Below are 288358 nucleotides of genomic sequence, written 5' to 3'. Positions count from 1 at the left end.
TTTTTAAACTCTATCACCAAATAGATTATTTCTTTTAGAATTGTCTTTTACTTACTGAATAACAGGTTGCTTAAATGTACTTTTAGTTTTTGATTGGAAAGTAGATATGTCTAACGATACCTTATTCATTCTACATACAGCAGGGTTATGAATTTCATAGTTTTCTGAGTTCTTATCTTCCACGGTTCACAGATCCCATCTCTCCTTGATCATCAGGGTATCTCCCCAAATTGAACCTTTTTTTTTTTTTTGCCTTTCCACTCTTTCAAACTGACAAATTCTTCATTCTCTATCAGAAGATTAATGAAATAATAACTAAAGTGAGAAAAAGAACACACTACCAAAAGATACAATGATAAATGACTGAAAAACCAAACCTCACAAGGTAGAGGAAAAAATAAATGGAAATGAGAAAGGGAGATAATCAAATCATGATCACGTACCATAGGAACTATATATGAACATCACATCCTCCCACATGTGATGGAGGCGGGGGAGAAGAGATGCCCAAAATATTTTTTAAATTAAGTCATAGGGACATTCTTATAGGGATCATCCTCCATCTAGCAATACAGTTGCCCAAGCCTTGTTTTCCTACATTTTTTTCTTTCGAGTTTTAATTGTAGCTCACATTTCTTCATAACACATATGACCTTCCCTTCTGGTGGAAGAACAGTAGCAAAAAAAACAGTTAACAGTTCAAAGTTTCCAGAACCAGCAGATGACAAGCATTATTTTTATAGCCTGAAGACCACAGTTTTATTACAGTTTACTGATAAATAATTTATTCTATTACAGAAAAAGTACATAAAGTCCCTCCTCATACTTCAAAGGTTCCTATTAAACCATATTTTCAAAATCTTCATGAATTCCAACACACCTATATCGAAGAACAACCTATTCTGAAAAAAGACTACCATTTTACTATATGTTAAGTGCCAACAGCATATTCTTGGCCCTGTCATGGATGTGAACAAGTAGGCAATAAATTACTGAAGAATACTAACTATGTGAAAAGATACAAAATGACACAATAAAGGAAGAATTCACAAAGCATCTGATCCACAGCATACAGCCAGTGGGAATCTTTCCAGTAACTTCAAAGACTTTTAGATAGCTCCTAACAGACATAGATCAGCACTGGTTTTGGTTTAATATAATTACCTCGCTCTCCCCCACCTTCCCCAACTTCAGATGTAATGGGAGGAGCAGAGGACATTCAAGTTAAATGTGTAACATATTAGAATCTCAGCAAACATAACTTTCAACAATTTCAGAAGTAACAACGATTCAAATAATTTATTAGAATTTATAATACTCTGGGATATGCCCTTTCACATTCACGTCTTACCCAAAACTTAAAAATATAAAACACTTAAAATACATATCTCTATTAAAAAAACATCTTTGTGCTGTGATGTGCCACTCTTCCTAGACTTCTACAGTTTCTCCCATTCCTATACTCTCATAGAAACACATCCATCATCTTTTTTATCAAAACTATCTTCTTTTCATCATGGCTCCCTCCCACAAAAATATTTCTATTAAGTTTTAATTTCATTAACCTAGGGGAATGTTAAGAATATCAAAATCTTTTCATTGGGATCTAAATTACCTTGAGAATAGACACGCATTTTTTGCCAAAACAAGAAACAAACATCTCTCCATTATTTCAAATTTCAGGAGTTATGAGATAGTTGGATATGTGCACATGCACATTTACATTACATGCATTGTATGATAAGGATATAGCCTTGTCTATAAAGCCCATCATCAGCTTGAAAATAAAATTACTAGTGAGGTGACACTATCATTCTCTTATGGCACAGCCAAAAAGTTCCAGATAATTATAATCATTTTACAATTTTCACTGATGGAAGTCAAGAGTTTCCATGGTGCAGACAGAGAGATTTTCTTGTCAAATCATTTGTAAGTAGTATTTGAAAGACGCTTTACTATATACTTTTCCAAGCATTATTTGCACTTAAGCCTGGTAGTGTAGGGAAACCAAAGACATTTAAACAGTAACACTTGAGGTAGTTTGCCTGCTTATTAGATCATGCAAGTTTAATTAACTTTAAAAAAAAAAAAAGTAACCACAGTGCATCTATGCAGCCCCTGGAATTAAGAGCTGTATAACAAACTTTATCGATCATTAACTTTAATGCCTTAGTAAACTATGTGAGCTCTAAAGCAAAAAACATCTTACATGTAACACATGGTTATACCTCAAAGCCTGCACAAAAATCAAAGGGAAGAAATAAGCACACACGTACGCGAATGACGGACCCATCCCTAAGCATTCTCTTCTGCCCTATGAGGAGACATTAGATTTTGGTCTCTCCTGTCAGAAGCAATACTCTTCATTTTTCACCTGCTTCTAAGCAGGGGAAGGAGCCCCTACTCAGAAAATGTGCCTTTTATTCAAGAAAAAAAAAAAGAAACCACAACAAAACTGAAGTATTTTGACCACTAATAAACCTAAAAGCCAAAATTGCCCCATGCTCCTCTAGTGGTGGCATCAGGCTGGGATGGGGTGCGAAGAATTTCAAGACTTCAACGGACAGTTCAAAAGTCGAATCCCTCCTTCCCCCAGTGAGTGAGTGATAGCCTTTCACTGCTGATGACACCATAATAGTCCTTTCACACCTTTGTGAACTTTCTTCATTAACTGCTAGCAACCTGCTAAGCAAATGGACGATCTACTTCAGTGACTCTCAGAGCAGGGGACAGACATTTCTTTCAGCAATGCCAGCTGAAGTAGCTTCATCCCCTCCACCATCCTTCTCCCCCTCCCGCCCCCAAAACTCATTCCTTCTACATTGCCATCTCAGTTAAAGAAAAATGTCCTTCATTCCCATACCTTCATATATGGTATTTCATAAGACAAAAAGGAACTCTGAAGGACATCTGTTTTGAATCGCTACAGATGGATTCCTTGGCCACTTCTGCATTTGAAACTGACCACCATGCAGTTAACATAAGACTGTACTTAAAAACAGTTTAACGAACTTAAAAAAAAACCCAAAAAAACAACAAAACCACCCCTGAATGTATGAATGATTTTAAAACACAACATTCAGCAAGGAAGAAGACGGTAGGATAGGACTTTTAACTAGCCATCTATACAGCTGTGAGATTGCAGCCCAGAACTTCAGACTGCTCTGGTCACACATGGATTGCAGTCAGTACTCCTCACGCATATGCAAGGCATCACCCACAGCTTCCCAGGTTACACCCAGAGAGAAAGGAAAAGCTAACACCTCCCCTTCTCACATATGGTGCTAGCAAATGTTGAACAGACACCAAAATTGTAGAGCTGCAGGCAGGCAGGGAAGTAAAAACCTCTGCTTCAATCCACAGAGCGAACAGGGTCAATTCCAGCAGTTTAATACCAGCCGTATGTCAAAATACGGTAGATGGAGCTCATGTGGTAAAACGAGGTAAAGATTTAAGTGATGATCATCTGGTTGACAGCCTGCAGGTCACACTGTTAGAGCAGTTACTGGCAGAATTACACAGAGCTGACAAAATAAGTGACTGGTTTTTGGTCTCTTTTTTAGAGAATGAAGATAGAATGCTCCCGTCGGTAAGATAAAAGCGTATAAAATTCTTAAACCTAGATTATAACGCTGGAGAATTAGAAATTAAGGAAGTGTTTACGATCTGTATTTCTGAGAAATGAAAAAGCAGAGAGAGTTCTAGACTAGATCATGGCATTGGTACATAACATTAAGAAGAAAAACATTTTCAGGTTAAAATGTTTTGGCTTAAAGATTTCAACTGTTGGCTTCTTTTTTCCCCAGTAGGAAGAAGTATTCCACTGTTCATTTAGTAAAATAGCAAATGATATTTTACTGTCACATTACTGAACTCTGGATTTTTACCACTGGGGTGAAAACTGTTAAACATTTGCCCATTGCGCTTTAGACCGTAGCCAGTTTTATTGGCTACTCTCAAAGAGATGGCATGTTTGCACCCGAAGAATATATTTTCACTATACAGTCATAGCAGAGTTCTGGGATCCAACCCACTGTGTTAGGAAATACTGATTTTTCTGTGCTCAAATCACAGCTGTAGGCTTGGTTACCTGCAATCACAAAAAAACCAGGCAGGTAGCAAAGCTACTGCAAGTGCTGTGCCAAACCTAAGTAGCTGAAAAACATAGTTAGCATCATCCCAGCCCATCTGGACATATCAGATATGTTAAGCATCTGCTGAGGAAGAGTGAGCCTTTACTATAATGTTGATCTGATAGCTCATAGTCACCAACAGGGGCAGTCCATCCTTCCTTGGTGCTCCTCAGCTCCCAGAAATGCAGTCAGGTTCTCTCCTTGGCCCAGTCCTCTCAAATAAGCTGGTCCAGACTGTTAAATCAGAAGAAAGCAATTAACATTTCCTCCCCTCTTTCTGTAGGTTAATTTTCTAACACAGCAGTGAACTGAAGTGATTCATCAAGGATCAGATGAGCACCACTGGCAGCAAGGACACAATTCCTAGTAAGAGACCCAGGATGAATGAAAGCTGCTCTCAGGAGCAGCAAGCCATTAGATCAGTCCAGTCACTTGGTGTAATCTCAGCCCATGTCCAAAGGAACAGCAATTATATTGTTAGTAGTGGCCAGAGAAGAGGGGCAAAGAAGGCAATTAATAGAAGCTTTTTATCCAGCCTTTCACAGCAATCAGTGAAGTATTAATTCTGCCTATCTTTTGCATAGGCAGGCACAAAAGTGCTTTTTTATAGCTACAGACTAACACTTAAATTTAAAAGCACTACAGAGACACTTTAGTACAGAGCACTAATTTGACAACTTTAGAAGCAGCAAGTGAGTTTAGATGCAGAGAAAGATTTGAGGCTATACCACCAACTTGGCTGGGAAGTTAAAAAAGACTGAAAGCAAAAGCATTCTGCAACAGGCCAGAAAAGCAATTGATCTAAGCTAAACTTGGAAGACCATTCCAGTTGTACAGAAAGCTAATAAAAATTTTATCCAAATCCACTCATAGGCTGTTCACCCAGAAGAACGCAGAAGGTTGTGAAGCCCTGAGTCAGGGAAAGCAGGGGTCCAACCACAGAGCAGCTTAAAAACCAAACGGATTAAACAAACCGGCTGTACACTTTGCTTCCGGAACCATAAACTGCATGTTCCTGGCCTCACAAATATCATGGTCTTTACATTATAAGCAATGTAGCTTACAGAAATCACCAGGCTGCCTAGCTCAAAGCTTCAAGTAAAATAAATAAATAAATAGCTTTCAAAAACAAGGAGAACAATCACAATGTAAGAACTCCTGGAGTTAAGAATCCTGCCAAGGATCAGCTTTAAGGGTTTAAACAACAGTTCAGGGAATATACGCTGCTACAGATCTCTACAGGATGTGCAGCTTGGTTTGTGGTACCATGTCTTGAAGGGCACCTCCAGTATGAATTCTAAAATAACAGCACCAAGGGTGGGATTCTGTGTCTACTCCCTCCTAAGGATCCATCATTCCTAAATGAAAATACAGTATTTGTTAAAAGTTAAGCACCAGATCCTTCAACTCATCTCAGGATCTTACACATAACAGCAGTTCCTTCCTTGAATCATTAATTAGCGTTAGCAATAAGAGGAAACGCATCTCCAAAGAGGATACTCTGGTGCAGCTCTCAAGTAATTTCATTGTCTTCAAACTGTTTTCTCTGTTTCACCAGCACAATCAAAGAGCCTCCAAAGATTTTGCACAGGGATAACTCGCAGCTATGTATATAATGTCAATAAATGATATACCAAAAAGGAAGAAAAAACAGCTCACTTGCTTTCAGTTGCCCCTCATTCTTCGTAGATTTGGACAGCCAAAGGTAGGACAAACTTTATTGTTCATCTTGGTAGGGCTTTTTTTTTTAATATTATTAATAAACTAAAGCATCCAGATAAAATAAGGATTTCACAAAATGAACACATTTAATGGGGAATAAAGTACTTTGTGGGATCATATATCAGAGTGGCATTGCTTTTTAAAATCAAAGTTATGTCATGAGCTTTCTCTATAAATATATATGACTACCTGGAAGCCATGCTTCTATTCAGAAGAAAAGTAAAGCAACTCACTTTGCTGTGTTCTGGTGATGTCAGGTAACAAAGATTAGAAAACAGGAAACATTGCATAAAAGGAATACTGGGAACAATCTGGCAGAAAAGGTGGAGACAACTGATGGGGCCAGAGAGAAAATTTACTAACTTAATTTTCCCCTTCAAACCAAAATCTATAGTATAAGTAATGAAAAGAGACACAACTGAGCATATTCAGATACCTTAAATAATAATATACTAAATAATGAAATGGTAAATCAATTTATTTGTGATGTCAATATAATAAACTGAAGTGGAACTGTGATAAACCAAAACAGTGACAAAATCAACATCAGTAGCCCACAGAAGAGTGTGTATATACACTATGCATACACCTCTTCTGTGTTTCCATCACTAAACAAATTCTTGCCCAGTTATATGTAGCTACTAGTCCCAGTCATCAATCAAGCTCAACTGGTCACACAGGATGTATCATCATAAGGTCAGTCTAATACTGGACAGCCAAGATAATGTTGATGAGAGTAAGATTATAAAGTAAGTTTGACATTTTTACACTAAGTCAGTTTTGAGTTATGTGTGGATTAAAAAAAAGCCACTTTTTTTTTTTTTCTTCCCAACATGATAAACCACCAGTGCTTGAATCAATCATACAAAAACAGCCTGGGCAGTTATCCTCAGGCTTTTCACAAAGAGAGTATGTCCTTCCATAGGCTACACAAAACCCATTCTGCACAGGAAGGAACTTCCCATATTCCCCAGTTCACTAGTGGAATAAATCAACCTCAAGTTTAAGCTGATAACTGTTAGATAAATTATGGGCGGCCACAGCATTCAGACAGTCACTGCTTGCATTCTTCAGCACAAAATAAGCAGTAATCCGAATACGAGATTTTTCAAACATAAACTCACTAAAATCCACATAACAAAAGTATTAGCTCTTTACTATACAAACTCAGCAATCTCCAGACAACATGAAAATCCCTCTGTAGGACTACCCAAGTACATACTTTACCTCCACCTTCTCCATGGCAAAGTGCTATTGCATCAGTCTTATGTTCACACTTGACCTGTTATTTTGCACCATACCATGGGTCCATACCACCTCTCATCTCAGCTGGAAGACAGTGAACAGTCAAGAAATTATGAAAAGGAGCTTTTGAACCATCTCCCAGCTCAAATGGACTAGCATTTTTAGTCTGCTTCACAACTTTGACAGATATCCTAACAGCCCAACTGTGGTTAGGGCTTGTTTCACCTTGCCCCGAGACCGACCACAGAAACTTCACGATCACATACTACATCTCAGCTTGGATGCTATAACCAAGAAACAAGCACTGGACATTATGGCTACATGACCAACAGTGTCTGTTCAGCCATGAGATCAGGTCCCTGGTCTGTTACCTCCATCTTATTGCTCTGCTCCAGAATACACATGTTCTGGGTGATCTCCAGGTCAATACAATGCATGACAGGGTCCACAATCTCCATATAGGGACAGCCAAAGACTGTTCACATCCCTCCTTTCATATGCAGTTTACTAAATCAGTAATGCACTAAATTGGAGAGAGAAGAAAAAAAATATTGTGTTGAACACACAATTTATTTATTTTTAATACACCACATAAAAAAATATAATCTCTGTCAAATTGCACTCTGTCAAATGTGGTTGCAGTTATCTATTTACAGTATGAAATAATCCCCCAATAAAACAGCTTCACTAGAGGAATATAACAAAAACCTACAAATGATCATATGAGAGAAAAAATATTTCATTTATGACAAATAGATATTGTACTGAGACTAACTAAGGCATGTCAATGTCAGCTAGAGGAAAGGAAGGACTCCAATGATGACCCAAAAGGACTATAATTCACAGGGTGGGGAAAGTAGATTGCTCAAATGTACTCTTAAAAACCTCATCTTTATATGACACCCTCCAGACCAGAGTGCTAAAAACAAATGAAGGAACATAAAAAAACCTAAAAAGTATGCTTAAACCAGATAGATGCCTCAAGTAAAAGGATAAAAAGGGATGATCAAAACATACTTTCTGTTACCAGAAGTCAAATATTCTGGGAAAAATATCTTCTCTAGTCAGCTGAATACTAGAAACCTCTGATTTAAGAAAAAATTTACTCTGACTGCCAAGGCAACTATACTGCCTCGACTCCCATGTTCTTCTTCACGGGAAAGGGAAATGGCACAGAATTTCTGAAAGCCTCTTCATAAAACTGGGATTCCCAGGGTTTTCAGGCTGCTTGCTGCATCACAGGGCGATGCAAAAGCTTTGGGAGACTGATATTAAGACCAAGTGCTGATGATTTTCAGGCACTGAGCAAAGTCAAAGAAGAGCATAGTCCTCATGTAGCCACCAGACACTGCAGAAAAACACGTGCTCTGGCAAAAGCCTGTTAAAATTGAAGCATACGCATTTCTTCGAGTCAAAATCTTCCACAATGAAAATTTACTTCCTTCAGCTTTCAGTAGAATTTTAAAAGAATTACAAACAGCAGGAAAATGATAAATTGAAAGTCACTCAACTATTCAGTGGAAGAGCTAGAATGAAGCTCTGCAGTCCCTGACATATGTAGTTGTGGTCTGTTATCAAAAAATCATCCTCCTCAAATCTCCACCTGCCACTTGATCCAGCCTCTCATAATTTCTTAATTTTCAATGAGGACAAACAAGACTGGGTAGCTGGCCTTGTTGGGTGTAAGAAATGGTAGAAGATGGGGAACACTTTGTTTCATTTCACTGGATTGTTTTTCAGCTGGATCAGTGCCTTAATTCGGTCACTGCACTGACCACACCATCACTTCTGCTGATACTCCTGAATGTTTGAGATGGGAATGGACATCAGGGAGCAGCAACACCAATCTGATCCTGCCAGAATATTTTACAACATCAAACCACAGACTTTTCATCAAATTAATTAACTTTGATTTAATTAACAAGTGAATTAAATAACTCCTTTCAGAGATGGAAACCCATGTCGTCAATAAGATCCTAGACTCATGACAAGCTCAGATCCTAATGTGTTACATCTGCTCTTGAGCAGACACTGTAGGCAAACTCTGGAAATACTTACCAATGTCAGAATCTGTCAGTGTCATGAGGGCTTAGAAACATTTTACATATCTGCATCAGAAGCCCTCAGAATGCCTGATGTGAAGAAAAATCCCACGTGTTACATTCTCCTGCTGCAGCTGCACTGCCTTCTAGGTCTGGAGCCGAGTGGTTACTGTCAGCTCAGGAGAGATCTGCACATATTCTCTTGTGCAGGGTGAACATGCCACTGCAGTCCCAAACAACCTCAAGTCTGCTTTCTATAGTTAGCCAAAATGTGGAAATACATTTCTGAAATTTAAGCGAATTATTAATATCCTCTTTTCTGAGAACAGAAATAGTACAATTACTCAGTGTTATGCTTAGTAGATTGCCTCAGATGAGAGGAAACACATATCCATATATCAATTCTGTGGATTCTCTTCAATGTCTTTTACGTTTATCTTTTACATTATGATTGCCTTTTACTTCTTAGCAATGCTTTGCTTGGGGAACATTATAATACATCATCAAGTACCTTTTACACCTGTGCAAGTACTCATACCCTTAGTCTTAACTCTTCATTAATAAGACTGTCAGCTGTTGTTTTGGGGGATGGAGTTTTTAAACTAGAAATGAAATGCATCAAAATGATCTCGTTTTAAAACTGCAAGAGTGGTGTAACTAAGGTAATCGCTTCTCCAGTATTCTGCATTCAATCCTATACAAAATCAATAGTGAGAAATATCACTAGACAAAAGGATACAATGCTGATAGATTATGTGTTGGTTTACATGAACATCAACATATCGGGAAACATTACAAACCATTTAATCTACCATCAGAGCAGTGGATCATTTAGGAATGAAAAAAAGACCAATAGTGCTTCATACACAATTTGGCTTTAGGGACCAGATGTATTATAGCTTCCATATGTCTCAGCCTACTAAACGCATTTTTAATGGCAAGTTCTTGCAGAGCAAAATCTGCACAGTAGCTTGGGTAGTCTGTCAAATGGCAAAAATAATTTCACCCAGATTTGCCCTGAACTTTATTTCAATGATGCTTCTGTATGCTCTGGGAGCCCCACAGGGGTCACAGAAGGGACTGAAGCATCAGACCACTCTATTTCCTAGAACAAACCATAATAAGCCTTTTTGGAAATTCTACCAATGTCAGGGGCATTAAATACAGGTCATTCTTCCCATGACTCAGTATCTAAGGCCATACTGACTGATTAAGTATATTTAAACTTTCCACAGATACTGATAGATCATTAGTACTGGCACAGTACCAGACCAATTACCCATTTGTGTATCAGAACAAACTGTTCCAAGCAATTGCCCCTCAAACAACCATGCTCTTGGTGCTGCAGTTCCTCAGGCCTTTCAAATTTGGAAAAATTTTTCTTATTCTTTAGAAAAATTGTTCAGTATTGACTCTAAAGGTCCCAAAGACCACCAATGGGATCAAAACCAGCAAAGGTTAAGCTCCATTGTGCAAGCAAAAGCTCAAAATAAGCAAGGCATAGAATATTTATACCTGAAAAAGACTTTTGCCAAGAGGAATGAAGAGCTAAGCAAGTGTTACTTGGTACAACCTAACTTGCCATTGGGTACACATTGGTATTAGGATCTCTTCTCTGGGTTCCCCCACATGTAAATGTTCACTGAGCCACCAGAATAAACCCCAAGTTTTGTAGGATAATTAGCATAGCATTCCTTTCAGAAATATTACACAACTTCAATGATTTAAAGGCCAAACTTATATTTTTATAAAAATTATCTGGATGCATAGGATCTCAACTCTAACTGAAAGCTGGCAGGACTTAGATTTCAGAAACACTGCCAAGTAGAACACCTGAAGGGGTTATCACCAGCCAGCTGAGCCACTACAGGCTTCTACCTGGGCTTAGCTGAGTTCCTAGTGCAAAGGCAATGTGCTCAGACAAATTACCTCAGATCTGCTGCATGCTAACAGTGCATGCACAGATTTTAAGCATTGCAGTGACTTTAAGCAACTGTAACTTGATTGCATTTTGATACCATAGAGTAATATTTCTACAAGTCTAAAAACATGGGTTCAAGATACAAGTTATTGCTAAGTCATGTAAGAGCATTTTTAAATATGGAAAAATGTTAAGACAGAAGTTTTAGTGAACTACTTTTGTTAACAGGAAAAAAAAAGATTACATTAGGAAACACGAAAGGGTAATTGTGTTGTAACCTTTCAGAACAAACAGATCCTTAAACTCATGTGCTTGTAGCTTCTAATATGATTAACTGCATAAACAAGTTCCCAAATTTCCAACACAATCTAGAGATTCCTAAACTGACAGTTTGTAAAGGCAGTATCAGAGAGAGAACAGATTTTCACCTGAATGGTCATAGCTTATCCATCATTCCATTGCAAGCCAAAGAAAAAAATTCCCTACTTTTGGAATGCCGAAGATGGGTTTCTGCAATAAAATTCCATCTGAAGTACCTTAAAAAACATTCAGCTTCTAATCACTATTTTCCTGCTCTTAGAATACTGTAGAAAGCAATCATTGTATTACTGTCAATGACAGTAAATTGACAAATACTCTCTAAAAAAAACCAAGAAAGTCCATATGCACATTTTATTCTCAGAAAACACAAGCTTCTTCAAACTCCTGAAGAAAATAAAAAAATAGTTCCAGATATGATGTTTAAATCAACTACTATGTTGACAAGATGCTTCACACAGACTTACACTGCTAACTACAGGATTTACTGTAAGTGATTTAATGTTATTAAGATGCCTCTTGATTCTGTAATTTGCTCTACACCGGAGAACTTTCCACCATTTTGGACATTCAAAGCTCTGTGTTCATGTAAGGATGTGCTAGCATACATTGGACTGAGTGATGGGGATGTCCATTAGCCAATGATAAGTAAAAATGAAAAAAAAAAAATTGTACTTTTGTATAGTTGCCAGTTAATTACCCTGAAATCAATATTTGACATCCAATCACTCTTAATCTAAACAGCATAAGGGACATGGAAAGAGAAATAATTTTGAGAGGTTTGGTTTTGGGGTTTTTTTTTGCTTGTTTTGCTCCAACTTAGGTATGATCCTGTTTTGTATTGCCTTAAAAAAATTTAAAAAATTGTTACATACATTTTATACTGGAGAAAAAGAATAAGAAAAATACCCAGCACACCTGCTTCAGAGCTAACTGGTGAAGGCCATTTCTGAACTGAATATTGCAAGTGGAAAATTTCATGTTGAAGTCCCATTACTCTTCATTTCTCCTCATATTAACCCTGAATTTCTGTTTCATCTGATGAGTATGTTTATTGGAAATTAGACAAAGTAAAACTTTGATGGAAGACAGACTTTGCACCTGGCGCACTCTCCTAACGCATCACATCTGTCAGACACAGGTTCCTTATAGTGTTACATCAAACGTCCTATCCCAGTAACTAATTATTGTCTTTGTCCCCTCCTCTGTCAGCCCTAGCAGATTAGTTCATTTATTATTAAAACCTTCACACACAACAGACCTCGATCATTTAAATACCTCAAAGACTGCTCTTCAGAATGCCACTTGTTTCTTAAGGAAACTATAAACAGTGACATAATTTTGCAGTGGCTTGGGCTTGCTACAAGCATCGAAACAGATCAGAGTTGCTCTAGCAATAATTACAAAGCAAATACTCTGTACCAGTATATTTAAAATTGGATGTAACAGATTACTTTCATTTAAGTAGCGTGACAGCCACAGCATCTCAGCTGATAAAGGCCAAGGCTATATGCTAATACACGGATGTATTATACTTAATATTGCTGTCTCTGAAACCAAGTATAAGGGTCTGCACCATCTACAGAAAAACTCCTAATGAAATGAGATATAGCTTCTAGTAATTAATAAATGATTAATATTTTCAATCAGAAAAAATTTTTAGAGTCATGGAAGACTTTTGTCAACACCCTGGAAATTCAGCATCACATTTCAACTTGTATCAAATCAGCTCAAGTCGCCTTAGAACTTAATAAGATAGAAGGCAAAATACAAGAGAAAGACAAAGGCAAGCAGAAGGTTTCTACCCTTATGTGAGTTTACATAACATGCTCTGAATCTGGAGTGCCTTACTGCTAAAATACAGTGGTGCCACCCTCTCTGGCCATGCAGAAGGAAGCAGAGACGCATGCAAAGCTGAAAGGACTTTAAAAGCTTGGGGTTTCGAGAGACTTGGGACTTCCAAGCTCCCTCTTCTGCAACTCGTACTAAGAAAAGCTTTGGAGAATTTGGTGTTTCTCCACCCCGGCAGTGAAGGCACAATCAGAACATGGTAAGTCATGAAGTAGCCAGATCTTGGTATTTTTGAAGTTGCAGTTGCACTGCATTGTGACAGCATTCCTGTAATCTTTTTGGAAGAACTTAAACTTCCCCAAATTTGGGGAGGTCAGAGGAACACCATTTCACAACTTATGTTTTGTTTTCTTTCTTTCTGTATTTTTCAAAACTTAAAAAAACCCTACCACATTTGGTTCTCCTTTCTAATTAAGCCAGCATAGTGTTTAAAACTACACTAAAACATACCTTTATTTCAACTAGCTAGTAAATCATCATATTAAAAAGGCACACCAAAGCTTATATCCTACCCAAACTATATTATTTGCTCATATTTGGAAAATGTTGATTTTTCTTTAATAAGGCTTTTGCTAATTAACTGCTATTACTATATCAGAATGAAAAAAAAAAATAGAAAACTAACTTCTGCCTCAAAGAGAGATAGTGTTGAAATGACCTATGCACAATTAGTTATCGATGGCACACGATGTTCTGACATAAGGTCAACTATAAAACCAAGGTAGATCACATCATTTAGTGGCCATTTGATGAAGTAGGAGTAATGTTCCTGTTTCATCAGTTAAACTCAGTATTACTCATTAGGAAAATATACCTTGTAGAACATGCATCCTGTTAGAGTGCCAATAGTCAAGGTGTAATAGGCAATGGGACACTGACTTTTACCTCATCTTGGTATTTTTTCCAAAGTGTTACCCAAGATTCTTAGGGACAATCAAATTAGACCTACTTCATCTTAAATTAAATGTTTATAACATAACTACTACCCATTTACAATCTCTACTAGATATTATGTCCCCTACTCCATCCCAAAAGGCCTACAGCAAGATCCACCACTGACCCTGGGCAAAGTGTGCCTTCACTTTCCAGTCACGCTTGTCTTTTCTGCCTAGAACGTAGAACAGCAGAAAACATCTGAGAATGTTTCTTTGTAGGCCATTGTCAAATGATGACTTTTTATACCCAACAGATATTCTGACATTATAGTGGAAAAAATAATCTTTTTTCGTATTCTGACATTGAAGGATTCAAACAAAACTCAAACATGAAACGAGTTATACATAACAGAGTTTCTTTCTTTCCCCCCACTGCCCTCTAATAACAAAAGAGCATTTGAGGTAAAATGTAAGTTATAGGGGACGAAAGGACAGCAAATAAGCTGACTATTTACAACATCAGAAACCTCAGAAAGTAACAACAAAGTATTAGGAATCTTCAAGTTAAGTTATATGTCTACTGGAAGCAAAACAGAATATTGTTTGTAAATAAAAATCATGCATTCCTGTCCTTCATGGTTTCTGAAAAGTTCACCAAAACACCAGAGAAAGGAGAATGGATTAATTTTGAGTTTCCAAACAGCCTTTGACAGAGTTCCCTGTAGAAGACTTAAGGAAACTAAATCATCACTATGTGTAAAAATAAAATCATGTGCCATCATAGAACAGAAAACAGCCAAGGAACTGAAACCCATAAGCTGTTAATTTTCCTTTTCATTCTTTTTCCTTTGTTTTAAACTATCATCTAAATCTACCACCTGAAGTAAAACTTACGAAACAAAAATACTGACAGTGACATATGCATGAAAATGGCTTTAAAGCATTTTGCTTAAATAGCTTTATAGAAGACTTCAAGACACTTTGACATTAAAAACTGAGGAAAGTGTTGTTAGTCATAAAAAGACTTTTGCCTTCTATAAGTTATGATTATCAGAAAGCAGACAAAACAAGTATATATTATGAAGTATAAATAGCAACAACACACACAAAAAAACAAAATTACGTACTCCTAACTGTCAAAGCCATTCATTGCAAAATGGCAGCTTTTCATTTCTCGACAGCCCAGGAGACCATCTGTATAAGCCATTGGTTAAATTTTCAAGCAGATACTCTCATGATCTATCATGTGATGCCCTCACAGGTGTGAGGACTTCCCCAAAACTATCTAAAGAGCCATGGCACTGTCCTCTTACTTTCTCTCTTAAAACTCCCCCATGCCTGGCCCCCTGTGGCAGAACCTTGCAGCCCAATTAAAGAACCAGAAACACCCATACTCTTGTGCCAACACAACAAATCCTTGTGCTACAGGATTGCTCAACAATACACATCTAATCCAGATTAAATACCAGCACACAATCTCCTTTTTCCTACATTAGCAAGATCACACAATATCAAGTTTCTGCTGACTTTACATTAGCTCTGGTAGGAAAGATGAAACCTGATTTGGTACAAGACTTGACAATGTAAAGCTAACCTATGAAAGCTTTTCAAAAAGCATATTGAAAACAAATGGTTTCATCACAGCCTATGACCCTCCATGGTATCACCTCCTTACCTTCTCCTACTGTATGAAATGACTGCCTTTTTTAACTCTTTAAGGGGAAGGTCTTTCTTTTTCTTCTGACATTGTAAAAGACTACCCAAATAGAGTCTTAACCTAAAAGTATTATAGTAACAATACTTAGTATTATAGTAATAAAAGAATCCCAAGACAATGCAATATATAAAAACATAAAGAAAATTTTCTTTTGAAAAAGAAAGCAATTTAAAATTTGAAAAATATGTTGTCCTTCTTAGAGTAATACTAGGTAATATATTAAATACTCTAATTACATTAATCATCTTTGTACCACATATCAGAGATCTGAAAATTGATCCCTAAAACTAATCAGGAAATCATCCCACAGGCCTAAGCACACAGCCTCCAGTAAAATGCTTATTGACCCTCACTTCCTCTACAAAAGCCATGTTAAAATGTCAGGAAGACGATCTTCCACTGCCATAATGTACAGTAAGTTTTAACTGCAACAAAACCACTTCTGATTATCAGGCAGATGTCGTTTTCCTCACTGCCCTTAGAGGAGTAGTAATTGTTCTCTCATCAAAAGAAGAAAGGAATTTTCCTACTGAACTTAAAGTACATGGTGTTCCTTCATATTGAAGCATAAATATTTAGAGTCTGGTATACACATATTTTAACTTCATAAAATAACTCTGTTTTTTTCCCCACGCAACCTTCATCAAGGTAAGGGAGAAAGCTTCAAAACAAATAGGGGTAATATACTGGATTTTAGGGGCAAGTAGTAACCACACAGCAAAATCTCTTGATAGTCATCTAGGTTAGTGAAAGCAGAAGAGGCACTGAGAAGCTGTAGAAGACATTTAAGAAAAAAAGGTAGTTGGCTTGACAATAACTGCAGAAAAGAACATTTCAATAATTGCTGCATGTTGATGGGCTCTTAAATAAACTACAAAGCTATTAAAGGAAAAGAGAAGTTAGAATTAATGAAAAATGGGTTTGACAACAACAGTAAATAAAGATACTGCCCAGCTTCATTATGATTATGATACAGAATTAAAACTGTACTGTTATGATGATATCCACACCACAGTACATATTCTTTATGGGTCCTCATGTCCACTTCTTATGAGAAGTAAAACCTAAGTGGCAGGAAATACAAAAAGTATGAAAATCCAAAGAAAAGCAAACATCAGTTACTCTGACATTTGAGGACAGGTTTTTTTTCTTTCTTTTTTTTTTAAAAGATTTTTCAGGTTATAAATGGAAAAGCAACATGATATGAATAAGTGAATAAAGATAAGACAATCTCCAGTGTCGTTGGGCTGTACAGACCTTTACAGGGGACACAGCCCCCAGTACATTGCAACAGAAGGGAACGTTAAGATAGTACCATTGCTCACTTTTCCACTGTGGAAGTTTGATACCTTCCTCTGAGGGTCAAATTTAACACAGAGAATGAGCACTAGTGGTCTAATCCATGCAAGCAATTCCTGTTTCACTTTATGTTTCACATAACTTACCAATATACACCTTAAGACATTTATCACATAATTAACTACATCACCTTACAATGGCAACACGGCCAATTTAGTGTGCTGAAGAAAAATAAAGTGAAAAGACAAGTGAACTGATGTGGGGAAAAATTTGGTCACAAATTCATTAGATATTCTATAGGTAATAGGCAGCATTTGTAACCATGCTGTGAAGAGTTAAGAAAAGGTACAGGTGCACCCGTAAGCCTGTAGGTACCCAAAAGCCTACCAAGGTTTCATAATGCAACATTTCTTTGGTACACAAAAAGTGAAGAAAAACTAGTTCACGAAAGCTGACACAAACTCCAGTAAATTGTGGAAGAAGAATTAAAAGTGCTCAGTAAACAGGTCATGTTTCTAGTGATGTGCATCATCCGAAATAGAAGAGTATGTCAGGTTTTGTTCTGGAGCTGGCTCTTCTATTTTATCAAAGAATGTGCAAACAACCTCATTTAGAACAAACACTCCTACAGGTCAGACTGAATTCAAATATATCCTCTTATTCAAGAAGCTCTGTGAATTTAAGAGGCTGCCAGTAGTTAGTCTGAACATTTTTAAACCCTTTTATGCATTCCACTCTATCTACTTCAATCTGGACAAGAGACACAAGACTTAGTGACACAGCTTCTCAGACCCTTCTCTAATTTAGGATGATATATGTGGTGTTATTTTCAGAACTCTAGATTCCTACACAATTCTAAATTAAAAACAGATATTTTTTTTTCTCAAAGTGATAAGATTTGTTTGTTTATGCAGAAGGTATGTTCCCTGTGAACAAATTAACTGGAGTGGAGGAAAATTGCTTTCCTGTTGACTTACATAGAGAACTCTTCAAAATTTTCTTGAACATAAAATGTTTTGTATTTATATAAATACCACCATTAAATTACTTTACCATTTTTCAAATAGAAAAGCTTGCACCATTTTGCTTATATAAACTGCAAGTGAACAAGTCCTGCCCTCAGTGTTTACCCTTCAAACTGTTCCAGCCAATTTGAAAAGGAAACGTGCAGAAGGAAGAAACAAACAAGAGAGTTTTTCATGCATGTAAATCCTACTTTCTTCTCCCATTTAAAAATAATGTCTCTAAAGGTACGTTCTTCAAAGTACGCATTCAAAACAGGGACATTTAACAGAACTTTCTCAGTAAACTTATAACACATCTGTTGTTAAAGCAGTCAAATGGATTTATAGAGTTTAGGAAAATCCTTAAGCAAGAGGGATTAATTACTACTAAAGTGACTCCCAAGCCATTAAATTTTATCAAATGCAATTTCTTTGATCAGATAGTTCTTGACAGCTGACAAAATGTTGAGCTTTAAAAATATCACCAAGCCTAGAACTACCTCCAGAGGACTTGGATTTTCTTACTAACATCCCTGTAAGGATGGCACTAACAGCTCCATACTGATAATTTTCTTATTTTCCACAAATTATTAGTGAATGAAGGCATAGGATATAACGCAATAATGAAAGAAAACTTGAATTAGAGTTTCAGAGTTAACAAAATGATCTGGCAAACATTAAAATGCAATTTATCAGATTATCACGACTCTCACACAGTCCCCACAGTTTGTTCCTGCTGAGTAATGACGACTGTCTGAAAGGTAAGAGGAGTACAACGGCTTGATAATATTACAGCATGATCGCTGTGACAATGCTCCTGCGATTGCATTTTGCTTCACTATTCAGTCATTCAGGTAGGGTGCTTAAGTAGACTGCTGACATGTAAAAACACTGCTTCTTTGAACATTTTAAGTGAAGCATTCATCCTGCAAATGCCATTGTTATTTTGATCGTAGTGTTCATAAGACGGTGAAGGGCTAATGGAAGCTCCAAGTGAAAACTCTACAATCCAAAACAAACAAAAATAAAGTCTCTGAAAGATTATCAGCCTCTCCCACACTATATTACAGAGTTGCAGCACAGCACAATATCCTGTGCTTTGCCCAAAGCATCATGCTAAAATAAAAAATTACTCAGACTTTCTTCCAGTTTTACTCAGCATTTAATATACTTCTCCTAAAATACAGAACACTACCTCCTCACACAATTTTTTAGCAACAGTCTGTCCCCATTTAAAGGGGAAATAAATTTTCAAGTACATTCCTCAAGGGAGAAATTTAGGAGGAAAATTTCCCATTAAAAGATTTACAAACTGTTACATCTAACATGTTAATGTTTTATTCTGTTTAATAGCTTTTTCATTAATGCATATACGCATTGATGAATCACATAGATCTAAAATTATTTGTCCTGATGGTGCATCTGTAAGTGCCATATTCATAATTGCTTTATGCATAACTTTCTCTTCTCTTTCTTTCTTTTTTGTGGGTTTACAGGGAAGTTTCTCCTAGCTTAAACCCTGCCATAGACAGATTCATTTCTGTTCCCTCATCTTTACAAAATCCCTTTGGCCCAAGATGCAGGACAAGTAATAGCCAGATCTAATATACCAAAGACCACTCTACAACAGAAAGGGAAGGTACATACCACTGGAAAAGACAAATATCTGTCACTGAAAAGGTGGGAGATAAGGCCCATTGCTGAACTTCCTGACTGTAGCACAAAGAATACTTGAAAATTTTGTTCTCCAGCTATGAATAAAACAGGGTTTTTGTTGTTGTGATTTACAATGAAAACTATTAATGCCTACCTAGACCCTAACAGTAAAATCAGTAGATCAAGATGAAAGAGATAATTTTTAGAAAGCCGTTCTCCAAGATTGGGCAAAAAATATGAATTGTGCAGCTGAAAACTGTTATTGCTATAGTCATTTGCAAAAGCTGCAATAGAGTTGTCTCATGACCCCATGCTGTAGTATCCTAAGCAGGATCCAGGGTCCCCCACAGAGGTACCACGCAGCCCTCGCATTGCCCCCACACCCTACCAACCCCACAGGCACAGGCTGGGTCAGAGTCCCAGCCCCAGAGGACTGGGAAGTCCCCAAGTGCTGCCTGCCCTGGGGCTGTTCCACAACCACCTGCTCAGCCCTCATATTACCTGTTTGCAGACAGCAAAACCCCTCACAGGAAGAACTGAAAACAACTAATCATCAACCAGCGCTGCTCACATTTAATCCAGCAAGCTGTCAGTGATGGAGATTTCATTGATGCCTATCATTTGAAATAAAAAGTTGTAACTTTAATTTGGTGAAGTGGCCAAAATAAGTGTTACAGATCTGTTTGCTTGCTTTGGCTGAAAGATTTCCAATTAATCCCTGGACAAGGATATTTGTCAGGCAGCACCATTGCCTGGGTACACATCTCTACAGCCCTGCAACTGCCCCCTGAGAGATGGGGCAGATATTGCCACAATCAGAAACTCATATCACTGTTAGGGACTGAATTACTATAACTTGTTATAAATGCCCATTGGCTTACTGAAGTTACATTAGGAGGATAATACTTGTGCTCAACAAAATCTGACTTGACTTTCAATTTCTTTGAAAGGGCAATAGAAAGCATTCATTTTAATACAATGTTTGGAGTCTGGCTTCCTTTAAGGTACTACTCTCCAATTTCACAAGATCTGCAACCACAGTCGATTTAAGTAGACTGGAAGCAGTGAGTGGATGCTTTCCAGAAGTCATCCACCACATACTTGCTTTCCTCTGGAAAAGTAAGGCTTCCCTCTGTCCTACAGACAGTTAATAAAGTGCCTTGGTTTTTTTTTTAGTTAAAACACACTGCCAATACAAAATTGGTGTTTTGTTGGTCAGAAATCCATTGCAGTCCTGAACAAAAAAAACTTCAGTACACTTAAGCCAGAGATTCCAAAAGAATGAAACTACCAGTTATGAATTCTGGTTCTAAAATGGGAGAAAAGTGTTTACATAGGTAAAAGAGGGGTGGTAAAGACTAGAATTCAGATTAAGACATGACTATGTGCATATGAAAGTAGGCAAGTGAGAAGTAAAAGTAGACCACATTGAAAAAGGTAACATAGAAATAGGTCATAAAAAGTCAATTAGTATCCCAAAGACAGGAAGCCAAGCAGTGCAGCAGCAGAGTGATAATTATAAAATGTAAAAGAGAACATTAGGATAGCATGATGATACTGCTGGATAGATGAAAGGAAAAACTATTAAAAAGCAGCAAGTCAACAACAAAAGCTAGAGGAAAAACAAGAGAAGCTAAAAAGAAAACATCTGCAATGGGTGACAAAAACTTCTGTCTCCAATTGATTTAGCAGTTCTTACTTTCTTCATTTCTAGTTTTCCACTTTCTCAAGCTCACAGCATCACACACATATAATCCTTTGCTCCAGTAAAGAAAATAAACAATGACGACACCTTGTACAATAATCATTACAGCTGAAATCTGCCTTTTATCCTAAGAAACCAGTGGTGTTGATCACATACCTAACAACTCCAATGACAAAAAAGTACTATGCACGCAGCTTGACCATTCAGCCAACCTAGTCTAATGACAGCATGCTGCCATGGCTAACTGCATTCAGCACAGGCATTTGTCTATTAATGGCGTGGCATATTAAGCAGCTTAAAAAAAATCCAGAGACCTAACACTAATATCACCACTACCACCCCTCACAATTTTAGCACCCTCAAACAGCTAACTGTATCAGACAAGTAAAAATTCTCACCTAGGACACGACACTAGACAACAGGATAGGAACATGACTAGTACCCTGCCTCAGTGGGAGGTAACTAAACTGGATTAAGTTAGCTGACTCATGAAACCACATTTGAAAATCCTGAGCATTTTCCTTGCCAGTTGAAGATCTATCAATGAAACACTCATAAATAGGAAAACAATTAGACATTGAGTAGCTTTCCATAAGATCTTGCCAAAGTGCACTCCTCTGGCAGACTCTGAAACATTTTCCACTTATATGTAATAATTTGCAAGCCATTGGACTAAGCACTAGGTGTATTCCTGATGAGTTTGTCACAAAATGAAGTTAAATTGGGCTGTCTATGTTTCTTCTCTGGCCTCATTTTCAGTACTACCAGCCTTCCCACACTAAACCTGACCATCACCTGCTACATCCTGGAGCAAGGCCAAAGTCACTAACACTCACCTGGAGCTCTTCGCAGCTGGCAACTCTGGGAACACTGGACCCTCAAAGGAGCTGAATCAGTACCTCTGTTTTTTAAGTCTTCCAAGAACTTAGTATCCAGTAGGTCACACTTGAAATCTGGCCAACCTTGCAGCCTCCGCAGGAAAAGGATGAAGTAATAATATTTGAAGTGGCCAACAGACTTCCCCTTGGCTGCTTTCTCCCCTGGTCAGGAGCAGATGACAACAAAATCTCTTCCAACCTTCAAAAGCAAGTTTATCCTCAGGCTGCTGTAACATTATCACATACAGAGTCACTGAGGGATCAGGTACTCGCCAGACTCTTGCAACAAGCGGTCATCATTTGCTTCTTTCATAGCTGTGAGCTTTGGGCTGTGAGCATTCACTGAGAACTTGGATAACACCACGAGTGCTTTTATGCAGTGGGCTACGGGTATCCACCCGGGTGACAAACAGGATGTGAAAAAATTCGTATTCTCTCGCACTGTAGCCCATCTAATACCAAAACTCTCATGCATTTCCTATCTGCATCAGGCTGGGCAGGCAGTGAAAATGAAAGAATCCAGGGTCCTAGAGAGGCTTTTGACAGGCAGTGTATTTCTGGCAAATGAACATCTGAAGAACAGTACAAACATTTTGCTACTACCCCAAAATAGCATAAAGTCTGTCTTCAGAAGTATCAATAATGAAAAGGAAAAGCCTCCAGAACATAAAAGCTGCTGACAAAACAGTCAGTGCTGTGCAGTGTTTGACAAGGAGTACAAGAGCCAACCTGGAGCTCAGGGGAAAAGAAAATGAAATCCACTACCCAACATGCAGTCACCCAGAGCTCAACCCTTAGCCTGTAACCAAGCCTGCTCCTCATCCTCCGGCCTTGCCCATGCACAGACAGAGAAAACCAGCAGACACATTATACAAACAAAACTGTCATCATGACTAGAGTTGGATATAAAACCTTTACAAAAGATTCAGTGTTCACTAACATCACTAGATGGGAAAACAAAAGCCTACTATCCTTTAAAGACAAAGCACATTTTCTTCTCGAATTTGAGCCTCAAAGATGTGTAGAAAGGAATACTATAGCAGAAGTATCACACTTCTTTGAAAACCATTCCTTGTTTGAATACACATTCATTTCAGAAACATAAAGGAAAAGTTTTATTCATCTTACTGGTCAATGAGGAAAGAGAGAACTAACTGAAACCTTACTTGCGTTACAACGCCTAACAAAAAAATATATTTTTCCCCACAACGTTAATAAGCAAATAGTGCCAATTCTTTCTTTGTAGGTCATTCTTTTCTGTTTTTTATCAGAAAAGCGGGAAGAAATTGGAGCAGAAAACAAAAATAGGAAGAACAAAAGCAAAATGATAGTTTTCTGCTATTATCACAAAATAATAAGGAATAGTTTGAAGAAAATCTTTCTTGTTAAAGACCACTAGGAGATGAAAAATTGCAACCAATTGTATAATGCTATCAGCTAATCTCTTAAGATTCATAAATTAATTCAATACGTTCATCTTCTCAGTATGAATCTATTCTGTTGCTGCTTCTTAATAACTACTATAATAAACATAATAAATTTAAGTAAGTTTCAGCTACAAAGCATACTGTACTATATCTTCATTTTACATTTTCAGGTTTCTAGAATATTCAAGCTATTTCTTAACATTTCTATATAAAGCATTTATTTCCCTTAAAAGTTCAGCAAAACTAGAGATTGGGGGGGGAGGATTTTCACATTCTTCTCACAAAAGTTAAAGCTCTTAGCTTTGGCCTTTTTTTTTTTCTTTTTTTGCTCCCTCCCTTTTTCTATTTTTTAAAGGAGACCTACTAGAGATAAAGCTCCCATTTGCTCTGTATGGAAATGGAATATATTGAAAAGCAGATTGAAAATAATTCCTGTGCTGTAGGGTATGGGTTATTTCCAGATTTTAATATTTTAGCCTTAGTGCTTCATTAACATCAGTTTTTGTCTTCTTGCATTTCTAAAATTACGTTTTATTTTGGTTTGTCATTAAAATGAAGCACGGATCTTGCTTCTGTAGCCTAAATAACATACAGCTGAGTTATAAAATGAGCTTCTGTTTGACTTGCTAGTTGTAAGAAGCTTCAGGAATCAAACATGCAACCTGTTTGGGGGAGGAGAAAAGGGGGAAGAGAAGAGGTTGCTTTTGTTTGTCACTGTTCGTATAATAGATGACATCTATTAGATATAGGTATCTACCATCTAGAGGCAGACTCTCAAATAATTTCCGTTTTGTGTGTGCCTCCAATATAAATTTGCAGTATTACAGTTTGCAACTTTGTGTTCATTATCACACTAAAAAACCCGAAGTAGCTGTTTCTGTGTAGGAAACTAAAAGCAATATAGCCTTTCTAAAAATAAAACTTTTGATTTACCAGTGTTCAGCAATGCTGAAATACAAAGGGACATGTAGACTTTACCCAAATATTAATAACATCGACTCTATTAAAAAGCAATAATAATCTTGAACAAGAACTAAAACATAAGCCAAGTCTCTTGCCACAGTTCTGAGCAACTGAGAAGAAAGCACCACATGAAAAACTCGTTGCAAACCTTGGAACATGTATTAACATCCCTAATTTACAGATAAGGAAATGATGCACAGATGTTATACCCAGAGAGGAACATGTACTTAACTGAGAATAAACATCCAGAATTAGCATGCTTACCTATGAATATATTATATGAATATATTGCAGAGCTGCACTCAACCCCCATGGGTGTGATTGCATCAAACCAATATCTCAGGTAACCGAGCTGTTGCTAGGATTCCCAGGGATCTCTCTCTCAATCAGCTACTCGCTAATTCAAGACAATGATTTGATTTACAATGCTTTCAGAGAACTTGCTCGTCCTATTAGAGCAGAGTTGTTTTTAGCTCACAGACACATTTAGAGTGGGCATTTTTGCCTAGGTAGATTCCTTTTTTCTGTTTCCACTGGACCCATGTTATGACTCCAGTGGATTAATGCCTCCTGTCTGTGTTGTTGCAGCTGATGGAAAGATGATGATAGAGGGCAGCAGAGATGTTTTACAGCATTTAATCCAGGCAGATTATAATTCTCTGGCACTGGCAGTAGTGACATTACAAACAATGCAAAACAAGACACCTACTGCGTGAGTCAGTCACTTCAGGCTCTTGCTTTTCAAAAAGCTGCAAGCCTGGTGCAAGAAGATGGCCAGTGTGCTGGAATTACATCAATGTTCAGAAACAGGAATAGCATTACACGAGAAAGACTCCCATTCATGGAACTGTGTGAGAAACTTGCCATGACTCATGTTAGCAGAGACATGTAACACAGCCTGTTGGCTGTTAATAAATCAAGTGAGGAGATCTGTATTTTATTCTACAGCTGTCCCAAGGATACTGCATATGCGAATGAAATTATATTGGCTGCCAAATGGCCTTCTGCACCTCTCTGAAGCCATCAGCTGCATATGAATGCCTACTGCTTGCCAAAGGCAAAAAAAGTAATAAAGCCCAAACATTATTGGTAGGTCAGAAAGGAAGGGACACAAACATCAACATGAGCCACACAAAGTTGGCAGTACCAGCTTACAAGAGGAAACCTAGTATTTACCTGCTTTGATATTTTTGTTGGGTAGCATGGTAATTAAGCAGTGTGTTTGCCCAAACATTACAAGGGACCCTGCCTTGATATATAAATATGTACTACAATGTCCAGGCACAATTGCTGTTTTCCTTGTCCTTTTCTATATTAACAATACAGCATCTGCCATTCTGCACAGCACTGGAGGTCTGTGAAAACCCCTGTTTATTACTTTTCCAATAATTCCAAAAGGAAAAAAAATATTTCTTTCTTTGCACTCCTTACTTTTTGTTGCACGTGAATTCTTGCAGATTACAGATCATCTAACATTTTCAAATTTAAGCAAGGAATTTCACAATCTCTATGCTCTCACCCTCCATGATATTAAGCAAAATCTGCTGTCTTAGATATAAATTTTCTTTCTACATTAGTAACATCCAGAGACCTCCAGGTACCAAGTTAACAATCATTTGTCATATTTGTAGCAATAGGTGACCTTTATTATTATTATTTGCCAGAAGGACCCTGTCATATGTACTCAGAAAACTTCTGCTTAGAAGACATATGCATGCACAAAGGACTTAAAACTGGTGATAAACCAATTATTATTTAATTACAAATTAGTGTTAATCTTTAATTAATGTTTATGTGGAAGATTTTAAAATGTAGGAAACAAGTTTATTAGTCTAGGTTTCCACCTTGGCCTGGATTAACAAGAGACTTTCCAGACTGTTTCATTTTTTCCTATTCTTCTGTCATTTCCTTTCTATCTTCTATTACCATTTCTTCTTTTTCAGGCTTGATCTTCAGAAAATTTCTATTTGCAATAAATATCACTCCACCATTTCTTATCATGACTTTTCCCCTTCTGATCTCTGCAATTTCCTCACTCGCCATGCTAACAACAGTGTTTTAAAAGAGCAAGTCCCTTTTTCCTCTATTAGCTAGGTACTGCTAAACTGTGTTATTAATCTACCAATGGTCTACATAACAAGTACATAACAGGTGTGTTATCAGTTTAAAATCCAAAGTCTATCTGGAAACTACATCGGAAGGAGACAGTAAGGGCAGTATGTAATAACTAAACTTTTTCTCCTTATCACCATATTCCTTCTGCTACCAAGAAACTAACTACACAACAAAACGGCATATTTCCTGTCTAGTAAACACAAGCATTTCATAGAAGAAAATAATTTGTATCGTGAATCATTATCCGCTCCTTAATCATTGTTTTTACGTAGCTTAAGTGCTTTAGGTTGACCTCTGATTAACTACTCCTTGTCTGAAGCAGTAAAACCACACAAGTTATGTAAAAACTTGAGGTAATTTAAATTACTCATCTAGGTTGTTGGAACTTTGGGGTGGTTTTTTGTAGACATTTTTTCAAGTATAACATTGGTAAATGATCATTTCAAAGAACTTTTTTTGTCAGAAAGGCATACAAAAGAATAAAACACAGTTATAAAAATAACCTCAGGGGTATTGTCTGGCTACTACATTAAAAATTCAATGCACGACATGAACTTAATACTTAAGCAGAAGGTGCTTTACTTCAAGCACGTCAACACACCTGGTTTTTCATGCTGACTTTTTGCATATGTATTTATGAAAACATTATGTTTACAAGCAACATTAATTCAGATACAGCACAAAACACGGTATCCTGACTCCAAAACTAGTTTTTAAACAGAGGCTAATTAATTGGTTATCACTGAATGTTGAAACTCTGTGCCAAAAAGCACTGCAAAAGTTGACAGCAAAGCTTATAGCAAAGTAGCCTGGGAATAAAAAAAAAACAACTATATTCCTCTTCACAGTTCCCTGCTAATAAAAGCATTAACTTCAGAGCACATATGAAAGGAAGTGAGGACCTCCTGCTGCTTCTCTGATACAGTATTGGTTGCAAATGGGCAATTTCCATACATGCGGCAATTTACTAGTGTTACAGCCCATACCCAAATGCCTTGAGGCACTGAAGTGCCAGTCAGGACAGCAGGATGAGCACTAACATATGATTATGAAAGAAACAAGAAAAGGGAAAAAAATAAAAACAACAACAAAAAACCCGACTCTGGATGAATGCTTCAGTGGAAGTTTCTTCGTAGAAGTGTTTTTAGAAGCACAATCTGAAATTTCATGTTCTCAGAGGCACAATGCAATTCACTCTTTTAAGAAATATTAAGCCAAGGCAGTAACCCTTCATTTCCCTATGACCACTCCTCTGCGTTCGCAAATAGCTAGATCCATCCAGAATTAAGCAAGCTGTGGCAAAAGTAAATAATCTTGCTATGAAAGGAGATGCATGTTGTAACAGAAACCAAAAAAGTTTGCAAGAGGGGGGATTGGGCTCAGTGACTACCATGTAAGAGTTCATGAATAATTCAAAATATCCTGTGCTTGCCTTACTGAGGAAAATACCACAGGAAAGAGATCAGTTGTCCCGTCTGTTCATTATTTATCACCCTGTAATGTCTAGGAACTGTTTACCTTTCTCTTTAAATGCAAAACTCCAACCAATATTAATAAGACACCAAGTGATCTATCCTACTTAAATACACACTCTTGAATTTCAGGAAACATGGTCAAGTTCAAGATCCCTTTGTTTAAAACGCTAGATTATTTTATGTTGCCACCTAGCAGTGTTAAAAGCAGCATCTAATATTACCATATGAGGATAAACACTTAAGATTTTTCAGATGATTATCTAGACTTCTCAGTTTCTTCACTTCATATAATTGGTAACGACTATAAATAAGTGGGTTTTCATGAAAAACACCTAATCAAGTTCCAAAGCTGTTCCCCAACTCAGAAAGTAATTGGGGGGGGGGGGGGGACGGAGACGGACGACCCACAGAAAAATGCAATAAGCAATAAAAGGGGCAGTAAAAAATTGATGCAGTAATAACAACTACTTTGAAGTTATTATTTTTAAAAAATATATGGATTTCCAGCTCATGAAACATTTACTCTGTTCAGAAGCCAAGTAAACTACAACTGCTTGAAGAAATTTTTTTTGTCCCTTAAATTACATACATTAATTTTATTCTGTGGAAGAAACAAACACACACACACACAAAAAACCACCACCAACAAAAACTGGTATGTAGATCCCTTTGCATATGCTTAGAGTTTTATGGTTTACTGGTCTTTAATGATCAATTCTCTTCTAAAGTTGTTCAGTCTACACCACATACATCTCAAATATACTTTTTTCTTCATGGGACATGCACATCTGGAGTCATGCTGTATAAAAGCCCAAAACATACTCCTCCTCACTTTTGGAGCAGCTAATACATTTTACTGTTTAACAACGGTCCATCACAGACCTAGAACAGATACATCCACATACCAAACAGCTGATGTATGATTCAAAAAGTAAATATCTTTCTTCTGCACTTTCTAAAGCAAATATCAGGTGGCTTTCAGTGTAGTTTGAAGCCTACTGCTTCAATACACAAATCCAAATTGCACATCTCTTCCAGTATCCCTGTTCCTTCTTAAATACCATGACTTTTGGATGAAGCTCTACTAAACAGAGCTACAATAAACATGGGCACAGGTACACCCTATTAAGAACACTAGTAACAGCCACCTGTTCACTCAAGTCTTGGTGTATTTGCAAGGGAGACATGTTGTATGTTCAACATACTCAGAATCCAGTTCTTGGATGTTCCCAAAACTTCTGCATACCGTTTTCATATGCAAGAGGAGTATCTAAAATGTCTTGGCTCCCCACCACCCCCCTATTTCCTACAGTGCAATTTTTGAGGAATCAGTTATTAACCATTAAGTATCAGGACACAGAAAAAAAAAAAAAAAAAACCACAACAAAAATTTGTGCTCTGAGGAATTTGGCAAACGAGCAGTAAATATTTACCAGCTGATAAGATCAGCTGGCTGTTTTGAATTTAATCTAAGTATACTTAAACAAACAAACAAGATATCAGGATTGCATTTAACAGTGTGGAATAAGACCATTCAAACATTCTTCTATTTTAAAGTTATAGCACTATTAATGACCATCATTGCAAATTCTTCCTTTCACTGCTAGACAAGTATTAGGTTTCGGTTAACTAACAACTAACACCACAATAGCTTCATAAATCATTGCCAGATATTTGTACGAATGCCATCTGAGAAGCATTTAATTTTTAAGTTCACTATCATAATATAGGAGTGGTTTGCCAAAGTATACTTGCCTCCAAAGAAATCATGGTTTTGTTTAAATGAATATCAATTCATGTAGCAAATATTTCCTAAATGAGAGCTGTAGCTTTTTGGCTTGCTTGCTGTCTTAGCTTAGACTTTTGCCCCAAGTGTCTTCTTTAAGAAAAATCATTAAAGTTGTTGTTGGGTTTGGTTATTTTGTTTTGTTTTTAAGCAGTTGAAATCTCAATGTCAAATCTCAGTTTTAAGGTTTTGAGACTGCAAGTCGTATATTAATGGAAGCAGCAGGTGGGTTTGAGCTTTTAACGAAGCACAGTCTTTTTCAAATTCATTCAGGCACTGGAGTTCAATAGATGCTAGTAAAAGCAAAGCAGCATAAGGTGCCCTAATCCTTCCAACTGTCAATTTCTAGGCTTTTGGTGCCTTGTTATGTCACTATTCCCCATTTGCCTTTGGGGGGGTGGTGGGGGTGATGGAGGGGTGGGGTTAGGGGGAAAAGAAGAGAAAAGGAGGGGAGGAAAAAAAAAAAAAAAGAAGAGAAAGGAGGGGAGGAAAAAGGAAAAGTGGAAAAACCCCAACCAAAACATAGTATACCAGACTTCCTCTGGACATGAACAGCTGGTAAAACAAAAAAAAAAAAACCAACCACAACAATTCTTGCCCATCTTGGGTTAGCTTTATAAGAGACAATCATTATTTTTACAGAAATCTGAGTCTGCTGAAATTATAAAGATTAAAACACCTTTTCAGAACTGTGGAAGATCCAAACTTAACTAGCACATTTGTTAAGTAGAACTGGTACATATGTCACACCTAGGTTTACAAATGTTAAATATTACAGTACAGGACAAGAAATGGCACTTAAATTCCATGGTAGCTAAATTCCCAGCCTGTTACTCCATCACCTCTACAATCTCACAGCACAGAGCTGTCAAGGTTTCTCCTCCAGAAAGTTCAGGAAAACAGCTTTTTAACATGGAAAATTCTGAGCCAGCCTGATTTTTATAGCATCTAGCATGCATTTTTTTTCTAGTTTGTTTCTTTATGACTTGTGGTGAGTCACTGCCTTCATTTATTCACAGATTTTCTGATTAAAAGTAAAAAAGATAAAAAAAAGAAAACCTAAGTATATTTAAAATCTTCCTCCCAAAAATGTATTCACATTCACTTTCTCCTTCCAATTCCAGTTATTATTAGTTTTAAGTCAACTAATTCCACACACAAGATTGGATGAAGGCAGGAAAGTCAGAGAACAAACACGTTCAAGCCAGTGCCTAGAACCATGCTCAGTGACTTTGTTTTGGCATTTAATTTTTGTCACTTACTGAGTATTCATCTTGTTAAGTCTTCAAGAAAAAGATACTTCAATGATGGAAGTAGCCTAAACATCAGGTTTGTCAGTGACATAACAACCCATTCTATTCAATTAAGAAGGTAAATCTAACACGTCTTCAACCACTCTACTCAAAGAAAGCATATGGGTTACAAGACCGGTGTGTGGAATGTAAGAAGGACAGGAAGACAAAATAAAAGCATGAAGAACAGACTCCACATGGTCAGAAAAAAACATGATGCAGATCACAATGGAATCTGTTCTAACATACAAGTAATCTAATATTTCTTCTCAGTGTCTAAAGAGCAAAACTGAGAACACCAGAAACATGCAGCTGAATGTGTGGTAACTGTTAACAACCTCCTAAGAATGAAGAAGATGCTTATTCAACACAAAGGTTAGCGTCAGATTACAAAGTTGACATTTGATGTCTTCCTTGATTACATGGGCTTCTAAGCTCAGCTAAGAAATGAGATGCACAGATAGCTCATCACTGCACATAAAACCTTACATTAGTGGTCCCTAACAGAGGATGGGAGGCAGAAGCCACTCAGATATTACCTGTTTGATCCCCACCACTAAGAGAGAGAATTTGGGGGGGCGGGGGGGGCGGAGAGAGAGAGAGAGAGAATACAGTGTTGTCTACTGCACATCTTGCCCATCATTTCCAGCTGTGGTTAGGGGAGGCTGGGGTGTACTGGCCTATACTGAATACAGAAAACTACATGGATGCATCTCTTACAAGCAGTCCGGTAGCTGGAAGTGGGCTAATTAACTCTTGGGTAACAATGATTCAGGATCCAATTCAGCTTTTAATTGCACTGTATCCCCATCCTTGGAGACACTTAAAAGGCATCTGGATATGGTCTTGGGCAGCCTGCTCTAGGTAGTCCTGCTTCAGCAGCAGGTTTGGATCAGATGACCTCCAGAGGTCCCTTGCAACCTCAGCCCTTCTGTGACCCTGTGACTAGGAACTCACACTAATGAGACGGAATTAAAAATGTGCCACTGTCAGGGGCCTTACCACATCCTCCTTGTGGGCTTTAAGATAGCTAATCCCAGTTTAGCAGGCGGCCTCCAAATCCAGTTTGGACTGAGACTCTTGTTGGGTCTTGTTGCCGACAAGGCAGAAGCAAGAAAGCTAGAAGGGAGGTCCTGCCCCACCTTTCCCTTGGGAGCCACATTTTGGCTGGGGCTGTACTGCTGGCTCCCCTCTCTGCCACACCATAGCGGGGCTGCAGCTGTCTCTGCACTGCTCTCCCACCACCCTGGTTTCCACCCTGGCCCAGACCTGCTGCTCAGCTTCAGACGCGCCCCAACTCACTGTGGGCTTGCTGGGTGATCACTGGACAGTCTCTGACAGCTGTCTCCAGAACTAACCCCGATCCTGACTCGCCACCTAGCACCCTGGCTTCTTTTTTGGGGACATCACTGTTCCCCATCTGCCTTGTTACCACACTCGGTTCCCATCCCACCTTCACTGGTGGAGCAGCCTGCCCTTTATGCTGGGGCCAGTGGGGAGCAGCAAGACAAATCAATTTCACTGATGGGAAAAGATGAAAATTTAGTGATATATTGGTACTAAATGTGAAAAAGCCAAGAATCAAGAGGACAAACAAGCCAATGTTTCTATTATTTATGCTAAAACAATTTGAGATAGGTACAAGACAACAATCATATCTGCAAATACAGTATATCCTGGTATATGGTAATATGTAATAACAATAATACAACTTTAACTTATAATGCAATAAAACCTAAATGCACAAAGGACAAAAGAATTCTAGATTTATCTGGTAATACTACAAGGAATGCAGGATAATAGTGAATGCTATATTTAAATAACTGTTTTACTTGGAGTCTGGAGGAGTCCAAAATACTCCAAAGACTATAAACACAGCACAACAAAAGTATAAAAAGGTCATTTCTTAGCTAGGGGTATGGGTAAGTGCAGTCGGCCAACGTCACAGTAAGTAGTAGGGGAAGAGAAAAAAAAAGTCTGGTTAAAAACATCAGGACAACCTCCTATTTTAGCAAAAGGCTCCCTTTGATCCTTAGTGCTTATGAACAAAAAAAGCAAGTATTTTTTTCATTAGAGAGAGAAAAAGAGGGAAAACATGTTCTGAAGTTCTTCCAGAGTAAACTCCACAGTTCTCAGTGAATTTAATTCCTTAGGAAAATATATCAAGTTCACTCTGTTGGAACTGGTTGAGAGAAAAGGAAAAGAAGATATTCCCACAAGCTTCAAAAAGAAAGTATTTCTTTTTACCTGCATTGTACTGAGATGTGCTCAAAACGAAGCAACCATGAGGAAAATGATGGTATCACTGAGCTTCAGACCAGACAGTTTTAATATACTGTAAATTAAACAGAAAACCCAAGTAGGAAGAACGATGGGCTCTTGCTTTTATTAAAGCTAGTTTTTGTTCCATTTTCTAAGAGCCTAGAAAAGTTGCTGGTGGCAAATTTTGAAGACACAGCATCTTTTGTGAGTATTCTGCTCTCATAACCTGCTGCAGGCATGCACTCTTTATGCCTTCCAGAATTAACAACTAGGAAAGGATTATTGTGGTCCTGTCCCAAACATCATTCACAGCTTTCACATGAATTTAATTTTAAATGTCATATTTTAAATGTAGATGTTTAAAATAAGGGATTTGAATACATAGTTGAGCATCCGAGCAACAGAGGAGCAGTTTTCAGAGCTGCCTGTATCAATGCCAGTGCCCATGCAGAGCCAAACTGGAGAGGGGAGGGCTCTGTCCTGGAGATCTGACATTTCAGTTGAGAACAAGATGACACATAAAAGGTGACTCTTTCTTGGCCCACCTCTGTAACCATGGATTTGCCCGATGACCTGGGCTCTGTGCTGACCCCATTGCCACCTCTGGCTTGCCCACAAGTAGCTGCTTTCAAATTCTTTTCACATCAGGGCGTATTTCAGTAAATGGAGGAAGCATTAATTTTTGTGGCTTCATGTACCATTTCTGGTTTTTGGCAGAATTTCTCCAAACTCATCAAAGCTCCAAACCAAAGCTCTTGACTCTGTTAAGTCAAGAAAAACAGTGATAATGAGACAAAACTCCTTCTTCCCCCCTGCAGCTGCTCCAGGTATTTTTCAATAGACCTTTAGTAAAAGATCTCTGTCACACATTTTCAGTGGTGCATCACCTCCTGACATTTGACTAGACACACTGTGAAATCCTTTTCTGGTGAAAGAAGGAGGAATGCATAATGAGGAATGCAGGAAAAATGAGGATGCCAAGGTACAGAAAACAGAAGCGTTTAAAAAGACATTTAAATATCTTCAAACTTGAAAGATATCTTCATAATTCAAACACTTTTGAAAACCTGAAATATCCTATGGTTGGCATGCAGAAGCCATATGTAATGCATATGAAATACATTCAACACTTTCATTTTTCCTAAATAAAGAGACTTGTTCCTCCCTTTGTGGGGGAGCCTCCTTTCCAACTCAATTTATAGAAGACTGAATTGGGGAAATCAACACAGCAGTGCTTCAGGTAATCCTACTCACAAGCTAAATACAAACTGCCTTAGATGACAAAGTAAGAAGCTACTCGCAAGACTTGAGCTTCTTGTGCTTGGGCTACCTCAATCGGTAACTCCATCAAGAATCAAACCATTAAAAACAAACAGACAAACAAACATCATCACCAGCAGACAGTTAAAATCCCCCTCTCAGACTGAACACCAGCTGCGCTTATGTGAGAGCTAAGGAAGTCTGGAAATGGAAACTGCTGCCAGACATGCACTTTCTCTTTCCCCACCTGCAGCCTTGTAGAAAAAGAAACAGCAAACACCACAGCCAGAGGGGAAATGGGATTGTGTAGACAGCTACTTTGGAGTCAAAAGAGCTCGGTTGGGTTTTGGTTTTGAGCGGGGTTTGTGTTTTGGGTTTTTTTTGTTTGGTGGGGGGGTGGGGGTAGTGTTTGTGTTTTGGTTTTTTAAATCACTGAACATCTAATACAACACCCTATGCAGGTCAAAGCTACTGGTCCAGTCATCTTAAGGAATCATTGCATTTGCCACTCGTGGATCCAAATTTGTAGACAACTCTGAACTACAAACACCCCAGAGACAAGGAGCCTCACTTAAAAATAAATAAAAAAAAAAAACACAAAAAATTCACCAATTATGTCCAGTATAGTCTAGAACAGGCAGTGTGCAACAGTGCTGCAACTGAAAAATCATGCTAATCGCAGCTTTTCTAAACATGCATGTCCCAGCTGCTACATGTCACATACTCTTGTGTCTTCTGAACTTCCATGTCTGCAAAGTATATCTTCATATCAGTGAAAAATACATTCCATTTCCCAGCTGAATGGACTTGAAGGCTTGTAAAGTTTCTAGATACAGGTAATTTTTTGAAGGCCAGGCTATTGCCTCTTACGAGCCATTTCAATTTACTATTAAAGTAACTAACATACAGGTAAGATCCCAATGCATCACTTGGGATAACATGGATCATTCCCACAAAACACCTCTAAGCAATGTAACTGCCCCAGATTCATGACAATAGAAAATTTTAAATGACAGGTAACCTTGTATACATTATATGAAATTCACTCATTTTAGGTCTGATCCCACTGGCTAAATATGGCCCCTTTAGCTTTTAAAATAATTACGGCCAGTAGCTGCATTAAAGCAGAAAACTTGAGTTGGAAGGTTCTGCAAAGATACCCGACTAAAAAGGTTGTCACAGAAGTACAGAGCAAGCACTGCTGAACAATACAAAACTTCAAATACACGTAAGCATTATCCTTAAACACAAATCACACATAAGGGATTAAGAATAATCCCAACAGACTAATCCTAAGTATTTTCTTCTGTTGGTTATATGGATACAGTCCTGTAGTAGTTTATAGCCATTAAAGAAAAGTTTAGAAGTTTTATTCCAAACACTGGTATCAAGCTAGAAACCAGTTAGCACCTGAATCAAATAACAAGGCTGAATAATTAGCAAACAAATTGCCCCACGTACATTTGCAGTATAAGAGGTGTGCAATGCACATATGTTAACACTGTCCCTATGTACTCTACAGTAATGAAAACGGGGCTATCTGCCACTTTTCTCTGCCATCTGTGAATTCTAGCTTATGAAAATAAGCACTGCTATTAATTCTCTCCACCACAGTTGTTCTCTCCATCTCACCCATGGGAAAGAAAATAAAAAAAAAAAAAAAAAAAAGGCAATGTAGCCAAGAGAAATAGGCTGTTCAGGAAGACATATTTTTATTATGAACTACTCTCTGGAGAGAGAGAAATTGATATCACTATTAAGTGACATCCCAAAATGTTACCTGTTTAAGAGATTTTTTTTTTTTCCCCTGCACCTCCCTCAGTTAGGCTCCTAAAGAAAACATACCTGCAACAGACTTACTGTTTCAATTTACACAGTCATCTCAGATTCCCCAAGGTGATGCTGCTAGATGCTGGAAAAGAAAAACTGTGCTGAATTAAAAGTTTTAGCAGACGAGATTTCTTGGGCTTTTTGGCAAAATGATACTAAAGAGTGCAGAGAGTTTAATAAAAAGGAATGTTCATTCTGAAATCTCGTTAGCATCCACCTATGATTCATAAATTAGATGTAGAACACACACTACCTCTAAATAATACTTAATATGCTTGCATTTACATTTACTGTTAAATGGTTAATGAAGAATACTTGTTCCATCTTCAGCTTAGTAACGGTATGCTATTTTCCAATTGTCACATTCTAGTGTAAAGCATTTATTCAATCCTAAGCAGTGCTAATAAACAATATTTCCTGTCATTTTCTAACAAGAATTGCTACCAGCTGTCACCTGGATAAAGTAAATACATGCATGCAGCATAGAGATACAGGGACAGAAAAGAAAAGGAATCTACATTTTTATAATTAATATTGTTGGGGTTTTAATATTTATTTTTAAACAAAAAAAAAATCCCAAAATAACTGTCCTTTGCCTTCTACTTCACATTGTTAAATATGTTCTCTGGGCTGGTCTTTAATTTTTAAACACTGACGAAAAACTAAGGAATTTGACAAAAAAAAAAAATGCTCAGTTGAAGAATGGCTTTTTACTGCTGCCTTCTCAGCTCATACAACTTCCTGTCTGGAAACTTTTTCCCCTCCCGTAATTTTACAAAATCTACTTAATTACAAATTCATTTATGGGATAAGTAGACTTTAAAAGCCTAAACCAGATATATCTTCTATACTTCATTATTTCACATATACACAGAGATAGCAGTGTCCTCCAGGGTTGAACGCATAAGGAATGTGCAGCCTCTAAAGTATCTTACAAATACACTACCACTAGCACCTCAGGCATGCATAATGCATGAATACGCAGACTGCTACTAGAAGGAAAATCTACCTTTAAGATTCAAGTAAAGATTTGAAAGTATCTTCTATCATCTGATCATCTAGCTTACGATCTGTCAGTGGAAGAACATGTTAAAGAACACCCATTGGATAAACAGAGCAATAAACCACACTATGCTTTTGTATCAAATCTGTTTCATTGTTTTATTATCACTCAGGACTAAAAAGAGAGAATTTTTACACCAGCTCTTAATATTCCTACAGCTTTGTATCAGCTTTCCTGGTCCTTGATCATAACAATACATATACCTGCAAACAATTAAAAAATACTGTAAAAACATCTGATATCCCACAGTATCATCCAATGATTAAATGTTTTCCTCCAGAAGTATTTCCTGTGCATATTGAAGTTGTTTGCTATGACGTATAAACCTTTCCAAAGTTTCCCTCAAATTCTATAATCACTTTCTTTACCTAAAGTTCCTTAGGCATAAAATAAAACTGGATTTAATCTACATTTTTAAACCAGACTGTATAAAATAGAAGCATCGCATTTTTCTATAATTGTGAAAAAACAGTCATAATATTTTTTACCACTTTTAAGAAAAAACATGTAACAACATTAAAATAAAGTGGTTAAGAATCAAACTATCAACCATGCTGCTGAGGTGTGATTTGCAAATAAATACTGATTTTTTAAGTGTGGTCTATAGCAGCATTTTAAACTCCATTTGAAAATATAAATTGATGCACGAATACTATATTAATAATGATTAGAATATAAAAATAAAGATAACATAAGAAAGGCCTCTTGCCTAGAGACTGACCTTTTCAAGCTTATTCCAGTACTCTACTTCCTCCTAATTATTGTTCAATATTCCTTTCCCCAGAGCACATTAATAATAATAAAAGGAGGCTAACAGCTATGATGGCTGATTTAGAGGTTCAAATTCTTTACTGTAGCAATGAGATGGTTTTTAAAAAGGCAAAATGCCAGTCATGAGATCCTACTAGACTATTGGTAAACCACTGACAGCAGCACTACAGCAAATCAATCAACAATGCAAAAAGCTGACAAAGAAAGAGGAAAATAAAGGCTTGCACAACTTTGCAGTTTACAGGCTTTTGTTGATAAATTGTGCTGCCTAACGACATTTTATCTTGTATTACAGGAGAATTCCAGATTTTGATGCTAGGACAGGTCAACAAAATCCAAACAAATTTCAAATTTAGGAATACATACAAAAAATTTAAAATATTCTCTTCAGATACACAAGAAGGTGACAAAGACAACCACATTTCAAAACAGAAATAACTATTGAAAATGACTTTGAAAACCGAAGAACTCTTGTAATATCTTTTTTGCCACTTTTCCAGGTTGATATTTTTAACAGAATTATTTTTATTAAACTTGAAAACTAGTTGGAATTTAGAAACCTCTCAGTTAAGGCTAATTGACTTTGCCTCACATGCATAAAAACTCACTAGATTAAATTACAAGCAATCAGTGGTATTTTTCATTTGAAACAGTCCTTGGTGAGCCTCATTTATAAACAAACAAGACACAGCATTATTAATTTATTAATGGACTCACTGTAGTATATAATGGCATCATTAATACCAAAGTCACTTCTGCTCATGTAACTAATCAGAGTTCTGGGAGGGGGAAAATTAACATGACAAATGTTTGGGAGAAAATATGGAAACAGTAAGTATGCAAAACAATTTTTTAAAAGGCCTATTGAGACCGGCGGCTGACGAACTTCGGAAGAGAAAAGGCTGTGCACAGTGGCCGAAAGGGAAAAGTGGAACTGGCTTGCTCGTCTGAAGTACCCCAATACCACGCAAGTATAAACCAACTGCCTAAAGTACTGATGCTAGCAAGCTTTAGAAATCAAGTGCCAGTATGAACTATTTTTGCTTATTTTTGTCAGGACCCTGTTGAGGATCAATAGCCAGGTCTTGCTGTCCCTGGCCAGCCTCCCCTCACCCTGCCCATGGCCCAAGACCCCATTTCAGCTCAGCCTGGGGCCACCAGTCCCTGCCCCGGCAATGCCACAGCCGTGCTGGTTTCCATTCTGCCTCCTGCATGGACCCTGGACCTCGGTCATCACTCCCCTGATCTGAGACTGTCCATAAAGCCTGTTCGCAGCACCCAGCTCTGGGTGCAGACCCCTTGGCACTGTGCCCCCTGGGTGAGAGGACAGCCTGCGCCGGGGTCACTCTTGGCTCCCCAGCCCTTAGGGATCGGCCAGCTCTTGCTGCTCCCTGACAATTCTAACTGAAACTGAAGCAGACAAGTTCGTTAGAGACAGATGGTGGTGTACTGAAACAAAAGTTTTTATGTTCACAGCATAAGTAGAATTTCCAGTTACATCTGCCTATGCACACATTAAAATAGCTTAGCTTAGGATGCAGTTTTTTAAACTATATTGCTAGGTTCTGTTGCTTACTTGCAATACAACCATTTTACAAGATTCTCCAGAAACTTCACAGACCTTTTAAGTCCACAGTAATCACTGGCTTTAGCACCTCCATTTTAAATCATGCTTTTTTTAAAAATTATTATTCACATTGACTATGTCAAAGCTATAACTAATTTCATCACAAGTTGCAGTTTGAGAGAGGAAAAAAAAGAGGCATGTTTGGGGAAGGCAACACCCTCCTGTTTTGCCAGCCCTGCCAAACCTACCAGGTCACTGACTCTCAGACTTCAGAGGCGGGAGGAGACACCACAGCAATGTACCACCTGCAGGTACCTCTCGCTCTCCATGCAGCTCCTCAGTGACTCTCAGAATTACCCAAATACCTCCTGAGTGACTGCTTGTTTGGGACCAGCCATCCTGCAAGGAGCCTCGCCTGGCTCTTTGAGAGCCTGGCTGATGGTAATGTATGCACCCAGAAAATATGCTACGGTTGGTAATGAGCCCTGCGTAGCAGGTGTGGAGAACAGCCTCCCCCAGACCTCTTTGATGTGCTACTTCTGATTCACCACAGGCATTAGGAGAGCACTTGGCAGCCCAAGGTATGCTCCTCTTGGGCAGACATAAAACAGAAACAAAGAGTTTGTTTTAAGACCTTGCAGCCTTTTGCCACCGCACCTTGAATATGGTGTTCAGTTTTGGGCCCCTCACTACAAGAAGGACATCAAGGTGCTGGAGCACGTCCAAAGAAGGGCAACAAAGTTGGTGAAGGGTCTAGAGAACAAGTCCTACAAGGAGGGGCTGAGGGTACTGGGGTTGTTTAGTCTGGAGAAAAGGAGGCTGAGGGGAGACCTTATCACCATCTAAAACTACCTGAAAGGAGATTGTAGCAAGGTGGGTGTCAGTCTCTTCTCCCTAGTAACAAGTGACAGGACAAGAGGAAATGGCCTCAAGCTGCACCAGGGGAGGTTTAGGTTGGATAGTAGGAAAAACTGCTTCACCGAAAGGGTTGTCAAACATTGGAACAGGATGCCCAGAGAAATGGTTGAGTCACTGCCCCCGGAGGTATTTAGAACATACATAGATGTGGTGCTCAGCGAGATGGTTTAGTGGTGGACTTGGCAGTGCTAGCTTAATGGTCAGACTTGATTTTAAAGGTCTTTTCCAACCTAAACGATTCTATGATTCTATATGTGAAAGAAACAGAGGTGTGCCAATTAAAGCAGTGATTTATAAAACAAAAACCCTGTCTACCCAACAGCTTTCCAAGTCACATCTTGTCTCCTGGCTTGGAGTGGCCCAGCTGGCAGGTCTTCACAGGCACCATGTCAGAGACAACCAGCCAGGGGATGCAGGGCAGGGAGAGAGCAGGCAGCGCAGGAGTTAGAAGAGATTACAAATTAGACAGTGAGAGAAAATGCAAGAGGCACGAGGAAAAGCCGAGCACTGAAGGGCTAACAGCACAGGCAAACAGAAGAAGCTGTCAATATTGCAACAGCTTGATAAATTAGGCATTTTCAGCTGATAAAAGTCAATTGACAGCTCAGCCACATCCTCTGTCTCTGGCAAGTTTAGAAAGTAAAATGCTCCCTTCCCCTCCTTCCAAAGCACATTCCCACTTCTACAGGCAATTTCAGACTCCAGAAACCATTAATCCTTCTGTTACAGAAAGTGCAGCCCCACCACCCCCACCAACAGAGCTCTGCCCACCCGCCTGCAGGTCACCCTTACACCTGGCCTTCAGCATCCTCAACACCCCCACCCCATTCAAACGTCTACCAGTATTTGTGCCATCATCAAGGTCGAGGCAGCAGAGGTAAAGGCTTGTGAGCCCACTGGTCAATTTTTACAGGGAACGCCTGCAGAATGCAGACTTCAAACTCTTCAAAAACAAATTCCTCATTTTATAGCCAATATTTCAAACTCCTTGTGATTCTATGCAAAGTTATGGATAAGGCAGAAAAGAAAAGTAGGGACTTGCATTAAAGACAGCAAATGTCTGATGCCACATTTCAGATCCCTAATTTTTCCAGGAACTGTGAAGAGTACTGTGTACATTTATCTGCATTACTGAGGGCACACATTAGGTCTTTCCCAATACACACAGGTTGCTTCCCTCCACTAAACCAATTCTGCAAACTTTGTATCAAGCCACAGACGTGCTCAGCCATTGTTGTCAGCTTTCCCAGGAAAAAAGCAGCAGAGTAAGAAAAATTAATCAAGACAGCTGGGAATATTCCTCCCTGCCCCTGAAAGGACAGGAGTGGAGGAAGGAGAAATATCACTTCAAGAACTTTGTTTACTTTTAAAAAGTCATTCTAAATTGATTTAGCCTAGAAAGTTCAAACCTACTTTGATATGTTGCATTATAGTGAGGGCTTCTCTCTCTGATTAGTACTGAGATAGCAGAAGAATTGATTAACATTTATTCCTGTATAAATTATGACAGCAATTGATTCTTTATTCCCAACTGCAATTGATCTAAAAGTACATGTGGCAGACTCAGTCCTGAGAAACAGGGTAAGTAGTGTCCCTACTTTAAAGGAAAAGTCTGAACTATGCTAGAAGGTGACTATCAAGCCATCAACCAATAAATGTTTTCTGTGCATATCTATATATCCTTCTCTTGTTGTGTTTTGGAAGAAGACAGGTAAAGAAACACCAAAAACAAGAGCAGAAGTTATACTTGATGAGGGGCTTCCCATAGTGAGAAAGAAGTTCAATTCACTCCTATGCCACTGCAAATTGAAACGCACTTGGCATACAACATTCTATACATTAATTTTAATAGAAATTTGTCAGATTACAAATGTACCTACCTATGATAAATATTATCTGAAACTTCTATACATTTAATAATGGCAAAAAAACCATTGAATCACAACCAAAACCATTTTGCTTGTTATTCACTGTAGTGAGAACATGCAGCCCATCTGCTGATACCACAGAAGCCACTGACAGGAAAGAGCTTGAGGTGTATTCAGGTTGTGTGACACAATGTCTGGGATAGCAAAATGTTTGCTGGGCAATTCCATAAGAACCATCCCTGGTTTTGGTGGGCTAGATGATGGACAGAATCACAGAATAATTTAGGCTGGAAGGTAGCCTCCAAAAGTCATTTGGCCCCAAACCCTCCGTCAAACTTCTTGCTGAATCTAACTTCAAAGTTAGATCATTTTGTTAGGGATAAGCAATATCCAGTTAAGCTCTGAACATTTCCACTGACGAATATGCCCTCTCTGGGCACTTTTTCTAGTGCTTATCATAGAATCGTTAAGGTTGGAAAAGACCCTCAAGATCATCAAGTCCAACCGCTAACCTATCACTGCCAAGTCCACCACTAAACCATATTCTCAAACACCATACTTACCCTTCTTTTGAATACCTCCGGGGATGAAGACTCAACCACCTCCCTGGGCATCCTGTTCCAATGTTTGACAACCCTTTCGGTGAAGCAGTTTTTCCTACTATCCAACCTAAACCTCCCCTGGTGCAGCTTGAGGCCATTTCCTCTTGTCCTGTCACTTGTTACTAGGGAGAAGAGACTGACACCCACCTTGCTACAATCTCCTTTCAGGTAGTTTTAGATGGTGATAAGGTCTCCCCTCAGCCTCCTTTTCTCCAGACTAAACAACCCCAGTACCCTCAGCCCCTCCTTGTAGGACTTGTTCTCTAGACCCTTCACCAACTTTGTTGCCCTTCTTTGGACGTGCTCCAGCACCTTGATGTCCTTCTTGTAGTGAGGGGCCCAAAACTGAACACAGTATCATTATCATACATGAAAAATTACTTCCTTCTAACATCTAATCAGATTTCTCTTGTAACTTCCATCAGTTTCTTCTCACACTTTGACTGCACAACCCTAAGAGAGGTCTTCTCTAAAACCTCCCATTAGATATCTGAATATAGCACTAAGATCACTCTGGAACCATCTCTTCTCCAGATTGAACAAATCCAGACACCTTAGTCCCTCCTCATGTGTCATTCCTCCAGCACTCATCTTGGTGACCCCACACTGGACTCTTTATGGGCAACATCTTTCTTGTGCTGGGAGCCCAAAGTTGGATGTGGTACTCAAGCTGTTGACTAATAAATGGCAGCAGAAGATGAAAAATAAACTACTTCCCTCAACTTGCTGTCTACATTCTTCCTATTACAACCCAACATGAGGTTGGTTTTCATGACACACATGCACTGCTGACTTGCGTCCAGCTTGTCCAACACAATGGTCAGGTATTTTTCTGCAGAACTGTCTTCCATATTGCCCTTAAACAGTCTGTCCTGTTGCACAGGGTAACTGTCAGGAATAGTAAAACCACCACATTCCTACCAATTGCTTCACCTGTGCCAACGGCCTGGAAGAGAAAGCTGTCTGCTGCAGCACATGCAGCATATGAATGTTGAGGACTCTGTCACAGGAAGATGGATGGATGCTCTACCCCAGCAGCTGAAGTCTTTTCTTCCACATGTCCCTAATGAAACAAGCTAAATCCAGAATCTAATCTGCTTGTTATAATGCTGCAGCAAGTTGTTCCATTTCAGCACAAAACTGAACTGCCAACCAAACAGTATTTACCAGCTTTTTTGAGACAATTTTGAGAGAAATGCTCAAAAGGTATTCTGCATTTCAAATTTTAAAACTTTATAAGGACTGAACACAAACTTCTATCTAGCATACAGAGTAAGGAAGTGTAAAAGGCCAAAGTAATGTATTTATGATACGTGTACGCCACAGAACAGGGTATCAGGATGGAATGTGAGGATGCAAAAGACACCCATACCCTTTTCCTCCTCTAAAAATGAAATAGATGTGTTATTCAGGCTAAGGATAGGAACTCACAGGCCTTATCCACATCTCCCTTCAAAGTGCCTCTCCCTTTTATATATGTATTGCAATACAAAGCAAAGGTATATATATTCAGTATGTGTATTCAGCAACGTAAACTTATCTCCCTCAAACTTCTGATAATACACTTGTTGCTTGTTCTGATTTGGTGAGGTACTTTACCGAGAAAGCTATTATCATTTCAAAGTCCTCCCAACTTCTGAGGCTCCACTATGATCATAATACTGTGTCATCTGGAAATACTGAAATGGAGTGTATTGCCCAGGGGAATACGCTGACCCTTTACAATTGACACTAATGGATCCTACTATTTAAGCAGTGCTTTCCTTTTGCACAATATTTAACATCAGTTGCATCAGTTTGGCGCAGCTTATTATCCTTATAATAATGAGCCTCTCCTTCCCCACGTCAAAAATTAGATAAACATTCAAATGCATGAGGTGCCATCCTTTTTTGACAATGGTTAAACGGTGGATTTGCACTTCCCATAAGGATTGCTAAACTAGAGACTACCTGGAAAGGAGTGTAGATCCTGTCAACATGTATTCTTTAGCTGAGCAAGTAGAACAGACTTTTTAAAATTCTTCAGCTGGCTAATAGACTGAAAACAATCCAGCAAACCCTTAAGACAAAAAATATGATCTCTACAAAATGTTAACATGAAAGCTTAGCCATGCTTGTAGCATAACATATAATATGGACAGCTGAATGGGAGTCATAACTAACCAAGCTTCCAAAAATCATAATTAAATCCCTATATGTATTTTTCTGCTATACTATATTTCTCAGTGAATGGGAACTTTTAACTACCCTATATGACAGAAGCAGTACTAACCCCCTCAATGGTGCAGCTTCTCAGTATGAATAGAGATTTCTGTCGAGTCTGTCTGAAAACACAGTGTAGAAACATGGGAATCGGAAGCACAGCCAATGTGTTGTTACAAATAAAATGAAAAAGGAGAAGCACACACAGAATAGCTGAGGTTGGAAGGAATGCCAGCAGGTCACCTAGTCCAATCCCTGTGCTCAAAGCTGGGCCACCTACAACAGGTTGACCATGGCCATGTCCAGTTGGGTTTTGAATGTCTCCAAAGGTGGAGTTGCCATAAGGTCTCTGGGCCAACTGGTCTAGTCTTTGATCACTCTCACAGTAATAAGATTTCTTATGTCTAAGTTGAATTTCCTGTATTTGAACTGGTGCCCATTGCCTCTCATCCTGTCGCTGCGGACCACTGAGAAGAGCCTGGCTCGGTGGTCTTTACTGCTTCCATTCAGGTTTTTATACACATGTGGGGTTGGAGGGAAGCAGAGGGAATCAGAGGATCTGGAAATAGTAGCCACTATTTGTGAACTATAGCTTACCTGTCTGCATTAGACTTGTACAAAATACAGACAACATGCAGACAACATGCAGACAAATGCCTTCCTCCACATACTTGTGTTTAGATACCATTTCTAAATTTCCAGGAAACTCACTATATATGTATCTATAAATACAGTCTAGATTACATACACCTTATAGTATAAGCAGCAAGCAACCTGTCATGCTCAACACCCTTTCCCCAGTTCACAAGCCATGGTAATGTAACATTCTTAGAAGACTTTTCCCACTTTAAATTCAAAAAGTACAAGTTGTGGGGCCACCTACAGTGGCAGAGTCTGGGGTCTTCTAACATATTACGTATTCAATATTTATGAAATACCACTTAAAGGACAATTGAGGGGGAAGTAATAAAGAATTAGTATGTGAGGGACAGGACAGAATATCCTGAAAGAGAGAAAATCAGCCATTCTCAGAATAAAATACATACATTTTTAAAGACTATGACCTAGAAACACTTCAGAAACCACAGACTTCATAACAGTTCTTTTCCAGTTTCATAATATACCTGAAATTTAATCTTCTGATCTAGGACATGCAAGTACTCCTTGCATTCTTCCCTACTAAAGAGGAGTGGCATTGAGCTTCAAGTGTATAATTACCTGTAGGCTTCCTAGGTAAGGTAAAAGGTGCCATGTATATGGCAGAACTATGAAGTACTCATTTAGAGAATGTCTTTTCAGTAACTAAAAAGGATGTTTCAATAATTAAGAAGATAGCTTAACTAAAACTAATTTTCATATTTTATTGAAAATCTCTTTTGATTCTACTCTAAAAACCATGTCTGCTTCCTTTTTACTCTTATTCTTTGTGTCCATCCAGTAATTTGTCATATTTACATTTTCCAGCAAAAAAATACTGGAGTATACATAACTACTGATTGCTGCACAACACACACCGTTTTTCACTTATACAAATACTCCAGATATAATATTGATTTTTAAAAATAAACGTATCAGTATAAAATTGAATATTTTCACTGTTTGAGATTTGGGGGGGGGGGATGTTTTGGAAGGGGTTGCTTGCTTGTGGGGTTGAAGGAGGCAGTTGTTTCGTTTTTAAGATAGAAACCTTATTCCTAACCTAACGCTATTTCTATAACCCGTCACAGGAATCAGTTATCAACAAAGTTTGGCAAAAAAAGAATAATGGTCCACCACACTCTGCATTAAGGTTTGATATACTGTACAGTTTCCTGTATTTTAAAATACATTAGAATGCTACAGAAACAAGGCCTTTTATACAAAATAAGGAAAAATATGTCTTTGTTATCCACAAGACAAGTACTCTACACTCCTGACAGATGCATCTTTCCTTGTGCTGTGACATTTGTTTACAAATCTGTAAAGACTGAGGGCCCATGGAACTGTTCATGTTAATGCATAAGTCATAACTACCACCAGGTGAGAAAGAGAACTGCATCCATAAAGCAAATGAGACAGTAGTGTGATAATCCATATTCCTTTTAGAACAAAGGGAACTGTACTACATACTCTCAAATAACACTGCAGTAGAAACTTAAACTACACTGATTTCTTGAAGAAGTTCCTGAAGTTTTGAAGGAATGTGGTTAGCAATACAACACGTAGGCTCTGTTTCGTAAGAGATCTTTTTTTTCAGTTCATAAAAAAAATAAAATTCCTTTAATAAAAACCTCCGGAGGCCAGCTTAGCTAGAAGTAAAACTATCATGCTTCCCCATCCTCACTTAGTAACTTTGCACTTGATGCAAGTGTAAAATATATCCACTGCTGCAAGCTGTTCTTTTAAGTGAAGTAAAAGAGAAAATTTTCCAACTATTTGCAAGCTATACATCATTAAAAATGATCCCATACACACAGCCATCAGTAACATCTACAGTTAGTGTTTTCCTGATTCCTTTCTGCAAGCTTCAATTACTCTTTTAACTTTAGAGTAGAAAGATGTTCTACAGAAAAATTTTAGGTTACATTATAATGCTTTGGAAGAGCCTGCATACATTTCTTTACAGTTCACTGATCCTTTAAAATGACACTGACACCATTTTAACCCCCAAATTATCAAATATTTCTGTGTCCCTTTCCTTGTAAACTCTGACTTCACACATTACACTTTCCATAAAGTTACTGCATCTTGTAGAGGCTAAAGCATTTACTAAAAGGAAGAAAAAAACCCAAAACTGTGAGGGCCACCTGATGTTTTAAAAGATGTAGGGAATCAATAAAAAGTAACTGTCTGGCTTCAGACAGTTTTCAGATGGGAGAAATTGCAAAGCATAAGAACCTGTACTTTATAATAAAATGTAACTACAAAGCTCTTAACATACAACGAAAAGTAGAAATACCCATTTTACTTTCAGACAAACCCTGTGTTCACAAACTCCATGGGCCTCAAATATCAGCCAGAGCCACAAGACTTTTGTAAGAGCTGAAACAGGTAAAAAAGCTCAGCTTCAAATAGGGCTACAAAGTATTCTGGAGTTAAGTAATGTCATCAGATCCTAAAGGAAGAGTCACAACAACTCAGCCGAGGTTCCAGTTGGACAAAAACCTTCCAGACAGTCTTCTTGCCAAGTCTTTCAGGGAAATAAAGGACAAACAATGACCAGCTCAGCAGCAGTCTCTACCCACTGGCGCTGCCACTGCTGGATCTCAGCAGCATCCTCTATTTTTATACCAAGAAGCAAGAGATTTTCAGATCCATGTTTTTAAGAAATGGCCAAAACTCATTTACTTCAACCATCTAAAAGTCTCAAAAGCCAATACATTGTTTTTCAGAAGTATAAGTCTTCCACCAGCCTTATTTCCCATGTAATGTCTTGCTCCTTGTCTAAAATAAAATATCTAAAATAAAACTAGGTGCCCACTTTACATCCCCAAGGGTTTCTCTGTTTTCCTGTCCTCTGCAGGACACACTCTTCTACCTGAAGACCACTCAGCAACCTTCTTCCTCCCAGCTGCACATACCATTGCTTTTCCCTCACCATACTGAGGAGGGTCACAAATCCCCATCCCCTGTTTCCTCTTCCATCTGGTCCATACTATGATCACCCAGTCTTCCACCCCACCTGTCATGCCAGAAGTCTGGCCCCCTTTTTCATCCCCTGTGAGGGCTTATGTACACCTGAATCATCTCAGAGTGCCAAACCATTCTCTTCCTGCAGACTGAGAAGAAAATTACATCAGTTAACATTTTAAAACCAAAAAGGGGATGGTGATGCCTTTAGGCTGGAAAGTAACCCTTCATTCAAGGTAGCCACTGACTGGTTTAGGTTCTACAGACATAAATAGACAGTAAAGTTGATGTTGCAACTATTCATCTACTCTTCCAGTCATCACCAAAGTGAATAAAATTCTACACAGAGATGCCTAAAAGAACTCTTAAAATTTTCAGACTGACCAGTGCTTCCAGAGTTACCATACCAGGGACTTGCACAGAAATGCCATTCAAAGCAAAACACCATTTCAATCAGCCAACACAGGAAAAAACAATCAAATGTCAAAATATTTCCAGGTTTATATGTTAATTCAAGCCTAAATATAAAATACTGATAAAATGCAAAACTTCCACTCTACCAGTCATTGTTTGATAATTCTCTGTAATTTTAAATCACACGTTTAATAATCATACATGAGATATCAAATAAATGTTATTTAAAATTACACAACTGAACAATCAGTAATAACATCTTATTTAAATTTAAATAGGCAGTTCTAAAAAAACTAGGGGAGAAAATAACAATTCAATGGGAAAATTAACTAATGAAACATAGACACTAAAAATTTCTCTCTCACCTTTATTGTTATTAATATGTTAATCAAACTACAACTGCAAAATGAGATTGAAGTATGAAAAACTCTGCCCCAATGAACTGATGACTCAAGCACCAGGGTAGCAATTGAGGAAGTTAAATATTAAGTAAATAAATAAACCCTCAACTACCATCCTCCTTCTCTTCTTGTGGCAACACCATTATGAAGCTCTCCACCTATGAAATTGCTGGAAGAAGGGAGGGTAAAATATGCAAAGCAAAGTTTGTTCTGTTCGTTTTTTCAACCTAAGCATCTGCTATTAGCCTCTCCTGGAGAAGGGATACCACATAAACCCAACAGCTTTTGTTCTGACCTCCCATTACAGGCGTTCTTATGTCACGTTAGGGTGGAAGAACTTGCTTTCTCTGAGACAATTTCCATGTTGACTGAGAACAGGAAAGAAGGCAAGAGAAGTGTAACAGTCCACCAGAAGAAACCTTACTTGTAGCTCGTCTTCTGTGCAGATTACAGCGTGCACGCAGGTGCCCTCAGAAGCTGGCACCTGCGCTGCCAGGGCTGGCCTACCATCTGCACGTACCCCAACTTACAGAACAAAGGGTCGACACTGGCCCATGGAGCCTTGGGACCTCAGTCACCCTGTTGCCCTAAAGCAACTTCAGCACCAGTAACACTCTCGAGGCTGGGCAGAACTCCACACCGTGCTGACTATTCAAACGCAGAGGGTAGCACAGTGACAGGATTCACATCCCCATCTGGTCCAGCTCCCTCCTCCTTCCCCACGACCCCAACGTTTTCATTACTAAGAAGCATTACCTTCATGAGCACCATGGGAGATGCTAGGATGGATGTCCCTGAACATGTCTCCTCCTCATAGCCTTCCCAAAACAAAGTGTGACCTGCTGCCCTGCGAATATATACAGTGAGTAAAGTAATAACGAAAGTCACGTTCTTCCTAATTTCTACTTTGATTATATGTTAATGTCACTATTGCTTTATGGTAAAAAAAGGAAATACAGTAGATTTTTCAAGGATATTACTTTTTTTAAAAATCCTGAGAAAGTCAGGAAAATACATGGGATAAATTTGTATCGGCATTTATTTGGGGGAGAAAAAATAGCAATTCTCGTAACAATGCCTTAACGCTGTCCATTTAATTGATGAAGCAAATCTATCAACGTTAAGTTTTATATAAAAATCAAGCACCAATTTATAGGAAACAGCTACTTCTTTTTATTTCTATACATACATAGCACAAATCGTTCATTTTTAAAACCCGGTAGACCAAGAGATATAAACCAGAAATCCATCATGAGCTCAGAACAAAGTACTATCCAGTATTTGACAACAGGTGGGAGTAACAGCGTATTCATGTTTGTTTGGCTGTGCATGCCCAACAGCACAATAAAATACACAGACTAAGAGAAATTCATCCTGGTTGTTAAAAAAAAAGAATTATTCGTATGACAACTTAATTTTGATAGAGAAGATAATTGTTTGGGCTGTTTAGAAATATGTGTCTGAAGTGTTAAATTCCATGACAGATTAATGGGCAAAATATAGGCAGGACAGCTGGGAGTTTACAGCAAATGAAGTACATAACACATCTGAGAATTTTTCTGTTGTATGTAGCACACATATACATACGGACTCATTTACAAAGCCCTAGTGGTTGAATTAAATGAAACCATTTCTAACTCCTAAATTGGCCAATTGTAAGAAGCTAGGCTGTCTGATCTATTTTAAAGAAAGACTCATTAAGCAATAGCCTCCATTTCTTTCATTGCAAGACACCATAAGATGCAGTTAATGATTTGAAAAAGAATCTGTAGGCTGCAACTAACGATCCATTTGGGTCAAAGCTTCTATTGAACTTATTTCCATTTACAAGAGATTTCAATGTCTTGTACAGAAGATGGTTACATTTCCTGGTCAATGTCCTTTCATTGATAGACACCTGGATCTGCTGAGAATCCATATCAAATGAAACCTGCATATCATATGAAATTTGCATATTTGGGGTGTCCTAATCAAAGACCAACACAGTAAAATTGTTTTAACTTGTTGATATACATTAAGGTGTAATCTTACTGCTTGGATAGGACTCACCAGGAGCAGATCATCTAAAGCTGCCTTGACTTCTGCATACACACAGGAAAATTGGTAGAAGCCTGTTAGGTAATTACTGGTTTTGAATATGTTAACTGCTTCATGGCAGATTTATATTTATCTGGTTATACAATAACCAATTAAAAGAGTCATGACGAGGAGAAAAGGGGTGATTAAACTGGCATAAGCTGCCCAACTGTCAAATGCATAACCACAACAGAAAAAACTTCCTACAGTTCTAGGTAGAGAACAGACGTTAAAGTGATACTGAACTTGCATGGGTGGAGAGGGGAGGGTAAGGAGAGCTCTACCAGCACAAAGGACTGGATGAAGGGGAAGGGTTGAAACTACTTTCACTAACTAGGATAAAACAGTGTCCTGGTTTTGGCTGGTATAGAGTTAACTTTCATTGCAGTAGCTAGCGTGGGGCTACGTCTTTGGTTTGTGCTAAAACCAGCACTGATAATGCAGAGACATTTTAGCTGTCGCTAAGTGGCACTTACACTAGTCAAGGACTTTGTCAGCTTCCCACGCTCTGCTGGGTGCACAAGCAGCTGGGAGGGGACACAGCTGGGACAGCTGACCCCAACAAATGAAAGGGATATCCCATACCATACGACATCATGCTCAGTATATAAAGCTGGGCGAAGAAGGAGGAAGGGGGGGACATTCAGGGTGATGGCTTTTGCCTTCACAAGTAACCATTACGCGTGACAGAGCCCTGCTTTCCTGGAGATGGCTGAGCACCTGCCTGCCCATGGGAAGTAGTGAATGAATTCCTTGCCTTGCTTTGCTTGTGTGCACGGCTTTTGCTTTACCTGTTAAACTGTCTTTATCTCAACCCATGAGTTTTCTCACTTTTACTCTTCTGATTCTCTCCTCCAACCCACCAGGGGTGGGGAGTGAGCGAGCGGCTGTGTGGTGCTTGGTTGCTGACTGGGGCTAAACCAGGGCAAACAGGTAAACATTTTTCTATTCATTTCTAGAGTCATATGTTCATGAACACACCTGCTCTGAGGAAAGGCTTTTGTTTTAAGAAACCACTAAATTTGCCACATCTAAACACTATCACATTGCTCATTATATCTAACATCACTTTTTCATCAGACTAACTGGGGGCCTAGCTGGCCAGTCAGCATTTAATTCTGTCCTCCTTTCCAATTTTCTTCAAAGCTGATGAACCAACACCAGATTTCCTTAAAAATCAAGTTTTTATTACTCCATCATTCCTTGATGCTGCCTTCAGATGTCACGTATTTATACATATATATACACACATATCTAAGTATGTGGATATAATAGTATATGCTCAGGATGAACCTCACACCAATTCTGATGTCAACATTTCCACCCAAAAGAAGTTTGCTGCAACACTGCTAACCTCTCTCCTTAATGAAAACCAAAACCAGCTAAAACAACAATTGTAAAAACGAGATAGATGAGTCTAGAAGCCATTTCTTAAAAGCCAGCATTTGTTTTGATAGGTCGGTTTCCTACCAGATTGCTATGAAAAACGTCCTGCAAAGAGATTTTTCTCAGAGGACAGAGTTCTATTATTTTCATTTGCTCTCTTTTGCCAAAATCTGTCCTTTCAAATTTTCAAAGCTTCCTTCAACTGGTAACTCCTCAACCCAAAACAGCAGCTTGTTCCACTCTAGAAAAATACATTATATGACTCTGTGAAAAGTATTTATTTACTGTATCAGATCAGATACATATATATAGATGCATACTAAGGAATCTGTCCCAGGTAGGTGGTTTCCCTTCCTGAGGATTAAATGCAGAAGAAACACTGGCACTGGTGGAGTCTCTTGCTTACTAAGTAGACAGAGTTGAGTTAAAGGACGGCAACTGTTAAACCACAATAGGACGTCCTAACTAGGAGGAAAAATAAGATGGAGGTTAAATGTTTACTTTTCATTTTTCTTCATTTTGTTGTATGCCAGCCAGAAGAGAAATTCTGGCTGGAACACATTGCATCATTACCAGTTAGAATTACTATCTTTTCTCCAACTCTTTTTCCACATTATTGCCCTTTCAGTTTCTGATAACTACCAAATTTACAGTTCTTCGAGAAAATAGCCAGGTCAGACCACTCACTATCTTTCAAGAAATTGAAGGATTATGGACTGAGCTCCTGCAAAATTGTTGATTGCCCTCCTATTAAGATTCTCATCTGATATAAATGATCCTGAACTTTATACCTCAACTTTCATTGGATTTCAGCACACTTACAGTCTGCTTCCTCTTGTGGGATGCTATTAACTATCATTACAAACAACTTTTCAAAAGGAACATAACATAATGTAATACTCTGGAGCACTGTATCTGCATGTTGCAGGTACCTCTATTCTAAATTATCCTCCCACTCCACTATTACCTCACCTCCCACTCTCTGCAATAAAAACAAGATTTGCTTGATTTATAAAGGAAGTAAACATACTGTTTCAGAAGTTCATAATAGCATAAAATGGACTGAGTATGGTTCAAGGATACATCTGCACAACTGCTTGATCTATAATTTAACCACATTGTATTACTTCAGCTTCACACTTTAATTGGCTTCGAAAGAACGCTAGAGAAACTGCATTTTTAATGCAGCTTATCCAAGATGGAGTCCTGATGTTTTCCAACACATAAAACGACATTTGACATAATGAACAAAAGTAAGTCTCAGAGGACACCAAATGACTGAAGACTGCCATTATTCAGACTCAACAGGAATCCCACTCTCTTTTTTAGATTTGTATGAATAAATAAAGATCTCCAAGACTACCATCACCCTGTATTACTTTTTTTATTACACATGTAGTAAAAAAATGAATCAAAATATTACAAATTTCCCAGTCCAGTTTGTTCCCAAGACATCCATGCCCTCACACACTTTCACAGTTCAGACAAGTTTTGTCTCAAAAGTTAAAAAAACCAAAACAAACAATCCAACTAAAACTCAGCCCATGAAAAATACATTTTTCAGATAGATCAGTCGCCTGATCTATTCACAGTGAAGCCACACAGTGGTTGGTGAGTTAACCAGGTAGGGATATGGGATGACTGCAGAGAAAAGCAGAAGAGCATGAGGAAGAAAAAGAAAAAAAAAAAAAAAGAGAGAGAGAGAGAGAGAGAGAGAGAGAGAGAGAGAAGGAATAGCACACTGCTGTGTTTTTGGTGGCAGTGCCAGCTCAGGACCATGAGAAGTTCACAGAATTAGTTTCAAGTCACTGCTTATTTGTGGCCCTGCTTCTCCCAGCTGTTCAAAGCAAGTTCTGGCAAAGAATTATGCCTCCAGTAAAACTAGACACCAGAACTGGATTTTCAGCATTTGCTAATCCCTCCCTACTGAGACTTTGAATCATAGCATAATTGAGTTGGAAGAAACCTGTGGAGGCCATCTTGAACAAGTCCTCATTGAAAGCCAGGCCAACTTTCATGCTCCATTAGGTCAGTTAGGGCCATATTCAGTCAAGTTTTTAATATCTCCAAAGAAGAACCAAAGAGAGACTGAGACTCTGCATCTGTTTTTTAAGGAAATACCTGGTGCATGTCAACTGCAGGCTAACCATTTGTACCAATCCTCTTGTTCACTAGTTTAAAGAGTTGGTAGAAGCACCATTGCTGAAGAGCCAAAATAGAAGACGACTGTGAAATCAACACCTCAGCTCTCAACAACACAAGGATTTGGAGATTCAGGACAGAAAAAACCAAACCAAAACAAAAAACAACAACACATAAAACAACCACTTTTGAAGAACTGAAATGCAGTTGTTTTAAGGGAAACAGAACATTCTCACAGTCTTTAGCATCATTTCACCTTAGTTAAACAAAGATAGCACATGTTTTGACTATGGAAAATGCCATAGCTTCACTGGACAGGCAAGCTACAGGAGAAACAAATTATTATGGCTGCTAAACACCACCCACTTTTGAAGCAACCTAGACAGATACTTCTCTGAAAAATGACTCAACTAGTTAAGCTGGATGCAGAGGCTTCACACCAGTCTAAATAAATCTTAAGACAGGGAATTTGAGGAAGCTGATGGGGTAGCTCCAGTGACAACAGAGGCAAGATGAATAACAGTGGAATGAGGTTGCCTCTGTCTCATTCACCCCTATTTCCTTCCAGCTCCTGCCTACAAAGGCGAGAAAAAAATGGAGCTATAGCGACAGTGCCAGCACCAGCAGCAAGAAAGAAGAATTTGGCACCTGAGACCAGAAAAGCCTCAGGTGCCCCACTGATACTGATTAACTTTCTCCTACTACTGCCCCTAAGAGACATAAGAAAAGATTTGGTTTATTTATAATGCTGTGTATGTTGAAAATACCTTTGTTGACTTGAGCTCAACATATTTATAGCTTATTAAGTAAACGGGATCATTCTAACAAAGAACAAGCCACTGGGACATATTCCAAGGGAGAAAAATACATAAAACCAGATGCTTACAATCAATTTAGTTTGTTTTCAGAACTATATAGTAACTGCACAGTTATGGCAACCTCCTTTTATTGATTTATTTCACCTTTAAGAAACATTTCAGGGAGACTAAAGCATTTCACATGTACTTAATCGGATAAACAGCCTTTTCACCTGTACTTCAAAGCATCCAATCCCTAGCCTGCACTAGTAGGGACTAAAGACATTATCATCTGACAGCTCTTCACTGATTTATGTGGTAGAGTACAGCAGAGTGTCTTGAGTAAAATCATATTAAGAACTTTTCCAGATACCTCTCCATCTCAAAGGGTACATTTCATTACCACACCCTGAGTCTGAAAAAAGGAGACAATATAAAATAGTTTGAAAGCCTGACTTAGGAAAAAAGTTGGGAAAAACTAATGAAGCCTCTCCACTAGTTACCCATTGTAAATGTGCTTTACTTCCAAGTTGGATATCTAATCAAGGCTATGGAATTAAGATACATTTATCATGATTTTCATGAAGGCTCATATTGCTTTAATCAAAATGCGCTCCGACAATACAGCATAGCTCACACATGCAATAAGCTTTCACATTAGTCTCCCTCCACACCTCCCTGCTGGTGTGTTTGGAAATATTACTTGACCGGCTTGGCATATAAATACGTTGAGCATGCTCGCATACTCATGGTACATACATACATATGTATCCTGCTATTGACTAACTACTCTGCCCATACTTTTCACTCAAGTTAAAATTCCCATTTATACACTCATTCTACTCAACAACACACAACCACTCTGCTCCTGAAAACATTATGTACTGTAACCACTCCTCCACGCAACTCTTGCCCCACCTCTGCTTATTTTATGTAAGGTATATCCTAATTTGTGAAATGCTATATAAAGCAATCTTAGGTAGAGTACTGGATCCCATGACCTTGGATTTGTTGGGACTTTCTGTTGATCATGTCCTACACTACTACTACTTTAACAAAGGTAAACCATTAGTAAGAATACGATAACCATAGATTTCGCTCTCTTTTTTCCCCTTGGGAAGACTCAAAACCAAAAAGGGTAGTCAAAAATTATGAAAAATTAAGAACTCAGCCTGTCACCTAAAAATGGTCCTTCTAGGCTCCCTACTTTGTGACAAATGGAATTATTTATATAACATAGTCAGTAGAAAATTTGCACTACCTCCTATCTTGGTTATTAATTTTTCAGTATTGTTTGCAAATACTCTTGATTGTGGACTGACAAAATGGTCTCTGTGGCCTCTCTCTCATCTCATCTTCAGACCAGATAAATGTTTGTCAGCATTTATATTTCACTTTTCTTCCTATACCACATTATGGGAAAGTAGCTGTCCTCTTCCCTTCTTCAGATTTTAGAAAAGCATAAACAGTCCGTTAGGTACATACAGAAGATATATCTGTGACTAATTTAAAATCCTTGGTAGCATTCTCCTGCACAACTCTGAATCAAGATCCTTACCTTTTAGTGCAATCCTAGGAAAGCACCGCTCTACTTCTTGTCATTTCTATTGAACCATGAAAGGTTTTAAGATTTGTATGAGAGAAACTATTTCAGAACATCATAAATATAGAAATATCTCAAGCATCTGGAGGAAAACTGCAGAACTGACTGTCCCTTTTACATGGGTGTCCGCACAACAGATGCTGGTCAATGCTTAGACATTCAACAAAGGAAAATGACCTCCAGTGGAGTCCAGAAATTTGTTCATTTTAATAATAAATAACCAGTATATTAAAATGGCGCATTCCTTTATGAAACTGTCTTTGCAAATAGTTTTTAAAACAACTTTTTACTGAGATAAAGAAGAAAAAGCCTGCACACTAGGGCAGCTGATATACTTGTGGAATTTATTAAGTTCAGCATAAATGCTAAGACTAAATGAGCTTCTTTAATTTCCATAATGAAATTGTTTTTGTAAAGTTAAAAATACTGTAATGAGGCCAAAACGGTGTGCTTTCAGAGACTCCCATGGTGAAACAAATGAGATTTTAGCTTCTCTAATTGGGCATACTGCAAGCTGGGCTTGATGCTGTCCTCAGCACAGGATGTTTTGTTATCCCTAACAAAAAGAGGTCTACAGCTGTCAGCATAATACCATATAGCTTTTCTGAAGCCAAGCCATCAGGAGGAAGGCTGCTGGTTTCTGACTGGGACCACCCAAAGGGAGAGATCAAGTAGAGAACAGCTCTACTCTTCCCTGATTAAGAAGTTATTCGTAAGGTAATTTGTTTACAGCTATGACAGAGAAGCTTTTGAAGCAAGGTTGGAGGATTCCCAGAATCTTCGAAGAGAATTTTATTTGATTAAATAATGAATATGGATATTCCCTTATTCTTTCATTCCCACCCACCCCTTCTCCCTTTGCTTATTAGATCTCATTACCTGTCAACACAGGCCTTCAGAGCCTCTCTGTTCAAGCAGGAAAAAGAAAAATGTTAGGAGGCATTGTGTTGCGTCTGTATTGCCAAAATCTGCTGGTTTGCAGCCAGGTGCAACACCACAGTGCCGACCTCCAAGCCTTTAAAAACTTAAGACTCATTTTGAATTAATATTATTTTCATTTTTCCCCTACCTTTGTTTTCAGGTGTAAGCAAAAGAAAAAATAATATCCAACCTAATAATTTTGCAGCAGTAAAAACCAGCTGGTTAGTTATTTCATAACTAAACCATGATTTCGTATTTCAAGCAAGAACAATAATTATATAGAGGAAGAGAGCAGAGTACTGTTCGGGGCCGAAACAGAGGGAATGTGACTAAACATACTTTAAGAAGCTAAACACAAGCATATTTAATTCTAATTAGTTACATGAAGAAGAAAGACTTCCCTATAAATGCACACTGATGGAGACCACTATTCCTTTGTGCCAGACCTAAGCCATCATTGTAAGATCAAACCATTTAACCCATGCCAGAACATTGTACTGGGCTAAAAATGTCAAACCATAATTTTAAAGTGACTTCCTTGCTTACTATTTTAATTTACTTACTATATTTAATTTGATTCAATTCGTTGTTTAATTGTAATATTTGGAATGCTTACATGTTTTTATATTCCTGCTGTTCTGCTCTGCTTTCACTCCTCAAGCATTCAGCTGTCAACCTGCTACAAACAAAAAACGGGGTGGTTTTTTTACAGAAAGGTTTTCAGAAGCTTGATAATTACCTCATTCCACAATTCACCCCTCTGCTGACTCATAAAAATAGAAAATATAGTCTTTATCATGAGAGAGCAAAATGTTATGATGAACAATAAAACTCAAATAGAAGTTCAAAAAAGGTTAAAATGTAATAAAAAAACCCAAAGGCACAGTAAAAATAATAAGCAAAATTTTAAATCATCAAAATCAATGAATTTTTGCAAATGGATTTCACCTTTTGCTTCAGTTTTGGAGGGTGCAAAAGAGTGCAGCAAAACTGCACAGAATGAATGAGAAATAACATTATCCATCAGCAGAGTCAGAATGTTGCCAGAATTGTGTAAGGCATCTATTTTAAAATATATCTTAGCAGGTAAATGTATATAAACTTCTGTTAAATTCTGCTCTTCAACTTATTTCCAATATCCCTGTGCACTGCATTAATATTTTGTTAGGGAATGTAGTGAAATATTAGCAGGAGATAAATGAATCATTATGGTTTTCTTAATTTTAAATTGAACTTTATTAATTAAAGCCTCCCAAACACCCTCTACAATACATGAATACAATTTAAATACTGAGATATTTTAATTAATTTGAACTTGGAACTTCACTTTGGATCACAGAAACCTTAGAGGATGCTCAGAAGACAAGCATGGGGTAAAAGCAAAATATCACATTACTAGAAATTCAAAGAAAACTTATCTTGAGAGACTCCTACAAAGACAAGGATGATTCGAAGGAAAAATAAAGAATGGAAAATTTATGACAAGCTTTTGTACAACTGATTTTGAGAGTATCCAAGAATACCTATCTTTGTGTCTACTATGACACAGTAGGCTAGACAAAAAAAATATATTTATTCCATACAGTTTATTATTACATGTAGTAAATTATTCAAAGTATATCCTTTTAGGTTTTGAAAGAACATAGAAACTCTGAGCAAATCCTCCCTGTACACCTACCTAACACCGTAAAAGATGTTGTTATGCTATGTATCTACATTAGTTGAAGCAAGGGTCTAGCTTATATAGCCTAAGGGACAAACGTAAACATTTAAAAACTAACTGCCTTCTGAAATAGGCACAAGATAGATTGTAACTGGCAACTGGCTGTCAATTTTCAGAAACAATACCAATGATGTATTGAAAAATATTTAAAACATTAACATACCGAAACATGCACCATCTCAGCGTTAACAATTATTCTAAAACATTTTGTTAGCAGACCATTTATGTCTTAATATCTAATTCAGATCTAACAAGTCTACTAATTTATTTCAGTTAGGCTTTAAAACAAACAGGATAGCTTCTAAAATCTTTTTTTTGTGCTTGCATTATAAAACGGGAAAATGTTTAAGTGCAAAATATCTTTGTCCCACTGTTTTCCTTTTACATATTGTTACTACGATGAACAAATTACATTGTTCCATCGACAGGCACATCTGAACAAGATCTATTCTGACACAACGCAAATAATAAATCTCTCCCTGTAATGAGTTCTGCTTTCTAGTAAATTCAACCATTATTTCAGTCTAGAAGATTAAACATTATAAAATCTACAATACGAAGCACACACAAAATGTATGTGCATATATACAAAAAAACTTTGGGATTCAACGACATTTTTGCATTCGCATTATTTCACAAATAACATGTCACCTTTATTTAAGCTGATTGGACCAGCATTTTTCTTCTATCAGCTGAAGCAGCTAATTTACTTTCACTGACCATCCAGCAGTATAATGTACCACCTGCTTATTGTGATCCTGTCTGGCTAGACATTAAAAAAAAGACCCAACAAACAACAACAAAAAAATCCTTTTTCTCCCCCATTCTGTAATTTAACTTTGTACAAACGTAATCTTAGATTCTTCAATTCTCTGAGGCATTCCATGAGTGGAAATGCTGGGATTTTTACAGCACCACATCTGTGCATGCACATTGTGATTAATATAAGACAAATCCTTCAGGCACATTGCAATTGATGCAGCAAACTGAATGTATTTGAAGCACAGAAAAATTATTTTTTTTTTCAACTGCTAGCCAATATATTTGTTCACAGCCATACAGGTATAGAAGATAAAGCACTTTTTTTCATTGCTGTATGGAAGTAGAAGATGCACATTTGGTAGCAAAAGGGCGGAAAACAGTGATATAATAGATTCTGTTATTTTGGAAATAATTTGCCTTCTGGTCCAGTTCAATATTTTAAACAACTTAATATCCATTACAAAGCCTAAGTCATAATGTGATGACGAATCCTGCCTAGTCAAGTCGTCTTTGCTATTTTTGTCCCCATGTAAGACTATTTCTATTGCTCTGTAAACATTCACAACCCCACCAAATGCTAGTTCATACTTACTGATGAAAAATCAGAAAAAGGAGCCAGAAACATGTTATGTTCAGTCTGCGACTTCATTTTGGGTTAAGAGACTACAGTTTTGACAGTAGGGCCATCTGCTGTTAACTTTCCTTCTCATCATAATACCAGTCCAGTCAAAAGCAATTAAGTGTGTTTTGCCATTATAATACGTAGATAATTATGATAAATTACAGTTTTTAAATCAGCCTCAAATTATGCATATGGTAGGTATTTTCCTTGCAGTTACTGATGTAAAAAATATTCCTGCATTTGCAAAATATTTCCGCTACTTTATTAATGATATTAGTTCTGTAATGAGATATCTACAAGGAAATTTCTTAGGCACAGAGCCTGACAGTCATTAGAAATCTATATCTCAGCAAGACATTTTGCCAAGTAGATAGCATTGTAACACTCTGTACTGCCATTATACAAAATACGCAGAAAATGGTCTATTTTATTGCGTCACAAAAATAAAAAACATACGCAAACACACCAGTAAGTAGCCAGAATAATATTTTAGTTTGTGTTACGGCATGGAATTATTCAAGAGTCTATCATAGGCTATAACACCTGATAAAACACATCACTTCAAGGACTACACACTAACACTGGTTTCTGCCAAGCTCCCTTTGACATTGGCTCAAGTGATCCCCAGGATTAGCTAGGCATAAACAAGCAAAGTGGAATCAATAAAAATTTTTCCTCTACTGTAACACCAGATTTATCTTGAGGGTACTTTCTTGATGGGGGGGGGGGGTCATACTGTCATACTTTCTCTGAAGTTTAACCAAAAAAAATCACCACTGTTAATACTTTAAATTTTTTATAATGTTTCCTCAGTATTTCCTTGCTAGTGAATGGACTTCTTGAGAAAATCATCAGTCCCTGCAACGCGACCACATGTTTTTCACGACCACACCAGCACTGAGTGATAATCCAAGACCCGCCATACATCTAATTCTCGCCAGGAATATGCTACCCACTATGACAGTCGGCTCATAAATCCTGAGCATTAACCGCAACCAGCAGCACCTGAGTCATGGCAGGCTGCAGAGAAACGACAAGGAGAAGAGGAAGGCAAAAAAATATGACACAATAATGCCAGCAGCAGCAGAATCAAATCTCAGCTCTGTTAAATGCACGGAGATTGTGCCTTCCTGGCAATGGCCTTATCACTGTCTCCTCTTTATGGCTGTCCTGGTTTCAGCTGGGATAGAGTTGATTTCTTCGTAGTAGCTAGTATGGGGCTGTGTTTTGGATTTTTGCTGAAAACAGTGGTGATAATGCGGAGGTGTTTTAGTTGTTGCTAAGTAGCGCTTACGCTGGTCAAGGACTTTTTCAGCTCCCCGTGCTCTGCCAGGTGCACAAGAAGCTGGGAGGGGACACAGCCGGGACAGCTGACCCAAACTGACCAAAGGGATATTCCATACCATATGGCGTCATGCTCAGTATATAAAGCTGGGGGAAGAAGGAGGAAGGGGGGGACATTCGGAGTGATGGCCTTTGCCTTCCCAAGTAACCGTTACGTGTGATGGAGCCCTGCTTTCCTGGAGATGGCTGAACACCTGCCTGCCCATGGGAAGGAGTGAATGAATCCCTTGTTTTGCTTTGCTTCTGCGTGCAGCTTTTGCTTTACCTGTTAAACTGTCTTTATCTCAACCCATGAGTTGCCTCACTTTTACTCTTCCGATTCTCTCTCCCGTCCCACCAGAGGGGAGTGAGCGAGCGGCTGCATGGTGCTTGGTTGCTGACTGGGGCTAAACCAGGACAATGGCCATGCAGTATACAAATACAAGTCAGAGAGGTAAAAATTAGCAAGAGATAACTATCAATTCAATTGACTTCAAAAACTTGCAGTCAAAGACACAAATGGTATGAATTAATATTTAAATCTTTTCCTTCAGACAATGCAGCAGGGCATTATTTCCATGAAGCAGCAAGATAGAAGGAAAACCAGTGGTCAATATGCTCTGCTTAAATGTCAGCTAGCATGCTCTTCAGCTGTACTTGCTATAACCACGTAGATTCAGAAACAGAAGATACCAGCAAAACAATAGCAGAATATTCCTATCTGTGTCTTCCAATTCTGAGCACTTCAAGACTGGAAAGGATAAGATCTATAACTAAAAGGAATGGAGCCTTTATTATATAATTCCGCTCATAGAATAGACATGTTTTCTCTCCATATCTCTCTGCTAGCTGAGTCACTGCCTTTAAAAGCTGCCAGTGCATTACCATACTTTTTTCTCCCTGGCAGGACAGGCAAATTGCTCCCCACAGAGCAGATGCCAGTCAACAGGGCAAAAGGAACTGTGCTGAGCATAATTTCTCTTCCATAACATGAAGTTGTTTTCAAAATGTTTGTTTTCCATCAGACCACTGCTTGGGGTGAACTGTTGCTTCTAGATTTGTTTTCTTTCAAACGTAACATTAAGTTGTAGTCAATTTCCATAATCAATTAAGAAAATTCAGTGGATATTTTCATTTCAGAACTGCTACAAAATTTAACAAACCATTCAGCTGAAAAGGCTCTTGTTAAAAAAGCCACTGAAAACCTAATGTTCAGCTAATTTATGTTCACAAGATTAGTTTTGCAAGGTATCACAAAAAATAAATTTAACTACTCAATATAGTTCTGTACCAAGGATTTCAGAAAAGGATATTTGGATTGCAAGGCTTCAAGTCTAACACAACAAGACACTGCAATTTTGAGTGGGGAGAGCTGCATGTAGCCTGTAAACTGTGGTGTACAAGTATACATACATAGAAAGTCTATCCACACTTTGACTGCGGCTTCAAAAGGAAATTTTTGCCCGTTGTAAAAAAATACCGTATTCTGAATAAAAACAAGAACTGCAGCCTCTACTTGACTAATTAACTTGAATTCATGTATGAGCCAGCCCGCCCTCAGTCACCAATGCAGGTGTCTCTTCGGAAGCATGCAGAATGACAAAAATACTCACTGAAATTTTTTGGAAGCAGCAATGCTGATTTCTACCTCCTTAAAAACATATGTCAAGATGCAGAACAGCTAAACAGAAATCAAAATACAATTCAGCAAGAAAAGTCCCCTTTTTAAGCAGAGAATTTCTCGGCATACATTTACCAACCATCTGCTCTTGAAAACAAAATATAACTAGCACCAGAGCTAGGACTAATAACCAGTTAAAGGGAAACTGACTTAACCAACACAACACATTTTGAACAGAGCTGAGACTATCTCAATTGGGATGTTTCAGTTTGGAATACAGTCATGCTAATTATTAATCATTCAGTGCTAAAAATGCACACACAATAGTGTAACCGGCTAAGAAACACTAAGCCTAAACTGAAGTTCATACAACTGTGGTACCTCCAATTGACAGGAAAAGTTTTCATTCTCAAGCACTTGGTATTCCAGTTGTGGGCCAAAAGGTTGTCAAGATGGGAAGCCCATGGAAAAGCACTTACAAGAGGGAATAGAATTTGAGGGGACCGTGGCACTTGAGTAATTCCCCAGTACAGCTATAGGAGCGAGCATATACAAATCCAGGAAGAAAAAAAAAATTCTTTCACTATTGCCCTCTAAAATACTTATATTTAAGAAGTGAGAATGTTTATTATTAAACCATAAAAGAGACAAAGGACAACACCTGCAGAATATTATCCATCATTAATGCCTAAGCGATCAGTTCTCACAGATAAGGCAGAACGAAGATGTGCTCCCTAGAAAGTGATGCCTTGGTGCTCTACACCAGAAGAACAAGAGCCTGGGTCTTTGTGAATGCATCAAGCTTATATCTAGTCTTCAGTAACCAGTTTGGGAAGTTTTTTTTTTTGTAAGATGGAAAGTAGATAGGATGTTTAAGTCAAGCCCTATTTGGCACTAATCTCCTCTTAAATCTAAACAGTGAGATGCAAACGAAATGGAAAACATGAATTCTCCGAGACTAAACTTCAAAGATACCAGTCTTCACCACCTTCTCTTGCACCAACTCTATTTTAAAATTTTGTCAGAATACTTATTAATCTCACTTCCATGGCACTACATTTTCCACAAAGCTCTACTCCAAGTTGTAAAGATCTATTACAAGTTGCAGTGTTTAGTAATGACCAAAACACCTTAATATTTTTTATTAAAAAGATCAGTCTCCCAATTTTATTCATCATTGAGGTCTTCTGTATAAAATAAGCTGTGGTGCAACTCTCCATAAGCACTCAGAAGGAACTATTAGCATTTAATAACCATCTTTACCTCTCCTCTGTAACTGCTCTCTCTTTTTTGATCCATTATCCCTCAAGAGTGGCTTCATCTGCCTTTAAACACCCTTCTGCCACAAGCCTGGCAGCCAAAACCCCTGCAGCACTGTGAGGGTAGAAAAGTGAGGTAGAAAGTGGGCTTCAGAAACCTCTGGCACACCTTTTCAAAAAGATACAGCATCAATCCTTCCAGCACTGTCATAGACACCAACTAACATGGGAGAGCAATGCCCAAGCATACAGAACAATGGTAGGAAGAAAAAAAAAAAAAAAAAGATGCTAAATTCACCTGTTGGTGTATATAAAAACAGAGATAAACTCAACATCACTTAAATGCCACTAAACTTGTATTGTTATCATCTGCTCTCACGCTCCACTGAACCAGATATCTGCGTTCCCAGGCAGGCACAAAGACCTGGAAGCCCTCGGTAATATTAACAGTGCAGTAAGCACCTCACAGGCAGCAGGCTCCCCCCTTACAGATGGGCATCTGTGATCACTAGAGTTAGAACACACAAAGCACGCTTACTGAGTTGCACGCTTTGGCACAAGACATGTCATTTTTGCCCTTGGAGCAGTGTATGCCTGAAGTGCTTTGAGACAGAGTAGAAATTACTGCATCCCCATGAAAAATACTGTGACTGTGTTATTGTCCCAAATATATCAACTAACAGGATTTTTTTTTAAAAATCTACCTAAAAGCACAACTCATTTGGTATATCTTAGCATAGGCAACAGTGAAAAGTAAAGTCTTTACTATTAGTTTTCAAACCTGCCCAAGTAACAAATGAACAAGATAATCACACACAAACAATTCTGAGGACTACAGAATTTTTTTTTTTTTTCATACTACAAATATAATGTAGAACAAAAGAGTCGAACTGAAAGATAAGTGACTTTCCATGCAGGTCCTCACTTGCAGTGTACTGCTTATTTAATGATTGTCTTTGGACATACAGGCATTCAATACGGCATCTCAGATACCTTCAAAACGCAGGCTCTGCCTGTGAACCCTTCTTCTGAAGCAGAATGTCTTCTGGAAGAGGGTGTCGTCATTACTTTTGGATGCCTATTATCCAATGTCAGGAAACTGTAAGTCTTTAAGCAATGCAGGAATGAACAATAAATTGGCTGACAATGCTGTCCTTTAACTCAGATTCAACACTAGCCCTGGCTGTGCCCACTTCCAGTACATGTTAATGTTAGCACAAGAGAAATGGAAATCCTCTGTGTTCCTTTTACACTTTTAATAACATTGATTCAGATCCTTGGCAAAAGAAGTAGAAGCAGTAAAAGTAGAAATATTCACCCAGAGTATCTGAAAAGTAAAGCTAAATTTCAAAACGCCTTACTCATAGCTTAAAATAAAAATCTGCTGACATCTGGTATGGATCAGCTGGCTGAATTGCTTTGATTACTCATCCACAGCCAAGTTCTTTTTTATTTATTCATTTACTCATTTATTTCATGGCTATAAAAATGTGTTTCATAATAAATATGGAGAGTGACAACACAATGCTGATTAACAAATATGATGTTCTCAATTTCTTTAACAGACTTCAGTTTTTAAAAGGAATTGTGTGTCTGCAAAAATGTCAGTCCTAAATTTTATCCGTGCCTTCACTGTCACAACTTGTTTTTGCCTTTCTTTGGATATGCTAAATTTATAGGTGTTGACAAAGTATTAAGAACTACAAGAAAAAAGCATCTGTGTAGAGCACTTCTATGAAAATTGTATTATAAAGGCTCATTCTCCTCTAGCACACGACAACATTGAGCTGCAAATCACAGAGGGCTAAGAGACTGTCCTGGGGAAATACAAATACAGGCATGTGTATATCCACTCTGCTCTAAGCACCTACTACAGGCCACCAACAGACTGAGCTTATCACATCTCTGATCTGACCTGATGTAGTATATCCGCATGAACCAATTTCCCAAAAGAAGCAGAAAGGACCAAAAAAACCCAAACACCAAACCCAAACACCAAATAACTAGTTCTTAGAGAAGACTCAACTGATGAACTGAAAAATATTAGAAACATACAACAGTTTGGGTTGAAAGGGACTTCAGGAAAGTACAACTCCTCACTCTAAAAAGTGCCAACTCGGATGCTAGATCAGCTTACTGAGGGCCTTACTGAGTTTTTAGCATCTCCAGTGTGGAAGTACCATAATCTAACAGCCTTTTCCAATATTGACCACCATAATTTTTTTTTTCCCTGATCAAACTTCCCTTGCTGGAGCTTTTGGCTGTTGCCTCTTTTCCTTTTAATAAGCACCTCCAAGAAGAGTCTTGCTCCATCTTCTCTGTAACTCCCTTTAGACAGTTGAAGACAGGAACTAGAGTTGCCCCTCAGACTTCCCCTTCAGTCTTCTGTTCTCTAGACTGAGCCAATCCAGCCCTCAGCTTCTTATGCTTCAGCTCCCTTTTCATCTTGGTGTTCTGCAAAGCTGCTTCTTAGCCAGGCAGTCCTCAGTGTGTAGAGTATTGCACAGCGTTGTTCCATGCTAACTGCAGGAATCTGCATTTGCCTTTGCTGAAGGCAAGGTTCTTCTGAGGTCATTTCTTCAGCCTGTTGAGAGCACTGAATAGCAGCCCTGTGTTCCCACAAATAGACGACTTCCCTCCAAAAGAGTAACACAGGGCAAACTTACTAAGATTGCATGCCATAGAATAATACAAGTTGTTATGAAGATGTTAAGCAGTGCTGGCTCCAGCACTCCACTGAGCACTGAGTGGAACTACTAGGTCACCAGTAACTGGCAACCAGCTGGACTTCAGACCACTGACCCTAAGCCTTTGAGCACAGCAGTCAAGCCAGTTTTCCACCTACTTTATAGTCTGCCTGACCAAAGAGTATCTCATCAGTTTAGCCACCAAGACACTGTGGAAGCCTTCTCCTGAAGCCTTCCTGATCTTGCTATTTACCTTCCTCACCTCCCTCGTGATCTTAAATGCCATCAACTTCAGTTGTGTAGCCAGGGCTACCACAGAACTTCACGCTCTTCACTAGGTCCTCCTTACTCATGAGCAGCAGATCCAGCAGACTACCTGCTTTGATTGACGGGACCAGCATTTGCATTGAAAAACATCCTCAACACATTCCAAAGATCTTGATTGCTTGTGCCACACCATGTTACCCTTCCAACAGATATTGACAGCTCAAAGTCACTCGCAAGAACAGTGTTTTCAGTCAGGCTTCCTCCAGTTCTCTACAGCCTTCATACAATCCCTTTTCTCAATCAGGCAATCTGCAGTAGATGCACACCAAGACACATTCATGTTGGACTCTCCTTTGATCTTGACCAGCCTGTTACTCCTTCCAAAGCAAATCTGGCTTTGCATATTCAAGGCACTGTTTGGTGTGGAGCACAAGCCTTTCTTACATCCTACCAGCTGGTACTTCCAAAAGAGTCTGTATTCATCCACTGCAGCACACCATTTGTGTGAGCTATGCCACACCACATTTCTGTGACCCTAAAAAGGTACTGTGATGGTACATGGACTTCTTATTCCTCTTTTTTGCTTTCTATGCACTCTGTGTTTCTGTACAGGTACTTGAGATGGGCCACCAGGGGAAGTGTGAAAGGCTCGCTTAAAATTCTGCCGTTTAAGTCCTTCTTTGGCTCTCATTCCTCCACTTCTCTTTGGGCTTCAGACTCCATTTCCTGGTTCAAGCCCTTCTCCCTAGATTAGCAAAATCATTAGCAAAAACAGCTGCATGTGCTAGAGAGCAACAACCCTACTACCCTCAAGCCAGGCTGCTCACCTTCCCTCACTCTTACAGTCATAAAGGGTGACTTGGACAATATGAATCTAGCACACGCTGATGCAATGCTTACCTGAATTTTCAAATGACCTAAAAGGACAGTTCTGAGATACTAGGACCCATGCAGCTTAATCAAAGCTTTTCAGACAGCTGTTCAAACATAAGATCATATGTGAAGCATTCTTCTCTGAGGATGATCCTCACATTAGAAGGACATTAATTTATGTTCATATTGTTGAAGGACATATCAACACAACCCACAGAACTACAAACTGTACAAGATGCATGACTGCTTTTGTGATTTTCTGAATTTCTGAAATTACAGGAAGACAACAACTATAGATGGTTTGGTTATGCAATGAGATAAGGATGTACATTACCCTTTCACTACATGTTCCAACAATGCTTCTTTTTCTGCTTCATATCTGCATGAAGCAGGATTTTCTGAAAAAGCTGTTGTTAAAAACAAGTACAGTAACCTGCTGAGTACTGAGAATGAGCTACTTTTATGTCTGAAACTTCCCACTGCTCCTAAACAGATTTGTGACTCCAAGCAGACTCATCTATCTCATTAACAAGAAGTACTATTAGGGGAAAGACAGAAACCTTTGAATTTAATTAAAATTCAAGTACATTTTGTCTGAATGCACATTTTTATATACGTTGTTACATAAAAAAGGAAGAATATTATAAAGTTGTATCTACCCACTTGTTTACAGGAGAATAATCAGCTAATATCTTGACAGACTGTCATGAAAACATTCAAACAGGGAAAAAGGTACGAACTACAAAAGTTTGGCAAGTTCTGCTTATAGCTTATCTTTGCATGCCATGGCCTACTCCAAAAGTTACCCAGTGGAAAAAGAAGCATCTTGATAGCATAACTTCAAAGTGATCTTCAAATGTGTTAGGCTGGAAATAAAAACAATTGAGGTGCAAAGGAGCATGCAAATCCACTGATCAGTCCTGACTCCTGTTTCCATTATCATTTGTGACTAGGCTGCACCGATTTAAAATTCTTAATCATACAAACATATTTTTAAGTAACCTTTTAATCTCTTAGAGGAATACTTCACAGCTGCTTTAGCTAACTTGTGATCTTTGTAGACTGCTTGCATAATGTGAAACACAAAGCCTAGCCACTGCAGTTTTTTAAATTATGTGCTCAGTCAATATTGCCTGTGATCCCATTTCACAAGTAAAACTAACAAAAACACGTATTACCAGGAAAATACCCAGAGGGAGAGAAGAGGTTTATGAAGGTGTTGAAGAGAGAAGAGCAGGAGAAGAGCTTAAAGATGCCTTTCACTACAGAAGACAAAGCAGAAAATCAAATCTAGAAGAAATAAGCATAAAGCTCAGCCAGAATGAGTTTCAATTGTTCTTCATCTAAATTCTGAAATACTTCTACTGACATCACTGAAAGCACACTTATCTTATTTTTCTTCCCCACAAAGTCAGGAAGCAGAGGGATTATCCAGGGAGGTTCACTGGACTTAAGACAGTTAATGAAAAATTCTGCCCTCATACTCAGTGTCATATATTCTGTTTTGCACAATAGCTGACAAACAGAACAAGATTCAAATAAATAACCACTTAGCTATAGATTCTCTACCCCTACAAAAAACCAAGCTGAAGGCCAGTAAAAAAAAGCAGTCAAATCAAGTCCAGCAATAACAACTTCGGTGTCAAAAAAGGTCCCCTACTTTAGAAGCAAAACCCATCTGAAGAAGCACATGCAGGTGATAGGTGTTTCCTGGGAGCTTTGAACCGGTGTCCTGAGCTAAAGTCCCACTGACTTTTACTGCTCCTTCGGTGAAACAGTATCAAAGGGAAGACATTTGTCTTGCTCCCATTTTGAATTCAGTGTCTTCAAATACTTCCTGTGCTATCCAGTCTCCAGTGTCAGAAGTTACTGAGGAGGCCCTCTGGTCGCTCCTGCACACCTCCTGTGGAGCAATTGCGAATTCCAAGAGGCACAGCTACCACATATGTTCCATGACAGCTTCTAGAAGCACAGCTTCTGCGGTCGGAGCGCAACCACCAGCCTGCAACAAAGGCAACCCTGCCTGAGGTTGGGAGAACTTTCTCTCTGATTCAGAGCTTCATCCTTAGCAAGTGGAGGGATAACACTAATTTCATTGGAGCAGGTTGCTATGGTGGCAGAATGGGAAAGACAGACAGGGTGATATGACCAGCCTCATACTTAATGACAGTGCTGCTGGACTGAATAAAGCAGCACACAGCCCTGAAACCATGTAATGGACCCACCTGGCCAATCTCTGGAAGCATGCTCTGCCCAGTGCAAAGCACTCCATCAGTTTACCTACCCAACACATGTGAGGTGACTTCAGTGCTAACAACAAGCTGCTCTGACAACTTGGTGGAATTCACATATTAGACAGAGGCTGACATTAACCTGTGGTACCTAGTATTCCAGACAGGACACCTTATTTCTGGAAAGTCATCACTCTTTTTTCTAATGAAGACAATTGGCATGGAAGTTCCTCACCCAAACAAAAATTGTATGCCAAGGAACAGACTCTCCATTTTCAGAAGAAGCAGGACCCTGGGAAAACAAAGAAAGAAAGAAAAAAAAAAAAACAAAAAAACCCCAAACCAAACAAAACCAAAAACTCAAAACCAAAAAACCCACACAACAACCAGTCAGTTTGTACTGTTTAATTCAGATGGGAAGCACAGGGAAAAAAATTTGAAAAGGACTGAACTTCATGGAGGCTTGGTCTCTCAAGTCAGGCTCCCAGAATCTTGCTCAACTTTTGTTGCAAACTTCAGAATTCAGCAATCTTGGAAGTTTTCCACTGCAGCAAAAGGCAGAGCTTTAAAAAACTACAAGACTAACTAGACATTAAGAAAGATAGCCTTTTTCCAGCTCCATCCCCTAGGATACGTTCAAAGGGAGCTGCATTTCACACACTGAAAACATGAACAATTTTCAGCACTTGTAAACAGCAGTCTGGGGAAAGATAGGAAAAGAGCATTAACTTTCACGACTTTGCTTCTACAATCTGACAGAACCAGGCAAGCTGGAAAACTCTACCAACATATCTCTGAAATGCACCACAACATTTTAATTAAAACAGTTTTGTGCTTGTATCTTTGATCTAGGATCAAAGTGATCACCCCATATAAAGCTGAACCAAGTATTCAGGTATTTCAAATGCTGAATGACAGGCCAACCGAGGATTAAAGGTCAGGCCAATAGCCTGAAATGTAGTAAAAACAGACAATGCTGAAGAACACTTAGATCCTCACAAAACACAAATAGCCTTCAGGTTTGCTGTAAGTTTACTCAAAGTGAGAGAGCATGATCTATTCAAGTTGTGCTCCAGGCTGGATGCCTAAAGACAAGATTGTGCTCATGACTATGGTATCAATTTGCTACATGATCTATTATTTTGGATTCACCTATATTTCCCTAATGACAGAATAAATCTGCCCTGCAGCTGTACATCACTATCGTGGGTCCAGTTCCCTGTGGGATGTATATCATTTTACTTTGGGCTTCTTTTTATCTTTCCAAAATGCTTTTGCGTGCTAGTTTTTGCATACAGCTGAAAACAAAGCTGAGGCCTCCTCAACAGTCATGGTTCCTCAGGGACTATGTATGAAATTTTTATTGCTTACATAATAAATTCCCCAAGTATAGCATATCGATGAAGCCAAGAATGCTCTTTCCAATGATTTACTTAGTTGTTGACTTTAAGTTTCCTTTCCATGTAACAGCTTTTTGGTTTTTTTAATCAGAGATAAGCAAGTCTCTGAAAAGTTCTTCTAGTTTAATACTGGGTTATCAGCTACTCAAAGCATTAACAGTCATTCATTAAGGACCACTGATGGTCTCAGTTATCAGGTTTTGATTGAGACTGAAACAACCATGACTGCATTTATCTCGTCCGTCGGAGCAACTAAGCCTGAGCAGTAACTTTGCCAACACGTCCTGAATCTCTCTTCTATCAGTGCTTTTTGCATTATCTCCTGCCTGCAATTTGCATCATCTGTCTGCAATAAACCTCATTCAGCTACATGGTAACAAGTATTTGTCAGTACAGTATCATAGGAAATAATTAACAGTACTTTACTCCTTGCATGAAGGTGGTACCATGGTACTACTGTACAGATACTACTTCAAAATATGAGGGTATTAACAACAATCACACACACACCAAAAAAAAAAGGAAAAAAGTTATTTGTATAACAATTCCATCTTGAAAAACTTAAAGTTTTGTGTGGTTTCCAGAAAGGGTGGATATTCACACCACGGAAACTTAGGTTCTTATGTAGGCAACTAACTTCCTGTGGCTCCTTGATACTCAACAGAGAACGAAACGCTTCTCCAAGAATAAATTCAGACCAGACACCCAATATAAGCACTTTGTAGAAACAATTTCATCTAGAAGTGATGAAAACATAAAAGAAGCACAAGAGAAACCAGCTAACTGAGACTAGGTAGTTGATACTAGAACACAGAGAAATAGAAAAAAGTCCTCATTCTATTATACTTCAGGCTGGCAGAGTTCAATGAATCAGACTTTTGATATGACTGGATTACTGCCTTCTCATATTCTTTGAGGAGTCGTGCTCTCTGAAATCCTGAATGATGGCTACAGGAAATAGATTTCATGGATATTTTGATAAGATGGTAAACAGATGTTGTATCTCCCAGCACAGAAATGTCATCATCAGAAATGATAACTTTTATCTAGTGTTTGGCTTCTGTGGCTATACAATGTTATTAACCTTATGGTAATACCAGCATGATCTGCGGTAGAATAAGCCTTCATTTGTCTCACTAATTTCAATTTTACTGTGAAGTTTCAAAGCAATGACTGGGAAAGCTGAACACAAAGACTCCTAGCATATTCTATGAGACTCCTGAATGACAGGAAAAATTACTATGAATTATCTTCAATATGTGATCTACTGATCAACTATATTATTTGTTATTGCACCAGTGTGAGTGGTATCTTTTAATGTTACCAACATATAGGCCTGCATTATGAAAAGGTGATAATGTGGGTTTATGCCATTCAAGTCTCAAGGATTCATGGGTGCTCATCATCTGGACAGCTAATAATCTCATTCACTGTGCTGGATTTGTTTAGAAAGCAGGTATCTTTAAGATAAAGGACTTGGGTCCTTGACTTCATTTTATGTAAATCATGAGATCGTAAGCATGAATTATGCATTTTGCAGGAGAAATGCTTTTATGACAGTTTGCTATGTAGTGCAACAGTAATACAATTCACCTTGAGAACACCTGAAAGTTACTCACAGCATATGGTGAGTAATACACACTAAGTGGTGGACAGAATGGAGATCTTACTGTAGAATGGAGATCAGATGTCCCAGCCTGTAGATCCTGAGAGCTTTCTCAGAAGATCGATCTGATAATTTTCTGCTATTGTTAGTCTTGCTCCTTGTCTTCTATTCTTAAAAAAAGAAAGAAAAGAAAAAAAGTATTTTAATTAAAAAAAATTATCAATTTTGACATTGTCAGATTTATTCAGTTTCAGACTAAGTCAGTTGATAAGCATTTGCTCAACTCTTCCTAAAAACACTTCTGCACAAAGCTATAAAAAACACTTAAGATTCAGATGAATTGCAGAGCAGGTAACAATCCATAATCCTGGCTATAGCAGTTGACATCTCCGTATCTGTTCCTCTGTCTAGTAAATGGGTAGAACCATACCAAACTTAGAGAAAGGTGAGGAAACTATTTTGTTGAAATTCTGTTAAGTCATACATGAAAAACGTTTAAACACTTCACATACTGATGTATAAAATACCTTTGGTACTCCTTCAAATGTGGATCATTTGTTACTACTTTTAAAATATCTCAGCTGGTATTTAATGCATAGAAAGGAAACAATGGCAAATACAAGACACACATCTCAGATCTCCTCTTTCACCCAAGACCTCTTCCCTCCTCCACGTAATTTTTGTAAGAGCAGTTATTTTTCACTCAGAATATTCTTAGGAATATAAATTGCTGTAATACAAGGGTTGCTAGCCAGTGAGATCAGATGTGCAATCTGCCTAATACCATGTGATAGATATAGATAATAGTGTGTTATGCCTTATTTCTAGTTTTAATTTTGTCTGTGGATTTGTAAGACCAGACTCTTCTATGAGTGATGTGATTGCAAACATATGCCTTAACTTCGCCCCCAACACAGACATTAAGTGTTCTTTAATGATTGTTACAGAAGTGGGATTACTAATATTTCCTGAAGGAAAGTCTAGAAAAAATGGGAAGTGCAACCACAGAAGTGCCATAGTGGCCTGGAATAATTTCAGAAGGGAAATGGAATGCAGGGCACAAAATTTTCCATACAGTATTATGAAAGTCTCTTCAGTACAACCAAAGCATAATCAGAAGCTCATAGACATTACTGTAGTCTTTTTTAATTAATTTGCAGTCAACGTCTGGTCACCTGTGACTGAATTTCAGTCAATAGAAGGAACAATTTCAGGAACAGAAGAACAAATAAAGGACCTTAAACGTACTGTTCTTTGAGCAGCTAAACTAATTACCCTGACATCTCCCATGTCCTTCACAATCCCCAGTTTTCCTTCATACTCCTATCATCTGCCCTTGTAACAGCCCATATCCTCCCAACAACCCTAGAGCCATGCCACTATATATCCAAGTTTATTCCTAGACTTCTCAACACAGTACTCTTATCTTGTTCCATTGTCTACCAAATAGTGATGCATCTAGCCCCTTCTAATACTGAAAATAAAGCTGATAAGAGCAGAACTCTCCCTTCCTTCTTCCCAATGGGGGCATTAACACAGGTCTCTACTCCATGTCAACAGCAATTTTCAAACAACCTCTAAGACCTCAACAATTTTCAGATCTCGCTTTAAATTGGCCAAAAGATCCATAAGCTATTAGAGCACAGATAGAGATGGAGTAATGGCATATGCCTCATTTCCTTAAGCAGGCAGACAACAAATTAGATAAAAGAATGCATTTTACAGGGAAATGCTCATGTCACTGCTGTGTGCCATCTAACATTTTTAAATTTACAACTTTTGTCCCCTAATGGACAGCCATTTTAAAAATCCAGACAAAGGACTAATATCAATATAAAAATACCCAGAAAGATTTCTTAAGCACAGTGATACACATACCAACAGTATGGAGCTAGTTAAAATAAATAAATAAAATCAGTAATATTTAGCTAGATAACAGCAATAAAGTTACCGTGATATGCTTTGCCACCTTGACAGTAACTCAACATAAAAGATTGAAAAAAATGTTCCCTGTCATGTAAGTGCTGCTTCCTGAATAATAAAATATTTGGACCATGCTATGCTACAGCAAGTCCCTATAAACAGAATATGCAGTTAACAATAGAGATAATGGAAAACTGACACCTTATATGCTTTGTTATATTGCACTGTTTTCTGAAAGACTAGAGTAAAACACTGCAGGGAAGACCAAGAAAAGAACTTAGCAATTAAATTTCCCAAATTAATGACATTTCTGACATTTTTCTTCCTTTAAGAAACATCATGACTTAGGGTGGGTTTTTGTTCTGTTTTTCCCTAGGAAAAAAACAATCAAGATGATAGTAATTGGTAAACAGATGAGTGAAAAATCCCAGAAGCAATCTCATATTAAAAGGCCCCACTGGATATTACTGAGGAACACTGCTCTATAACGTTTTTGGTTAACTCATAGATGTTTATTTTGCCTTTTTTCTTTAAGGAAGACTTTCCAGAAAACAAGACGACACATTAAGATGATCTCAAAAGGTCATTTAATCCAGCCCCTGCCCTGGTAGGATCACCCACTTCTGCTAAAGACATCTGCGTAACTTCTCCAAGACTTCCAGCAGCAGAGACCCCACAGCACTCCCCAGGTGTTAGATGAAGCTACTTTCCTTACTCACTTCACAAAAGTCCTTTCCTAACATCTGACCTCAATCTCTCATTGCAGGTTAGCTCACTGCTTCTCCTAGTCTCAATAGGCCTTGTAACCACTCCCCTTTCTCTCTATTATTACTTTCATGATTCTGCTGTTTATATCCCATCTTTCTTGAAATTCAGTGCCCCAAACTTGATACATCAGTTCAGCCAAGATCCTTCTATACCTAACAAAGTAATGCTGTTTATATTTTTTTTTTTAATCAGCAGAACAGTATTGATTCACATTTAGTGTAGTATCCAATACAGGCATTATAACTTTTTCTTCAGTTTTGTCTAAGCAGGTGTTCCTCCACCTTGTATTTGTGCAGTTAATTAGCCAAAAGTATAGCACACTGAAATAGTCCTTACTAAAGTTCACCCAACTTTTTATAGACTATTGCTCCAGCATGCTTATCCTAATCCTGTTCTCCAAAATTCTTACAGCTTCCTCATCATCATCACCTGAAAGTAAGCAAGTATTCTGAGCAGACCCAAACTAAACCCACCAGAAACACATTCAGCCCCCTATTCAATAGCAGATGCTTCACACAATTAGCTACAGTTTCCTAACTACTGGTTGATTCAGCTTGCAGCTGCTTCATCTACCATTTATTTCTTTTCCCTCCTTATAAGTGCAGCATGCAAAAAAAAAGTGTCCAGGTGTTTAAGGCAAGATGCATCTCATCTACAGCTTCTCTGACATCTACAAGGCCTGCCACTTTTATAAAATTAAATTGACAAGAGTTGCTGTCAATCAAGACACCATGTATTTTTTTCTTCCCCAAAGTATTTGCCAAAGATTGTGAGCTCCAGCACTTTTCTTTAAGTCACGTAAATAGTCTGCAGTTGTCTGATCCTCCTCTTTCACTTCCATTCTCTTACCTTTTTCATCTTTCTGAAAATTCACCCTCCCTCAATGTTCTCTTGAACATGAATATTTCACCCATTTCCCTAAATGCTTAAGGATAACATACATCAAGTTCAGACAATACAACAACAATCCTTCTCTTCCTCTTTCTGCCCCTCCGTCATTTACAATAATCATACTAGCTACAAGGGAATATCACCATTAATCCCTCTTCTCCCTTTTAATCGTAACCCATAAACTTCCACACTCAGATTCAACTGCAGCCTGGACCTCAGAGCAAGCATGTACAACCTTGATAAACCAATGTCACTCCTCCTAATCAGGCAACATAAATATTCAAGCCTCTGAATCACTTCACCAGATTTGTTATAGCATGTAACTTTGACTCCCTAATAAGGACTTCAGTTCTTCTTCCTCATTTCTTGCACATCTTGTATGGCATTTAGAAATTTAAGATGGACTGCTGCTTTTTCCTCTTCTCTCCCCCACAAGCCCATCAATCATGAACTAGATATCAAGATATCCTGAGGTTACCAATGATATATTTTTCTTTAACATCATTATGCCATTTTTTCAACACTTCGCTGACTCTCATATCAAGTTCTCCAGAAGAGATAAAAGCCACATTCCCATCCTAACAACCACTAATTCAAAGTAATCCATAACCAGTATCATTCTTGCCCACCTACCAACCAGATTTTAACAATAGCAACCCCAGAAATAAAAAGCCCAGCTGGACAATGCAAGTGTGAATCTTGGCTATAAAAGCAGTGTCCCCCCCACAGCAGGACCTGCCTCTGATAAACCAAAGCAAGTTTGTCATCTCCAAGAAAGGACACAAACAAACCATATCTGTGACATTTTCACCTTTCCTTGCCTCCCCAACATACAAGAACTCTGCTTTTCTTTTAAGGCTCCCAGGCAAACAAACTACATTTGGTGCGCTCTCTCAAACGTAACCAAACAGAAATATTTTCCAATGAAAATGGAACAGATTAGCAATAGTCATTTTTCCAAAGAGTATTGAGATGTCCAAAACTCAAAATATATTTCTGAAGTGAATCTCTCTCAAGAATATAATCAATCATATTTTGATTTTTAACTCCTATGAAAGTATGTTGGAAAAACTAAACCATCTGTCTTCTATTCTTGCTGTTAGAAAACAAGGAAAGGAAAGAAAAGTAGAGATTTGTTGTTTTGTTGGGGTTTTTTTTAAACCTGGACACTTCAAAGGAGCCAGATTCTAAGGAACCTTGCCCAAATTACTTTAAATCTGTTAAAAAAAAAAAAAAAGTGTCACAGCCCTAGCCTTTACTGTAACTATTGACTTTAGAAACATGTAGAGCTTATTATAGCTCTACTTTATTATGACTTAGCATAATTTCCCTAGACTACTTCACATGCTACCTTCACAGAATGAATTACAGTGAATTCTCCTAAGATCTGAAACCAATGTATATACAGACAATGGCAAGAACCCATAAGCAGTAAAAGCTATATAAAAAAAAAATTCTAACAGGAAAAACATAGGCGTTTTAGAAGTATCAACAAAAACCACACTAACTAGAAAATGTAGGAGTATGCATATGGACGTGCACACGCAGATCCCCATCTCATTTTCTTAATAATGAATCAAATTGTTGGGAATTCATAGATTGCAATAGTCATTGTTCTCACCTGTAGGCTGTTGTGTATCTTTAGTTTGTGTCCAAGCTCATCATTTTGTGAGCTTCTACTAGAGCACTCTCCCCACAGAAAATGCATAAAAAACAAACAAAGGAAAGTTCAGCTTGGAAAGTAGGAAAGAAGCCCCCTCACTGATTGCAGTCTCCAGTCTTAGGGTATCCCAAACCCATAACTCTGCACAGGGTCTAAGTTTAGCTATTCTTTTTACCTCAATTTCCAGAGGTGCTGTGATACACAAAAACAAATGGCTTCAGTGGAATTTGGGGTGGCCAGTAGAACAAGCACTGTTAAAACATGGATCTTCAGGACCCCTGATAACTTTGAACACCCAGTATTGGCAGGGTTTAGAAGATGTGTTAGCTGATGGACACAGAAAATTCAACAGAAAACTTAATTTCTTCTTGTCTTTCCCATCTTTCTTCTCCTCCACCAAGAGTAGAATCTAAATTAAATTTACATATGAAGATACTGATTTTAACAGTTCTTTGGAAAGGGAGGAAGGGTTCCTCCTTGTTTTCATTAAACCTGTAATTTTGTAATTTATAAAAAAAGGCAAAACAGCTTACATGATGGAAGCCAAATAAGGCAGTGGGAATTACTTTCAGGAATTTCTAATAGCCAGATCCTTCTTCCCTGCAAGAGCAGAGCATATATGAATTTCCTGTTTGTTTAAGTTAGTACCATCCCAGCCACATGGTTTCCTATGACTGCCTCACCCAACAAGATGTACCTGTCATCTTAAACACGAGAGCAGCCGAACCTTACCGCCATAGGTAGGAAGCACCCTAAACTGATTCGTTTGTTTACCAGGAAGTGGAAGGCCATCAGATTGCCCCTACCCCATCAGACATGGAAACAGAGAGAAGGGAGCTGCCTGCCTCTGGTGGTAATTAATTATACAAGCATGCCCTATATAAACCTCCCAAAAAGAATTCTAACACACATGCCCCCAAAATCCATTCTTAAACACTGTTTTAACTCCATAAAATACACAGAACTTCATCAGAACTTAAAATGGAAAACACAATTACCAGTAAGAAACATAACTTCACTGTTAATACTCTTCCTTCCCCTGAATCCCAAAGCCAGGTAAAAGATGAACTTTTTGCAGATTTCTACCCTTTCAGCCTTTTTTCTTTTGTCACTGCCTTAGTATTGCCTCAACATAACTACTGTAATTGGGGTTTTGTTTGGTTGGTTTTTTTATAAAAGATGTTTGGCAAAGTCCAATATCATTCACAATATACCAAAACCATAAATATTAAAAATAAAAAACTAAATTACATGAAATATTCTATACTATCAGCAAGCCTCTTTCTTCTTGCTATGTAGCCTTTTATTAAAATCTAATACTAACACCAGATTAATGTGACAGCCATGAGCACACAAACCAAGTTACAAAGGAAATAAGCTTTTATTACTTTTCCAAAGATACAGCCAGCTTAAAAGTAACAGAGGGATGATGAAAATCACTAAGAGGGGAAAAAATAGGAGTGTTTCTGGAAAAAATATTCAAATTGTTAAACAGTTGATTGGATTGCCAGGCTTACAGTTAATACAGCAATCCTCCTTACACAAAGTCTTTACTTCAGCTCTGTATTTCCCCATGTATAAACCAAATACAAGCGAATTTAAATAAAACTTTTCTTTAGCATTTGAGATGTTTCAGTTCTTATGTTGGAGTTATGCAGTAGCACACGGTACCAATACAGCCAATAACCAGGACCAATAACCAGAAATTGAACTGGATTAGTCAGATGCCAAAAATATGCATAACAAACCACCCCAAAACAGGTTTTGTGCTGCTGGAATTCTTCAGGAGTGTTATGACTTCAAACGCAACAGTTGCAGTGCTCCAGCTGGAAGAGTCCTTCTCAAAAAGTCCTTAGACATCAGAGGTTGAGTCATTCTTTAGTGAACATTAATGATAAAAAATTTCCGTGCCATTAGTGAAGTCAAACATTAAATTTCTTCTAAACCATTAAACAGATGTTCCAGCCTTTATGCTAGCATGACTTTTTTCCTAATTGCCTCAATTATGTCCTATTAGGAGACTCTTGTTCCTGCAACTCTGCACAGGACTGAAACTTCAGTCCAACTTCAGCTGAAATTTTTCTCGTGCCCTTCTACCTCTGCAGTTTTTCATCAGTTCCCTCGTAGAGGGCAAGAAGCAACGCCACTATGCAACAAGTTATGCTACTAAGCAAGCGGGGTCTCACAAAGAGATGAAGAGACAAGGCTAATGAAGTGATGGCAGCGTAGGAATGAGGAACATGCTGCCCAGGTATGTCTGAGCACCAGGAAAGCGCAGTGGCAGGGTGGGAGGAAGCGCATTACAGAAAGCGGCCAGACACAACTCCAACTATCCTGTTTACAGTTAGTCCCGCAACAAAAATTGCCCTGGGAAGAAATGACATGTCACCATAAGTTAATGGCCTCTTAATCACAGAACAGGTCTTTAGAATGAACTGTAATTAAGCCTTTTCTCTCCTTTACACCCCCTTGCCCTTAAAGACCATTTAGCACATCTTTGTGCCCCTTAAGAGGCCCATGAGGCTGGGGATGAAACCAACAGAGTTCTTTATATTTAGAAGACGTGACTGCAAATGGCTTCCAGCTGAAATGTTAGAAATCTTCCCAGGTAAAGTGACTTGATATGAGTCATTTGCTAATGTCATAAGCCTGTGGCACAAAACATCTTAAAAAAGATAATTTTGTCTAACTGCTTATTAAACAGAGTCAATTTTTATATTACTATGTTTTTGTTTTCCTTCTACATCTCAAGTAATCTAATTTCTCAACAATTAAGCAGTTTGTTTTAATATACTCCTGCTGATTTAAATAGGAAACAACACAAGCAAAAGGGCATAATCTTTATTAGGTCAATGATAGTTTCAGTAGATTGCAGTAAATTAAAAATTTCATTATATGCAATTAAGCAACTTCATTAATATAATTGCCATTTTCCTCACTCTTTTGGCTTTGTATATTTAGTATATGCAAATAATTACATTGAGATATACACGCATGCACATACATATACTTTCCACCTACTATCCCTACATTACTTGTAGGTAGAAATCAGTAATGGGATTCTGAAAGCCAGTGAAGAAACTGCACCTAAAACCCAGCTTCCCACCAATAAAAGCTGCCCATCACGGGCAACAGTGTAAGAACACTTACAGATGTGCAAGTAAAAGACATGGGAGCATATATGTGTCATTATACTGGTTCATTACTTATTCATACTCTTAATAAAGCAGAGCATATTTGTTTTCTAGTTACAGAGACTGGACAACAGTCATAACCTGGACTGAAATCTGAAATGCCACATCACAGTACAACGTTCCTCCAATAGTTGATAGAACATTCACCTGTTCTTGAAAACACGAAGTTTTACTTTGTAAAAGAGGGAGTTATGTTATGAAACTATTTTTAAAAAAAAAAAGGTCCAAAAATGTTATGATTGTCTATCTTGCAGAAGGGAAGCAATTTTCAGCCAAGTAATTGGTACATTTTCTTAGTGTATTATGTTTCTCAAACATGTTACTGTAGGTGGAGATTAGCATCCCTTTTCTTCAAGGGGAAAATTACTTGTCTTCTATAGTGACTGGAGCTGTCATTCCAAGAGCTGACAAATGTTAACAATCTCTGGAGGTGTTCTTTACAAACATCTCAAAAATAAATAAATATATTCAGATCAAGGATCCAATGACCAAAAAAAGGTTATAGAGGGAAAATACCACAGTTTGAATATTCATATGCATCATATATCCACCCATTCCAACATAAGGAAAACTATTTTTTAATAGCTCAATTATCACATTAACAACTAATAATGAACTTTGCTAAAGAAAGTACACAGAAATACTATTCATTAACAGAACGTTTGCTGTACCTTTCATTTTGCAGATAACATCAAAGAAGAAACTAGACAACAGCTCCTTTCCAGACATCCAACCTATTAATCTGTACCGATTAGCAAAACCCTTACATCTGCATTTCAAAAACTGCAGAGACCTTTTTCTTTACATCATGTTTTTGTTGTTGTTCATCACATTCTCACTGCAGTTTATTGAAAGTGTTTCCAATGCTTGCAACAATAAAACATGAAGCTGAACTGCATTATCCCACATGCTGAAAGCAGGTCCACAAACAGATCAATTTACTCAAATTAATTTCTTAAGCCACAGTAACTACCATAATTTGTTTAAGCTATGATGCCAACATCCCAAGACACTGTCCATGTGTATAACACACTTAACATTTAAAATTTCAACAATAAAATTCATCTTTGCTTAAAAAATTTATAGCACTACGCTAATATACAGAACATAAAAAGACAGGCAAACACTTTTCATTCATCTTTGCAAGAAAGTGTCAATCACAAAACAAGGTGCTTCACTGAGATTTTGATTGAGAAACTGTCTTTCCCTTACCTTTTCCATAATACTCAGAATAGCAACTATTAAAATCAGAATCAAGTGGTAAAACTTCTTTTCCTGAGTTGAGACTTTTGCTAGGAGTCACCTACCAACACATCAGAAAACCTTAGCTAAAATTACAACTATGCATGATGTAGGACCACCTTCAGAGAACTATAGTCTAAACAATAGAAAAAAATTAGCAGACAATACAACTCACTAATATAAAATCCAAGAAAAGTAGGAAAGAAGGAACAGACTAGGATATTCTCTTACACTTTCAAAACTTTTCATTTATCCATTTCCCAATGTAAACCAAGGATATAATTTTAATATAAAATCAGTGCCCTATCAGATAAATAACAGAAATATAAATAAATAAGCCTTGCAACTAGTTCAGCCCAGGACTATAACTAGCTCTTCCAAATGAACCAAGAAGCACACCACAGAATTCTTGATACATTTAAAGAATCTCCTTCTTAGAAGAGATGGACCTTCTTCATCCTGCTCAGAGTTAGAATTGAGCGTTACTTTTCAGCAAATGATCAGCATGTGATGGGCTCTTCCCAACACATAAATCCACATAAATCCACAGACCCTAAATGATGGGATTTAGGAACAGCTGACTGAAAAATAGGCTGTGGGAAAGAGAGGATGGAGAACTTAAAATATAATTACTTCAGTCTTACTACAAAGTTAGTATCTCAATGACAGAGGAGAAAGTAATATGGAATGAAGGCATGCAAGCAGGCAATGTTTTCTAGGGTAAGACTATACCTTTTTTGTGTAGTTAAACAAGAAAAAGACAGCTTCAAATCAAGAACTGCAAAAATCCCCATTGGATACAACACAGAAATTAATGTTTCCTTAGCCTTTCTTCAACTTCTCCATTAGGAGGCCTGAACTTCCCCAACAGATGCAATGCCTGATTTCAGCATTTTCTTTGATTTACTATGGAGACATATCCAGATTAAACCTCCTCATTCCACAGGTGGAAGGGACTCAAGGCAGCTCACTATGGATGAACTACACCTTTCCCACCTAAGAAGCATGTCTTGTGTATCCTCCCACACTTAGCCAGTCATCTAAACCCTGCAAAGTTTAAGAAACAGAATTATTCAGCAGGATCAGACTTCTAGCAGGAAGGTAAAGACATCAACATTTTCTTGTGTTGATTAGATGAAAATGGGGGAACAAGCTAGACCATTTAAACCTCTGAAAGGCTGAAATGAAAGACTATCATTTACTTCAGTTCATTACATAAAAGTTCATGGAATGGAGAAAGGAAGGAAGCTCAGATACATTATCAATCAATAAAAAGTCATTATTCTCAAAGTAAAAGTAATTAATGAAAGGATGAATATATATTGTAGAAAAATAATTATGTAATATAATATTCAGTACTATATATAGAATCCACTCTACTATTATACACGTTTAGAACCTGAAAAGAATACTGACTGTTTCTCCTAAAGACAGAATGTTACATCCATATAGCCAAAAGCATTTGATAATTTTTACATCCTTCTGTCAGAAGGACTGGGATTATTCATTAGCTGACTGAAGCCTGCACTACATTGCACACACTGATTTGGTGCAATGCCTGTTATTAGTGAGTTTTTTGATCACACAATTTCCTTGTTTGCGACCAGGAACACCTTTTTGTCATTAGCCATGGTGAGGTGCTAATTTAACTTACAGTGGAACAAGGAAGATGCAGGAGTAAGCCAAAGTTAAAACTTTCTGATACTAAACAGCAGGTTGCCTGATGTCTTCAGCATTAACATTTAAGTTCACCACAGCTCAACTAATTTTGTTTCAGAGGAGATTTATATCAAGCAGTGGGAAGGCACGTCATCTTCTGGTTCTGTCTTACAGAATTACCATCAAGAAACAGATTATAATAAGCAACAAATAAAAGCACAGTTAGGGGAATATTTCAAATACATCAAAACTTGTAATGGTTACCCTGGTGCTAGAAGTATTCTCTAAACATTTTACCCTTTCACACCTTCTTGAAAGGAAACATTTTCTTCTTCTCTTTTCCTCTTATAATTGAAGTGTACAGCATAGCAGAATTTTATATACATGCAAGCCAATATCAAGCTATATAATTTGCTTTTTCTGACTACAATTCTGAAGTGAAATTTACTGATCATCTGTCCTTTTGTTACCACCTTAGGCTGAGATCCAGACATGTAAGACAGTGCCAACTGCAAATATTCTCAAGGCCATTTTGATGATCTCCTGTTTAAGCTGAAGTTTGGTATGTACCATGTCCTTACTTACATATTATCATAGAATGGTTTGGTTTGGACGTGGCCTTTAAACGTCATCTAGTCCAACCACCCTGCCATGGGCAGGGACATCTTCGATATTATGAAGATTCCATTTTTTCTTCACAATTACTCCCCCTCAAAATAGGTACTTCTGCTTTACATAAACTGAAATTTACGTTTGAAAGATGAAGTTTGCTTCTTTCTTTTATCAGCAACACAAATAACTACCCTTCAACAAACTTTCACCACCATTGGACCAGCTTCAGTTTGATCAACAACAGTTCCTAGGATTTCCTACCAGATCTTCTCTTCCATTTCATCTTCATTTTAGGGAAGCTGGAAAGTCTGTCAAATGCTAACTACAAGCAATAAGTTCAAGCTCAATTTTACAATGGGTAGTCTATGCCTTTATCCAAGGAACTTGCACCTCATTTTAGATAACATTACACTTCTACCTTGCACACAGTCCTAGAAACTACAACTGAATTCCTTCTTCCTATCAATGAATACAGCTTGGAATGAAGATGGCAGAAAACATGCTGCCATCTCATTGATAACCACTTACGATATACCTTCTCATGTGAGAAAATCTAAGCACTAAGCACAGACACACTGTCTGCTATTTTAGACCAGACTTGCTTTCTGACCTCACATGACAAACAAAACCTTTGTTCTAAAGTATATAAAAAGTTCTTCAAAGATCTTAAGTATTTAAATCACAGAAGGATGAGATGAAAGATGACAACTCTCCAAACAACAACAACAAAACATTTTTTTTAAGCACAGCCAGATTAAAAAATGCCTCTCATCAGCATGACAGAAGTAAGTATTTAATCTTTAAAAAATAGCAAAGTCTTATATGGAATATCAATTTAAATAATAGTATATCAACACTGCAGCTCTGACAGCTTACACTAATTTAGCAACTCAGAAAATAACCAGGGTTCCTTCACTTAGCCAATTAAAAACACAGGATCTAAAAGACCAGCTGCTAAATCAGGAAAGCAAGTTCAGAAAAAACTAACTTGTTGCATGCAAGACCCGCATACACTTTCTTCAGAAACTACCATAGGCCGTAGTCTCGCTTTGCAATTTTTGCATTATGGTATTTACATTTTTTACCTTTTTTTCAAAAATTATTCCTGTTATGAGCATTTTCTGGTTTTGAAAATTATAGTATAAGACTACTCAAATTGAGCAAAAGAAACCTTAAGAGTGAAACCTGGGCAATTTAAATCCTGAAAAAGTAAATCACATTTTCCAACTGGGAAACAACAACAACAAAAAACCCAAGTAAGTAAAGATATTTCCTCTCAGAATAGGCACTTGATTAATAGCAACTCTTATGAAACACTGATTCATATGCAAAAATATTTTCAACAGCACTGAAATATTTGACTATGCAATACAGAAGCATAAAAAAAACACTCCAAATCTTCTCTTTGTTCAAATATACAGCAGTGAACATACTTTTTTAAAAAAACAGCACAATTACTTAAAAGCACTGTGCTAAGAAAAAACTTCTTTATTGGAAAATGTTTGACATCACCAAGTCAAAAACAGCCCACATCCAAAAAATCCCTCCCTATTGTTCTACTGCATTCCATTCCTGTTACATCAACCCAATATTTGTGACAAATTAACTCTGCCCTGCAGGCCAGTGAATTTCTATTAATGACTTATTATGAAGGAAAGTAAAAACAGCACAGTCAAGAGCTCTACCCATCAGACAAAGCAAGCTGTCATTCTGCTTAACTTCTACAACGAATGTCCTCAGACCCACATGAGAGAAAACAAACACCATTTGGCATTTAAACTTGAGGTGCCAGGATGCATTAAAGCAGAAAACAAGCCTGGATTGATTACTCCAATTTTAAAAGGTCAAGAATTGCTAAGGTTTTTTTGTTTGTTTTAATGCATATTTAGTTGATTTACAAGGCAATTGTTTTAAATTGTAAATTATAACCCTGTATAATGGGTACTGCCTTAATTAGATTTTAACTATATGCTAATCTGAAAGTGAGGGGGTTTGTTTCACTCTTTCTCAAGGTCTGCTAACAAAGACTGTATATCCCATAAAAATACTAAATCAGATCAATATAACTAACATTTATAATTTAGTATATCCTTGTAAAGTGCAGGGCTTCCACAAACTATGAACATTCTGAAACATATAAATTTAATTTGAAAATCCCATTTTTGCTTCCTTCATATGACCAGTGGTTTATACCAACCATTTTCCAAATGGACATGGAGAGCAGTGCAGAGAAGAACACAACTACAAGTAGACCAACTCATAAAGGCTTCATCTGTGCTGTCTGCTTTGAAGATGTACCATTAAAATAAAAACCTAGCTTGGTCTTAAAATCAAACCAAAGATTTTCTAGAATTAATAGTATACAACTTACTTGCCTTCAATATTTCACTCAGGCCTTGTTTGTAGACTCAAAGAAACCCATAAATGTCTTTTTTTCTTTTCTAGATTGTATTGATAATTTCATTTCTAATCCTAACAAATCTACCACAGTGATGACCAAAGAAAAGATAGAAAGCATATCAGTATAGTCAGTGGTAAAATAGCTGCAGTGCTATTTTCACTCATGATCTCATCTTTGAAAAACAAACTGTTTTTTCAAAATCATTTCTCCTTACAGAAAACAAACACTCCTCAGGCAGCAATGTCAAATTTAAGTCACTGGGAATAAAGAAGGAATCAGACGTCCTGGCCTTATGCATATACACTGATGTTCTGTTAGACTAGGCAATTAGTAACATCCAAACCAGCCTCACTCTTACTTGTCTGGATTTGGGGTGGCAAGTCCCAAAACCAGAGGAGCATTCAGTCAGAAGGGAGGATATGACGGCTGCACAGCTAAGGGGGCATGTCGCTCCAGCAGTCGGCCCCAAACAGCAATCAGCTGATGTACAGCCACCACTGAAAACCTGCTTTAATATGGTGGTTACCACCTATCTCTCTAATGCCTTGGTAACAGGAAGAAACATAAAGATGTGCTTAAATATGCTGCTGACATCATACAAAAGTTAAAGGCTAATCTCACTTCCTCCACATCAATTACTTTAACGGAAAATAGGTACAGAGGCGGTTCTGTCGAATCTGACCTTTGCAGCTGCATCGCTGTCTGCAAACACTGACCAAAATTACTGCACACAGACTGTTCCTCCCCTTCCCATATCTCAGTTTTCCATATACAGCCATCAAATTTAATCTTTAGAGTTTTGATTAATAGAAGTTTTAGGAAACTAGTTCAGACTTACGTAACTGTTTCAAGAAGGCCTTATGTTAGAGCATGATTACCAACTTCTTTACAGCTAAAGCTGTCAGTACACAGCATATACAAAACCTATGAAAACTTACTAGTACCTCCTCATACTTCTGAAACAACCACAGAACAAAGATGTAGTGAGAAGCAAAAATAATGCCCATACACTTGTCCCTATTCTACATGACTTTAGAAGTTCTCTTCTGGACCAAAGCGCATCTGAAGTTACTTCTAGTGGTTATATGCTCAGAAGTCCAGAAATGGATCCAGCAAAATGCTCAAATAATCACCACATGCTCTAAAATCTGAGCAATACTGCACAGGAAGTCATATTCAGCAATGCAATGAGATGTGAGAAGCAAATTAATCTTGATTTGCCAAAACTGCCCACCTGGAGCTGTTAGTCACTTCTACTTTTACACTGGTACTTCAAAGAGTACGGTAGTAAAAATGTGTTCCTTTTGAAGCTGCACACCTAACTTCCATCTCAGCACAAAATTACTTAATTTCTGTCATAAGCAGGATTCTAGACAGTGTACTTCTAGGTTTTATTATGACCTGGGTTTTGTTTTGTTGTTTTGGGGGTTTTGTTAGTTTTTTTTTAACATGAAGGCACTTTATTCTATCCTTACACAAGCAAATTGCTCCTTTCCACAGTGCACTGTTGATGACAATCCTGCATAATAAAATGGTGCTAACACTTCACAGTGAGATTTTCTGTTGGTGCCCAGAAACACATCTGCAAGAAAGGGTTTATTTAGAACTAGGTTTGCACACTAAAATAATAATGTTCGTATCCCCTCTCCCTCACAGCTGCTGATGATTACAGGCTGGAAATGAAACATGTGCAGAGAGGCTGGTTCTGAAAATACAGCCCTTGAATATTGCCCTTTTATTTCACTGTTTACCTTTTGATCTGACTCTTGACATCTGCAATTTATAATCAACAAACATTTTTAAAAGCTTTCAAATGTTAATTAATGATACAGGCAGAAATAGTTCAGCAGAATATAGAAAAAAAGACCCATCTTGGGGCTGGCTGTCTCCAAAACCCTGCCTGCCTAGTTCACCCGGAAGGTAGGCAGAGTGCTGTTAGAGGGAATTTGTAATGTCCTCTGGTGATAATAACTAGAATTTCCAAAAGCCGAGGAAGTTAGACATACACCTGTGCCCAAAGCCACCACGCGCAGCACTATCATGCTTTTTGTACGCTGTGGGTGCCTGTGTGAGGGGCTTCATTTCAGTGCGCTGGTGAGTCTGATTCCCTAAGCCCTTACCTAGCAACGAAGCAAGTATACACTCAGCTTTTAGGAATGAAAGGACCTTGGTGTTTAAGCACATCATCCAAATACATTTTCAAAACAGGCATTTGTTTAATGTACATGCTTGTCTTTAAGCATAACCTTTGGACACCGGTGTTACATTAACAGTGACCACCACCCGTTCATTAACATGAGAGATAAACTGCTTATGCTTCAACGGAAGGGAAGAGTAAACAGAACTGATACAAACAATTACCAGTGTTTTTCTGACTAATTTAACAAAATCATTCATGTTGGAAGGGACCTCTGAAGGTCACCAAATCTAAACCCCCTGCTCAATGCAGAGTCAACTACAGCAGGTTACTCAGGGCTGCATCCGGTCAGGTGTTGAATATCTCCAAATGGAGATGCCACAAACTATGGGCAGCCTGGTCCAGTGTTGAATCAGCCTTAAAGAAAACTTTTTGCCACATTCAAACAGAATTTTCTGTATTTCAGTTAGTGCCCATTGCCTCTCATGCTGTCACCAGGCACCACTGAGGAAAGCCTGGCTCCATCTTCCTTACTCCCCCTTATCAGGTGCTTACACACATGGGTACGATCCCCGAGTTTCTCTTCTCCAGGCTGAATACCCCCAGCTTTCACAGATTCTCCTCATGCATCAGATGCTCCAAGCCCTTTCAGCGTCTTTGTGGCCCTTTGCTGGACTCAGAGAATCACAGAATGGTAGGGGTTGGAAGAGACCTCTAGAGATCTCATCCAACCCCTCTGCTTCAGCAGGTACACTCAGAGCAGGGAGTACAGGACTGCACCCAGGTGGGTTTTGAGTATTTCCAGAGGAGACTCCACAGCCTCTCTGAGCAGCCTATTCCAGTGCTCTGTCACCCTCAGAGGAAAGTTTTTACTTGTATTCAAGTAAATTGCCCCTTGTCCTTTCATTGGGCACCACTGAGAAGAGTCTGGCCCCATCCACTTGACACCCACCCTTCAGATATTTATAAGTAATAATAAGATCCCCCCTCAGTCTTCTCTTTTCCAGGGTAAACAAACCCAAGTCTCTCAGCCTTTCCTCATAAGAGAGATGCTCCCGTCCCCTCATCATCTTGGTAGCTCTCCAGTAGTTCCCTGTCTTTCTTAAACTGGGGAGCCCAGAACAGGACACAGTGCTCTAGATGTGGCCTCACAAGGGCAGAGTAGAGGGGGAGGATAACAGCTCTTGATCTGCTGGCCACGCTCCTTTTTATGCATCCCAGGATACCGTTGGCCTTCTTGGCCACAAGGGCACAGTGCTGGCTCATGGTCAACTTGCTGTCCACCAGCACTCCTAGGTCCTTCTCAGCAGAGCCGCTTTCCAGCAGGTCAGCCCCCAGCCTGTACTGGTGCCTGGGGTTGTTCCTCCCCAGGTGCAGGACCTTGCACTTGCTCTTGTTGAATTTCATCAGGTTCCCCTTGGCCCAGGTCTCCAGCCTGTCCAGGTCTCGCTGGATGGCAGCACAGCCTTCTGGTGTATCAGCCACTCCTCCCAGCTTGGTATCGTCAGCAAACTTGCTGAGGTTACACTCTACCCCTGTGTCCAGGTCACTGATGGACGTTGAACAGGACTGGACCCAGCACAGACCCCTGAGGAACACCGCTAGTTATAGGCCTCCATCCAGACTCTGTGCCATTGATCACAAACCTCTGAGCTCTGTTGCTGAGCCAGTTCTATCCATCTCACTGTCCACTCACCCAACCCACGCTTCCTTAGCTTACCTATGAGGATATTACGGGACACAGTGTCAAAAGCCTTGCTGGAGTCAAGGTAAACAACATCCACTGCTCTCCCTTCATTGACCCAGCCAGTCAACGCTATCACAGAAGGCTATCAGGTTGGTCAAGCATGATCTTCCCTTGGTGAATCTATGCTGACTACTTCTGATAACCTTGCACTTTCCTCTGCATGCCTGGAGATGACCTCCAGGATGAACTGCTCCATCACCTTTCCAGGAAGGGAGGTGACACTGACTGGCCTATAGTTTCCCGGGTCCTCCTCCTTTGCCTTTTTGAAGACAGGAGTGACATTGGCTACCCCTCTGTCCTCGGGCACCTCTCCTACCCTCCATGACCTTTCAAAGATGATGGAGAGTGGCTTAGAAACAGCATCCACTAGCTGCCTCAACACTCTTGGGTGCATCACATCAGGGCCATGGATTTGTGAGGATCCACTTTGCCTAAATGATCTCTAACCTAATCCTCCTCAACCAAGGGAAAGTCCCCCTTTCTCCAGATTTTCTCTCTCACCTCTGGGTGGCTTGGATATGCGAGGGCCAGTCTTAGCAGTAAAGACTGAAGCAAAGAAGGCATTCAGTAAGTAACATTGCCTTCTCTGCATCCTGTGTCACCAGGGCACCCACCTCTTTCAGCAGTGGTCCCACAGTTTCCCCAGCCTTTCTTTTACTACTGATGCATTTGAAGAAGTCCTTCCTGTTATCATCAACATCCCTTCCCAGATTTAGTTCTAAGTGGGCCTTGGCCTTCCTTGTTGCACCTCTGCATACCCTGACAATGTTCCTATATTCCTCCCAAGCGGCCAATCCCTTTTTCCACATACTGTAAACCTCCTTCTTCCATTTGAGATCTTCTAGAAGCTCTCTGTTCATTCATGCAGGTCTCCTGGCTCCTTTGCTTGACTTCTTCCTCACAGGGATGCACCAATCTTGAGCTTGGAGGAAGTGGTACTTGAACACAAGCCAGCTGTCTGGAGTCCCCCTACCTTCTAGAGCCCTAACCCATGGGATTCCTCCAAGCAGGCCTTTGAAGAGGCCAAAGTTAGCTCTCCTGAAGTCCAGGGCTGTAATCCTACTTGTCACCCTGCTTCTACCACACAGGATCCTGAACTCCATCATCTCATGGTTACTGCAGCCAAGGCTACCCCCAACCCTCACATCCTCAACTAGACCATCTTTGTTTGTTAGCATAAGGTCCAGCAGCACATCTCACCTCATTGGCTCCTCCACCACCTGTGTCAAAATGTTATCCTCGATGCTCTGCAGGAGCCTCCTGGATTGCACACACCTCGCCGTGTTCCTTTTCCAGTAAGTATCAGGGTGGTTGAAGTCCCCCCATGAGAACCAGGGCCTGCAATTGTGAGGCTACTTCCAGCTGTCTGTAGGCCTTGTTGACTTCCTCATCCTGATCAGGTGGCCTGTAGCAAATGCCCACAACAGCATCACCCATACTTACTTGCCCCATAATTTTTACCCATAAGCTCTTGACTTGTTCTTCCTCCACCCCTAGGCAGAGCTCAATACATTCCAGTTGCTCCCTCACATAAAGAGCAACTCCCCAACCTCACCATGCTAGCCTGCCTTTCCTAAAAAGTACACAGCCATCCATGATAGCATTCCAGTCATGCAAGCTATCCCATCATGTCTCTGTAACTGCAATGAGATTGTGGTCCTGTGACCGCACACAGATCTCTAGTTCCTCCTTTTTATTGCCCATACTGCATGTGTTGTTAGAGGTAACTGAGCATGCAGGTTTCCCTGGAGGGGTGCACGAGGACCCACTATAGCCATGCACACTCTTAAGGTGGTTGGTCTTCTGATTGTCATCTCACGAGGCAGCTAAGGCATCTTTGTCGCTGCTCTGGTTGGCCTGGCTTATTCCCCCATTCAATCTGATGGCATTAGTGCTGCCACTTTGGACCACGCCCCCCAAGTCCTTCAGTTTAAAGCCCACCTCACCAAGTTGGCCAGCCTGGTGCCAAAGATTTCCTTGCTCCTTCTAGACAGGTGGATTCCATCCCTCCCAATCAGGCTGTGGTTCCTGGGGAAAGGCCCACTCACTCCAGTAAGTCCATATTCTTGTACCAGGAAAGACAGTACTAGACCCAACCCTCCAGCTGTGTCTCACCTGGGCTTAGTAGAGTGGAGTAGGATGAGTAAGGGTGTAATTTTAACTAGACTTACTATTGCATACACCCTTCCCGCAACACGGCTGAGACAGAATAGCCAGTCTAAAAATGAAAGCAATGCTTCCTCATACTTCTAAACTAGAGGGTTTGAATTTATTCTTCAAAATGTTATCATTTTATTAAGTTCACGTTCCTGTGAAAGTAAAACACTTCAGTCTGGTTATCCTGAGGTGTAAATCTGAAAGTTAACAAAACCTTTGGTCTTGTTACCACATAACCCTTGAAGTACAATACAATCAAAACTGTCCTTTCACTTGTCCAAGCCTACCAAGCTAACGCCAAAAGCAGTACATCTGAACAAGTATATTTCTACAGTATCAGAGAATTACAAAAGGAAAGAAAAATCACAGTTCATATAGAACTCTCATGACCCTCAGCTTTCAGAACTGCCAATACAATAACCCTTCAAGACTAGTATTAATAGCTAGCCTTAGCCATGTGAAATCTACAGGACTACATTTTTATATTTGTGTATGTATATAAATTACACACATAGCCACACACACAATCCCAGTTCATCTTAGATCACAGGTCTTGTAAAAACTTCTGAGCAAGCACAGGAGTAAATACAGCTAAAGTTTTAAACTCTTCCTGTGATGATTCATTTGCACAAGACACACGGCAAAAACAATGGGATCTATATATTAGGGCAATGAAACTGTCTTCCTCTGCGTGGGCAGTACATAGTGTGCTGTCAAGGCTACTGAAATATGAACAGAAACAATAAGACTAAAACCAGCTTTTGAATGCAAGATGTTTACACATAATTTAGAAAATAAATTTCCTGCCCTTTTTTGGAAGCTGAATTCTACCTTACCAGATCACACAGTTCAACTCTTTGTACCAGAAATTTATGTAAGACCATACATTAAAAAAAAGATGATGTAATGGGCATCTTTAAAGGAGCACCAGGGTAGTTGTTAGGACAAGCCACTTGCACCTTAACATGAATACAGTTTTGGGCTGCCTTTTAAAAAAAAGCTGGTCTTCTAATTCCATATAACTTGTCATTTCCTAATGCTTAACATTTTAGAGCAGAACTGAAAGAATAAACAAAGGCATGAACGCATCCCAGTTTTGTACTACGAGGAGAAATCCATGTAAGGTAATGTGGTCCCATGATTCAAAATCTTGCCCAGGCCTCCTCTATACCTTTGGAACTGTATGTATTACCATAGCAATAAATGTCTAGAATATCCTTGACTTAGGAAATACTGTAGTGTCATGCATTACCATATGCAGTAGACAATCTGTAATCTAAATAAGCATCTAGTTAACTTCAAGTAGTTGCCCTTTTCAGCATTATAACTTTTTATTTGTCACCTGTGACTATGCATATGTATGTATACATATATATTTATCAGCAAAGGTTTACAATTACAGCAGTCAGTAAGTGCAAGCTCACTCTGGCCATGCATTAGGAAGACATTTCTATAGTGGGGTACAATCAGTTTGCAGATAGCATCATACATACCACAATCCCATAGCTTCTCTGGTTTATTTCTGGCTGCTATTGTGCAACAGGTGCCTCTGTGCCAGAAGACTGTTTAGGTACCTATTCTGACCTGTTTAGGTATTTTACTCACCTTTTTGCTTTCTTCTGATTTTCCTAGATCTAGTTATGAAATACTAGTCAGCCAAAAATCCCATTTTTCTAGCAGTTGGAGTTGAAAGAACAAAAAGCTCACACAAGCCTCTAAGCCTTCTCTACCACCTCTCAAAGTCCCAGTGTTAAGTCCTTGGGATTCAGCAGAAGGTTGTATTTATACCAGGAGAAATTATTTCAAGTTAAGGTAAAGATCTGCCAATGAAGGTCAGCCAAAGAAAAAGATATTTTCAGGGCCAGTCCTACCAGCATTTTATTTCCCCCCCAACTTCTGGTTCTCAGGTCAGTACCTGTACAGGAACTGACAATTTAGTTCAGTGACAAACAGGAACTATTCTGAAAAGTGATTAATTCCTCAACAGTTATTAATTACTCCAAAACATTCACTCAATAGACTGCCACTAGCATAACACGATATTATTTTAACATACACACTGCTGATATTCTTTCTTTGTGTTACAGGATCTTTAGGTATGAATTCGAATTTGACTTCTCCCTGCTTTGCAGAAAGAAGTAACACAAATGATGTCAAATCTCTTTTTGTTCAGGTATAAAACTTGCTGCTAGAGACTAAACACTGAAGTTAGAAGGCACAGCCTTATTAAATATTAATATTCTGCTAGATTTTTATATTCCATTTCAATATATTTGTGGCCAATAACCATCCATTTTCCCTCACTTGCAGAAGCCAAGCAGGTGTGCAGGTAGCTGGTTACCAAGACAACATACTGGCAAGGGATTAGGGCAGACACTTGTATGTGTATAACTCTGAATAATGCAAACACTGTTAAGTGATACATTTTTCATTATCTGAACATCACATGATGTTTTATGCCATTTAATTTTTTTTGCCTGTTGAACATGCTCCTGTTAAGAACCCAATTCAAACCTCACAAGCAAATGTAATGATAGTTTCATTATAACAATGAAAATACCACTTTATGCATTTCTTTCATGAGCTAGATAAGTAGTTATCCAAACATCTGTTCCATTTCCTACATCTCACATTTAGAAGAACTAAGCAGCAAGACACAGACATTTATAAAAACAAAAGTAAGGTGAAGAAATGTGTAATTTTATCAAATATATCTGCACTTCACCAAGAAGGCTGGGTACTTTGAAGAGATATATCTCTGCAGTAATTCCCACCTAGTTGCTCTAGAGACAGATACCAGTCCTTTACCAATATCTTAAACTTTGTTTTGTCAAACTGTGGAAAGCACTGCAGAACATTTGACAGTTTTATATCAATGAACTATGAATTATAACGTTAAGCAACAACCCGTTAATTAAAAAAAAAAAATCAACACAGGTGAACAGAAGCCACATATTAGAAGCTGTTCTGTTCCTACAGACATTTTGAAAGGCACTTATTAAAAACAAAACATTTACATAGATTAGAATATATATCACCCCATGCTAATTTTAATGGTTCGCTTTTATTTCACACTTACTGCCAGAGGACAGAAAACCTATGGCTTTCTCCATACTTCTCATAGTAATAGCACACTTCAATTATACCAAAATATGTCATCTAGGAAAGCACAAGACAATGAGAAATCGCCCTTTTTAGATCTACTACAAATCAGATCAACAAACTCATACAAGATCAGCTATGTTTTATAATTCAGCAATCCTCAACCTCCACTTTATTCATTACAATCATCCATAATATGAAATGCTGAAGTTTATTCATGTGGATAGAAAATGTTAAACGTTACTGTAATTCTGTCCTCAGCAACATGAAGGAGAAAGAGGTACAAGTATGCGGTCGTCCAAAGAAGTATTCCTAGAATTGAAACTAGGAGTAAAAGGTTTAAGTTTAACTGCCACTACTTTAAATTTGTAGATTTCAAAATGAGGAAGATAAAGCCTGATGTATTTTAATGGATACACCTACGCTTTTCAAAGGCAAAGAAGAACAGAAATGACAAGTTCATGTACTTTTCATCCTTCTATACTGAAACTGCAAACCACCTTCCATGAGCAAACCACCTTCCCTTGCCCAAAACTGAAGCAACACTTCTGCCTCAACAAACATTTTCAAGAAAGTTTCAAAATCTTTATCAAAGACAAATATCCCCAAAACACTGGAATTCACCTGGGCTTAATCTTATTTCAGGCTTTTAACTGAGCTCACAAGATACAGAGGCACCTGGTAGATACTAAAAGCATTTTTAGTAATTTAAATTTCTATCCTCCTTTCAGATACCTGGTGATTAGACAGCTGACCTGTCCTAGTGCCTCTGAAAGTCCTGCTAGAAACGAAAATACTTTTGAAAAACCTGCACATTCAGCAGTTAAGGGTGGAACCTCAACAGCTGCACACTTAACAACCCACTGCGGTGCACTGTCTAGATGTTGGTACCAAAGTAGGCTTAGACTGCTGAAGTCTGTGGGGGTGAAGTAAGTGTCCACATATTTCCCAGGACTGTGGCTTTAGGGCCTTCAGTATCACAGGAAGTCTACAGAAATTAGATTCCCTGAGCTTTGACACACCTGAGCTTGAAAAACCTTACTCTAAATCTTTACAGATTAAAGATGCAAATCCAGGAAACACTTCAGCACACGTGACTGATCACCAGAGAGATCCCATTCAGTTCAATGAAGCAACTTGTATGGCCAAAATGATGCTTATAATTAACTATTTCCAGGATTAGGGTTTTAAATTTTGCTGCAGACTGCTCAGAAAAGATGACTCAACCTGTCAACTGCTTAATTAGACAGAGTTGCAATTCTCTGACTAGCTTCCTCCAAAGAAACAGCCATCTGTTTCATGCTGCAAACATCCCTAATGTCTCATCCTGCTTTATATTGGAACTTATGAGAAATACCTCTTAAAATCAAGGTCCAAATTTTGCAAACAAATACTTGTAGAGTTAATGCCATCCATAAACTCACTGAAGTCAGTGCAACTTCACAAGAGAATTTTTTTTAAACGGCTATAAATCTGTTGTTACAAACATCAACAAAACCTTAGACAGGCTTTGTCAGGACCTCAAAGGCACCCCCAGCCCGGACTGTCCCTGCCAAGGCCACAGGACCCCATTTCAGCCACCTGTGGCCATCAGTCCCTGCCCCAGCAATGTGACAGCAGTGCCAGTCCCCAGCTCCCCACAGCCCTGCCTCACCATGGGACTGAGCTCTCAACTACCCACAGTAATGGGGAAAGATGAAACACAATCCAGATTAAGAAAAATACCACATAAAACAAAAATGTATTGAATTAAAAATGGGGCAAGACTATTTCATACTGTCATTTTTAAAGAATTCAACCAGATCTCTGCTGCTGTTGCTTTTCATAGAGTAAGTGTTCCTAAGGTGCAACAAGTGGTATAATATACAGCTAAAGTTTCTTGCCATTAGAAGGCAGACCAGTATCTGCCTCCAGAACGTGTCACTCCTGTCTTCAAAAAGGCAAGGGAGGAGGACCCGGGAAACTATAGGCCAGTCAGTGTCACCTCCCTTCCTGGAAAGGTGATGGAGCAGTTCATCCTGGAGGTCATCTCCAGGCATGCAGAGGAAAGTGCAAGGTTATCAGAAGTAGTCAGCATGGATTCACCAAGGGAAGATCATGCTTGACCAACCTGATAGCCTTCTGTGATAGCGTTGACTGGCTGGGTCAATGAAGGGAGAGCAGTGGATGTTGTTTACCTTGACTCCAGCAAGGCTTTTGACACTGTGTCCCGTAATATCCTCATAGGTAAGCTAAGGAAGCGTGGGTTGGGTGAGTGGACAGTGAGATGGATAGAACTGGCTCAGCAACAGAGCTCAGAGGTTTGTGATCAATGGCACAGAGTCTGGATGGAGGCCTATAACTAGCGGTGTTCCTCAGGGGTCTGTGCTGGGTCCAGTCCTGTTCAACGTCCATCAGTGACCTGGACACAGGGGTAGAGTGTAACCTCAGCAAGTTTGCTGACGATACCAAGCTGGGAGGAGTGGCTGATACACCAGAAGGCTGTGCTGCCATCCAGCGAGACCTGGACAGGCTGGAGACCTGGGCCAAGGGGAACCTGATGAAATTCAACAAGAGCAAGTGCAAGGTCCTGCACCTGGGGAGGAACAACCCCAGGCACCAGTACAGGCTGGGGGCTGACCTGCTGGAAAGCGGCTCTGCTGAGAAGGACCTAGGAGTGCTGGTGGACAGCAAGTTGACCATGAGCCAGCACTGTGCCCTTGTGGCCAAGAAGGCCAACGGTATCCTGGGATGCATAAAAAGGAACGTGGCCAGCAGATCAAGAGCTGTTATCCTCCCCCTCTACTCTGCCCTTGTGAGGCCACATCTAGAGCACTGTGTCCTGTTCTGGGCTCCCCAGTTTAAGAAAGACAGGGAACTACTGGAGAGCTACCAAGATGATGAGGGGACGGGAGCATCTCTCTTATGAGGAAAGGCTGAGAGACATGGGTTTGTTTACCCTGGAAAAGAAGACTGAGGGGGATTTCATCAATACCTATATATAATCTAAAGGGAGGGTGTCAGGACGATGGGACTAGGCTCTTTTCAATAGCACCGAATGACAGGACAAGGGGCAATGGGCACAAGTTGGAACACAGGGAGTTCCAGCTAAACATGAGAAAAAACTTTCCTCTGAGGGTGACAGAGCACTGGAATGGGCTTTCCAGAGAGGCTGTGGAGTCTCCTTCCCTGGAGACATTCAAAAATGCACCTGGATGTGTTCCCGTGCCCCCTGCTCTGAGTGTCCCTGCTCGAGCAGGGGGGTTGGACAAGATGATCTCCAGAGGTCCCTTCCAACCTCTACCATTCTGTGAACTTTATGCTTGTGGTGGGTTAACCCTTGCAAACAGCCAAATGCCCACCCAGCCCCTTCCTTATTCCACTTCTGCTTCAGTGGGACGGGGGGAAAAAAATAGGATGAGAAAGCTTGTGGGTGGAGATAAAGTCAGAGATATTGCTTACCAATTACCTTTGCAGGCAACACAGATCCAAAATGGGGAAAATTAATTCAATTTATTGCCAAGAGAAACAGAGACAAACATTGAAGCAACACCCTTCCTCCCGTCCTTCCCAGACTCAACTTCACTCCTCCAGACTCCTCCACCCTCCCACCCCTGAGTGGCACAGGGGGATTAGGGGGACAGGGGCATTACAGTCAGTACACAATAGTTCCTCTCCGCTGCCTCTTCCCTCTCACTCTTTTCCCCTGCTCTGGCAGGCGCTGCCCCCAGAGGTTGCTGTTCTTCAGGAGAAATTTCATCTCCATCATGGGTGGCTCCTCAGGCTGCAGTGAGCATCTGCTCAAGCATTATGAAGCATCTCCTCCTCCTTATTCTTTCCTGACCTCTGTTTCCCTCTGCTGTTTGTCACACTTTTTCCCTCCTCCTCCTCTCTCCGTCCTGCATTTTTTGCCCCTTTTTTAAACAGGTTTTTAGAGAGGTGCAACACCCATGGCTGATGAGCTCAGCTGCGTCCACTGAGGTGGACATGGTGGGTCTACTGGAGCTGGCCATGTCCAGCACAGGGCAGCCCCATGTCTTTTTCACAGAGGCCACCACTGCAGCCCCACACCCTCAGAACCCTCCAGGGGCACCCAGTGTAATGCTGAACAGCATGCAGCTGCAACATCACAAAGTTTTTTGAAAGAGAGTGAGACTGAACAGTATACTCATGCTCTGAAATCTCAAGCAGAAATTATCTGTCGTGGCATCACCCACGAGGTATTACAGATTAGAGTGGGGCAAGAGAAGAAAACAACCCTTGCAACAGCAATGCAGAACTCTGGGGATGTTAAGGAACAGCAGAACAGAGTCTACCCTCTCAAAATAGGAACAGAAAGAAAAACACTTTGTTTTAGCTCTTAGGGATTGGGGGGGGGGGTGGGGGTGGGGGGTAGCATACTGAACTTCGAACCTGGTCACCTTCACAATATAACCACTATTTCTCTAGTGCATTTACAGCAGCAAGACTGCAAAATGCTAAGCAATGATGACCTCAGTGGCAACACAGAACAGAGTTTGTGCTGGAGAGATCACAGGCATCTGAATAATTATCTGCTCTGCTTCACACAACCCCTTTGCTTCCAACCACTTCAGAGCTTTTGGTTGATGAGATGCTGTGTGATTCTTAACCTTTATTTTATTGTGCTCATGTCGTGATCAATTATATAGATTTTAGGTTAGTGCATTTGCCTAAGAAATTGTCATTTAAGTTATCTCTGCTATTGTCAAACTTTGGTTAAAAGCACATATACTTGTATCAATATACAGTACATTTGCCTACAGCATTTCCCTTGCTGAAGGGGGCTCTCTTGCATGCTTTCAAATACAGGCTTTCAAAGACATAACATAAACATGCCCCTGTTCAATTTTAATTACAACGGAAAGAGGTATTCCCTGTGGTCTCTGGCAATCCAAACATTCCAGAGCAGAGACTTCAACTAAGAGCTAATCAGATTTAAAAAAAAACACAAACTTGTTTGCAAACACAGGTTTAGTTTAAACAACCATAAGATTCTAATATGTCATAAAAGGTTTTACTTCCTTGAGGTTATGTTTGTTATCTATTTAAGCAAGAATCTAATTCTACATTTTTAATAATAAACCTAAAGCATTTAAACTAATCGCTTTAACATACTCAGTATACATATACCAATAACGGCCACCCTATTAGTCATTATCACACACACATAGTTGCTTGTACAAACTGTGATGGCCTCCAGTAAACAAAACTGCAAGAGAAATTACATTCTCACACTAATATAAATACAACTCAGCAGCTTCTCATTCATAAATGATACCATATATATATCTCAAAGTGATATTTTCAAACAAAGGAAATTACAATATCCCACAGTATCATCTTTCCATGGTTTGGGTGGGGTTTTTTGCCTTTTTTTTTTTTTTTTAAAATCAAAGTACTATTGTAATTTGATCTTCTAATTTGCTACCATAGCCTGATACTTCTGAATCACAAAACATTAAGTTCTGCATTCTGCTGTTGATGCTTCTTCAATGAAAGACAGTAAACATTGCTGGTCATCCTCTCCAGCCTTTCAAATACCATTTATATAATCAACCTCACAGTTCTATTGCATCCTGTAGAGGTGAACTGCAGGATTTTCGATAAGGTTTTTATCAAATCCAGTGCCTCTCCAGAAACTGAACATTTGTAGTGTTTACAAAACTGCTCCACCATTTCCTCCCACCAATGCAGGGGCGGAGAGAGGGGAGCGGGAGGGGTTAAAACCACAATAGCCAGCTATACAGGTTATAAAATCTAGCAGCTGTCCTCCATGCTTTAAGTCTCTAAATTTGACAGAATTGGAGTTGCTTCACTTCTCTCCCTTCACAGCAAGAGACAGTTACAGGCACCTGTAAAGGAAACATTTTCAGCTGAGAGTTCTTACAGGGAGAGTTCTTCCTGGACATCCATTTCTGTCAATGCAAACACAAAGATGATGTGTGCAACAACACCCTCAGTAGCAATTTCTCATCATCCTCTCTCCTACGTGCCTGACCATTCAGAGGAACAGCTAATTGCTTTTATAGTTTTGGCTAAGCAGGGTGGCTAAAATTCAGTCCACGTGAAGCTGAAGCAATGCAGACAGCATAGAAGAAAGTAAATGTAACAATTTAGCAAGGACTTTCCAACCTCCTGCATAAAGGGGTATGCTTCTAGGGTATATTACAGGCTGAGACTGTGTTTTGATACTCAAATAGAGAACAAGTAACTGCATTCTTTCTGCATCCACAAACTATCTATTCTTCATGCTCACATTTACCACAGATGTAAAACTTCCCAGCACCCTAGAACAATCTCCAGTTGTAGAGCAGAACAATGGAAAACATAAATCTGGTGCGAAACGGAGAGTCAGAGATCAAGGGAACTGTTAATGGGCATGGGGGACCTGCAATAGTAGGTTTTCTGAGATGATCCTGAAGGTAGAAAGAAAGGAGATTGCATTTACAGTGCAAAAATGAAAAATCCGATTAAGTTCTGCTGGCTGCCAGCAAGCAAGCCGCAAAACGCTTGAAGCCTACCTAGCATTTGTATAACATGATCATGGTACATAATACACACATAATCAAACATCTATCCTTTCCTGAATACTAAGAAAAAACAGCTAAAAACACATATCTGAAAACTGTTGCTATACGCTCACCTCTACCTATCAGAAGACTTCTTCCATAAACATATTGAATGTCACCTAAAAAAAACCATCATACACACACACACAAGCCACTTGGTAAGACAAAACAGCCACCTACTGCAGATGCAGGTCCAGCTAATCCAACTTGGCTTTGTTTTACTGTTTGCTCTGGGAAGACTGCTTTCCCCAGCCAGTTACTTTTGGAATTAATCTTCATTTTCTCCACTAAAATTGAGGTTAGGGTACCTTAACCTTAACGATGAGGTATTAGGGAAAAGGTATGGCTTTCTGAGCAAAACTACAATCCATGTGGCATCAGCTCTAATTCACAGGACTCATCTCCTGCCCTGATATGGCCCTAACAGACCTGTAGTGATGTCTACAAAGACACAGGTGGATCTCCACTGAATCTTTCACCATTCCAGTTCTGGGAAGACTAGTTAACTCAGCATTATTGTAGCATGAAAATCTGGACTGATTTCAGGTCTAGTGCTGCAACCAACAAACTCCTTAGAAACCCAAGCAGCTATTCAGAGACCTGACCTAGACCCACCAGAGCTCACAAGGTCAGGCAATGTCTAGAAACTGCAGTACTGCCGAGACGACTTGGGAACAGCATAGTACAGTCTGAATCTCACTGCAGTGGAGCTACCAAACCCTGCCAGAACTGAGCAGGTTCTTCACAAACCCAGCTCTGCCATCTTCTTTTATAGTCTGATCACATATTTATAGCTGGAACCTAATTGTATTCCTGCACCAGGACACAAGATGTGGTCGTCTTCCTCCGACCACTCAGCACAATCTCCTTATTCCTGTTTTCCCAACCTCCTCTCACAACAAGCAGTAACAGCTCACCTGCACTTCTGTACCTTCCTCTATCCCCTTCTGGAGGAGAAGAAAGGCCAATTGGCAGACACTGCATGAGGCTGAAAACACCAAACCAGGCTGGAGAGCTGACTTACAATCAGGCTAGTACAGTAAAGCCCTCTTCCTCAGGTCTCAAACTGCTTCAGCTTCCAGAGTGCTGCAGCTTGTCAGTGGATGGTTCTCAGTGAACACATCTTACACACTGCAGCAGACACAGACCTTTGAGTAAAGCTAGCAACTACAGCATCCCACTTGCAATTGTTTCTGTGCCCTTTTAAGCGAGGTGGCCTTTCTTAGTTTCTGAATTCCCACAGAAACACCAGATGAAAATTAAAAACACCTCCCTGCTGCTTTGTGGTTTTAATTTGCTTGCAGGAGGTAGCAAAGTGTCTATGAATTGTCCACACAGAATTAGACTGGTGCAGTTTAGATTAATTCAGAACTCACTGTAGAGCTAGGTCCCTGGCATGGAGCCATTAGAACTGGCTACAATTTTTGAAAAAGCATGCTGCTTCTGTACCCACTCCAAGATCATCCTTTTTTGTGAACTTTCTTCAGAAAGAAAAAGCTGACATTGAATGCCTCTAATTGCTAGACTTCTAAAAAAAAAAAAGAGGCAAAACCAAAAACAAAACAAAAAAACCCCAGAAAGATCAATGCATTAAAATTCTTCTATAGAAACACTTTGAAATACTGGGGTTTATTTTGTGATCTGCTCCACTGGCAATGGAGCTGCTCTGGAGTATTTTAGAAATACTGGGCCTCTTCCAGGGTCACAAAAGGCCCAACGCTGAAAGAAGTATCTAGCTTCCTATTAATGAAAAGCTCTATCTGCAGTCCATCGTACTTGTTAGAGGTGCATGCACTTGCTCTCATTGTCTTGTTATTTGCAAGACAACCTACATCACCCTTCTGCTCTCCCACAATCATTTTCTTTACTTCCACAGTACATTAAAAAAGCAGAGACCCTCATAACATGTGTGCAGTGAAATTGAATTTCTTGAAGGAAGCAGTGCCAGAGCTTTAAATCAGCCTCTACCCCAAAGAGTCTTGGAAGAGAAGGGTCCAGCCCCAGCTGGGTACTAACTTCAAGTGAAGGAGAAACAGTAAAAAGAGATCTCACACATGGAAGAGGGTAATGCTGCATTCCTTCTGCTGTCCTAAAACTCACAAGCACCTATGTTCTCAGAGTTCATGAGATACAGAGATGATGGCACTACTGCTGAAAATGAACCAGACAGACTGTAAAGAGAATACAGGGTATGAGACAGTCCTTTTGCCCCATTTTAATAAAAAAAACAAACAAACAAACCAAAAACCACCCACTCAAACCCAGCACATGAAAGAAGCATGAAGTTCTTAACTGGAGTAGGGTAGACCTCATGTGAAATGTACACACAGATCCCAAAACAAATTACTACCTCCACTCATTTAAAAAAAAAAAAAAAACCAAAACCTGACGCTGAACAGTGGACCAGACACATGACAGCTTATGATGAGTACTCTGAGATAGAAATTACTGAGATGGAAGCAAAATCCAAAGAGCTTACTGCTGTCAAATCTGGGTGGCAGAACAATCTTAATCACAGAACACCGAAAGAACTGGTACATGAAATTGCAAGTCTGATAGCATGGATATTAAATAAATCCATCAAAGGAGGGAGTACCACATGACTGCAGAAAACCAAATATGGTGCCTGTATTTGAGAGGAAAGACAGAGGGGGGGAAAAAGCCATTTTGGTAGTAGCGGCAGATCAGTCATCTACAGATGGCACACAAATCTTGAGGAAAGAATGGAAAACAAAGGAAATCAAAGGAATTATAGAAGACAGATCATGTCACACTAGTCCAAAATCTTTCTTTTCTACTTTATTCTCACAAAAAAAAAATGTTGTGAATAGAATCTGTCTGGATTTTAATAAATCATTTGCCAAAAACTACACAGGCTAAACTGGAAAAAGTGGAAAAAGTCAGCAGAAGTGTAAGATGTATAAATCAGATAAACTACTTAAGGAGAAACAAATAAGCAGAAAGCACCAGGCAGACAATTCCTTTCTAAGGAAGTTCCTTCAGCCTGGCCTGCAAGGGCATGGAATTGACAATCTGAAAGGGATAAAAGCATGACAGTGAACAAAAGATAAGGTTTAACAGTGCAAGATGCAGTGCCTGTAAGAATTGCTAGAGTGCAGGATGATTCCAAACTATCAGCATGGTACTATCATGAGACCAGGAAAGTGCAACCATGATAACAGGCAAATGCAACTGATAATGCTTTCACAACTGTTTTGGAGAAAGGCCCTGAGGCTGGCCAGAGCTTTGAGGTAGATCACATTACACTGAGCCTTCTAAAAGAAGGCCACAAGTTTTCTGCATCAGACTTAGGTCTTCAAGCTCAAGAAAGCTAGGTTCTATCAGACAAACCACTAGACTACTCAAATTGAGTAGTGAAGACAACAGAAGAAGGGGCTATACCCTAGGCTCCCCTTGTCCACTGAATCCCTCCAAGGGCAGGTCTCTGCTCCCTGACTTGATTATTCAGGAGCTTGCTGAATCACAACAAACTACACAGCCCTTTTGGAGGTCACTGCTCTCTGTGCTCCCCATTACAGTCTCTCTCTGCTTGAGCTTGCAGACTCCCCTCCCCACTCACAGCGAAGCTCCTCTGCCTGTGCATGACCACAGCTCCCCAAAAAGGAGCAGCCTCGCCCCCTCTCTTCAACAGGTTGAGATCCTCTTAAAGCCATTTGACAAATCCAAGCAGATGAAAACCAAACCTTGTATGTCACAGGCAGCATCAGGATGTCATCAGCAACATCGTCCAGGCACAATTAAAGATTATGGACAGTGTGAATGATTCTGGTCAGCCTACCATAAAAAAAATGAACTCAGGAATATGGATTCTTCAACCTCCTCAAAATCCTTGGTGCAGCTGGCAGCACAGCACATGGCACAAACAGCATATTCCACCCAAGAAACTTGAGCATGAACCTGGTTACCTGGCACTGACCTTAACACCATGGTGACTGTGCTGCGAACAGCCTGTCAACTAGTGAGCTCACAGCTATTTCAGGTGCATCTACAGAGGCATGCTTGCAGCAACAACTCTACTGTAAAGCATGCTCAGGAGGTAAAAGCCTTGCTTTTTTGTGTAAAAAACACCATGGTTTGTCTAATCCAAGATGAGAACGAAGAGTCCTTCAAACCAGAGGACAAAGACATTTGTTAATATAGGCACAAACAAATTTAAACTCAAAATTACAGGGGTTTAAACTGCTGTTTGGTTCTAGAGCAGCTTTTCAGTAAAAGGAATGAGGGGAAGTCATTTGACTGCTGTTGGGATGGAGCTAAGCTGTTTCTCAGAAGAAGTTTCACCCGTAGAGGAATATATGGTGCACCTGATGATGTTAGCAGAGACTGAAGCTGGCGACAGGGTGGCCCTGCCCATCAGCTTCAACACCAAACCAAGCCACGTCTGACCGTGCCATCCCATTCTCGCCTCTTCTTTTCCCTCCACTCATGTGCGTCACTTACTTGCTGTGCCTTACTCAACTCAGATGGAAAACCCTCCAGGACTGTGACTTGTATACATATGGTTCCTGACAGAAGCCCGACCAAAGCCTCAAGGCTTTACCAAACATACTTAGAAATGATGCAGCTGTGGATAAAGCAGTAGAGCTTAACAGCTCAGCAGGATCCACAAGCGCCATCGGTGAAACGGGTGTCTAATGCAGCAGTTCAGCAGGAATTTAGACTGGCTGAGCTTTTAGATCACACCATTTGTATTTGCTGCCTCCTGTACTGAACCAGTAAAACCCACACTACAGACTCAATCACATAAAATGTTAATCAGAACCCTCTGAAGACATTAAAAATAAACCCCAAAACCCCAACCTCAAAACAATTCTTGTTTTGGATAACTTCCATCCTATTTAAATCGTGTCTCAGGTGCATGTCTACTAATAACAACGTGTTTTCCCAAAACAGTGCAAGAACAGAATAAAAATATATATATAATCAGAGCTCAAATAAGGTACACATTTTACCAGACAAAAAGTATAAACACTCTCTCCATCTCAGTGCCAACAAACACTTATCTCTGCATGAGAGAACTCAAAGTGCAAATGCAGCGGCAGCGCTCATGTTATGCAGCCAGGCAGAAATCAAATGTGCAAGACCTGGTACCCAACCCCAGCTCCAAAGACAGCCTTTAGGCTCTCACAGGGATCCCTTTCTCATGTTTGTGTAGCTTCTTATAGAAACCAGAGGGGGATGAAGGTTGAGGGCCTACAAAGAAGTTCAGAGACACATCTCTGAGCAGCACAGCATCTTCCAGTTATGTTCCTGTCTTCAAAGGCAATCTCCCTCCTTTCCCACCCTGAGCCACCAGGGCCCATTTCCAAATCCCTACCGTCTCAATCCTTCCCTCTTCCCACCTCCTGACACAGCATGGCTTGTATTTCTTCTGCTTTTAAATAACCTGGTGGTCACTTGGTGCTTTGGAAACAGAAGCTCCCTTTTCTGTTTCAGGATGCAATTTAACCTCAGCCTGCAGCAGTAGGGAACTGCTTCGGAAGGTCTGTTTGAGCTCCCAATAACCCTGGGATGCAACATTCTTGCTTGCTCAGTGAGGATGGGACATCCGCTGCCTAACTGCACAGAGGTGACAGGTGAGCTTTCAGAATTTTATTACTGACACATACGTTTTCAGAGACTTCTAAACTTGGCAAGAATTAAACAGAAGCAGCAAGAGAACCGTTTTCCTCTAAAAATGCAGACTTCTGCCAAACCTACCCTGCAAAGCCCATGACACTGTGGTTGAAGGGACTTTTGCAAGTGACAAAACAATACATTTTTCCCCACAAATTCTTTTTCAAAAAGAACCCTAAACATTTTGATGAGGCGGCAAACAAAAAAGGCAGCTGGCATGAAAAACTTCAATCCCAATTCTTAAGAGTTTACTATAGCTTGCCAGGAGGGGGTTTGCAGGCATGATAGAAAAAGAGTATTTCCATTTTACAGTTCAACAAGCCAGAAGTTTTTGACGCATTGAGTCCCATATTAAAAATCACTCCAAAAAGCAGACTTCATGTAGAGCAAAAGATGTTTACTATAGCAGAAATATCAGAGACCATTCAGAATTAAAAAAATCTTCACAGATAGGGCTTTCTTTTTAATTTTGGAAAAGACTAGATAAACTCAGGAAGGGTTATCTGGTACAGATGAAATTGGGATGAAATTTTAGACCAGAAAAACACATGATCAGCACCAAGAACTACTTTCAACTTACAGAAACCACAAACGGGAGGCTTACAGAACAGAAATACTAGCTCAATCAGCTCCAGTGGGAGCTGCAGTCAGCAGAAATGCCAACTCCATTGTATTGGGGCCGGGGGGGTTGGAAAGAGAGGCACATTGACTAAGATGTAAACACAAAGCTTAACATAAAATTGCATTTGGAAAACTGACTAACAGTATATGCCAGCCTGGTACCCAGCAGACTGGTTCTCTCTGTATACTCCAAATCCCGGTAGCATGCTGCACACGCCACCCTAACCAAACTGTGGCACTGGAAAGCCAATGCATTTTAGAAGGAGTAATGCAGACAATTCCAGTTTATACTAAAGTTCCCTTTATGAAGGGACAGATTTCTCCCATTTGACTGGGTTAGGCAGTGTAACAGTAAAAGTGACAATAGCAAGCCTATGCAAGTGCTCCCATTGACAGCTAGGCTATAGGCGAAGGAGCATTAGAAGAAACCACTTAAGAATCCCTAACGATGATAGCGACACCTGCACCTTACAGAATAGGGAACCCAGACAAGTCTTTATTGCTGATGATGCTTGCACAGTACGAAGAGTTTATCCACCACCTACCAAGTTAGCCAAAACTGGCCTTCCTCCTGGACTAATGATGGCTGAAAACCATGCAGTCTGACAGTTTGTGCTCCTCTAATGAATTCTGAGCCTGACCAAGTTTCAACCATCTACAGCACAAGGCTCAAAGCATACAAGGGGGAAGAGTCGGAGTACTGCTCACTGGTTTCAGGCATGTGTGGGGAGACTGCAAGTAATGGTGGGGAACTGGAAGAAAATGAGTGGTACTGATGTATAAGGGCAACCAAGGAGTGGGAAGTGACGGACATCAACTTGGGTAGATGGCTCAAGAGAGAACAGTACTATAGGAAAGCAGACTTTGTTGACTCAGATATTCACAAATGATTGTTCCTCTCCATGATGCAGTTTTATACGGGTGTGAGAAAAACAAGGCTGCTGGCACACACAGGTGGGACTCTCATGTCTAATAACTTCTCAAATATTACTGCAAATCCCTCGCCATTCTCTCCAGAGGCATCTCACTCCACTTATTATTTTGTTTCCTGTTTGTTCCTTTGTAAGTTTCCTTTTATTTAATTTCATGCAGCTTGGCAGAATAGCATCAAGCAATTAAAATGAGGCACATACAGCACTCCCAAAAATACTGCAGACATCTCCAATGTTCGCTATATCATTCGAATTAATTCACATTTCACAGATACAGGCCTACAATGCCTCTTTCACTCTGCACTTCACTCCCATTTGCAGATATTATATAATTGAATCAATATTCATCAGTAAAACATCTAATTACCCACCAGTTTTATGCCTTCGATGTCTCTCATGTTAGTCTCAGCCCAGAGATGACGTGAGTTCTGAGGCAGGAGAGTTTCAGCAGCAGGAATGCAACCATCAATCTTGGCACGCAACCACGCATTAGGATTTCGCTCACTGGAGAAATTGCTGGAGAAATTGCTCCTTGAGTGTGAGACCTCACCAAAATGTAACCTTTAATTTGAAAACAAAACACATTCCTCGTTCTCACAGTCGTGAAATCACTGATGTGAACCAAATGAAATCCAGTGCAGTATCATCTTCCTTACTCTGGAGACAGCCTAAGCAAATCTGGAAAGTTAAGAACAGAGTAGTTCATCTAATCAAGTTGATTCAGAAACCTAAAGGGGGTGGGTGGGGATTGGGAAGGGAGGGTTAGGGAGGAAGGGAGAATGGTCCTAACCAATTTTATGTCCCTGATGAGCTTCTAGGAACATCCAGTTAAAATTTTCAATCTAAATTCCAAACTGCTGAAGTGCTCATTGTCCTTTACTAAGATATAAAAAGTCCAAACTCTTTCCAGCTCCTCCTCCAAAATTCAGCAACGTAGTGAAACAGTGTCAATATGAAAGTATAGCAACTTGGCAACAGAACATGCAGAAAAGCTATGTGAAATGCAACTCAGTTCATAAGTTTCAGGCATCTGTTTACATGCTGCATTCCTCTTTCCAAGTATCTGTCTTGCTTTTCAATTAGGAGTTGCTAAATTTTTCCCAGTTTACTGCAAAATTAGATGAGGATATATATTGTACATTCTATCGCATCTTTGTGACCCAATCTCAGTGCTCCAAAAACTTGAGTACAAGAGCCTGCAAGAAAAGCTCCATTGCAAGCCTACATTGCCCAGAAATCTTGTAACACAGAACAATCTCTCTGAACTCCACGTTTCAAAATATGATGCATTTATTCACTCAGTCCTTACAGGAGCACAGTTAAAACATGCATGAGAGGTTTAATTTCTGAAGGCACTAATAAATATGATCACCCGTAACTCCAAATCACAAGGGGACAGCACATGCTCTGCACTATTTCAGCACCAATTAGCACATTGTTTGGGAATGAGATCTCAAAACTACTACATTATTTTATGGAAATAAGAGCTTCCCAATTGTTCTAATGAATACAGAACAGGAAACCTGAAGAACAAATCCTCTGCTGGTATATATCCATTTACTTCAGTTGAGCTCTGTTACAAATAATTTCAGCTATATTACTTAGAAGTATGCAAATAAATTAACAATCCAATTGAAATTAAAATTCTCTAGCACTTTGTGTGGATCATCACATGCCTATAAAGATACCAAAATTAATCACAGGTTTTCTCTCTCAGCCTTGGCGGTTTTCATGGCTTCCACTGTTGTAGCAGTGAGTCTATACTTCTCACTGAAAACACTGTCTAGAAGCTAAAGCAGCTTCCTGAGTGTTTGCATTATCACACCCATTCCCAGACTATGAAACTCTTACACTTTGTACCAGTAGGTTATGCCTCTCCTCTAATTTCAGGATAACCAACTCACCACATAATGCAGCTTTATGATCCCAGAGAGCAAAACCCAGCCATTTGCCTTCAGCCAAGCAATCAAGAAATAAAGTGAAGGTAATAATTTTCACTTTTAAAAGCTACTGTTCCTTAAAACGGGATAAAATCCTAACTTGTTTCAAATTTATTTACAAGTTGTTTATCTCATGCAGTTTAAGGAAATTAGAGGTTTGTTATTCTGCCTTGCCTCAGCCACATTTTAGGTGCTTTATTTTCAATTGTAACCACAGGTTCATCTCTGCTTGCGCTTTCATAACACATTTCAAACCAAATAACCATCAACCTTCACATATGGTCTCAAGCATACATTTGACTTTGTTTTTGTTTTCCTCCGCTTCAACACCTCCTCAGATTACTCAGCTTAATTCTCTCATACCAAACACCCATTAGCATTCAGTCTTGTTTTATTTACTACCTCCTCCTGGGTTTCACCCACTTAAGATCTCCCTTATGGTTCTTCAAACTCGAAGCTGTATAGCGCGAAGCACACGGTGCCTGTTTTCCCTGTACTACAAATTCATGCTACAAGCATCAGTGTGACTCAACTCCAAACAAGCATTAGAACAGTACTTGCATTAATTGTTAGTTATTTCTGACAGCCCTGGAGAGCCTTCACATTAAGAAATGGTCTCTTGAAACCATTTTAAGCTTGCTCTCACATTACATGGCAACGAAAGGCCAAAACAAAAGGAAACAAATAAGGGGGCACACACTAGAAATATACATTAAGAAAAGCTACAGAGAAGGTAAATAAGGTGCCACTCTACTCTGTTTTAAAAAGAAACTGTACACAATGAAACTACCATAAACTGAGATGATCTTGTCTTAAGGAAAAAAAAAAAGATAAAAACAAAAAACACCCCAACACACTGAACTCCAAATTAACTGTCACAAAACACAATGTTCCTATAGCCTACTATTAAGAGTAAAAACAAAGTAATTTACATTGAATGTGAAACATTCTCCATGATACTGTTTTAAAGTAGACGATAAATTGAAAAAAATATATATATAAAAAGCAAATTTTTGTCCAACAGACCCAAGGAAAACCACCGTTCTGGGCTGGTTATTCAGTAATTACTCACACCACCATAGAACCATAGAATCATTAAGGTTGGAAAAGACCTCTAGGATCATCAAGTCCAACCACCAACCCAACACCCCCAGGCCTCCTATACCATGCCCTGAAGTGCCACGTCTACACATCTTTTAAATACCTCCAGGGATGGCAACTCTACCACCTCTCTGGGCAGCCTGTCCCAATGCCTGACCACTCTCTCAGTAAAGAAATTTTCCCTAATATCCAATCTAAACCTCCCCTGGTGCAGCTTGAAGCCATTTCCTCTCGTTCTATCACTAGTGACCTGGGAGAAGAGACCGACCCCCACCTCACTACAACCTCCTTTCAGGTAATTGTAGGGAGCAATAAGGTCTCCCCTCAGCCTCCTTTTCTCCAAACTAAACAACCCCAGTTCCCTCAACCTCTCCTCATCAGACTTGCTCTCCAGACCCTTCACCAGCTTCATTGCCCTTCTCTGGACACGCTCCAGCAACTTGATGTCCTTCTTGTACTGAGGGTCCCAAAACGGAACACAATATTCAAGGTGCAGCCTCATCAGTGCCATGTACAGGGAGATGATCACTTCCCTACTCCTGCTGGCCACACTATTCCTGATACAATGCTGTTGGCCTTCTTGGCCACCTGGGCACGCTGCTGGCTCATGTTCAGCCAGCTGTCAACCAGCACCCCCAGTTCCTTCTCCACCAGGCAGCTTTCCAGCCACTCTTCCCCAAGCCTGTAGGCACTGCATGTGGTTGTGACCAAAGTGCAGGACCCAGCACTTGACCTTGCTAAGCCTCATACAATTGGCCTTGGCCCATTGATCCAGCCTGCCCAGGTCCCTCTGCAAAGCCTTCCTACCCTGGAGCAGATCAACACTCCCACCCAACTTGGTATCATCTCCAAACTTACTAAGGGTGCACTCGATCCCCTCATACAGATCATTGATAAAGATATTAAACAAGACTGGCCCCAACACTGAGCCCTGGGGAACCCGGCTTGTGACCAGCTGCCAAGTGGATTTAGCTCTGTGTCTCACACCCTCCTGAGGCACTAGATTCTAGCTAACACCAGAAGCAGAGTATTAATCCAAACCACAGCGTTTAAGCCAGGACTTAACCCTAACAATTCAGAAACATGGAGCAAAGCAGAAGCACCTCTTTCCCCAGCTGACAAACCTTGCTTTTATGAACATTTGTGACACTGACTCTTTATTGCTTTATTTCAGCCTATTAGTCAGAAATATACTGCTTTTCTCCAAGTAAACAGAACAGCTACTAGATTTTCTAGAAGTAAAAGCAGAAGCTCAACACAAGCACAGTGATAGATGAAGAATAAATAAAAGCCATCGTAAAGTAGCTAGGATGAAGAAAAATGTTTTAGAAATAAATATTTACAATAGCTTATGAAGAAATATGCACATACACTGCTTTAACCAACATTATTAAAATATATGAACCCCGAATCATTGCTTTTGCTTAATGTCATATGAAATGTGGGTGTTTCCTTGTTTTTGTTTTAAATGGCAATGACCATCACCATTAATAAACAAATGAAAGATAAAAACAGTCCATAGACTGTAGGAAAGAATCAGATAAAGGGAGAAAAAGGTCTTTCAGTCACGGGCAAATGACACCTCCACGACTTCGCAGGCACCCTGCTCTTTCCTTGTTGGCATTCCTTTAGCCATACAATTGAACAGCAATGTTCAGGACAGGCAGCAAGCCTGAACCAGCCAGGACATTACTGCAAGTGGATGAAGAGGAGGATGTATAGGTACTACCCACCTTTGAGCTCTTGAATTATCTGCCTGAACTTCCAGTCATACCCCCAGTAGAGATAAACATTCCCCCAGGGACTTTTGTTCCCATCTGCCCCCACAGAAGTGATGTCTCTCCACTGGCTGGAGAGGGAGCCCAGGAAGGTTAGCCAGCCAAGTTCAGCATCCATCCCCTTCTCCAAATGACAACAACACTTTTTCTTAAGCCAGCCACATGAGGAAGGTGGGCAAATAAAGTTTCAAATGCTACACTCAGCTGTCAGCATCCAAGGTCCCCCTCCAGCCAGAGCATGTTAGAAAGTATGCATCACCATATCTCTGACCAGTGTACCCTTCTGCACACAGATGGAGGACATACACCCACAAACATTTATCCTGGACTCTTCCATAGCACCTAGAAGCACCAACCATCAAAATTCTCCTTGTGTCACACCTATGACGCTACCATGGACACAACATCTCCAAACATCTTCTCCAACCTAGAGTGTTGTTATAGGACAGCAACCCAAAGGCTTATCTGTGAAGATCCTCCTGAACGTGTTACCCAGGTACGTTGCTGCTTCCTCCACTTCTTGGCTCTTCACTGAACACAAATTTTACTTCAAAGTCTCTCTCATTATTAAAAAAAAAAGAGGATCAAAGATCTTTATGATTCCCATACCACCCACAGAGACTTTTGTCACCCTGCGACCACAGCTCCTATCACAACTGCTTGCCATCAAAACTAAGAAAACTAAGAGATACCCCAAGAGAAGCCAGTTCCCCTTATGGCATCCACAAGTCGACGCAACTCACTCCTGCAAAGGGCGTGAATGACCACCACAGAATCCACTGTCTTCACAAATCTCCTCTCCCTTCCTGCACTACAGCCATTTCACACATAAGCACAGTCTCAGAAGAAAACTCTTGTCAAGTTGAAATGGCTACAAAACAAGGAAAAGGTGATTCAGCTCTGAGGACATGCTCTGTTGTGCTCTAATAAGCACTGAAGCCTGAAAGAGTGGAAACCAGTGAGACAGAGGCTTTAAAAACTCACTGTTGCCTTCATTTCTATTTCCGCTCCAACTGACCAGAGGCTGACAGGAAATTTTGTTATTGTTAAAAGATACAAACAAGATAGTCAAAATAGCTTAGAACCTGATTGATACCTTAAATTGTGGCCACAAATAACAATTCCGATTACAATTTCTCACCCTGTATAATTAGCTTTAGGGTCATCTGGCCTTACTGTGGGTATCACCACTGCCGTAGATATTTTTCTTTTTTTTTTCTTACCACATTGGTAACTCCTTTAAGCCATAAAGAATAGCCTAACCTGAATTTCCAAAAAGTGGAAACACATGTATGAATCTATGCTAAAGCTCCAAGATTGTGAGGTACTAAAATGCCCCTTTATGCACCCAAGTCCAAAAGGTAAGCGCTAGACCCCATAAGCACTCGAAGGACCCCCGGTCTCTGCTGCAAGGTACACAACAAACTACTAAAATCCTAACACAGAGGCAACCATACGCCATACCTTCCATCCACACTCTGGAAGTCACTAAATAGGACCTTCCCTGTGACTGGGCTCATTCACAGGACCAGAAACAGCATTAAGACTGTGTGTGCATACATATATATTTGCCACACAACAGTGGCCATCAAAAGAACATAGATTCTGTGAGCAAGACATCTCCTTTTGTATTTGAGGGATGCCATCTTCAAATCCCTTCAAAACCCACGCCAAAGGGAACAAGGAGACTGTACGTTTCCACTCCTTTAAAAGGAAGGACTGAGCCATACAGAGCCTTAATTCCACCAGAGCGTGCACTCCCATGCATACTGATGCGGCCCAGCCATCCTGGAATCACGTCTAGCACTTTTTCTCTGTTACCTCGCACAGATGAGGCATTAACAAGGATGGCTGTTCTCTGACAGCTGTCGGACCTCACCCATAGCAGGGAACAGTTCTCCCATGCTGGGACTATTTCAAGACTTAAGAAAACAAATGAGAGTGAATTCAACAATTACCAAAAGCTTACAACAAAGAAGACATGTTCTTAGGGTACTACTCATGAACGAGGAGAATTTTACTTCTAGTCCCTGCTCTACCTGAACTGACACAGAAGCACTGACCAATCTTTCTGTCTGACCCACTTGAGCTCCGCCACGTAACCATTCACTGCAGCCACGAGTTGAAGCTGGGTAGCCCACAATGTCAAAAATCACCCAGACCTTTGACTGCAGGGTCATGTGCAGTCTTGCTCTACCATTAGACCTGTATAAATACAACAATACTGGGTTAGAGAAGATCTGGTTCTCTATCAGAAAGGCTAAAAAGACCCACTAAAATAGTTTAAACTACTTTTTCATTGCTCCCTCACTCTCAGCTTTAGCAAGCTTACTGTTCTCACAGTGGAAGGAAATGAGCCAATGCAAGAGAGATCACCTGGTAGCATCCTATTTCTTCTTTCACTTCTTCCTTCAATCCCTAGAAAATAACATAGGTCCTGGTAAATATGCCATATGTTAATTATGAAGAACAGTTACCACCACCACCAACAAAAAAAAATCATTAAAGCTCTTTGAAATGCATTTATTACTGTGCTACCGCTTTCACGCGACTCTAAAGCAAAAGCTAAATTACTTTGCATCTCTTCAACATGAAGTGCTGGAATGAAAATTTATTTAAGAGGCTTCTTCAAACAGGACTCAACCTGTTACGCAAAACCAGCGCCGTCCCTTGCCTATTTCAGAACAGAGGCATCAACCGCCCGGCATTTCGGCTGCCGATGATTAAGGCTCACACTAATTACCACTTACCGGCCGCGGCAGCCACCGCTCCCCCGCACCGCCTTCCCCCCACATGCCACCGCTTCTGGAAACCCGCTCGCCCGCGGCCAGGTGTTGAGGCCGGGATTTATGCACCGGCCCAGCGTGAAGCGGGTGGGGACGGAAGGCGCCGCCGCCAACGGAGCTCGGACGCGCGTGGCGGCCGCGGGAGCGCCCAGGCGCGGGGCGGCCCTGCCCTCTGCGGGGGCCGGGAGGTACTGCCGCCCCTGCCCGCCCGCCGCCCCTGATCCTGCGCCCGCCCGCCCGCCGCCCCTGACCCTGCCCCTGCCCGCCTGGGGCGCGAAAAGTGGCGCTAGAGCCCTAGGGGCTCCTTTCCAGTCGTTACACGTGTGGTCCCTGTGAAGCGATAACCGACTGGCGACGCATCGCCAGCGGAGGGGGGGAAGCAGAAGGGAAACGGAGCGCCCCCCGCCCCGCGGCTGCCCCGCACGCAGCGGCGAGGCGAGGCGGGAGCGGCTCCCGCCGCCGCCGCACGCGGAACCCCCGTGCCGCCTCGTCCCCACCTTCCGCCTGCCCCGCCGGGGGAGCGGGGGGAAGGGCTCTGCCCTTGCGGCCCCGGGAGCTGCGTGGCGGCGGAAGGGGGCCTCGCCCCACCCTAGCGTGTGGACCACGGGCGGAGGGTGCTCCGAAACGAGGCGTGGGCCCGAGGTGTGGCAGTACCCGGGTCCCGATTCCCAGATCTGCCGCCTGCCCCGTGGCCCCAGCCTGGCCCTCTCTTGTCCCCCAAGCTGAGAAGAGGTCCCGCTCATCCCTTCCTGGCACGCCATCCTTCCCTCCACGCCTGTGTTCATCACAATCCCACAGGTACTAATTTTTTTAGTATTTTTTTTAAAGCCCTCTGAAATTCACTCAAGGTATCACACCCTCAGGGATGTTAATTTGATCCCTGATGCAGAAACAGTACCAGGAGTGGCTGACTGCACTACTTTCTCCTCTGGAGGAAAACCCAATAGGTGGCTGAGATAAGTGTATGGATAGAAAAGTTTGTTTACACTTAGCCTTGGTGTGATGGAGTGGATGCTCATTGAAAGAAGCATTTCAAGGACCTGGAGGGCTCCTGTTATTGAATCCTCAGTGCTGTGACTCAGTGTGTGGCAAGGGCTGTAAATCCTCTGAGAGTTGTTTTCGTTCCTAGATGCTCTTAACGCACAGCAACAGTGGCAACAAACGTCTCCATCTTGTCCTCTGGAGTGGCTTCCAGTAGCCAAGCCTTGCAGTCCCTAGCATGGGTTGCTTCCTAGCGACTTACTAGGAAGACCGAAGGCCAGAGAAGCAGCTTCACTGTAGAAAAATATGAAACAGCTGATCTGCTGTGTAAGGGAGGCATTAGAGGAATATTTTTTCTAAGCATATCAGTTGACAGGAGCTGTTGCCCCAGTAGTTAGGGTTTTCTCTTCAACTGCAGATCAGCTTCAAGGTCCCCATCTTCAAAGCAGATTAGCAGGTGAACCAGGTTAATTGCTCAGTCATCATTAGGTCTGTCTCTCCTTCTGCCTTCCTACGGGTCCTATCTATGGTAAACAAGTATGGTCAGGTTTCTTAAGCCCAGCATCGATTCCTGGGAAAGGAAGGCAAGATACGCACAACGCAATAATCTGAAAGGCAGGCTCTCCCCTGTAGTTATGCTCTCTGTCCAGAAAGGAGGCTGCTGAACTGATTGACAGCATCATAATCAACAATGAATCTCTCAGAAAGATAAACACCCACGGTCCCGTTCAATACTCTTCCTATTAACTCTAGGACTATGTATGCAGAGACTACACTGATGGAAACAGGCAAAAGTCACAAGCATCAGTGAAGTCTAAGGACTAGACGTGAAATATTTTTATTTCTTTGCCTTGCACTGAGACCTCTTGACAAAGATGATGATTAGGTGTTGTCATTTCTGCAAGTATAAAAGCCTTGGTCATTGTTGGGATTAAAATACTGATAAGCTACCAATTCCCTCACTCAGTATGAGGTAACTATTCCCATCAACTTTGTCACACAACTGCCACTTAAATAAGGCAGAAATACAAGTTAGATGCTTTAAAGAGTGAAATAAACGCATATGCTACGTGTCTTGCCTTGGCATTAAACATGTGAGAGGTTAGCATCAATAAAGTACTTTCAATTAACTCCATGAAATTTAAGTACATTTCAACTTTACAAAGATAAAGGTTTTTGAAAAGGTAGAACAATGCTTATCTTGTTCTGTCCCAGTGGTACTCCCATGTGGGTTTTACACGTAAATTCCTGTATTTCTAAATGCATCGTGTAGCTTTCAGAGCATTCGTACCACTGACCTCTATATTGCACTTCGAGGTGGGACACCCAACAGTCACACCAATGCCACTGTTGTTTGCCTAACAGCTAATGTAGACAGGAACCATTAAAAAAAAAACCCACAAAACTAAACTAAACCAAATAAATAACAAAATCAGCTATGGGATGGGCAATTACAGAAGCCATATCACTGCAGAGCACTTGCCTGTCACAGCTGGATTTTCTGTCACTTCAGAATAGCACAGGGCAACTCAAATACATGTCACTGAAGTGCTGTTGCCTCCCCACATTGTCTCCTGTTGTTCCTGGCTTTTTTGTCTTTTCCTTTCTGAAGCATCAAAGTTACTATGGAAACAAGCAATGGCATTTATGTAGGTATTCGTGAGACCCACCCGTACATGCCATGCAAGTGAGTCTCCACCAGTGGTGTGACCTACAACTGGCAGAGCATGTCCATGTGGAAGGAGGCCCTGCATCAGGGCACGCTGCGAGTGCTGGCAGAATGAGCCTTTGCTGTGCAGACCCCGGACGGGGGTCTAGGACTGGGGCCAAACCACTCCGTGGGGAAGGAGACTTGCAATTGCATCTGCTGTTGCTGAGAGGCAGCGAGTCAGCGGCTTTCCCACAGCCTGAGGAGCTGATAAGACTTCGTACTCGGGGGACAAGTATTTTGGATGCAGCACAGTGACATTCCTTCCCCACACTGTGGGGAAGATCGGGAGTGTGAGCTCCAGCACCACGTGTGATTCCTCTAAGGCCAACGTGGCATGGGAATAATTTTGAGTATCATAGCTTGAGGTTGCAGGGTCTATTTAATTTAAATTTGCCTTAAGACTTGCTGACTTTCCTTGTCAAGAGGATAGACTTCAGTAATAAAATAGCTATCGGACAAATCTGCAGACACTTGGGTAATGTCAGAAGTTTAAAACTTGAGTGAATGATAGTAAGTAGCAGACAAAAGTTCTCTGACTAGAAAAGCATCAGATAGATCTGGCACCATTTTGTTTATCCAGGTAGACTTGGATAACAAATCGCATTGGCATGTTGACCGATAAGGAAGTTCAGTGATGAGAGCTGGAAGAGCATAAACCCAGAACTGCTCGAGTTTAGAAGCTATGAAATTAGGGGGACAATTCCATCCGCTTAGCCCAAAAGTTTCAAAAAATGATTAATTCGGCTGTTTTGCCCTAATTTTTGATTGGCCCATCTGAGACCTTACAAAAATATTAAAAACTCCCTATTCGGAAAATACAGCTCACCCTTTGCGACTTGATAATTATAAAAAATATCTCCAGCTGGACACCTCTGGGTATTCAGTCATTCGGGTAAGTATGTAGGAACGCAGCTGAGCACTAGTATTTATTTATAGCACTAATTTTTTAACACTAATTCTGAAACACTTCTGCTTTGTATCAGCTAATATGTGTTTTTATAACCTGTAAATGCACTTATATGTAAATAACTTGTGTAGGAAATTGTGTTCTTTTCTCATGTGTCCTTTCCTCTATGTAATTTCTTTCCTCCTCCATTACTCAGAGGACAAGTAGGGATGAAAAGAATGAATCAGAATTATCATTCTTGCAAAATAATAGGCTGAAAAAGCATTGTCTCTCAGTAATTTCCATACAGAGACAGAACTTTGTGGTGTAAGAAATTGGATGGGAACTGTAATAACTTTCAATTACATGAGCCTTGGTATTTTTAGCTAGAGAGGACAAATGATGAATTCAAGAGAGATGTAGAGCCCAAAGCATGACTGTTTGTGCTGCAACCTGCACCTGTTAGAACTAGGGAGAACAATATTCTGCTAATAAGAACAACAGAAGTTTCTACAGCTAAGACAGATTTCGTGTGATCCTCAGAGGTATAATGACAGTTTTAAACTCCCTCCAAAGGCAGTCACATCTACAGCTCGGCCAGTGACTACATGGAACAGCAGGTCATAGATACAAAGCTGGGAAGCTGTTTGTGTGAGAGCTGCTAGTGCTAGTGCGTGATGGAGGGCGGACAGTTTAGGACGCTAATTGGCCCCAAGCCAGCCACTTACAAAATTCTGACATGGTGGAGCCCCAAAACACTGTGGGCGTTACTGCTTATGCTGCACCAGCATTTGGAGACCAGAACTGCTCCAAGAGGGGCACAGTCCAAAACAAAGGTGCAATTGTTGCTCCACCAAATAACTCCAGTCCTCCAAAAAAAGCTTCTGGCGGTTTATATTGAGAACATTAGGTATGCATTCTAACCACAGGCTAGCTTTCCACAGCTAGAAATGAGAACTTCTCGTCACTAAAAGTGACTATTCAGCAGAAAATATTACTGGCAACTGATGTAGGCACAACACTAGGTATGACAGATCATTGACCACGTGAACGTTTGTTTCTCACGGCCCTTAGCCCCACAAATATATCACTGTTTGGGCTGCCAAAAATGAACTAAAAAGGATGTGTTTACAATGACTTTTGAAATCTTCCTTGAGTGTGATTCCACTGTTACATTTTCCTGTACTACAGCTGTGCCAGAAACAAGTATGAAAATGCAGAGTCAGAGCACAGGTACTTTCTGTACTTTGTCTGCAGAGAGACATCTAGACTCACAGCTAATTTCAGTTTATCTCAAAAATACTTCAGAATTTTTTATTCTTGTCTCTCTAGCCTCATATCTTATCTTTGCCAGTGCCTGGCAGAGGATGCTTAAGGAAGAACATGAGATTCTTTCCATAATTTGTTCTTGGAGAGTTTGTTAATCATCATCCCCCAAATGTGCTGCAAGAGGTAACGCAAAAATGGCCGTACTGAGCCAGACCAGAAGGTGCAGCTCTTGCCACACGCCAGTAACGATCACACAGGCACAAGTTCACTGGTGGGCAAGCATGTAGCACAGCACCTGTCAGTCTTAAGCATCCAGTAGTATCAGATCTGTTATCTTTATATGCAGCTAATCTGCAACTGTTTTTCATCTTAAGTTTTAGAATCCAGGGGTATCTGCTAGTAAGGAATTGTATAGTTTGGTGGTACAGTCTGTAAAGCATTTTATTCCTTTTCATATGCTCTGTTTATTGTAGAGAAGGGGCAGTGAAACTTCCAAATTCAGCATTCTTGTGGTGTTTGGGAACAGCATAGCATGTGTATCAGGCCCCCGTGGGCTGTTGCCAGGAAGTTAAGGATATGCTGGCATTTTCTATTTTTACAAGAATAAATCCGTTCATCAAAAGCAGTTTTCAAAGCCTACATACCTTGAAACTGCAAATAAGCTCCCATCACAGGAAGTCTGACGTGCATGAGAGAGAATTAAAAAAAAAAAAGCATTCATAAATTTAGTATTAGGAAGATGCAGGACCTCCAACTCACCAGGAGCTCAGGTAACAAGATTATTCTCCCCACCGAGAACATCTGCTTGAACATTATTTTTAACATGAACCTGATCTCTGTGTCTTGACTGTAGCAGTTTCCAAGTTGGAAGGGGGAACTGTACATCTGCTCTTTACTCCAAAAGCATGAGGTAATGTGAACATTTCTGTGAAAGGGATTCGGTGGTCTACGTGAAGCCACCAATGCAGAAGAGAGATTACTGCAGAACTGTAGGTGGATCTCTACATATTCTTTCGCTTGGGCTCTTACCTGCTGAGGTAGAACAACTACAATATAAATTATTCCATTTATAAAGTAGCTTACCACAACATTGTTTTTTTCCAAAAAGTTAAAACAAGCTTTATTTTAACATACAAATCAGATTTGTGTACAAGGCAAAAAATAAATTCCTACAGTGGTAGGCATATTGGGTCTCCACAGAGCATGGGTAGTCACTCACGCTACAGTAACCCTGAGATACAGAAAAAAAAACCCTACCAGTCTTAAAGGCCAAAATGTCTCCTTTTAATCACACCTGCTATAAAACACCTCCACTTGGGAATTAAGAAAAATATTATACAATTCTGAGTCAAGAAAACAAATTATCTACAAGCCAAATACCCAAGATACTTCTAATTCCCTGCTGCCATCTGGGTATACTAGAAGAGCACTTGGGGAGCAAGTCAGGAGACGCCAATATGCAAGGTTACTTCATTAACACTGCAAAGCATGTACAAGAACTGAAAGATATTTTTGCTATCTTCAACTACTGTTGTCTTCATGAACCGTGTGGTCAATGTGTCAAGTTTACACATCCTATGAACTTATAAAAAAAGTTCTCTACATTGTGTGTTAAGTTACGAAAAAAAAATTTAACTTACTTTGCTTCTTTTTACCATGAAGTTATATGCGATATAGAAATATTTTTAAAAGCTTATAAATGGCTGCAGTTCTACTTTTAAAGTCCTGTCCCCAATATTAAAAACTACATGAATGTCCTCATTTTGCTACAAGATTTGTTATTAACTGACATGACAAAAAAAGGAAGAGTTTTATTTTAAAAAAATTTAAAGATAGGGAAAGGTATAGGGTATAGATAGGGATTTTTTTTAGTTTTACAACTTAGAAAAATAAGTTACACTATATATTATGGCTTTCTCATTTAGCAGAAGAGTGCCATCATGGATTGAAACACTAGATGTTGTAACTAATTAATTCACCACGTTCTCAGACTTTCCTTGTTTGAGTATTAATGATTGTGTGAAAAGAAATGACAAAATATTAGCTGGAAAATTGAGAAGCCTCCAGAACAATTTAAATAGCAAGAAGCACTTATAGAAGTTCTTAATTCTTAATTAAAAAATTTAAATTAATTTAAAAATTAATTTAAATTTAAGTTTTAATAAAATTTAATCTCTTGGCACAAATAAAGGCCAAGCCAAACCTCCCATGAACTTCAGCAGAGTCAGGGCTTCACACTGAGCTTCATTTCAGAAATGTTTACACACAGGTATGATACCATTATGCTACTGAAGTAATGACTTCTCTTTAATGGGTGTTCTGTTAATTGTACAACTAAGATACTAGTTAGATTTGGTATGCAGCTTTCTCAAAAAGGCTACAGTAATGTTAAACCAAGAAGATCCAAATCTACAACACAACTGTTCAATATTGAAGTGTTGTCCACTACGAATAAAAAGTAAGGGGGGGTGCAAAAGATGCTTGAGTCAAAGACTGACATCACATTTGCACAATGCTGTATTATTAATGGCTGAGTATACTTATATTTTGAAGTCTAAAGTTGCATTCAAATTGGACAAGCTGTGACAATATTCAAATACATGTAGATAAAAAGAATTCTAGTTTCATAACTACAATTGTAACAAAAAATCTCATTGTGCAGTTGAAGTAGCATTTGCAACATCAAAGCTCACAGCAGACAAGCACAAATTTCAGACTTAAGAATATAATAAGAAAGATCATGGCACTGAATTTGGGAATATTTTCAAGCTCTAGTTTTACTCGATAGAAGAGTTGCCAGTTCAATAAAGTTAACTGAATACTGTACTTTCCAGCTCCTTATAAACAAGGCTCCGCATCATGCAGAAGATGAGCTTTCTCTCCCCTTTTTCTCCAATAAAAGTTGCTGAAAGGCAAGCTACAGTGATTGTTTCTGACAGCAGTAAACTAAAGAAGCAGATAGAAAAGTAGGTATATCAAAGTTCTTACAGAAAAGGCATCCATCCTGGTTTGATTGTGTTTATAAAAAGGCACTTCACATATTGCTAAAACTCTGATAGTGTACTTATCCTTTTAGTTTTGCTGTTAGAAGGACTTATTTCAAGGTGGTTAGCATGAGCATGCAAGCATTCTTTATATAGTGTGTATCTGTTACAAATTTTATAATTACATATAGTATCTTACACCATTTATTTAGAAGAAAAGATTCATGTTCAGAATAATAGCAGGTCTTCATACAATACTTCAGCGATGATGATCTGTCATAAGCAACACCACCTGTAGTGAGTTCATGCTAATAAAATTAGCAGTGTAAAATCTTTCAGAAGTGAGTCCTCAGTCTTTTGTTTTCCTCTCGCAGTCTCTCAATTTCAGCTACTAAGCTTTCATTTACAGAATATCTTTCAAGTAAAGTGTGCATTTCATTCTAGAAAAAAGAAAAAAGCCCCAATCAGCAGCTATAATTATTCCAGTTTTAGACTATCTGTTTTCATATCCCTTTTGCAAATTAAGTAACCTAGGTAATACCGGCTTTGAAAACTTTTGATAAGAAAAGGAAGATTTTTTTATGCTGACATACAGTATTTTCATCATTAATACATTAGTGAATATTTTATCAAAGGATATTTTGCACTTCTTTGGGATGAGAATCTACTAATGCAGGTTCCATTAAAATGTTCGGTACTGAGACAAGGTCTTTTTAATGCAGATCAAAAGAACAAAGATTCATAAAAAGATGAAGTTAAACAACACAGAACACAGGTTGGTACCTATGCGGTACCTATGAGTGAAGCTTTCAATTTGAATTCCATCTGTCTCCTCCTTACCCCAGCTCTTGGTCCTTTCCAAAGGACAGTTGACTGTTTCCCTTTTGTCTTTTTATAATTCCTGAAATATTGAATACATGATACCTACCCAACACATATCTTCCTTTTATTTAACAAGCATAAACCAGTTCAACAGATTCCAATTCATAGCTTCCCCCTCCTTCATATCCAATCCTCCCTTTCTTGCCCTTAATAAGCAAAACTGATTTTCAGCTTTGAGAGGAGGAGTTGGCATGCCTTGGTATTACTGAAAATGAAAACTGAATATATTTCCCACCATGTTCTTTGTACATACCAACTGCATATGGAACTGCTTGATCATCTCCACTTGCAAATTCACAATATCTCGATGACATGCTTCTCTGGGGGAAGAATTTCAAAAGGACGACGTTTAGTTTTATTTAAGAAGCAGTAATTCTCTCCAATCCTCAGCCCCCAGAACTCCACAATTCCTCACCTTCACGACACCGTGAAACATGAGTCTAAAAATTAAGCCATGAAATGTACTCCTCTACTGTTTATTTTCTGGAACACTTTTGTAGTGACATTGACTTTCACTAAGTATCGTTTTTTCAGTGTAGAAAAGATCCTAAGTCTTTTTGTGTTTAGAAATATTAAGATTACTTAGTGATATTAAGATTTTTTTCCCACTTTCAAGCTGTAAACCTCTCTAATTTTTAAAACTCAAAGCTGATTTTCCAGCCCTTGATCACAAGCATCTCTGAGAAAAATATTTATCTGTAACTGAAAATACAGCTTTTCAGTACATCACTTTCAGCACTCTTTTGTAAAAGGGCCCAAAACATCAGCTGTGATAAATGATACATTATCCTCAAGCCCACAGAATGCTCCAGATTAATTTACGTAAGAAGTAGTGGCACTGTGACAACTATTCCACACTACAAGAACCAAGCCTGGAAATACCCTCTGAACACTACACTAATACCACAGTTCCAGACACTGAGGAAGAACAAGGACAACAGCTCACAAAAAAGCAGGCAAGCTGATACATTCTTCCTGAAGAGCACATCACAGTGCAACTGTCTGAGACCGAATACTATGCTATGAGTACCAACGGCCTGAGAAAGTAAGGCACTTCATAAGTAGACACACACAGGGGTTATTTCATTCTCCTTTCCTAAAACATTACCAAACCCAAAAGGATATATTCTTCACTTTCTATTTCCACAGGTTATTGTGCCTCAGAACTCCTGTTGGAGGCAAACTCTCTTCTTCAAGTGTATTAAGCATAGATGCCAGCTGGCAGCTTAGACACCCAAAGATGTAGGTTATCTCCCAAAGACAGGAAGCTCAATAAACAAGCAACTTTTTGGAATCAAATGAGTTGTATTTTCCTCCTGGTCCTTTTCTAAGGTCCTTGGGTGTTTGTCCCCATTACTTGAAGAGGAATGGATTTCAAGCAAGAGCAATAAGAAGCCTTTCCTCAAATTCCAGAGGGTAAAAGGTATTTGTATCAATGAGAAGCTTGCAAGGGCTCCCTTCCCTCTTACTGAACTCAGTACAAACAATCTTTTACATTCAGTTTGAATATACCCACAATTTACAACTGGGAGAAGGGCCAGCAGAGCCTTCCAGCCAGTGTCGGTCAGAAGAGAAACACAGTCTCTGAGGCTCCAGATCTCAGATATCGGAAGTACAAGACTGACAAGCACACCTTCCATATCTGAATGCAGACTGTAAAGAAAAAACGTCTGCAATGCACAGACTGCATTTAAAGTCACGTGAAAGTTACAGTTTTTAATCAGATGTGTGGTTATCGCCAAAAAATCCCAGTGAAGTTTTACTAGACTATATTCTTATTTAAAGACATTTAATAACATTCAATGTATTTTTCTGTTGGCAGATACACAGTAGCTGTAGCGCATGGACCTACTACGCTAGTTTTGCATTGCTTTTTGTCATCAGGACAGCAATACTTCCCCTGCTTGGCAATCCTTTTCCCCTCCACCACCTCAGTCAACCTACTTCATCTTAAACATGCGTTGGGAAGGGATCCCCTACATACAGTTCTCTCAGCTGTTCCATCTCCTCCAAACTCCACTCTAAATCCACGCTAATTTGACTGACTTACTTTTATGACAAGTGGAATGTCAGTTAGGTATCCACACAGTAATCTGACACCAACCATCACTTACAGCACAGGCATTATTTTAATGACAAGCTTAACCAATAGAAATATACAGTGTCTTTTACCTTATACATGCCAATCCAACAACAAATCGAAGCCGATACAAGCCAACTGTCTAGATCAAACTCTCTAAAATGTCAACTCTAAGAGAAATTTCTCCTGCTGGGACATGAGATGAGCAGGGAGGGAAAGAAATCAGCACAAGGCTTCATGAAAGCAGTAAGAACTTTGTTACGCAGATAAATTTACCGTCTGAGTAGTCAAACACTCGTTCTGAAAACATGCTAGCAAAGCCATGCATTAACAACCCTCAGAGACATCAGTCTAATTAGTCATCGGAGCTATTAAAAATAAAGTTTCATATGTAGATTTCCAAGATTAGGGCTATTAATGGTGTCATTTTCTAGTGCAAGTAGAAAAATACGTTAAAGCAGATGCTAAAACATCTTGCTAAGAAAACATGTCAGTGAAAACAAAGATGTTCTGCATGAATACCAGTACCTGAAGTCATCCATTGTTTCTTGTATCATATTCTGAATGAAGTTTATTTGGATTGATGTCAGAGGTGCATTTGCTCTGCTACTCCCAATGGTTTCTACTATTTTTTCTGACAATGAACTGGCAACTCCAACAGTGACAGGTGATGTCATCTTTGGGCCTTTATAATTAAAAATAAAAAATATATAATTTTTTTTTTAAATCAGCATAATGGAGTACAAGAGGGTTTTTTATTTGTCTTGAGATTTGACAATATTTTATCTCAAATATACCTGGGAAAAAAACAAGAACCAGATTTAGGTTGAGTCTTTTCAGAGGCAGCTAGAGATGTTGTGGCAGGGCTAACTGGATTTACAGAAGAATCAAGACTGGATGTTCTGTTTTAATGCTAAGGCCATTTTATCAGGTTTCATATCAGTTCGCAGTCAACCACGCCTAAAACTGGGCCAAAATTGTCAACTTACTTATTGAGGTAGTACCATTTATTGGTAGATCATATGCAGGATGGGCCTGAATATTCTTCACCGGTCTCTCATTTGTATCAGTAGCCTTTACAGCAGTGGATGATGTAGGAGGACTTAAAGTTACAGATTCTGCACTTGATGAGCTCGATTTCGAAAGCTGACAATAAAAACAATAATGATAAAGAAGAGGAAGTCTACTTATTACAGTTACCTAATCACATTTTCAGGAATGCACTTTCAAGCCTTTCTGGGTTTAGGAATCTGCTCACAAATATATGCTTTTCATCTGCTAGCAAGACATCTTAAAAATTGATTACTAAAAATATTCAAAATTGCCTCAAGTGTGCACACACAGAAATGCATGCAAAAAGCAGGGGCCTCTTGATTTCCACATCAAACATTTTGTGACAAAATTATAAATACCATTCCTAGCAAACTTGGACTTCTCAAAAGCAATACAAAAGGAGCCTGGTCTCAGCAGAAGCATATCAAAGATAGCTGAAGAAGGAAGAACAGGGAAAGAAGAGAGGGTGGAATTGACCTAATATATGACAATCATACCAGTGCAACCAACAAATGATCATTCTTGATCTTCTAGATGACTCAAAATATTCCTCAGGCTAGCCCAGTTTTGCTTTGTGTGAACTTTTGTAACCTGACCTTAAACAGAAACATACATTCATCTTGCATTGCTGAAGGCCAATGCACTTAAACTGAACATTTTACAGATTTGTGTCAATAGTGTTAACAGAGTTGCGAAATAAGATTAGCTGGCATGCTATGAAGGATTTTTCCTTCAAGTAGTAGTATTCTGTCAAGATTCTAAAAAGACCACTCACAACAAGAATTCCTGTAGTATACCTGCTTTAAGACTTCTTTAGATTCTTGTTTTCCAAGACTTATTTTCTTAGTGTCAGTCTCTGGGTGTTCTTCCTCTTCTTTAATTGGAGACCCCACAAGTGCATGTAATGGGCTAGACCGTATCCCTTGTGCACCACTGCTCACTGGGTTTCTTTTTACTGGTAAGGCAGTGGTGAGCTGTGGGAGAAAATCCAAATCCAAAAGGTAGGGCTGAAAATCCGAACCTAAAAAGGAAAAGGGAAGGGTGAAACACACAGCTCAAAAAAACCCAAAACACACACACACCCCACAAACTGAACCCACAAGTAAAATGGCTGCACACCCACACAAAACAAAAATAAAATCACCCAAAAATGCACCTCCCAAAACCTAAATCCAACTTAAGCTGTCACTGTCCTTATGAAAATAATAAAGCATGAAAAGGCTCCATATATCACTATAAATTGCATAAAGGAAAACGAAAATCACTTTAGGATCATACTCTTGGAATTCCCATTACCACGTTGTGCTTTAGCACCTCAGTGTGTTAGCTGATTTCCAGAAAAGTTCATTTGTTTCAGTGTCTGCTTTCATCTTTTATTTATTTCGAATGGTACAACAAAATTAGCACATAAGAACTAGCGCAGGCCTCCAAAGGCCTACCACTGACAAAAAAGACATACTGAAAGTATGTTTACCTTCTTTTCCATGAGGATCTTCATTCGTTTTACTTGTGATAAAATCTACAAAGTACCAGAACACAGACAAATTGTTTATTAAATGAAACCTACATCAATATTCATATCATTGCATTGAGTTCATAATCAAAGACAAATTAAAATACAAAGTAGGTACAGCATGTGTCAGTAACACACAAGTGTCAAAATGTCATGCTATATGCAGATGAATGATGTTTTACAAACTTTTGCATTAGCAACTTACCATCTCTGATTGGAGAAAACATATCTCCTAAACTACTTCGACCCACATCATCCAAACTATTTAAATTAGCACTTTTCCCATGGTCTGTTTCTTTAGATGGAATCACATCCAAGCTGCTACTATGGGGAAAGCCTTAAAAGGACAACAAGATTCAGTTAGTAATTAGTGTTTTACAAAAGAAACGTATGTTATCCCTAAACAATCTCACAGCAAGCATGATGTCTGGGAAGTCCAGCAAGCACTTTAGAACCTTTTACGGATTCCAGTTAGAGGGTCAACTTCAACTTCCTCAATGGGGCTGTCATCACAGGTGACTATAACTAAAAGCTAAGGTACTTATTCACAAAAATAAGATACAGTTGGATTCCTTTCCTCTTTTTAAAAAGGACAGGCGTCAAACTGGAGAAAGCACTCATTTGCAGATAAATCTACATGATGGATGTGGCAAATTTATGGAGTATCAGCTGAAATGAAAACTAGTGAATGTGCCTTCTGCAAAGACGGTGATCACATCCAGATGTTCAAAATTTAAATTTATTCAGCAAGAAGAGAAATCTGCTTCACAGAGGCCATTAAGCATTCTAAGGGAAATTCTACCAACCATCTGTTTTAAAGCTTCCTGATGTTAGGATATTCTCTGCGTGTTTCTAGTATCAGGAAATCAGAGTGAGGATACACTTGCAGACAACAAAAACTTGTTCCTAGACCTTTCTCCGCTCCACCCTCAAACCCCATCCCTAGCCCAATCTGGGGAAAAAAAGTTAGGTTTTGTATGCATGGTAGCAGGGACAGTTGTCTGAAAAATGGAAGCATATCTTAAATAAAAAAAGCCCAGTAATTATTCAAACCACAGTTTTTAAACAAGGAACACACGGAAAAGTGAACTGAACTGCTAAGATAACCACCTGAATAACTTTCGCAATTTAGTATGTTTTGAAAACCAGATCAGCACTGTACGCAAGCCACTATTCTGCCCTCACTGAACTCCTAACTCTAAAAATGTCTAAATTTTGCTTGTATAAGTTAAGAACTAGGCAAAGAGCATTAATGCTGTGCAATCCATACATAAATATTTTATAAATAGATCACCTGTACATACAAAAGCTTTACTTTGTACCTACTTTAATTAAAATAAATAAACCGCTGTTCATAAAACCTGTAACTAATTCTCTATGTGGGATTACTTGAAGTGATCCAAGTGTGACTGGATGACTACAATTAATCATGTCAAACTATTTACATAAGCTGGGACTTGAGTCAGGTTTGAGATTTCACTTTTAAATATACTAATATAGCACATTTTCCACTCCTTCAGATGCGTCAGTTGTGACACATACATAGGATTGCACTTGCTAGTTAAGTAAATACTTGGCATACTGAGTCAAACAGAAGTGCAGTATCAACCTGTGCCACAATCTACAGAGGATCTACATGGAAAAAGCATAATATAAAATAGGGCAAAATGTCTTTTGTGTATTTTTACCCATTCCCAGTAATCTAAATGTCATAAGTACCTAAAGCAGAGGACAGCTGTTAAACAGAAGTTTATGGGAAGCCAGCTCAAAGTATATCCAAACTTCTCATCACATTCTGACTCCATTTATACTTTCATACTTTAAAATACCTCTGACAAAAAGCCCTGGTCCATTTATAACCTGTATGAACAGATGGTTTTTTGTTTTAAATATGCTATCATGTCACTTTACTGAATGCCCGTTATTTCTCCAAAGTTAAACCCCATAATCAGGGTCTAAGAGAGTTTCCGCAGAACAAATGCAGTTTATGGTCTCTCATCCATTCCCATTTTTAAGTTTAAAGACTGTATCTTCTGAAGTATACAGAGGTCTTTACTTCTAAAGTGAAGATTCAGTTTAATGAAAAATATTTGTTTTACTTGGTAAGCCTTTATTTTCTTAGAACATTTCTTTATTATGCATGGTCCTATTTAAGGGGTAACAGCCATAACATCTTCAAATAAAGATAATAAATCATATATTTCAACTGAAATAAAATTTTCCATGCCATTCGGTAATGTTGATTAGCAACACTTCTTGCATACACAGGAAGCATTCTACTTCACCTCATACTTCACTGCATACCCAAGGGAGATCATTAACACATATCCCTATGGACTGCAGTGGCTTATTACCCAATTACTGTTGCTAAATGTATTTCTCCTTACTTAAAAAGGGAGGGAAGAAGTGTTGTTGCATTGAAATGGATTGAGGAGTTTTTTCAAGAATCAAACTAACAATGTTACTGATTTGACCATATTTTCAGAACTCCGGAATTAAATAAAATTTTAAGAGTACATTTCACACAGTGGCAGAATTTGAGAATAATGCCTAGAATTCTTATAAAGAACTTGTTAATTTCAGAAGCATAAATAGCAAGTACAGTTATACAACTAATCATACTTGCAACTATATTTAACATCTTTCCTACCATGTGACATTGGAATCATGCCTCATACAAAAATACAGCTCACTTGGGTTTTTAGACTAGGTTTTTTCCTATGTTTTGGTTGATTGATTTTTTTTTTAGATGAGGTCTGTTACTCCTGTTCATTAACAGAATTACAAACCGTTAGCTCTGCACTCCATACAGCCATTGTGTCAGAAAATACACTATGTACATAAGAATAATCTACAAGTCAGAATGCAAGACAGTCCCGCAATATCACCATGGAGTTTTCTCCTTCAAAAGTTTAAATATGTACTTTTGCTTCAGGTCTAGAATTTTAGACTTCACATGTCTGAAGCTTGTAGTAGGGCCCAATTCACTTCCCACACTATGTGTAATACAGGAGGGGAGGGAAAAGAAGGTGCAGATGTGCATGCACGTACACACAGTTCTTTTGAACAAATGCCCTTCCCTTGGCGAAATTTTTATTCTGTAATGGTCAGGGCATGAAATATCCCTTCTGTCTTCTACATTATGCTGAACGTGGTTATAAAATGGTAGGAAGATGACACAACCTGTTTTCTCCTGAAGAACCTCTCCTCCCTTATTCTCATTTGGCAGTGTTAGATGAGATGAAACTGTTGCTGATGCTTGAGAGGCAACAGTTTTGACGCCAATATTTTGAATTCCTCCAAGATTACTACCAGCTTTGACTTCTACTCTTTTGGATACAGGTTTGTTTGAAGAACCTGTGAGGTTAGACTGAAGAAAAAAAAAAATAGAAGAGGTTAAGAGAAGCTATTATTCCTTCAGCTAAAAGGAAAAAAATAAGCCAATATTCTTTCTGTTTCAAAATACTAAAAAGAGTCAGCTCAAGTTGCAAAGGTTGCCTAGGAGATATGCCTTTAGAAATATATATTTTAAAAGTATCTTAATGTAACTTCAAGTAACATCTGTATTATTCTGTATTATGTGATTGAATACTGTGTGGACCTGCAAAAGAATAGCAACAGAATGTAAGGTAAAATGGAGTGACCTGGCACAAGCCAATTTTGATCATAGGTTTAGGCACAGGAAAATAAGAGATCACATTATTAGGGACCTCAGATTGTAAAGGAATAGTTGACCACTAGCAGCAAGTGTTCTTGGAAGAAGAAAGTCTCACAGCAGTAAAGAATCCCCTTCAAAGGTCCTCTCCAACTCCACTGAATGGACACATGGAGTTTCTGGATAGAGACTAATTAAGTCTTGGAAGACCTCTTAAGCCTTCTCTATAATTTAATCGATTTCTCCACTGTTTATACATGCCTGCAAAAGACCATATATGAAGACCATGCAAAATACCTCAAGATGGGAAGCTGCATGTCTTCCTCTAAAGTGGAAGGGCCATCACAGATGTTCCTGCTACTGCCTACAAATGAATCTAAGGTGCCACAAACTCATCTGCAATGGCAGCATAGTCACACCAAGAAATTTAAGACGGAAGTTTCACTTATTTCTACACTGATGGTAGGGGTGGGAGGAATTCCACGTTAAAACTCCCTAAAATAGCACTCAAGACTGAGCAGTTTATAGTGTCTGTGTTGGTATGAACCATTTTTGTTGGCATCTATAATGCTTAGAAATTAAATGCTAACTTTTTTTTTTAGAGCTTAAACTTATGCTTTGCTTTCACTAATCTGGATATTGAGCAATGAAAAGGTTTTTTTACCTTGGAAAAAGTACTGCTGAACTGAAGACGTATGCATTTCACACAGCCTTTGTGAGCAAGAACTGTTTTCACTGGTGATGTCAGTTGTCTTAAGTCATACTGGCAGATTTTTCCCCGGGAACATCCAATAGCCAAAGTAGTACCATCAGGCATGAAGTCTACTGTTGTCAGAGGAGAATCAGCTACTATTGTTGTCAGTAATCTTCAAACAGGAGAAAGGACAGGATAAAGAAGCTTTTAGAGTTCAAAAGTTAGACTTTTCAAAACAGAGTACCTAAAAAAAGAATATAAAAGCTTTCATAATTTAGCTACAGGTTTGCAGTTCCACTTCTCCAGTACCAAGTAAATTCAGTGAAATCTTATGGAACAGTGGATTAGGCTTATACTAAGCATTTGTGTTTAACGAATTAAAGACTGCATATGCCTCAACAGATCTCACCAGGACAGGATCAAATTGCCCTCATAACAGCAGTTCTGACACCAACGTTATTCACTGGTATTTCCAGCAGCAGTCATACTACATACATCCTCTAGCTTCCCAAGCCTATCAACTAACCTTCTCACAATTCTAGGAAGGACTTCAGGTCCTAGTTGGCATCCTTCTACTACAGCCCCTCCAAACTAGAGCCAGACTCCTGCTTTTATTCAGCTAGAGTAAAAGCACAACCCACACTGGAACCAAAGTCCCATGAAAACACTTGCCATCCTACCCTCTTACTACACGGCCCCATCACCTGTGCCCCATACTTCCTGCTTTTTCAACCAATACTTTTCCAGATTTAAGGCTTACTATCTCAGCAACTCTGTGCACCTTGCAACAGCAATATCTTGTTCCTTGAACTAGAAAAGCAGGCAAGCTAAGCTCAAGTAGCTGCAGGTCCTCACAGGCTGTACTGCCCCTCAAGAAGCTAATTGCTCTCTATCAACAGGAAAAGCCCACACACAAGCACTTGGGAGAGGTCACTCATGTAGGACTTCAATTAGTTCCCACATGCCTTGTTTTTGGATATTTTTTTTTTTTTGGGGGGGGGGGGGGGGGGGTTGTTTGTTTGTTTTTTAAATAAAAAAAAAGGCAAAAAGGCCTACAGGACAGATTCTCCAATAGCACTATGCCAAGCACTTCAGCTATTCTGAACGTGATCTGAATTAAGTATTTCATATCATAGTTAGGCATGCCTTTTCAGTTTATAAAAACCAAATAAGGATCCTTCTAAAATCAAAAGGTCTTTAACATACTTACTTTTTACTTGAAGTGTCATAGAGTACAATTCTTTTATCCAAACCTACAGTTACAAGCAGCAGCTTATTGACTGGAGAAAAGCAGATTTCTGAAGCTGGTGCTTTATGAGTATTTTCAAAATTATGATATGGGTTCTGGTTATTTACATCCCACAGAGTTACATTTCCACTGTCAGAAACACTGCCCAGCAAGGATTTCTTGAAGGATGAATATTTCAAGTGTCGAACAGGCTGTAAAACAGACAAAAAATGAACTGTAATACCACTACTAAACACCATATTGAATTATTTTCTAAACACACAAAGGCATTAGGAATACAGATCTTATATTAAGATAAAGTAGTTTACAAAGGCTGGCCACTAAAAAAATAAGTAAGCAGCCTTTTTTTTTTTGAACCAATATGGGGTTCAATATGAGCTGATCAGCAAAATAAAGGACAAAAAAGAAATCTAAAAAAAAATTCTTCATTTTTCAGCAAGTATCATGCCACCATATACACTACAAAGAAAACACCATACCACATCTAAAATTAAAGGAGTGAAAAGCTACATTATTTAACATTCTTGGCAGGAGACCAATCAGTGAAGTTTAATTCCCCTCCACTGATTTTAAGTACTTGGATATAAGCCAGTTTGGTAAGAAAGAGAGACACCAGAGTTATTCAAGTGTGTAGGTCCTGCAGAAGAACAGAACTGACCCTGTGAGGTAGGGCCACAGAAGAGGATAATATGCCTGGTTTATCACATGCAGCCTTGCTAACACAGAACCACGTAATAGAGGAATTTAAATTGCCTTTCAGAAGCAGGTATTTTGTTTCCACTGTATTGCTTCAGAGGATCTTTCAGAACCTCACTGCTCTAATACTAAATTAGAATACTCTATTTCCAGATTATTTATTACCCATTTGCACTAATTCACTCCTGTGACAATAATGCCCTTATACTTAAACTGTTCAACTCCCAGTACTCTTCTAACAATCAATCACCACACCTTCTTTCAGGCTTTATTTTGCTATAAACAATAAGTGGGGCTCAATCTAAGACTAGTTTTTCAGTACCATCACAGTCTCTCTGTAACTCTCCCAGTTCGAATTTTTCTTGAACATGGACAACCAAAATCTTGTATGATCGTCAAAACATTTTGCTACTGTCTTTACAAAGGAAGCTTTGTACTGTGAATACTCATCCTGACATATCCAAGACTGCATTTTCTTTTCTGTGATCCAATCTGGTTGGGCTGCTCATCGCCATTCTATGATCAAGAAGCCCAAGTCCTTCTTTCCCTTGAGAATTTTCAAATCCTAGTCTAATACAAAAAGCCTCAGTTGTGACCTAAGTCCAGCACCTTCATTTCTATACTGTCACAGTTGTTCTCATGTCCATTATTTCAATAATTTTTGGATACTAACACAATCCTCTCTCTTACAGGCACTACCTAGCAACTGTGTCTCATTGTAGCTCTACTTCTCATTTTAAATATTTTCAGTAATGGTTATGATGAGATTAACTATTGATAACCCAAAGAAATACTGTTCTGTCAATGTTACCTACTGTCTTCTTTCCTACAGCCAGTTTCTTACCCATCCAATTCCTTTCTAAACCTCCATCCTAATATTTTCTCACATGGCACTGAATCAAGAGCTTTATTACTCAAGTCCAGACAGATGAGAGCCATTACCTTTTATTTGTCTGAAAATGCTCTCAAAAAGCTATTATATTATTCTAGTATAATCCACATTACAATACACTGTACTGGATTTTACCCTATTTCTCTCTTTAACTTCATTTTAATGGAGATATTTGTTGGTTCGTATGCCTCCAACATAATTTCTAGCACTGGTATGGCATGCCTCACTGAAAGCCTAACTGCTCCACAAAGAAGTGGCACCCTCAACTACATATTCAAATAGGACAGAAGATGACTGTTTAAAATTAATATGGTCCTCTACTGGAGGAGACATTTTTACCAGCATTTTTCAGTTTATTTACATTTTAAAAACCATACATGACCTTCACGCCTCACTGTATATACACATACCTCATATGTACATATGTACCTATGCACCATGTACATACCTCATACATATAACATGCCTACCCCTCACAGTTCTCTCACTTCTTCACCTCCAAATATCTTCCTTACTGCCCTGGCATCTGTTAATGTTCCATTTTTTCCCTCCTCTGTCCACCTGCCCACCAAGATAACTCTCTCCTAGCTCTCCTCAAACCTCCCTTGCTATCCTATCAAGTCCTCCATTTTCTTTTCCCATTTTTCCTTCTATCTCACAGGCCCAAGGCAAGTTCTCAATTTTTTTTTCATATACACACTTTCCCCATATTAACTCTCTTCCCCACTTCTCATTGAAGTCATGGTGTTTCCTCAGAGCAGCTTCACAGTTTAATTTCAGGTTGCCAGTGAAGGAGGCGTGAGGTGTGGGGAAGCTCCTATTCACTCCTCACTTTCACTGAATTAGGCTAGCAATAAACCTCACTTGCAACAATGCAATTGCTCCATCAGACTCCAGGAACAGAGGCACTTAAATCTGTGCACACTTTTGTGAGACGGTCAAATGCATCATATTGGCATCCCTGACAGTGTGCTACGTGTCCAAGTTTCAAATTCTTGCCCAGACAGCTGAAGGCATGAAAGAACCTCATTTCTGAAAGGCTGCTTGACAAGACAAACCTAAAAACATTTCTCCTCCCAGAAATGAGTCACTTAATTCGAAGTTTTAAAAAAACAAACAAAAAAAAAAACAGAAAAACTTTATCTGAGAAACATCTAAGTGAAAAATATAGCTTTAAGCTTAGCACAGTTAGACACAGCAGACAACCTGGCCTCATATGGGAAAGTATCAAGACGCAGGTGGTCAAACTACATCACTTACAATAAGCCTTAGCTATATTTTCCTTCCTCTGATTACATTTATTACCGAAAATGTTAAAATCAAAAATCATCATCATCAAGAAAAATGTTACTTCTTATGCACTGAGTTTAACATCAATGTTCAAACATGTATCCTTTTATGTTAAGTATTACTTAAGAGTCTGTTTTCTTCAGTTCCTTTGTTTTCTCTCTACCAGGCTTCCTCCCTACTTCTAACCCCTCTATACCTCTGCCAATCCTCATTCTGTAACTTTTGAGCTGTCACACATAGTATTCTAGGTTAGATTCTATCATCTATTTTTAATGTCAATACATGCTTCTTTATCTTATTTCTTATACTTTCTAATGTTTTTGTCTATCTTAGTGACAATAAACTAACACATAGTCACAGTCTTCACCAAATAGTCTTATAAAAAAAAAAAAAGTTGATTTTTTGCTTGGCACGATGAAGTCACACAGAACTTTAGTATATTCCTGGTCAAGTTTTTCCCAAAGAAGCTAAACTTCGTTTGCCACCATCATCTGTCCCTTTTCTTAAGTTAGGGTTTACAAAGAAGAGTTCTGTTACTCAGGTTTTGAACACTAGGGCCTCCAAGTCAGCCAAGCTGAAAATAGCCCCAATACAGTTCCTTGGCCTTTGTACTGCCAGCAATAGGAATCCCAAGCCTAAAAAGGGCACTCAACCCACACGGTATAACCGCAAGGTTTACTAGTTACAAGAAAAAGAAATTAGCTAAGGATGTGGGAGACAAGTTAAACATTGTTACTTTTCTGAAAAGGAGCCCGACAACGTTTACAATTTCATCCACAGAATCAAATGGCAAAGGTGTGGGACATGCTTAACTGGGAAAAATCTGACTAGGCAAGCTCAAGTATCTTATATCTGAATTTGGTCTAGGGGGATATTTAAGATACTTGCATTATTTTAAGTCAGCATAGCTGTTTACCAGGTGAAGCTCAAATATGCTTAAGTAAATGTCTGAATACAAGTAGGAAGACATCATCTGTTTTCTAATGATTTTAATCACTAATACTAAAATCATTTCAAGAGTCATGTTTTGGAACTAACCAGTCAAGACTGAAGAAAAAACAAACCAAAAACAAACAAACACACACCCACAGCAAATATGAAGCAAGATTCATTACATCTTAGTAAGTACAATTCCTGATGATCTCTGGAACTTCTACACACACAGAACTACCAGAAACACTTTTAGTGCAAGGTGCAGAACCCACAAAGAGAAAATTAAGTCCTCTTTGGAATATTTTTACAAGAGGACCATTTTACTAGTCAGTGTAGCACAAAAAGCCATATACATCTTTTTGCCTTAGCTGTGATTGGAATAGATTTTCTGTAGAAAATAAAAGTACATTTTATCTTTTAAGCTTCACAGTAGAACAGCCAAAAAAGGAACAGTGCACTTCAGAAAATGGTTGATCCATTGCTAAGGCCTAGTTACACTTAGGGTTGTCACCATTGGAAAACAAGTGAAAAGCCCAAAACTAAACCAAAAGTAGTCTGGCATCATTGATTACCTTATTTAAATATAGTACAGTTTCTTAATCTCCTTTATACCTTAGTGAGCCTTGTAAGTGAGAAGGCAGATGTAAATAGAGTTGATAGCTTTAAAAGCTGAAGACTATTTCACTATATGGAATGACCAGAACTCATCACGCTTCTTTACAGATCAGCCAGCTGTTCAAACAACTAAACTAAATCCTGTTGCTAGGAGCATGGCACCAGGCAGTGAAGACTTGAACAAACATTATGTTTTGAAACAAACCTTAATTCATCCTCACAACAGCAAGCAGATAATAATCTGCTAGTCTAAATGAATACCAGCAGCAAAGACAAATTATGGGATCTGCAAACAACTCTGTGCAAGGACTCGACTCTAATAAAGCACAAAGGTGTTTCTAAATCAAAAATCAATTAATAGAATATAGGCCAAAAGTCATATGAAAAGCAAATTGTTTGAAGTCACAGAAAGCACTGCAGCCTTGGCCTATTCTACTACTTGTAGGGTCTATACAATATCAGAAATGAACTGGCAAGGAAACTACATTCTGTAATGCTGAATCAAACAGAGACAAGCTAAATTTTATAAGGTTAGTTTGACCTTGCATTCCCCAATTGTAAAAAAAGTTACTAGGGAGTGGTGACCCTTACTAAGCCAGATAGCTAGCACCAGGATCAAGGAGGACAATGCGCTGTTTATCTATTCAAGCCTACTCTTATCATTTAAGGGCCCAGTTTTTTAAAATTTATAAAGCCTTTACTTGATTAACAGAATTACACAAGTCTTCAGATATTTGCTTCACTGCACAATTAATCCTACAATTCTCTACAAGTACCAATTAAAACCCAAAACCAAAAACAGTTTTTGCACATAAGAGGAAAGATAATGTTTAGCATATAAGGTAAGCTAATAAACTGGGATGTCCAAGTAGCCATCCCATTACACAATTATAGTTCGATTCCATTTAAAATTAAGGCTGCAATCAAGTAACTGCCCCACCTTAGAGAACGTTATAGACCTTTTAGAAAGTGAATAGTAGCTCTGTGCTTGCAATTACTTTGATTTAACACTTCAAAATATCTTTATCCATCTTAAAGGTCACTCAGCTTTGCAGCAGGCCTCTTGATTTCATCTGCCAAAATAGCTATTCACTGCATCACTTATTCCTAATCACTTTTTGGTGGAAAGGGTTGAATATATCAAACAGTTTGATGCAAATCATCCTCCTAAGAATTTCTTCATTTTCCAATTAACTAGCAGCATAGCCCCCATTCTGGATATTCATCTCAGCTGCGCAATCCAGCCATGGATTTCCCTGTAGCTCCTGCCTCACATCCACATTTTTCATAAGATCATAACAAGAAAATCAGAAAAATGACCTGACTACATAGATGGATTTTTAAGATCAAACCAAGAATGAGGTACAATTTTGCTTCAATATAAGTATGAGGCTGGTGATGGATCAAAGACACTGCAGCACCTAAGAGCAGAAACAGTTTGAATTTAACAGAGATTTTTCAACAGAAAGTATACCACAACTCCTGTAATGCTATAAGGTCGTGAGAGATTCTTTATCAAGTTATATTGTTCATGCTAGACAGGAGAAAAATTTAACTTCACACTCTCTCTGCAGTCTATGACTGAAAAAGCTGTTGCAGTAACAGAAAACGACTAAATCACAACTGCAGTATTCCCTGCAGCATTAAAGGTCAGGTTTAGGACCAACGCAACACTTCTGCATCCCTTAGGCAGATCCCATCACTGTAAAAATGACTGTAAAAAATGGAAGAACTCCCAGAACACAAACACTTAGCTGTACCTGGGACAACATTCATACTAAGAGCATACACTGGAACTTCTGATGGGACAATACAGCTCATTTATTACTGTGGATGCCCTTGTATCAAGGGAGTTCCCCTAGTGATACCCACTAATCCTGCAACATCTTTTGAGTCTGCAAAAAGGAATTGCAGTGGAAAACCCTACTAAGGCCCTAAATAGTACACATGCTTTGTGTTTGTCTTTTGCAGTTTTTCTTCAAACCAATTATCCAAAATCCTACCTAAACACCTAAGTAGGTAATATAAAATCTCATTGCTTCTCTCTTTGAGCAGCTGTGCAATTTTAATCTCCAGATGAAAAAAACTTATTCTTTCCAAATGTAGGCTTATATTCACCCCTTCTATACAGATGGCTCTGTTCAGTTGCAAATCTGATTACTTCGGATAAATCGGAACCCAGGCTATACGGTCTCTGTTCTTTGCAACAGCATACATTGAGTCATGCGTTGAAATGCTGCTTTGGTTTGTAAAGCTGACTAGTTTTTGTTCAGTTCTAAGATGTTCAGAGTTTGTTCTTGAGGAACAAGAGTAAAATTTGCTGTAACCTGTATACAAGTAACGGTACTTGAGAAATTTGTATTTCCATGCTACCTATTACTTAAGGCTAGAATACACACAATGGTCTGGTTTTTCCCTTGAAGTGCACTCTTAAAAATTAAAAGGAAACAGAATAACAAAACTTGAAAGCTCTTGATATGTACTTTCAATTTTTAAACACTGTGAATTAAAGTTTCATACTGAAAGGAACTTAATACAGATAGCCTACCTGATGGCTGCCATAACCAAAGGGAGAACTTGATAAATTGGTGGCAACACTGTGTAGGATAATTTCACCACTCAAAGATCCAGAAGCAATGTAGCAATCATTCCAATTACATGTAACACACGTGACTTCGTCTTTATGATCCTGTGGGAGACAGAGGTTAGAGGGATACAGTTAAAGACATGAGGATAACCAGTCTTCTGAATCTGTGCTTTTCCGGAAAAACTTCGGCTTGATGTTTTTTTCTGACCATCTGTAACACTTAGGAAGATTATTATGTAATAACCCAGAAAACAGCAGCAGAACATACTGAAGATCAGCTATTATATTTTAACCACTGTCTGACTGTTTTCAGATTGTTTTAATAAATTAGCAAAGATGATGCTGTCATTATATACAATATTTAAGACACAACCACAGATGTATCTACCACAGGTGTCATTAATGTTACTGTAAAAGTAAGGTCTTCCAGAAATCAGTGATATTTGAATAGATTTTCTGTTAATCTGATGTACTACTGCCAACTACCCCTTCTGCCACCTTTAGCATTAACACATATATTTACCAGATAGCTTTTCAGTATAGTTATTTGCAATAATGATACTGTGTTTACTGAATTTATAGGGGAAGGTAGTCAAGTACTTCTAGTCCAAAAAGGAGAAAAAGATATTTAAAGTGTACTATTACAGAATCACAGGATGGTAGAGGTTGGAAGGGACCTCTGGAGATCATCTTGTCCAACCCCCCTGCTTGAGCAGGGACACCTAGAGCAGGGGGCATGGGAACACACCCAGACAGGTTTTGAATGTCTCCAGGGAAGGAGACTCCACAACCTCCCTGGGCAGCCTGTTCCACTGCTCTGTCACCCTCACAGGAAAGACGTTTTTTCTCATATTGAGGTGTAACTTCCTGTGTTCTAACTTGTGCCCATTGCCCCTTGTCCTGTCATTGGGTGCTATTGAAAGGAGCCTAGTCCCATCGTCCTGACACCCACCCTTTAGATATTGATAGGTATTGATGAAATCCCCCCTCAGTCTTCTCTTCTCCAGGGTAAACAAACCCATGTCTCTCAGCCTTTCCTCATAAGGGAGATGCTCCCATCCCCTCATCATCTTGGTAGCTCTCTGCTGGACTTGCTCAAGCAGTTCCACATCCTTCTCATACTGGGGGGCCCAAAGTTAGCTACTTAGTAATTTTGTTTCAAACTGTAACTCTAAAAGTCCAAGGAAAAAAAAAAAAAAGAATAAATCAAAGCTAAAGGTCTACAGCCTCTTTAATGGTGGTCCTAAAAGAGGGCAAATCATCTCTTGAAGGCATCAGGGAAGTATACTAGTCCATCCTAATTTTTGTGCATCATAACAATGTTTTAGAAAATCCATACTGGATCAGTTAGAAGATGACCACCCTGTCCCAGTTTTGCATAAAATTAGCTCTCCTACAGTATTCTACAAATACAGAAGCGTTTTCTTGTTTGAGGTATCAAGAACAGCAATTATCTGAAACGCTGCCCTTGGAAAAAATCCCATCAGAGAACATCAGTACAAATTCAAAAAACAACAAGCCTATTCTGAAAATCAAACATCCATTACTATAGAATTGTGCTCTGAAGACATCAAGTTAAGTATGCTTGTTAAATGAAATTTACTATTTACAGCGCACAAAGAACACAAACTTGAAAAAGGCACATATGTGTGCCAGCTCCTATCTGTGAACTCAATCCCACAGATGCACGACTTAAAGAAAGTATATTTTTTATGGTTGGCAGCAAAACCTGGAAGCCATGAAAGCTACAGTTCTTCCTCAGCCAAACTTACCTTAAGGCTACGGTAAATCCTTCTGGATTTCAGATCCCAGATATTAACTGCGTTATCAAGGCCTCCGCTCACAATATATGAAGAGCTAGAATTGAAGCTTACACATGTCTGTTTTGCCTGATGGAGAAGGGGGGCAAAAAAAAGTATGTTAAAGATAATTAAGGGATCTATTAAAATCTAAAAGCATATTGATGTGTGTTTTCACCTTCATTAACACAAACAGTCCCAGTGACTGATGGAACTGTTGGTATGCTACAGTCATTTCCCATCAAAAGGCACTTAAAATCCAGTCCAGTTTGGACACATGTTTAATATACTTTATTCATTAATGTATTTAAATCTTAAACTCCCAAATGCTTGAATTTTCCCATCCCTGTTTCACATTTCTTTTAGCACCTTTTCCTTCAATAAGCATTTTCTCTTTAAATTACAGCTCTCGAGTGCAATCATAGACTTCTATTCAGATGCTGAGTTTTAAAAAGAAAATGCTAAGTTTAGAAGAAAAACTCCTTAAAAGAAAAATCAAAAAAGTTGTCTCAGTCATCTACTTCACATTGCCTATACATTACAAAGAATATTATAGCAGCAAACCTCATAATTCAGTAAAGCAATTCTTTTTAAAATAATCACTGAAGTACCAGCTTTTGAAAAAAATGTCAATCTTAATGACAGACCTACATCGAGGACAAATTATTATTCAGTTCTATCATTTTGAAAATTCACTTTTAAGTTCCTGAGATTTGAATTAAGGAAAAAAAAGTCCATTTAATTATTGACATGGTAAAACTGGAAACGATTGCATTAGTTATATATCAGATTCAGTGAAATCTCCAGGACAAACACTCCAACTTTGAAGGCCTTCGCTTCAGAGACCTAGAAGTCCGGTTTGAACACCTTTTCAGAAGACTTCCAGTCCAAATTAGCATTACAAGAGCTATCCAAGGAGAATAATTTGAATGGTTTAGAACACTAACAAGTCATTCAAGTAACCATGTCAAGAGACTCTTCTAAAACTAAGTCCAGCTTTCCAAAGAGTTTATAGTGCCACGCTTCCATTTAATGGGGGGGAGGGGGAAACAACCAACCATAACAGAAGTTTTCCTATTTCATGTATTTCCAGAAGACAGCGCACGTACGCTGCAAGAACAACCTTCATATAGACTCTTATGTTTTGCAATGTACAATTCAAAGGCATGCATAATACTGACAATTCAAGTTGGAAAACAACGTTCAGACCTGAGCTCTGTTCCATTGCCTACACATTAGATCAAGTTTGAACCACTGACTGACTGCCTCGGGCTGTCACGCTGAGGCTCAACAGGTGCACTCCCCTAGCAGAAAGGCATCAGATGCTAGTATAACAGCATTTGTATTTTCTTACTGGTAGAACTATTTTGAAAGCACTATTCTCCCCACTCTTTATATGTATTTAACTATACACAGGGAAATGTTTTTACATACATGTCATAATTCTAACAATACTAAAATAAAATTGATCCCAAATTGCAGAACAAATGTGAAACAAACAGCATACAAGGTGGAGTGGGGGTGGGGGGGGGAACCAAACAGGGAACAGCATTAGTCATACTTACTCCTTCAGCTATTTCAAAGAGTGGAACAGGTTTGGTTTTACAGCTTGAAACAACTATTTTATCACCAGCAGCAGAAGCAGTGGCCAGGTATCTATCTTAGTCACAAGTTATGGACCATAATTGTATTATACTGGTGATTAATAAAGGCGACAGTAAATTTCCTTTACTGAACAGAAGACAGATTGGTTAAACAGACTGAAGTACTGTACCTTGAAGGGACCTAGAAATAGAAACATAAGGCTATTTTCCAAGCTTTCATTAAGAAGCTCTTGCATTAACTACAGCCCTTACTTCCCAATACAAGGCAGAGCAATTTCTTTCAGAAAGAAGAGGAGAAATATCTGGCAGATATTATTTAAGAGCTCTTTAACGCTGCGGCAGCTTATCCGGTCTACAATTTTGTTTCCCCACCACCCCCAATTAAGAGCCCCATTTATCACCAGAGTTCAAAGGAATGTCTGTTGCTGTTAGAAGACTATGGATTTAAAGAACGGTCCTGTTAGTGACAAATGTTAAACTACTTCACCATATAGTTTCTAGAATACAATGAATGTTTGCTGATTTATCTTCCTCTATACTGAGGGAAGAAAAACAAAAAGCCAAGAAGAACCTTTTATGATACCAATATAGAACTACAAAGCAGGGAAACTGCCTGTGCACCCCCACCAAACTAATCAAGTAATCATTTCGACTGATGTCCTGCATGTCTTCAGGGCAACGACCACTTTGATTTTATATTTGCTTATTTAAGAATACAGGTTAATTGGCTGGATTTAACACCAAAGAACTGCTGGGCAGATTAGTGCTTGCTATTTTTTTTTTCATTATTTGAATGCATTGTTTTAAGGCAACATTTTAGCTTACAGAATTGTGCAGAACCAAAACCAGTTCTTTACCCCTAACAAGTTAACAAACATTCAAAAGCATGTAAAGTAAGATACTTTGTTGTTTCAGTTTTGGGAGATGAAGAGGAGACAAGGTGGAAGAAAGCATGATATGACAAGACAAACTGCCTGTACCTGAAGTTTACTGGACACTGCATATATTCATATAATTTTTTATAGATATAGATATGCTTCAATTTCTCTGCAAGCTCCATAGCTAAAATATTCATTTGTGCTCTGATTGTTTTAACTTTTTTCTCATACATCCACTTATTTGCAGACTTAGAGGACAGACACATTCAGAACTTGCAGGAACTTAGCTGTTACGTGTCAGCACCCTGTCCTTCTTTTACATCAAGATCAGACATTGCCACCTTTTCCCACAACAGCCACACAAGCTGTTCACCTGACAGTGCACTGTTTTCAAAAAATTTCTCATACATTCACCTAACACCTGGCACCTCATACCAGTTTCCTATAATAGGCTTCCAAGACAGAGGTGAAAGGTCTAAATGGGCCAGATCCGTTTTCATGCATAAATCACCACTATCCTATGGATGTTTTCCTACACATCCACCACATTTGTGCTTCCTCTGTAAATACTACAAACAGCACACAGAAAAGCAGTGCCTACAGCACAAGAGGTAAGTGTACAGTATCAAAGACTATCAGAATCAATAAGAAGCTGTTCAAGGGAAAAAAAAAACACAAAGAATCAAACAAAACCACTTTTTCATTAGTTTTCCTCTCTATACCATGTATATTATTTTACTACACTAGCAATTGCTTTGTTCAACCTTGTCAGTAAATTAAGCAGTCTTGAACATGAATACTGTAATCAACTATTGAAGAAACAAATGAGTAAGCTTTACAGTTGGTAGGCAATTCAAGCATATCATAATCATTAAAAAAGTGTTAGCCTCCTAAAGGAAGAGAAACTTTTTCAGAAGCATTTACCAGCATGAGTTTATTTTGTAAATCACTTCAACACAGAGAACCACAAAATTTTCTTCATAATATATACAAATCTTTTTATGCAAGACTTCAGAACTGCATGAGGCCTGTGATTTACAGACACTTTAATAATAATAAAAAAAAACACCCCTGAAATTTTGCAGAACACCAACGAAACTATGGCTGCAACTGTAAAGGATACTATTGCTGGCCCAACACAGTGAGCTGACTGGATGTGGGGGTGTATGTGGGTTGAACTGCTCCACCACAGTTAGAGATAAAGAATCCCATATTTTAACATCATCTCCTGATGAAGCAAAACGTATGCCTTCTTGCATGGCTGCACCTGTTTTTTTCAAAAATAAATTAAAAAATACATGTAAAGAATAAGTATAAATATACAACAGAAAACTTCACCCGTCAAAAATAATTTCATCTATACCACTTAATACTGTCTTCTTGATAACATTGAACATTTATTTGGACAGTTACACAATTAGGACTGTTCAGCTGAATATAGTACTGAAAGCAGCAGACACTCCACCCTTCTGTTACTTGAATTCTTGCAGGAAATGTATGCTTTCCTTTTCACAAAGGAAAAGCCATCCCCTCTACGGCATCAAGAGACTAAAATGACCCTTTTTTTTTCTCCAGAGTTTACAGCTGCCTAACACGAAGCCGTATTTCAAGGACTCGCTTCCCGCCAGTAGATGGAGATGCACAAGCTAGAATCAAACCGACTGTTTCAGGGAAAGGCTGGAAGTTTGGACCTGAAGGACTCACTTCAGTGTTTATCTCACCGCCCTAAAGAAGGCATCCGAGAACCCTTTAAACTAAGCCTTTAAGAGCAGAATACGAGGGACGACGAGCCACTTTTCAACGCAACTTACACAACGTTAAAAAGACCGCCACCGGCCACGTACTACTATTTGTTTTGACTGACACCGTTTTAAGAGTTAAAGCCAAGCTAACCAATTCCAAGTTTGTAAAGTTTATTCTCAGCTTTTTACTCTGGGTAATTTTAAACTAGCAACAAACAATGAGTCAAAAGGTAAAAAGCCTTTCCTTCACCTGAAAGCACAACCACCCTGCAGCCAAAAGTCTCCGGGGCGTTCCTACATAGCTTTAGGCCACTAATTCTCACTGCCGGGAACGTGTAAGAGGCGCACAACGCTGACAAAGCCAGCCAGAAGACTCAAGGTCCAGCCGCCTTCGCTCGGCCGCTGCCCACGGCACCAGCCCAGTAGCCGCTCCCCGCACCCTCGCTGCTCCTCCCGCCTCGCACGGGGCTTCTCCCCCCGCTCCGCACCTTCAGCCCCGGAGGCCGCGGGACGAGCCGCTCCGCGCCCCCCGGCACCACCATCGCCCGGCCCCGCTACCACCAAGGCGGGGCTCCGCTACGGGCCGCCGCCGCGCTCCGCGTTCTCCCGGCGGCGTGTCGGGACGCTCATCTCCCCCCCTTCCCGCCGCCGCCCACCTGGCGGGGTGGGCACCGGGCCGAGCCCCTTCCTGTCCTGTCCCCTCCCGGCCCGTCCCAGTGCCTCCTCAAGGATCGGGCCCGGCGCCTCCTCAGGGATCGGGCCCCCCACCCGGCGCTGCCCGCCCCGATTGGCTCAGGCGCTCCTGCTCCCGGTTCTCTACGGGGTCCGCCCGCACTCCCAGCCAATGAGCGCCGCCCTCTCGCGCGCCCTCCCTCACTTTCCGCGCCGCATCCAACTTAACAGCCCGTCCCAACAGCCCTCGCGCGCCTTCGCGTCCCCCGCCGGCTACGGTGGCCCGGAGGGGGCGAAGGCGAGGCCGGGCGAGGGCGCGCGCTGTTCCCGCCGCTGTGAGTGTTCCGTTCCCTGAGGCGGCAGGCGCTGGCCGGCGCTGGAGCGGCCGCCCTGGGGCTCCAAGGACTGCGTTTTCGCTACTGCGTAAAGAGCATCCTGCGCAGCCCGCCCGGCCCTTGTTCTTCACTGAGGCATCTTGGTTACAGATAGTATTAAATAATAGTAATAAATGCATTCCGAACAGAGAAGTTCCTGAACCTGTCAAGTCCGTTTTAAATTACGTTTGCAACATGTCTACTTGTAATCCATTATGCACTTCACGTTTGCTTCTGGTAACTGATTAAGTAGCAGAAAATACTTGCATCTGTGTCCTGACTCAGAAGAAAGCTGTTATGCTGAATTTTTTAAAACTGGTAAAATAACAGCATTTCTTCAAAAATAATATTTATTTTCACTATCTCTGCTTTTTAAACCTAAGTAGAAAATTATTCAGTCAATGTTGTCTTTAAAGGGATAATAGGCAAGAAAACTGTAGCAAAACTAAGTGTCTCTGTAGAAATCCGGTTTCAAGTGGGTCTTTAAAATCAGCCATTCTGAAATGCCCTGTTTACTTTCCTTTGATTTCCTTGGCATTTTGATTTTGCAAGTTCATTTCATTTCTAGCCTGTATGAGTGAACTCAGAATCAGGAAAGAAACATCACTGTTATACAAAATGCCATTATTATTTCCCTACAGCAGTGAGGATCGTGTCTTTATTGCATCTAGTCATCCTCATTAACCAATCATTAAGTCGTGTCATCTGTCATCTGTCTTCTCAGATGTCTGAGTGTTCGAGGGCCTACAGCATTCCTATAAGTCTTCTACCCCCACTCCACTTTATAGTCCTAACTTGCTTTTAAACCAACAGTGTTTCACTTTTAAGGCCAATACTCATTATTCTGTTCTCTGTATCTTCAATACATAGAATCAAAACCTTTTTCTTCCCCATAACAATATCCTCTGGCTTTTTTTCTTTATCTTCTCACTGTGGAGCCTAACTACGTTTATAGACAGGTAGATACCTGCCTTCCAACCCCTGAAGCCTTGAAGTTGAGTAGTTAAAAATTTCCTGGTTTTTAAGTAAACATGACCAGCATTTTTTGCTTTGTTCTATGATGGCCCCTCAATTAAACCAGTTTTTCCTGCTGCTAGGACCTTTGTTGACCTTCGTTATGCCAGAAACTCCACTGTGTTTTTTCCTAGTATTTATAAGAAGCCACTGTTTGTCATTTTTGGAGAAAGGACCACAGTGAGAAGCAGTTTTGAAATAGTTGGTATTATTCCACTTGGTAGTGGACTTACAAGGATGTACCAGAGCTAATTAATATACTACATGTTGTATGACAATGAAATGTATACAATAATTTTATAGGATGAACAGATTCTTTATTTTTTTGCTCTAGCTATGGCATGTCCTAGCTGTATGATGCCAGTATCCACAGGGAATGACGCAAGGCACGAAGCAGGAAGCACAGACCTCATTCTGCTCGCATGTTGTGGAGCAGCCATGAGTGCTGTCAGGCACTCACAGTTCTCACATTCTGGAAAAGCCACAGTAGAGAATCCTGTGCCCCCCCACTCCCGCTGGGGCTTTGGCGAGGAAAACACACGACTGCCAAGAAGCAAGGAGTTTTGCCTAGGACATTATTCTTTTTTGGTGGCTGCTTAAATGTTCTTTTCAATTCTCCATGTCTGTCCAGGAGCTAAACCGGCCCCGAAGGTGAACTGACTCTTGACAGAGCTTCACCTTCCACACAGCTGTCCTGAGAAGAGCCCAGGTAGCCTATAAAGCCAGATCCATCACCCTGTGCTGATTTAGGATACGTAGGATATTCTGGTTTTCCACTGTGCAACACTGAGATTGTTGGTGTAATTCGCTTCAACACGTACTTTTTTTTTCTTCACACATTAAGTAGAATCCTTAATCATGCTGACATGGGAGACAAATGAGAATAATTCTAATTATCTCTGGGGTTTCAAAGTGGAAAATTAAATTGCAGTGGTAAATATTTGACTTCAGCTCTTGCTTCTGGACCCTTTCACCCACTCTGTTTTAAAGATTAACCTATTACTTCATATTTTCACTTCTCTCATTTGATGATGTACTCAGTATCGTTAAATCTGAGAGAATCTTTGGCAAACATAAATGGAACTCTTTGCTGGCTTAATTAGTTCAGCATATTAGCCTGTAATTCCAACAATTAATTCTAGTTCCATCGTTATTCTTTTTAAAAATCTTTCTTCTTGGATTTCACTGAAAACGGATTTGGAAACAAATTACTATCCCTTTTATATTGTGTCCCAATTGAATAATAACTTAAATTCCCTGCCTCTTTCATTCAAGAATCTGAAAATATTTTCCAAATGTTGATGCAGAAAACTTCAAATCCCCCACTGATGAGGGGATTACTGTTATCTTCAGATAAAGAAACTGAGGCACAGTAAGGCTAATTACTAGGATTATTTTGTTAGACTGATGTCATCCAAAAACTGGATAAATATGTAGACCAAACAAAAAATGAGCGTGAGTTGGAGCCGTACTAGAATTTAAAAACCAGTCACATACAATTGAATAAATCTGTGTGAAATTACTAATTTCCACATCATAAAATTGATTTAACCAGAAATAATTTCAGGTGGCTATATATTTTAGGCATGAGACAAATCCTGTGAATGCCTTGAATACACAACTCCCTACTAAGGCAGCGATATAACTTAAAAATGTATTGAGACAGTGTTTGAAAAATGAAGTATTCTAAAACCCATTCAGACTTGTCAATGTTCATTTTGAGCCCTCGCACATTCTTGATGATGCTGTTAATTAATTACAGGATCAGAAGCTGGGTTTTTTTCTTAGGACACTTACTTCATTAAGCTCACAGAACAGACAATACCAAAGGAATTTAAAAAAAAAAACAACGCCACAAACCTCTTCTTACTATTCTTTAGTTCACTCTAGGATCCTTCTTCTCCCCCATGCTGGGGGTGCACTGAATATTAAATGTCGTTCATTCCAGACTCCTTTCAATTTGTGCCCACAGTGCTGTCTCTTTACCCCAACTTGCCCTGTCCCAAAACTTACCGGACAGGGAAACACTATCCATTCCTTTCACAGATGGGAATGGAGAAATATTTCAGTTAAAATTTGAAAAGAATTGGTAAACATTCCAGTGGGTCAAAGCTGTCAGGTTGGTAAATAGCCCTTCAGCAGCAGTGTTGTATGGGGCAGATCGTGGAGCAGAACTTCGCATAGCAGGAGGGCCCTACCTTACATTTCAGACTCTGAAATCAAAGGAGGTGTCTTTCCCTTCTTGTTTCTTAATTTTGGAGACAGCGACACAGACAAGTGTTCTACAGAAACTCAACTGAGCATGGTGCTGACACCAATTTATTCTAGTCTCACATATTGAAAGCTTTAGTCTGCATTCAGTGTAAGGAAAAATCCACCCAAACTACTATAATACATAAAACAAGAAGCAACTTACTTTGCAATTACCTTTATACTTTTTTTCTGTGCAATTACTACAGACGTTTAGATGTGAGCTTTCTTCCTGTCGTGGTTTAACCCCAGCCTGCAACTAAGCCCCACCCAGCCACCCGCTTACTCCCCCCCGGTGGGATGGGGGAGAGAATCAGAAGGGTAAAAGTGAGAAAACTTGTGGGTTGACATAAAGACAGTTTAATAGGGAAAGTAAAAGCCACGCACATAAGCAAAGCAAAACAAGGAATTCATTCACTCCTTCCCATGGGCAGGCAGGTGTTCAGTCACCTCCAGGAAAGCAGGGCTCCATCACACATAATGGTTACTTGGGAAGACAAACACCATCACTCTGAATGTCCCCCTCTTCCTTCTTCTTTCCCATACTTCATAGGCTGAGCATGGCACCCTAGGGTATGGGATACCCCTTTGGTCAGTTGGGGTCAGCTGTCCCAACCGTGTCCCCTCCCAGCAACTTGTGCGCCCCCACCCTGCTCACTGGTGGGGTGAGAGGCAGAAAAGGCCTTGACTCTGTGTAAGCGCTGATCAGTAGTAACGGAAACATCCCTGAGTGATCAACACTGTTTCCAGCACAAATCCAGAACACAGCCCCGTACTAGCTACTATGAAAAAAATTAACTCTCTCCCAGCCAAAACCAGCACACTTCCTTGCAAGCCGATTTTAACTACAGAGTTTAAATATATGCTAAAAGAAAAATGTTTTCTCCAATGTTTTCTTCTGAAGCCTACACTGAATACTTAATCCTCTGTTTATGAAAGTCTGCTTCTATGGATACAGTGAGGTCAATGTTTCAGTGTTAATATTTTTCCTGTGGTCTGTTAAAGGAGTTTGCAGGATAATATCTATGTTGAAACAAAAATACCATAGAAAGTGTAATGTATTTTCAATTCATATGTAAAGCATTTTATTTTATATTTCTCATTTAGGTATAGGAATTAGAACAAGGTCCAGGCTGGCAATGCTGAAGAAATGCCTCATCTGTAATAGAACTTCACTTCCATTTTCACCTGATGCTATAGAGTGTTTTATCAGTATTAATCAAGCCGCACAAAAGTCCTGTGATAATCCTCAAGGAGACCCCAAAAAGAAAAAGGAAGGTTTTTTACTTTTTACAAAGCATGAGGAAAGACTAAATAGCTTTTCTGAAAAAGCTGCAATTTTCCACATGTTCCTTGTAAAAGAAAAATGAGTAATGTCAATTTTTATCTTTCCTGCTTTTTGAAGAACCGCAGAACAATAAATTCTTTTAATTGAAAGAATCATGCTAAGGAATAGCTCCTCCAAATTGGCTGTTAGGCAGTTGAGTTACATAACTGTTCTAACTCAGTTTTAAAATACCTCCCCTATCAATTACTCAGTTTTTACTTTCTTTTTATCGTTGTATCATAATCCTTCTAATTTTCCCATTACTCACAGCATTACAGAAAAGGCTAGACAAAACAAAAAAATAGCACAACTTTTTTAAAGGTACACAGAGGACAAATACATCCGGTCTTCTTTGTCTTATAGGAATAAAGAAATATAGTAAAAAACCTAACTCCATTTCTTTCTGTTATTGATCACATTTAAGATACTCATTATGCTGAATCTTTTACTTCTCCATCTGTAAAAGAAACTTCACTGGTAAACCAGGCAATATTTCTCTGAAAAGCACAAGCCAAGGGAAATCTGCAGTTTTCAAACAGCTCAAAGTATTTTATTGCTTTATCACTGGGCTACAGCACAGTGAGAGCCTGACTGAAGCGAAAGGAGCTGGCGTTTCAACCCAGTTGTTTATTTTTCACTGAAACTGAACCCAGGAATGGTAACTATTAGTCCTGAATTTTCACGGCTACAGAGGAGCATAGCGAGTGATAGGACAAGTCTCACAGGGCTCCTGCCCAAACATCCTGGTTTTCTGGCTTTTTTTTTTGCAAATGAATTATTGTACCTAGGGAAGAAGTGCCTGGCCTTGTGATGTGAGCAAAACCAAAGGGCCATGAACTCTCAGTCCTGAATTTTAACTGCACTCTCCTGTGCAGCCTTGTTCAACTCACTCACTTTTCCATGTCAAATTCCCCACCTCTAACACTGGACAAGCGTATTTCCTCAGGTGGCTGTTGTTAGGACTCGTTAGGATTTCTTCAGTGCTTTAAAATAATACTTACAGCACTGACAACATAAATAGAGGTTTTGTTAGCATTTTAGAATTATGACCACAAATGTTCTATATAGCACCATTTTATTTTTTGAACTGGCTTTTTTTCCCCCAGACAAATGCTTTGAAATTATGGAGACATCTGAAAGATCATTTTTACCTTCAACCACCTGTGATGTGTTTTTCTTTAACAAAAGATGAAAAGTCTGAAAAGCTAGTTTCCAAATAGAGTGTAATAGAACAAACTTGGTGATGATTTTCAGCCAACCCCCCCCCCAAAAAAAACCCTCAAAAATAAAACCAGCTTTTGATAACTGCAAAAACAATTTTAAAACTGCTGGTGAAAATAAAACTTCAGGGAAAAAGCAGTATCTGTTAACTGATGCTAAAAGGCTACAGGCCCGTCCAGCTTTTCTAAACAATAAGAAATTACTGAGAAGCTAGAAAACCCCCAACAAACTCACTTAATTATAGATGATGGGGTAACTCGAATTTTTAATCCCCTTATTAGGAAACTACTTTTAATACATTTAATTCCTAAAAACGTATTTTAATTTTTAAAACTATTATTTTTAAAATAATTAGAAATAAGCTAAAAATGAAAATTATAGAACACATTAGGAGCTGAATCCTGGTGTGATTAATGAGGTTGTTTCATTAACATCAGAGCTTAAGTCTAAATCTATAGCATTCAGCAACTGATTAAATTATTGCAAAAATAGAATTTAGTGAAACAGAGAAATGATCCAATTGAAAAGACTTTCTTCAGTTATTATACATCCATTGGCAGGATCAAACATATCTTCCAAACTTGCTATTGATTGCAAAGTAACATCAAATGGGATCTGAAAAAAAAAAGAGGAAAAAAATACCAAATAAATAACTTTATTAAGCTTATAGGTACCAAAAATTACACTTATACAAATAAAATTAAATTAAAGCCAGACTTCTGACCTACAACCAATGAATAAGTTAGAAATACTTGTTGTCTCAATATAAATTTGTGGTTAATGACATCTCTTTCAGGAAACTACTAAAATAGTATTAAGGGGAGGAAATTCCTGTGAACAGTCTTGCTCACAAAGTTTATCCTGATCATCTGTAGGTAAAATGAAGATATCAGACAAGAGCAGCAAAATCCATTAGTAATTCAGGAGGCTCTTCCGAAGATAAGAAGTTGAAAGAATTGAGCTAACTGTAAAAGGTGAAAAAGAGGGCAATGATAAACTGGTTTGTATGTCCACTGGACATGGAGAACTATTTAGCTGATTTAGATAAGAAGGAAAACTAGCTAAAGGAAGAGAAGCTTGGATCAGGGTATCTAGGGAGGTTAGTTTTTAATGCAATTATTTTATTTATAAATGTACTTTTAAGATTGGAACTCCCAAACACTATGCTTTGTTATCTCCCTCAAGAACATATTCATTTAATAGCTTTAAAAACAAGCCAGCTGATAAATTTTTATTGTTAAAAGAAGAAGAATCAAGTAATTTTAAATCAATAATTCAATAAAAATGCACTTTCACCACTTAGAAATATAATTCAGTGCCGAATCAAAAGCACCGTAAGACACATGAATAGAAAAAAGAGAATCAAAGAAGAGAAGCTGGAAACTTGATAGGAGTTATGTAACAGCTCAGCGAATGAGAAAACAAATACCACAAATTAGCACTGACTTCGTCCAATTAATTCACAAGAAGACAAGCAACAAAAAAGTGTGTGGGGAGGGGAAAATGATGTAAAACTCATTATAAGCAATGTATCTGCTGCCTTCTCCTGCATGCTTGAAAACAAAGGGAATATACTACCCTACAGTACACCTGATGCCACTCTGAGCTTTCCACCTCTAGCCAAGAAGACTGGGTCATGCACACATACGACTTGAAAGTTTGGAATACTTAGAAAGACGCTATGCACAACGAAGTGCTGGGCCCTCTACAACTTCTGTTGGCTGCAGAGAAGAATGATACTCAGCCTCTGGAAGGATTAGGCTTCACATGCTCACCCAAATAGCATCTTAGTTTGAAGTCTCTGTCTGAAATTTTGTGTTGAAAAGCCCATTGTTCCACCCGTTGAAACATTTTCGCTTGTTGTAGCATTTAGCCAGAGCAGTTAACATCATAATCTTATTGGAAGGACACCACTAAATCTGCTCCCTCACTTTGATCATAGACCCACAAATAGAAGCAGGCAACGTGAAGAGGGTTCACAAGAATTTAAAACAGGTCCAGGAGGTCCCTGTGGTTCTAAGAAAGCTTGGCTGTACCTTTCCCTGGGTACCTGGCAAATCTCTCTACTGTGGAAGATATTTCAGTGGGACTGTGAGAAGTATAGCTTTGCAGAATGAATGTCCATGTATTTTGATTCATTGATAAAGCCAGATTGAGTGATATGAAGCTCTGGGAGTCATCTGAGAGAAACCTTCAGAATGGATAACGAGGGGTGGCAAGAATGGTGCAATATGTATAAAAGGGAAGTAGGTACTCCTAGGTACCAGACTGCAGGATGCGCAGGACAGCATTACAAGTTCTCTCTTCTGTAACAGGCCACCAGCCAAACTGTTCCCAGATAAACCTCAGGATTTGCTTCTGGTAGGAAGAGCTACCTGCCTGGAAGAGAAGAGTACAGTGGATGCCTTATCCATTATCATTTCATTGTGAACAATTACAGGCAAGATATTTGAGGATTAGTAGGGGGGGTTGATATGTTACGGTGGATTCCAAAATCTTCCTTGGAGTTCCTTGAGCCCTGGCAGCTGCGGTCCTCCCCTGATCGCCCTAGGATGGCTGAGAACACTGAGCAGTACTGCTGCCCACGATGGGCCAGTTCCCATAGTCTCCTCTGGGATGCTGACTACAACTGGGTAACAAGATGAATACAACAGCATGGACAAAAAAAAAAAAAGGCATGCTATCTCTCAGGGCAAGGCAGAGAAAGATGAAGAAAATAGAAGGGAAGCCTGAATAACTGTAAAAACAGAGGAATGCAAGGAAGTTGCATTTGGCAGTTGCATCACGGAAATTCCCTGGAATCGGTGGAAACGACCAGAGAATGGTGGATAAACCAGAGGAAGCCATTTTTAATACATTTTTGTACGGATAAAAAGGTGATTCTAGCGAAAAATGAAGATACTCACAGATTGTAATCATGCACATTTGTATTTTATTTGTACAGATGAAAAAATAAAACCCAAAGAGAAAGCCCAACAAAAAAAAAAAAATGGGAAGATACTTTGCGGTATAACCCATATTTCAGCTTAACTGAACAACTGTTTTATTTTAGAAAACAGATTTGTACTATGAATGAGAATAGCATACCTCAGTTAATGGCAAGGACAGGGCTGGAACAACAGACAGCAGTGCTTTGACTTCAGATAAACACCCTTTAGCCATTTCCTAATGGTATAAAAGAAGAAAAAACTAATGCTGTACTATCAGTTTCCTCTGTTAAGCTAACAGACAGCTTGGCTTTACAAAATTTTTCTGAACAACCAAGTTTCAGGTTATTCTAGTTGAGTTCACAGCAAAATAAACCTTAGCTGATGAATATAAATTTTCTGCAACACAAATAGTTGTGTTTGCTGTACAAACACAAGTGCCCAAATCTTGCAGTTTCTACTGAGGCAAAATTGCCTCCGGCTCAGGTATTTAATCCAGTGAGCGAGTATACTTTTGCTATGTGTTTACTGAAGACATTCTAAACAAACAGTCTGACAAGATGATATTTATACATGTATAATGCATGGCATGTTAATCTTAGTATTCTAAATATTGTTTTTCCAGTTACTGACATATATTAATGAAAGTTTGAGCAGAACCCTTCAGGTAATCAGAAACACCCACTAAAGGACAGCTCTGTCTAGCCTCCTGAATGCACCGGGATTGGCCAAAACATCATTTGTTCTCCAAGCGGGTCAAAATACAGCCTCGTAATAAAGGCACAGTGCACAATTGTCACTGTTTCACAGCATCCATCAGACAAAATGACAGCCTCTACATCATTAATCATTCCATATAATAGATATAAAGAGAATCCTGTCACATGATAAATGTCTCCCACTTTGAAAATAAACGTCTATTTTGCCTTGGCATTTATCAAGCAGCAGTTATGTGGTTGGCAACATTCTATTCCAATGACATTATCTCAAACAGACCACATGGAAAAATCTGAAATTACCTCTTTTGTGTGTGTATGTGGGGGGAGTAATTTGGTTGCAGACCATATTCAGTCTTGCTAATAAAAAGAATAGAGGACGGTGGCATAGAGAAAATGAAAATAAATTCACTGCCAGTTTTAGTCCTTTCTCAATAACGTTATTAGAAGGTCCTTATTTCAGAAGCCATCACTGCCCATTTTGCATTGACGATGTGTAACTGATTTTTAAAAAGCACTTTTGGGTTGATTGCCATGCTAATTTAACACTATGCCGAGCATTTTCAGATGTAGATTACTATAAATTAGGCACCAATTTTCAAATCTATGTACCTGAAGATGCAGCCTTTATTTTCAGGAGGAAGGCTGAAGATGCTTGGTATTTTTGTAAAGTGACAAGCAATATATAAGGCAAAGAAAAAGTTAAATATTAAATGAAAAGTGAAAAATGTCTCAACATTTCTTGAAAGGGGTGAGGGAATTTTAATCTTTTATGTCTGCCTTCCAAGTTACCTGTCATTTATTTCCCCAAAACAGACATTTTAAATAAAAGACTGTCAGACATATTTAAGAGCTGCTCTCTGTTCTCACTTACTTCTGTTTTTTCATCAAGATGCACTTCTGCAGCATTCATTTTGGGTTTTTTTAAAGGCGTTATTTTCAAGGTTTCACTTTGCTCAAGAAAACTTGTAGGTTCTGAAGCTGAAGACAAGCTTTTAGAACTTTGCATCAACATTTCAATTTGCTGCTTCAGACTAGATAATTTCTCCCGTAAAGAAAGAATTCTGAAAGAACACAAGATTTTTCATTGTTGATGTTATAAAACAACAATATTTGTTGTTTCCGTGTTATAATTAAACTGACCTAGCTCTTATTACATATTGATTAGGTTCTGTATTTTCTTTCATTTCAAGACTGATCTCATAATTTTACAAAGAGTTGTCCATTAAAGAAAGTGGAATTATGGAATGCATTAGCTTCTTGCATTAAAAATGGTGAGAAATATTTTAAGTATTCCTCTCTAAGAAAAGTTTTTCTCATCCAACCAGCACAAGGTGGGCTGACAAGCTACGTGGCAGGAGCTGCAACTCTTCTTGGCCCATTATTGCTTCCCCTCCACCTGCACAGCAGTTCCAAAAATTCTGGGGTCAGATGAATGACAAGGAAGAAATAATGAAAAACACCATAGGATCTAAAATGAAGGGCTAAGTCTGGGGCTACAACTGAGAAAAATTCTTCCATGCTCAGACTTGTAATATGGGATGGAGAAAGTAGCTGATTCAGTGAGAGAATGGGAATAACTGCTGGGACCGCTTCTGAGATTTGCTACTGTTTTCTTACGTTGGATGCCAGTGTAATAAAATTAGCATGGCTTACTCAGTTCTTTAAGAATCAAAACTAAAATGCTAAGGTACTGAAAAGGCATGTTTGGATGAGTTTAACGCTGTGTACAACATCTTACAGTTTTTATAGTGAAAAAATATCTGAAAAGTGAAAATGAATGCTTTTAAAGACTTACAGCTCTTTGATATTTTGTACTTTGTCTTCTCTCATCCTAAATGGTTGACTGATCTTTAATACAGCATGAAATAAAAGGATAAAGTCAGTGCTTATTTACCTATCCAATGGAATCCACAAGTGGCCTGAAAACATAGACGCTGAACTGAAAATCTTGATGTTGCTAATCTTGACAGGCTTTGTATTATAAGCATAAAGCAGCAAAACCTGTAAAAGGGATGGAATAGGTAAGCTGTAACACAGTACGGTATAGTAGACCTGAGCTATTTCAGTGATACTAGATTATAATAACTATCTAATACAATGTACTGATGAAGACAGTACTTTGAAAACTGATGACTGACTTTTAAGAAAGGGGGGAGTGTGGCCTTGTATGAATTTGTTCTATACTCAGTTTTCATACATATTAAAGCAATTTAATGATGGATATAATTTACAGAGGTTTGAAAATTAATTATACCCTATAGGTCACCATCAAAATCGCAGGCTCGTCCTGATCCTGGTCAATCAATCCCACTCATGCTTATGTCCAAAGTTCCAACTTCAGGTAGGCTGAACAGTGACCTTTTACTGAATTTCTAAAGGCCCTGTGTAATTAGTTACATTTGCTATATGGCCTTGTGCATGGCTGCCATCCTACTAGTTTTATATCCACGAAGGGCACATAACTCACTAATCTAGTAAAGCTGTATCAATATAAGAGCACAAGAAAATGAAATAGAATATTCTCATCATTCACTGAATTGATTTGCTATTATGATTGAAAATATGCTTCTTAGGGGTAGCTGAATATTTTGACTATATGGAGAATGTCAAGAATATAGCATTCATACATTAATCATTTTCAACAGTTGTCTTTGGACCTATAATGATCTGTAAGGTCATACTAAATTAACCTGCAAAGCTGTATTGAAAAGTACATTATATGCACTAACTTCACAGGGCTGCTATCAGCTTACTAATAGAGATAAAAAGAGTCTAGTAGAAAATTTGACACTGATATGTTATGCCAAAAGGTTTGGAGATAACGGATTTCTACTGCAGTAGCAGAAGTTTTACCTACGTCCTGTTCCCTTGTTTAAAAATAAAACAAATTCTATGTCCTAGTCTCTTGCTTTCCTGCAACCCTCCAACCTCTCTCATCTTTCATGTTTAGTCTGATTTCTTAGGGAAATGAGGTTTACAAAATCCCTGTATACGTGTATCTTTGCTTTTCCGCCAGCCTCCCACCAAATAGTATTGTTTGAACGTATCGGTCAGCTCTAACCAAGCTTAACAGAGTGGAGGTCTGGAAGACATCAAGGACCTGCAAAAGGCATGAACACAACATGGCCTGGAAGCTCTACATGGTCAAAAAAGTCTTTCTTTGGGCTGCCACCAAAAAAACTGTCAGGGCATTCTGTTTGTCCTGCATAGCAAGTTTGCATCAGAGTAAATATATAGCTCCCTGCTGCCCAGCTTGCCAATCAGCCTATGGATAACTCAGTTAAAAAGCTGATCAGTCATAACACAAATATTCATTGGAAATGAGACTTAATGTGTTCCAATACCGATGGAATTGCTTTATTGTAGTTATACCTTAGTCTCTGTACGGTTTGATTGCTTTGCCAGAGAAGGAATGTACCACTGAATGTTAATTTCCTTATTTGAAGCATTTGCTGCCCTACTCTCTGTCTGGCTGTCTGCTTCTGCAATGACAGAAACTGGAGAAGCTGTTCTCACGAGTGACATCTTTGATGTAATTCCAGTAATTTCAAGAGACATCTGAAACACAAAAGAAAACTGTAAATTTTATTTTTCTAGTGTAACATGCAAAATCTGTTACAATCAAGTGCCTACTAGAATCGGTATGACTTTCACTCCTGCACAAAAATTATGCTTCTTTAGATAAGTGGGTAATTTTAAAAGGTGTCCATTTTACCAAGTTAAGGCTTTTCAAAGTTCACATGATGAGATATTTCTAAAGGTAATGCAAAGGACCTCTGGGCTGACTTAGAGACACCTGCAGTAACAATGATTGTTACATTTGACTTAACTTCCTTGTGGCAGTATGGTTTTTGGTAAAAGATGTTATTTGACATACTGACCGTACAAAATGTAGTGCTGGAAAAGTATTCTATCTGCTATACATATTGATAATTAAAATAGTAATCTGAATGCTAGACTAATGCTTTATTTGTGTTTACCTATTTGTTTTCTCATTAGCTGTGCAACTAACAAAGGGTGACACCTACTGAAAATTCAGTCACTCAATTTGTGAGGAATTGTCATATGCAATATTTACTAAAATATAGAGAGAACATTAGCGGGTATTCACCACATAGAGTTTGGCCATCATTTACCAGGGAAGCAATGAAGGAATACTGTCAACCGGCATTCATTCATGAATAAAAGCCTTTTTTAAAATTGTGGAATATTTTATTTAATGGCTGAACAGCGCCATACCATTTCTACTTTTTAAAGTGTTACGCAGATCTGCAAAGACCAGAGGAGGCCAAACAGTGACATTTTGGGGGAGTGCAGAAGCTATTTGAATAAGTTGTTAGTGTCTCCATCATTGATTCCAAAATATGGACACTGAAAACAGCTGCCTGGGCAGTTAGCCCATTTTTAATTTTGAATGTTCATCACTGAAAAAAACTGGACAATTTTACCCACTTCAGAAAATACAGCTCAGGACCGATACAGGGCAGTAAATCCAGGTGAGCAGAAGATGGATTTTTCACAGTGACATAATCCTACTTCATAAAGCCAGTTCCTATCCCACATCAAAATATAGTAGAAGTGAAGATAAAGATGAAGTTACACATGCTGAAGTCATGCATGCAAGCATATGGATATGCCTTCAGTATGGCATGGGAGAATTACCTGGGGATGATTCATGCCACATAGGCTCTAAAGACTGAGGCAGTGGTAGCAGTGGCCATAACCCATGGTATGCCATGAGGTGTGCGTGGATCACCCACCTACTACAACGATCTTCTACATTCAGGATCCTACACCTTAGTCTTGGCAATGAATCACCCCCTATCCTGCTAGCATAGAGAGTGAACAAAATTGTGAGATAACACATATATGGAGATGGGAGCAACCTAATTTATGCCATGCCCTGAACTAGAGCTCTTAAAAGTCCATTTTATGATATGTATTTCTTTCTAAAACATGTGGTGTTTCCTGTTTCACTGAACTGCATCTTTTGTTATTTACATCATATTGAATCTTTTTGAGGAAGGATATTACAACTGCTCTTGTCAAACTGGAAGGTTGCTGAATTATGTACATAAATATTTAGCTCTTCAACTTTCTCAGAAGCCTGAAAATAACAAACTGCCTTAGTTAAGTGTTTGCAATCCTACATACTATCATGGAATGGAATAAAAAACAAGCATGCAAAATGTAACAGGGCACATAATTTTAATTATAGCCTTCTAAATGTAATTTGGCTGCTTTGTTTGGCAGAGCTGAAAAAAAAAATTGAAGAGTCAAAAATAGAATTACAAAGACACATGTAAGTGAAATAACCTTGTACATAAAAATCATTCCTTCAAAAATTATATCTATTTGTACTGTTAAAAATCCCCATACCAAATTAGAGTAACATTTTAAAAAATAACTTCCACAGCCTTCTGAATAGTTAAAGCTTCTAAAAATGTTGTGATAAAGATCAATGAAGCTTAGAATTAAAAAAAATAAGAGCTTTATGCTTGTTAGCTGTCTACAACAGTGAAGCTAACACATGATTTTGCAGCTTGCACCTGTCACGAACATGACAGTGAGCTCTGAAGCTTATTATTCTAGGACAGTGTAATACTAATTATGTCAAAAGAAGAGCAGACAGAGTAAAATAATTTTTGATATACAATGGCTGTTATAAATGTCACATACCATATATTTACAATTTATTCAGTGGCACAGTCAGCTCTTTGTTGGGAAATGAGTAATGATATGCTGTCCAACACCGCAGAAAGTTCACCAACTCAAGGAGAGCTACTTTCACAAAAGTATTTTAATTCATTTTTATCAGATTCTCATTCTCACTCCTCAAGGCTTCCATCTCCATCTAATACTGAACATAACAGGTGAAAAATAAACCACAGAGTACCCTGTCATTTTAATTTTTTAGTATTAGGATAATTATTAATGTGAGAAGTGGGATGGAGAAACTCTGAAGACAATTATTTTTACATTGCATCTTCAAAGACTGTTACTACTCAATATTCAATACATATGCCATGGTCAGCATAGACTCCAGAATATCAATTCAAGATTTCTGAGTAATATAGTCTGAGCTGCCTACACTTGAAAGCTCAAACAGTCTGTTCACAAGCCAGGGATATGAAAAGATTGATTTTCTAGCCAGCTGATAATCAGCAAAAAAAAAATGGCACACAAGGCCTTCAACAAATTTTGAGAAAAAGTAAATTATATATTTTTGAAGATCATGGTTTTATTATGGACTAAATTAACAATATAGAGGCTTCTACATACAAATTACAAAGCAAACATCAGGACATTTTTGGTGTGAAACACGGAGATCTACAAGATTAAAAGCCTCAGTCCTACCAAAACGCAGCCAACTTAATTAACTAACAATGAAATCTTCCTAAATATCATTCTGCTTTATCTTCTAAGGTCTAAATACTCTGGGCATGGGATAGAGATAATTTTTGCAGGAATGAATAACAGAAGAATATTTGCATTTGTTAACTATGCCCATCACTGCTTGCACAGGATTTTAGTTTGGCACTGATCCCCTGCATAATGAATTTCATTCTTCTATAGTACTCTCAGATATATCATCATTGGAACTAGCAAGAATCTGAGCAAAATGCAAGTATAATACATATTTTTGAATCATCAGAAAGAAAATAAGTACCTTTGAAGAATCAGCTGACCTACCAGGTGGCAATTCTGTACCATGTAGCTGTGCTGGGAAATTCTCAAGACAACACCTTGAATATTCAAACAAATGTTTTTTAAGAAAAGAATGCATTTCTGCTATGCGTTGAACAATCTCTGTGTCAAAAACAGAAGTAAAGTGTCCATCTCTTGCAGAAAATGATCCAGGTCCTGAATTAGGAGCAGCTTTGAAAAGAGATTTTTATTACATCATCATTTGCCATTAAAAAGTAAAGTTTATACAGCTACTCAATGTTCATAAATTTTGAAAATAGAGTAAAATATGTAAATTGATTCAATATCAAATAAATGCGTTTCCAACAATTATACTGATTATCCTTAAATATTACTAGGTTGTGCTACTTGTATTGCAAATTTTCACTGGAGATCTTATAATGAAACAAGCTCTGTTTAGACATTATGAAGTAGCATAAAATGGGAGGTGCAGTTTTGAGGTTGAGGTACTTAAATTTAGAAGTGTAAGCATCAGTATGTTCACTAGATGTCTAAGCACCCACTAAAATAAATACTTATTCAATACAGTCAAAAGAAGCTCTATGAGCTCTTAAGACTCTAATTTAAACAGCTAGTAGCTGATCAGCTGAATTGCTCCCTAGGCTCTATCATTGCTAACTGCAGCTGAGACATTCATGCACATTTTGACACCTACTTGTAGACCCCTTACTGTCCTTATAGTTCTGTGGTGAGTTAAAATACTTTCCTTTCATTTGGTGCTGCAACACAAAACCCAACCATCCCTGAAATTATTCTTTTCAGAGTTGCTAGGTTTCTCTCTAGGCAGCACCTATATGTACAAGCTAGTTCTGTTCTCACCTATCAGGTTGTCACTTGCATATCCAGCAGCTGGCCATCAGATACAGATGCATAGTATTAGAGCCCTGAAATGAATGGATTTTGAAAGGTCCTATCTATTACCATCTTTTGTCTACAGAGAAATAAACGAAGTATGTACATAACGTCTGGGGGTTTAGTCAAAACCCATGCAATAATGCTCAGCCTTCCCATTTACACTACGCTCAATTCTGACAAACAAGACCCCAAACTGAACAGATTTATTTCTGATGTGACTTAAGCCTGATGTATCTAGAACTAAAAATAGAGTATGAATTTTTTAAAAATTGCTTCAGATATAGTAATAGCAATTATGTTTTGAGGGATGCTTTTCCTGGTACCATGAAGACTTATGAATAATTATGAAAAAAGGTAATAATATCTTCACTTACAGCACTTCTAAACTGACACAAATCTTGACTCCAGTGAAGATTTTTTCACATTTATATAATTTAAAGGAACTCAAAATGAGACTATCTCAGACGATGGCTTTAGAATCTGACACTGTTGGCCCCAGAACAGTATCTCACCTATGGCAGTTTTCTAGAAGGAAGAAAAAATTCATACCAAATAGGCGGTTTGTGTTATCAAGCCTCTTTAAATAACTGTGGTAACGGATTAAGTGAACCCATGTTATTGTCTCTCTCTTCCGGCTGGCCTTGGTCACAAGACTTTCTGTTCCTTCACTTTGGCTCTGTTTGTCTTGTATGATTTCTTTATTTCCAGTAGAAGATCCTGTGGGACTTTCAGAGACAACGTTGTATCCATCTGTAAATCCAATAACAGTTCAACAATCACATTAAGTGAATAGTTGCAATTCAAAAGCTATTTCTGCATTGTGTTCAAACTGACTAATCTGTAACTAAAAATTTAACTTGTGAACTTGCTTATGTTTTTCATAAGAGGAAAATTCTTTCTATTCTGCTTTAATATTAGTTGAACTAGTAAGGAAACTATTTCTCATATCATGGCCAGGAATCTGACTGGTCCTTGCAAGAAGCTGAAAGGGGTAGAGAGCAAGGTTCGTTCTTTCTCTCTGAATTTAAATATAAAACCATTATTTCTATACATTGTTCAATAGCAGATATTTAGTAAATGGAAACAATACTAGGAGTCATAATTCATAATTACAGGAGTTGGAACTTCCCAGTTATATTGACCTGAACTCAGAAGACTTAGCCACTCTGAAATGTTTACTGTTAGATTCAATCCAGTCCCTTTTAGATATTAAGCACGTTATCAGTGAAGTGTGTTCTTGAGTTTGGACTAAAAAAATTTTTTTTTTTGGTGCATCCTAAAAGTTACACTTATGCAAAAAGAGGGAAAAAAATTAGTATAGTTATCACTGTATCACTGCTTATATTTTTTTCACTGTATTAGTACATGGCTCTCTCAAAAGCCTACACAATTCTTCTGCCGTTTCTCATCCCAAATTGAACAAACATTACATTACAGTAATTCCCAATAGTAAGCTTCCAGAAAATAATTGTGTGCTTATACAAAATCTGAATGTCTTCATTATTCCTGATATTTCACTGCCAATTGTAAAAACAGAATTTAGTTAAAATGGCCACATTGTTTATAGATGAAATTTAAACAATGTGTTTTACTAATGGTTTTTCAGAAAATATTTAGCATGCTGTGCTCATCATTTCCATTTCAATTTACCTTTATATATTTTGGCCTACTATAGCTTTTCTACATTTTCTATTCTTCTTTGTATTGCCTAACAGAACTATCAGGAGAAACACCTGCTGCATTGGCTAAAAGAAAAAACCATCTGTAATTATAAGCAAATGGAGCTAGTACAAAACAATCAGATTGATGGAAGGTCTTAGCATACAGCACTTGTTTTCATAAACCAATCAAAGCACATATGTTTAAACACTGTACAGTAAGTAGACATTGCTCAGCTTTGCCAGCAACTATCAGGCAGAGCAATTCTTTCTACGTCAGTCACTTGGGATGATTGAGATGAAGCCACTGAACCAAAACTTATCACTAAATTAATGGTTCCCAGTTTAAAAATAAATATATATATCTTGCCTTAGTGTTTATATAACATCTAGCGACCATTATCCCAGAATTCCTACTTTAACTGATTTTTATTTTTATAATCAAAAACTTCCATTTCATCATCTCCATTAGCTGTAAAATAAATGCAGAAGTTGGAAATAAACAAAGACAAAGTTCTACCAAGCTAATGGAAGCATCTCTATGGACTGGAAAGACAGTGAAAATTTTTTTATTATACTGACTTTGACTTTTAGAATACAGCTCCCAGGCAGATAACTTGGCAAGGTTTGGGGTTTGTTGGTTTTGGTTGTTTGTGTTTGGTTAGGATGGTATTTTGGGGGGCAGTGAACACGGAGAGACAAGCTAGTCAACACCAACATGTCTTTGCAAAATCAAAAGAAAAACGGAAAATTTCTGTGGAAAAGTTAATATGCCTGGGGAAGAAAAATCTGTTCTAAGTAAGTGTTTGAAAAAAAGCAGTGATGATTGATAGGGGGGCCAAGACCTACTATAGAAGTCTGGGGAAGACCTGTGACGAAGTTCTATGTGTTCTTCTAAAAGTATGGCAGTATGTGCACTCTGTCTTTCTGAGCCACAGTATGCAACCAATGCAATTTTTCTTAACCTATTGAACACATGAACAGGCTGATATTTAAAGACCCATTAGGTCTACTCAATGTTTTGTACTGCTATGCAGGACGAGGATTTTGCTTTTACTTTCTAAATTTGACTTATAATTTTTCATAAATGAAAATTAGATATTAAAAGTATTACTAGATGACATGGCATATATAGTTTATTAGTTATTTAATGTTCTAATACTATTAGATATAAAGGAATACCAGATAAGAAATCTCTGTACGAGGCAAGAAGATCCATGGAAGCAAATTCTGGGATTTTCTGTTGCACTGCATCCTTCATGCTGTGTTCTTTAACACTCTTCATTCCAATTAACAGCTGAGAAGCAAGCGCAGCTTCACTGACCTAAAAATAATACTTATACTATTCAGAACCAGTTCACTACAATATTTATTTAAAATCTGAGAACAGCAAGATGATGACAAAAAATTAATTACTCAACATACTGTATTTTTAAAAGTTAGGAAAATATTCTATTTCTCTCTGACATATGGTACATACTATACTTAAATAACTCATTACTGGTGACAGCTTAATTACTACGTAAGTGATTTCAAATCAGATATCCTCACCTGGATGCCACTGATGTCTACCTACATGTCAAACACATATCAGGCAGTGTGCTGATTTATTTGCATTGAATCAAAGTTGAGGTAAACAGAGTCAGATCTGTCCATGAGAGATTAAATGCACTACTCAGGCAGTGTCCATTTTAATTTCCTCAAATAAGATCCATGCCAGAAATTTCAGGAAACCTTAATTCTTGTCTTGTTTGCGTTGTCTTGTTTGTTTGTGTAAGTAGCATAAGATGAAATGAAAAAAAAACCCCAAATTACCTCTTCAGAATATTGTACCAACCTGTGTAGCTGCTCTTACTGCAATCCAGGCTTGTACTTTGTAACCTTCTGATTTCAGAGCTTCCTCAGGAGAAGAGAGTTCTCCAGAAGAGTTCTAAATTTATACACCAGATCATAATTAGGATTCTAAATGTATTATGGTAAAAAATATTTTAAATATAGAAAAAAGTCTTCCTACTGATAGAATTATTGTTTTATTTGCAAGTTGTAAAAATCAGCATTGATTGTAAATCCATAAATTAATTGCTAAAATTGAAAAAAATTATCCAGAGCATACTAATTGGCTGCTCCTGTAAAAATTTTCTCAGAGCAGCTCACACTGGCGTCATTACTGTATACAGTTTTGCTATAATTTTCCATTTTCTAGAATCTTGATTACCTCTTTGCTCTATGTTACATACTATGCTTTGAATCTATGGCTTGTAGCCACTTTAATGCCATTAACGTAGTTTGTATTTCTTCTGATGTCACTCATATTTGTAATGAAAAGTTGAAACCTGGTGATGTATAAATATTACCACTTAAAATCCAGGTTTGAATGTTATGTTTTCTTTGCAAGGTACAAATTAATTAGTACATAATCAGCAATCAAAACACCGTTGGTTCTGTTTCTTCCTGTTTTATACAGAAAAATACTTTAAATGTTATCTTTCAATGCAATAAACATGAGAAATAGCATCAAACAAGATAAAATTCTACTGCTGTACTATATGATTTCTTTGTGTTATTTTTCTAGTAGGACTTTTAGTATCAGTATGATTTATAAGTCACTGTAAGTAATAGTGTGGCAAGGTGCACCATGTTGTAACAGAAATAGATTTCCTGCTTTGAAGAGGCCACTACCCAAAAGATAAAAAACATACGATTGATTTGGAAGACACCATCTTGTCTGTTTGTGACACACCCTCATTATTTGTGGCAAAATGCAAATTTAATAGTGCTATTTCAAGGTACGATCTTCTTATTAACCTGTAACAAACAACACATAGATCAATCAATGTTAGTATCAAAGTAAGCATTACAGTAATAAAACCTGACCCCTGCATAAGACTAGCCAGACAGCCTCACCAAATAAATCATTCATCCAGCTCTCATCATCTACTGAAAGTGTATCTTCTTTCAGAAAGCCATGTGATCCTGTTTTAAAGCCTTAGTGAGTCTAAAACACCCCTGTGGTATGCTTAACAAATAACACATTGATTTAATAGTATGTCAAATATAATTTGCATTATGTACAACAAGTATTCCATAAATAAATTGCAAATGTTTAGTAGGAAAACTGTAATTCTGCAAGGGAAGTGATCTTTCGGTACAGAATCTGTATGGACTCCTCTTCGTTCCTCAAGTTAAAGCATGTATTGATTGTCCTGGTCTCCCTGAAACACTGGTGGCTGAATTTGGATATATGCCTTCAGTCAAACTCTTCCAAGCATCAGCAGAAATACCCAGAGTGACCAAAACAGTCTTTGATTTCTTCACTGGGCTCAGCTGACGAACCTTCTCAGTTCTGTGTTCTGTACCAGAATACTCTACATCTTCAGACAGACTGTGCTCACCAGTTCCTGTTCTCCTCCTATACTTCCTTCTCCTTTCGGTTATTTTTACAGTATTATTATAAACCAGGCAAAAATCATCGACTTATAGTATCACAGAATGAGTTGGGTTGGAGGGGACCTTTAAAGGTTGTCTAGTCCCACCCCCTGCCATAGGCAGGGATATCTTTAACTAGATCAGGTTGCTCAGAGCCCCATCCAACCAGACCTTGGATGTTTGCAGGTACGGGGCATCTACAACCTCTCTGGGCAACCTGTTCCAGTGTTTCACCACCGTCATTGTAAAAAATTTCTTCCTTATATCTAGTCTAAATCCACCCTCTTTTGGTTTAAAATCATTAACCCTTGTTCTACCACTACAAGCCCTATTAAAAAGTCTGCCTCATCTTTATTAGAAGCTCCCTTTAAGTATTGAAAGGCCACAAGAAGGTGTCCCCGGAACCTTCTCTTCTCCAGGCTGAACAGTCCCTACTCTCTCAGCCATTCCTCACAGGGGATGTGTCCCATCCCTCTGATAATTTTTGTGGCCCTCCTCTGGACCCAGGCCAACAGGTCCATCTCTTTCCTGTACTGAGGACCCGAGAGCTGAATGCAGTACTCCCTGTGGGGTCTCACGAGAGTGGAGTAGAGGGACAGAATTGCTTCCCTTGACCTGCTGAAAATCACTATATCTGGAGAATCTCTGCAACATTCCTATTCCCTGTAGGTTTTTAACAGTCTTTTTATGCATGTTCCTCCTGGCTCTGTAGATCTCTTCAGATCTCCCCCATGAATTAGCTTTCCTAAGCACAGCAACAAACTCCTGCTCATGCAGTTACTATTCTGGACAGAGTCATATTATACAGAGTTGGCTGTTTATATAGCACAATAAATTCCAGCTTTGGTATGATTTCTACTGTACAGCTCAAAATAGGGCAAACTAAGTGGGAAAATGGCAAGTTCTGCACTTAGTTGGTGACAATTTAGTTAACTTTCTAGTCTTGCTAACTAAAAAGGATTTGAGACATCAAGAAACAACTTTAAACAATTCCATAGATATCAAAGGGCTTGAATAAAGGTGATTGGGTTGTTTAGTTCTCTAAAATAAGCAAGCCAAGGTCCATTGATGTTGCTGTATATTCTTTTTAGAAAGAGAGTAGCAAATTAAATAAGAGGGTAGCAAATTAATCCTGCAAAACACCACAGTCCATTTCTGTTCTATCTTCCATCATGCTGACTGCTTTTAGAGGTTTATTACTATGCTACTGCTTCTGTGTTCAGGCTTCTGGTTCATTAAATTAAGTAACAGAATACCAAAAAAAAGCAAGGTAAATTGCTGCCTTCACACTGTCTGTAACCAGACGTGGCACATTAGTCATTAAGACTGGTCAAGAAACTAAAAAAATACTGAAGTCCAATGTATCAGAGCAGCCTGACAGAATTTATTGGCTGGCTTGGCTCAGCACTTCCGGCGTCTTTTATGCTGATAACTAATGCCAAAGCCACTGTCCTGATATCTGTTACAAACACATTTCCTATGCTCCTTCTGCCTCTGTTCTTCTGACTGTTTCTGGCTGCTAACCTTTTCAAGCTGGATTTCTATTATCTGAAAGGGGACAGACCATAGCTCATCTTCTGAAATATGAATAAAACCCCTGTTTAATTGATAGCTCTGTTCCTAGTGTTGACAGAGTGGGTGAAAATTTGGAAATAGAACAGAAAACTGTAACTTTGTATACTCTAATATATGCTTTTAAATGTTCTCAGCATTTGTTTTAAATAAGAGAATAAATATACAGTAGCTCTTCTATACTGCAATAGAAGCAAACTCTCCAAAACGTAGAAGATGCTTAATAGAAGTCCCACACCAAATCTCAGAAAACTGTCAAAAAACTATATTCATGTGTGATTAAAATTATTTTGAAAGTTATATAGCTTGTTTCTTACTCAAATTTTTGGTCATGTTCCTGGCTGAGTTTTATAGCGTCCAACAGGGTTTCAAAAGCTTGAGATGACTTTTTATTGCCTGCTTCAGTTATCTGACGTTCTACCTTACCTAAGAAAGAAATACAGAAAGCAGATTTGCAAGATTTTATTCTTTTCCTATAAGACCCACCAGGAAAGTTGAACAACATAGTGCATTACCTATTCTCTTCCTGATAAGCAAAATCCTTTCCGGCTTGTTTAAAATGTAACACGCCATGCCAGTATAGCAATTTACTTCACAGAGCAGCTAAAATAATCAAACGTTGGAATCATATTGACTCCTAACAAGTAGCCATCCTAAGTAAAAGACCATTGTGCATGGAGAAGTTGACGCACAGGCACAGGCCTGTTCTGTGCTGCACTATGCTGCACAAACAGTGTGGCCTTCAGGCCTGTGCTGTGCTGTGCAGATCCCTTAGCCATGGGATAAATATAGCCTAGCTGTAACAGAAGAGCCTGTTTGCAGCATCTTCTTGGTATCAGTGATTACACCACCTGCCCTTTCTGTAAAAGTGCAGCAAGAATTTTTTATGTGAATATGCTTTTTGTTTGACGGTAGAAATGATGAATACAACTGTTTTCTTTTAAGAAAATCTTCTAACAGTTCAAAAGACCAAAATGAGGCAACCTTTCCACAGACGGGATCTGCGTGTTGTGCTACAACCTGATTGGAACCCATTCAATACTGCACAACTTGGGGTTCTCAGCATCTGAAGGGACATAAGATTATTTACACGATCCTCTTTTTCATTATAGTGTTAACTCCAATAAAAGGCATTTTAAGAGATACTTTACAAAGTGTGAGTGCCTTTCTGGCTGGGATCCTAACAAACCAACACCTCCTGGTGCAAAACATAATGCCACTAAAATCCAAATGCATGCAAACACTGTGTAATTCATTAGCTTTGTTAAATCTTTTAGAAATACTTTCTGAGCTTCTCATCTTTATTTCGGATAACATAGAGGTGAGAGATGTTCTACTACGGTTTTGAAATTATTTTTTGTGTAATGCATCCTGAACTATGTTGGTGTGATACTAAACACAGGAGAGAGATCTGCAGCTAGACAGGGTGAGAAATATCCAAATCTGTTCTATTTTTACAGTAAAACGTCTCCATTTTAAGAGAGGCCACATGCATAGCATTGCCTAGAAAGGCAATCATGATGTGCAAACAGGATTTTATTTACCTATCTGAAAAAGAAGTTCAGCTTCCATATCTAATTTTTTTGTTGCAGATGCTCTGCAAAGCTTCAATGCTGATTCTAAATGTTTGAGAGCACGTAGCCATTGCTGTGGATCTCCTCTTGCAGGTGTACAAGCTACTTTTTCAGCTAATGTGTGTCCTAAGGAAAACAAAAAAGGCAGTTCTTAGTAAATTATTTAATAGACAACCAATATATGCAAAAAGAAGCAACTTCCTTAGAACAAATGCTGTTACATATTTACTCTTACAATCCAATTCTCAAAAATCAGAGTGATTAATGGATATAAATACAGAACTATAATGTTGTTTCACTACTTTTTGATGCCACTGAGGTTTACCTAGGCCATCCAAAAGAAGCTCAGGCTACACAAATAAACCTTTCCACAAACTATCTGGAAAGAGTAGCAGTAAGCCACTTCATAACTTTATTTCACCTGGCAGTTGTAGGCAAAACCTAAACCTCTCTAGGCGGTTCCAAATTCCCATATTCCTTTTGTATTAACCAGTTCTAAAGGTTTCTTCGATGTATTGCATACCTCTCACATTGTACTCCCCAATATTCATCTGTAGTTGTAGGCTCTTCCTAAAAGAAATGTGGATTTGGAAACAGGAACTGGTCAAACATGTCCATTACTATGAGTGCGTCCGGCCATGCCTGCACTGGCAAGCAGTAAAGCACAGTAAGACTGGATCTCTAGAGCAAACCAGCTGGTGTTGAACACCTGACAGCCACAGCAGACGCATTTCAGAATGTTTACTTTAGACTAGGTCTATTCTAGTCCTAAGAGCTGAATACAAAGTAGTGGTTAGGGTGCACCGATGTGCTCCTGGAGCACATCTTCCTGAAGAAGAATCCACCCACTCTGAGGCTGCTCCAGAATGTGAACCAAAGTGCAGTAATGATTCTAGATTTTTCAAGTCCATTGCAAGTCAGATATACACCAAATTAGTTTAGCAAAAGGAATAAAGAGACAATATCCCTTTCTCTATATTTGCTATACAGCAACAAATCTCAGATCTTAAAGGTCATCTTCTGTTACTACGCAGCGTATTTTCAAGGTTCTATATAAAGTTATCAAGAAAAGTTGTTAAACTGAAGGGTGACAACAGTAACAGACACTATTTTTTTAATCACTATTATCCTATATGATTTGATATCATTAGTTAGTTCCCATATAATTGCTTCCAGAGAGATGGAACACATACAGGAATTTTTCACAGAATTAATGCTTTGTACTGAAGCTGGAAAAGCGTTGCTAACTTCCACTTAAAAAAATTAAAGTTCCCATTAGTTTCATCAAGCTGTAACATTAATATTTAAGCCTTTGTTGATTATAGTTCCCATAAGAATTGTACCTTGCTTAAACACATTGCATGGAGCCAAACAGGCATCTACTGTTAGTTTTCAAAATATTTTATTTGTGTATGAAAAGAATTTATTTACTACATTCACTTGTGATGCATCAATTTATCTGCTGTTCCATAAAATATGATTGAAAATGAATGAAAATTTTTAAATTATAATAATGACTTGCATTTTTCTTACCGATTCTCATTTTGACTTGGGCTAGCAAGTTTATATGTGGCAAGTAGATATTTTTTGTAGGTAGGACCAGGCAAGTCAATGTACTGTCTTCTGTTTGCCGTTCAATGGGCTCTCCACAAACAAAAATCTATGACAAGAGTATGCTTTGTAAAATCAAGTTGCAGACAGCAAATTAAATAGTAGTTTGAAAAAGTAAGTTAGGTATTGCAAAACCCTGGAACTCAAAGGTGTCTTGTAAAAGTGCACTAGAAAAGGGCTTGATACTCCCGAAGTCCTTTACTTCAGTTTGTGATTGTATTCTTTGCAGAGGAGTTTGGTAGCAAATAAACAATTTAAATGAACTCTTGATGAAATTTATTAATGTTAGGCTTTGGTTTCTAAAAGCAAACTTCCTCATATCAGTCTTTAAGAAATAGATCTCCCAAGTAACCCAAGCCCTAGAAAGAAATCGTCACTTCTACAAAGAAATCTGACATCCAACAGAGGCCAGAAAAGAAAAAGAAAATAACATGTACAGACCAGTCAAACTTTTCATTCATGGAAATAAGGTGATGGGGACATGCTGTAAACTGTTAAGTCTCTTGAAGGCTAGCAAGTCTCACAAGTGGAAATCTGAGTCTGAAGTAATTCGTATGATTCTTTATTACTTGAAGGAACAAATGTTTCAATGGATTAAACTTCTGTATTAGGAAATATGAAGGAAGGATCCAAAAGCTTTTCTTTATAAATTGTATCAAGAACGGGTAGAGGCTGCAGAGGTGCATATCTATTTTTGGATCACCAAATAGTTAAATGGTTTATTACTATACATTCCTCTCTCAGATTTCATGTCTTCAGATTTTTTTTTCCTTACCTATTTAAATTTTTACGTGGTAATGATTTCTTCATACTGATTTTAACCATCTATCAATCTAAATCATAAACAATATGCTACTTTATATAGATCTCCTAATTCAGATTATTCTAAGTTAAGATAAAAAGCTAAATTCTTGAACTTGGATGCTCAAGAGTTAGGAGTTTTATGAGATGCACATCTGCCCTGAGGTGCTGAGTACGAACATACCAGTACGAATGGGAGAAGTGAGTTCCACATCTCTTTAAAAGTCAAACTACCTATTTCAATTTTCACACATAAATGTATATTTTGCAAGTATTCAATATTTTTAAATTGTAAGAAAATACTGGACCACATACATGAGTATGCATGATGAGTATGCATAAATAAGTTTGGTAAGATGAATTACTTCTTTATACTATGTAATCTAGGGAAAATTGAAATGATCAGTTAATAGGAATAGCCCTTTTTATAAATTGTTAAAATAGTTTCCAGAATAGATAATTAAGACTGTTGGAAGGATTTGCAAATGCTGTGTAAATCACCAATATATACTCACTGCTTTAATGGTAAGCTCATGTGCCAAAATTAGTAAGTTTAATGGTTCCACTGTAGAAGAGCAATGTTCTGTATCCTCTACTGTTTGCAGTGTTAGTATGTCTGCCAGCAGAAGCATACTTTTCACAAGAATCAAAGAAGCTGGAGGGGAAATAAATGTATCCTCTTGGAGTAAACTGATGACATTCTGTTTGGACATAGACAACATAAACCAAAGTAGTTACTACCTTTGCTGTCTATTTACGAGGACAAATCACACAAAGTTAAAAAAAAAAAAATCTATTTCAGTGGCACTATTTCAAGCTTATTTAATGCTGGCATCAGCTGTTCTGACCACATGAAAAATGCGCCAAAGAAAAGTGAACAGTTTCTCCTTTGTGCTCAAACCTGCAAAACAAGTTTAATGCCTTCCACGGGACGTTTTTCTTGCAGGTCAAGAATAGCAGCTTGCACCATCATTTCAGCCTGAGTCTCAGTATCACCAAAGGCTTTTGCCTCTAGTATTACTTCTTCTATCACACTTCTGCGTTCAGCCACATCATTTTCTAAAAGAAGATAATATATGAATACTAAAAATACAATAGAAAAGATTTTATGGTATCTTCTACCATTCTTAAGCCACTTCCACACTAAAAAGTTACAGAAAATCTGACGTGATAGATTCCACATTTACCATTTCCTCAATTCTGAGCCAAATTTACTTTAGAGAGAAAACCCCCTTAGTTTTTAAACTGCACTTGGTTTAAGTTCATCCAAATACATTCTTTATATGTAAACCACCAGCATAAATAATTAGATTTTGTAAAGCACATGTCATTCTCACCCATATTCAAAAATCTGATCTTAGTTATCATTCCAAAATAGTAACAGCCTTCACGGGAATTATCCAGAATAGATAAAATAAAGAGTTTGGCTACAGACCTAGACTGTGATTTTGATACTTAAGTGACCATCAGAGTTTTTACTAAGTTCATAGAACTAAGGAAAGAAAAATACTTTATTCAAAACCAAACTGTAATAAATGTATTTTGTAACACCTCACTTAAATTCTTCAAAGAAAAAAGAATCTGGAACATTGTTAGGAGATATATAGGAACATTTCATTTATTGGAGATATAAAAAGTGGAAAAAAATTTGAGACTTTCAAATCTAGAAGTACATAGCGACAGTGTTTTTTTAAAACAAGCATACTTATTTAACTTAATTACACTAGAACATTTCAAACTTTTTCACACACAAGCGATTTATCAAAAGATAATGATCATTAAATTAATGTTAATTAAATGCTTTGTGTTTACATGCTCTAGGGAGAGATTGTTCTCAGAAATATATTTTCCTTTTTGCATTGGATGAATTTAATACAAATAATTGCTCAGTGATAATACAGCCCCAGAATTAATGTTAATATTTTTATTATTAAAAGAACTGTGCCTGAATAGGTTTATTTGCCCATTCTACTCCAAAAACCTAAACTAAAAAGGGTAATACCTTCCATATCAGCAACGCCATAGATCTGTGTTACTAGTGCAGTCACTAATGTTGTATGACACCTTAGCCACAGATGTATGTTCATACGATCTTGTGCTGTTATACTGTGAGACAGTTGAACATCTTCAACATAAGAGTCCTAGTAATTTCCAAAAGGATGATAAATGTTACTTTCTGAGTCAACTACTTTACTACAAACAAAGCAACAGGGCAGCATCAGTCTAAAATAAATCAAAATAATCCAAATAACACAATTATAACCAGAAGTTTATTTGAAGTGTAGATACATAGAAATGTATTTTTTAATAATTGGGGTCCCTTTGTTATTTAACTTTTAATATATAGAAAAAAGGATTGTAATAAATGGAAATTAAACCAGCTCTTGTGGGAGAGTCCATAAACATACCCATATGTATGTGTCATGGAGAATAATTCTAACAGTTTGGATTTTATTCCTCTCAAACAGGAACATTACACAAAGCTCTAAGGCACCTAACAGTCTAATTGTAGAGCAGGATCAATATCAAGTTCTGGTACCTCACTAGTGATTAGAAAGAAATTTTAATTTTTTGATTTCTAGCTTTTAGTGTTTCTGGTGATTAGAAACAAATATTAATGTAATGTAGTACTGGAAGTGTTTGGGAGAATTCTCAGCTCAACTCCCTGTGTCATTTCACATATTTTAAACAGTCTTTCTATTACAAAAATTCTACGGTCCATATTCTAAAGATGTGTTCCAGCAAGCAATAAATGGACGCTGCACCTCCTGTGTTTGACTTACACAAAATCTCATCATGAATGACTTGCACTGATGCAAATGAGGGAAAAAAATAGCCATAACTCAGTAATTGGCTACAGGGCAGTCCTAAGAAAACGTAGGAGGAAGTTCAGAAAGACAGAAGACCCTGATATGCAACACAGACAGAGAATAATTACATTAGATGCAAGAAAGTCCAATCTCATTATGTATGCTTCAAAATCTGGCCTCACTGCTCAATTGCTCTGTCCATGTGAGTCAATTTGACTTACTGTCCGCTTGAGTGTGGCTGCGTGGTATATTACCAATAGGTTTTGTACATTGGCTTTCCAAAGCATAGGTCAGTATCCCTATGTGTTAGACAACAGAAGTGAGCTGAAATCTTGCTAAATTTGGAACATAGCAATGATGAGAACTGGTCTGTTTGGCTTTATGAAAGAGGATACTCTGAAGTAGGTTTTCAGTCAAAAAATTTTAAGTATCTTAACTGAATAATACAAGTTTTTTAGCTGATAGCTATTTTTCCCACTTTCTCTTTGTTTGCTTTTTTTTAAACAAAAGGAGATTTTCAATGTGGGCATTTGAGAGTATACAAATAAAAACTGTAATTCCTAACCACACACACATTAAAGTGACGATTAAAGACATATTGAATATACTATAAGCAACCAGGTAACTGAAGCATGTCATACATCATTTTCTCCCCAGGTTAATGGTAAACGCGTAATACAGATGACTGCTACATTCTAGTATTCTGAAAATCACTTAACACTTATTACAAGGTTTCATATACTAAGAAACAATAGTTTAAAACAATATCCACGCATACCAAACACTCTCTTTCATCCTTTTCTTCTTGAAACCGTGTCACTTCCATCTTAAAAATTTTTGCATCTTGGAGAAGTCGAATTGCAGAGAAAGCCAAAGCAACACTGTGATACAGAACAGTATTATTAAAAAATACTTATTAGCCATTTTATGCTTTCATTAGAATAGATACTTCATTTCTGACTACATCAGAGACGCCTATCAGCAGTTATCAATTTTTGCTTCAGTAGAACAAAAAAAATTGCACTTTGATTATATTCTGAGTCTGTAGGCACTGCAGTATGAAAGTGAGAAAACAGCAGTAAGAGAAAAAGTTTTGCCAATAACAGACGTAACCTGATAATAATGGATAAGGCAGATACATCATATTCTGTTGGAGCAATCAAAGCAGAACTCCACTATAACTTTCAGTTACATGTATCTGTCTTCAGGGATGGGCTTTTAGAAATCAGAAGATGTAAAAATACTGAAAATGACAAAATGTATTAGAAGAGTTCTGTATCTCATCCACAGCAAGAGAGGTGATAGAACACCTTCTTCCTCAAAGCCCTTCCAGACTATATGTTAATCCTTCTATTAAATCCACATGACCAAACACTCACAGGATTGTAGTAAACACCATGAACCAAAAACTGAGCCAGGTGCCACCCTGGCAAAACCCTGTAAGCAATCACATGACATCATGTCTGCTGACCCCCACCCCAATCATAAATCCTTTTCTGGAGTTCACTCCAAACAGCATCTAGAAAGATACTGTGAGGACTGGTGCACCATTCAACCCCCTATTCCTAAAAATCGTGATTTGGAATCCCAAAATATTGTCAGGTTTCTTAAAATACTACTACATTTTTTCCTTTTTACGCTGTCTTTTTAAAGCTTTCAGATGCACTTCAATTTTCATGACATCTATAGAAATGTACATCTATAACAGCAGACTCTGTGAACGCTATTATTTTCATTATATGAAGACACTTGTAAAACCAACATAGTGAGATCTTTTTTACAACAGGAATTGTTGCCCAGAGAACACACCACTCAAAATATTCTGAGAACTGCCAAAAGCAATGTCTTACCATATTAGTTTTCCATCTCTGATTGTATATTTTACCCTATATCTGTAAATCTCTACTTTCGTACTTCTCTAAAACATGTTTAGGGTTGTGTTTTGTTTTGTTTTTCACAAGTCTACTTATTCTCTATCCACTGAAGCATATTTTTCTAACGATGCAAAAGTAGCTGAGGGTATCCCTAGCTCACCTCTTAAAGATTTTTCAGCAGGTTAATTGTTAAAAATGTATAACCAAAATTCTCATCTATGCTGTCTTTTTACATAGAGAGACTCTCTTTACATAGATACTGGCTGCTATGAAGCAAAAGAGAAAAATAATTTATGAACACGTTAAGTCCTTTTTACACTGCCAGAACACTGTGAAGAGCTTTTAATGCAAGAAAGATTCAAGCTCTGTGTGAATTTACTGCTTCTGAGAAGTTCTAGATTAATTGTTGTAAAGGCAAAGTTCTTGATTCATGCACAAAGAAGTCAGAACAAGAGCAGCAGTACTCTGAAATTACTCACATTATTCTGCCAACATGTATCTAACCACAGGATGGATAACCTCTAGAGATAAGAGGGTAGTTAAAAGCCTTCCTGTCAGTTCTGATTCTATCCTGCTTGCTGTTTTTGTGATGCAGAACTGGATGAATTACACCGGTTCAGCACAAATAGACCCCAAACAATGAGAACCAAAACTGTTAATATCTTGCCTTTCAGCTCTCAAAATTTAATCCTTATGACTCTCCTTCATCATCCCTTTGCCTCAGTTTTATTCAACAAAATGAAACCAGAATAAATCAATGTTGAATTTGATGATAACCTTCTAACAATGGAAAAGAGGAAACAGAATTTGCTTATAAAAGCAAAAGAGACAGTAACAATAATGCAATGAAATATCCTGACTGCTTTTCTTTCTTTTCATTAAGAAGAGCTTTCCCCTGAAACCAGGCATCAAAGTTAAAAGTACAGCAAAACCTGACATTTTTCAAAACGTTGGAGATACTATGGCTAACATTTCTCCAATAAGCTGGAGAAGGTGCAATACTCAAGAGTATATACAGGCTGTTAAGGAATATTAACCTAACTTCCCAAGTACCACTGCCTCCAGTTAACTGTTAACTGTTTTCAACATTTAGCAATTCTGAAAATGAGGCCATTTTTACTTGCATGCTTACATACCGTTTTCATTAGTAAAATGTAGACCACAAGCCCAAAGATTCATATATATATTGTTTTAAGCAGCAATGGATTCACATAAGCAGACAAGCACATATTTGGGTAATTAGAAACCTCATGTAATTGGGGGGACACCAAGTACTCTCCTTGAGATCAGTGGAATTAGTCCTATACATAAACTTATTCTGAGGCATAAATTTTTTGCAAGAAAAAGGCTGTAATATAGGAGCTTCCCTTGATGAAATTTTGTGACCCGCTTCTGCTGTCAACAAGAGTGATGTGTCTATATATTTCCCTTGACAAAATACACATCCTTTTATCAGCTGAATCAGAAAGTGACAAGATGATCAAAATAGGAAAGTACAGCTGACTATAACAATTTCACCACTAAGTCATTTCGCCAAAGGAAAAGAATGATGAATTTCTCTAATATCATGCAAAGTCTGATTTCTAGGCTGGCAGGCAGGAAACATTCAGCTGTCTGAAGGAATGTTTCATTTGTATCTGAGGCAGATATATCAGCAGTTTCCATGGATGGCAGTGCAATAAAATTGTAAAATAGGTTAAAAAAACCCAAACCCTTGCTTTGTTTGTTGGTGTTTTTCCACCCCCCCTGTGATCTGACCACTATCAATATACAAGGCCCATTAAACACCCATCAAAACTTTGAGAGTCCCAAAAAATGATCCATAAAATGCTTGACATCCATTGGAACCCTTGATACTCTAAAAAAGTTTCTTCAATCTGAGACAAGTTATAAGCCAAGAGAGAAACTACACTCTAGGATATAACTGTATGTCAAAAGGAAAGGTCCTGCACTGAAAATGGCTTGCATACTGGAACCAGTTTAGTAGGGGGAGAAAGTTTGGATCAGAACTCTGCTAATACACGTTTTACCAAGCCTAGTATAAAGCTAAAACAGATTTATGCACAGGATATTTTGTAAGTCTGTGTACTGGTCCTTAGTTACTAGTATGATAATTTTATAAAATACACATGGCACTAAAAGGCATGGTGAGGTCACTGTCCAGTGATGTGTTGTTTTCTCTTTGACAAATTTATGGTAAATTAATCTAATTGAAAAGGCACTGAAATAGATTAATATTTGAAAATGAGAAATGTCCACAAATAGCCTACAAGTTCTTACTTCACATCTTCACTAATGACATTACTACTAAATTATTACAGTCCTAATACCTGAACTTTTGGGAAACTTCTATCTTTTAAAATGACATAAGCAAAACCCAGGTGAAAGACCATGCTGCAGGACTCTTACTGTTTTCAGTGCAGTGGTCTATACAGCACTGTGAAGCTCCTGTCCTTGTTAATTTTATTTTTTTGTTGCTGTACCATAGCAGCTAAAATGAATTGTGCTATTTAAACACTATCTCATTTGGAGGTTTGTTTATTCACCTGAGATGGCTGGGAGAAGGAAGATTGTTTGCTTTTGACATAGAAGAAAACATTTTTTTAATCGGGTAAAAAGGAAAAAAAAAATCATTGAGACTGGTTTATCTGTTGGCCAACTGAATTGCCTACCACTTCATCAGAAAGGTTGTTACAGCAATCTTCACCAGTATTCCAACAATAAAAAAAAAAATGTTAATTTTGCTTTTTGCTTGGTGCTTACTATGATGTAAATTTTACTGTAATAATGTTGGTGTGTTTAGTCAGATTAGACCTAACAGAAGTTACAAACACTGATTACATTCTACCTAATCTCAATATAGCTTGGCAAGTTACAGTGCTACATCTCTATATGCTGCATCTCTAGTTAACAATTTGTACCTTCAAAGACTTTTCAACCTAATAAAAAATTAGATAAAAAGAGCTTGAAATGAATAAAACAATGTATTCTTAAACTATTAACCTTCTTATACAAATTAATTTAAAATTATAGGTATGTTAAACAGAAGAATCCTCCTAGCTAAAAGACCAAAACAATGTTCAGATTTTAAAATCTAGAAAGAGTTAATATATATCTGTATGTCCCATATATTCAAAGTACAGCACAACTGTAATTTCATGAAGTTCTCCAAAATAAATCAGAACCTCAGAAAAACCCACAGAATTTGGAAATTATAATTCAGAGAAAATATCTGGCAGATCATGTAAATACAACAGTATTTTACACTATCACTAACAATGTAATTAATGCCTATTCTAATCTAGTCTAATATGTTAAATGTTAAATGTGAAATATGTTAAATGTTACATCAATGCTTTTTAATCAAATTAATTTTTAAAATGTAATTTTAACATTTTAATTTGACAGCAATTAGTACATCAGGAGGTAATGTTCTCTTAGGACAGTAACACAGGGCATTCTACAACAAAGGAGAATTCAGGAGTTCAGAGATAACATTAGTGCTCTGCTGTACCCTTTAAAATTATAAAAAATGCATGACCTAACATATCCAGACTTTAACAAAAACAGTGAACTTTGCATCTTTTTCTTTGATTTTATATAACACTGTATCACAAAAACACCTCACAGAGAAATCCTAGGCCACTAACTGATGCTCTTTTAAAAACTAAAATAATGCAATAATAAAAAATAAATTGCCAGTGTAACTTATATTTGTAGATATACTAGTGGGGTTGTTATGGCTGGTTACTAAGATTTAGAACATTAATGTAGACAAAGATTCAAAGCAAAAATTGCTGGATTGTTTTTTTTAATCTTCTGTAGTCAAGGCTGTGCAACAAAAGGTTGTTCATAGTATTACTTACCTGAAAGCTGCTTGATACCTTTGCCGAGAAATAGCAGCAAGCTGAAGTTTGGCCTCAACAAGAGCTTCTAAATCTTCAGCAGAACACCAGGATATCTCCCCATCATATTTGTCCTGTATCTTCTGCATGAGATGGCTAAGACTTTCTTCAGCTTCTGTCAATAAAATACCCTAGAGAAGAACACAGCTTTGTATGATTTCAAAACATAATGAAAGAAATACAAAATTTCTTACATATTTTATTCTGTTCTAGCCTACTATCACTGCACCCTAAAACAAATCAATTTGAGTACAATATGTCTTTTTGATAAATAGCGGGGGCAGGGTTAATTTTGCTTTTTTCAGGTTTGCAGATTCAATGTGTTGAAAGTAGCAACATCTTCACTGTGCCTGTACTATTGCAATTTATGCTTAGCTACATATTTTATTGCTTAGCAACATTACTCAATAATTGTTCATTCTTTATCTTATAGCTATACTTGATAATTTTATACTACTTACTATACTTAGTAATTTTAAACAATGAAATACAATATTAAAATACAACATTAAAGATGTTTCAATAAGTACTACATCCTTTTCTATGCATACTTTGACAGATCCTTGAGTGCAGTATGTATCCTGAAAGTTCACCTCTAATTTATAGTCTTTCTGACAAAGAAAGCTGCAACAAGCTGTGAAAACCAAATCTGAATGAAAGTTACTCTTAAATAAAATCTCAGTTGTGGAGATTTCAGCAGAATTAAAAAATAATTCAAAGGTTTGTATCATCCAATATCTTTTTTTGACCAGTTTCCTGATTTATTCAGAACTCTACTTAAAAAAAAAAGAAAAAAAGAATAAAATGGTTAAAGGAAAAATCAGCAGGGTAAGAAATATATTATGTCTCTTAAACAACCCCATTTGAATTAATTCAACATTTCTATTTTAGTTATTTTCAAGATGCTCTTTTCAAGTTTCTGGTATATGGCATATAACAATTGCCATACAAAATCATCCTCCATTTCTCCAGATGTATTTTGTACATTACTTTGTTTGTAACAATGTCCAAAAGTAGATATTTCCAGAGTGGAAGACCTCTCTGAAAGAGTATGTTAGCCCTCAGTTTTGGTCCTTTTGTGACATGAAACTGTGAAGCATTAAGTTTTCAATTAAACAAAACGAAACAGAAACTAAAACCAAAACCAACCAACCAAATCCCTTCAAAGAAGCTAATCAGCTGTGGTGTTTTCTCCAAAATGAAGTATCAGAAGGGGAACATGAAAAATCTGAGACATTTCACATATGGTAGGGAATGGTTTTCCATTTACTTGTAGAGCATACCGTCCCATCAAAGAGTCTCTGACATGTCCTACAGTTGCCACCCTCTGAAAGGAGATTATTTTATCCTTGAAATCCCATTCAGTCGCTGAAACAGTCATACTGAGATCTGATTGTGACAATATTTCCCATGGACATTTATATAGCATAAACTAGACTGTTTGAAAACCTGACCAAACCACCACGACTGCATGTATGTCTAGTAAGATTACAGTTAGATTAGAAACAGAAATTTCTCGTCCCCTCGTTCATGCCATCCTCCCATCATAGTTTCTGTTACATTGAAAGCATTAGCAATGCTTTTGGAACAACCTGGAGTTTCTTAAGCCTTTTTTCCTAAAAATCAAAATTACCTTCAGCGTGGCCATATTTAATTCATCTGTACAGTCAACGAGCTGCACCGTTGTGCCTCTTTGTTCCTGTTGTCTTGAATTCTTACCAGCATCAACTGTCAAATACATTTCAGATGAAATTTCAGATAACAGACGCAGAACCAAAGCATTCTCAGTAATCTGAAGAAAATGCCCCTTTTTTCTCTATTGATAATTGGGACTTTCAATATCAAAATAAGTGAGGAAGAATGGGGTACAGCTCTAATAATTTTACAGATATTAGCAAAAAAAATAAAAACTTGAAAAATCTTAATGCTTATTATTTCAATAATGACTGATTCTTCCAGTAACATTTAATATGAATATTGTTTATTACACGTTAATTCATATGCAGTTAAAGGTGGAAAAACTATGCTTGAAGCAAGTTGCAGAATACATGCATATTTCCACAACCCTTATAATTACCTTTTACATTTGATGCTGTAATTCTGCTTGGCTCCTTCAAGCTGCTGATATCAACAGAATAGACATGTTTTTCCACTTTTTCAGGTATATTATTTATTGTGGCAGAAAGGCAAATGATTAAATGCATTTTGGCTAAGGTTAATTTATCCATAATTTGTTGGTTGCACAGTTGCACCATTGTTGAAGACAGTCTCCAATTAAATATGTCTTCCAGTACCTACAAGACAGTTAACAATTGGGACTATTTGAAATGACAGATTTTAAATTTTTCTTATTCAAAGTATATTCTACTTTTGTTAATAATGAAGTTTGTCAACAATTAATAATAACAGTAATATGCTCTTAGCTGTTACAGATGAGTTGCTATTTTCCTTTCCAAACTTAATTCACCCCTTAGTGGCACTTGCTCCAGCCTCAGTGATCAGTTTCCAGTAGAAGGTGCATCTATGAAGTTATAGCTGTTACCCTGTGTGAGTTCTAGTTTTCAGAATTGTACATAGAACTCTTTGAGCTAAGGTGGTCACAAAAAATATGTAGGTAAATCTGTAGTTCAGAGATCCCAACTCAAGGAAAGTATGTTGTTACAATTCACCCTGACTAGAAAGATTAAGCAAGGAAAAAAATCCGTGTATCAGACCATTTTAGCATATTTCACAGAATCTTTTTGTTATTTGCTATAGCATCCTTATTTTATCTTGAGTTTAATATTCCCACTTTAGATTAAGAAATTTAGAAGTTGAAGTTCTACACAGCTTTGCAAAATCATAAGGAGACCAATGAGAGCCCCACATAGACTGTGAAGTGTTTAAATCAAAAGCTCAAGATAAAGCACAACTTCAAAATAAATTTGAAACTAGTGAGATCAAAAGCTGTCAAGAGAGACATCTCATTTCTGTCTTCTAATATTGACTGTTGTAGGAGACACACAAGCTTACTGTAAACAAAAGAGAGAAAAGTGGAGGAAAAAAGTGGGGGTTTTCTATTTTATCAGTTTGTTTTTATGGTACAGCTTCTTTTCCACATTCTGCTAACATTTACCCCTACTGGCTCAATCGATCTGTGACAAGGCAAATAAATTATTAAAACTCAAAACCAAAAAAGAAGTCATTGATGAACATGTGATTTTAATTAAAATGAGAAATGACTGTTCACTAACTGGTTTACGGATTCACCATTTACCCCCCACCAGAAATGGATTTCAACCCCAATGTGAATTAGGACAAATCTATGAAGACAGCTCTGACTGATAGAAGTTATAAGGCTAGATGACTGATGTTCTCGGTATTTTAGCAGGATAAACACGAGACCGTACATGTCATGACAAAAACTGAATAATTCTACTAGTATGATTTGCACATACAAGTCACAGATTTGTACATATTAGGTCTCCCATCTGAAAAATGGTGATAATGGTACTTCCTCTTACTTGAGAGATCAGCCATAAAATTTAAAATTTAGAAATGGTAGACTGTTGAGGAGAATATGTTTTCTATTTAATGGTTTTTACTAATAACAAGTATATTTTCTGAACCAAATATTCTCTACCTGGTGCCAGAGAAATAAATATTTATGTCTAGCATAAAATTTTTAGCTCTTTCAGATTTTTTTTACCTGTAAATTTGTAACAGTCAGGAGAGATTTTGAGGAGTCAAATTTCCGTAAGGCCTGCAAAATGGACGAAACCAAAATAAATAATGTGTTACAACATGGGTATAAAATAAGTGAGTTAGCAGAGCAGTGGACAAGCGTAGTACATTTCCAGATATACTTTGAGGGCTCTGAAAATACCAGCAATTACTTGGTTTCTACAGGCTTCACATTTCTGAACCATAACCTGAGACCCAGAACTATCCCTACATCTCCTATGCCATTCACCAGGATTCTTCAACTTGAAGCAAGGGGAGAAAAAGGCACAAACCAACAAAAATCCTTTTCCAAACTCTAGGAGCTCTATAGACACCAACTATCAATTGCCCTTCTGTTCTTTACATTTCTGAATACCAAACATAACTCCAGACTTAGCACATGTCTCCTCAGCTATTCACAGGAGCACAGATCCGTGAATGGAATGAAAACAAGAGCTACAGGTCAAGATGAACTTGAGACCTCAGCCTCCTTGAGGGCTCTAAAAACAACTATTTCTTCTTTTATGTGTGCTTCAATTTTCTGAACTGAATCCTAACCCTAATTGTAGTTCTTGCTCAAAAAAACTTTACCTTCTCACCAAGAGACAAATCAATATACAGAGGGGAAGGAAAAGATCATTTCCAGCCTTCGTCATAACTGAGAGCTCTATACACAACTGTCACTTGAGTTCTATGTGTTTTTTATTAACTCTTTTATTAACTCTATACTCCGGATGTAGCCTTCTGTCATCTCTGTCATTCCCTGGTACATGGGTCCTTCTTATTCTGAGAGCTGTGCAAAAGTCCAGCAAGCATTTAGCTTCTACGTGCATCACACCCTAAACAGAGACCTAATGCTGAACCTCCTCTGCTGTTCACCTGAACACTCACCTGTGAACCCAGTTAGAAAAAGGCAAGTGACAAATGAACCAGACCTCATCCTAACCCTGTGAGCTCTTCAGACAAGAGGAAGGAGTCCTTTCCTTAAAAAGGATGCATTTTAACCTGACTAGCATCAGTAAAGAGTAAATGCATTCCTTACTGTAGCCATGAACAGGGAAGCTTTGCAGAACCAGCTCCAGTGAGGACGCTGATAACTCTTTTTTGGCTCAACCTTGTGAGAATGTAATGTAGCTTGTGCTCTGAGGAAAATCACTAGATTTCAGTTTCTTATCTTCCCATGCAGTTAGTATGAAAGTGTCATTGGCAAATTTAAAAGCTCACCTTTTTTGGTAAGTATGTTAATTTTACTTTTTATTAAGTTCATGTTTCATTTAAAACCTAGTACCACTGCAGGTTTTTCTAGGAGGAGTGCTTGTCCATATTTCTGTTTTTTTAAATGTAAGCATTTGACATCCTATCCTAAATGTAATTGTAATTATTCTCTTAATTCACTTAGACATTGATTTGTTGGCTATTGCCCAAAAAGATACTGCTGCTCCATGCTGGTTATAGCCATTGTGAGGCTGCAGTATAAGGATGGTCAGGCCATGGGTCAGCTGGCAACTCCCTCTCAGGGTCTGGGGAGGTGGGAGAGGGGAAATTTCCCTTCAAAACAGCTCATTAAATTCAGTTTGCTCTGCAGTGCCAGCTTCACTGTCTACAACACAGGGTAAGGGAAGCAAATGTGAAGTTATGTAGGTGGGTTAGGCATTCCCCTTTCAGCCCCAGCCTTATCACCAGATTAGAAATATCATCCTATTGCATGTATAGAATGTGGCTGTACAATCAAGTTAAATCCATGCTGCTGTCAAAAGGGGTGTCCCGACCTGTCCCACTCATCTTCTATGACATGTTCAGTCCAGCTCCCTAGTGCTGGCATGCATACTTATTTTGTCACGGGGTGACACCTACCCAAAAGCACCACTCAGATAAGGGAGACCTTGATTACATCTGTCCAGCAACAGCTCATTAGGTTATTTTAGTACATGCTTGGAAAGCAAGGAAAGGCTACATAATTGTTATGGGGGAGGCTTACCTGATAGCTCTGGACTCTATCTGCCTGCACAGGTATGCTCACAGATAAGATAAATAAGCTCAGGTCAATTTTTAACAGCTTCATAACCTTGTAGCACATTAGTGATCAGGGTAAGATCACCACTTGGCTTTAGATATGGAGAAAATCAAAGAGATTGATTTGGGGTGACATGACTGTCAAGGCTCTCAGGGCACAGATAGCTCTTACTGTCCAGCATCTCCTGGGGCTCCCCCAACCCTGCCCCCAGCCAGGACCCCACGTCAGCCCCCCAGGCCATCAGCCCCTGCCCCAGCAACACATAGCAGGGCCGATCTACAGCTCTCCACAGATCTGCCCTACCACGGGCTGCCCAAGCCAGACCCACCCATGGGCCCAGATCCCAGCCCAGCCTCAGCCAGACCCCACGGCCCTGTATGGCTAACCTGGGGCTGTGTCTCGGGGCTGCCCCAGCTGCCCTGCTCCTGGCTGGAGCAGTGGGAATTTTGACATTAATGGGGCAAGAACTCTGTCCATAATTTTTGTCTACCTATGAAACCACACATTATTTTTTCAACAGTATTATCTGCATTACTCACTGTATAAAACAGACAGCACATATGTTTCAAAATTTGTTTTGTTCCTGCTGATCAGTGGGAGAAATTAATGTCACCAATGCCTGCCTACTTTTTGACCTGCCTACTGAAAGAAATTTAGGAACTTTTTAGGAATGTGTAATAACTTGCAAACATGGAGTACATGCAGTTTCATTAAGAGAATTGAGTGTTATAGTTCAATGTTCTACTTTACTGGTGTTTACCTTCATTTGTTCAATTTTCCTGTATCCTGCAGGTATTTTCCATGGAATTCTCTCTCCACAGATAAGCAAAGACAGTTCATGAAAGGCCTCTGTAAAAAATCCTATATCTGTAAGTACTTTAATCTGTGAAAAAATAACAGAGACTTTCACTGAAATAATTTTCATTTGGTATTTTTGCTCAAAATAAAATTTATTCAAAGGTAATTTTCAAGTAGATTTGGCTACTGGAATAGTACATTGATGGAGAATGTTCTTCAGTGGAAAGAAATCTTTTACATTTTATAGTAAATAAGTGAAATCTCAAAGACGGGTCTTTTACTTTTAAAAACAAAAATGAAAAAAAAAAGCCAAAACATATTCTTCAAAAACTTGCTCCTGACAAAGGAAAAGAATTTAATTCCTCTGGCTAGAACTTTGAGTGTCAGTCCAAGATCAGCCCCTTATCAAAACCTGTTTCATAGATTTTACTCATCTTATTCTCATAGCACTCAGCTACTCTCCCTAACTCGTTTCAACATTTCCTGAAAATATCTAAAACCAATAATACTTTAGCTCTTACTACAAGTTAGATTCCTTTAAAAAAAAAACACAAGAGATTAAAAAACAAAACGAAACAAAACCAACAGCGAACATTAGTGAAATGACAGAATTCTGTCATTTCCCAGAAGTCTGACAACCTGGTTCCACCATGATACTGATGACCCAGAAGTGAACATTGTGAACAAAATTAATTCATGTTTTGCACTTAGGAAAACATTTAAAAGAATGTGGAGCAAGACAAAAAATACCAAGTAAAAGGTTTGGGTGTAAGAGGGAAAATCTTATTATCATATCTTTAAGGAGAATGCTTGTTGAATGGAGACCAGAAAAAAAATGGTGGAAATACTTAACAGTCTCTGTAGGACATTAACAGTACAATTCTATAAATAACTCTACATCCTACTGAAACTGAGAATATAAATAATAATTGCATTTAGAAAGTAGTCTATTCTACAATCTGTTGTGCTAAGAATCACTAAGCAACAGCTGAACTTCAAAGCATTACTTTTCATAGTAATGATATATGAAGAAATGTTAAATCGGCTACATTTAACAAAGAAATGAAAAGTTTATTTGAAATACAATGTGCTGTGATAAAAATAAAGGGTTTTTTTATTACCTTGAAGATTCTTCCTTCAATACATTTAGCTGGGTCCTTACAAATCTCAGAAACAATATATTGGTATAATGTGAACAGTGGTAAAATCTGTAGGAAAATACAAGTTCATCTAGTTATAAATTTCAGAAAGGGTACAATTATAGAAATGTACATGGCAATTATATATCACAAATATATAGATAATACAGGAGTACTGCTTTCACTGCCATGTACCGCCACTACTTCTTTTATGCTCTATGAAGGATAAATATGTTAAAAAGTTCCTCAGCTGGCTAAAGCTAACCCCTTATACTATCTTATATATGATTCGCAGTGTAGAAAGTGAGGTTTCCCCAAATTATTCTCTGTGTTCAAGGTGGGTTTTTTCACTATACCATAAGTGAGTAAACCTACTGGAAAGCTGTCGATATAAGGGATTTCTAAAACTGTCTGCATTTTGATGCCATAGTTTTTTCAGTATAAGTAGCAGAATAATGGAATTCTGTAAGCTTTATAAAATAAACACCATGAAGTCCTGCAACTAAGTGAAACAATACCGATTGTAAAATAAACTGGATGGTGATGACACTTATTGACAAACCTATTTGCATTCATTTCAAAATAAAAGTTTTTGTAGGGGCAACAAACAAAAAACATTTTAAAACTGAGTTCTAGTAAAGTACACAAACACTGCATTTATTATTATATAATATTTCAGAAAAATCAGATTCATTCCTAACAGATGTATTTGGTTATTGAAAAATGAAAGAACTTCTAAAATTTAATTAGTGTTCAGCTTTTACATTTTTCCTCACTTTAAAATGTCCCCAAGCTTGGAAAATGCTAACAGCATTGTTACTTTTTTGTCAAATGCACTTTTAGTTTTCATAAAGTAGCTTAATACTTCTGAATTTGGATTACAAATGCTTCAGGCAAATGTTTTAATTGTACCCATACAGTTTCCAACTGATATTTGAAGTAGTTTAACGAAATTAATCTTTGAAGTCTTATTTTTAATAAAACTTGAATCTTGATGTATTTTGATCTAAGCGTCAAATCAACTTAGTGCCCACCATCCAAAGCATTCCCACACATTCAGTGGAAATGAAGCTCTCATCCTGCTGAAACTGCAATTGCTTTGACCATGATCTATGACCTGGATCTATATTCTGCTGGTACAACTGCAGAAAGAATCAAAAATGTGCATGGTGACTTGAAGCAAGCAGTCAAATTACGTGTCCCTGCCTCCAGGTAACTGTCTGCTCTTTGATCTCACTTGTTCTCCCATAGTGAGGGCAGTTAGACAAAGCTTAATAACAAAGTGAACTCCTGTAAAGCAAGATGGAAAGAAGCACCAAGAGGAGGTAAGACAGACACTTAGCCTGAAGTTCCAGAAGAAATCAATCCAACAAATGGCTTGCTGACAATAAAGGGGTGACATCTTGCTGCCTCCTCCTCTCTAACTCCTCTTCCATCTCTACTCCCTAACCTTTCCTTAATCCCCTGCCGCCAGCCATGCAATCTTTTCCCCTCCCTTGCACCGGCTTTGCCATTTGCAGGACCTTTCCATAAGCAGATTCAACTCATTAAAGCAGGAGAAAACTATCTACTTTTTCTGCTGGGGAGTTTTCTGTCATGCTGAGAGTTGATTTATAGAGATATACAAACATCACCTGACATGAAAATCTGTTAAAGCATACAGGAACAAACAGGAACAGAGGTAGAATTGCACCGTTTTCAGTAGTAGTAAGGAATTCAATCTATTTATTCCAAGGTACAGCATTGCACCTTTGAAAGAAGTTGCATTAAAGTGGAGGTGGTCAGTCATTAAATGGAGGAAATAAGCACATGATCAACATAAGAGGGAAGCTGTAAAAACACTCCATAAAGAGAAATAACAGAACGTGAGAAGGAGGAAGGCAGAAGGTACTTTTATTTACTGAAGTAAAATTATTGAAAGCATTCTAGACATACTGCATTTAAAGGAACTCTCAGTACAGTGTATTTCAAACTGCATAGAGCAGGGAATTTCCTCTAAAATGCCTAAGGTAAGTGGACCATGTATTGTCATCTTCCTGAATAAACAAGTACCCTGCATGTTCTAAAAATCGTAGGCAGCAATCTATACCTTGTCTCTCTCAGTGTCACAGAACCTAACCATACAGATATTTTGCTAGAGCTTCTGAGGTATCTCATAGGCACACCGACACAGAAACATAAGACTTCATGTCTTAAAATTAATTTCCAGAGTATAAAAATAATACTTACTGTTAAATTTTCTTTTGCACAATGTAGTTCAAACATAAGGAAATTCAGACTTGCAACTACAGTAGAGATATCAGCTCTGTAGCGATCAGAGAACAAGTCAATACCAGGAATAAGCATATCTGTTTCATATTGTGCAAAGTCACAGTCGGATGTCGGATGTGGAAGAGAAGCTCTAAACAGGGTCTGAAAGTCATAACAAAGAACTACTTGTGAAAGATGTCTAGGCATTAGTGAAACACTATAAAACTCTAACCCTTGAGACTCATAAATGACTTAAATGAACTGGATACTTAAGACATTGACTGAATTTGTTTCTAGACAAAACCATGAAAAATGTTTTTAGTAAAATGCTTTATCTGTGAACTTGATGGAGGAAAAAATACAGGCTGTAAATAGTCCAAGAAGAATATTTCATAGAACAAGCAAAAGACAAAAAACTAATCTAGGTGTAGAACAATAATCATGAAAGATTCCTCAGCAAGTACTCCCCAGGTAACAAAAATATCTTCCTAAAAAGCCAATGGTGTTTCTCTCAGATTCCAAGTCAAAGCATCCCAAATAAATCTCTGGAAGCACTAGGAAAAAACTCATAAATCACTAGGGGTTCTCACACAGACTTCTTGGATAATTCATAGGGCAATCCACTGACCGGCAGACATAAGAACTTAATAATTTATTCAAACATCTCCATAATCAAGGATAATGCATAAGAAAAATTTGTTGAGATGATTCTGGGGATGTGTTCAAACATTTCTTTACCAGTCCAAAGATGTTTCATGGAAAATGTCTTCCATCAGAAGAAAAACCTTTTTATTTTCCCCATAAGCTAAGAAAGCTGGTTTTATTTTATTTAGCCTTAGGTCCTTGCCTGGCCATCACCTCAGCTGTTGTTTCTGGGAGAGTTGCTGACTTCAAGGCCAGTTAAAAGTTAGTTCCACCTTTAACTAGGTCAGCTAGCATAGCTTAAGTCATACAACTTAAAGCTGATGTGAACTTTAAAGAAGTAACTTAAATGTTCCTCCTTTAAAAAAGGGAGGAGTGCTAGCATTGTCTCTGATGTTGAATATTCCTTCCCAATTGTGTTTATCTTGTAATTAGCAAGGATATGCTAGAGAAATATGCATTTGCATACTCAGATCTGAGATATTAACAAGTCTAAAGCCTATACCAGAGGTGGAATTTAAATAAGGTTATAAAAGCTTTCCAAATCAAGGAACAAATTATGGGCTTGAACTTCACAAGGTACAGTGACAGTAATTGATTACATTTTTCAAGACACTCGCCCTGCAAGTGGCTCCTATCCCAATTAATATAAGACCCACTTCAGTCAAGTCACAATTATTTCTACTATTATACAACTGGAACAAATGCTTACTACTATTTCTGTCAAAAGCAGGAATCAAAATTGTCCAGTTTTGTACCACCAGCAATTACAGTGCTAGAAGCTAGTCAAAATTCTCCCTTACCTTTGTTTCTTCAACTTGTTCTCCCTCTGCTGAACTTAATGAGGTTTTAAACATGGCCTAGCACAGGTCACACAGTCACAACCATGGCTGGCACAAGATATTTGAACACCGCTTTGGTTTGTCTTGGAAGAAGCCAACCAACTTCCTGATGCTGCAGTGGGATGAATAAGCATTGATCCCAGTGGACTCTGACTGGCAGAATACTCACAGTTCTTTTTCCTATATCACTTTGGTTACTGGTATCTTGAAAGTTTCTTTTAAAAGTAAACTGAAACTCTTTTTTCCTCGATAGTTGGTTTCTGACAGTTTGCAAACTTAATTGTAATTTTGATTATTCCTATTTTTAGAGCAAATTTCTTAGAGCGCTGAGGTTTTACTATTACAAACCAATATCTCTCAATGCTACAAAATATTTTAAAAATTCTTTTTCTAAAGAGTCTGTTCTGGTTGAAAACTTATCACAATCTGTGAAGACACTATACAGATCTGACAGAGAGCACTCTGCTATTGTTGTCATCCAGCTCTTCCTGAGTAGAACACTTCAAGAGAAGAAAAATACATTTGACTGCCAAATATTTTAGCCATCTTCACTTCTCAGTATTTTATTATTTCTCTGAGACACTAGCCTCTTATTGAAGTGATAATTTTTAGGCTATCACACAGGAATAATGTTAAAAAACAGAGAATAAAAACATCTAATCTAATGTGCATAAATTGTCAACTACCTCTGATCTCCAGTTTTACTTTGCAATCAAAATGAAAAGAGAAATATTTTAATAGAGGGTTATTGAGATTTAAATATTAGAAGCAATTCGTCAACTTCATGAATTCTAACTGAAATTGTATTCTTACCTTAAAAAGTATAGCAGAAAAATAGCAGTATTTAGTTCTTAATCTCATCTTTGATGTTGTTATATACCTGAAGTACAGCAAATAACAAGAAATATGAATGTGCCCATCAATATAAATTATTCACACTGGTTTTTTTATCTGGTCTAATAACGATACTAACACAATCTAGATGTTTTCCATATTGGAAAACAGCTGCCTGTTCTGTAGATAGGTGCTCAGCCGTGCCATGCAATGAAAGAAGCATTTGACATAAGACATGCCTAGACAAAGGGAATGGTCTAGATTCTCTTTAAAGTTAGAGGAGACAAACCATCAATCTAAGTCCAAAATTAACCTCATACAAAACCCGAAAGATAAAGCAGGTCAAGCAACTCACACCTTAAAGTGTATTTCTTTCCATAAAGGAAACTTAAGATAACTAGCACATGCAGATTGACACATGGTAGGTGTCTAGCGAGATTAAATGAATCCCACACAGTACCTCATCAGAGCTTTAAACCATCCTGGTAGCAGAGTACTCCTCTGATCTACAATATTAGAAATCTTTAATACAATATTAGAATCTTTTAATCTGCATTTTACAGCCTGAGACTAAGTTGCTCTAGAAAGAGCAATTCAAGGGAAAGACGTTTAACAGCCCAAGTCAGATCAGAATAGAAAAGATTTGCCTGAGGGAGAAGCTGAGAAGATAGCTCCCTCCAGATCCCTGCCAGGATTTGGAATGGACATATTAGCAGTAAAGGGATAGTATACACTGCAGCAAATATGTGGCACAGCCACCTGTAGAAGCTGCTTGGGATTGGGTCTTGCCTAACTGGACCTGAGACTGCACTACAGCTCAGATTTAGACGACCTGTGGTTTAGAATCAAGTTCACTCCTTTACCTCTTGGGTACTAATTCTGAGTGTGGCAATGTCATTTCATCCTAAACTACCCATGCTAATACTTTCAAAGCAGCCTTGGTTTACAGACATTTTACAGTGCTATTAATATGACCTGCTTCTCACGTAAGACAGTTTACTCAGATGAAGCTCTGCCCTTTCATGGGTATAATGCTTCTCAGGTAATTTAGAGCTGACTTAGATATTTCTAAATTTTATTTTTTGTACATTTTTATACTGTACAACACATTGAGGAACAGCTCAGAATTATATCCATAGCGTTTTACCAGCAGTCAAGGAGTACTGGATGGAAATATTTATTGATGGTAGAATTTAATACAGTAATTCAAATTTCATTTAGTTGTAATTCACCAGAAAATCAGTACTTTAGGCAGTAAATCTGCCCTCAAGATACATTAATATTTAATATGTGCAAAGACTTGGGAGATGTGATATTTCAATTGAAAATCAATATGACTGTAAAATCATTGTGCTTATGACTTTTTATCATTTTGTTTTATTTCAACGATCTCTCCATATAATATACAGCTGCAATTATGATCAAAGATGAGCACTCCAGAAAAGGGAACAAATAATATCCTCAAAAAGATCACTTTCTTCCTGAAAGGAAAAATTCCTCTACTTTTGTTGAGTCTGTTTTATAGCAACTTGTTAGCATTTTTAAATTAATTTCAAGTTGCCTACTCTCCTGGATGAGAAATTTGTTTAAAGTATGAAAGGAATACATATATAGATAAAATACTTACTGAGCTATCTTAGCCACTAAGACTGCTGCATGTAAACATCCCCAAACTCCAGCCTGAGAAAGAAATTTCTGACTAATATCTCTTGATCTTCCAACGGCAAAGCAGTCCGTAGCATTTTTTGGAAAACCTAACTCTTGCCAGTTGTTAAGAGCATCAGCCATGTTGAGTGTTTCATCAAGGGCTTGACACCAATATTTAAAAGCAGCTCTGTAACACATAAAAAACTTCCACATCATATTGCTGACATTTTCCAAAGCGGAAGATAAGGTTCGCTTCATTTTACCTTTATTGCCTGGGATATAACTAATTCTGATTAGGTCAAAAACTGAAATACAGTTTCTACAACACAGAAAGATATCATTCCTGGTCAACAGACTTATTGGGACTTATACTAAAATCAAATTGTCAAGCAATAGATACTACTTCTTAAAAGCACATAGAAATGTTTAATATATTTGCTTAATTGCAGTTTACTAGCTAAGAAAAACAAACAATTTATAGAAAAAAAGCCTCACAAAACATAGCTAATAGTGAGTTAGATGAAAGAAGTTATATGGACTTGAGGACAGCACAAGAACTTATAAGACAGTTGAAGGGTATATGAATGCAGATTAAAAAAATGAAACAATGCTCTTTAATCCAGCAACTATGTACCTTTTGTTGCCAGCATAAAAATGAAGATTTCCAAGTTCATGTAGACCCTGAACCTTTAGGTCTCTCTGGTTGTTTGTTGCAAGGATTCCTGTTATTTATTTTTTAATCAATTAGAAAAAAATATTGTCACATCATTAAAGCAGTTACTGAACCTTGAACAAATTTTTGCAAGAGAAGTAGACATGCATTCACATGTAATTCAATGCAATAATAGATGTTGAAAAATTTATTAGTCTTGTATATTTTACATACAACACAGTAGCACTGTCCCTTGGCTCATTTCTGGATTTATTACTTCAAATAAAACCACTTACGGCATTTGTTGACCTGGTACGCTTCACCTATTTTGTCACACAGCAAAAACAGATTAGTAGTGCTGAGCTGTAACTGCATGAGTAAAGCCACGCTAGAATCTAAGACGGAAGCCAAGCAACTAGGTCTCATAGGTAATAAAAGAAATAATAAAATGCAACACTCTCCTCCCATTCTCTTTTCCTGTATAGGCTGAATGTGCTTTACACAAACCCACTTATCTCTTAAGCTTAATATCTGAAAAAACTGACTTTAGCAGCCAGCCATATCAGAGTAAAAAAAACAATCAGCTTTGGATGGTAGTTTTTGCTACTCTAACTTCTGAAGGAAATTGTGGTCTTAGCTGCTACAGTGAACTAGCACAGAATCCAAAAGGTCTGCTAGAAAAAAGTACTATCATGGACTTAGAATTAATCTGCTAAACATTACAGCAGATTTTTAATTTGTGATTAATCAGTGTAACAGCACTGAAGTAATGGTTTTTCAAAAGTTGAGATAACTGTAGTGGTTATGAACCAAGTAGTCATTTGTTTTGGATCTAATGAAGATTTTCTGAATGAACAGAAAGAAGGTTGTGTATTTCTGGAAACCAGCTTTCAGACAGTTATAGCTGTCTGACAAAGGAAAATAACACTGAAATAAATATATATGAACACAGAGAGGCAGAACAGAAATTTATGAAAAATATTACCAATTGTTTGTTCATAGGAAGAGATAATTACTGAAAGCTGTGACTGTGGTATCGGTTTACTCTCAACCATACTGGAGAAATTAAATTCTTCTTGAGAAACATCACGTGGTGTTGGTGGAAATATCAGTTCGGCTCCCACATTAAATTCCAGCTTTCTATTTGAAAAGACATGACTGCTGATTGCTCTTCCAGCATTTTCTAGACCAGAAAAGTGATTTATAAGATCAGTTTGGAGAAGTAGTATACTATTTCCATCACCAAAAACATTTCCAAAACACATTACTTGAACAAATATACAATTCCTGTGTACCCTATTTTTATCTGGTTTTCTATACTATGATTTTGTCTGTGTGTCTCCTAATAAAACTCATTGGACAGAACTCATTGTTCAGTGCAAACAAATGAAAATATGTGCTCTGTTAGAGAAAATAAACTTGGGAAGATCTGCCAGTCAGTCCTCTGACAGAGGTTTTGCTGCAGACAGACAAATGACACAACTGCATGAAAAAAAAAATTATCATCCAACCATGAGACACAAATCATAGGAAATCAGACATAGAGATTGTGCTTAAAGAACTTCATATATAACTTTATATTCTATGTTTTTTCTAACTGTCAATAATAACTAAAACTTGAATTTAAAAAAATCTATTCCTTTCACTCTTCACTGTTTTAACTGCATATACACTTTATTAAGAAACACTTCAATAAATAACTCACCTTGTGTGTGTGCAAGAAATAATGAAAGTAGTTTTCTGCTGTGTCTCAGTGCTCTGCTGTGATATTTAGATTTTTGTAGAGTTTCTCTAAAGCATTTCAGTGTATCATTCACATCAAGAGGTACATAAACTAGGGCTTTCGCTTGACTGTGATCTAAAAGGAATTAATAATTATGGAGAAAAAATTTGCATTACATAAATATATTTTTAGTATATCACCCTGCAAAACATATATTTGAACAATTCCACAACTTTAGAACTAAAATATATTAACATAATTGTCACCTTTGTTTCCTACTGGATTATGAATTAAAGCAAAATTATTAACCTCCAGGAACACTTCTCAGCATTTATATCTTTTTCAGTGTTATATTTCAGTTGTCATGTGACATCTACAGTCCCTGAATTCCATCTGCCCTGGTCATGCCTTGGTTGAGCTCTCTGCTCTGGATACTAATGCCTGGAAACAAATCCTTTAGTACAACTGCTGATCATATTTATTACAATTACTGTAGTTTCTATGTACCAAACCTCTGAGTTGGCATGCTCTCTCCACTGAATGCATAATATTATCTGCTGTTCTTACATACAGCATTATTTATTGTTTAATGACTTTCCTCAGCTAAATTCAACACAAAGCCTTGTGTGTAATGCATTGACATATGTGTGATATGAGGAACTATGCTTTACAAATTTCCATTAATGACTAGAGCATTTTAATCCTGAGTGGAAAGAACAACAACTGTGGGTAAAAAAGGTGTTTTGTCACCTTATAGTTCGGTTTTTCTATTGACTCTGTTGATAACAGTGCAGGTTTCCATTAACTTTTGGGTATATTGCTGGATATCCAACAATACCAACGGAAAACTGGACCAAAACCACCAAGCTCACTCAACATACTATAGGTCATCTGGCATCTGGATGACAACTGCTTTTCTCTGCTTTCAGATACAGTCTGAATATATTTGGAAAGGTCTTGACAACATTACTATCCATCCAAAATATCAAGAATAAAAATTTGAAGACAAAACTGAATTTATATTAAAAGAAACAGATTATAGGAGCAGTGGAAGACTTACAATAAGGAGGAAAAAAATATCCAGTATGGAAAAAAGGAAAGGATTTGGGAGAAAAAAGATCTCGCAATACTGAAATGTGCTCTGACCTGTATAATCATTTGTCATCTCAGGATAGAAAAAGCATCCAGGAAAAATCCGTTCACTAGCAGAATGGGCGACAGGCAGCTGTAATTTCTGCCCTATGTAGTTTCTGCAACTCATCTAAAAAGCAAGTTTTGTTTCATGATAATTTAATAATATGCAGAAAAATCAGTGTTTGGTTCTTGAGATATCTAAATACTCAGTCATATGACAAAATAAAAGAGGACTAATTTACAAAGACACCAATGACCCATGACTAGTACCCTTGTCAGTAAGAGGTGAAATATTCACAACACCTAAATATTGGATGTAACATACAAGTGTTTAGATATTAATGAATTCAACTTGTATCTTATTTCATATTTGCCATAATCATGAGCAACTTGTTGATGTTCAGCAAATATTCCACCTTTCTTTCTCTGAATAAATGCATGCTTGCAAAGAACCCGTCAGTGGAAGTATGCCTACAGAGCACGCTGCCTGTAAAGCACAACATAATGCTGCATAGGGATATACAAAATAGCTCTAAGCAAATAGAATCATAGAAATGACATAGACTCATAGAACAGTTTGGGTTGGAAGGGACCTTTAGAGGTCATATATACTAAAGAATAATAATAACAGAATAAAATAACAGAAGCAGTCTAACTCTGTAAGAGAAGCAAACTTCCAAATTTCCGTAAAGGGCTAATCCACCCTAGACATTTTATTTTGCAAATGTAGTTACATCACTTCAGAAGCAAAAGTGCCAATTCAGAGGTAGTTCTAGATCCTTTGAATGGCACTGCGTTGTGAAATGTAGCCATACACTCCAAATTTCTAAACTGATTATGTCTTTTTTGAACAATCCTTATTACTATTAACATTAGTCTGTAAATTGTCTTTCAAAACGATCATTACTTTTCCACATTGCTCAGATTACAGCGGTATGTGGTGGCTTGCCACACTACCCTTTTTTTTAGACAAGGACTACCTTCTGAATGTCAGGGCCTGAAAGAAGTCAGCAGGAAACAGCCTTACAGAGAGACAAGACAGAGCATCTCAACTGCCCTTTGCAAACCGGGAGTACCTTCTGAGTTCCTGCAAGCCCTGGGCAGCAGTGTGCTGTCTCTAGGCAAGGCAGTGGCTCCTGAACCCCATGTTCATTTTCTGAACAAACCTGTTTGGAATTCCGAACCCCACTTTCCCCCTTCTCTTCAAGTGCTGTGTTTATATTAGCAATAGAAATATATTAAAAATATCAACCATGTAACTGAATCTAGCAAAACTTCATACAAATAAACCTTAGCTTAAAAAAAAGGAAAAACCTAATTTTTAATAACTAATTCCATGAAAAATTTCCAAGTGGCAATGTCAGGTTACTAAATATATAGAGCCATTGCTTTTAATGAGAAGAAGTTGCTGAGCAGCTTAGGGATTTTCTGTTGGTGATCAAGTATTTCAAGGTTTTATTGGTATTGTTAGTGTTTGGGTTAACTCAATTTGATTAATTTTGGTCTTCAGGAGCAGTGTTCCACTGCAGAAACAAAGCAATCTCTTTGTATTTGATTTTAATTAATTACAAAGATCGTGCAATATCTAAATAAATGTTTTCAGCTTAAAAGAGCAGCATCAAGAACTAACATGAAATTAGATTTAGGTTCATAAAATGGAATGGGTACATGATGCATGGAAGAAATGTTCTCTGGGTCATCAAGTTCAGACCTCTGCTGCTGCTGGAATCATGTCATACAAGCCTTTTCATGCACTTCAATCAATTATGTTCATCAATTTATTATAATTTTCTGTTTGTGAACATTATGAAAAACCATATCAATCTAATCACTGAAAGTACTTCTCTGTATTTAGTTCACGTTAAGATTCAGTGCCCAAAAAAGAAATCTGTGGTTCACCTTGTGTGCATTATCAGACAGATATTTTATGAAATGAGATTCATGGCCGTCTGGGCCACTGAGGTACTGTATCCTTTCCAGCAGCTGCCTCTGAGCATACACTAGCAGTGGACTCACTTGTTCTGTGTATCTCTCACTGAAAAAAAACCGAAGTATAGTAATTAAGCAAAATTAATGGTATATGTAACTATATAACGTTGCTTTTTAGTTTTCATTAGAGCTGGTATAACTTACTGTGTAAATATGTTAAATTGTACAGCTATGTGTACCAGTGCTTCCCACTTCTTCATTTGATATAACAACTCTATTGTTTTAAGAATCAGATTACATATCCATTTCAAGTCAACCACATTTACATCATCCAGGGGAGACTGTGGATGGAGATTAGAACCACCATTCTCATCCATAATACCTCCTAAACAACTGGGAATGCAGAAGTCTCCTTCAGGATCCACAATCTACAGTGAAGAAACATTATTCTACATGTTATTTTCAAACTTGTTTTAGGACAAATCAAATTATAAAGGTTAGAAAACACTGTAATGCTCTAAAAACTTGTTACAGAGAACATCTTGGAGATATCAGAATATAATGCAATAGAAAGAAAACTATCTCTACTGAAGGTGTGATAATAAAGAGTATACTGTCTTAATAAAAACATTTTTACCTTAAGAGACATGCTTGCTTGTAGTTCAGTTATCATATCAATGATCATGTCTGATGCCAAATAAAATGGCAACCAGATGGTGTTCCTAAGAAAACCCCTGGTAATGGGAAATGCATCCATATGGGAATGTGAATAGTTGGCAATCATTTGTAATTCTTGAGTATAATTCCAAAGTTCTCGACAAGCATTTTGAAGCAACGTCCAGTGGCCACCACGGTGAGCAAGAACCTGTGCATATCATTCAAAATATAATTATTATTTGGAAATACAGAAATTAAAAGCTTCATTCTTTTATTGCAAAGCTTACGTATAAGTAATCTTTCAAAATTACAACCTATGGACTCATCCTCAATAACACATCATTCAATATTCCAATTCATATAAAGCATTATAGAACCTTAATCTGGAAATTTTTATAGAAGCGCTATTTTATAATTTAATTTAGTTGTTGCTTTTGGTGTGAGAATAAGAAATAAAAACTAACTCACACCACCTATAATTGTGTTTTTACTTGGTTTTAGAGGGGTTTATGGGAGGAGTACTCAGTCTGCATTTCCTTTCAATCACTGGTCCTTCTGTTTATACTACCAAGGCATTCACTAAGACCTGTAAAGGGAAAGGTAAGTCTGCAAGTCTTTTTGGAAAGATTTAACAAACATGAGAAGGAATTTTATATAAGCTATTATACGTTTGATAGAAATATACATTATGATAGGTGATACACCTGACATTTCATACACTGTACTTGTACATTTTGCAGAAGAGGAGAAATCATTGCTTTTTCCCACTACAGTTTTTTTGAAGTTTCTGTAGTGTGGGTTTTTTAATGTAGAAAGAAGTAAGTATTGTAATGCAGTGCTTAGTAATAAATAAAATGCTTAGTAAGAAAGCAAATCTTACCACTGCTCTTCTTAAATGCAGAAAGATTTTTGTAAAATGCTCCAATAAAATGGTATTTGACAGAAACTGGTTGTATTCTTCGGGGGAATGAGAGATGGATATTTCTGTATCGTTTGTTGTTTGAGTTCGAGGAGTATCTGTTCCACTCAGTTTATTGCTGTGCTCAGAAGATTTATCTGTATCTGAAGACAAAAAGTTCACTAGTTAAAAATGAGTTAAAGTTCTCAAAAAAATAAAAAAGAAAGTATTATCAGCCAGCTAGGATTTTCCTGTGGCAGGTAAATACTTAAATGTTAGGAAATGCCAATGTTAAGGTTATCATATTTATAAGGTTATGATATTTAAAATATATGATGCTTTTACTTAAGCATTGGGAGAAGCAGGGATAAAAAAAGTTTGAGCAAAATAATAATGTGTACCTAATAATTTTCAGCCTCAAAGCCAAAACACAACCCTCATAGAAGTCTTAGGAAGAAATCACCATGTGGCAAGCTCCCAAGAACCTTTCCAAAACTGAGGCCTCTTAAAAGGAGAAGTTAGGAAGAAGGGAAGATTTCTGACAAATTCTGTGGTATGTGTAGAATTGATTATTTTATTCAATACCAAATATCCTCCACGGGGAACCACAAAGGTTCATGGTAGTGGGATACAGTAATATCTGAGCTATAGGTTTCAGGCAGAAGATGATTTCAAACTAAACAGTATTTGAACTCTATGGCAAACTACATGCTTCATGAAATTCTTTCATTCAGAATTGCTGCAAAGGCTAGGTGGTAGGAAACATGGTTTTCATTAGTTTTCAGCAACTTTCAGTGACTTCGTTCTCAGTGACTTGTAAGCATCAAGACAAGAGAGTATAACTAAAAGTAAGCTGTTGCAAAGAGAACCAGTGAATTCAACTGCTAGTTTTTGTCACACCTCCTTGGAAAAGGCAAAGAGGATGGTTGATTCCTACCTGAGGAAGTCCTACATGGAATGATAGGAGAATTTTGCTCTCTAGAGCTGTGGCAAGAATGTGTTTCCTGAAGCACTATTGAAAAGACCAGGCTTGTGATTTCTCCTTGAACTTATGGTGGCTAGGAAGACTACTTTGCATTGACTTGTATGTTATCACCAACACCTGAGGTAATCAAAGCTCTATATTTCATAATTCAGCTCCTGTTGAAACCTTAAAGAATGTTATTGAAAATAGCTGGGATAATAGAACAGCCAAATGTGAAAGACAGAGAATTGAAGTAGAAGTGGTACAAGGTAAAAAATTTGATCATGAGGTAGCCTCTGCCTCAGGAAAACACTGGCAAGCAAGCAGTAGAGAAGGAAACCTACATTATTCTACTAAAATTTGAAAGATGATAATAAACTTTGATCTATAATTTTAAGAAAGACTTAGAAAATGACTCAGGAAATTATTGACCCATTAGGAAATCTAAAGGAAACTACAGAACAATTAACATCCACAGACACTGATAAAAATTATCATTGCATTTCGAATAATCTGGAATATTATTAATTTAATAGGTCTAGGTAGTGTGGCTTCTGCAAACCAAAAGCTAGTATCAATAATTTATTAGAATTTACAAACTTGATACTCAAGTATAGGAGAAAGAATAACCCCTTGCTAAAAAGTAACATATTTATCAATACAATAAACAGTGCTTAGAGTTCTTACAAATGCCCCATTATTGACAATGACTTCTTTTATACTATGTATGCCAAAAAGATAAAATACAAAGGACACTTCTGAAATCCAGAAACAACATCTCTTTAAACTGGCGTGAGTGTTTTTCCAAAGGTGATGTGTTTAAAAGTTCTTACAAGTTTGGGTTTCAGTCATTCCTGACTTTTTAAGGAGAGGAGAAGTCGGTGTTCTCATGTTATTCTCTATGGCTTCTCTCACCACTACGGTGCCAGAATTATTTAATGAGAATAGTTCAGGATCCAAGATATTGTAACTGCAAAATAGGAGAAAAAGCAAAAAAGCACAAAAAACCCTCAGATATAATATTAAAAAGAATTTTGATACACACAGAAAGTTCAGTTTCTCAAAAGTGAGTTTTGATTATTTTCCAGCAGCTTTAGGAATCAGAAATAATGAATGATAGCCAAAAGTTATAAGGAACCAAAAAATACCACAGTATAGTATATTTCGAAACTTTCACCTGACCAGTCAAGCGAGCAACCAAAAATGTGCATGTCACCTGCCATATGATGGAAAGCAAATTTGTTACATAGTAAATCAATTTGCATGTGGAAGCTGAGCTGTTCATATGACAAACTGACTGACGACATTGTAATTCGGGTTTGTTTGCATTAATGGCAATAAAACAATCCTCTGTATTAATTGCAATCACTGATAATGCAGTAAGATATACCTGTCCAGATGCTGTGAACCACAAATTCCAATGTTATATTGCTCTTCCAGTTTCTTTTTAAATAAGTTGTAGTGTGCAACTGCCAGATAGATATTCATCTGAGACCTCCAGGGCATCTCTTCAAGACACATTTGATGAAACTTCTTTTGGTTTAAGTAACTATTCACAACCGGTTTCAGCAGTACCACTAAGGTGCGACGAGCTACTTTTTGCAACAGTCCCTTGTGTTTCCTAAACCAAAATATATGAAGTAACAAAAAATGAAACTGTTTTCCTGAAGCTCAAGAAAAGAAAACCATGGTAAAGATACTCAGAAGTATCCCATTGCATATCCACAGACTTGTATTAACTCAGAAGCAGATGACATATTTCTAGCAAAAGGATTTTTGCTGCAGTCAAGAAAAGCAATTATGCTTTCCCTCTTTAAGTGCACTTAACACACACTAAATCCTATGTTACATTTACCACCCTCCCTAAGATATTTGTCTTAGCACTTACAAAAAGTTTAGCTCTGTGTTCGAAGTTATTTGTTCCTGAATCATCCAAACAGATTATTATAGCAAATACAATGTGTTTCACATGCTCTGTTCAGGAGATGGAGAGTCTACTATCATACTATAAATTTGTATCATTCTTTTTATTGCTGTGTTTTGGTAGCTAATCATCCTTAATGTGAAGAAAACATTTTATTTCAAATTTGGATGCCTGGCTTTAATTTGCAGCCATAGATTTTTTTTTTTAATGTTTCTCTGCCAGATCAAACAATTCTGTATTACCTGGCACACATAAAATGCTGTAGTCAAATCAAATATCTTTTTCTCTTTTTTATAAACTGTAAATTGATCCCTTTATCAATATAAACTATTTTTCTGCCTGTTTTCCACCTTTAAAATGTGAGCAGAACAGTATACCATATACAACGTTGATTATATATACAGCAATATTATTACGTAAGGTACGAAAGATTATCTGAAAAGGCAAAAAGCCCAGGATAAATTTAAAATCCCATCTTTCACTGAAAGCCATGAAGATCATGTTAAGTAAGCTGGCTTTTTTCTGTTGAGGAGGAAAAATGGACGGTTTAGGTAATTATTTAGGAGATAATGTGTAGAAGACTTTTTTGAGGTTCTTTATCTAAAACACTTCCGGAACAATTACATGATTGCTTATATTCAGATATTTCTAGTTTTCTACTTGCTAATTGTTGGAAGCATAAGTGACCAAAGCATCAGGTAATCAATACTACAAATTCTTTTAGGTTAGGAGGTACCGTTATTAGTGAGTTAACCAAATATATATTATCTGCCAAAAGAAAAGGTGAATAGATTTTCATTTGTTTCTATCAAGAAACAGTTTTCTGAAAGCTACACAACAGATAATCCAAAAAGACTAGCAAAAGGATGACAGAAATCACTGTGAAACTACCTGAGTATCAGGAACAAATAAACATTCTCAATTAGATTTCTAACAAGTAAGCTCCCCAACACACTTTGAAAAGGATTATACTATGCAGATTAACATAGCTTTTCCACCATGGTGATTCAACATGCTTAAGCTAACACAACCGAAATACAGTCTTTGATTATAAATACAAAGACTTCAAAATCTTCAACAGTTATTCTCTGAAATAAAAATGGGATAGATTTTGTTCTCTTGACTGGAAGCCAATTTTATATCAAACCAAAACAGAAAAAATGAGTGGACTGTGCACAAATTCATCCCTTTGACAGAAAAAAAAGGTTTTAAAATACACACTTAACTGTAAACTACATTTCAGTCAAAATATTTTGGTTCTGTATATGAACCTGACAACTTATGGTCATTTACCTTTGTGCTTCTGGAGATTTCATTATGTCTGGATGTTTCATGAAATACTGTCTAAGAGTCTGTCTTTTTCGAAAAGGACTCAAGGCTTCTTTTCTTGGTTTCCTCAGAGTTGATGTCTCTGATTTCTTCAAAGCTGAAGTCTCCGTACTCTTTTAAAAAATCTTCCATTAAAATCTTAAATATACTTCAAATACTTATTTATACCTACATTATCAATTACTTGAGGTATACAGCAGTTTGGCTTATGCAGAAACAGAACAGAAAATAAATTCTGGAACTGTTCGCCAAAATAGACAGCAAAATAAATATTTAATATTTCAGAAAACTTTGCAATTTTTCTGGAATATTATGTCAAATGCTGACACTAAGAAGCCAGACAGGTCCCCAAATATGTTTTTTCATACACCAGTGTTTTTCATATCAAAAACAATTATAGTTCTTTTCCTGAGACAGAAAACCTTTTCCCTAACCTATCACAGATGCTAGCAGTATTACAGCATTACTAGAGGTTTATGAAGGAGAAAACACTTCCTCCAAAACAATACAAATCCATTAAGATTATTCTTATCTTCCAATAAAAGCAAAAATTTATTTTAAAATAATTTTGAACAAAAGCCTTTATTGTACAATTAGAATATCTGCACAAGGAGTTAATCATGAACAACTACTCATGAAAAAGTGCAAGTACAACATATTGCACAAAAAGGCCTAAACTGATCTCCTTTTCCTAACATGATGGTATCCAAACCATTTCCTATTAACATATTGGGGTTTTTTTAATGGAGCTGATGAAAGGCAAGTTTCCATTTATTTTGGAATGCATTACTCTGACTCATCTCAAATTCCTCATAACTGTTGGTCTTTCAGATAAATCCCGTGCCAACTTTTCTTCCTGGTTTTAGGAGTACAGAGGTAAGCAGAGGACTAGAGTTTATATCCCAAATTTTAGTAATTATGCATCTCTCTAGCTGAGGTTTTTATGAGATAGCTTGGAAAAATTTGTTTGTGTGCTTATGGTATTGCTGCCCAGTAAAGACATACATGACTCCTTGGTGTGGTTTAAACCCAGCCAGCAACTAAGCACCACCCAGCTGCTCACTCAATCCCCCACAGTGGAATGGGGGAGAGAATTGGAAGAGTAAAAGTGAGGAAACTTGTGGGTTGACATAAAGACAGTTTACTAGGGAAAGTAAAAGCCATGCACACAAGCAAAGCAAAACAAGGAATTAATTCACTCCTTCCCACCAGTAGGGACATGTTCAGCCAGGAAAGCTGGGCTCTGTCATGCATAAGGGTTACTTGGGAAGACAAAACGTCATCACTCCAAACATCCCCCCCTTCCTTCTTCTTCCCCCAGCTTTATATGCTGAGCACGAAGCCCCATGGTATGGGATATCCCTTTGGTCAGTTGGGGTCAGCTGTCCCAGCTGTGTCCCCTCCCAGCTTCTTGTGCACCCCCAGCCTATGCACTGGTGGGTGGTGCAAGAGGCAGAAAAGGCCTTGACTCTGTGTAAGCGCTGCTCAGCAGTAATGAAAACATCCCTGTGTTATCAACACTGTTTTCAGCACAGATCCAAAACACAGTCCCATACCAGCTACTATGAAAAAAATTAACTCTTTCCCAGCCAAAATCAGTGCACTCCTAACAATAAAACTCACTTTCTGAAACTCCGCAACTCCTGTAGTGTATCTATCTGTGCCTTCTGGCAGAGTGGGAGAATTTGTTTCTCGAGTTGAAATTCCATTGATACAGAGAAGGTGGTCATTCCTCCTGGTAAAGAAATAATATTAAAATCATCATCATCATCATCATAATGTTAAACTCCTTTCATAGTTAAACAGTTATCTTTGGGAACAGGTAGACCATATGCAATTCCTGTTTCATTGGGAGTTTTAAATTCAGGAGGTTTTGCTTTCCTTCTTCCCCTTCAGAAAACAGGAAGTGCTCACTTTCAAGGTTTATTATAGAAATCTGAATTTATAGGTATCAACTATCTCACCTTCCTAACTCCTAGTAAAACAAAGCAGTTTCCTTGATTATGGCCAATTTTTCTTGGTCTTTTATAACAAGAATTCCTGTTCCCTATAATATATTTCCTTTTCCCTGATTATTTGCCTTTTAATTTTTAGAAATACTGGTGTGCATTTTTAACAATACAAATTTTAACAATTTAACAATAGTTAAATTTCTTCAAGTTCCTTTTAGAATTTGATTCCGCTTACCTTTTCAGTATAGAATATTTTTAGACACTACTGTAGGCCCAGATCAGTTTGCTTTTGATTTAATGCAACATACTTTTCTAAGTTATCCCACTGCCTCATGATAATATGGCAAATGGTCATATTACCAAGTGGTATCTGTGAAAAGGAAAATCCTGGAAATTGCTGATGGCAGACAGGGGTTTTGAACAGACACAGCCAAGGGTGAAGTCTCCATGTATAACAAGGTCACAATATAATATTTTCTGCAGCTATATAATCCTCTGTATTCATGGAACTTCTGCAGACTAGGAACCATGGAAATGGCTCCAGATAGGTCTTCTACCAGGCACAATTTACAGTTTCTGCTGTAACCATGACACTGGTGAACCTAAGCTGTAGTTTTTCACTGCTACTGTAATAGAGATCTACCTTCTCAAGTAAACTTGCACATTGCCTGCCCATTCCAGAACGCACTGAAACTTCTCTTCATTCAGGATTTTGTGCAAAACTTGAACAAAGAACTCAAGAAAACGTGATTTCTTTCTGAATTTCATCACTGCAATAAAGTAACAAATAATTAACACAGGTCTTGTATATGCTATAACAGGTTTCCGAATTCAGCTATAATTACAGCTATGTATGTCTTAAAGCATATATTTATGTCATGTTGCATGCTAATGAAGAAAAGGCATACTGATACTAAAATCAGATAGGCCAGGATACACAACCACAGTTGCTAAATACCTCTTGTAACCAGGCATCCAGAATTGCAAGTTCTCTCAATTTACACTCCTAGAGTGATAAATGTTCTAGGGACTGAGAAAACAGGTTTGGAACTATTTTTGTATCATGCAGTACATAGTGCAAAAATATTTAATAACAATACTCAGTGTGTCTAATTGTACACATGCTTGAAAATCCTGGGAAAAAAAACCAATAAAGCAAGTACAAAGTAACTGCAGCCTATTCACTTAGGTTGCTCTTCTCAGTCACAGTCACATTAGTGTACAAGCATCACACAGTTCTCATTGCAGCAATAGAGCGGTGCTGTCTAGATTTTAAGCAGCTTTTTAATTGTTTGCAAACTGCTTTTATTGTGTGGCTGTCTTCATAATTTTTTACTGTCAAGAAATAAATAAGTATTTATCCTATCTGATATCTATACTAATTTTACAGGCAAGGCAGTATTAAAAAAAAATAAGGCAGTGGTAAAGGCCACATACCAGAATCTTAAATCCTATTTCAAAAATGCAAGCATACTCAGACTTTTGTGAATTCCTCTTCCAGTAACATAATTTAATGTGGAAATGGGCGTATCTTAATCTAAAAAGAACATACCACACAAACAGAATCTTTGAAAACCTGACACTACTTTAAAAAAAAAAAAAGCTAATTTTCAAGGTTATTAGAAAATAAACATTATTCAAATTATTTAAAATATTAATATTTTATATACTTAACATCAAAATCTATAATAATTTGGTGCACATACTTCATACACTTCTAAATGTCACTATATTAAGAACTTTTTTTAAGCTATGTTTTACTCAATTTTGTATATTTGAGAACAAAATGAAGAGAAAGTTTCCAAGAGCTTATTCCAAGCAAGAAATAGATAGCTTTACTGGCAACTTCCTGAAGTAAAGAAGCCTTTAAAATTAAAATAAACATCAATTATCCTACCTTCTCGATAAGCACTGTTTGATGTCCAACATGAAATTACAGGGTAAAGGAACAAAGGATCTTCCTGTCCTGTGAGCTCTGATCCATGAGCTACATCAATAACCAAATCAAATCCATTATGACAAGCGGTGATAGTGTACAATAGAAGCTCTACCTGAAATTGTAACTGAAGACTAGACAAATCCTTCTGTAGCACAGAGTTTGCTTTTAAAGCTCTCACTGTCATCCAGAGAGACATTCAAAAGCTTGTTCTTTTCTTCTACCGTAAGTAGCTGTGCCACTCAAATAAGGAAGAGCTTATGGATGTGACTGATGAACTTCCAGCTACTAGACTAACAAGCAGCATGTCTGGAGTTCATCAGAGGTATAATAAAGTTCCACACAGATCATCTATGGAGGAGGACACGCAGTATGGACATGTCCAAAAATGTATTTAAAGCTATACAGCATGAACTGAACACATGATGCTACTAGCTACTAGCCCTTACTAGATAAAGGGGGTTTTTTTCTTCACTTAAATATTTGTATGAATATTTGTATGCAAATGTTATTTCTGTTCTATAAATAATATATTAGAGATAGGCACAAATAATACAATATAGAGATATAAATAATATTTATAATATGTAGGAGAATAATACCTTGGATTCAAGCCTCTGAGAGTTAAGCACAACTACATTACCAGCTGATGAGCACCAGAAAAAAAGTTACATGTGCCAGTTGCTATTTTGTCTTAATAAAGAAACTTGACCTACAAATTTTGTGCTTATGCAAGTTCTGAGGTTAAAAAAAATCAATGCAGCTAGTCCCTGAAAAAACCAAGGTTAAAAATGCACTCTGGAGCAACCAGTTGTGATAGTGGATCAATAGCTACACCCTCCAGTGTTAGCAGTAAGTTGAAGTCTGTTGAATGCAAATATGTCCAATTAAATAGGACAGTCAGCAGGAGAAGCAGATTGTTTTCTATTTCCTTTTTAGGACAAGTCACACCCTTTATTAGTACTCTCTCCTATTCAACAAGTTCAAGAACATTGCTTCAAATGAGCATTTCACAAAGAATAATACTTACCAAAAACTTTTAAATGGGAAAACATTTGAAATTTCAGAAATCATATTGTACTGTGTATGAAATATTTTGGTTTTCTCAGTTACTTATGAAATAGGCAGATTCAGCTCTTTTTCATTTTTCTCGTAGACTACTGTCAAAGGAATACTAAGTGTTGATCCACTTCTAAGGATTTCCTATGACAAGGTTTTTTCCAAAATATTTTTAACGGCATGCCCTACAGGCGTGCACATTGTCCTAAACCACTTATACATATTTGCAAGGACAGCTGTAAACTTTGTTATTTGTTTTGCATGGCCTCAGCAAAAGACTCCTCTTCAGTTTGTATCCTGAAACTTATTGACAAAAAATGCTGTTTCAGCAACAGAGCAGACTTCAGCTGTCAAGTATTTCCCAATTACTGAAAATGTGTTCTTCTCTAACTGATCAACTCATTAATTTAACTTTCTATTAAGTAAGAATGGAACATCATTTTACTAAGTAATCAATGTAATTTTCAATTAACTTACAATATTCATTCATTCTGTAACTTGTTCTACAGGAATGCAGGCATCAATGTCAGCAGCAAGAAATGATCAGTGCACAGATGAAGGGAATTTTTGTGTCACTCTTTTTATCCTATTTATTACAGAAATGCTTTCTCTTCTGGGACAAACGCATATAGAGAGATCACAGAATCACAGAATCACAGGTTGGAAGGGACCTCACGGATCATCTAGTCCAATGTTTCTAGGAAGAGCACAGTCTAGGCAAGATGGCCCAGCACCCTGTCCAGACGACTCTTGAAAGTGTCCAATGTGGCCGAGTCAACCACTTCCCTGGGGAGATTATTCCAATGGTTGACTGTTCTCACTGTGAAAAATTTCCCTCTGGTGTCTAATCAGAATCTCCCCAAGAGCAACTTGTGTCCATTCCCCCTTGCCCTCTCCATGGGACTCCTTGTAAAAAGGGAGTCTCCATCTTCTTTGTAGCTACCCCTTAAGTACCAGTACGTGGTGATGAGATCCCCTCTAAGCCTCCTTTTCTCAAGGCTGAACAAACCCAGTTCTCCCAGCCTATCCTCATATGGCAGGTTTCCCAGTCCTTTGATCATCTTGGTGGCCCTTCTCTGGACCCCTTCCAGCCTGTCCACATCCTTTTTGTATAGCGGGGACCAGAACTGTACACAGTACTCCAGGTGTGGCCTGACAAGCGCTGAGTAGAGTGGGATGACTTCTTTATCTCTGCTGGTGATGCCCTTTTTGATGCAACCCAGCATCCTGTTGGCCTTCTTGGCCCCAGCAGCACACTGTTCGCTCATGTTGAGCTTCCTGTCCACCAGGAACCCCAGGTCCCTTTCCACAGAGCTGCTCTCCAGCCAGGTGGATCCCAGTCTATACTGCATTCCTGGATTATGTTCCCAGGTGCATGACCTTACACTTGTCCTTGTTGAACTTCATACAGTTATTGTTGGCCCACTCTTCCAGCCTATCCAGATCTTCCTGCAGAGCAGCTCTTCCTTCTTGGAGCGTCTGCTTCCTCACTCAATTTGGTGTCATCTGCAAACTTCATCAGGCTACACTTGATCCTGTTATCCAGATCACTTATAAAGATGTTGAATAACATTGGGTCCAATATTGATCCCTGGGGGACCCCACTTCTGACAGGTTGCCACTTTGAAAAATTGCTATTTACCACGACCTTTTGGGTGCGGCTTGTCAGCCAATTCCCCACCCACTGCACAGACCACTTGTCTAGGCCATAATGCATTAATTTCTCCAGGAGGATGATGGACAATAACTGAAACATGAGTCAGCACCGTGCTCTTGCAGCAAAGACCAGTTGCATGCTGGGCTGTATTAGAAAGAGCGTAGTCAGTAGGTCAAGGGAAGTGATTACCTCCCTCTATTCAGCAGTTATGAGACCACACCTAAACTACTGTCTTTGGGTTTGGACACTGTAGCATAAGACACTGACATACTGGAGTAAGTCCAGTGAAGGGCCACCGAGATGATAAGGAGCTAGAGTGCATGACAAAGCAAGAAGAGGCTGAGCGAATTGGGTTTATTCAGTCTTAAGAAGAAAAGGCTAAGAGGAATCTACACCCACCTAATAGGAGGAATACAGAATGTGGAGACAGACTGTCCTCACTGATAACACAAAAGGCAATAGACACAAGCTGGAAATCAGAAAATTCCAAATAGATATAAAGAAAACCTTTTTAACCATAAGGGTGGTCAACTATTGGAACAAGTTGCCCAGTTGCAAAATCTCTTTCTTCAGAGAGATTCAAAACTTGACTGGACAAGTCCCAGTGCAACCTGATCTAATTGTACCTGATTTGAGCAGGGGGTTGGAATAAATGCCTTCCAACCTAAATTATTGTATGATTCTATCCAGGCTCCAAGGAGTACAAGATGCCACGTAAACATAATGGAAAAAAAAAAAACAGTAGTGGCTCTGTGTTTTAAATTCTAATCAATTTTCCTTTATAAGTCCTACTTATTTAACTAATCTAAATTTGGCAGAACTATTAGCCTGCACATTCTTGTGCTTAATCCAGACTGTAAGATAAGTTAATATATTCTTTCCTGAGTTATAAGGTAGTTAAATGCTAGTATACATGCAATTCCTTCACAAAAAGGATAATTTCTATTAACTTTCATCAGGAAGCCTTTTCTCCACTAAAATTTCTTGCAGTGGTCATTACTACTGGCACTGGTAAGACAGTAAGACATGCTATAAATGGACAGTCACCTTTGCCGCTGTATTTTTTGATGTAGCAAGATACAGCAAGCCTAAATAACATGGAACCCAGTTTACACAGATTGGGAGAACATATATATTTGCAGAATAGAACAAAAATGACAACTGCTTTTTAAGAAGGAATGTGTGTTTTGGTGGAAATTATGAAAAATATGAATAAAAGTCACCATACACATCACTTCCAGCTATAAATAAGATCACTGAAATTATGATTTTGGTTCATTTATCATGGAAGATATACAAAATAAAAGTACTTCTTAGGTAAATCATTTTTACAAATAAGACACAGAAAATTCCACAGAAAAAGGTAAGTACCTGGTTTTGTCAGTCTGAGGAGATTTGCTTCAAGAACACTTAGATTTTCTGTTGCTTTTTCCATTGCAGCTAAATGGGATGTCTTTGCAGAAGTGATCTGAAATATCCAATAGTTACAAAAACTTAGCTTTTACCTAGCTAAAACCAGCAGGTAAATGGTGGAGTTTAGGTTAGATCCCAAATCTTCTCATTCTATATCTGATAATTTCATCAATATTGCCTTATTTTTCAAGTGAAATAAAATTGACAGTCATAAACTTTTTAGTACAGCTTCAAAAACCTGGCTATGATTCATTCTTGACTGATCTCCAAGGGAGTGATTGGAGTTCCTCTGCCAACAAATACATTTTTAGGGAAGCCCCACATGCTACTACAACAACATATTTGAACAGATTGTTTGATAAAATAAGTTGTTTTCCAGAAGAAATAATCTTCTGTAGATTATATACTGCCTGCAGAAATCAAAATCTTCCTCTGGAAAGAAAGTTGGTTGTTGGTTGTTTTTTTTTTACTTCAGTGAAAATGTAATTTTCTGTTAGCCCTGCTTGGCTCAAGATATTATGCTGTTCCTATGATCTTAGATTCCTTTCTCTTTTTCAGTATGGACCTGGGAGCAGCTAACACAACCTCAGCAATAAACAATGGAGAAAATTTTGTCCTGGATCTTATCGGTATCCTACAAATTTTCTTACAGAAATCCTTCCCTGTAAGCGGCTTAACTTTTTGTCCCTCTCTTTAATATACCTGAGTTTCACGCTCACACTGCTTCCTTTCTTCCTCTCTCATTATTCCTACTTTCTTACCTCATTTTCAAATCACCTCTGCAGTAAAATTTTTTCTAAAATTATTTAAAGAAAGAAAACAGACCTAAAAGTATGGAGAATCATCACTTTACTCTGATTCTAAGTTGCAGGAAATCCTCATGACCTGTTCCATCTCTTTGTAATTTAAGTATTAAGGTATTTGAGGTTGAAATTTCTTCCACTGAGAAATATTTTTCAATCTATACAATTCCTAAGTTACTGTTTTATTATGAATCAGTTTCAAGCAGCCGCTATGCAAAATGAGAGGCTGTTTGTGCATTATTTAGGATATTTTTGCTCTTATTTACTTTTCCAAATCTTTAATTATTGTTTCTGTCTAATAAAGCATTCCTGGAAACTATATGTGAAGATCAGTTAGGAATGCTTGCATAAATATCTGCAGGATCTTCATGGCTCTGAACTGTAATACTGCTAACCCCTCTCCAGTTCAACAAGATGAGACCCTGTACCCACTGCAGCCTGCAACTGGTCTTAACAAAGATGGCTACAATTAAATAGAAGCCTCTCAGCTGTACTTTGGGAACTCTTATTCTGCAAGGAAATTCTTATTCCCTACTATCACTTCTAAAACAAAAAGTTAATAAATGTAGTCTTCAAAATAATAGAATACAGTATTTAGAGAAAAGAAAAAGTAAAAATCAGAGCAATTACTTTAACTTCTTTGCTAGTGTGTTTTTCTTCAGTTTTCAGAGCTTCTGACAGGCAGGGTGAGGTTGTTGGCGAGGAATCCAACAATTTTTTTCCATAGTTAACAATAATTACTGCTAGTTCATATTCTTTCCAGGAACGTAGTACCTATTAAAGAATCGTCTGTTATATATTTTTGTTTTGCATAAGATGTAATGTTTCATTATTGTCTGCTTATAATTGTCAAAATGCATTAATATTATGAATAGAAACCAATTACTCAATGCTTAAGTTTCCTTTCATTAAAAAAAGAGGACTATTGACCTGTAAAATAATTGGAATTGCAGATATGTTATCATGTGTTCTACTTCTGCTTAACCTATCCCTCAGAGAATAGAGAGATTTAGCCAGAAGTATCTATTGCTGTGATTGACATTCTTCCTGTTCTTAGGCGGTACTGCTATCAAAGAATATAAAGGGTAACTAAATGATCCTCATTTATCTCTCTGGTATCAAGTCCACATTTGAAAATCCCAACTGTATTAGTGAAAGGAGCAGTGAAGTTTATTTTTAAAATTGTGAAATTTATAATTGAACTGTGTAGGGAATGTTTTTGGATGGCTTTATCTTCTTCAGATAGAGCTCTAAAGGCCAAAGTGCTTCTACTATACACAAGGTAACTTCTGTCTTTGGGATACAAAATAAGTGTACGATTACTTTAGGATAAATACAATACATGGCCTGAATGTAACTCAACAGAAAACCATATACCATGGATTAATCAGTAGCATTTGCAATTCACTCATTCTGTTCCCTGTTATGTATGCTGTTCTGTTGAAATGCTATCTCTAAGGAAAAAAATAATCAGCAGTACAAGCAGCCATTTAGGGGGAACCCAACAACAAACAAACACTATATCAAAGTTTCAAGGCTCCTAATAGGCTTTATTAGCCTTGATAGCCTCTATCTGGGCCCTCACCCATGGGCCAGGAGCTCCATTTCAGCTCAGGTCTGAGCCTACAGTCCCTGCCAGCTCCCATGTGGCATGAATGCTGGCCTCCAGCATGCTCCAAGCCATACCTGGGCCTGGCAATGGATCCACTGGTCTGGACACCTGACCCATGGCCTGACTTCTCAGCTTGACCTCAGACTACTCCCATCACAATACACCAGCCTGCTGAGCTGTGTCTGACTCTAGCTACCCTCACCAGACCTGATCCTGACTTGCAGATTGACTTCCAGCTTCAGCTCAGACCTGCCTCATCACCACAAACTCACCTGATGATCTGGACTCCTGGTTGAACCTGACTTCCAGGTGCTGCCCTGATGCCTGTGGCATTTCCCTCTGCTCCAGGCTCCCAAGCCTTCACCATGCCCTGACACTGCCCTCACAGCCATGAAATAATTGATTGATATGAAGAAAGTAACAACACTAAGGCTTAAAATACTCATCTTTATAGAAAGAATGAAAAGTGGGTCTTCTTTCAGTCCACTTTTAAGGATATTTGACACTGATCTGGTCTTGTAAGGTGAGCACAGAGATTCAGCTCCTATAAAGACCAGGGTGAGGGATCACCAATACAAGGGAATCCCTCAAAGCATCAGCCACAGCTCAGCTTCAGTATGAGCTCTTAGCTGAGGTATAATCAAAGCCAGAGGAATGCCGACTTTTTTCAACATCATAGATTTATCATGGTGGGTACTTTTTAACTCTAGCAGGTCTCTATACCTGAGAAAAAATATCCTACCAGTACCACATTTCTCCTTATCTCACTAAATAGATTGAGTATCTGAATCATAAATGTGATCTACAGATATGTATTATGGTTAAAAGTCAAGGTGTTTATGTTCCTGCCAACATGTGGGACTAAATAGTATAAAGTCTCTTGTATCTAATTAGTAAATAAGCCAGATATGCTAATGTGATTAAAAATAGAAATATGGCCTATTTGCAGTAAATAAACTTTTAAATTTATATATTACATAGAGACCTTATTGAAAAGAGTACTACCTTAATTGTAAAAATACAAACAATGATAGAAAATACGGATTTCATGTCATGGACTAATAGTTACAATGAAATACAATACAATGAAAATTCTCAGTTCTATTAAAAAGTCAAAATGCACTGATACAAAGATACTAATAAATATTTCTATACCTTTACTATTTAAGAGTGCCGGTTCTCTAAGATATCACTCTGAAGGCCAGCTTACTAAATCTTTTTTTTTCTCTAAATGACAAGAACTGTATCTTAAACTAAGCTGTAAGCACAATAATACACACCATACCTTTGCTGTATAAAATGAAGTACAAGCTATCATATGCTGTATACTCTCATAACATCCTGCTTGCCTCCTCTGCAAAGCAGCACTTGGAATTTCTTGAAGGACAGCCAAGCACTTAATAAGGATCTGTAAATACAAGGGTTAAAACAAAGTTTGGAGTCTGCAACACACTTACAAGCTTCTACCTCTGTACAGCCTATTGTATTTGATGGTCAACTTTAAAATACTTTGAAATCTAACAGATAGGTTAAATGCTAGCCAATAATAAAATTTCCATTTAATTTAACAGTGTCAAGATTTCAACCACAGCCCTTTGGAATAAATGACATGTACACATAAAATCACAGATATTAAATTACAGATACATGATGGATATTTTTGCTGATTTAATTAACATTAAATCAAAGAATGCTTAATTTAGTGAGATGACATACTCCTAGTAGAGGACTGCTTAAAAATATATTGAGCTGGTCAGATTTTTAAATGAAAGAAAATTATTTCCAGTATGCTCTGAAAAGACTTATTTCCCCCATTTTTGTCTATCAGACATGAAAAGAACATGTGACTAAATTATTAGTCCCTTTAATTAGGAAATCTGAAATGGAAGCCATTTCCAGTGGCTAGCTGTGCCTTTAGTAAGTCATGACAGCCAATGACTTCTTAAGCAAGAGGCTATCCCTGTATGTAAAGATTTTTTTTTTTCTTAAACACTCCTAAAAACTTCTTAGGGCCCTGAGTGCCCCAATAGTCATTCTCTGAGCAGCCTCACTTGGCATCTCCTCTCGCACCTTCTGCCCAGGGGCCCAGGAGTCCCAATTAAGCTCTGACACAAGCCTTCAGTCCCTGCTTGAGCAACAGGATTGGTGTGTTGGTCTTCAATTATGTCTCCTGGATGGACCTTGGACCTGTGTTGTAGCCTCATCTCCAGTTTCTGGTTCCAACTCCTGCAGCTCCTGACTTTTTCTCCTGGATCGACCCTGGGCCAGCCCAATAATTTCACCTTTTCTGGACTCTTCAGTGGATCCTCTTACCAACACCCTGCTCTGCCTGCCATGTTCAGATGCTGCTAGTTTGTGCTTTACCTGCACTGCAGTCACCTCATCCTTCCTCATAGAGCAAACATGCTCTTACTGCTGCTCCCCTACAAAACTACCTAATTACAGGGAAAAGTTGCATCTTTCTACTGTATCCTTTCTACTGTATCCTTGCTGAATTTAAAAAACACATCTGCTGCTTCAGAAATTGCAGGAAAAGATTCACAGACTCTGTTTCCAAAGAGAAGATGCTTGCTTCTGGAAAGGAGCACATGCTTGAAAACTAAAGACTGCAGTATCAAAACATTGAATAACCTTTTTTTTAAGAAGAAAACTGTATATGAAGCAAACATTCAAGAAAAAGCCATAGGCAATGCTGCTCTCCTTTCCTCAAAACTGCCATCTGCAAATAGCATTCAAGTAGATGTTACACTGTAGATTCCACTATAGTTAGAAAATACAACAAATCATCCTGAAGAAACAATCAGTATTCTGCAGTTACTTGAGCAGAATCTGTACAGCTTACACTGAACATATATGCGTTGGGAACACGTAAAACCATAACAGGCTTTTCTTTCAGCAGCTACTAAGAACAAAAAGCCTAGATATTTAGCTCTCCTGCTGTACACTCCATTATAAGTTTAATTTGAATTCCTATAACTGCAGGACTTGGATGCGAGCTGCTTTGTCTTAAAATGCTCTCACCTGAACTACTGGCACTGAAGAAATCTTGTGATAAATAATTGGAGCAAGGAGACCATAACATTGTACAACAGACTGCAGGGTGTAACTTGCATCATTCAACCAATTGCTAAGTTCAATTGCAACAGTCATTCTTCCACATTCTGCTAATCTAGCAACCTGTAAAAGAAAACACATTTTGATTCAAATATGAATTCTGTTGTTTTAAATCATTTGAGAGTGAAAGAAGACAGATGTTGTTGCAGTTTAAAAAGCAGTGTAGAGCAGCAAGTAAGACAAAAGTTTAAAAATTCATTTACCTTGACACATTAGAAGCATATAAACAAAGCAACATTATTCATTATTCTGAAGGAACCGATTGTTCTTAACCTAACCATGCCCCCTGAATGTACCCATACAATTTACAAAGCCTGGTTAACAACCTCAACCTGTGTGGAGTGGAAATTTCACATGCTAACCTCTAAGAGTATGTAAGGGGAGGATAACAATTCCTTCCTTTCCCTTCCTGTTATCTGCTGCAGTCCTTGCATGGGTGAGCAGATCCAGTAAAGTCACTGAGTAACTGAGCGCTCACATTTTTACAAGACAAGTACTTCAGCAAAGAAAGAGTGGAATAGGAATGTAATAATACAGGAGGCAAAGCTTGACTACCCAAATACAAAAAAAAGGTCTGTTGTGTCATTAACATGCCATTATACTATGAGAAAGTCTAAAATAAGATAAAAGAAATGTAGGATATTAAAACCATGAAACCCTGTTAGAAGTTCAATAGTAATGAAAATATATGTATTCAATAGCAGAAATGCTTAAAGTTAAAAATCCAAGGTGCCTCTTAGTAGGACAAAAATAACAATGATTATGCCTCTTTCTTAAATTATAGTCTACCATCACTTAAGTCAAGGAAAATCCTTCCTCAGCTGGAAACAGTGGGCTTTGGATTAGGCAATAACTGATTCAGAAACCATCATCCCACCAGGACACAAAATAACCAAAAGCTACTAAAATACTTCAGAAAGGAAGACCAGATAACACACAGAAAATGAAGTCTTCTGTTAATAGGATTAGTACATTGCAACATTTATCTTGCAATGGTGAAATAAAGCTGATCAAAATGTAAAATCAAATCCAGTATATTATTTTAAGCCACACATACTTGTTCCTTATAAAGTATCTCATTGGAGCAGATGGAATCACAGAAGAGTGCTCCTTCCATGACATTAATGTCACAGACAGCAAATATATTCCTCAGGAAGAGGTGCAAGGTAATAGGAGAAGTCTGAGATACAGCTTCAGCACGTAACCTACAAAATAAAAAAGCAAAAGAACTGTAAAAGCTTGTTAATGATGATTCAGATATTGCATGCTTGAAACTGCATTATATTAAAATGTAGTCTTTAACTTTAAAATGATGGACAAAAAAGATTACTGTAGCTACTTCTGGAAATAAAATTTATACATAAAACTGAAAAAATTGCTTAACATAAAAAATAAATAACTGGGGTAAGACTCCTTTTCAAATTGTTGTCCACCTTCAGCTATCCTAAGACAGCTTTTCCTTAGTTGATTCATCTAATCCAGTGAAATTTACTTCAAATTTTCTTTGAAAACTTGGGATGCTACAGCTTATTTATTTTAACTGTCTCATTATTTTAACTGTAGACATTATTTTTCTGTATTCTGACAATGACGCATGCAGTTGTGAAGTCCATTACTAAGTATTAGTAACAGACTCCTTTTAATCACTGATGTCTCATATTAAAAGTCTCAAGAATTTCTTTTCTTCTATCTCCTTTTTTGTTGGTTTGGTTTTTTTTTTCTTCCCTGGGAGTAGGGGAACATTTGGCCTTGTTATATTTTTTTAAATATTTTTATTACAGGAAAAATCCTATGATTTTGAAATATAAGAAATAAATTCCGCCTCTTCCTCAATTGTTATTTCCTAAAAGAGACTGAAACTCAGGAACGAATATCAAATAGACACATTCACATACTTGACATTACCAAGGTATCAACACGGCTTCCGGCTGGGAACAAGAGGTTTTCTTTCCTTCCAGCTCCCTCTTCTGTCTCTTGAAGTCCTATGTACTTTCAAGCTAGTCTATCTAATTCCTTAGCTACTGATCAGTAAAACTGAAACTGCCTTATTTCAGGTCTGATACTGCAGATTTGAGAATCTTCCATATTAATTGTAAAACAAAAAAAAAAAATTAGGCTTGGACATAACTGTCAGAAAAGCAAAATCCTTGAAACTGCTTTGAACAGCTATTTAAAATTTTGTCTTCATTTAATTTATCTGAACGTAGCTTCATAGCTTCATTCAAATGTTATCTCTAGAGCTGTATGTGTTTAAAAAAAAAAAAAAAAAAGAACTGTGTGGGAAAAAAGATTGCTGAAAAACAAGTGCAAAAAAAAGGCACAATGACCAGACTTGCATTCCTGCTTTGTTGCCTAGGCCAGGGATAGATTTAAATCATCCACATAGTCATGAAATGTGATGTCTAGTGATTATCTGCCTGCATCAGTGCAATCCACAGGCTGCCTGTAAATCCCAAATGCTCTTATGGCATGTAACATCAAGACCCTTGGTCAATCTGTATGCCTAGTCTCAGACACATGGTGGCACTTGAAGGACAGACAGGATACACACCAGTGGTCTGGCTGAGCCCCAAATAAGAAGTCGTATGCTTAGACACATTACTTTCTCCTCTAACAGGATTCAAAGCACACACAAGACTACACTATCTGCTTGCATCCAAACAGCATTACCATGAGAAAACGGTGAGCTCTGACGCAAGTATGTCAAAACAATATAAAGAAAATGGTAGCTACATTATATGTCTCAGAATAGCTCATTATTGGTTATTCCATCTGTAAAGAGGAAATGGCAGTATTCTGACAAAACTTCTAGGAAATCCCTGTAATATCTGTTTCTTGAAACAAAGATCGATCTTTCTTCTCTAATTCTTGAAACATTCAAGAACTATTAACATGTATGCAGTAAGGTTGCTTTTTGTCATTATGGTTTCAAGACTAACGAATCTGTCTAACTGAAACAGAGATGCTGCAAAACCTTTTCATATCAACTCCACAAGTTTGCCAAAACTTTCCTAACGAAAGAATTAGTCTAAGAAGGATTCCACACAAGGGAAGATGATGATTTGTGTTCAGTTATATTGGATTCTAATTCATTATCAAATTATAAGCAGATGACTAACATTTAAAACTATTATTTTTCATTACAGTACTTCATGTCTATTATTTCATACAAGTCTCTTATCTGGGAATTAATAAAGTTTTGATTTATTTTTGCATTTGGATCTAATGAATTTCAGTGAATGTAATTGCAAAATTTCTACCTGGGCTTTAAGATCATGAAAACCCTGTAATATTATGGTTGAATATTTGAAATTTATTTATAAATTAATTAATTTCAAATATCTCTTCTACAGCACTTCAGTATATTCAAAGATTATTGGCAAATTTATACAGCAATCCCAAAACAAAACTAGCAAGCATTTACTGATTTTGGGTGGTGTTCTTGACAAAATTTTTACAATTTCTGAACTCTATTGCTTTCTTAATTGGAAAGTCAAGAATCCAGCGCATATTGCATATTTTGCATATGAAAATGCATCACACAGAATTAAAAGCCACTTTGTAAATGCTTCCCAATCATCTTAAGAAAACAATCATTGTAAAGTATTAGGTGTGTAAATGCTAGCAGTTCCATAAATAACAAAAATTTTCTGCTAATTATAAACCACTATATTTTTATAACACATTTCACACCTTTTTTTTTTCCAGAATGTTTTTCATATTGCAAGTCTGAACAAAATTTCACAACCTGGTATTCTTTAAAATAAAATGTGCACATCTATAATTAACTATTATTTTAATTTTGTTTTCACCAGTTACCTGTTTTCAGATATAGTCAAATTACTACTTGCAGAAATAACAGCTGCATTGGCAGGCAGCGGAGAAGAATTTGAAACAAAATAATCCCACATTGGTAAAAATGCTTCTCTGGCTAATGTATAGTTGCCAGTCTGATAGGCTACCTAAAAAAAAAAAAAATTTAGCAAGTTTCCATGTTCATCAAATAACCAAGCCAAAAATGATTATAGTATAAAGAAAGTTTTTTAAACTCCCCCCAACATGTACATTTTACAATTTCTGTAGGAATATTCTGATATATTCAAATAAAACACATTTGGTAGCAATCTGATACTACTAATATTAGTTTGCCTTCAGAATTAGCATCAGAGAAGGCAAAAAGAGTTTCCTGGCTGTTAACCAAGGATCTAATAGCCCTTTGTGGAATAATTCACAGGTATGGTGCTACAGTTTTTGAAGGCATATGATTTAATCTAGGTTCATTTTACTTTTGCTAATGCTGCAGAATGCCCTGCTGCTCTAGGTAATGGGATATAAACAGAGCCACACAAGTAGGCATAAATTCGTGTGGATACCTCTTACTCTGGAAGACTTTAGGAAATCTAACTGTTCCCCATGATCTGATCTATAAGACTAGACAATTTCACTTTTCTCCATGCCACAATCTGTTTTAAATTTTCTTTATTAGGAATAAAGAAAATTATCATAAAGATCTGACAGAGCCTTTGTGGTCTTCCAGAAGACACTACAGAAATAATTTCAATGGTTGGATTTTATAAATATCTGATAAAATTTATAAATTTTATAAATTGAATCACATCTTTCATCCCATATTGTAATGACTAATAGGATGATTTCTAGCACTTGGTTTCAATCACAAAAATGAAAAAATAAATTATAAAAAAGAAGTAGTTAAATGCAGACTGAAAAACAGGAACAGGGATAAGAAAACTAGCTGAGAGACATATTTCCCTTTAAACTGGAATTTCCAATAATTTTTAATTAAGAATTAAGTTACTCAAATATAACATTTCTTATTTAAAATTGTGATTTGTGCTTATGATGCTTTTGGCAAGAAAATCTTGAGTTTTTACCAGAAGTTTTAGAGCTACCAGTGAAAACAAGTACTACAATCAAATTAAAGTACGTGTTTATTATCAAAGACTCTAACCCTACCTGAGTTAGATAGGCTCGAACGGTAGTAGCAGAAAGAGGTGGATAAGCAAGGATTGGCTTAGTTGTTTCCCCAATGGCATCACCAATAAGTTTTCCATCAGAAGAATATGCTGCGACTGCAAATATATATTTCTCATTGGGATCTAAGCCTTGTATTTCCAAGAGGCTTTTCCCATCAGCTGGTATCTATCAATAAAAATATTTTCTGGTTATGCCCAGTGTACATATCAAAAACAAGTCTCAAATTCTAAACTTCTATTGTTAAATAAATTATTTAATGGTCTTGGATACCGTGAAAGCACAACCTAGATTAACAGATATTCATGGAATATTAGGTTCTTGAAGACAATTAGACAGGAGAAATGACAGGAGAAAAAAGTATCCTTTTTCTCTGGAATGCAGTTGAGTATACAGAGCACGTAACTGAAGAGAATAGTTAAGTACCAGGACCTGGAGTTTCTCTAAGACATTTTTGTCCATTTGCACATTCACACCGTGAGTGTGCATGCTTGCAGTCATTGAGCTAGAAACACTCTAGCCCTGAGCTGTGCTTCCAAAGAGCAGCATATGGCTGTCCTCCACACATGCCACATGCATGTATTAGATATCGACAGAGGATGTCTCAGGTCCTCTCAGTACCATTAACGGGACTTCGAAGTTTGTCAAACAAACAACATATTTGCAAGATCTTCTATTCATTTTTCCTTCAAGTAACTGTCCACCTGCACTTTAACATCACGGTTCACTCCCAACAGCCTTGTCCACCTTCCCCTCCATAATCAGGACAACTTACATAAAGGAAAGTTTTAGGGTCTTAAAACAGGAAACTGACACACTGACTGAAGCACAACATGAGAAACAAGATCATTGTAATGGAGCATCAACACAGTGCTCTTGTTCAAATACTGCCTGGCCTTGATAAGGACACCTCTGAAAAACAGAAATCCCTTCAAATTCTGGGGCTGAATCCTGAACCAGCAGACCAGAAATTAGTGTAATACAGTCTGTAGTGTCCCTTTAGAGCAAGCTTTGCTCAAGTTGGTAGATCATTCCACCACAAAGAATTCCAGACATTTTCCATGGAGCAGGCAGATAGTGGCTTTGCCTGCAGATCAGCATTTTGCAAAAGCATATGCTAAAGCAATCAGAAGTGCCATTGCTGGGGCATATGGTTAACCTCAGGTCTGTGCACCTCTAGTGCCTACCAGAGCTAAGAGGGAAGCGGCTTGGATGGATTGCAGCAAGTTCACAGAAAGAACAGCTAGCAGTGGGGTGAGAGTCTCCAATGAAGCACTTAATTCACCTGGAGCAGGATAGTATATTGAAACCAGCTCACTGGACATTGCAGGAAGCTTGGTTCTCTGGATTTGATAATAAGAATATCAAAAATAACATCTAAACCTCTATTGCCAGTAGCTACACACATTTCTTTTTATACACCTTCCTTTTGAGGGAGGAGGTAGGGGGAACAGGCACAAAGGGAAACATTTCCTCTCCATCACCAAAGTCTATCAGTGTTAGTATACAGCTTGCCTATAAAACCAGGAAAGCTTGAAACATTGGGCAAGAGAGGCTGAGATCATTCTGTCACAATGCAAAACAGAGACCCGGCCTGCAAAGAACAGAACCCTTCATGAAGGAGATTTCCAGATATAAAGATGATTACTCAGGTCTGAGACTAAATTTGCTGAAGAGGATGCTGAAGCTTTTTTGTCCCTTTCTTAAAACACAAAATGCAGAGTATTTGGTTGGATCATGGTCATCATTCAGGTGGACAATGGAATAGCATGCATAAGAGTGAAAAACAACTCTCTCAGTCTGTGCAGGAACATCAGAGTGTAATCCAAAGGAAAAAAATACACTAACACAAAACAAAAAACCCAAAACAAATTCAGAAAATAAACTGTAAAACTGTAATGAAATAAAAGAATAAAAGAGTACTGATAGTCACATGATGAGTCATAAGGAATCAAAGATGTGTGGGATGCTTTGTCATACCACATGTTCACAGCATGAAAGGGAAAGGGCATGAACCTAGAAGTCAATCATGTCTGAACACAAAGTTTATTGAAGGAGTTATATTATCATGTTGCCAGAATTAAGTAAGGTAAGGTCTTTTTAAGAAGAAATAGATTATAGAAGTTACACAATTAAGAAAAATATTAGATTTTTCTATCTGTTTAGAATATCTCTTTCTTTGAATCCCTGGAAAGAGTAGTGTCTGGGGCATGATACATACATACATCATATACTTTCTTTTCCTTTTGTATTTCTTAGATGTCACACAAAAAACAAAGTTATAACAGAATGGACAGAGGCTTGTCTAACATGAAGCTTTTGAATAATTTAATTTTTTATCCTAAAAAGGTTCCTTGAACTTTTTCTGAGTTTTGGTATGCCTTCAGCGTAGCAAAACTTCAGTTGCTTAAAATAAAGATCAAAAGGTTTGTCAAAGACTTGGCCAGTTACCTGGGTAAAAAAAGATGTCAGATGGATACATTTAGAAAGTTGGGGTTTTTTAAAGGCAGAGAGAATGACCTAAAGGAGTTTCACCTCTGTCTTACCTCTTCTCCTGTATTTGGAAGTTTGTTGTTATTTAACCTTACTTTCATATTACTTCTTCCTGCTACAGAGCCCAAAATACTGTACCATGAAACCTTTGAAGAAAATAAGAACAAAATTAATTCATACATTATAGTATTTCCAACTTTTTGTCTAATGTAGAATGTACTAATTTTGTGGAAACAGTCTCTGAAAAAAAAAAACCAAATCAAACAAAACTTAGTTATAAAACCGTATAGTCTAACTGTACTAGAAACATTAATTAACTGATTTAGCTGGAGAACTAGATATAGTACAATGGCAATAAAAGCAGATGACTCTCCATTATCCTGTCTCCCACCTTGAGCTGCCCTATACCTCAAACCTATCTCAAAGCATAAACTCTATAGGTCATCCTGTAGATTTAAAGTCATCTACGTTCCTTTATTTGATCCTTGCAATGGTATTCTTTTGAAGTTGGCATCAGTTTCTGATTCAGCAAACTACTTAAGGACTGATCCTTAAAAGCAGGCGACACAAATGCAGATATGAAATAATGCAGTAATATTGTCTAAAAAAGCCATGTTCTCAGTTCCTGTTGAAATCAATGGTTTTTTAATGCCATCGAGCTGCTGATAATCTCATTGGGCATATCATCTAGACTTGTCAATACCTTTAACCAAGGAAGAATGTGAGCGTGCATTCCTGGATCAGTGCTCAGTCGTGTCCAGTGAGGTCAAACATGGAAACTATTTTTAATTTAATCTCTGCAGAACTGGGCAGATGGATTTCAGTAAGTAATGCATCCGATGAAGGTCTCTTGCATTAAACTTCTACTAAAAACTGTACTAAGTCTATTTACTTTCAGAGGACATTTAAACAGACCTGAAGTTTGGCAGATGAGGCCATTTTTCAACATGTAAGAATTCTGTACAGCTAAAATGTTTGTTTTTCTTGTATATACATGATTTGTCTTGCAGTGAAACTTAACTGTTTTTCAGAAAGGGATACTGAAATAGAGCAGACTATTTTCAGCAAATGAGCAATTTTAAGATCAGGAAATTTTAGAGATACTTTGATTTCTAGTACGAGAACTATATATGTCTAATTAAATCCTAAGTATCCATTTCCAGTTAATAAGTAAGTTCTTCATAGAAAAATACCTTGCTATGCATATCTTTAGAAAAACATTCTTCTAGAATATCTGGGCTCAAATAATACAACAACAACAATAATAATAATAATCACATTGCACCATCTAGCGGCCCAATATGTTACATTCACTCTCCTGTCTCGAACAAAATGAAGTATTAACACTTATTAAAACAGATGAACTACCAAACTTTAAAGATTTTTTTATTATTCCATGTTCATTAGTGATAAAAAGGGAGAACTTTTCCCTAATTAATTTTTTGAAATTCACTAATCAAACGGCAATAAAACTGCAAGTTATAAAACAAGTGTTCACAGAAACGTTCTTACCACTATTAATAAGATTTGAGTCTCTACTGGTTTTATATACATTGTTATTTTGAAGAAGCTTGCAACATCACTATCAAACTTCTCTCACAAGAAAACTGCAGCTAGTGAATTTTTCATACTTCAGCCTGTTTGAACCCTTTCTGGAAATATGAAGGTGAATATGGTGATTTGGAGCAGTCAGAATGGATTTACCAAGGGAAAATCATGGCTAATCACCACAATTGGTCTCTTGTGACAAAATTACTTCATTTTTAGAGGAGGGAAGAAGAGTAGATGTCATTTACCTCTACCTTAGCACGGCACTTTTTTCAACACCGTCTCCTAGTATTCTTATATCCAAGTTAGGATGATACAGTATGGGGGTGTGAAGAGATAAATGGGTAAAACAGTGGCTGGAAGGTCAGAGTCAGAGAGTGGTTGTTAATGGTTCATACTCTACCTGGATGATGGTAACAAACGGACCACTGCAGGGGACTATGCTGGTACCTATCCTTTTTAGTATCTTTAGCAATGATCTAAGGAAAAAAGTGAGCTCACACTCCCCAGGTTTGCAGATGATGCCAAATTGAGGGAAACAGTTGATATGGCTGAGGGCAAGATTGCTATTCAGAGGAACCTAGAGAGCCCAGAGCAATGGGCCAACAGGAACCTCATGAAATTTAGCAAGGGCAAATGCAAAGTCTTGCACCTGGGCAGGAAGAATCCCTCACAAGAATACAGGCTGGGGACTGATGGGTTGGAGAGCAGCACTAAAAGGATCTTGGGAGTCATATTAGACAGCGAGTGGGCCATGGCATCAAAGCAGCCTAAAACCACCTTGAACTGTATTAACAAACATACAGTTAGGAGATTGAGGCACATCAGTACCCCGTTCTGCTCAGCACTCATTACACTACATCTAGATACCACGGCCAGTTTCCCTCCTGCCCCTCATCATTCTAACAAGAAATGTTGAACAACTAGAGGGATTACAGCAGAGGATCACCAAGACGGTTGGAAGCTGGGGCACTAGCTCTGCAAGAAGAGGCTGAGAGAGCTGGGCTTATTCATCCTGGAGAAGAGGTCACTTCAGGAGCCCTTGAGTGCCTTTAAGGAAGTGATGAAGAAGATGCAGCCAGGCTTCTCACAGTAGCGCATGGTAGGAGGACGAAAGACATAGACCTAAACTGAAGCAGGAGAGATTCCAATTGTACATAAGGAAAATGTTTTCCTCGTGAACAGGTTGCCCCGTTGGAACAGGTTGCTTAAAGAAGCTGTTCAGTCTCCATCCTTGCAGGTTTTCAGAACTGGCTGAATAAAGCCCTGAGCAACCTGGTCTAATCTCACAGCCTACTCTACTTTGAGCAGAAGGTTGGACTAGAGACTTCTCCTAAAATCCCTTATGTTCTGAGTAGTTCTGTGATTCTACATGTTCAACAGAAGGTAGATTTTTCCACCTGAACTATGGCACTTCAGCACTTCATTAACAGAGGATTCAATGTGGTGCTTTCTTGTATAACATGATGCAACAGCCTTACATCTCTTCAGAGAGTAACTAGGAGTATGTCAACCCCTAAGCGAGAGAATGAGCTTTTGAAAGGTAGAATAAATGTTATATGACAGAAACACCAAGGAACATGATGCATAATATGCAGAAAGTTTAATGCAAATGTGAAGATCAAAACAGTGAGTCACAATTGACTCATGGGTGGGGGGGGGAAGCATACTTAATTAAGTCAGAATACCATAATCTTCTCAAAAATGAAAAACAACAGAGAAAATTGTGATGGTATAGCATTGTTGAAACAACTTTTACTCTCTTGGGTATTGTTTAATTATTTCTTAAACAGTCATGAAAAACATTACCTGAATATCTGAAGAGAATGGGGCTGGTTTAAATGTCATGGAGCAATGTGATCTAGAAAGTAATAGCGGAGGAGGAGGAGTCCTGCTTTTTTTCTTGCTGCTCATAGCTTCTTTGAGACTGTGATACAATGCACTTTGTTCAGCTTCAACTTGCTCAATTAAAGTTAGTGCTTCCTATGATTTAAATTAAAACAAAAGAGAAGAACTATTAAAACACAACAATCAGACAGATTTAACACTTACAAATCATTTTCAAAATGATCTTATTAAAAAAATCACTGCTATGTAGAAAACTTTTTATAGATTTTCATATCATCTTACATCCTAAATTATGATGAATGGTACTTTGTGTAAATCTTATATATGCAGACTGATTTCACAATGTACAATAATGGGACTGCAGGGTTGCATATGAAAGAGGCAGGGCTGAGCACATCCAATTTTGGAAGAACTTATAGGAAAAAAAAGAGTGATCACAATTAGCGCCAACAATTGTGGCACTAACTTAGCAATCAGTGCCAACCAGTGATTAGTTCCAACAAGAAAAAAAAATATATCAACTCTTATTTAGGAAAGAGCTGGAGACCTAATGTGTGGCATTTCTGAAGAAGCTGTGGAAGGGGTCAGGCTGATTTTCTGTACTCCAAAATTAGGGAAAAGAAATAAAGTCCCAAAATAAAGATAAGGGAGGAGAATGCAGGCCTAGAATATGTAGGGCTAAGCCACTTCCCTCAGCTAGCTGGAGAGAGCTGAGAGCTGACTGACAGTTTATTAATGTCTTCCAAAAATGTGGAGGCCTCCTGCACATAGTGATTATGTGGCCATTTGATTGGAGATCAAGGTGCTTTTCTTACTGGACTGAATGGCAAATTGGTTGGTTTCTTCACTTTCTTTGCATTGTCAGGCAAAGAGAAACTTAACTTGGAAATTTAATAATAAGAACTTAATATATTTTATATGTTATATTTTCTATATTATATTTATATAATTATGTTTGTGTATTATAGTATATATTATATATTATATTATATTTATATAATTATATTTATATATTACATATTATATATTAATATGCAATATTACTTTTATATCTTTACTTGTGGCAGCTGTCCGGTGCAAATCAAAACCAAAAAGGCCAGCTCCCAGAGATGAAGAGATCGGGGATGTCTTGAACATCCTACATTCTTTTGGGAAAAGAGAGTCATAATATATTCCTACAACTAGGGTTTTTATTTGAAACTTTTTAGTACCATACACTGGACCAGGCATTTAGACTGAACTGAGCCTGAAAGATAAACTGAAAAAGAAAATCCCAAATCATTGGTTATTCAGTGACAGTCCTATAATCTTGCACCTTAATAGTTCCTTGTTTCTGTCCTCATACATTTGTAAGGCTAAAAGAACAACCATACTGGGTCAGATTACAGATTGAATAAGCCTTGTATCTCGTGTCCAAAAATGACCAAAAACTAGCCATAGATATATAGAGAAATGGTGAGCTAAGATTTAATAGAGCCTTAATCACATCACATAGCTAATTGTTACCACAGCCCCTCACTTCATCCCACTCACTCCCCCATTAGATTATGGTTCCATCCACCCTAGTGAGAAATGTTTAAGGAAGAATATAAGAAAGAACAAGATACGGAGTGACTCTTTCCCTCAACCATTCAACTTTTGCAACTGGTAATTAGAAACTGCATTGCTTCCTTAAAACTTATACTTCTTCATGGTAAGCTGTACTATGATACAATTTTTAATTAAAAGAATCACAGACTCATTCTCCTCTGAGGACATATTTCTTATTAATGCAAGGATGGAACTGCTCCCAGGTTGGATAAAGATAGTGTTGTGACTGAGGGTGGTACTGCGTGACCTGTACTTCATTATTGTAGAACTTGGAAGATAATAAATGTGGTAGTGTGGCAAGAGAAAAAGAATAACCTTATGGTTGAGGAAGCCAAATGTCACTATAAAAAGCCACATTTTATTCCTGCTTCTGCCACAGACTGGCCCTGTGATAAACCACATTTTATCCCTGCCTCTGCCACAGACTTGCACTGTGGTATTAGCTTAATGACATTAATTCAGTTTTCCAGCTGGCCAACAAGAACAACCAGTGCATCCAATTCTGTAAAGACTTGGGTGTCCAACTAAACATATAGGACAGGAAGGAAGAATGACACTGTGAGACAAATTAAAAAAAAAAATGGAGGGTACACAGTAAGTCAAGTAGTTAAGCAGTGTGATATAGATGAGTATACACCCATGAATCAGAAGCTGCATTGCACCGATGAATCAGAAACTGCATGAGAACAGGTTATTTGTATGCTTCTCCCAAAAAATAAACTGCGTTCCTATTTTGCAGCATGGTAAGAACAGACTTATATCATATAGTGCTGGGTACAGTAGAAAAGAGCAGAAGATACGAGTAATCCTATATAGACCTCTTGGATGTTCTATGATAAAAAGGCAAAATCCTCTACACAGAAGCATGAAAATAAAGGTGTGGATTTGCTGTTCATGAAGTAAGCACCATCCACCTCAAGGAGGAAAATTAATTGAGCATATAATGAAATATTTCATCACAGTACAAATATCACAGAAGATCATGCTAAGTTTGTCCAGTTAATTCTGACATTTTCTGGCATCTGCCTGCAAATATATCATAGTCTTTTACCTACATCTTTCTCTGTGAAAAGTGCAGAGCCAAATATAGTGAAGGTCAGTATAAGGCCTTTGTAAATGTTTGTTTGGGATAACCACACATTTCTTGGGAGTTGCTTGAAGTCTTCATTGGTGACTACACTTACAACTTTCATAATATATCATTACATCTTATATTCAGAAATGCCATATATTTTACAAATACATGAGAGAGGTTTTTAGTGTATATCTTTTCTTAGCCAGTTTTTGCATTCTTCTGACATAAAAGATATGTATGTTAATTATCATGCTTCCAAATTTGTAGCACTTAAAAGAAAAACACTTTCTAGTAACTTCTTGTTTAAAATACTTTTTCATATATTATGTAGTAAGAATTGCAGAATCTGTTATCTGTGGTACACGCTATAAAGAAATTTTATGCCACACTGATGAGAAGGCAATTTTCATGGGCAGATGCTGGTACAAATCTCAGTGGAAAGACTCCCATTGATTTCAAAATTCTTTGAAATGAGCCCGTGAAGAATCTACTTTTAGCCTCAATAAATTCCAAAATCTCCAACTTCTAAACTTTGTACTTAATAAGAATAAAATAAATTCCATGACATTATCACCAGCCAAAGTAATCTAAGACAACTTACAGATCTTGGAAAAAGAAGGATGTTGAAGGTTGCAATGGGAAGAAGGAAATCTGCATGACATTTTGGCAAGGAATAGGTTTATCATTGCAAAGTCTAGGTGATAAAGTGTAGAAAGAAAGTTCATATCTTCTTTCAGGTTTCCTGTGTACACAAAATTTGGGGATGTGCTCTTTCCTTGTTTTAAATCACTTTATTCTTTCATCATAATGAAACTTCTCAGGGAAAATTTGACAACAGAAGTTAAAAACACCCAATGTCCCTCAGGTTCCTTCCATTTTTCTTTTTTTTTTCTTTTTTTTTTTTTTTTGTAAGAAGGAGTAATCCAAGTCTTAATTATACAGAACATGAAAAACTGGGATAATGATAAAGAATTTCTAATTACCTCCAATAGCTGCCTTTGGGAAGAAGTGGTTAACTCTTTAGGGAACTTCTGTGCAGCCTTTTGCATCAAAAAGATTGCTCTGGATAGCTTATTCTTTTTTATTTTTCTCATTATAAGTGCCTCTGTAAATACATATTTTAAGACATTTATAAAACAGCAACAATAATTTATTATACTTCTAGAATCTTAATTAATAAGCCTTACCTGATAAATAATGGAAATCTTTAATATTCTTCACATGAGACTTGCTAGACTTAAGACTTCTGTCATCCTTCTGAGCACCTATGTGGGAGGAAAATCCTGAGTTATTAATTCTGATAGTGCTATTGAGAAAATTTCAGTGAGAGGAGATAATATGTAGTTTTGTAGCAAAGCTCTGCTCCATCTCATGTTCTTTTCTTTGGTTCAAGGACAATTTCTTGGACTGATCATGCCACTAAAAATATTCCACCCTCATGCTTTATTATCTTTTGTAGTTATACTAACATCGCAGGAAAAGAGGGATCTTTTTTGATCTAGGGAGCAGTACACAGGGTAGCTCTGCAGTGTCAAAGTAATACTAGCTTTTAATTTCAGAAAAACACACCAGGAATGGGAGACCAAGTAGAGTTTTTTCAGAAGGCATTTGGCAAGAGTGGGATATCTGTTGACTGGGAAGAGGTAAGGACAATTTCACAGTAGAAATTCAGGCTACAAAGGGCATTGAATAAAATATTCAAGTCTTTCTCTAGAGAGAAAATGAGCATTACAGGAAAAAAAAATATTGCAGAGCATCTCCCAGTTCTCCCTTACTGACACTGTAACAGTTAATAATATAACTGAAATACCACAACAGACTCTCTAGGAATCAAATCTAGTAGTTGTTAGCAAAGTTTAATTCCCATTGGTTGAGTAGAGGTTAGAGACTAGTATTGTAGTAAATCTGAATTCTGCAAATTCAGTACATTATTTCAGCCTGTACATGGCACCCAAACTGCCCAGTATTAGCCCCTCTTCAGAAAGCAGATACACCTTTACTTCTTAGCATTACAAAATATATTAACAGAGGACTTTAATCAAGCTGTGAAGACCATTTGGCTTTACAGAAACCTACCTTGTGTCATTTTAAGATATTTCACAGCTACTCGATGTTGAGCCTGAATAAGCTCCAAGTGTAAATCCATTATAAAACCATTACCGGTTCCTGTCTTGTCATTGCCACATCCCAAAACAGAATTCAAATGCTGATCATTTGAGTCCACCTAATAAAGAGGAAAAAGAGGAAGTGACAATTAAGCAAACACAAACTTTTATTACTTAGCAAAAGACTGCATTTGTCTTGACATTGATATTATTATTTCAGCAAATTGACAGGTACTGAAATTTGCATATCTGTGCAATACGCAGTCATTCAAGAAATCATGGAAGGAAGGAGAATGACTAGACAGAGAAAGCATGGATAACAGACAAACAAAACTGGACAAAACCTGAGAATCAATAGGAAACAGCATTAATGATAAATATGAAACTGCAGAAAAAATTGTTTTATTGTGTTACCAGTCCACAAAACAAAGATCACATTGGTGTAGAGTTATAATATTTAGAAAATCTGAACTCCCCTCAACAACAAAAAATAATTTTAATATTAAACAGTTGCAAGCAATAAATATGAAAAGGCTTTCTGCTTTTGTTTTATAGGAGAAAGGTACAAATTATTATTTTTTCCAAAAGAAAATGGCAAAGAAAACCTAAAAGAGTTTATAGTTCATTACTGAAAGAGAAAAATGCTCTCTCTACTACACAGAGATTTATTTTTTCTATTCTCTTCCTGCATGGAGCAGGAAGATGAGGTGCATTTGATAATGCTAAGATTTCTAAGTGAAGAAAATATAAGTTTTGTGTCATCAAAATCCAATACATTATTTATAGATTTTGTTGCCGTGTATTGTAGACTTTACCTTTGTACAGCAGTTGTCAAATATCGACTTTCCATCTGGTAGAAGGGTCATTAAGCGAGATGTGTTCATTCCATTAATTGCTTTTTCAAGACTTTCATAGGCAAGCTGTAATTGTTCTGTAGGACTTTTCTGAAATGGAAACACATAGAAACACATTTTAATAGATAACATCATTAAAAGCTATAATATGGACTATCGAAATAAAGTGCTATTATTTTCAGCTGTTGCAGTTTAAACTCTGTCAAATAATCTTTACACAGGCACCGTTCCCCATGCTTTCACATACTAACACCAATGTTTTAAATTTCAAATAATTTTAATTAATTTAGCACTGATTTTCCTCCATCTCTCAAAAAAACAATTTACTAACTCAAAGAGTTTGCTCTTTGAAACTGAACTTAGAGAATTAAGAAGACAAACAGTGTTTTTCACAAGCAGTTTTTCAATGTTGCATTAAATCCTGTTAAGAAAACACTGATTTTTCAGAAACCAACACTTTTAAGTAGACTGTCACTGAATTAAAGCTTCTCCATGTGTGTAAGCATTAAGACGTATCATTGACAAAATTGCTGAATTCTCAGGCTAATGTATGTCTTTTCTTCCTAATGTGTTTTAGTAAGTAATTTTGAACTATTTGATTGGGCACTTCTGCAAAGTGCTGAGCACTGAACACACTGAATAAAGCAAGGACACTCAGGATGTTCCATCTATTCCATATCTCCCTTACAAAAACAAACAAAAGCACAACCCAAGACATTTCCCTAAATGAAGCAAGGACTAAAGTTTGTATCTTTATATCTTTAAAAAATGCACTATTAAACCATTTAAAGCTGGTACTATACATTGGCATAAAAAAAGAGTGTACCCTGGAAATCAGTATGATCATGCTGTAAAAAAAACTTCAACTAAAACTTCTTCCATATCACAGATTACTATAAAAGACTACAGGAAAAATTTCAGATTTTACTTCATTTGAAAAAATATCTTTGCTTTTTAACTCTGCACTAGCATGATTGTGTGAAACATTTCAACTTCTTAAAACTAAATCCAAAATTGTAATAAAAGTTTCAAGCAGAAATAAGTGTTCTTATGCTATTCAAAAACACTGTATTAATGAAAATTAATTAGACATTACCATCAGTATTTCAGGAAGATCATAGGTATCATCTTGCAAGAGAGACGCACTTCTTTTTCCTTTTTTATAGGAAGAAAATCAGAAAGTGAAAATGAAATATACTCGGAAAATTTTAGTACCATTTGATTAGCTCTACTACTAAAGAATCTGGCAATAATTCAGTTCTTCAGTACTTGGCTATGAAAGGTAATGATATCGTTTCTTGAAAAGCTTTTCAGGGTTTAAACACAATAGCTAAATATGTACACTTTTACTAATTCAGTCTATGATTATCCAATAATGTAGCATTTTTAAATGTACACTATATTTCATAGCAACATTATATCCAAGCCAATGAAACTTGGACTCAATTTGTATTTTCTCACATTGTTGTAGCATTCATACCAAGTTTCCATTTTTAAGTCAATTCAAAACTAATGCTAATTTAACTTCTAGGAGGATTTATAAGTACGTGAGGTCATATTTTTATGATATATGCTATTTCAATTTAATATTCCTTGAAGGGGTATTATCACCCTTAGAATGTTCATTTGGATGGTTTAAATTATTTTCATTAATAAAGAATGCACCCAGAATTTTTTTTCCTTTCCAAAACAAGAGGAAGCAGTTTCTTTGTTCTTGTTTACAGCCCTCTAGCCTGTCAAAAGTTTATTTCTTCACTGAAATAAATTCATTTTTTGCCCTTTCAGAGGGACAACCTTCTAGTCACTCCTGTACTTCTTGTGCCACTTTTCCATATTTATTTCTGCTTGTTCACTGTCTCTTTCTCATGAAGAAGAAAATCTATATTCACTCAGCATTCATTCAGTAAAAAGACTCAGCATAAATATGTGCTTGACTGGCTATTTATCAGCTTGTTTTGAGCAATGGCTTCTACTTATTTAGGTTTTTTCCCCACCAAACAGACATATTAAAAGGGAATAAAAAGGAACAGCAGTGATGCTACAATGAGGATTCATCCAATCTCCATCAGAATGGTCTGATTTTCCTAACATTTATAGAAAACAATACCTACTCTACTTTATAATGGAATAGCATTGTTCCAAGCTTTTCTTACTTTCAAAAAAAGCAAAAGGTAGCATCACTCTCTTCTTTTCCTAGATATGTTCTAAAAGAGTCCTTAAAATCTACTCTCTAGTTACTGCAAAACAATTATGAGAAATATGATTCATATTCCAAGATCCTACATCCACAACAACAGAGAACTTTTAAATGTCTAAATATTCATATTTTACAGCATTAGTCACGTTTTGTAAGGAGCTTTGTTCAATGTGATTGGATTATATCCCAATAATGTCAGCCAAGTTAAGTTCAATTTAAAAAACAATTTAATTCCTATACAAAAATCAAGACTTGTGTAGACAAGAGATTGAAATTAATGGCCCAATAAAAGAAAAAGCTTCAGTATGACCTCAATGTTTTCCTCTTCTGTCTGGCCTGCCACTAGTCAACCAGCACTTGAATGCTCCAAATGAGCTGCAGCACACACTGCCTTTTGCCTAGCCAATATTCAGAGAATGTATGAGTGATCTGAGGCTACTCTGAAGGGGCTAAGAGACATGTAGAAGACCTCTGGGAAGGGCAAGTCATAAGAGATGTGATTCAAAATGTGTATTTCAGCAGAACTGGACACGCAAGGAAATAATGCATAAATCCTTTGAAACCCAGGTTTCATTAGCTCTGATTATGGATGAAATTCTCTAAAACAATTTTTGAATATGTATATTTGCAAAAGTTTTCAACTCAGAAAAGTTCCAATCTTTAAAGCCATTCTTGAAAGAAAACTACATTTTTGCTTAAAGCTTTACCTGCTTTTTCCTTAGATTTACTTGTAGAATCAGCCACATTTTCCAATACTGCAGTTAGACATAAGGTTATCTCTGCAAGCATTACAGCATTAGTCTCTGCTATGCTGCTCTTCTGAATTACTTCATTTATTATCCAGAGTACATGAACCCACTAAAAATGGGGGAAGGGGTAAAAAAAGAATCAGGACAGAGTTAAAACAAATTTTAGGAAGCTATTTATGTATTTCAGAGGCACATAGGGGTTTGTACTCAAAATCGTTTAAAAACGTTTATGATTCATAAACCTGGACACAACTTCTTTCTTGGAGTTGACTTCTCTTTTTTGTATGCCACCAGACTAAGATGCTGAATTTGTGCTGCTCTGAAGCCCCTACTTCTTCAGACAGCAGATTTTTTAATTTTAGTATTATTTTTTATAATTTTAGAAAGGTTTATGAATGTTCTATGGGCACAACTTTTATACCTTGTCATAATGTGGTAAGTCTCACAGCAGATTTGATCATTTGTCTCTCATTTATCCCCATATCGACCCATTTAAACAGTATAAAAAAGACCTGAACGCACCTGTTGTACACACAGAGGAAAGTAACTGTACATTACCTTCTGGTGAATCTCTCAACAATTTTATTATAGGGATCAGGACCACAAAATTAACTCTTCCAGAAACTGTTTGGTCAGCATCAGTTGGCAGCCCAGTGAAACTAGTGTAAATTATCCTTCACAAGCATTTCACCAACAGCCTCTCAGTCTCAGGAAAAGTTCAAGGTAAGGCTGTGACTCTACCCAGTGGGCCAAATCCTGTCAACCCTTATGCCCCTTCTCTTAAACTGTAACGGTTTTCCCTCTTTTTTCAATCGATCTAGGGAACTTTCTTGATCTATATTGATATTTTCCACAAACGCTTCTTACATCATACCCAACTGCTTGCACTATTTTAGCTTCTATCATAGCTCACTTGCAGAAAATGGGTTACTTTACTGGGAAAAGGCTAAGAGGTATTTTGATACTGGCATATGGCAGCACAGTCTGCTCAAAGCGTATATACAATTTACATTTTCAGTGAAGATTTATCTGCATTTTACTATAAGAAAATGTACTTAGACTGGAGATCAGTATTTTATCTTGGCTTTACTGTAACAGAATGCACGCCTATTAAAAGAAATACATTATAATAAGGAGTACCTGGTAAGCTTTGTATTTGTGGATGTATTTTAAGTAGTCACTTCCACTCATTTGGATTCGCTGAAGTCCTGTTTTACACTTCTGCCACAGAAACATTATTACATCAACAAGTATTTCTTTGTCAGGATGGATATTCTGGAAAGAAAAAACCAACATAGCTGTAGAAACAGGTATGTATATACAGTATACAAATGCTTTCAAAAATTTTCAAAGTAAATCATCATATTAAATTTCTTATAAGGGATGATAACATTTTTAAAGTATAAGAACTATTTTTTTAAAATTAATTTCTGGTAGACCATCCCAGCTTTTCTTCTCCCAACAATATAAGTGATTTTAGAGTTTGGGGTTTTTGTATCTCCTTTTTTATTGTCAAGTTCTTAAAAGTCACGCTGACAAGGAAAGGAGTTAGATGAAAATTACATGGGAGAGACAAGCAAATTAACTGTCTGTGAAATGTTATAATAGTCAATACATTCTGGGGAAACTAAGTAATGTAATTTAACAGTTATATTAACTTTGGGATTTTTTTTGTTACAGTATTTAAATATTTGCAGAAGATCTAAATTAGTAGGTTTCATTTTGTATTGACAGTACTTCCACCGGTTGCTGGTGTATCTCAGATGAAGGAGCAGTGAAGAACAACTTAAACAACTAGAAGAAAGATGGGAGTGGAATATCTAACAACTGAAAGAAATGTTAAAACACATCTGCATCTTATGAAGAGAATAATTAACAAACTCAAAACTGTATTCAGTTAACCTCCTAATTAACCCGCTTTAGAAGGCAATAGAGTCCATCTACAATGTGTTAAACACATTCTTAGCAGTGATTAAGGATCCGCGCACATCTTTATGGCCATTTATACCAGAGCTGGACTAGTATCTCAGGTGCAATGAAACTCAAACCTGTTATATCCACACTACCTGTATGCTCGTATATGTACAAGCATAAGATTTCAGGGATATAGATATTGAGAAGTGAGGGGAGAAAAAGACTGAAAAGGAAGTAAATCAAGATGACTTTTGCTACTCATTTGGTGGCAACAAGCTGCTAGATAGGCTCAGCTACATCATGTAACTTCACCATCAGTGAATTCACTGTTAATCAGGGGAGAATTTGTCTTTCTTCCCTGGATGGATTAGATAATGAGGAGATTTGTGGGAAACTGTGTAAGAACCAGAAGAGTTTAAATCCAGCTAACCTGCCTCCATATTACAGTGGTCATGTAAAAAGATGACAAATCATGCTATCTAAAGGTATAACTACCTCACAGCCAGAATATTTTCCTGAAAATATTACAGTAAAGCTAAAAAATGTGTGTGCCTCAGTTATATTCAAACTGGGGCAATATTCAAATTATATCTAAAATTAACTCTGCAGTTAAGACGTACACCATGTTAGCAGAACACATTTTTTCTAAGGAAAATTTTTAATTAGTCTTTTGGATAACAAACTATTTTAGTGTGAATGCTAGTGGAAACATTGCACTGTAACTTTTTTCTCCATCACAATAGAACATTAAAGGAAATCTCAGTTTGAGTAAGTAAGATAAAAGTGGATACTCTGGGAATAAACCATCAGATATATCATGGGATTATTCTGTAGTACAGACTTCAGTACAAAATGTCCCACACTCTTTGGTTTTATTGTTGCTGCAGCTTGCTTGTTTGCAGTGAGAGTTTACCTTAAATTGTAGGCATACCACTGCTATAAAGGCATTATCATTCCTTAGGGTCTCTGCTCCCATTTCTATAAATATTGCAGAAATGTTTTCTACAGCTGAGCATATTTGCCCACCTAAATCTAATACCATAAATTTGATCTCTGGTTGATTACCTGAAACATGTAATTAGCTCTATGATATTCCAAATTGATTTAATATCTATTAAACATTTTTATAGTAGCCTGAGTACATAGCACCAATAAAACAAAATTTAAAAATTGAAACAAATATTATTTTTAAATCACAAATTGATCACATCTTATGGGTATGTTTTTTCATTTTTGCTATTTCGTTTTTGTAGTTTGTTAATCATCCAACTGATTCCTTTGGTCTTAAATTATATGCATTTATTACAGATTATGTGATTCATTCAAAAGAAATGTCTCTGATTTTATTATACCTGCTTAGACGTGGAGACGCAGGAAAACACTGTTGTTGCCAAAATCATAAGATCATGAGAAGGCTCTCCATGCTTTAAGGAATCCTCTACATTCAGTGTTATAAAAAAAGGAAGAAAAGGAAAGGCAAGATGTTATTTCTAGTTACAAACCTATGTTTGAAAACTGAGTGAATTGACTTCCCCATTTAAGCCAGCAGATAATACACGCTAAGAAATAGTAAATACAAAGGGGACAGATGTTCCCAAGTTTATTCACTTTCTTTGTTGCTTTAACAAGGTTTTCTTGCTTCAATGCCAAGAAATTTTACATAAATAGAGTATAAGAACAAAAGAAATTCAAACATGTCTGTTGCACTTTTTTCCTGAAAACCTGTCTGAAAACATCCATTCATTTTACATCTTTGCATATAACATGATGTATGTTAAACGCACATGCTATTTCATACTCAAGGGAAATGGTATAAAGTCATGTTTTGGCAAATGAAAACTGGACAAAATTCAGTAGGTTGCAATTTCTCTATTGCTAGTTTTGCAAAAATATTTGAAATGCAAACACAGCTATAACTGAACAACACTCACTTCTGAATGTTTGCTTCTTTTCAGAACCATGAGCTTCTTTGGTATTATTTTCACTACTAGAAAAACCATGTTTAAATTTTCTTGGAAATAGTAAAGGTTGCATCAGTGTAAGAAGTTTGAGTTCCATTTCAGCTTTCTTGCTTGTTGGGTCACCTTGAGCCTAATTGACAGAAGCAACCAATAGAAATTTGTCTTTAAAATATGTACTTTGAATACTCATCCCTACCCTCATAGGACAAGACTACATAAAGAATGTCTAAATAACATCTGGATTACCTGAAGAAAATGAACAACAAATTCAATAGCAGAATCAAACACGTCCCACTCTTCATAGCTGAAAGCTAATTTTATAAATTTCACAGCAGCATCTCCAGACACTCCCTTTTCTCCTGAAGTGACGACAAAAACATTTTATCTGTTTTTTATATATATATATTCAGAAATATAATTTAAGCAATAATTTGGGTATTGATAAGTACAAAGATAAAACTACGTGTTTTTGAATAGTCAGCATAATCTTGAAGGATTTTAATAGCTGTACAAGATAGAATAGCTTCATTATTTTGCTGTGATATCTATGCTTATATATTACTTTAATGATGTATCTGGAGTGTCCTGTTATATTCTAAAGAGGCTGTACTATTATTCATATTAACGCACCTGTGAGGAGGATATCAAGGACCTAGTCCTTTCTGTTGCAGAAAGAACTTAAATCTGGCTACCACCCCATAACAACCCTTCTTCCCAGCAATTTAGTTAAAAAAAAATGCTTAGAAACATGAACAATTTCTTGTAAGATAGGTGAGCATTTCTCATTACTGTATCAGAAAATGTGCATGTACACATAGGGAGTTTATTTTCTCACTCTTCAAGTTTATCCAAACCACAGTAAGGCAGAAAGGGGATTTCCTGATCCTTGGAACTCTAAGCAAATGTCTTAGCTAATATATTCAACAGTGTTCTGCAGTCCTAAAACTATGCCACAGTCATTGTCATATCACTTGGGCACATGGTCACTTGGCTAAGAGATGTTACCAATATTAAGTTAGTAACAGACAGCTGTTATTTTCCAAAGCAGCACAATGATTGGTCCAAGGATCTCAACAAGCTTGTGACAATCCTCCTGTTACTGCATCCCACTTCTATTCCATAACAATGTACCAGGGCATCGTTGCAGAATTTGGCCTTTGAATGATTGTTTAGGGGCATTAACATATCTAGATGAAATGCTATGCTGAACAGTATGTGATTACAATATCCATATATTACTATATGCTATTTAAATAATACTTGTGTTAAGAAAACCATAATGATGTCTGTACATAATCCCTTTTGATTGCCTCAATAGTATAGGTACATATAAGCATATCTCACACAAAGAGGGCAGCATTTTGCCACCCTTTTATGCATAGAACTGCTACTAACATGAAAATGAATTCTGTTCAGCAAGCATTGCACCACTGGGTACAGAATCCTTTGAAAATTCAAAGTTAGTTTACCTGTTAGTATCAACTGCAGAAGGGTTGATGATGCATTAATTATACCAAAGTGATCAATGCAATGACTTCCTTGAATACCAGTACTGCTCATTCCACCTTTAATATAGACAATTCATTAAATCAGTTTATATTGTATTGGACTTGTTAGATTCAAATTAGCCAGTAATCATATCAAGAAAATATGACGCTGAAGTGTATTTAGTCTCTATAGTTTCTTTCATTAACAAAATATCTCTAACTATGGCTATATTCAGTCCAGAGCCCAGCAAAAAAGGTTTGGAAGGAACCATCAAGTCCAGTGTTTTTCTCAAGTTTTTAAATCTAACTTTGAGTGATTACTTTGAAAAAAATACATGAAACACCATGGTATGATGACCTTGCCTGGCTTCCAGACCCCAGACAAACACCATAATCACTAACGTGCTCCCATCCTCTCCCTTAGCCTCAGGTTTTACTGCTGAGCATGACATCATATGGTATGGAATAGTCATTTGGTGAGTTCAGGTCAGCTGGCCCAGCTATGTCCTCTCCCAACTTCTTGCTGACCCCCAGCCTACTGGCCTTTGTGGGGAGAAGGGTTGGAGAGACAGCCTTGATGCTGTGCAACCACTGCTCAGCAACAGCGAAAACACTGACATGTCATCAACAAACACTGTTTCAGCCACAAATGCAAGGCACAGCACCATAGGGGCTGCTATGAAGAAAGTGAACTCCATCCCACTGAGAAAAGATATGCATAAACTACTGTAGATTTTTACTGATAAAACAGACAACAGAGTTTGGCCCAGATTTTTATCTTAAATTTCATGAAGATAAGAAGACTGCCTGCTTTTACAGGTGCTGTTGTTATAAATGAAATAGCAAAGAAAAAACTAATAAAAAGGAGGTCTGGCCTCCTCACTAACACTCTTTTTGCTTCTTTCTGCTGTTACCTGAGAGGATTTCTAGGCCTGCAAAAAAAAGCTCTGAAATGACATCACGAATTTCAATTTCATCAGGAACAGGTGGAGCAGGGCGTAACACATGCCTGCTACTATCAGACAGAGCTTCCAGGATGGCAAGGAATTGAGCTGCAGCACCATCAAACATTTCTGTCAGCAGCCGTTCAGTAGTAGTGCGAGGCCATGGCAACTAAGTAAGAAAAGGTAGTGTAAGCCTTGTAATATCTACACCAAGTTACAATAAAGCAAGATTTCTTTCAAAACAGTTCTCCATCAGAAAGTAAGTACACATTTAAAACAGAGAATAATGTACTGTAAAATATATTGTTGTTATGAATTTCACGTTTCAAAGGCATACCAAAGCTTCATGCTAAGTGGGTACAGTACTTAAGAAGTGCCATAATTTCATAGCAAACACATGCACGGTATTCTACTTAGAAAACAATACAATAGAAATTATGAGTGAAAGTATTCAGGTCCTGTAGTTTAAAGCCACCCAGATCTCTCCTTATAATGAAACAGACTGGACCATAAGATTAGGATGCTCAGCACTGCAGTGAAAGCAAAACAGTATTATATTCTCTCACCTGCACATTTCAAACAGCATAACAGAAAAAACAGAAGGCAGTACACACAAAAATATATTTGCACTATTGACAGCTAAGAAATCAGAGATCTATAGAAGAAAATATTTTAAAATTTTATTTTAGTGTTGTGTTTACATGGTTAACAAACCACTACCAGACATAAAGTAAATCATAGATACAGTACTTTAAAATGTTGCTCATAATCCATTAACATTTCGGTTCTATTTATTTGGCACTTCCCCAAATAAAAGCACTTTAGATCGGTTTCTAAGCACATTTAACTAGACAAAGATTTGGGAATTTCCTTCTTGTCTTGATGGATCCACATCCTTTATTTTAGCTTCCAAATTAATACTTAGAGACAAGATCAGATGTATACCTGATAAAAAAAACCCTGATCTGTTCAATATCTGACAGCATTATAAAGCATCAAAGCTAATGGGTTATTTTTGTTTTCAAACAATTTATAGAAGGGGTGAGCCTCATCAATATTATAACTATCTACCTTTTCCAAAGAAAAAGGAACTATTTCTGCTGGGAGTATAGTAAAAGTAAAACCATCTACTGGTGAGGCCACACCTGGAGTACTGTGTCCAGTTCTGGGCTCCCCAGTGAGAGACATGGATATACTGGAGAGTGTCCAATGAAGGGCCTCAAAGATGTTTAAGGAACTGGAGCATCTCCCCTGTGAGGAAAGGCTGAGAGTGCTGGGACTGCTAAGAAGGCTCAGCAGGGATCTCATCAATGTATAAACATACCTGAAGGGAGGGTGCAAAGAAGACAGAGCCAGGCTCTTTTCAATGGTGCCCAGTGACAGGACCACAGGCAATGGGCACAAACTGAAAAACTGGAGGTTCCCTCTGAATACCAGGAAACACGTTTTCACTGTGAAGGTGACAGAGCACTGGCACAAGTGAGAGGTCGGGGAGTCTCCATCCCTGGAGATATTCAAAAGCCAACTGGACGTGGACCAGGGCAACCAGCTCTGTGTGGCCCTGCTTGAGCAGGGGTATTGGACCAGATGATCTCCAGAGGTCCCTTCCAACCTCAGCCATTTTCACAGAATCACAGAATCACAGGTTGGAAGGGACCTCACGGATCATCTAGTCCAACGTTTCTAGGAAGAGCACAGTCTAGGCAAGATGGCCCATCACCCTGTCCAGACGACTCTTGAAAGTGTCCAATGTGGCCAAGTCAACCACTTCCCTGGGGAGATTATTCCAATGGTTGACTGTTCTCACTGTGAAAAATTTCCCTCTGGTGTCTAATCAGAATCTCCCCAAGAGCAACTTGTGTCCATTCCCCCTTGCCCTCTCCATGGGACTCCTTGTAAAAAGGGAGTCTCCATCTTCTTTGTAGCTACCCCTTAAGTACCAGTACGTGGTGATGAGATCCCCTCTAAGCCTCCTTTTCTCAAGGCTGAACAAACCCAGTTCTCTCAGCCTATCCTCATATGGCAGGTTTCCCAGCCCTTTGATCATCTTGGTGTCCCTTCTCTGGACCCCTTCCAGCCTGTCCACATCCTTTTTGTATAGCGGGGACCAGAACTGTACACTGCACTCCAGGTGTGGCCTGAAAAGCACTGAGTAGAGTGGGATAATGACTTCTTTATCTCTGCTGGTGATGCCCTTTTTGATGCAACCCAGCATCCTGTTGGCCTTCTTGGCCCCAGCAGCACACTGTTCGCTCATGTTGAGCTTCCTGTCCACCAGGAACCCCAGGTCCGTTTCCACAGAGCTGCTCTCCAGCCAGGTGGATCCCAGTCTATACTGCATTCCTGGATTATTTTGTGATTCTATAATGCACATTCTCCTAGCAAAATATATTTTCAACACTTTTTAAAAATAAATCCTCATAATTATATTTGCAGACTAAAACTATTTCAAAACAAACCATACATTTTTTGTAATATTCTGTGTCATTATAGTCAGTATATCTTTTTCCCCACACTGCAGATTCGATATTATTGCCTCAGTCTAGGAATGAGATCTACACAAGCAGAAAGCAATATACATCACATATATTCCAGGACAGGCTAAGCACAAATTGCAGGTTTTGCTTAAACGCCTTCGTTAAAATGTAGAGCAGAATAGGCATGTAATTTACTGCTACTAATATTTTTGCATAAGCATTGCCTCTTCATGTCTAGAAAACAAATATTGCCCTGGTGCAGAAGAACCTCAAAGTGAAAGCTAACTTAAACTAAATAGATTAGACTAGCTTGGTTCCATTTTTCAAGGTGATTTAAGTACAAAACCAAATTCCACTGCATACGTACTAGAAGAGAAGGAAGAGCGGAAGAGCTTTAATTCTTCAGTAGTCCAAGCATAATGTGCTCTGTAACATGCTGAACTGAGCAATAACTATAACGTTCTACCCATTATACTACATTGTACGTTTTATAATTAAAAGGGGGAATTGTTTTGAAAGTCAAAACATTAGACAAAAATTAATGTCCCATATTTTCGTATTTACTTGAGACTTAATAAACCTACAAAATATTCCGAAATCATTATTAAAACAGTGCTTTCAGATTTTACATCATCATTCAACAAATCTTGTAAAACTACAAAAGGCATGCAGAAAGAAATATGAAAATTCAATTCTCGTCCTTCTTAAATAAGGTAATGAAAACTGTTGTACCACATTTTAGAAGTGAAAGACTTTTGGTGGGGGAGTTATGAACAGTGTAATTTCTAACAGTTTGTTGTTAACTTCAAGCATTCAGTTTTGTCAGAAAGTCAACAGGCATTGCAGAACAGAATAATTTACAGAATATCTTTCAAGCTTCTGGAGATCAGATATATGAGATTCCTGCTGTGTGACAGACATAGGTTTCTAGTAACATGATGGGTACCTGATGAGCAAGCACCCTCTTTGGAAGCATGCTGAGTTCCTAATACCCTAATTGTTCAGCAAGACTTATAGACGATCATCGTTCAGAAGTACTTAAGTCTTCCAGAATCAACTGACCTTGAGGAACTTGACCGGTTCCTTTATATGTGCAAACCACACACACTTGAACATGTTGAGGTTTGGAACAGATTGATTTTGCTGTCCATGCAGCTGTTTAATATTAATTATAATTCAAGTCAATGATTTGAAACTAAAGTATCAGATAATCTTTTAAACAGCTTTGATTAATAAGTTATGTAACAGAAGCATTCAAAACAGATCACATCTGTAACATATTGGTATAACTTCATTATAATTTTACTATTAATCACAAGCAGTATAAAATGAGCAATCTCAATTGCTTCTGGTAAGTCTTTCTAGTTTAGCCAATTTTCTTTAAAAAAACCCTACATAATATAGACTAATGGCAAAGAAATAACTAAATTAAAAAATATATAATTATTAAACAATTATTTAAGACAGAAAATACATCATTCTTATTTAGAATTATTTGGCTTTTACTGTACGTAGTGCAGTACATGTTTTTACTTGTAGCTTATCCCAAAGTATTTTATGAGTAAATTAGATAACTATGAAAAAAGAAATCCAGATTTAATCTATTCGTTCAGCTCAGAATGTCTGAATCTGTTCTAACATGAGATAAGCTGTGGCGAAGATGATGTCACTTTGTAGTATCTCTTTCCTTTTGTCTTTCAAAAAAATGCAGATTCCTCAGTTTTGCCATTATATATATTATGAGGTACATATGTAATGGATCTATAGCTACATAATGAGAATTAAAGGATGATGGAATTTCAGTCCAAGGAGACCTTGAGAAACTTGAGGAAGTAGTTCTACTGGGAGAAGTGCCAAGCCCTGCATCTGGGGAGGAATGCATCTGCACAGACTGGAAACCAGCTGTCGGAGTAGCAGTGCTGCCAAAAAACACCTGGTTATTAAACTTCAGCCAGTAGTGCCCTCTTGTCATAAAGAAGGCAAACTGCAGATTGGGTTACACTAGGAGAAGTGTAAACAGCAGATTGAGAGGTTATTTTCTCCCCTTACTTGGAACTCATGACACTCCACCTAGAGTACTATGTCCACTTTTAGCCTCTTCTGTGTAAGAAGGATGCTAAGAAACACGACAGGGTCCCATGGAGGTCTACTGAGACGATTAGGGGCAGAATAGGCTAACGAAGCCTTAGTTACTCTGGCAAAGAGGAGGCTGATGGGTGACCTAATAGCTGCCCACAACTACTTGAAGAAGACTCATAAAAGTAAAAAAGCCAAACTCTTCTAAGTAGAAACAGATAGTATAACGAGGAGTGATGACCACAGTTTTAACTTTGGGGGACTGGACTAGATTACTTCAATTCAGATGACTCCGAAAGCATCAGGGATGACTTACAGATTAGGAAAACCCTGTTAATTAGAAGGGTAGTGCAGTACTGGAAGAGGTTATCTAGATTGATTAGGGAATCTCCTTCACTGAAGGTTTTGAAGACAAAGCCACAGCTGATTTGATCTATCGTTGGCAAATGTCACGCTTCAAGTCAAAGGCTGGACTAAATGACTTCCAGAAGTCCCACGCAACCAGCATCTTTACTTCTACAATACTGCAGTAACAGTAATTCTTCATAATGCAGTATTTGCAAAAGAAAACAATTTACTCCATAAAACCAAACTATTTATATCACCGTGAGCTAACAACATTCCACAGAATAATGCTTTCTGTCACAAAAGGCTGTCACTGCAGCGATCTCAATCTCTAGTTTACATGGGTGCAAAGCATTCCAGTGAGCAGGCACTATCACTCAGTAAGAGTACGGGTTTGGGAGCTTGCTGATTAGTATTTTCAGTCACTCCTCTCTGCCAGCTTCCTATGGAATATTGCAGAAATTAAATTTATTTAAAACACAATTGCAAACAGTATGAAAGCAGAACAGCCACCTGTCCATCACAAAGGGAATAACCAGTTAGATAGAAGCATCCTATTTGGCAGAGTGAAATCAAAATGGGAACTTTCTATTCTATCTGTGCAGGCCTGCATCTAGGAAAGGTCTTGAATTCGAAAGACCTACCAACCCATGACCAAAAATGAATTATACAATCTAGGTAAGATGCTTAACCATTATGAACCCACATAGCAGCATAATGGCAGGAAGATAACTCAACTACTAAAGTTTGATATGTTAAAGTCTGCATGCTCACCAAAAAAGGGACAGTGAACTCACACAACAAAAAGCGTTTTCTTTGACTATTTATAATTCTTATCTCAATGGATCACTCGTTCTTGACACTAGCTGTAAAGAACATAAGGGAAGAGTGAAATTTGAGGAAATTCATTACTTCCTTAAAAGTCTACTTTGTATCTTGGATGCCTTTTCTCTAATTCACGGTATCTTGCAGAAAAGTATGTGGCCTTCAAAAACAATCTTTCAAGATTTACAAGAGTTCTCCAATGTAAGTACAAAAAATATAAAAACACAGTAGCTTTTTTCCAGAGTACCCCTTTATCATCACAGTAATTTAATACAACAGGGCAAACTCAGGATTCCCATACACTTGGTATGAATTTGAACAGGATTTCTCTAATTTTTATTGCTAATATAATTGCTAAAGGAGAAAAAATGTTAGAAAAATCAGTATTTTCTGAAGTAGTAATTACTACATCTTCCCTCAAGTCTGTTGAGCTTTAATAACAAATTATGTTAACTATGAAACTGAAAGAGTAAAACTTTCTTCTTGTCTATTAAGCAGAATTATATCACATATTCACCACATGCAAGTTGCAAACAAAGAGAAAGATTATACAAAATGTTAGGCTTACATTTTGTGCTTCTTTCAGGCTAAATCTTAACTTGGGTCGAAAGTAGCTTTTTGGCTTTCTTCTGGATTCATATACTGCTCTCTTGAAAATCATTACTGACATCTGACACAAAGGAAAAGGTAAGTAAATAACTGTGTTATGTGTTCTGTTCATAGAGATTGTAGCTACTCTACCTGTTTATAATGAATTGCAGAATAATACCTTTAGAGTGGCCTCTCTAAAAATCTTTTTTGTCTCCAAATCTTCCAGTGAAGAACTGATATTTTCTAATTGCTTCAGTTCATCAATTTTAATGAGACCACGGCGAGCAAACACCTGTCCAAAGTTTTTAAAAAGAAAAAAAATTATACTATTTTTTCATATTCTGTATGAATATTCTATTTTAGAATCATATAATTCTTTAATTCAGACAACTGCAATGAAAGCCAGGTCATGAAAAACAATTGAAAAGGAAAAATAAAACCTTTGCAAAATACCTTTTGTATATATGCATAGGGGCTGGCCACTACTTAATGCTAGAGGTCTATGAAAATGATTCTATTACAAAGTACTATTGCATTTCACTTGGCATTGATTACTCATTTACATATGGAAAAACACCTCCACTTTGCAGTTAAATTTTGGAATATGCGCAGAACTCTAAATACATACGATCTGATAGTAAGAAGGAATTAAATAAAATCTATTTCCCATTTGATTGCATCTGAAATGCTACATATGGTAAATCAGAATACCTCTCCATAAATGCCGGCTTGACAATCAAAGTAACACTGAGAAACTGCAGTATATAGGGTGGCTCTCCACGTCAAATAATGTACAGATAGGAGTGGAACAGATGATTCCATACATATACTGGCCCACAGTAAGTATTCCAGAACCTGTATTGAAGAAACCCAGTTTTAAAATTAATGCATTTTAAACTATATAAATATACAAAGATTTATCCTCACCTGGTAGGATGAATTAAAAGAGGGAAAAAACATCACAGAAATTGTATTAATTTTTAACATGTTTTATTGACTAAAAAGCATTCCTTCTGCACATTGTTAGTTTTTTCACATCTGAAGCTGTGGTCAAGCATTATATTTTGGTGTCCAAGCTACCTTTAACCATTCCAGTTCACTATAGCTTTGCCACCAAACAACGGTCCTGCTCTCCTCTCTCATCTGCTCTTATCTTGAGAGTTCTCCCTCTCCTTTGTGTCAGCTCTAGTGATCATTTTTTTCTAAGTTAGTTTTCAACTAGATCAGCAAACTTATTTGGGATGCAACGGAGTCTGCCTTCTTTGGTGATAGCCTGCACTAACATTAGTTTACAACCATGGAACTACACTATCAGCTCTTAATGTTAGGGCCAACATAGTCATTGTAGCAATCTAATTTTAAGAATTAGTCCTACTAAACTGATAGAACAATATCTTCCCCTTGTATTTTCTTTGGGTCAGCTGTTCTGAGTTACACAAAATATGCACAACCTTAGTCCTAAATTAGGTCAATATACAGATTTTCTTTTTGTCTGAATTAAAAGATTCTGAAATGCGTATGATCAATTCCTCTGCTTCCTGTGTAGTAAAAGCCTGAATATGTTAAAGGAGGTGCTAAATCACTTCCAATTTCAATAAAAGTTGTTCAAAGGGAAAAAAATCTTTCCTGCTCAATGAACGATTAATATAACCAACAGAAAGAAAATATACTGGATCTAGGCTGAGCCAGACTCGGTTCAAGTTGTACAAGGGAAAATTAAAGCTAAGACAAACAAAAATTACATTCACAGTTAAAAAGAAAAAGGCCGGGGGAAAGGCCAGGTCATTTTTATCAAGTATTTACAACTAAAAACCTAGCCACCAGGTGTCAGTGCATTTCCACATTTTACAAAACAAAAGACCAATTCTTGGGATTTGATACAGTTGCACAAAAACAAAGCACCTAGAGCCCTCTGAAACAGTCTAAAATACCCAATCTCAAAGAACAGCAAGACATTATGCTGGGCTCCATTCCACAACTGAGGAAGGAGAAGAGTCATAAAGGCATAAGGCCTTAAAAATTGGCCATTTTGCAACCTAGACATTTTATTCCCGTGTGACAAATTGCTACCATTGGCAATGACAATGCAACAGACATGTCAGGGTACAGTGTTATGCAAAATACAGGAGCATTTTCCAATCTTCTGTAAATTTTTCAAACGTTCCTATTTATTTTGCCATACCTTAGCAGACTGACCTCTCATCATCAAATGTCTGCATATGGTGTAAATATAAAGAGTACCTGCAAAAAGAAAATAAGTAAAAAACAGGTAAGTTCTATAATCCTACATGACATTTGTTACGCTAACCAAGTGAAACTTTTTCTTAATATCTGGGTTGTTATTTCCAGAGGCTGAAAAATAATCTAGCATTTTTTCTATAACTACTTTTAAATTAGAGAAGATGAAGCCATTAAATTCTTGGGTGATATTAGCTTCAAAAATACCTACACAATGAAGTAGTATCATAAAAGAATGAAATCTTTAAAAAGCACTATATCAAATTTTTACTAAATAACTGAGAGAGAAAACAAATCTTATTTTTATCCCCAAATGCCAGTGCCTCTAAAAAAATATTACCTCTTCTCACAGACCTTACCTTATGTGATTCTTTTAGTCAGTCACGGCATTGTCCTAGCAGACAACACCTCTATTATGTGATATTAAGTATGATAAGTGAAATGAAGAAAATTGATTGTGAATAGAATTTTCAAAAGCATCAAATTGACTTACAAATAAAATCCTGTCAAAATTTTACTTAATTCAGGCTACGTCACAAAATTGCTTTTCAAAAATCAGCCCTAGAGGTATAAAAGACATTGCAGTTCTTGTGGGGGGCAAGTCTATTCTTTTGTCTGTATGAATGTTCAGAAAGGGACACCTGTGGCAGCTGGAGGCATCATGTCAACTGTCATAGCTAGAAGGGTGTTATTATCCCAATAAGCAAGAATTGAGCAAGCATTAGGAAGATTTTTTTTTTGTCAGTCAAATGTGTAATGAGGCACAAAATCTATTGCCACAAATTGCAGAAAAATGCTCAGGAACTGGGAAAAATCTGAATTATTGCCTAACATTTACTTCTAATAAGATTATTGGTTAGTTTTGGTAAAGACACCTGTCCCACACAGGTAGTAGAACTTAAGAAAGGCAGGTGAGTATATTTTAATTTTAATTCTTCTCCTATAGAAACTGACAAACAAAAACCGCCCTTCAAAAGTAAGGACTGAGGGCAACAGCAGTCCCAGCAAAACAAAAGATAAGAATTTTGACCAATTATAGCTCAAAGAAAGTAAATTTTCCAAAATTAAATTTTTTAGAATAGTCCTATTATTAACTCCAGCCTTGAAGATCATTTTAAAAAAATACAAAGATGTAAGGTCATGGACAGACATTAACATTAACAACATTAACACAAACATGTTATTGATTAAAAAATCTTAGGAGTTTTTTTAATCAGGATTTACTCAAAAAAAGCACTTATGCTGTTAGATTTCATTTTATTAGTATACTCTAACGACAGCTATGATGAAAAAGCTATTACTTTTACAACAGTCCATCTGAAAAAGGCACACTATGTAGAAACTTGAATTTTAAAATCCCTTATTTTAGGAAAAAAAAAATTAAAAAACCCTACTGCAACTGAAGGCAAACTAGGGATTTATTCATGACCCTTAGGTTGATCATAAAGAATATGCATAGAATTTCCCTCCACAGGTTTGCTTAGCAAAGAAATGTAAATGGAAAGCCTGAGGTACCATTGTAGATAAGCCAACACAAATTCTCCTGAGGTAGAGCCACTTGCATAGTGAGTCGTAAGGAGGACAAGACACTGAAACAAGTCTGCAGGGACTCTTGATTCTGGAGGTTTCTGTCACTGCTGCACACCATCTGATAAATGCAAACATTCCTCTCTTGCAAAGCATGGAACTAAAACATATGGAAACATATGTAAAATTAATATCTATATTAAAAAATTGATGCATATATCTGTTTTTATACCAGCAAAGTACAACAAAATGGTGAGTATTAAAATACTGAGCATACCAGAAAAAAAATCAGTGTGACATTGAAATAAGAGAATATGGAGAAGGTGCTAGAGCTTTAAGGTTGCTGTACAATTAGCCTGAGTCAGTTTCCACTGTACCACAGGATGAAAATGCACCTAGTGCACTAGGGCTGCTGAAAGCAGCTGGAGAAAGGATAAATGAGGCACTAAACCGATATTTAAAGAATCTGGCTTTAACTCTTGGCTTCTCTAAAGGTGTCCTCTGTAAATTAAGGCAAGTCTTAACTTTTCTGCACTTCTCCATAGTATATCAGATATCTTATTTCTCACCCTCATCTATTCGTTTTCTCTTCTACAGATGCATTATTCCTTCTTGTCCTTTTAATACTTAACATAATGTGATCTCAGTCTTGGCTGGAGTACAGTATCATCTGAACAAACCAACGTGAGAAAATGAGCTAAGTGGGACACGGCCAGTCAGTAACTATCAACCCCTCAGAAGCCTACTAACCTGATAATATTTAACAATATTTTTTTTGCAGTTAATTCACTGAAACTGGAAGTTCAAGCCCTGGACCTCCATTCCTGTGATTTCCTTAGTGTTACATTAAAAAAAACAGAAGCTAGCTGCAGAAACCTAGCAAAAAAAATCTACATGTAAAGCCTTTAGATGTAATCATTTGACACAATATCACTATCCATTTCTAATTGTAGAGACCATTGTCAAACTAGATTCCATATCTGAAATTTAGGGATATCTCAGTGTCTAAAGGCCAAGTTATAGAACCGGCGTTTTAGTATAGACTCATGATAACATCTGGCACTATGATTGGTTCAAAAGACAGACATATAGGAAACAGGAGAAACCATCTCTGGAACTTCAAATTTCTTTACAAAAGATTAAGAAAACCTAACCAAAACAAACAAACAAACAAACAAAAAAAATGGATTAACATAGGATTTGATCATATTCTCTCCAGGAAGCTGAACTATTTTTGAAAAACAAAAAATAGTATAGAGTGTTTCTTCTATCATGACATCTACTTCTAGCTTTTAAGCAAACTGTCTGCTTTTTCCTCCTCACTAAACATCTATTTACAACCTGTGACTAGAGGAATATGAATTTGATTAGCTTAATACACAGGAGATGCCTACAATTTCCTTTTGTTGTTCTTGATCACAGAATAACTTGCATTACTTTATTTTGAAATATCCACTATGTACTGAAAATAGAGCTTCTCAGTGAAGAACTGCTTAAGATAAAATGTAACATGTTTTTAGCATTCCCCCTATACCTACTGAAACAGTTCCGTCCACGGACAACAACTGATAAATTGCAAGCCCATACCTCAATAACCAATTAACACAAAAGGATGCCAACATACTCTAGAGGTCATTTAGCTTCCCAGACCTTAGAGCACTTAAAAAACTATTCAGCATTCTGCCCCTTTTTTTCATAGTGAGCAAGTAAGCTAATGATAGTAATGCAATTATGATTTTTTACTATGTCATCAGCTTTTTTTACATGCAGTATTTTTGCACGTTTATGGTACAAATTACAGTGTTTTAATTCTCTTGCGCTCTGCCCAGTTCTTAGATCACATCGAACAGAAATTCCTACAACAATTGCAGGACAGTTATCACATTTCACCCATATCCTGATTCTGACAGTGGTTAATAGCAACCATTTCAGAGCAAAATCTGCTGCATGAAGTTACAGAATAACCTGTTTAGAGAAAACTGCCTTTTTAACATTAAGTTGATAGTGGTTGGCTTAAGCCACAAAGGCATAAGCACTTACATCCTCTCAACAATATCTATATTGACAAACTATTAAAGATTAGTTAATATTAATACTTAATTAATATGAAGTACATTTGTGAAGGATAAAATAGGCTAGTTATTTTGATTATGTGAATGTCTTTGACAAAAAAAAAAAAAAACAACCACCTACCGTAAGTGCTGCATTTTTGTCTCTGAAACCATTTGGAAAAAAGGTGGATTTAAATCGATGCACATCATCTATGATATCATCAAGGTTTACAGAAACAAACTGCTGAAGGTATCTTCCATAGCACTGTAGAAGTGCCAACTTATATTCCTGAAGAGCAAATAATGTTATTTTTATAGTTTCTATATTACATTTTTATTTCTATAAAACGTTATTTTTTATTAGCTTTATGTAAAAAGGAAAGAGCAGCTACAAGTAAAATACTGAAGTTTCGTACAAACATTCAGCAATGTAATTTCTAATGTGGATGCCCTCAGCTTATGAAAGGTTGAAATACTTAAAAGAAGAGCTTGTGCTTTGGGAGTTTCTGTTTATTTTAATCATAAATATGACATATCAGAGAAAAATTGTAAAGTATGATCCTGAGCTAATGCAATAAACTCAAAGGGTTCCTGGAATGTCCCACAGCTTTGCAGCAGTAATGATAATAATACTACACTTCTGAGAGGAGTAATTCATAATGTAGAACATATGTATGTAGAACATGCACAGACATCATCACTTCCTCCTCCCCTGTTTTCCTGATGTCAAAGCCCTTTTTTCATAAAAGCAGAGAGGAAGAGAAGAGGAAGAATAAGATGCACTAAAAAAGAATGAAACAAACGACAACCAGAATTACATACGGCCAAGAAGTCAGCATTAATAGACCAGAAATTGCTACCGGGTCTTTTAAGAACTGTTAACAAACAGGATGTTGAGCTTTACGTGTCATTCCAAACAGCTTCCCAGCAGCACGTTGAACCACTCTAACATCATGCTGAGACTATGGTTCAGCTCTGACTCAGATGTGGAAGTGCCATTTACTGAATCACCTCCACCACTTCCTGCAGCAAAGATTATTTAGAGGTTTCTCTACCAACTTCACTAATTCTAGCACACACACACACCAGTCATGGTAAATTCTGGGGAGAAAAGTAACTAATTTGTATTCATAAAAATAATCATTTAATATTTAATCACAGAAAATTCAAAAGTATTTCCTTGCACCCACTTTTTTCAATATAAATTCCTATCACCATGGTAGCACTTACACTGAATTTTTAATCATCTGAGGAGTCTAACTCACATGGCCCTATTATCCTCTTTGCTGTATGAAAGCAACAGCCATACACAGAAACTTTTACTTTCCATCGACAGCTATGGGCAGTTGGTTACTTGTGTAATCTAATACATAGATTCAGGCTGTGGTAACTCTTAGAATCTGAAGTCATGGATCAGAATACCATTAACTTAGTTTCTAATATATAGCAAAAAAGTAATTTCTCTCTCAAACAGTTTAAAATATATGTATAAGAGCAGAGATAACAGGCCGATACAGGCAGAGAGGGAGGGGGAAAAGTGAGTCAGTGCTGATCAGTATGATGACTAATGGGCTAACTAATTTCCAGATATACCACATAATGAATTTAGGTGTGTCCTAAAAGATACATAACAGATGTATAATGGAAAGGAATCTAAAGTGAGAAGGCACTAAAAAATAGCAGGAGGACAGAAAGTTAAGTTAGTGCTCACCCACTGACTAATAATTTTCAATAATTTTAAAGACTATGCAATATTAAGTATTATGTAACATAAAGGTGCCTTAAAATTCAACTAGGAGTTTAATTTTTCAACTAGGAGTCAAGAGGGGTACTTATGGAACAGGGTCTATTCCATCTATCACAGAGCCTGGTGTTACACCACATTAATCTTTCCAGTAAGGCAATAAATTTGTAACTAACATCCATCACATTTTTTCTATTTTCTCCAGGGGAAAAAAATGATACAATGAAAACTAAGTTTGTAAAGTCAAAGAAATGTACTTAAAAATGGGAGTTCCAAAGAGAGCTCATTTCAAAGTTTTAGGCTGGCCAGCAAACCAGCTTTTTCTATGATGTTGCTAACTTTACCTTTACTGTAGAAAACCATGTTACACCAGAGAATTGAAGGTGCAAGCTGAACATTTTACTCAGAAATCTAATTAATTTTAGGTAATCTAGGACCCATTCATTAAGCAGCTTGGACATAAGGACCAAATTACCACACCTGAGCTGTGCTATAGGAAGCCAATGTAAGGTACACAGAGCAGGGTTTGATGCTTTTGAAAGAACTTCTTACTGAGTACACTGTGAGAGCAGCAGTTCCCAAGTACTAAAAGCTTCATGCAGTATTCCAAGCAATTCCTAGGGCCCAGAAGCTAAGAAAACTTGAGGAAAACATGAACATGGAAAAATGGTAAATGGAATTGTAAAGGCAATGAAGTGGCTATTAACAAATGCAGTTATTCAAGCTTCCTTAAGATTTTCTGTGAGTATTCCTAAACCTATACCATGAGGCTATACCTTCAATTCTAATGGCCCCACAGCCACGGACTCTTCTATATGCCTTCTTCAGCCTACCAGTGACTGTTGAGTACTGCTGAAGTTCAGCTTCAGCTTGCTGCTCTTCATTCAGGAGGCAGGACACTTTTGTGGAATTCTTTAGGGCAGATGCAGTGAAGAATATATAAAACTTTGTAATATCTGCATGATACTCGTACCTTTGCCCAGTTCTGCGGAAAAGCTCACCTACTGGCCACATACGTATGCTTTCCATAAATAGCATTTATCCTTACTGGATTCCATAAGCAGGTGATATAATAGTGGAAGAACAGTTTCACTGGATGTGTTCCTCCAAAAGATTGCTCCTCAAATTATCTTGATACATTATATCTTGATACACTCTTCCTGGAAACCATGCTAAGGCACATGGAAAACAAGGAGGTGGTTGGTGACAGCTAACATGGCTTCACTAAGGGCAAATTGTGCCTGACAAATTTGGTGGCCTTCTAGGGCGGGGTTACAGTGTTGGTGGATGAGGGAAGAGCAACTGATGACATCTACCTGGACTAGTACAAAGGCATTTGGCGCTGTCCTGCATGACATCCTTGTCTCTAAATTGGAGAGACATGGATTTGATGGATAGACCACTCGGTGGATAAGGAATTGGCTGGATGGTCACACTCAAAGAGTTGTGGTCAACGGCTCAATGTCCAAGTGGAGACCAGTGACAAGTGACATTCCTCAGGGGTCAGTATTGGGACTGGTGCTGTTTAACACCTTTGTTGGCAACCTGGACAGTGGGATTGAGTACACCCTCAGCAAGTTTGCTGACAACGCCAAGCTGTGTGGTACGGTTGACACACTGGAGGGAAGGGATGCCATCCAGAGGAACCTTGACAGGCTTGAGAGGTGCGCCCGAGCGAACCTCATGAAGTTCAACAAGGCCAAATGCAAGGTCCTGCACACGGGTCACAGCAATCCCAAGGATAAATACAGGCTGAGTGGAGATTGGATTGAGGGCAGCCCTGAGGAGGACTTGGGGGTGTTGGTTGATGAGAACCTCAACATGGCCCAGCAGTGTGCTCTTCCAGCCCAGAAAGCCAGCCATATCCTGGGCTGCATCAAAAGAAGCCTGGCCAGCAGGTCAAGGGAGGTGATTCTGCCCCTCTGCTCTGCTCTGGTGAGACCCCACCTGGAGTACTTCATTCAGCTCTCAGGCCCCAAAATAAGAAGGACAGGGACCTGTTGGAGCAAGTCCAAAGGAGGGCCATAAAGATGGTCAGAGGGCTGGAGCACCTCTCCTGTGAAGACAGGCTGAAAGAGTTGGGGTTGTTCAGCCTGGAGAAGAGGAGGCTCTGCGGAGACCTTGCAGCAGCCTTCCAGTACCTGGAAGGGGGCTACACGAATGCCAGAGAGAGACTTTTTACAAGGGCATGTAGTGACAGGACACTTGGCTTTAAAGTAAAAGAAAGTAGATTTAGATTCAGTATAAGGAAGAATTTTTTTACAATGAGGGTGGTGAAACATTGGAACAGGTTGCCCAGAGAAGTTGTGGATGCCTCATCTCTGGAAGTGTTCAAGGCTTGGTTGGATGGGGCTTTGAGCAACCTGGTCCTAGTGAAAGGTGTCCATGCCCATGGCAGGGGACTGGGACTCGACAATCTTTAAGGTCCCTTCCAACCCAAACCATTCTATGATTTCATTATTTCAAATTATGCTCTCTTCTTTTCTAGGTGAAAAGATGGAATCTAATAGTGTTATATGCTGCAGAGAATGAAAAAGGGTGAATATGAGTAAAACTGGCATTTAACTGCTTTCCTAATGAAAAAGTCAATAGAGTGTTCTTAACAATTATTTTCAGTTTAAACACAATGTCAGTTATCTGTTTTTCTTTCTAGGGGCAGGAAGGGAGGAATTAAAATTTAATACTCCCATTCTGAAAAATATTCAAACTTGGTTTAATCTAATTTTTTATTCCCATTATGTTAAAAAATTAAGAAGTTACAGAAATCTTTTTAAAAGCATTGAAGAACTCTACTAATAAATCAGTTACTTTAACTTTTGTGCTATAAATAATTTTTTTTCTATTATAATCAACTTTTTAGAAGACTAATATAAAAATTCTGTGCCTGAAATAGCCCTGAAAGACTGAAGAACATAGCTAAACTGTATACTTGACTGTCTCGTAAGACAGACACACTAAATAGCCAGAGTTTTAAACTAGGAAAGTATTATTGACCAAATAAATATCTTTTAATATGTTCCCGGCAAAAAGTGGAAAAGTCCACTGAGAGATCATTACAAACACAAAATCACACTAAGCACATAGCCTCTATTTAGGAACTGTCCCTTACTCTAAATTATGCTAGTTTTCTAAAATCTTTAAGTGTATTCTCTAAAGCAACTTCTCAAGTACTGAATCTTTATAATAAATTAACCTATAACTCTGTAATCCTTCAGTATTTCTTCTTCATAACTGTATCACTCAGGACCACATACCCTTCTTCAATCCTAAAACGAATGACTTGCAACTAGCTTTCAACTGTACATCTTTGAGACACTTCTGAGTGCTGTGTAGTAATTGCCCCTGAAAGCCCCAGATTTTACGACATGATCTTCTGACACAGATATCACTGAGGTAGTGAGTGGCATGCCTTTGAGGATTTTTTTCCCAGCAAACACAAAGGACAAATATTATGTAAGAATATAACGTAAAACCAGCCTTACTGGGTCAGACCAATACTCACTAGCCTGGTATGACATCTCCCACAGCAGCCAGTAACAGGCGACTAGGTAAGAATATAGAGTTATCGTATAGTGAAACATCCCCCTCCAAATACCCTCAAAGTCTTCAACAATCTACCTCCTGAATTTTTTTTAGTTGTGATTTACCTTTTTTGAGGAGACCAGAAGTGCACACAGAACGCAAGATGCAGGAGCACCATCAATACATATAGTTGTACAACGTGTAACTGCACTCTGTTTTTTATTTTCTGTTCCCTTCCTGACAATTCTTTACAGTCACTTTTGGTTAACTGAGTCCTGAGTTGACATTTCAGTGGAACAAACCAACACTGCTCCATCACCGCCAATTTGTGCTAAAGCAGTGTCTACAGGCACAGTCAGATATTGTACTCTACTGTGTTAAAACTTCAAACAAATATTGAAGAAAGATTTTGGGGTGTTTAAAAAGGCAACAGGTGCATAGGAAATACATATCTAGAAAATATACCAAAAAATTAATTTTACAATAATAAGCAAGAGATACAAATCACCAACTCTCACTGGAATTATTTTGTAAAAAATTTTGCTACTTTCTAAATAGCTTCCAGTAAAATGTGATTAAAAATTAAAGTAGTACAGAAACATAATGAAACAAAGACTGTGACTGAGCCTCTTCTGTTTTCATATGACTTACTTTGATCTGAGCGAGAGAATCACCAACTTTCAAAAGTTTTTCATTGTAATACCACTCTGGCAGTCGAGGCTTATATTTGATCCAAATATTAAACAAAGTATTTGCTCTAAAAAAAAAAAACCCAGGAGAAAATGTTTCAGATTAAACTGGCAGAGACCTGTCATAACAAGTAAACAAATCAGGGAAACTTCAAATTATGAAAACCCCTTTCTTCCAAATCTATTTGAACATCTATGTATTTCAAAACAAGCGCTTATTAAAACTGGATTTAAAAAACAGCCGAGGACGTTTTTGGGTTTCATTTCTGTCACATTTTTATCACACATTTAAAATATGATGACTTTTCTCCTGTGTAAATTCTTATTTAATTGTCTTAGTATTAATCCCTTCGCACTGTTCAAACATGGTCACAAGTGGAAAATCTGTCCCACCTTTTAGCTAATGAGTTGATGAGAGGTTCTGTTTGAAGAAACAATTTGATATTTTAGAGATACTCAATGGATTACAGCTCACAGCAGTTATTGGATTGGAAACGACAAATGCTAAGAGCAGGAAAAAAGATCCCAAAATAACACTGCATGTCACATAGCAGAAAACTTCGAAACTGGTAGCCATGGAATAAACCATAGAGCTATAGAGTATATAGAGCTATGGTATCTAGAGCTTTAGAGCTCATGGTATATAGAGCTATACCACAAACCACAAAAGAAGAAAGTCATTAGAAAGCCTCTAGGATGAACTACATTTGGCATGAAATGTTCAGGAATTTTAAATCGTAAAGGGTAGGATTCAGAGGGAAGCAAATGAGACATTTGTTAAAATAGAAAAGATTTTATGGCAAAAGTTGCAGTGCTATTCTGTTGCCTCTGCCTGTTATTCTAGCCACAGTTGTCATCAAGGATGACTTTGTGTAACAAATTACTTACTTGGCTGAGCCAGCAAGCCTCCCATAAATGGTAGCTGGCTCTAAGCAGTTTGTCTCCTCTACAGAGGAACCGACTACACCACGCCAGTATTATAGTCCCTACTGACGGCTGTCTGCTGGGTTAGTGCCTTGACATGTACAACTTTCCCACCCTGCTTCCTTACAAAAGCTATAACTTGTAACTTCCTTACAAAAGCTATATTCAAACAGGAAAACAATAATTGATCAGACACAATGACAATAAACACGGGGATTTTTCAGAAAAGAATCCTGTTACTGAATTATTAATAGTATTGACAGTGTTCACAGTGCCAGGCACCTCTTGCATATATTCTCTTAACAAAACACTTGTACAGAAACCTCAGCAAAGAGTGCCTTGTGAAACCACAACAGCTAAACTATTCATAGATAGCAATTTACAAGGAAGGAAGACAATTGAAGAGAGAGGAATTAATGTTTGAAAATAACCTTCTAGCTGAATTCTCACATGTAAATCTTGTGCTAACTGGTGTGAGGTACCTGGAATTTTTCAATCTCTTAAGACAGTGATGGTAGATTAGAATGCAAGACATTTTCTTAAGCTGTTTTCTGACATTCAGGAACTTGGAATACATTCTCAGAGTCTCCTAGACAGTTCTTCATTTCAGCTTATAAGAAGATTCCCAATAAAAAAGCACAATAAGTAACATCATTTTTTCCACACAGAAAGCTGCAAGCCACCTTCACACTTCAAGGTGAAACAGATGGCTGCATGAGAAACCTGTCAAAATGATCTTTACACCAGAGAATTACAATCAAAAAATTTTTTTTCTAAAAGTATAATCTTGGCACAATTCTCAGTTCTGAAAGTAAACAGCAAAGACATAAGTAGGACATTCTAGAGGTGTATCCTAAAGGAAAAATGCAGTAACAGCACAAACTAGGCCAAAAGCAACAATCTGAATAAAATGTTCTAAGGCATTATGTTTTTAAAGGAAACCATAGCCTAGCTTAATGAAGAGCACCTTCTAAATGGGGAATGAGGCCCTCCTGGCCCTTCCTTAAGCAATTAACAGTCTAGGTGACTCCTGATTTCTTATACTGAGAGAAGTATCCCACTCTAGTTAGTAGGGATAAATCTGCAAAGCAGCGCAAAGCAAAGGAATCTGTCAGGCACTCGAGCAGAGTTGCCTTGGACCATCAATGGAAGAAGCTTAGGAAAAGACTTTCAGAGTCCAAGAGACTTGATGGATACTACTGGGGGGGGAGGGATAAAGGGAGACAAAAACCAGGTAATTATCAGGTTGTAAGGCTGTAAAGTAACTGATAGTAAGAATAAAGCAGATAAAGCTCTGGAAGGTGAGACTAATAAACTTTAAGACTGATCAGCTGGCAAGTCCCCAGTGAAGGCCATCTTCGGTTTTGGTTTTGAATGCTCATATTAATACTTACTTAGATGTAATAAATGAGTAACAAATCTGTAATAAACTAGTTTAGTAAAGTAGTGACAAATCTGACTAGATTTTCAACTTCAATAGGAAGATTAAGGTAAACTCTATCTGCTACAATGCCATGACTAACTACAAGTGAGTTCATGACACAGGAATGTTTCTTTGACACAGATAAAGGAGGAGAGAGAGCTACTTCCCAAACAGCTCATCAGCCTTTCCTTTAAACAGGCTGTAGGACAGCAGAATAACAAGTTAAGCGAGTAAAGTCTTAAAAAATACTGGGCTGTCAGAGCTCGGAGGTGAAGTTTCTTCATTTCCAACCACCCTGTGAATAATAAAAAAAAATTCCTTAAGGTCAACCCATAAGAGTGTGCACAGGGTAAGGCCCACATGGCTATACTCTGGGCCAAAAGTCTTTACTACAGGTAGCAAACGATTCTCTGATACTGATCAAAAGATGACTTATTAAATAAGGGTGGTTAAGCCACATTACGTGAGATAAAATCAGTAGTTCAAGGTAATCCTTTCATGGCTCCGTTGCCAAGGGAAATTGGGTAAAACAACTTCTCATTTAGTTGAAGGAAAAATACTTTTGATTGTTACTTCTTCTGATTGAAAACATTTGTGATTCCAGTACAGGGCAGGTCCTCAGTAATTTTTGTTTCTTACATTAGAATGTTCTAAGTGCCTAAATTACAGCCTTGCTGTTAACTTGTCAATACCAAAGGCTGACAGCACTGGAGGAATGAAGCTGACAATTTTATTTTCCTAAACTGAACTTACTTGCCATGCAGAAGCTGGTTTTCTTGTTCCTCAATAACAAGAACACTTTGACCTCAACCCATGCCAGGAAAAGTAGCCTGACAAATGACACAGAAAGTAGTCTTTTGAGCATTTAGGAAAGTGTCTGTTACAGCCATTACCTTCAGAAATTCTTAGGAACCACTAGACTAAGGCTGGTTCTGCAAGCAGCATATGCTCCAATTTTGAGTTATCAAACAATGAGGGGCAGGGGAGAAACAACCCTGAAATTTCATAATCACAAATAAATATCCATGATTTTGCTAGCTGCCTGAACATATGCTAACAATCAGAATTCCAGTCTTCTACCTCTGTACTGCCCCTACACAAATGAAGAATGCCGGAGGATGTAGAGCTGTTGGGAGCTTCATGTTACACTATGTTCTCAATGGAGTTTTGGTATGGATTATCACTGCCAGTGACTTCTGGGATCAAGAACCAGGTAGCATTTGTTCTCACCTCCATGATGAATGCTGCAGAATTCTTTGGATGAGAAAATGCTCTCATGCCAATTGAGTTACGTGTGGACATGGGTCACGTACAAAATACCAGTTTGAAAAAGACAGAGCCTACTCAGGTCAAAATATTCCACAGGGTAAAGAAAGGCTTGGAGACATTGTTCATAAAAACTGATAACTGGGCACGACATTCAGCATGCCCAACTCCCAACCAGAAGGTACGATGTATGTATAGAAAATACAACTAATATGTTCATCATCAGCAATTTTGGTGGTGTCTGAAGCAGCTGAGTGGCATTCCTTCCTCTAAGGGGCCTAGAGGGGATAGCTTTCATAGTAAGAATAGAGATCAGCTAAAGCAAAAAAAAGGCCAAAGCTATAAATGAAAGGCTTAAAAATAGCAAAGCACTGAAATCAGCTGCTGAAGCAATACAAAAAGCCAACATACTGAGATTCAAAACACTAGAGACAAAAGCCTGGAGACTGATACCTGTATGATAGATATAGGCCTAGACCTAAGGATGGACACGCTGCATGAACAAATCCAGATAGCTTAGAAAAGGAAAGGTCTCCAGTGCAGACAAATGCCAGGCTGCAGAATCTGAGTACCTCCTGAAAATGTGTGCAGCTCCTTTAGAGAAGGGTCACTTATAGACTACATCTAGGAAAGTACTGAGTTAAATGCATAAGGGTAGAAGCTGCAGGTAAGCCATAAGTTAACCACCCTGAAACCAATTCCTGTGCTGTTTTTGAATGAAATATTGATAACCTGAGAAACCTTTGGGTTTTTACGTTAGAGGCCTGTGAATTTAGAATAGAACACTGCTCAGATTATAACAATAGAAAATCAACCATGTACCTTAAAAGAAGCAGTTGATATTTCATCTCATAATGTATCTAAATGCAGTGGGGAAAGCTACATGAGAAATGCAGTCTATAATAGACATATGCATGCACTACGAATCATACACTGATACCAGTTGCTCTAACTTAACTGCATTACAAAATCTAGATTTATGCATACCCACAGATATGCACGTATGGGAGCAAACAAATACGCACAATTATAGTTGCCATATGCTCCGCCTGCATCTATGTGTATAAAAATATACCAACGTAGACATAGACGTATGCACAAAAAGAGCTGTGTGGTGTTATCCTCATGTAGCCCTACTGCGAGCGCATCTTTTAGAGGCACGTACGTGCCCACACGCGTTCACCCTCGCACGCAGCAGCACTTGCTGGTGGGCTGCCAGTTGCTCCAGCACTGTGGAGGGATTTTCCTACCAGGAAGCTCAGGCAGCTCGGATACAACCAACAGTGGTGCTGCCAACTTCCACAACACCTTGTGCTTTTTCCCTAAAGCGTTAACTTCTAGGAAGTGCTGAAAAAGGAGGTCTTCAGTTTTTTGGGGGGTTAATTTAGAGAGAGAGGGGAAAAAAAAGGGAAGGCGGATGGCTGGTGTTCTGGCACGCGGCTGGAGATGCTGACCCAGGAGAACAACCTCCCTACTACCTCCCGGGCCAGGGGGAGCGGGAGGGAAGGCGCTCCCCGGATGCGGGGAAGGAGGGAAGGGGCGGCGGCGGGGCCCGGCGGGCCGGGAAGGGCAGGCCGAGGCGGGGAAAGCCCCAGTGAGGCGGCCGAGGGGAAGGGGCTGGAGAGGGAGGCGGGGGTGGGGTGGGGGAGGCAGGGGCCGGCGGGAATGGCAAGGGCTGCCGGAGCGAGCGGCGACGCGGGGACGACAAGGGGGGGCGACGACAAGGAGAAGGGGGCGCAGCCCCTACCCGCGGCGGTGCAGGTCGTGCTGCTGCGGCCCGGCCGCGCCCGCCAGCCGCCGTAGGGAGTCCAGGACGTCCCGCAGCTCGGCCTCGAAGCTGTCTACCACCGGGTTCCCCGGCGCCACCGCTCCAAAGAAAGCGGCCGGCTGGGGGTTCGGGACCGAGGCGTGGAGCGGCGGCACGGCGAGCTCCGCCATGCTCCGGTCCGGCCACGGCGGGAACGCGCCGGCGTCGCCCGGCAACGGCCTCGGGCAACGGCCGCGGTCCCGCCGCGCGGGGCGACCCTGAGGGCCCCGGGGCCCGGCCGCGGCTCCCACCGCTCCCCGCTGAACCCCCGCTCCGGGAGGGGCGGCGGAGGGATGAAATCTGCCTTGGCCCCCTTCGGAGGGCTCTTCGGCTCGGTGATCGGGTTGTAGGCTCTGGGGGGGTGAGCGAGGGGTCCCGGTGGGGTACGAGCCGCGAGTCCTCGCACTGCTTCCCCAGTAGCTGAGAGAGCCCTTTCCTCCCTCTGAGGCTACCCACGGCCGAGGGGCAGCCGAAGAAGCTTGGTGGGCACCGTGCGCCATGGCAGCGGCTGGGACTGCTGATAGCAAAAGGCACTGCAGGTCTGAGGTGGTGTGCCACACGAAGGCTGCTGGAGGGAGCGTGGACGAGGCCACGACCTACCTTATGGGACAGTTTTCCAATAACGTTTCACCAGGGATGTTGTTTTGAACTTCCTGGCTTGTATCAGGAATAGTGTGGCCAGGAGGAGTAGGGAAGTGATTGTACGCTTGTACTCAGCACCAGTGAGGTCACACCTCGAATACTGTGTTCAGTTTTGGGCCCCTCAGTACAAGAGGGACATTGAGTTGCTGGAGCGTGTCCAGAGAAGGGCAACGAAGCTGGTGAAGGGTCTGGAGAACAAGTTCTTTGAGGAGAGACAGAGGGAACTGGGGTTGTTTAGTCTGAAGCAAAGGAGGCTGTTGGGAGACCTTATCGCTCTCTATAGCTACCTGAAAGGAGGTTGTAGTGAGGTGGGTGTTGGTCTCTTCTCCCAAGTAACAGGTGATAGGACAAGAGGAAATAGCCTCAAGCTGCATCAGGGAAGGTTTTCTTCATTGAAAGAGTGGTCAGGCATTGGAACAAGCTGCCCGGAGAGGTGGCGGAGTCACCATCCCCGGAGATGTTCAAAAAACATGTAGACATGGCACTTCAGGGCATGGTTTAGGAGGCCTGTGGGTGTTGGGTTGGCGGTTGGACTTGTTGATCCTTAGAAGTCTTTCCAACCTTAATGATTATATGATTAACCAATGGCATCACTGAGCCTGCGCACTGCACGACTACAGGTAAAAGAGAAAGTGTGCTATCCCTCTAAACGGTTCCATCTCTCTATTAAAAAAGAGGCAAACTAAGAAAAAACCAGGCAGTATTTATCAATGTTATAGGAGGTGGTCACAGCAATCTGTGCGTTTTCAAGTTCTTTATAGGCATTATGGTAGAGGGATTTGGGAGGGCTCTGGAGGAGACCAGCTATGTTGCCATGTTCATCATTGTGATGAATGTAAGGGACAGCTTAATTGAAAACGAAAGTGAAAGTTTAGAAATGTGCTGAGTAAGCAATGAATCCCAGCAGCCAGGGCCAGTTGGAGGCAGTCTCTTGACGTTGAATGGAAAAGGATCAATAGAGAGGGGTAAAACGAAGAAGTACCTGAAAAGTGCATCCAGGCAATTCATAGATGATAGTAAAGAAACTATCCTTTGAACGACCAGGGAGGGGCATGCTGAATGATGGGAACCAGAAAATACTGCATTAGCCAGGCCAGAGAAATGATGTGGGAATCATTTAGAGACTATGGGGAATATGCAAACAATTTAATTCATTTATTACTAACATATCTGACTCATTTTACACACTGATTTTGTATTGTTACCTGCTGGGAGTAGTGTGGATCCATCCCCCAACAGCTATTGTGTAGCTACGGGGTGGCAATGGCTATGCATTTAGGTGGGAGCAAGTGGCTGAGCGCAAGAGGGAGCAGGTTCCTCAGATTTCTGTGGAGGCAGTAGAAAACAAAGCCTGCAATGAACAGACATGGCAGAAAGATGCTGATGCTGGGATTTGGAAATCACTGGGTACAGAGACAAATTTTACAAGACAACTGAAATATGAGAACTTGGCTTGGAGAGCAATTACCGCTACATTTAAGGATTTTGTCTGTGCTTTGCCACGCTAACCAAAGAGCTTCCTGTGATGGATTCCAGATGACTAATAAACACTGGCCTGTTGTGAAAGGCAGCTTGTGCCACTGTGAGTCTGCTGGTGACATCCATTTCAAGTCTCTGTGAAGAAGACCTGAGCTAGTTTGCTTCACTAGATGGTGCTGTATCCTAAAGGGCTGGTCTTCACTTTCTTGGGGGACACAGAGACGTGCACTTACCAAAGCAGCAGTGCCTAGAAGCTTCAAGGGGAACTTGAGAGACTGGAAATGAGACTGCTGAGTAAAACTTTGCATACTTCTAGTATTTAGCTAGCAGATGGTGGACTGAATGTAACATTAGCAGTTTTAATTAGTGTTTCAGCCATAGAAACAAACTGAGTCAAAGAAAATAATACAAGAAAGGGAATGTAACCATTTCCCAAAGGGGAAGACTACAGAACTATGTAAAGATAAAGCTTTAGTCACTGGGAGGTTAACCAGGGTGTAGCTGATCAGCCAGCTCATGAAGAGTGTAGAGTCTAAGATTCTTGGGTCAGAGCTCGCATGGTCCAATTATACACTCCCTGCTAGGTGGAAGTTTAGTGTAAGGAGGGCACTGTGACCCTCTCAGCACCCAGAGTGGAAAGCCATGGAGAACCATAGCAAGGAACTACACCGCAGCAAGCATAATGGCATGTGTGTTATTTCAATTTTGGATGCTTACAATATTGATTCCTACTTCATTGTTCTGGAGAGAAGACTCAAATTTAGACTTCAGATAGTCTCTATCTAACATTTAATGGGTCAAACATTTAATGGGTCCAAAAGTCAAAAAGGCTTATAGCTAAATGAATAGAACTTTTTAACTTCAGAAAGATTATAGGTTCTTCAGAAGCCTACTGTGTGCATAACCTGATGTTTACAGAGGAAAGCTTAGTGTATACAAAACAGTAAGAAAGTGAAGGCTATTGAAGTTACAGCTGTGATAGGATAGGACTATTTCCTCAAAAAATGGAGTATGCCTATCAGTACCTGTGTGACTTGGAAAGTTTATAGGTAATTCAAAGAATTGCTATGTCCACACACCCTAAAAACATGTGATTTGTTGATTGGAAGACTAATAATTTATTCATCATTGGTAGGTAAACATTTAGATAGTAATCTGAATAATGGTAAAATTAGGAAGAAACTAGGTGAGATGATGGTCTTCTAGGAGAGTTGGCACAGACAAGATCCCAAGAAATGGAATTTAGGTAAATACATTGGCCCAAGCAGAGAGCTCATAGTAACCCATGGTTTAATACCATCAGGTCAGATATGAGGAAGCTGCCTCAGAAACAGAAGGACCCACAAAGAGTTAACTTAGTAAAAACCCATATAGGAAGTGTCTGCTCTCATGGCTATAGGGCCAAGAGTACACTTGAGTCAGAGAGAGGAAAAACTTTGCTGCTAACTCATCAAACTGCCTGCTTACTTCTCATGTGTCAGCTCCACTTGTGTGAACAGCAGTGGAGTTACTAAGAGGAAACAAAGGGGGGAAACACTGTATGATCACAGCAGAGTTGGGCAGGAAGAGTGTCCAGCGGTATCAGGGTACAGGGGCTGAGGTAACGTCTGCTAAGCCCTTTTTAGTCCTTCAATCAAAGTTTGTTTCCTATGAGTAATTCTGAGTTGCGTGTTCAGATCCCTTCCTAGGATGCCTGTAGCAAATGAATGCCTGAATTTTGGTGCCTATAGTTTTTGCTGCTTGATATTCAGAGTCATGAGGCAGTCATAGATGCTGTATTACCAGACTTCTGCAGGGTAACCTAACCGACTGCAGAGATGAAAGAGCTAAATTTATGTAATCTCTTCCTTGATACTGTTAGGAAAAAAAAAGTCTGAGTTGAGGTGATTCTGGGTCATTGCTTAGCATTTTCGGGCTGATAGGCTAATGAAGACATGGGACTTTAATGTTTAACATATTTATGGACTGGCATATTCAGAACTGGGATCTGCATTTACTCTACTTGCGGTATGCCTGCCTAGTCATAAGTGCCAATGAGAATCTGGATCTCCCCCTTAGAGTGGCAGTGCATTGTTGGATTTAAAAAACAGAAGTAACTCTGGAGAAAAAAGCAGTGGCAGTTATTGCCAATTCCTATGGAGAAATTCAGTTTGTGAGTTAGGCAAGGAAAACATGGTCAAGGACCAACAGAAGCAAAATGTCTTATATGACAGTACAGCACTTGCTATTCACATGGTATAGGGGCATCAGATGTGACACAAAAGAATAGCTCTAAGCTGCCTGATAAAGATTCTTAAAAAGCCGTCAGATAGCTGGAAGAGGTGAACTAAGTTGCCGAATGCCAGGAGTATGCTTTATAAATGTGATGAAAGTTGTCCAATGGGAGGAGAAAAAGGAGGAACTTGTACTAAGCTTACAAGAGGCAAACCACTCGCTGGAATCAATGTACCTTTCAAATAACAAACTGTGCAGGAAGCAAAGAGGTGCAGCAGATGTGCAAGTTCATTGCTATCAAAATCTGTGGCACTTGTCTATACCTACAACTGATGAGATAGATGTGGGAATACAGGGCTTTTAAGGGCAACTATGAAGGATTATAGTGTCATCATTTCCTTCCCACCCTTCTTCCCCTTGTGTTTTAGGGCTGTTTGGTAGAGCTACTTGTGGCTTACTAGCAGTGAGTGTCTTTAGACGCAGATGCCTTTACATTTCAAACAGGATTTGTGGATTCTTAACCTTAGCTAAGGACTACCTGCTGCTTTTCAATGCAAAAAGATTGTATGGAGATGAGATACACTGCCATGTTTTTGCCATGCATTTGTAGTTTTTGCTGTACCATGATGAAACATGTCCTGAATTAGGAAGGTACGTGCCTGACTGCAGAAGTAGGGAATTGTGAAAAGAATGTGGAAATGGCATATTTAGGACACAGTACAGATACCAACATTATAAAAAACCAGCACCCACAGACAGAGCTGGAGGCACCTAAAGAGGAAGGACTGAACTGCTTTTCAAACAAAACAAATTGAGTCCTTTACTGAGATGGTGACACAGATTTGTAAAGTATTCCAGCACTTTTCCTGTCACTGAGCGGTATACAAAATTTGTCAAGCAATGGAATGGTCTCTGAACCCTGGAACATATATTAACAGGGTAGCTGAACCTTGTGAGTCTTTTGAAAGCAACTGATGGTCCTTTAAGATACACTGAAAGCAGATCTGGGACAGTTTTAGGGCAACTGAATGCTGAGATGGAAAATGCTAAGTTTTTACTTGAAAACGGTTCTTGGCTTCCTTGTCAGTGTAGTAAGAGGAAGGGAAAAGAGTGATCAACAGGAGAAAGAACTGCAATGACTGAGAACTATGTAACTGCCAGGTTCTTACAGAGCTGCGTTTGAGTTTAGGGTGACAGTTGTCACTGTGTTTTGCTTGTATCATATGAAAGGTTTCAGCGCCAAATTCTAAAGGGGAAGTGTAAGCTTTAAAGGATATAATACAGAAGTAATATTTTTTAAAATGTGAGTGTGAATGCTCACAAAAAAGATTTCTCAGTTCCTTTTTATCATTAGGGAAATATTCTTAGGCATATAGATGAATTTCAGTTGATTTGCAGAAAATGTGTTATATGGGAGAAGTGATGTTGTTTGGTTTATTTCTAACACAGACACACACACACACCCAAAGAAAGTGTAGGAATGTGTAATATTTGTGTGAACAATCTGTGAGATTTGACTCGCCCACTCAGGCTGTATTGTTATGCGTTGAGTGGGTTAACCAGTCTTTGGGGGGGGGAGATGCAGCAGGTTTTTTATATAGCTGCCTGAGTTTGTAAGAGAGAGGTTTAAGTTGAAACACAACAGATTCTGAGATCTACTTTACAGACTTAAGTACCTAAGGTAGCAGTTGAACACATCAAAGTCCATTAGTGACTTCCCAAAAGATGGAACTATTGCTTCAATGAGATAGTTTGCCTAAAATTAGTTATTTTCTTTATTTGATTAAGATATGTTTTATTCCAGTTTACAAGTACATTCTACTCCAGTAGACCTCAATTGATATAGCTTATTTTGGAAGGACTTCCAGGGACCTGCAAATATTTCTTCTGAGGATGTACTAATTTTGGTTCACTAGACAGACCATGGAGGTAAATTTCTTGTCTCACTCAAAGATCTTGTCTCAAATCTCAGGGAGCTGTAGGGGTTCTTCTGATGAAGAAGCTCTGCCTAGGGCTAGTTTAAAGCTATAGTAAAGAAGTCTTGTGCAAAAGCCCTGTAAATCACTTCCAATCATGAAAAAGTGAAACTCTGAACAAGATTTTAAGTGATGTGCATGAAAGCTGCATCTTAGAAGCACACTAAAAATGCAGAACACTTAGCTGTATGTATAAAAACCTAGAGAGAGTCCTGAGCTAAAGACAACATTCAATTTATTGAGCAGAGAGACAGGCAAGATTGTTATATTTTCTACGGAATGTGAGAAAAGAAGTAGCAGAGATGGAGCATGGAAATAGATTTTATTTTAGCTGCATTCAGCTTAAGCTGATTGCTAGGCATCTAGTAGTTAAGATTTGATTTTGGAAAAAAAGCTGTGACATGTTTTGTTTAAAACCATCATGCATTTTCTTCATTTCATAAAGATTCTCAAGACAAACTTTAAATGAGAGGAAGTATAGCCTATTCCAAGAAATAAATTAGTTCTGAAGACCTTCCCAAATCTCTCTTGAAGCCAAATATGACAGTGCATTTTTATTCATAGTCTTGTGATGCACATTTGCTGTTATAATTCTGAGCTGCTACAAATGCTGTGGATAGAAATCATCTTGGGGAAATAACAATATTGTTCGTACATATAACTCCTCAGTAGCCAAATGCTTCCTTATCATGACACTTTCTCTGTTGTGCATTTGGTCTGGGAGTACTCACAGGATCAAAATAGACTCTTCTAGGAATTAACCATTGGCAACAAACAAAGGGAGACCTAAAATAACCTGGTGATGACCTCCAATATTTTTAGATCAATGCATTTCTGTTCAGGCCATTTCTTATTGCATCGCAGAATGAATTTTGAAACTTTTCGGCATAATTGTTTCCATCTTCCGTTCTTACTAGTTACTAGAATATTTCACTCAAGGTCAAAGTATCTGCTGATTGAGATTTGTTCAAGCAGCTGACAGAAATTGTTTTGGGCAATAGCCTGACCTTGGACTAGGAGATTTAGCAGCTTGGAAGTCAGCAGTAGAAAATTATGCGATGTGGAAGAGTTGTTATTTGTTGGTTATTAAGCCTTGCTTATTCAAGGAAGTAGAAAAATATCTTTGTCCTCAGATAGTTATTTGGATATCTCATATTCTTCAACAATACATCTTTATTTTTCTATGCAAATATATCTTCTAGGTTATTCTTTCTAATAATATATACTGTTCAGAGCTTTTGGTATATATTATTATATTATCTTAGTATATATTATTTCTAGTACTGATATATGTAATAATGTATGGCATTGTGAGCTTTTATCTCAGTACTGTAGAATTTTAGAAAATTAATGTTTAAGAACAAGTAATTGTTTTGCATTCTACATACATGTGGGGAGGTTATTTGTCTAGTTTCTAGAATAGTGGAACACGGGCATGTTGGCTTTATTTTGGTTTTGGTAAAAATTAGAAAAATTCCTTTTTAGAGCAATTGGTGCTGTTGCCTGATTATATTTTATGAAATAAAAACTGTTAGGAAACAAGATTATATCTTATATCAGTATATCTATAGAAATGCAGACACTGGATCTTAAATCCCTAGTAGGGCTTTGGGAAACTGTGTAGTATCCAAAAGTATAATGTCACTAAAGAAGAGTAAATAGTTGCTAGAGGAAGATTAAATTCCCAGACTTGCAACCAGCTGCTAACCAGAATGGGTAGAAGTGCAGGTGTTTCCCGCAGGGGTTCTGACTTCTTTTGGTGGTAAGCCACTGATTGCCACTGATACGTAAGCCCACAGAAATCAAGCTGGAGAGCAGAAGTAGATCTGTTAGAGCTAATATGGTTGAAGTAAGCCTTCCTTTAGCCTTTTTATCCTTAGCACTTTAAAGGGCAGACCATTATTTTCAGTATTAGTTTCAAAAGGAATAGTAGTTTGCAAATGCTTAATGGGAGTGGAGCACCTTTATTAAAGAAATTTTTAAAAAATTACTCTTCCTGGTGTTTGGTCCTGCATCTCATAATTAGTGTGGCAAGTGATTTCTAGTTTTGACTGCAATAAATTTGAAATAGCTGATACTTTTATATCTTCTTTTTCTGAGCCACCCTTGTTTGCTATGCATTTTTATTATTTATTTAATGCCTAGGATTTGTTTCTGTTTTGATTTTATTCAGATTGCCTTTTTACTAGAAGTTTTGGCTGGGGCTTATATTTAACAACATTTAGTCTACTTTAAAAAAAACTTTCGAATTTTATAATACTTTATTAAAATGATATTAAAGAATAGAGTAACTTGGAAACACTATTTTATCAATCAGAATGAGATAATTTGATCCTTCTTCCTCAGACTGAAGGACCCTCCACAAAATTGTAAACATACCTCTCTTAATAGGCAGACTAAGTGGAGTTTATTAGCTGTACATTTGAACTTCTCTCTGATGTAGAGAGAACTCAGATGGAGTAGTATTCCAGGACTGAGATGGACTCATGTGACTCTTTAGGCTGAGACCTCTCTTTTGAGATGAACAAAAAGGAATGCAAAGAAAGGGAAGCAGTAGTATGTATTTTATAGACAACCTATATAAAATACCAAAACAAAACCAGAAGAAAGGTCTTGGTTATTTGTAATTCAATAAAGTTTAGCTTGTTTGCCTTAACATGTACTTTCATCTAACATCAAAGTGAAACAAAGGAAAAAATGAATAAAATAGTATCAGCAAATAATCTGCAATATATAGAGACTGTTGGGAATCCCTGTTTAAGAAACAGCGACATAATTTTTGGAAAGTTATGTGGGTGAATAATTGTTCAATCAACTTATTAATTTGAGATCTTACACACAACATTTTTCAGGTCTGTTTTCAATATCCCTATTATAGGTTTTTAGAGAAAAAAGGCAATAGGTCCTAATTCTTCCAGTTTTATCATTCTGTTAAAGTCTAAAACTGCCAAGCTGACAACTCTTACAGTATCCATTTTCTAATGAACAAGAGACTTTTACTTCCCATTCTCCAAAATCTACTCTGAACCCATGCAATTAGTCCCTTACAAATATATTAATAGTGCCATCCATTCCTTTAGCATAGCAATTTGTATTGCCATTTTATAGAACACAAAAGACAACTATATACATTATATATACAACTACATACATTTCTGGTCATCATATTATCAGTCTGTTCTTTAAATTTTTTATTTTCATCCAAGAGATGCTCTAAATAAAATTGTAATCTTTACCTTTTTCTCCCTCAGAATTTCAAATTATAAAGATCAAACTATTGTCTTCTCCCTACATGATGGCGCTTCAAGAAAAACAGAAATTGCTGTCAGCACTTTACCATGTTTAATTGTTACAATAATAAAAAGCCGGTAGACTTTGGCCACATGGATGTAGATGAAGCTTTCGTGACAAGTTTTGAAAATTTTGCTAAAATGCTTTCAAGTGAATGTATGGCTCTTGATCTGGTAGGTATGGATATGTTTTTTACTCAGTGGATCTATTTTGTATACTGTGGTGTATCTGTTACATGGTGTATCTATTACATTGAGAGACAAAAGCATGGTATTTACCTTTGTAGAACCAAAGTGAGTGAACTAGATTTTATTCCTCCATCTGTATTGTTACCAATAGAGTTGCTCAATAAATTATCCTTGAAGGAGCAAATTTTGTTATATTGGACCTGTATAATCCTATTATAATACTGACAGAATGATTCCTTAGAGAAGATAGACACAGCTTCACTGAAATAAAGCATTATACATCCATCTGAGTTACATCCATCAAGGTACAAAGGTAACTTGAATATAATTTAGTCATCAGAAACATAATCACTGGGTATGAGACATGAATAAAAAAAAAAAAAACCCAAGCTAATTTCTAGATCTGAGGTTATGGGTGGATCTACATTAACAATTTGGTTCGGATCAGGACTGTACTTCTGAAGCATTCCCAGCTCCTGCGCTTGTTTCATGATCTTGAGTGCATGGGTTGAACTCCTGAATGGAACTGTGCCATCCATGAGCACACCTGACATCCTCCAACTGGTACTGGAGATTCAGTTTGTAGGAACAGACTAGAATGAGCTCAAAGTAAAACCCCTGAAAAGCGCATTATGCGAACATTTGGTCCCTGGGACTAATTGTTTCACAGTACAGATCTGCTCTGATTGCATTGCTTTCCTTGTTAATATAGCCATAGCCTACCTTGCCAATCAGGAAACAAAATTTTTGAAGCAATGTGAAAAACAATTATGCCATTTCTGCAGAGCTGCTTTTTAAAATATCTATACTTGAAGAAAGCCTTCTAAGATACCACTGCTACCTACACTTCTCTTTGCAGAGAGAGGAGAGGAATTGCTTACAAACTTTATGCCACAAGTTAAATGTGATTTCTTACCTGACACAGAACTACATCTTCTCTCTTTCTCAAAGAGCTAAAGAGAAGATTTGCAGTGTCTCCTCAGTGCCATTAACATAAATGGCAAAACTGCAACTGCAGTGATAATAAATACCTAATAAAAC

General features: G+C 38.0%; 2 protein-coding genes across 5 annotated transcripts; both read right to left on the bottom strand.

Annotated features, from left to right (window-relative positions):
• Window positions 1-126287: 126287 nt before the first annotated feature.
• Window positions 126288-153141, bottom strand: NEDD1 (NEDD1 gamma-tubulin ring complex targeting factor). Of its 4 annotated transcripts, none has more exons than XM_064451366.1 (15): window positions 153000-153141; window positions 151725-151868; window positions 149685-149779; window positions 148093-148209; window positions 146282-146422; window positions 139269-139498; window positions 138029-138230; window positions 136893-137079; window positions 133915-134046; window positions 133671-133715; window positions 132994-133217; window positions 132148-132289; window positions 131672-131828; window positions 129317-129383; window positions 126288-128621 (listed from the first exon to the last, which is right to left on the bottom strand). In XM_064451366.1, the coding sequence occupies exons 2-15, from the start codon at window positions 151858-151860 to the stop codon at window positions 128517-128519; spliced, it is 1980 nt and encodes a 659-aa protein (XP_064307436.1). In that variant the 5' UTR covers window positions 151861-151868; window positions 153000-153141; the 3' UTR covers window positions 126288-128516. The 4 variants fall into 4 exon arrangements, with proteins under 4 accessions (XP_064307436.1, XP_064307409.1, XP_064307417.1 ...); XM_064451339.1 differs by having other exon boundaries at window positions 132133-132289; window positions 153000-153139; XM_064451347.1 differs by lacking the exon at window positions 153000-153141 and adding an exon at window positions 152832-152989 and having other exon boundaries at window positions 132133-132289.
• A 6459-nt stretch (window positions 153142-159600) lies between these two features.
• Window positions 159601-277658, bottom strand: CFAP54 (cilia and flagella associated protein 54). Its single transcript, XM_064458720.1, is given in 69 exon segments — window positions 159601-159816; window positions 162289-162366; window positions 163719-163908; window positions 164742-164848; window positions 166220-166405; window positions 169518-169726; window positions 170960-171160; window positions 173251-173392; window positions 173906-173998; window positions 174768-174873; window positions 177384-177492; window positions 178611-178766; window positions 180174-180300; window positions 181568-181753; window positions 181954-182111; window positions 183055-183193; window positions 184641-184743; window positions 189603-189772; window positions 191275-191369; window positions 191719-191935; window positions 193330-193383; window positions 196118-196240; window positions 197277-197363; window positions 199524-199706; window positions 201842-201908; window positions 203490-203696; window positions 204144-204231; window positions 205147-205344; window positions 205867-206019; window positions 207031-207145; window positions 208918-209053; window positions 209152-209375; window positions 209585-209812; window positions 210485-210666; window positions 212300-212436; window positions 212857-213087; window positions 214684-214832; window positions 216343-216454; window positions 217315-217441; window positions 218569-218658; window positions 222695-222791; window positions 224176-224313; window positions 226437-226559; window positions 228173-228328; window positions 229323-229470; window positions 232085-232227; window positions 233240-233425; window positions 235804-235896; window positions 239108-239281; window positions 242795-242916; window positions 242999-243076; window positions 243888-244035; window positions 244732-244860; window positions 245867-245925; window positions 247675-247825; window positions 248857-248991; window positions 250983-251068; window positions 251556-251721; window positions 251838-251950; window positions 253061-253156; window positions 253993-254191; window positions 260314-260415; window positions 260515-260628; window positions 261048-261191; window positions 262519-262577; window positions 264090-264261; window positions 266295-266441; window positions 272070-272175; window positions 277468-277658. Coding segments are annotated over 69 exon segments (9558 nt in total). The 3' UTR covers window positions 159601-159696.
• Window positions 277659-288358: the final 10700 nt, after the last annotated feature.

This window comes from Phalacrocorax carbo, chromosome 1 (assembly GCF_963921805.1).
Source record: "Phalacrocorax carbo chromosome 1, bPhaCar2.1, whole genome shotgun sequence".
Lineage (NCBI taxonomy): Eukaryota > Metazoa > Chordata > Aves > Suliformes > Phalacrocoracidae > Phalacrocorax > Phalacrocorax carbo.
Note: the sequence above shows the minus strand (reverse complement) of the source record. Positions and strands in the feature narration are given on the sequence as shown.

Excerpts from the sequence above, each read along its gene's own strand:
- NEDD1 (XM_064451339.1), bottom strand. The coding sequence starts at position 151,860 with ATGCAAGAAGGCATACGTTTTGCTTCATCAGGAGATGATGTTAAAATA. Across the intron at positions 137,080-138,028 it reads TCAGCAGTACTTTTTCCAAG|TCTAACCTCACAGGTTCTTC; the intron begins GTAAAAAAACCT and ends TTTTTTCTTCAG. Across the intron at positions 132,290-132,993 it reads CTAAAGAAGTCTTAAAGCAG|CTTTCGAAATCGAGCTCATC; the intron begins GTATACTACAGG and ends TTTTATTGTCAG.